The sequence below is a fragment of the Bemisia tabaci genome, chromosome 2 (genome assembly GCF_918797505.1).
Source record: "Bemisia tabaci chromosome 2, PGI_BMITA_v3".
Classification (NCBI taxonomy): domain Eukaryota; kingdom Metazoa; phylum Arthropoda; class Insecta; order Hemiptera; family Aleyrodidae; genus Bemisia; species Bemisia tabaci.
In genome coordinates, this window is record NC_092794.1 from 29,069,201 (window position 1) to 29,336,621 (window position 267,421).

The 267,421-nt window shown below is 39.7% G+C and overlaps 2 protein-coding genes and 1 long non-coding RNA gene across 8 annotated transcripts; 2 read left to right on the forward strand and 1 right to left on the reverse strand.

The window, feature by feature from the left end:
• Window positions 1–57,675: 57,675 nt before the first annotated feature.
• LOC140224043 (uncharacterized) lies at window positions 57,676–76,588 on the forward strand. The gene is made up of 2 exons (XR_011899283.1): window positions 57,676–58,965; window positions 62,056–76,588. It is a non-coding gene; the product is annotated as an uncharacterized lncRNA (long non-coding RNA).
• Window positions 76,589–80,447: 3,859 nt separating this feature from the next.
• Window positions 80,448–107,729, forward strand: LOC109040552 (zinc finger BED domain-containing protein 6). Of its 3 annotated transcripts, none has more exons than XM_072297076.1 (4): window positions 80,448–82,616; window positions 83,155–83,291; window positions 100,777–100,901; window positions 102,100–102,268. In XM_072297076.1, the coding sequence occupies exons 1-4, from the start codon at window positions 82,563–82,565 to the stop codon at window positions 102,123–102,125; spliced, it is 342 nt and encodes a 113-aa protein (XP_072153177.1). In that variant the 5' UTR covers window positions 80,448–82,562; the 3' UTR covers window positions 102,126–102,268. The 3 variants fall into 3 exon arrangements, with proteins under 3 accessions (XP_072153177.1, XP_072153178.1, XP_018912073.2); XM_072297077.1 differs by having other exon boundaries at window positions 80,453–82,440; XM_019056528.2 differs by lacking the exons at window positions 80,448–82,616; window positions 83,155–83,291 and having other exon boundaries at window positions 94,381–100,901; window positions 102,100–107,729.
• An 11,056-nt stretch (window positions 107,730–118,785) lies between these two features.
• LOC109040551 (very long chain fatty acid elongase 4) lies at window positions 118,786–239,648 on the reverse strand. 4 transcript variants are annotated; one of them, XM_072297082.1, is made up of 9 exons: window positions 239,564–239,648; window positions 220,313–220,512; window positions 144,837–144,953; window positions 138,424–138,614; window positions 134,890–134,976; window positions 133,627–133,683; window positions 131,044–131,149; window positions 125,089–125,225; window positions 118,786–123,185 (listed from the first exon to the last, which is right to left on the reverse strand). In XM_072297082.1, exons 3-9 carry the CDS (start codon window positions 144,904–144,906, stop codon window positions 123,000–123,002), a joined length of 834 nt encoding a protein of 277 aa, XP_072153183.1. In that variant the 5' UTR covers window positions 144,907–144,953; window positions 220,313–220,512; window positions 239,564–239,648; the 3' UTR covers window positions 118,786–122,999. The 4 variants fall into 4 exon arrangements, with proteins under 4 accessions (XP_072153183.1, XP_072153182.1, XP_072153180.1 ...); XM_072297081.1 differs by lacking the exon at window positions 239,564–239,648 and adding an exon at window positions 225,091–225,202; XM_072297079.1 differs by lacking the exon at window positions 239,564–239,648 and adding an exon at window positions 221,028–222,762.
• Between the last annotated feature and the right edge of the window lie 27,773 nt (window positions 239,649–267,421).

Sequence of the window (267,421 nt, forward strand, 5' to 3'; positions counted from 1 at the left end):
AAACATTGTAGCTAAAATTTTGAAAGTTATTTGCCGATGCTGAATTATCCGAGCATTGAAACCCTACTAAATGTGGTAGAAATGAAATCCTCATATCTTCAAGCGGGTTCCTTTGTAGGTTTCATTAGAATCTGTGGCCGCGTAAGCAAGAAATCTGTTGTGAAAGGTGATCATGTCGGTTTCCCGCTACTGAACGGCCCATGTTACAAAAAATATTTGTCATTTTGGGCCTTTAAGTGCTTATAACTTTTTGAAAACTCAATGGATCTTGATGAAACTTTCCCAATTTGTAGGCCCAATTTAGGTGCGTCAGTAGACACCAAGATCGATGGAATTTGTGCCGTCGTTTGGGCTGCAGTCGAGTTCGAGTCGAATCAATTTCCAGAATAAGGGAGTTACGTGTGTCTATGGTTGGCTGCCACCTTTTTCGTTTGGAGGCTATCCAGTGTTGTCGAGTTTAGACTTTGTCCGGAGGTGGCTACCGCCACCCATGATAGTGGTGATAGGATAACGGCAATAACCATCATCCGCTGCCAAGACAGCCATCTGTAGCCGGCAACAGAATAATCAGTATCTGCGATTGGAAATACGCGTGTTCACGAGGAGCAATTAAATAAGTATTTTTTTTTTCGAAAATCATCATAAGCGCCAGTGAATCTATCTTGAAATTTTTTTTTCTAAAAAATGTTTTCTTCAATTTTTTTCTCAATAGGTAATTCTTACTTTTCCATAATTTGATTTGATTTTTGAGTGAGAATGAATAGGGGAGTGAGATTCAGCGCATAGGTGCTGAGATGTGTCGCATGAGTGCGCAAAGCACTCCGCACTGGAGCTTCAGTAGGGCCCTAAATGTAAGTCACGCACACCTCTCTCTCTCTCTCTCTCTCGCACTAGCGCTATATACTGTCTCTTCTCCCCTTTAGACCTACTACTCCCAGAATAAAAATGAAAAATTAAAGAGAAAAAAATAAATAAAATAACAGAGTAGTGGAAATAATTGAATAGTAGAAATAATAGAATAACAGAGACAATAGAAGAGAAATAAAATAAAGTAAATCAGATTTATGATAAAATAAAGTCAAAGACTAAACTGAAGTAAAAAATTAGAGGGAGCGAGTAGATGAAGTAAAAAAAATGAGGTTAAGAAAAAGGGACAAAACTAAATGAGGTTAAAGAATAGAATGAATTCAAAGAGTAAAATGAAGTCAAAAAAATTATGATGAAGTATTAAAATAAATTACAGTAAAACATACAATAAAGTAAAAGAATAAGGAGTAAATAATTATAGAAAAAAAATGAAGTGCTTGAAAAAATAAAATACAGCGAAGAAAAAAATAGAGTCAGCAAGGAAATAAAACAAAAAAAAAGATGAAATAAAGTTAAAAAATATAGTAAAGTAAAAAGTAAAATAAATTCACGGACAAATCCAGGCAGATTGAAAATATCCTGGTTGCCCATTCAAATCGACGTTGAATACCGGTTTTGTGTCACCGAAGAGCATCGTTCGGTGTAGCTCAATAGTGTTAGGTAGGTCCCGGGTTCAACCCCCAAGGTAGGTACAAAATTTCTAACCTTCAATATCGATGAAACTACATTTCAGTGGTATCATTATTTTTATTTTTCATGGTTTCAAAAATTATTTCCGCAATTAACCCTTTTCCACCATCCTCTAGCTGCAAACCCCTAAACTCAATAAGAACACACATATTTTAAAAACCTTTTTAATTTACTGCCGACAGCATTTTAAAAATATTTGCAAAATATTTTTTGATTATTTGTTAAATATACAAATGTTCCCTCCTGGATATTTCCTGGATATTGTCCGATTTTGATTTTGATATTTTTAAAATATTTTTTCGATGTTTTAAAATGATTGTAAAATTAATTTAAAAATAATGAATGTTCTGAAAATATTACACACATATTGCACCTACAGTGCGCGCACTCTAGGTGACGTATATGGTACTAATGTTCTTTCGAATGTGCACATGCGTGATTATCAGGTGGTGGATCATAGACTTGTAACTTACCTTAAAATCCGCGCCGTCCTAGTCGGGATTAGAACCCACGCCTCGGGATGGAGTTGCAATCTGAATTCCAGTATCTTACCACTAGACCAGCCAGGCTTGATATAGATGGGCCCCTAAATTCAATCTCTTTACTATCGCAAGCCTCCGAGTCCGTTATATGTTTGTTTATTGACGGACACTTATAATATTTTACCAGAATTTATTATGTATTATTTTTTATTTCATCATGTAATTTATGTTTCAAATTCTTTATTAATTGTACTCAAGATATTCATATTCATGTAGGTATTTTAAATTTTCATTTTTTTTTCTTTCTCTTATTATTTTGACTCTCTCATTTTTTTTAAAACCAAATTATTGCTTTTTATAATTGCGTCTTTTTCCAGTTTTAATTATTTGGGCCTTTTTCTAGTTTGAATTTATGTTGATGCATTTATGTTATTTATTTATCATTATTAATTTTTTTTTGTCTCTTCCTTTTTTTCCCCTTTCTTTTTTCTATTTTTATAAGTTCAATTTAATTTTATGTCTGATCCGGCAGATTAATTGGGCATCCCAATTTGCCGGGTAGATTAATATTGTTCTTTATTTTATGTTTTACTTTTTGAATAAAATATCTCATCTTATCTTATCTTATCAGAAAAGAAAGTATGTACCAAAAACAGCTCCTAGAGCGCGCGCACTCGGTTGTATTTTGCTATTGCGAAAATCGCAAAATGAGATTGCTAACTTAACAATAATTTCGCAAATTCAGTAGTTTTAACCAATTTGCTGATTCGGCAAAATTAAATTGTACAAATAGCTTTTTTAATTGTTATAATCGCAAAAATGTCGCTGCATTCGCAATATATCTCGTGAAAACAGCAATTCATGAGGTCATGAAAATCGCAAGATTGAGATTGCTAAAATAGCGATTGATTTTAGTAAGTTTTGCAAAATAATTATTAAATAGAGCAAAACCATATGCTAATTTGGCAAACATTTTGCAAATCTAGCCCAAGTTTTTAGCCATAATAGCATAAACTAGTAATGTTAATTTCGCAAAATTATAGGTTGCTATTTTCGCACGATAAAGTTACTATTTTTGCAAATTGTTTTGTCGTTCTCGCCACGAGGGTGGGCGTTTTAGCAAAAAAAGTGAATTGTAGAAATCGCAAACCATTTTTTGCCATTTTAGCAAATATTTTTTTTTTTTCCGTGTATGTACCCGCGCGACCTTTTCTTATATTCAGTTATAAATGTACATAGCTGTTGGTGCGCATGAAACAAAGCGGGCCTGCTGAAGAATTTCTAAAATATATTTAAAATAAATTATTTTAAATACTTTATTAATACTTTTAAAATTATATTTTCTAGTATTTTTACAACTAAAAATGTAAATATTTAGTTATTGCTTTAAAATTATTTTTCAAAAAAATTTTCATTTAAATATTGCAAAAATATTTTAAAAAAATTAATTTTAATATTTTAAAAATTTGATTTAAAATATATTGTAAAAATATTTTTAAAGAATTTTCGTGGAATTATTTTCTTAGAAATATTTTGTTCTAACTGGGCTAAATTTTCTATGGCCGGCGATTGGGAATTCCTAAAGCCAGCCTTAGGAATTCTTAATCGCCGGCTTTAGAAAATTCCTATCACCAAAAGGCCATGTTTCAATTTACCAAAGGATTTTTCCTGTGGCCGGGCTATAGGTAATTTGTATGGCTCATTTTTATCAAGGAAGGGCTCAATTCTCATTCAAGATGGCGGAGGAAGACCTCAGACTTTTCGAAAAGTTTAGATTATAATACCATTATGAATGCAGTTCTGAAACATTGAGCAAAAGAAATATGAATGACATTCCAAACACTAAACTCGCATGAAGATAGTGTAATTTTCCCAAATTTAACCACCGCAAAAAAGATGAGGGCGCATTTTATCATCCGATCGCCTCTAGGTTTTTATGTTTTGTTCGCCGTTCGTGCCAAGAATTCGTCTGCATTGCTTAAAGTTATGTGTGCTTTGACTACTCGATTATGAATGCAACCTAAATACTTTTAGGTATGTTAATTAAGTTAAGGGTGTAGGCACAAAAAGAAAAATTTGCGTGCGACAAAAAATTAAATAGAAAAGAGCAGATTATTTTTACGCCACTATTAAGATTCAAATGTATGAGATCTTTTGGAGACAGTATAGTTGAACCTACATACCTATTAATGGGAAATTTTCAAAACCGCTCTCCCACAAGTAACTGTCCCAACAAGTACGAAAATGAAAAGGCCGTAACTACTCAGTTTTGTGACGTCAAGCTAGTAGATATTTACCGAAAACAACAAGCATCTCCGGGTCATCGGTGCATCGATGAGTGCAGTTGCTGCGTGGACCAATCATAGTGGCCCTCGATCGGCCGAAGTTGCGCGAAGCGGCCCTCGATCCGCCGAAGTTGCGCGAGCGGCCCTTTTGAATCTGAGTGGAGTAACGATTTTCTGGTAATACGCTTTCATTTCCTCGATCAGACAATGTCACGTATGGGTTAGTTAGTTTTCATAAATGAAATTTCATCCTCTTTCGAAAAGGTTCTTATGAATTTTTGCATCAAATCAACCCCCGAGGAGATATCGGTACGAAAGAAACACGCGACAGGCGTTCTCCCATAATAACACATGTTAAACCGCGGCCGAGTTTCATCTACTAATGTGACGTCACAGAAACGTAGTTACGGCCTCTCCATTCTCGTAGGCACGGTAAAGGTTGAGCCCAGTTTGGAGTTACGGTTGCACAGCCAAGTCAAATTTAGATAAGATAGAAATCATGTAAATGAAAATTTGAAAAAGTATATAGGTAAGGCTAGATGGTTCAAGAGAGACGCAAATATTCGCGCTGATCTCAGCATTGACTTTGTAAAAGAGCTTTTGACAAAAATGTACAAAGCATGAGGTGCCGCCGCATAGGCACCCCTACCCTGAAGCGCTTGCGCTCTTGGACGGGGACCGATGCATTCGTAGACTTTAAACGTCGAAAGTTGAGCTTTGAGAGAGCCCATGAGCTTTGAGTTCAGGAGTTCTTCTTCTAATTAGGTACAACAAGCGTGCCTCCTCTTACTTCTTGGATATGATTATGATCAGGAGGATCCTTACTTTCCAGCCTGCTAGGGTCCTCTTCAATAAGTAATACCTGAGACAAAAAGACACCATCGATACTGAGTTGATCTGTTTTATTTTTACCTCCTTAATTACTATTGAGAAGTATAATTTAAGTTGGATTTTTTTCTTCTTTTTTTTTAATTTTTATGATTAGTCGATCAAAAAACAAAATCGTGAACCGACCGACACCGATTCGATCGGCAAAATCTCATCGATGCACGAGTTTGTAACAAGGTGGAGAAATGGTGCTGGATCCACACCATTTTGCGGGGTAAACAAAGCCAAGAAGTTCCAAAAATTATAATTAGAGTCAAAACCAAATTTTTTGAACTCTAATGCGTACCAGTGCGAAACTGAGGGGGGGGGGATGTATGCAGCTTAGGCAGTTTGCATTGGAAAATGCCAACCGTTTTCCAATTCAAACTGCCTGAGCTGAACACTTTCCCCCCTCAGTTTCGTACTGGTACGCAGTAGAGTTCAAAAAATTTAATTTTAACTCTAATTACAATTTTTGGAACTTTTTGGCTTTGTTTTCCCCGCAAAATGGTGTGGACCCAGCACCATTTCTCAACCTTGTTACATACAGTTCGGGCCACTACTTAGTGTTTTTTTTTCGCGAGTTTGTCGATCAACTTACGGGTTTATTCATCGATTCACGTATTTTTCGATCGGTTCATGTCGATCAAATCCACACCCTCTCGAAACGCAACCGTATAATCATTTCTTCCCTTGCCCCTCCCGTGCGTCGCGTCTCGACACCACGCAACGTGTCAGAAACGCGCACCGAGATGATGTCAGCGGCCCTTGCTCGTTTCAAATAAGCCGATCCAACCGAAATTGCCGCTAATTAGAGGTCTGAGCCCGCCGAGAGAGACTGCTGTCATGCCGGGTGCAGCTCAAAGTAACGGCGGTTTCAAGATCAATTCTGCTAATTTTCCTCGACTTGAGCCACATACAGGGTAACTCATTGTGAAGTTGTTTAATCAAAAATTTTACCATCCAACGTAACCTAAAATTTTACAAGTGCGCTCATATTTTTTACCGAAATTGTGTTTGTTTGCTTCTATTTGATTATGGATTACAATTTTTGGTCCACTTTTACCAATTTTGAAGATCAACAATTCAGGTATCGATGCGTGTAGCATTTATGGGTTTTCGATTTTGCTGTAATGATAATAATGATCATACCGTATTCCTAGGAAGTCCTTCTGCCGATTTTGGTGCATTAGCATTGAAGTACAGGGTTTTTACCCGGTTTTTAACCGCTCCGCAACGAAAAATGAGGGGGCAGCGGAGGTGTTTTGGATGTTTTTGTATATTATGGGGGCGGCAGTCCCTGTATTTCAATGCTCCGACTGATCGCAACGTTTCGAGGGTCCTCGTCAAGTTGGACAGTAGTTTCGGGCATCATTTCTGGCGAATTTCCCGGTTCTTACCAGCTCCGCAAGGAAAAATGAGGGGGGCAGCGGGGGTGTTTTGGATGTTTCCGTACTTGAAGGGACTTGGAGTATTCGAGGACTCTTTGAAAAGAGAAACAGTATGTCCAAGAGCCGCCGAAGCTACTCTAAAAAATGAAGGTACGGACCCCCTAAATAACATTTGGGCCCCCCTAACTTTTGATAGGGGGGTCCGATCGACTTCCGGTTTGAGCCAAAAAATTTCTTTTTTCATGCTCTTTCTAACGATACATCACATGATGGGGGTTGCCATTTAAAATTTTTGAGTTGCCCCCCTCCCTACCTCCTCCTGATCCGATATCATCGCCACTTTCGGTACTGCCGCCAGTTTCAATAAGAGACGATTTCGATTGTGCTCCGGCAAGAATTCGTTTGAACACCCCTAGAGATAGCAAGCGAAATGGGTAAGTATAACATCGACGTGATGGGCTTACAGGAAATCAGATGGCAAGGTGAAGGCAAGTTCGACAAGCCCGAAGTCAGCATGATATATAGCAGAACAATCGAAAATGGTCAATTTGGAACAGGTTTTATGCTATCGAGAAAAGCAAGGAAATGCCTGCTTGGGTGTGAGAATCAACGAAAGAATCTGCAAAATCAGAATGAAGGGGAAATTTAGAAACATGACAGTGATATCAGTGCATGCTCCAACGAAAGAGAAGGATGAAGTAGAAAAGGAAAGCTTCTACGACACACTAGAAGAAGTGTGCACCAGAGTAAGTCACCATGACTTCTTATTGGTAATGGGCGACTTCAACGCCAAAATTGGCAAAATGGAGGATCAGAAGCAAGTAGCAGGACATTCTAGGTGGCGGTAGCCACCCCGGCCCAATCCTAAAAAACTCCCTCTAAAAAATGACGACCCAAAAAAAAAAAAAAAAAAAAAAAAAAGACGGGTGGCTGCTGCCTAACTAGTTTTACACGAAACAACGCGACCGGGCTTTTCTGCACGGTTTGCGGTCCATTAAGCTCTCCTACTAATTAAGTCGGAGAGTAAACCCCAAAAACCCTATAATATTTGGGTAGAGTATGCTCAGCTCTACTCGTAATGCCCACCCTTTTTAAGTTTAGTTAAATATTAAAAAAGTTATTAAGCTTTAACGACAAATTTTGGACCCCAAAACATGACGATGATGGATTGACCAATCGCTGAGCAGATGAGCAGATTCGGGGCAGATTCGAGGCCCGCGAAACGCCCGGCCGCGGAATGGCGGGCGTGATTTTGGCCAACAAATTACAGCTAAACCGTAGAAAAAAACCATATAAAAGTATACATATTTCAAATCTGTGGTATATAATGCCGGACCGTTTTTTTCAAAAATTGAAATTAACGACGTATAAGGGAGAACGATTGATAATTGAGTCGTTTTTGACGTTTTTGAAAGTCGAGCAGTAAGTAGACCTACAGCAATAATTGTAGCATAAAGCCATTTAAACTAGGTAAAATTTAAATCTGTAGACTTCAAGGATTGTACTTCCGCAAAGTTTTCAGACTTATATGGACGCCAAAATGAGAATTAATCAAAGAAGGAGCGGGTCCTTCAATTCTTCAAGCACATTTGAATTTGAAAATAACTTGTAGAACCGCGCGATGGATGGTGAGCGCCGACTCCAGAGGTTAAATTTCAGGTTATGCTACTGTTATTATGGCTTTAAATATTTAATTAATACGAAGAAGATAGATTAATTGAAATAATAAGATGAAGATAGATTAATTGATGCGTGTTTCCATTTTATCGTAGCCGAAGATAACTGGATCCATTTCTATATAATCCTTTTATGATTCCCGCACCCTTGATAAATTTAGTTGCCACAGTAAGTACTCGGATCAACCTGCCATTTCTTCCCAGCGGCCCTGATCTAGTGATCTTTTCAAGTAATTGTTCATGAATGATTGATGATATCCCACTATAGTGAGTCCGAGATACTATTTCTCGTTAATAAGATTCAGCAACTTTTCACCAGAAAATCATCCTTTCCCTCAATACGATGATGTGTGTCTGGGATCTCAATCGGTGGGAATGAATCTGCGTTTCCACTTTCTACTAAAATTTTGCTAGCAGCCAGGCAGCCTACCTCCTCCGGAGTTGATGTGTGTTTTCTCAGTGCATCATGTTATATCGGTGCATAAAGCCTCAATGTTTTCATAGACTTGTAATGCTCTATATTGGAAACGCGGTTTACGCATTCACCCATCAGTCGTGCGTATGTGTCTTCTTAAAGAAGCTACGCAGCACTCTGTTAATGAAATCAACTCAATGTCACAACATCCAAGATACTTGACTTCAAACATTACTGTTAATTTGATTATCAGCAAGTCTCCTTGATTCTGTGTCAGAAGTTGATTGAATCGTCTAATTTGCCTGTATTTGGATAAAATTCTTCAAATCAAGGTCTTTCATATTGACCTCTGCAGAAGGTATGTATCTATATGCTACTATTTCATTGGTTTGATAAAATTGAAATGCTATAACTAATGCAGGATATCCTTGATGATAACCTCTCTATACATCGGCTAAAATTTGCAGTACCTGGAGACGTAAACTTGCCGTCACTGCTTACCACATATAGGAGATAATACAGAGCAGCTGTTCGATATAATACATCAGTGCCGCCTGACCTCTAGATTATCTGAGTCCTCGCCTGACAAATTTACCCACTATGAGAGTGCGACAGAAAATTAGCTGGTTCATTTAGCACGGAAAATGGATACAGGAATTAATTCTCTGGCACACCCTGAAAGTGAGTTAAAACTCATTAGATGTGGACTTTGGGTAGCCAGAACTGGCAGAATAATGAAAGCTATCGATTGAGACTGAGGCGACTAAAAATATTAGTTATATAATATTTTGGGCTGCAACAGTATATCAACAGAGCATCTGTTTTGACAGAAAGTGGGCATTGAATGCCCGAGTTGAGAAATCTCTCATAAATACCTGCTTACTTTACCTGCCACTGTATTGATGTGAGAGTTACCTTAATCGGATGGTTGCAGAATCTCCCTGGCAATTCCCAGCATAGATATGATGGTGCTCCACATAATTAACTTACCGGCAGAAACATTCGCTCGATAGAATCATATGAGAGGGATCACATAGCATAGGATATAAAATTAAGCCTTGAATTTAGGTGATGTTTATACTTTAACCTCTGGTTCTCGGTCTACGGTACGAAAGGGACGGACTAATACAGAAGAACCATACATGACAAGTGGCTCCTAAGTTGTCATTTATTTGAGTCCTTAGCTGAAAAGTTCATGCCTGAAGGTGTGACAGAAAATGGACTGTTTTTTCCATCCTTGAAAGTAAAACAAAGAATCAAAATTGTACTCTCCGTTTTACCCTTATAGTGCGTTGAAACTCAATTGCAGCCGACTCTGCATGACCAGAATTGGCAGATACAGACTCATAAAAATGAAATGTTATTGAAAGGAAAACCAAAAATTAAAGTGGTATTCTCTGTTGTACCCTGATAACGCACTGAAACTCAATCGCTGTTGACTCTGTATGACCAGCATTGGCAGATAAAGGCTCCTGAAAATGAAATGTTATCAAACTGTTTCATTACCGTTCAGAAGATTCATGCTATTGAGATCGAAATTTCAGTTGTGGTAACTGTAATTTTTGCTTGCGGAAGCATCAACTCTTACTGTTTATCTTTTCCAATGACGAGTTAACTGGTCACATTTCTCAAGATACAGAATGCCATAGCTTTAGAGACATCTCTCATAAAACTAAAAATATTGATAAATACTTACTTTGCTTACTGTCTTTATGAGACGGTATCACGCGTTTGCAATGTTATTTCTGATGATGAAATTGGAGCTCGGAGAAATTGCGATTCGAATGGTCAAAGGACCTGGCAGGCATAACTAGGTATAAGCAGCGTAAATGATACAGGTCCTGCACTGAGCTGCAGAATTTAGCTTGCATTCTATCATTAGTTCCAAGAATCCAAAAAAAAAATGTTGGATAATGTAAGACATAAAAGGTATCCCTTAACACAGGTGATGCCTCTAATGTAAATCCTGGTTTTGTGCCTACTGTACACAGGAGATGGAACATTACATAGAAGTCCTATATTAAGAGCAGCTCTGAAGTTGTTGATTATCAGGGTTCTTGCCTGACCCATTCACCCACTTTGAAGGTGTGACAGTAAATAGACTGGTTAATTTTATAATTGAAAATAAACCCATTATTAGTTAAACTGGCACTCTCCCTTTCACCCTGTTGCACGTTTAAAGTCAATGTGTCTTTGTGGACTCTAGTTGACCAGAATGGCCAAATGGAGAATCATAATGATGAAAGCTATAAAAGGATTTCATTGCAGCAGGCCGATTATTGAAAGTTTGAAGCAGTCTGATAAGAGATCGAAATGCGATATATTGCACGGTTAAGATAGGGCTGTCTTGCCTTGTCGTACTGACATAGTTTCAATAATCAGCATGCAGTTGAGAAAATTTATGTCATCACAACTAAAGTTTATTGTATACCATCTCCTTATGAACGGAAAGATTTAACGCAAGTACCAAGATGATTTCGTATGATGTCTGGATAGGAATGCACATAGTAAACAAGTAAGTAGCAACTTTTCGTTTCAGGCACATTGTGCCCAAGCATTGTGCCCTCAGTAATCAGAGAATCATAAAAGAAAACTCACTCACAACGAAAAAGGTACCTAGAGAGAGAAGGAATCATGGAAAATCAAGAATGGTCACATTTGGAAGTATTATTCCTCGGGGCAGCATAAAATTGAAAATGTTTCGTGCGTACAATGAGAAAACCATTCAAGAAGTTATATTGTTATTAATTTCAGAAATAATATGACATAGAAAAAGAGACAGGAGCCAGGAGAAATTGAAATTGCAATGCTATTTTGCTCAAACCCGATTCAAAATTTCCAAACGAAACTATAACATAATTATCATAACCTCTCTAAGCACTATCTATGGCTTAGACTGCGCATTAGGAAATTTCGGCGAGACTGGAGTCCCTTCAGGCGGGACGATAGGCAACTCAGCAACACCCAGCAAGTCCGAGACCGAGACAATGGAAATGCCTGTCATGCCAGTGCCGTTGCCTGATACGGGTACTTTTCGTTCGTATATCCGGATGTATCCACTAAGCGGAAGGCGCGTCTTTACCCTGATTTACCCCGCTAGCTGTCTTACCTACCGCGCGACTTAGATTGCGTTATAAGTCAATGCGCTTTACTGTAGTTTCTATCGTTCGTAGCCAATGAGAATTAGGCATTACGTCAAGTGACCCAACTTTGTCACGATTTCAATACTGACCTGCGGTTTTTTTTCTGTGACGTACAGGGTGTGCCAAAAATATGGATCCTTCCTTACTGATGTCTCGAGAACGATTACAGATTATTGACATGCGGTTTGAACGAAATTCCTTAAAAAAAGGTGGGCCGCTTTCGAGGGGGGGGGGGGGGGGGGGGTCGTTTCCTCTCTGCCTCGCGCCCGCGGGAACAACTTTTAAATTTAAAATGGGAACTCTCTTTGCCTGATACTTCGTAGAAGTCATACCAAAAATACGTGATATCCTTCCAAAAAAACAAAAATATGATTTTTGTACAAAATTTCGGCCCAATCCAAAAAATGTCACTAATTACCAAAAACAAAAAAAAAAACCAGGCACCCAAAAAATATGATGGCAGTACCGTTTGGATTCATCATATAAAAGGAAATGATATCAAAACGGCCCAATTTTCTCTTTCATGCCCATGCAATATACCAAACACCCCAACTTTTTTCACAAAAAAAAAAATAAATAAATAAATAAATACCTATAAGGCATGATGACCTGAACACGTTTATTGGATCCATCGCTTTAAAGGAGTATGATATCAAATCGGCCCAACTTCTCTGAAATATGCCCATCTCGGATCAATAATTTTTTTGAGACCTTCCGACTCATCGCTGAGGAGACACTGATCATTACTTGACCCTTAGTATATGTCCTTGTTTAGATGTCAAAGAGTTCCTTATGAGAACTGTAATGAATTGTTTTTCTTTGAAGAGATAAAATCAAAAAATCGTCATAAAATTGAAAAAAAAATTCGAAGAAAAAAAAAGGAATGGGCCGGCCGGCACGTACAAAAAAAAGGGGGAAATGTAGATACATTGGTATGCCCCAACATTTTGGCATGGGTGACCGACCCGGTCTTGCCAACATCCATGAAGTTGCTAAGAAAGAAGCATTGTAAGTAGGAGGCACATAATATTCGCAATAATACGCCAAGGTTCAGTAGTTTGTAAGGCCTTCTATCAGAAACAAACAAAGAATATGGCATTGCTTGAAAGTTGTTAAGTTGTTCACCCATGTGTGAATATCTTTCAGTCTATCTTTCAATGACGATTTCAAGAAGGACTGATCCTCCTTTTGACGATGATACTTGTTAATGTATATGTGAAAGAGAGACGATAATCACCCTATATTATCTACCACTTGTATGTACGGCCGGCCGGCCCATTCCTTTTTTTTTCTTCGAATTTTTTTTTCAATTTTATGACGATTTTTTGATTTTATCTCTTCAAAGAAAAACAATTCATTACAGTTCTCATAAGGAACTCTTTGACATCTAAACAAGGACATATACTAAGGGTCAAGTAATGATCAGTGTCTCCTCAGCGATGAGTCGGAAGGTCTCAAAAAAATTATTGATCCGAGATGGGCATATTTCAGAGAAGTTGGGCCGATTTGATATCATACTCCTTTAAAGCGATGGATCCAATAAACGTGTTCAGGTCATCATGCCTTATAGGTATTTATTTATTTATTTATTTTTTTTTTTGTGAAAAAAGTTGGGGTGTTTGGTATATTGCATGGGCATGAAAGAGAAAATTGGGCCGTTTTGATATCATTTCCTTTTATATGATGAATCCAAACGGTACTGCCATCATATTTTTTGGGTGCCTGGTTTTTTTTTTGTTTTTGGTAATTAGTGACATTTTTTGGATTGGGCCGAAATTTTGTACAAAAATCATATTTTTGTTTTTTTATACATTACACGAAAGGAATAACGACAACGGGAATGTGACAGCACAGTTTGCAGCACGGAATAAACTGTAAATCAGATCGCTTCGTGATCGATTGATTCGATACTATGAACTCATTTAGTCGTGACGTCATAGCCAGCATTGATTCTTTCGACTACGGTCTCGGGTTCCAAACAATTGGCTGTCCTTGTTGCACTAATGGCGTTTCCCCGTAAGAAACTACTTTCAAATTTCAAAACGAATTTTCGACCTTTTAAACGCCGGGAACCACTAAGGTCACTCCTGAAATCGACTCTAAAGCGTCAAAATAGGGGGGTCCGACTTTTTAAACGCCTCAAATGGACAAATTTCCCCTGAGTTATCGCAATTGAAAACAGGTCTAAAATCATCAGTCTCTCTCTCTCTACGGCCGTTTAGCTGTTTACAGACAAGATTGAGGTTAGAATCATCTTGCATATTCACATTTTTCTCGTTGAAACTCATGATATTCCCTCTTGACAAGTAAAATTTATCAAGAAAAGTTAGTTTCCAGTATCACCAAACTATTTCTATGCGCTCATGGATCGACAGAGTCTTAATTAGTGATGATGGCTTCGTGGTGAAGCGTTACCATATTACCTACAGCATTTTTTCAATCAACGCTCAGTCTAGCCTTAATGTGGAGATTGATGTCAATTTTTTCCTCTCTACTGCACGAACTTACGCTCATGAATGGAGACAGAGAAAGAAAAGTGATGACTTGAGTTTTTCTTACTCTGAATCTCATGGTTTTGTATCTCTGTCTCCAAAATCATCGGGGGTCGTCTTGCTCCCCAGCTATGCAGATTTCTTCAGATCGCTCGGTCAGTCTGCCTCCTATGTGAAGTCTAATCATGTTTTAGTTATGACCAGTAAGATCCTCTTTGCTTCAGCATACTTAAAAGTGTATTTTGCAGTTGGAAAATACAGTGTTTTTCTCGCAGCGTCCGAACTACACTTTTCTCATTTGACGGCTAACAGGAGCTCATGATGTGAGTGACTGCACAGCATGATAGATCAGATCATCCAGGACATCATCATGCTTTCCCAGAACTCTTGTTGTTTATAAGATTAATGGGCTCCATCAATTAATGTGTAACATTGTTGTGGAAAAGCGCGTCGATAGTCCGTCGGAGCATCGGAAGAGGATTCTCATTCACTTCAAGCCTGTTCCTTTATCAAGTTATTCATTCCCAGAATGTACAGCAAACGCCATCTCCTATGGTAAGTACTACATAAACCAGCTAATAAGTTTTGAAAGTCAACTTCCCCCATAACTTGATAAATTTTTCCACTTATGACTGAAAGGTTTTGAATCAAATTCCGTCTCCTTTAGAGAAGGAACTAAATGGGGAAAAGGTTTTGGTATAAAATACCGAAGATAATGAGAGAAGAGACATGCATGAAATTTAAAGCTTTGAGCACCAGAAATGACAACGTGTGACCCAGTATTCCAGACCCAATGTTGTAATAGTGTTGTTGCATTTAGAACTAACGCTTTGTTTGAGCCTTTAAATTTTCTCTAGGAATTTAAACCATAAAACTAATAGGAGGAAACTTAAATTAAGTATTGCATTGGTACAATCTGGCACGCATTCTGCCTAAGATATAATCATCTTGCCACATGTTCCGTATTGATTTAAATATACTTACTGTAGGAGAAGACGTTTGCTGTATATTCTGCGAATGAATAGGTACCTAACTTCGTAAAGGAACTGTCCGGAGGAGGACAAAGGATCTTTGTCCTGTCATGTCCAAAACTGTCATGATTTTTCTTCTCAATGCGAAGAAAATTCTGCAAAAACTTCAAGAAATAATATCAATTTGTTCTCCTTTAAAAAAATGACGTAGAGGCGGAGATTTTCAGACACCGCAAACGAGTTATGTGATTGCCGACTTTCACCGTCGATGTGCTAGTATCAGCAAGGCACCGATCATCGGTGATGGATGTTAGAAGCTGCAGAGGGCCAAACTGTGATTCTGACCATTTCCTAGTGAAAGTCAAGGTTCGAGAAAGAATTGCCAATGCAATGAAAACAAGTGTGCCAGAAACAAGGAGATGGGCAACTGAAAACCTCAACAAGAACAAGGAGGCACGTGAGCTTTACCAGGCAGTGCTGGCAAGAAAACTAAAGAAAGAAGAAGAGGGAGGCAATCCAACCCCAGGAGTGGAAGATAGTCCAACACCAGAAGTGGAAGATACCCCAGCCCCAGAAGATGTATGGGCTAAAATGGAGACTGCAATAAAGGAAGCAGTTGAAGAGACAATCGGTGAGAAAAGGAGGTGCAGGAACGCAGAATGGTTTGACGAGGAACGTGCGAAGGCTGTTAGAGAAAAAAACGAGGCGAGAGAAAAAATGCTGCAAAGGATAACGAGAGGTAGTGTGGACGAATACCAACAACTAAGATAGAAAGCAAACAAACTTCATAGGAAGAAAAAGAGACAGGCGGTAAGACAACAAATGGAAGAGATAGAGTATCTGAGCAATCAGAATGAGAGTAGAAAATTTTATGCTGCAATGAGCAAAATGAGAAAAGGGTTTCAGCCTAGAGCTAACGGGTGCAAAAAGAAAGCAGGGCGTTTAGTTGAAGAAGAAAAGAACATCCTCGAGAGGTGGGCAAAACATTTCAAAGACCAGCTTTCCAAGAAAAGTAGTGGAGAAAGACTGGAAACAGAAGAAGAGAAAAACGAAGAAAGACAAGATGACCTCAATGAAATACCAACTAGAGAGGAGGTCGCGGATAGAATAAGGAAACTCAAGAACAACAAGGCACCAGGAGAAGATGGAATAACAGCCGAGTTACTGAAGAATGGGGGGAGAGGCACTGATAAACGAAGTACACAAGTTAATCTAATTAATATGGACATCAGAGAAAATGCCAGCGAAATGGAGTATTGGAACCACCTGCCCCATTTTCAAAAAGGGAGATAAATTCGAATTTAAAAATTATAGAGTAATCACTCTACTGAGCGTGGCGGATGAAATATTATCCTCCCTGATCAATGAGAGACTCCAGAAAATTGTCGAGAAGGTGATTGGCGAATACCAGTGTGGATTTAGAACAGGGAGAGGCACATCAGACCAACTCTTTGTAATCAGACAAGTCATGGAAAAGTTTTATGAATACGGAATAGATCTCCGTCTGCTGTTTCTCGATTTTTAAGAAGCGTTTGACAGCGTTAACAGGAAGGTTCTGGGAAAAGCCCTGAAGGAACTACAAGTATCAGATAAACTCATTCGACTGGTAATAATGACTATGAGTGATACAAAGGCGAAGGTGAAGCTTGGGAACAACAAGAGTGAAGTACCTATTCGATTTTAAAAAAGGTGTAAAACAGGGAGATGGACTATCAGGCACCCTTTTCCTAGTAGCATTGCATCTAGCTGTAAAACATATCGATCAAAGGGGGACAATATTCAACAAGGCCAGTCAGATATGCGCATATGCAGACGATATAGCGCTAATAGCACACGAAAGAGAGATTAATTGAAATATACAAAGAATTAGAGAAAAGAGCCAAAAACTTGGGTCTGATAGTGAATGTCAGCAAGACCAAGTATATGGTATTATCAAAATCAGAAGTGAGAAGAAAACCATGCAGTCGGTTCATACACCAGAAGGAATTTGAAGGCGTCAAAAAATTCAAGTAGGTATCTCGGCAATATGTTGGATAGCGAAGCAAAAACAACGACAGGAATTAAAGACAGGATACAGGCTGGAAACTGAGCCTATTACGCAAACCTGAAGATGCTAAAGAGCAAATTGTTGTCCAGGAGAACAAAGATGCAAATTTACAAAACGTTAATAAGACCAGTATTAACGTATGGTGGTGAAACCTGGACCATGACAGAAGGGGACCAGCACATGCTGAGGCGATTTGAACGAAAAATTATTCGAAGAATTTATGGAGCGGTGAAAATCAATGAAGAATGGCAAATTAGAAGCAATGAAGAAATAGAACTGATCCTAGAAAATGAAGATATCGTAAGGTTTATCAAATCGCAAAGGATAAGCTGGCTTGGTCATGTACAAATAATGGAAGAAGAAAGGATGCCGAAGAAGGTGCTGAAAGCTAAAATATTGTCAGCAAGAAAGAGAGCAAGATCTGGGCTTCGGTGGCTAGACGAAGTTGAGCAAGACCTAGAAGAAAATGCAAATAAAAGGATGGAGTGAAAAATTCAAAGATAGGTAGAGGGATGTGGAGGGGTATCTTTATGGAGGCCAAAGCCCACCCAGGGCTGTAGCGCCGTTAGTAAGTAAGTAAGTCATTTCTTCAAGTACTGGTCTCGATACGTAGATGACGTCCTGAGCAAAATAAAGAAAAAGACTCATACCTAGGCAGTATTGGAGTATTTCAATAATTTAGAAGATAGTATTAAGTTCACCATAGAAGAGGGAAAAAACGGGAAGCTACCTTATTTCGATTTTTGGCTAAAAAGTAAAGGGAACCACATTGGATTTTACATATACAGAAAGCCATCCTCAAGCTAAAATTATATTCATGCCAATAGTTTCAATCCAGCCATCCACAAGGCAGCGGCCTATAGGAGCATGACCACGAGGATGATAAGGGTCCTCCCTCAAAGAAGAAAAAAGGAAAAGAGAAAAGGATATGATAATTGAGATTAGAAAGAAGAATGGATTTAAACAACAAGAGATAGAAAAAAGTATTAAAAAAGTCGAAGAGAAAGAGAGAATGAAAGCTATTTCAACATTGAGCCAAGAGAGAGAGAGAGAGACTATATAGGTAAAGTGAAAAAAATTCACTTACTACCCAATAGCTAATCACAAATTTAAAAAAAAAAATTAAAATAAACCTTAGCTTCAACAATAGAGTTAATTTATCGAACAAACTAAGTAAAATAGAGAAAAGAAGAATGAAGAAGATCTAGAAAAATCAGGCATCTACAAAATCAAGTGTGAAACAAGTGAAAAGAGCTACATTGGAAGGACATAAAGGTCTCTAAAAGTCCGTTTCAGAGAGCACATAAACAACATAAAATATAAGCAAGTAAAAAAATCAGCGGTGGCACAGCATTAGGTACGGCTCAGAAAAACATGAAATAGCGAGCAAACCCATTTTAGTGAAAGAGATCAACAACCCAAGAGAACTAGATGTGTGGGAAAACATATAAATTCACAGTACAAAAACCTTCATTACAGACTAGGCGGGCACAAATAACATCCTATTTAAATTCATGGAAACATATCAATCGAGCACCAGCGCATGGATAAGGAAAAGAAAGCAAAACAACGCAACGTTAGTTCGCTGCCGGCTGATGATGGGGCCATCTCGACCCCGAGGTGCGTCCCAATTTAATTAATTGAGCGCAAGTGGGTACGCGATTTTTATCACTTTCTTACATAAAAGTTCATTCTTAATTATCAAGTAGAATACTTTCCTAAACGGTACCGCAAATACTGCCAAAAAAGGCTATGCCCCAGTAAAAATGGCGAAGGTTAGGTACTATGGGATCAGTTGACTTTGCTTTTTTTATTAGGGTGTTTCTTTGTTGGGATTAGCTTGATTCTTTTCAGTTTCTTATAACCAGAAGTGAAATAATAAAATAACTTATATGTCTTATTATTATTCAAAATTTTTCTCTCATTTTTTCTACGTACATTAATACCATCACTGACAAATTCATCAGGAATCTGAAGCTATTTGAGAATACAAAAACTGCTCCTTTCTGTCTGTAATTGTTTTGGCTAACGTATGAGTGAAAAAAGTCGTATCAAAACAGTTTGAAGGCACTTTGACACAACACGAAGTCACCTTAGTCTCCGGCGCCGCGCCACACTGCGCCGAGTATTTTAGAATCAAAGTGAGTTTTAGTACATTTGTTACAGTTGCTCAGTCGGTCGGTATTGGTTGATGGATACATTAATTCACAGGTGCCTTAAGATTACCTTAGAAATGCAATAAAGCATATTTCTTAATTAATAATTTTTATTGATTTAGTTTTTAATTTACTAAGAGTGACAGGTTGAATAGCTGTTTGTGACACATTTTCCCCATCTTTATAAGTTCTCAGGCATCCTAAAATCTCATTTCTGGTAACGCTTAGTTCCAGCGTTCTATACTAGGCCAATTTTCATGATTTTTGAGGCTATGTCGACAGGCAATTATCTTTAGATAATCCCGCTCTATTCAGATTTTGAAAAGATGACCCAAGTTTTGATGTGTTACGTTGTAAAGTTAAGAATTTCCCCGATTCCCCTCGAATCCTGTTGAATCCGATGTGACTGCGATGTCATCAGTGCGATGGTGCAACACCCATCGGAGATCCGTCGCCGAGAAAAGACGGAGCATTCGATCCAACGGAAAAGAGCGGGAAATAAGTGTAAACCAGATGTTAACATAACACAAATGAAGTTAGGTGATAATACCGAATGGTTGCTCAAGGCTAATAATATTTCAATTTTTTAAACTATTCGTTGTCTTTTCTGTCGTCTGTTCCTAAGCACAATGGATGGTGGTGTTGAATGTCAATGAGGAGAAGGAGAACACTGAGTTTGCTGCTGTGGCTGCTAATTGCCTCTCCTGCATTTCAAATAACGCATTTACTGCTGCATTAACAGTAACTGAAGAGAGATAGAGTTTCATCATTTGTCTCTTTATTTTAATTATAATTCGGAACAAGAAAGAAAATTACTTACTTGCATCTTTATCCATGCTTCATTCAATCTATTTACTTTCTCTTGCGGTTGAAATAACGGGATAACGATAAACGATAACGGGAAAATTCAAGAATATTTGAAATTCCGATGAAGGATGAGTTATGAGCATAATCAAAAGCATCGGATTCGAGCAAACCCCCAGTGTTCTGCGGGGTTCAGTCTGGATCCCAACGATGACCTCGGTGAGCACCAACCATCTGTTTGGTGAGCCCCGAAAACGCGGATCGGGCTCATGAGAAAATACGAATTCGCCGGATCGGATTCACGCGCTCAACCCGATCCGCCGCAAAAATTCGCTTTGGTCATTGCGCAACCTCCTGCGGTTAGCGGCAGCAATTGTGAAGCATATTGCAAAGTAGCTTACTTTCATAATGTGAAAAAACCTGGGTCTAATATCAAAAATCTGATTAAAGCGGGCTCATCTAGGGACTATCACCTGTTGATTGCCGGTAGATGAGCCCGCTTTAATCAGATTTTGGATAGGACCCAGGTTTTTTTTCCAATCACGTTTTAAAAATGTGCAAATATGCAGAATGCTCCTTTGACTTTTGAATTGTTCGGATATACTTTTAAATCCTGGAAATTATTGATTTCAGAGTCAAAATGCAGTTTTTTGCGTTGAAACGTGGGAACCAGGCAATGCCAAAGTATTAGCAACCCACTGACATACCACAAAAACTGTAAAATTTCCTGCAAATTGACCAAAGCACTTATGTGGATAATCTTTTTGAAGTCGATCAAATTTTCAATTGAGTCGTGGCTATTTTTGGAAGACCGTACTGAACTCTGATGTACAGGCGGGTTATCCAAAAGTCACCTCCCAACTGTGTAACTTTTTTCCTAATTGAGATAGAAGTTTGAAACTTTGGCAATATTCCTCGATCTAAAGTAGCAACTTTTTAGTCCTCCCAAAATGTTGCCCCCCCCCCTAAGGGGGCGGGGGCTACCTTTTTTTTCAAATGGCAATACCCCTTTTGTGATACCTCATTCGAAAGATAATAAAAAAAGAAAATTTTTGACGCAAACTGCTGGTCAAAATATTGATTTTTGACAAAATGGCGGCCGGTCAAAGTTCAAAATGGCGGAAATTTGGCATCTCCGTTTTTTATCGGCGGATTGGTCTGCAACTCCGAATTAGTAGGTTTTTTGGGACGAGAAAAACGACTCTGGTTTAGTTTTCCAAAAAAGTCAGTCCTTTTCAACATGGCGGCGGTTAAAATGGCGGCTTAGAGCGGGAAGTGGATATTTTGGCTGCTTTAGATTTGTATGAAACTTGGTATTCGGGGGTATTTCGGCACGAGAAGTGCGAATCTTTCATTGGATTTTTGAAATTTCGAAAAACAGTAAAATGGCGGCGAAAAAATGACGGGAAATTCACATCACGGCTGTTTACCGATGGATTTGCACGAAAGTTGATAATCTGGTGCTTTTTGGCTCGACAAAAATGAGTCTTTCATTGGATTTTTGAAATACGGTGGAAAAATCGGTGTTTTGGCCGGTGATATGGATTTTCCGTCATTTTTTCGCCTCCAATTTAAAGTTTTTCGTAACTTCAAATATCCCATGAAAGATTCGCACTGGGGCCGCCCCCCAAAATTTTGGGAGGACTAAAAAGTTGCTACTTTAGATCGAGGAACATTGCCAAAGTTTCAAACTACTCTCTCAATTAGGAAAAAATTTACACAGTTGGGAGGTGACTTTTGGATAACCCGCCTGTACATCAGAGTTCAGTACGGTCTTCCAAAAATAGCCCCGACTCAATTGAAAATTTGATCGACTTCAAAAAGATTATCCACATAAGTGGTTTGGTCAAATTGCAGGAAATTTTACCGTTTTTGTGGTATGTCAGTGGGTTGCTAATCCTCTGGCATTGTCTGGTTCCCACGTTTCAACGCAAAAAACTGCATTTTGACTCTGAAATCAATAATTTCCAGGATTTAAAAGTATATCCGAACAATTCAAAAGTCAAAGGAGCATTCTGCATATTTGCACATTTTTAAAACGTGATTGGAAAAAAAACCTGAGTCCTATCCAAAATCTGATTAAAGCGGGCTCATCTACCGGCAATCAACAGGCGATAGTCCCTAGATGAGCCCGCTTTAATCAGATTTTTTATATAAGACCCATGTTTTTTATTTTATTATCTCTCGAATGAGGTATCACTGAAGGAGGGCTGCCATTTGAAAAAAAAGTCAGTCCCCGCCTTCCCCCCCCCCCTTAGGAGGTTCCGACCCCCAAAATTTTGGGGGCACCAAAAAGTTGCTACTTTAGACCGAGGAACATTGCTAAAGTTTCAAACTTCTATCTCAATTAGGGAAAAAGTTACATGGGCGGTAGGTGACTTTTGGATAACATATTGCTAAAACTGAGTACTAATCTAAAACAATCTCTGAATCGAATGCAAAGATATTCTTATAATTGCCAATAGGCCCAGAAGGCCGTAACATGCAATTTTCCTCTAGTAATAATATGTCGCTTGTCAGAATTTTTGAATGTTCAAAATTTATCCCGAATATGATTATAAATAGGTATAAATATAATTAAATATAAATATAATCCCAAAATAATTTTTTGAATTCCCGTTACGGGATAAAAATGTTTTAAAAAGTTTTCCTTATAGAAGGTTCATTTAGAGACTACATAGAAACTTTTTAGGTGTAGAACGACTTGAATTTCGCAAAACTTAAAAATGTATGGTACACCCTGCCCTCCACGAACCTCTTAGCGACAGGGGGAAACTTTCACTTTCGAGGATTCAATACTTACTTATGGACAATTTTAAGGCAGCACTAGTCATCACCCTTTTTTCGGCTGTGGACCAGCCAAAAAGGTGAGTGGTGAGCTTTGGGTTCCGTACTGGGCATTTTCCCGGATTTGCTGTGTTCAAAAGAAATGATTTTCATTTAGAACTGTCTTCAAGGCTCTACATCTTATGATTGAAATTAAATACTAGCAGAAGTGAACAGCCATTACAACCCCTAAGGAAACTATCTATAAATTAAGTAAAAAAAAATTAATCGAGGGGAAACATCCGTAGTAAAAGTGAGTCAGCCTGACGTCAGGCGGATTCCCTTTTACTAGGCACTCACGGTAAAGCTCACAATTAGTAAAGGTATGGTACATAGTACGTTTGGTGATCATATCAGTACTAATAATCTGAGCAGAACTTTGACAATAGAAGACATTCTTCCATTATTTTTCTTTTAGTATCAAGAATCGATTAAAAAAATCCCAATTTTTGTATTCAGTTTTCATAAAACTTTATTTTTTGCTGCTTGGAATTGCCATTGGCCTAAAAGTGCGGCGCCAGGCGTAACTTCTCGACTCAGGTGAATTTAATTTCAGTGGACCAACAGAAGTAAGCGATAAAGGTAAACTCGGAGAAGGAGCGTGGTTCGAAAAAGTGGTACGCTGGATAGAGCAAAGCCTCTCGCTTTTTCATTTCCTGCGAAATCGGCTCTTGTCGTAGGTTTTCTGGTTAGCTTTAAGGTTCCAGGGTCGGGAAGCCGCGCCACCAGCAAGGGTGGCTTTCAAAACATTCCACCATCCGGGCCCGCTTGAGGGTTGACACAAGGAAATGGAATCACTTATCTTTAACCTCGCGCTCATTTCTCATCTCTCCCGGGCGTGACTTGCTTGTCAGCCTCGTCACACGTGGGATCCGCTGACACATGTTCGACACTTCCATTGCACGAGTGAACATTCCTCGATGCTGATTGTAGACGCGTGTATATAACACTCCCGTATTGCCGCTGAGAACAGTAAGTGCAACCATGAAGTCTTGAGAAAATATATACCTGGCCCTGCATGGTAGCATATGAGCGTAAAAGAGTCCAATTGGCCCATGAACCCCAAGACAAAGAGTTTTCTGTGTGAGAATCATAATATAGGCAATTTTGTTGGATTTTCAGTGAATACTAATAGGTTTGCATGGAGAAAATTATCGCCACCTACACTGAAAAAAAAGATTGCTATTTCACCGATTCAGAGTGTAGCAAAATTAGCTGCTCTTCCTAAAGCATTTTTATCTGTGCACGGTGTCGAATCAACTGAACGATTCGCAAGAATCGCTACACCGATTTGCTTCATCAGCTCACGTGCCTACGTTTACTTTGGCTTGGAAGTGTAACTGCATTTTTTGGTAAAAGTGCCTTATGAACAGTAAAATTAGCTCAATCAGGAGGCCGAAATAGCAAATTCAGTCCAAAAAATTTGCTTATCATTAAAATCGTTCATTTTAAGCTCCAGAGAGTTATTGCTACTTGTTATTAAAGCAAAATTAACTGATCTGAGGGCAGAAATGCCCCTGTAAAAATATAAAAATAGCATGGTTCATTTCGTGAAATTGCGTTTCTTAACATATTTTATTTTATTTTATTTTTTTATTTACTTAAATATATTATATTAAATTTATTTTAATATATTTTATTTAATTTATTTTAATATATATTATATTCAATTTATTAAATACATTTTTTAAATTTATTTTAATACGTTTTATTTTATTTATTTTATTATAAGTTATTTTATTTATTACAGTATATTTTATTTTATTTATTTAATTTAATATGTTTAGAAGTTTCTAAGAATACCATTGCTTCCAATCATGGAATCGGCGCTGCTGGGGACATTTATGAATGCCAAATTACCCTCGCTTTTCATGTGTGTCATTGGAGCTCCACGGCAGCGGCAATCGGGCGATCACCGAGGTTAAGCAACGTTGGGCGTAGGTAGTATTTAGATGGGGGACCGCTTGGGAAAATCCGCGGCGCGGTGAGTTTCGCAGAGGCTAGGGGATCACGTTAGGTGTGCAAAGGAGGGATCGTAGCCCCTAAAGTGTATGACGTCTATAATGCACTTTAATTATCGTTTATAATCTTTAATATTTTTATTCTGTGGCTCTGCATTGCGGTTAAGATGAGAAAATCAGCTATGTTAGTATTGCAAAAGCAGCAAGATACTTGAGCACCTGCAACTGCAAATTAACGGGAAAACGACTGAAAAGGAGGTAGATCCAGCTTTTTGGATAGGCGAAATCAGCTACGCACGCGTGCGTAACTTAGCTGAAATTGGTGTAGCGATTTTACCTGCACAGTTTGCACGTTCGTTTTTTTGCTACACCATGCAGTTGAAATACTCGCGTGCACGGCTATTTAAGCAATTTTTTTTCAGTGTACGGATATGAGGTCAAGTAATTAAGAAATAGAACTGAAAATATGTTGAAGGTGACCCATATTGATCTTCGGCCGAAAACTGCTGGATTCTCGAAAAGAGAGCTCATCTAGAATGCAAAGGTACATGGGATTGTGGGAGTGGGAAATGTCATCGATTGCGATATCAGGACCAAGCAGTTGATCTATTATGGACATGTGCGAAGGATGGCAGTCGGTACGATTTTCGATAGGGTTCTCTGTGGGAGGAGACGGCCGGCGCCACACTGTGGTATTGGACCGGAAAAGCTGGCCAAAACTATTTATCACCAGATATCGCCGAGTTTTAAAAATATTTTACCATCAGTACTTCTTCTTGAGTGATGATATGCACAATTAAACCACCTAACTCATCTTATGACAATTTGCTGAGAGTTTAAAGAGGGTACTCCAAAAAGCCATTAAAATGACGCAAAGTATCTGACTAAAGCGGTGCATTTAGACGAGTTTCTCCTTCACCTATGGTCTACTTTTCGAAATAAGGACTTTCTATTACCTGATTAATGGTTTTTTTTTTTAAAACAACGAAAGTCACTTCAAAATTTTTGACGAAACAGCCGATCTCTCACATTGAGGAGTAATTGTACATTTCTCAAAAAAATTAATATGAATCATTCTAGATATTAGATTTTTGACAGTTTTGAATCAAAATTAGTGCCAGTATGAGAATGCAAAGACCACCATATGATGTTTAGAGGATAAATTATAGGATGAAAATGAGTTTTATCATAATAAGAACCATGGTAAGGACAGAAAGCACCTGTGAAAATGATTCATTTTGATGAGTTCCTTCCTAACCCATGGTCCACATCTCAAAGTGAGGGCACTTCACTGCGAAATGCGTAACAAAACCAAACATCTCACTTTTACGAGGCTTCAAAAATGTGCCTCTCAGAGTAATTTCATGGTGCCAGAGGACCACTTTTAAAGCCCCACCCCGCGGCCGCACGGACTCAAATTTGTCTGTCAAAGTTAAATATGGCATCAATATGCCTATACTCAAGGATAATGCACGAAGAGATTGTTAGATAACGGATTAAACACTTTTGCAAGACTTTAAAGTGACCCTCCCATCCGCTTTCAATTTTTTTTTTGTTTTATCCCTCTTCCAAGGGCGTAGGGGCCAGAGAAACAGGTTGCACAACCAAGCATCACCCAATTTGGTACTAAATGGGTCAGAGCTGTTGGAAAAATATAAGATCAGTCGTTAATATTGACATAATTATTCCCATTCATGTTTGTGAAAATCGCTCAAAAGTCCATCTTTAAAGTCAAAAATTTCAATTTCCTCAGTTTTCCTCAGTTTGTCACCTCTGAATCCTGAAAATACTCACTTCGGACTATATCATTCCGCCTTAAACCGCTTGAGAACAGTTGAGAGAAAAAGAAATCGGCCTCTGAATTTCGAAAAAAACGTTTACTTTTACATCCTTTTTCAACCTCCTGTGAAAATCACTAAAAAAGGAAATTTCTAAAATACTGTGGTTTTTTGTGTAGAATATACCCCTAAGAATGTGTTGCGTATCGCCGAACTTCCCTCCTATGGTCGCACAGTTGAAGTAAACTAATGTACGAGTAGCGCGCCGAAAAATATCGAAATAATCGCTGAGAAATAGGTAACTTCGTGGTCTCTTCGCGTGAAATTGAGCCACTCAAAAAATGGCACATACATGTCTACCAGGGTAAAAAAAATTGTAGATTTCGAATATCACTTTGGTTTTCGAATAAAAAAAAACTTAAAATTGAGGTTTTGGCCAGGTTTTTCGGTCAAAAACCACAGTGTGCGGCGTGGGCGTCCCGCGTGAAAGGTCAGGGTGATTTTAAGGATGTCTTTAAAAGGTTTTAAAAACCTTAAAGATGTCTTGAAGACATCTCTTGGACATTTATGTTATCTCCAGAGGTGTTTTTAGCGTATCTTTCATTTTGACACTATGCTTAGGCAAATGGTCAATGAGTAAAAATCTACCAAGTTTTACAAAGTCGTTAACAGAGGTCACTGAACTTTCATCTCCAAAACGCTTGATTATGTTTACACTGAAAAAAAAGGCGTATTATTTTTAAGTAAACGCGTTGTCGCGGATTTTTTACTATTTCGAAGGCGGGTCCGCCTTCGAAGAAAACACCGGGTTTCTCAATGTAGGCATTCAGAATTGTCTTTGAACAAGAAAGTCCTGTTTTGTTGAATTAAATCAACGGCGTTTTAAAATAAGCGATCGTGTACTTGAATGAAGAAACCTGTTTCTTGAAATTGGTAAACGGGAACCACTCCCTCAGAGCACCGTCGCTCCCTTTTTTCAACTATCCAGCTTGCTTGAAAGAGGAAAACACGTTGCGTCGAAAGAATAATTCGTTTTCTTAAAATTAGTGAACGGGGCAAACGCCCTCTGAGATCGTCCGTTGCCCCTTTCCAAGTCATTAGCTTGCTTTCACTCGTTGTTGTGCTCTGAAGCGAGACGGCCGCGCTTCAGCTCACGCCAGATCAGTATTTTTCAACAAATTTTCGGAAAGAAAATCACTAGCATGTGATTCTGCTGGAATCGAGAAAAGTGCTCGCGTCGCGGTATTCTGGCGGCCGGGTCCCGAGTGATTTTAGTGCCAGTGTCATCATAAACAATAAACAGTCGTATGGCAGACCGGCCTGTAGTGTGTAAACACGGTGTCAAGTGTAGTTACGTCAACAACGTTGTTCTCGGGTGCGAAAAATGTCTAAGGCGGGGATTGCTCATCGGCCTACCTCGGATTAAACTAGACTCGTTGCCAAATAGCCGAATGGAAAATCAAAATCCGTTCGGGAAAAGTTCTCTTCTCCCGAGGGCTCCTCAACCCCCCCCCCCTTACTCTGCAAGGGCGGATGATAACCTCTCTCTCTTACTGCTACGGAGTCAAGCTTGACAGCGGTGACGTCGGTAGAAGATAAAGAAACAATTATTAATGAAATTTTAAACACCAGCATTGATCCTCTTCTTCGGAACCCTACCATTCATAAATCAGTCAAAAGTTTTTTGACCAAGGCGCAAAACATGGTCAAAACGCTGTCTAGTGACAAAAATGAACTGGCAAATAGAATCAATTCCCTGGAAGCAGAAAATACGAAAAAAATACAGAAATTACAGGAACAAATTAATGCAATTAGCTCTGCAAATGCAAGCTCTCGATCTAGAGATGCTCATCTACAATCTGCGAAAGAGTTAGTTAAAAATAACTCTCGTAAGCCCTCAGGGCAATCTAAATTAACACAGTTCGCCACTGGGAAACCAGTCACAGCAGTTGCATCAAAACCAGGTACATCTACAACACCTGTTTCTAACCAATTTGCCTCTCTGGAAGATGACGTGGAATCGAATCACGATGCTGATGACTCTGAATCTTCTGATACATGGGCTGACTACAACTCGGATCCCGAATTTAACTCCAAACGGAAAGCTATCCAATCTCAAAGAGGGAAGCGTAAGAGAGTGAGTACTTCAGATTCAAGTGGCCATACCTATAATCAACAAACCAAACCGGGTGAAAGCGCTCCAGTTAAAGTAAATATACCTAATCCTAGTGTGTCAAATGCATCTAGTGTTAAGAAAATTTTAACCCCCCCCCCCCCCTTCCATTAAAGTTATAGGTGTAGACAATTATGTCAATCTTGTAGAAATAATTACAAAAAATCAGTTAAAAAGGAAGATGTCAGAACTAAAACTATTAATAATGAAGTCTGGCAACTAAATCCGAAAGACGACGCTACGGCAAAAATAATTTTAGAATCCCTCAGAGAAACACATGAGGCTAATAATAAAGTGCAGTACTACACTCACTGCAATAAAAATCCGCGTGATATTAAAGTTATTGTAAGAGGGCTTCACCCTTCAATCGAAGATATTCTTGAAGACTTAAAAAATAAAGGTTTTAAACCTAAAAAAGCGACTTGCCCCATGAAACGGGTCCCACTGTCGGACGCGGAACTTAAAGCTTTGAAAAAATCAGTATCACCTGCGGATCCAGCTCCACAGACGGCTACCCCTGATCCTAGGTCAGTGCCTGAGCAAAACTCAGTCTCGGCTATGGAAACAAATTCCACCGTCAATGAGACAACCTCAGACGAAACCAACCCCTCAGAAACAATTGTTGATAAAGATAATGAGCCTCTTTTTATTGCTGACTCCGCTTATGTAAGTAAAACTAAACTGATAAAAATACCGGTCCATCAGGTCGACTTCGACTATACTGATAATATAGAAAAAATCTATAAGATTGTTGGTATCTGTTCTATGGTTGTAAAAGTAGAACCCATTAAAATTAGTACTACTAAGAAAATACAGTGTCGAAAATGTCAGAATTTCGGACATTCCCAAGCATATTGTGGTAAGCAAGCACGTTGTGTAAAGTGCGCAGCTAAAGATTTATCCGCAGAATGCTCTTGGGCGAAGCGCATTATCAACCCTAAGTGTGCAAATTGTGGGGTAACAGGTCACCCGGCTAGCTATAGAGGCTGCCCCTTCGCGAAAGCGATGCAAAAATACAGATAAAAATCTATTAAAATGAGAAAGGGAAACATCCATGGGTCTAATTTTCCTAACTTCCCAGATAAACCAACTAAAAAGAAAAAAGGGGGAACAAATCCTCCTAGTGCTATTAAACAAGGAGTTAGGTTCGCCGACGCAGTATCCGGCCCGAAACCCTCTAATCAACAGGAAGAGCTCATAAGTCAACTCTTAATGACCATTGAATCATTAAGGAAGCAACTAGAGGAGATGAGTAAGAGACAGGAACAATACGAACAGGCTCATTTGAGGCGAGTGTTGAGTTCTCGATAAAATGACTAACAAAAGTGAAAGCATTCTTAATCTTATCGTATGGAATGCGAATCGATTAAAACCTGCTAAACTCTTAGGATTTAGTGAAAAAATGGCAAAATTACGAGCAGATATAGCATTGTTCTCTGAAACCCATTTTGCTAAAAAATCGAGAGGATACTTGAAAGGATATAGATTTTATAATTCACGACATCCTTCTAATAACGCTAGGGGGGGAGCGGGAGCCTCTATTGCTATCCGGGAAAACATGAAACTTTCTGTTCTTGAAATGGTAGAAGAAGAACGTTTCTAAGCGGTGATTATTCAAATTGAGTCATCGCTGGGGCCATTTAATGTCAGCGCTATACAGGGTTATCCAAAAGTCACCTACCACCCCTGTAACTTTTTTCCTAATTGAGATAGAAGTTTGAAACTTTGAGAATGTTCCTCGGTTTGAGGTGGCAACTTTTTGGTCCCCCCAACATTTTGGGGGGCGGCCCCCCTAAGGAGGGCGGGGGCTAACTTTTCGCGGTCAAAGTTCAAAATGGCGGAAATGTGGCATCTCCGTTTTTTATCTGCGGATTGGTCTGAAACTCAGAATTCTAGGGTTTTTCGGGACAAGAAAAACGATTCTGGCATTAGTTTTCCAGAAATGTCAGTCCTTTTCAAAATGGCGGCGGTTAAAATGGCGGCGGGAAGTGGATATTTTGGCTGCTTATGAACGGATTTGTATGAGACTTGGTATTCGGGGGTATTTCGGCACGAGAAGAACGAATCTTTCATTGGATTTTTGAAATTTTGGAAAACTTTAAAATGGCGGCGAAAAAATGACGTAAAATTCATATCACGGCTGTTTACCGATGGATTTGCACAACAGTCAATACTCTGATGGTTTTTGGCTCGAAAAAAATTAATCTTTCATTAGATTTTTGAAACACTGAATTTTGTCAAAATGGTGGCGGAAAAATAACGAAAAATCCGCATCCACCATGGCCATTCGTATTTTTGCCGCCATTTCAAAATTTTCAAAAACTTCAAAAATCCAATGAAAGATTCGTTCTTCTCGTGCCGAAATACCCCCGGATACCGAGTCTCATTCAAATCCATTGATAAGCAGCCTAAATATCCACTTCCCGCTCCAAGCCGCCATTTTAATCGCCGCCATTTTGAAAAGGACTGACATTTCTGGAAAACTAATGCCAGAATCGTTTTTCTCGTCCCGAAAACCCTAGGATTCTGAGTTTCAGACCAATCCGCCGATGAAAAACGGAGATGCCAAATCTCCGCCATTTTGAACTTTGACCGGCCGCCATTTTGTCATAAATCAACATTTTGAACTGCGGTTTGCGCCAAAAATTTTCTTTTTTATTATATTTCGAATGAGGTATCACAAAGGGGGGGTTGCCATTTGAAAAAAAGTTAGTCCCCGCCCCCCTTAGGGGGGGTCGCCCCCCAAAATTTTGGGGGGACCAAAAAGTTGCTACCTTAAACCGAGGAACATTCCCAAAGTTTCAAACTTCTATCTCAATTAGGAAAAAAGTTACAGGGGTGGTAGGTGACTTTTGGATAACCCTGTATACGCTCTACCGCGTCATCGATGCTTAGTTGACGATTATTTTGGTTTACCTGAAAAATTGGGTCCTTGCTTCCTTATCGGGGGGGGGGGGGGGGACTTCAAACGTAAAAACGTCAGATGGAGTTCGAGATTAACTAACCCGAAAGGTGTAAATCTTGAAACTGAAGTCAATCTTATCGGAGGCCCTTTTAAAAATTCAGGTCAGTTTAGTTTCCTCTGACGTAAGTGTTAAAGCACTTACCCAAGAAGTCAGCACTGAGGTAAGAGGCACTGACGTCGGGAGGAAGATTTACCTAAGTGCAGAGATATCTCTGAGGTAAGCGGGACTGAGGTCAGGACTTGGTTCAGAGGGTAAGTCTCTGACATCAATCTTAATCGAACCGCACTCACTCCCAAAAAGTAGAGATGACTCCTTCTTCCCCCACCCTATTTCATTTTCGTGGGGGAATATTTCTCGGGATATGGAGACAAACAAACCCATATATGGACCATATATGGGATGTTTGTCCTCGGGTTTGGAGTCTGACCAGCGCATTTTCACCGCTTGATTGTAGAAAAGAGAAAGGAACCATAGTACTTACCCATGCACCACATCACGGTGGATGACGCCGTACTCCGAATATGCGATGGACGATATCTGTTTTGATATTATGTGCACCTACGAATTTGGCGTATTGACGAATGTTATTAATTTTTGCTGATTGATAAGCTTGAGTAATCAAAATACGATTCGATGACATTTATCGCATATATGTATACCTAATTTAAATGAATGAGTACACACGTACCAAGGTATACAGGGTGTTAGAAAAGTCCCCTCCCCCCCATCTAACTTTTGACCTAATTGAGATAGAGATTTGAAACTTGGAGGATGTTCCTAGGTCAAAGGGAGCTACTTTTTGGCCCTCCTAAAATTTTTGGGGGGCCCCCTTTGGGGGGTAACGAACCCCAACTTATTCTTTTTCAAATAGGAAAACCCCCTTTGTGATACCTCGTTCGGAAGAGCATAAAAAAAGAAATTTTTTCGCGCAAACCCGAAGTCATTATCTTAAGCCGTTTCAAAATGGCGGCCGGTTAAAGTTCAAATGGCCGAAAATTGGCATCTCGGCTATTTGAGCATGGATTTGTTTGGAACTCGGTATTTGTAGGTATTTTCGCACGAAAAAAACGAATTTGACGTTAGATTTTTTTTTAAAAAAACCCTAATTTTTCAAAATGGCGGCCGGTCAAGGTCCAAAATGGCCCAAAATTGATAAACTTGATTTTTTTGCCGATGGATTCGCCTGAGACTTGAAGTCTGGGGGTATTTTTGGCACGAGAAAAACGAATTTAACGTTACAACTCAAGTTTGTCACTTTTCGGCCATTTTGGACCGTAACCGGCTGCCATTTTGAAAAATTAGGGTTTTTTTCAAAAATCTAACGTCATATTCGTTTTTCTCGTGCAAAAATACCACCAGATACCGAGTTTCAAACAAATCCATGTTCAAATAGCTGAGATGCCAATTTTCGGCTATTTGAACTTTAACCGGCCGCCATTTTGAAACTGCTTAAGATAATGACTTCGGGTTTGCGCGAAAAAATTTATTTTTTTATGCTCTTCCGAACGAGGTGTCACAAAGGGGGTCTTCCTATTTGAAATAAAAAAAAGTTGGGGTTCGTTACCCCCCAAAGGGAGACCTCCGAAAATTTCAGGAGGGCCAAAAAGTAGCTCCCTTTGACCTAGGGACATCCTCCAAGTTTCAAATCTCTATCTCAATTAGGTCAAAAGTTAGATGGGGGGTTGATGGGGGATGGAGGGGACTTTTCTCACACCCCGTAGAATTGTTGCCTGCACAGAAATCGAAGACGTTAAAATATGTACCACTACAATGGAAAAAGGCTGAAGTAATGGTCCTACTAAAATCGGGTAAACCTCCTTCAGCACCCAGCTCCTATAGACCTATTTCTTCGTTGCCCCTTATAAGTAAACTGTTCGAAAAGCTCTATATTAAAAGACTTTTTCCTATTGTTAAGAAGAAAAAACTTCTCCCTAACGAGTAATTCGGATTCCGACCACAACACAGTACAATAGAGCAACTCCATCGCATATCTGCTTTTATTGAGAAATCTTTGGAAGAGAAGAAAGGAGGAGTAACGTTTTGGGCCTTTTCCGGCCCCACCTGGATTTTGCTAAATGTTTCATATTTTCAAAGTACTAGTCTTAGGTAGACTCTGTGCCAAATATTAGACCGAACGGAGCCCATGCAAGGGCGCAGCAGCGCCTCAAACCCAAAATCCTGGAATCTAAAAACAATTATTTTCGTCGACTTTTTCGACTGTTATCACTCTTCCAGCACATGATTATCATGTATTTTTTTGCGTACTTTTCGTTCTGGCCTTTTTAAAGGCCTCCGATAAATTTTAAGGGGCCTTATGGCCCATTGTTGCCATTTTTGGCCCATTTTTAGGGGTTTTTTCCATTTAACACATTCAAAACTCAATTTAAGCCAAAAACAGTGTACATTTTTGAAAAGGAAGTAAAAAAATGAATAAAAAATGTTCAGTAAAATTTTTTCCTACGTTGCCAAATTTCCGAGAAAATTGGTCCCAAAGTGTCAAAAACGGCAAAAAATCGATAAATCGCCGCGCCTAAGGTTCAAGAAAGGGGAGTACAACTTTCATATTGTACCAGGTAACAGCTCCTATCCATCCATACAACATATTAAAATATCATAGTTGTACCTGGATTCCCGCGATGTGAAAATTCACCGAGATGTCGATTTTAGCGGCCTTTTTATACTTGAAGGCAGCTCTTTTGAATGTTTCTCGACCTTAGTCACCCTCTATGGGTGTGTACTATACAGGGTGATCCAAAAGTCCCTTCCACCCCCTCTAAATTTTTACCTAATTAAGGTAAAGATTTGAAACTTGGGGGATATTCCTAGGTCAAAGGGAGCTACTTTTTGGCCCCCCTAAAATTTTCAGGGGGCCCCCCTTTGGGGGGGCAACGGCCTCCAACTTTCAATTTTCAAATAGGAAGACCCCCTTTGTGATAGCTCGTTCGAAAGAGCATAAAAAAAGAAAACTTTTCGCGCAAACCCGAGGTCAATATCTCAAACCGTTTCAAAATGGCGGCCGGTTAAAGTTCAAAATGGCCAAAAATTCACACCGGTTATTTATCGATGGATTTGCGCGAAAATCGGTATGTTGGGGTATTTTGACACGAGAAAAACGAATTTGACGTTAGCTTTTCAAAAAAACCAAAATTTCCAAAATGGCCGCCAGTTAAAGTTCAAAATGACCAAAAATTGATTTTTTTAGAAATCTAAGTTCAGATTTGTTTATCTTATGCCAAAATACTCTCAAATTCCAAGTTTTAGGCAAATCCATCAGGAAAAAACCGAGGTGACAATTTTCGGCCAATTTAAACCTTAACCGGCGGCCACTTTGGAAATTTTGGTTTTTTTGAAAAGCTAACGTCAAATTCGTTTTTCTCCTGTCAAAATACCCCAACATACCGATTTTCGCGCAAATCCATCGATAAATAACCGGTGTGAATTTTCGGCCATTTTGAACTTTAACCGGCCGCCATTTTGAAACGGTTTGAGATATTGACCTCGGGTTTGCGCGAAAAGTTTTCTTTTTTTATGCTCTTTCGAACGAGCTATCACAAAGGGGGTCTTCCCATTTGAAAATTAAAAGTTGGGGGCCGTTGCCCCCCCAAGGGGGGCCCCCTGAAAATTTTAGGGGGGCCAAAAAGTAGCTCCCTTTGACCTAGGAATATCCCCCAAGTTTCAAATCTTTACCTTAATTAGGTAAAAATTTAGAGGGGGTGGAAGGGACTTTTGGATCACCCTGTATGTATTTTTCTACGTACTTTTCATATCTGGCCATAAAAATGGCTTCCTGTGAATTTTAGAAGGCCTAACGGTCCATTGTTGCCAATTTTCACCAATTTTTAGGGGTTTTTTCAAGTTTACGTGTGTGAAACTTAATTTAATCTAGAAACCGTGTACAATTTCGGAAAGAACGTAAAAACAAGCAGTAAGCTCCAACGCATTCGCGTCGGAAAGCGGCTCTGGCGACGGCTCTGCTCCATTTAAAAATCAAAACAATATCGAATTGCGATATATTACACGGATAAGATAGGGCTATGTCCTGTCGTAAGCGGCGACATAGAGTCGATGTCATTTCAATAATCGCCCCGATGGCCACGATAGTTGTTAAACGTTTACGGTTTCCTTGGTAACCTTTGTTTGCTATCAGCTGATATCGAGTAATAAGCCTAGGAAGCTCCAACCACTGCATTCTTCCAAAAAACCGCGAAAACTTTAAAATTCAAAATTTCAAATTTTGAACGTAAAGTACATTTTTTCCATCACGAGATTAAAGCACAGACAAGTTTTGAATTATTGACTGTATCACCATGATTCCAAAAATACACTACACAACATTGCATTGGCTAACAATAAAACAATATGCAATAAAATAAAGTCATGACAAGGTACATAGTCGAAAATGGCGCCGATTCCCATCAACCAACGCGCGGTCTCTCCAATGTAACATGGTCCATTGATACTCCCCAGCTGGGACCGTCCGGAATAGCAGCTCTAGTGCAAGCACCAGAGCCGCTAAAATACATAAAAATGTGTTGTGTACCTTTTCCCTTCGTTGCCAAATTTTCGAGAAAAATCGTCCTGAAGCGCCGCAAAAATGCCAAAAATTGGATTAATCATCACGTCGGAGGTTCCAGGAAGTGAATTATGACATTCATGGGACACTTTCTCCACGCATTTTCTGTTGTTCGGTATATTTGGCCCGTTGCAAGCATCTTGAGAACCAAGGATTATCTCGAGGTTACAGGAATAAAGAGGTGACCTGGAGTGAAGGATAAACTAAAAGCACCTTGAGGGCCCGTTTTGTCACGTTCATCTGCGCCATTACATGTTCCTTGAGATGCATTGCAATTTTCCATTTTCGATACGTTATTTGTAGTGAAAGAAAACTTGAAATTCACTTCCTGGAATCTCGGACGTGATAATTAATCCAATTTTTGGCATTTTTGGCGCTTCAGGACGATTTTTCTCGAAAATTTGGCAACGAAGGGAAAAGGTACACAACACGTTTTTATGTATTTTTTTACGTTCTTTCCGAAATTGTACACGGTTTCTAGATTAAATTAAGTTTCACACACGTAAACTTGAAAAAACCCCTAAAAATTGGTGAAAATTGGCAACAATGGACCGTTAGGCCTTCTAAAATTCACAGGAAGCCATTTTTATGGCCAGATATGAAAAGTACGTAGAAAAATACATATAGTACACACCCATAGAGGGTGACTAAGGTCGAGAAACATTCAAAAGAGCTGCCTTCAAGTATAAAAAGGCCGCTAAAATCGACATCTCGGTGAATTTTCACATCGCGGGAATCCAGGTACAACTATGATATTTTAATATGTTGTATAGATGGATAGGAGCTGTTACCTGGTACAATATGAAAGTTGTACTCCCCTTTCTTGAACCTTAGGCGCGGCGATTTATCGATTTTTTGCCGTTTTTGACACTTTGGGACCAATTTTCTCGGAAATTTGGCAACGTAGGAAAAAATTTTACTGAACATTTTTTATTCATTTTTTTACTTCCTTTTCAAAAATGTACACTGTTTTTGGCTTAAATTGAGTTTTGAATGTGTTAAATGGAAAAAACCCCTAAAAATGGGCCAAAAATGGCAACAATGGGCCATAAGGCCCCTTAAAATTTATCGGAGGCCTTTAAAAAGGCCAGAACGAAAAGTACGCAAAAAAATACATGATAATCATGTGCTGGAAGAGTGATAACAGTCGAAAAAGTCGACGAAAATAATTGTTTTTAGATTCCAGGATTTTGGGTTTGAGGCGCTGCTGCGCCCTTGCATGGGCTCCGTTCGGTCTAATATTTGGCACAGAGTCTACCTAAGACTAGTACTTTGAAAATATGAAACATTTAGCAAAATCCAGGTGGGGCCGGAAAAGGCCCAAAACGTTACTCCTCCTTGTAAAGTCGTTTTCTTGGATGTTGCCCAGGCATTCGACCGAGTGTGGCACCAAAAACTGGCATTCAAACTATCCAAAATGCTACCTGGCAATCATGTCAAACTGTCAATGTCTTACTTAGATAGTCGTTTGTTCAGAGTCCGATTTGAAGACTCTTACTCTGTATTTAAATCAATTAGAGCAGGGGTACCTCAGGGATCTGTACTCTCCCCTCTCCTTTACAGTCTTTTCACAGCAGACATCACAAAAACAAAAACTTGTGAATTGGGTATCTTTGCTGACGATACTGCCGTAGCATCGTCAGCCCCCACATACAACGAGACTGTTACAAACTTAAAGTCGGGCCTGGATAACATCCAAGAATGGCCGAATAATGATCGAACCGTGCTTAATGCTTCAAAGTCGGTGAACGTGGTGTTTACCCTCTGCCCTTACGTTCACACACCGTTGATTCTCGAAAACACTGCCATCCCTCACGCGTCTGAGGCCCGTTATCTTTGCCTTATCATGGATAGCAGACTTAATTGGAAAAAACATATCCTGACTAAAAAAGAGCAAATCGAATTAAAACATCGTCAAATGCTATGGCTCCTTGGGGAGCGTTCAAAATGATCCTTAAATAAAGAAGTATTACTCTATAAATCCATGATAAGGCCCATCTGGACCTACGGCAGTCAGATGTGGGCCTGTGCTACATCTTCCAATTTAAAGATCATTGAGCGCACACAAAACAAAATTTTAAGACAAATGGCGGGGGCCAGGTGGTACGAGCGTAACGCAGATATTCGTAGCGAGCTCGGGATAGAAGAGATGGATTCATACATATGTATATATCCAGGTTGTATAACAACTATGAAGACCGTTTGGGAGTACACCCTTACTCCGAAGCGATAACGCTCCTGGACTGGATGGATGCTCCACGCCGTCTTAAAAGAAGAAAACCCCACGAGTTGGCAACGGCTCGCTTTCGCCAGTGTTAGGCTCGTGCCACTGGCCCCCGATTTAGTCTTTGTCGACTGACGGGGTCACGCACTCTTAAATCAAAAACTCTCATGTTTTACATGAGAATTCACATAGCTATTCATTGTTAGTTTTTCCCACTTTTTCTCCCTTTTTCTTTTAATATTCAAGTTAATTATTTTTAATTTTTACTTTTCATTTCTTACGATCTTTTCGTAACTTTCGTAAAATTCTTTCTTTCAATAGTTAGCTCTCACCTTGATGTCCCTATTTTCTTAACTCTAGTCTCAGTTATCTAATCTTTATCTCTTTTGTCATTTTATCCCCTCTCAATAATGTAATTTTGTTATTAACTCTAAAAAGTGGCTTGTATTGTACTTTATTAGGTATAAGTTAAAGAAAAATGTTATAAAGACCTATCTGGTCTGAAAATTTCAAGTGTAATTGCTATGTACATTTACATGAATAAAAAAAAATAAAAAAAAAAAAAAAAAAAATAAAATAAAAAAAAAAAAAAAAAAAAAAAAAAAAAAAAAAAAAAAAAAAAAACAGAAATCGAAGGAAAACTTCCCATGAACAGTCTCCCCGAGCCACTTTTTACAGGCCACAGACAACCAGAAATTGAGTTCTAGGGGTACCTAATTTATGGCATTTTCCCTTTTGCAATATGTTATATGGCAAACCCATTATCCGCAAACGCCAAAACCAAACCCACAGTTGCTGGGTTTTGACATTGTTAACCTTATCATTTTCAAATTATATTATTTCAGGATACCTCCAGTCATAAAAAAGCCATTCCAATGCATTACCATTGGAATTTTGTGGAGAAATCTAAGTGTGTAGGTAAGACAGGAAGGCTGGCTTACAATCTTTCCTATACATTTCCGATACAGACACATCACAGCATATTTTGAGCAAACTGCAGTACTTAATTTTAGGTACTCAACTTTCAAAAATAAGGGGCATCCTAGCGTCGCACCTATTTCGACGCAGGAATGACTCCTCGTGGGCAACAATTTTCCAAAAGTTCGGCACCCTTTAATCTGCCACAATTAGCCGTTTTAATTGAATCGGTTTCTGTTATACGGGCGTAAGTCCAAAAATTTCAAAATCGTTTTTTTTGCATTTTCAGCCTCCTTTAGGGTACATACACACTTTCTGAAAAGATGGCGGAGGTCCAATGTATAGAAGCCTGTGGACTAGGGGGGCGAGTTCTCAAACTCGCGCATTTCTAAAGTTTCTGTAACTGTTTTCATAATAAATGAAGAACATTTGTATTGAATTTGCATCTTGACCTAGCTGTTAGGTGATATAACTTCTTATTGTGCATTGATCACAAAAATACATGATTGAAATTTGAAAACTTGGTTTCAACACTTTTTTAAATGAAAATATCCCATGTCACCTTCATTAATTTTGGAAAAATAGGAGTAATTTTAGAAAATTTAGGCCTTTAAATAAATTTAAAAACATATAACCCCCTATGCTATATAAAAGAAAAAAACCATGTGCTACATTTTTCAAACTTACTTTAATATTAGTTTTTTGGCTTGAAACTGTCTCAGTCATCCTTCGTTTTCTGGTATAAGGGCGTAAGTCCAAAACTTAAAATTAGCCTAAAAGGGTACTAAAATTTTTCTGAGCCAAAAAAACATTTCAGAACTTTTAAACGGGTGTTTATACAACCTTTGAACCCTTTTTTGAAATTTAGTGGTGTCCTGCATAACGAGAAAATCAGTTTTTTGCCTCTCCTGAAAAATTTGGATTTGCGGACTTACGCCCGTTTAACAGAAACCGATTCAATTGTTCTCTCCGTCATTCACCTCCCAGGCAATGGCGATCTGTTTTTCTTAGCGTCCCCTTTTCCGCACTCGGTTCGGGACGTGACGTCGGCGCGGACGAAGTTAAATTAAGTGTAATTCATCACACATGCCTGCCGCCTGTCTCCTGTCGAACGGGAAAGCATAATGACGTGTCTCCACGGGAGTATTCCCGCGCTCATATTAATCATTGGGCATCCAAAACACGCGGTCTGCTTGTAGCTCCTAAATAGCTGACCAATCATTGGTACCAGGGACCGCAGGACTCCGCTGCTGCATTCCAGAGAGTATAGAATTACCTTCTATACTCTCTGCTGCATTCTGCGAAAAACCATGTAGTGTTTGCGTTGAAGGTCAGTGGTTCTATTCGGCCTGAGAGCCCATGAAAGCGATCTGACTTGTTTGGCAGAAACTATGTACACCCACGTAAAATACCCATTGGAGGTACGCGGTTCTTTGAAACTGGGTTCACCTGAGGGGGGGAATCCTTTTATCCCTCAAAAAAGTCACCTCCGTGTTTTACCCTAGAATTTGTATTGATTTCTCTGTTCTAGCAAACCTAGCAGCGAGTGACTAATAAAAAATGACCGGTTACGAGGTAAATTTGAAAATGCGCGGTATATTTGAAAATGCGCATTATGGATCAGAACAGGGGCGAACTGGCCCGGGTGCGAGGTTGGGGATCCTCCACCTAAAATTAAGTAGAGAGTTCTCCGAGGCTCCTGTGAGGGCTTAAAAAAATCTCTTAGAAGGAAAGAAAATTCCGAAAACTTCAAAATTAGCGGTTCCTAGTAAAGGGGAATCAGCCTGACGTCAGGCTATGTTCCATAAACTACCCTGAGTCAGACTAATTCAGGCAGATGTCCGACGAGTGTCAGTCTGAATCAGTCAGACTCAGAATCAGTCAGATTCGGGGTAGTTACTGAAACTGATGTCAGCCTGAATCAGTCTGACTCAGGGTAGTTTATGAAACTGTGGCGACTCAAGCTCACCGAGCTTTCTTGCCACTTTCCTCGGCCAATCAGCACCTCGCACTGCCGCGCTCACCGCTCTGGCCTCAAGTTCTCGAGTACCCTCAGTGGTGACCTCCGACTCAGTACACGCACCTTCCTTCTGATACCATCCACGGGCGCTGTCATTATCATTTAAAATTTCTCGCAGTATCATTTCGTTGCCACTAAAAGTTACCGCTTCCTCCAACTGGAAACTCCTCAGCATGGCTACCGGAGGAGAGAATTTAGATGATATTGATCCTGCTCTCAAGGCAGCGAACGACAAAAATTTGGCCTTCCTCGACCAGATGAAAATTATGCGCGTGGAGATGAATTTTTACCAAGCAGAGCTCACCAAAAGACCACCCGCCACCGCTACCGCCAACACTGGTGAAAAGAAAACATCAAGCTACCTCCTTTCAACCTGGAAAAACCTCAACTTTGGTTTTCGCAGGTGGATTCCATTTTCACAGTATGGAACATCACAAGTAAAGTGATGCGGTACTTTCTCGTATCATCTCAATTGGAAACCCGTGTCGCCAACGAAGTGGAGGATATTCTCGTATCACCTCCCACTGACACGCCATACACGAAATTAAAATCCGAGCTCATATTGCGCTTGTCCAAGATCGAGACACATCGAGTACGGCAATTGCTCAGCGAAGCGGATCTTGGCGACAGCACACCTTCGCAATTTTTGCGTAGATTTTGTAGTGCCTTAACCGGCACTACAAAAGTAGACGAGCCGCTCATGAAGACTCTTTGGCTACAACGTCTGCCCGCCAAGCGCAATTAAGCCATTTTGCAGACCCACTCGCAAGATACGCCCATCGACGAACTGGCCAAAATCGCCGACCGAATTCTGGAGATCGTCCCGGCTCCTGCAGTTTGCGCCGCTACCGCACCACCTGAGCCTGAAGCTTCCAAACTGGAGAAAATGCTTCTAGCCCTTACAGAGCGACTCGACCAGCTTGAAGTGACCCAGAAAAAATTACATCGCGACCGGTCTCGCTCACGGTCACGCTCTCGTTCCCGCTCGGAAAACGACCGTCGTGATGGCGTCTGCTTTTACCATCACAAGTTCGGCGATGAAGCACGTGCATGCCGTCAACCTTGCAGTTACAAACCTAAGTCCACGCCGACAAACTCCACCGGCAACCAGTAGTGGCGGCCGCTGGTTGCTCCACAGAATCCAACCGCCTCTTCGTCACTGACGCCCGCGCAGCAAGAAACGATTTCTGGTCGACACCGGCTCAGACGTCTCCCGCTACCCCCGGCGGTTCGTCCAGCAAAATTTGCAAGACACTGGATATGAACTTACTGCAGCAAACTAATACACAGTACGAACTTATGGTCACATTCCACTCAATCTTCACCTCGGTCTACGCCATGATTTTGATTGGAAATTTGTCATCGCCGCCGTGGCGACTCCGATCATTGGTTCCGATTTTCTTGCCCAGTTCCAATTGCTTCCTGACTGTCACAACAAGACTCTGGTGGACAACATCACTGGCCTTAAAACACTCTGCCAACCAGCAAAAGTTTTTCAAGAAAGCGTCAAGGCTTTCACCGCCTCCGAAGACTGCGCAATCCTAGCCGAGTTCCCTGAGCCCACCCGTCCATCCGGCTTTTCCAGACAACCCAAGCATTCCACTTGCCATCACATTCGGACGACCCCTGGCCCTCCAGAATCCTGTCGCCCACGAAGACTCCTGGCTGATCGACTCCGCATCGCCAAAGCGGAATTTGAAGCGATGGTCAAGGACGGTATACTGCAAGACGCTCCGAGAGCCCTTGGGCCTCTCTCTTGCACATGGTACCCAAGAAACCCGATGGCTGGCGTCCATCCGGAGATCACCGCGTGCTGAACGCACGCACAATCCCCGACAAATACCCAGTCCGGCACATCCACGACTTCAGTCAAAACCTGGGAGGATGCAAAGTGTCCTCCAAAATCAATCTAGTGAAGGCCTACACCCAGATATCAGTCAACCCTGACGACATCCCGAAGACAGCCATCACAACACCGTTTGGTCTATTCGAGTTCCCGTACATGAGCTTCGTCTCACGGAACGCAGGCCAAACATTCCAAAGATTTATCGATGAAGTACTGCAAGGTTTCGACTTTTGCTTTGCGTACCTCGACGATATCCTGATCTACAGCCGCAAACAAGCTGAACATGACGTACATAGGATCCTATTCCAACGCCTCTCTGCGTATGGCATACTCATCAACGCCAAAAAGAGTGTATTCAGCGTGCCCTCTCTCTCTTTCCTCGGCTACGAAGTTTCCGCTGAAGGCATCCGCCTGCTTCCAGACAGAATCACTGCCCTGATGGAATTTCCGGCTCCGAAAGACGCCAAGGGACTCCGAAGGTCTCTAGGCATGGTCAACTTCTACCGACGTTTCCTGCCCAAAGCCGCCGCTTACCAAGCCTCCCTGCACGCCTCGCCTCTTCTTCTGGCCTCAAAGGAAACAAGCCGATCAACTGGACACTGTCCTTGTTAGCAGATTTTGAAGCCTGCAAGAAGAGCCTCGGAGACGCCACTCTCCTAGCTCACCCCGTATCAGACGCTCCGCTCAGTATAGGTCTCTTCACCGACGCCTCAAAACAGAGCGTAGGTGGTTGCCTGCAGCAAAAAGTTGGTGATGTTTGGCAACCCCTCGGTTTCTTCTCCAAGAAACTCATGCCAAAACAGCAAGAATGGCCCACGCCTCACAGAGAGCTACTTGGGGTCTATGAAGCTATCCAGCATTTCCGCCCTGCACTTGAAGCACAGCATTTCACCGTGTTCACAGATCACAAACCGCTAACCCATGCTTTCACGCAGAAGAAGGAGAAGCTTCCACCTGTTCAGATGAACCAACTCTCGTTCATCTCGCAATTTACCACGGATATCCAATACCGTGGACCGGGGTGAATAGAAACGATATTGAAAAATTTTCGTTTTCGGCCCACTGTGCGGCGCGTATCTTGAATAAACGAAGACGCAGATACAGAAGTTACGAGGGGGGGGGGGGGGTACGGACTTTTGGGACACCCTGTATGTTGTTGATGACTTTGCAGGAAATTTTGAATTTTAATCTCGGTTTCTGCACTGAGTACTTCAAAAATAAAAATCTCATGCTGAAAATTGATGATTTCGGGGTGAATAGGAATGCCGCTCCTATTCACACCCTGCATCATATTAATGTCATAGAAGCTGTTTTTGATGCCTCAATTCGAAATTTCAAGTAAATTTTAAATGAATTCACTGTTCTTGGTCTTGACATGCATGTTTCTCCTTCTCAGATCAACAAATGCCGAGCAAATACGTCCCTGCGCCCAGGCCCGGACTTGGGCGTGTGCAGGGCGTGTGGCGCACACGGGCGCCAGCCTTTGGGGGGCGCCACGAAAGAAGAAGAGAGGGAAAAAAGGGGGGAAAAGGAAAAGGAAAAAAAGGAAGAAAGGAAAATGGGGAAAAAGGAAAAGGCAACAAGGTTGGGCAGTGAAAGCAAGGAGGAAGGGGGAAATGGAAGGAAAAAGGAGGCAAGAAAAGTGAAAAGAGAGTCTGCGAGAAAGGGGGGGGGGGGCATAAAAACCATAGACAAAACATAAAGAAAATTGTCGTCGAAAGGTAAATTTTCAGGACAAAAACTCCACCTGGTCCATAGACGGTCAGGCGCCCCTTGATCCTAAATTTGCGGCTGTACAGAAATACAAGAGTAGGCATGTAGTAAGGGGGCGCCATAAACTATGCACTGTTTTAAGCAGGCGCTAAGCGCCCCCTCCCCCCTTATACCACGTTTTCCAAGAATTAGTGGACGCCGACCGCCTCCTCATACGCGTCTCAGTCCATGTCGCTAGATTGCAGCTCCGCCAACAGCCTATCGAATTTGACGCTGCGCACGGTGTTCGATATGTTTCACGCAATAAAAAGTGAACGGGCACTGCTGCCGGCGTAATTTACATTTATAGGAAAATGCAACTTTCAGGACCATGGGCGTACGATGGAGGGTGGCCGCCCCCTTATAGAATTAAAAATAGTATTAGAAGCCCCCCCCCCCCCCCCCAGAAATTCTATATGGTGGGAAAAACTTTCGTCGAGGATGATCATCTCTTTTAATAGAATCTTAAATGAAAACACAGAGTTCATTCACTTGGTATCATTTGAAAGGGGTGGGTGCAAAATCGACAAAATTTCCCCCCTCATGGATGTTGACCAAATTTCAGTATGTCATTCCTCACTATGGGATACGCCTTTTCCCGAAATTTCACGGCCTGAAACGAATTTCTCTCCGCGTAGCAGCGTTGCCAAGTTGAAAACCGTCGAGTTCCATATCTTTTGAACGAAAAGAGATATTGAGATGCAGTTTGCGCTAAAAATTCTCCAAAAATTGCGTTCTTTCGATATATGTACTCAATTTGATCGTTTAGGTAATTTAAGATTGCAATGATGCCATTTTTCACACTTTCTTAAGGGTCAATTTTTTTTCAACCCTAGTACATCATCAAATGCCGGATTCTCGATTCGAAAAAAAAAACTGTTCATTGTATTATTCGTACTTTTCCATTTCTTTTGATATATTATAGCTCCCAGGGAAACGATTAATAACGGAGATATGAGCAATCTAAGTTTACGCTCCGCGCGCGCCGACCGGAATCCGGGCGCCGGCCGCTCGCCGCTCTGAGTCGTCTGCACACTCCCTCTCTTAAGCTTCACGAGGTCATTCCTATGTATTTTTTTGCGTCCTTTCCATGTCTGGCCTTTGAAAAGGGCTCCGATGAATTTTTAGGGGCCTCGCGGTCCATTGTTGCCATTTTTTGCTCGTATTTAGGGTTTTTTCCCTATTTTACTCACAATTCTACTAAAAAACTTAATTTAAACGGAAAACTGTGTGCGTTGAGGGAAGGAACGTAAAGAAGGAATAAAAATTCATGTAAAAATTTTTCCTTCGTTGTCAAATTTGCGAGAAAAATCGTACTAAAGAGCCAAATATTTGAAAAATTGGATAAATCCCCACGCCATGGTTTATGAAAGTGGGGCATAGCTTTCATATTGACGTACTTACGTAACAGATCTTACCTATCTATACAACATATTAAAAAAGCATAGTTGTATTTGGATTCCCACGATCTGAAAATTGTCCGGGATGTCACCTTTTGCGGTCTTTTCTTATGTGTAAGGTAGATCTTTTGAATGTTTTTCGACCTTTAGTCATCCTCCGTAGGGGTGTATCGTAACCATATGTCGTAGAACGTAGAAGGTTTTAGGAAATGAATAATGACTTTCATGCAGAATTGAAGAGCTTTTCCGGAAAAAGGGCACATACCGAAAAAACTTGTTGTGAGAAAAACGCATTTGAAGTTTTCATTCTTACTTTCTGGCCACTGATGATGACATACATCGGAACTGGGGCACTCATATCAACGTTCATACACTCCAGAATGAATAACGGCCATTGGTAAAACTTACACTTCTTCCGGTGTTGTGGGAAGAATTTTTTAAAATTATTCGTTATGTGCCCTTTTCCTGGAAATGGACCAGTGGTCATAGGTTTTGGCTTTTGAAGCTGAATTTTCGAGACTTCAACGAGTTTCTAAACAAGAGTAAATAATTCCGATTGACTAATAAATAATAATTTCGATTGAGAACGCGCAGGTGGATCATCTTCGATCATTCATAATGAAAAAGACTGCGAAACACGCGAAAAAATCGAAAAATTCAATCTCACACGAGACCATAAAAAATAAATCATTAATAATTAAAAAAAATTCACGTGTGACTGGTGCAACGCGTAGAGAATCCCTACAATCCCTGCAACCCGATGCTATTGCATTGATTAGCACTTGCCCGGTAAAGCAATTAGAAAACTAACTGATATCTTCAATGCATCCCTTGAGTTACAGTGGGTTCCGACAATCTGGAAGAAAGCAGAGGTTGTACTCTTCCATAAAAAGGGTAAACCTCCACAGTTGGCTTCCTCCTATAGACCTATTTCCCTCTTATCAATCATCGGCAAACTATTTGAACGACTATTCCTCAAACGTCTCATGCCGGTGATTGCTGAGAGGAAAATACTTCCGTCACACCAGTTCGGCTTCAGGAGAGGGCACTCCACAATTGAACAGGTGCATAGAATAACGGAGTTGATAGAGAGCTGTTTTGAGCAAAAACTAGTCTGCTCTGTTGCACTCCTGGACATAGCACAGGCCTTCGACAAGGTATGGCTAGAAGGCCTGGCGCTGAAAATGCTAAAACTGCTCCCTGTCAACTATCATACACTTCTAGTATCTTACCTCAATGGCAGGTCCTTCAGAGTCCGCCACGAGGACACCTACTCCAACTTTATGCCCATACTAGCTGGGGTGCCGCAAGGTAGCGTCCTCGGCCCGATACTGTTTTTGATCTATGTACATGATCTTCCTGTAGCGAGGGGTACACGTGTCTCAACTTTTGCTGACGACACGGGTATCGCGGCCGCAGGAGAGACACTCGAGATGGCGAACGCTAGTCTTCAACAAGGACTGGACGCCACTTCCAAATTCTGCAACCGCTGGAAAATCAAGCTTAATGGCACCAAGTCCCAGCAGACTGCGTTCACCCTAATGAGATGTAACGAGTCTACAGTTAATCTAGCCGGGGAGGAAATCCCTGTGGTGAACCCTGCAAATTATCTTGGTATGAGACTTGATGCGCGTTTAATGTACGGGCCTCATATCAAGATAAAAAGAAAGCAGGTACAAGATAAATTTAAATCCATGTGGTGGCTCTTTAGACCTGCCAGTGGAGTGTCCATTAAAAATAAACTACTACTTCATAACATGATCCTGAAACCGATCTGGACCTATGGATGCCAACTGTGGGGGACCGCAGCTAGGACCAACATCCAGAAGATCCAGGCGGTCCAAAGTCTCATACTCAGGGGGTTCACAGGGGTCAGGTGGGATGACTACGTCAGAAACGACACCATCCATCAGATCCTCGGTGTTCCTCCTGTAGTTGAAACAATAAAAGATTTCACAGCCAGATACGCCCAAAGGCTGGCCAAGCACCCCAACTCCCGGGCTCTCAGATTACTCCAAAACTGCAAAAAGGGCCTCAGACGCCTAAAAAGGCGAAAACCTTTTGACGGCATCGAAGACCTTGATTAAAAGACAGAATGGCCTCTGTTTTCTTCTAGACCGCTAAATTTGTTTATACATATATTGTTTATTTACTCATGTTAACCTATTTGTATTAAGACCCGAAAAAGACACCCATTAGTTTAACCTTTTTTACACTTACTTCTACATTCTTATACATATTTTTCCAACCAAAGTCTAGATATCCTAAATATTGTACACTATTCCGTAGTTTTCTGAAATTTAATTGTAATATGTAGAACACTACGGCAACACCCGGCTGAAAATAAAGCCAAGTCATTAATTCAATGACCATGAAACTAGATTTTGATCTAATGGGAATTTGAACTTCATTCCTTGAATGACTCATGCAATAAAATTAAGTAATCGGGCAATGTAAATAAACAAAGACTAAAATTTTAAGGATAGGCTATAACTATATTAACTACATTAACTATATTATATAATAACTATATTAATGTTTGTAAATAGATACTATTTACAAGCCTACAATTAGCTAGAGTTTAATATTAGACTCATAAGTTCATATGCCAATCTTACCCTTATTTTGATCATCATCATGTAAAAACAATTAATACGTTGTAGTTTTGTTTATAAATAAAAGTTAAAAAAAAAAAAAAAAAAAAAAAAAAAAAACAAGCAGTGAACTCCAACACAATGTGTTGATAAGGCGCGTCATTAACTCGCACATATCAACCCCTTTAGTTTTCATTTACAGAGATTTCAAAATAGGCAAACAGCATAAAAAGAGAATTCACGATCCAACACTGCGAGGTCAAAGACGCACCTTGACGAGACCGTGTATTGTGAAAGTAGAAAGCTATTCGATCGAATTTAAGTTTTTTGATCTGCCTCAAGCAAAATCTTATCAGATTCTTGAAGAAAAGTGCTACGGAATAATTTAAGCGAAGAAAGGAAAAATTCTGTCGAACTCCTACAAGATAAAGCCGATTTAAAGGTATTTTGGGGCTAAAATACCCAAATCACCGGTAGGTAGTAAAAATCCCGTTATATTATTGAAAAGAAATTGACTCGATATAAATGCAATTGCATTAAATACGTCTTGATTTTGTTATTTTAAACGTATTTCCATGCAAAGAAGTTCAACCATGTCGTTGCTTTATTCATTCATGAATTGAAAGTAAGCAATCTACATCCCGAAAATCTACTGATTTGCCGTAAAAAATTGCAGAAACTTGATATACCAGGTCGATGCACCCACTCGTTGAATTTACCAACCAATTTTGTGAGTGCAAATGTGTAAGAATCAATATGCTATAGTCATTTTGGGTGCATTTATTTTTCATGAAACAATAATAATTTCAATCCCGAAAAACCATCAATTTTCCGTATAAAATCGAAAAAATCAAAATATGTCAACTCCCCGACGTGAAAATTAGATTCTACGTATGTAAAATGTAAATACTTATGGATCGATATGCTGAACAGAACTATGTGTGGACAGTCAGAAGCCCGCGGCAACATTAATTCAACAGAAAAACTTAAAAATTAGATAGGATTTTAGCCGCTTTGCCCGCCTCTCCTCGCTACTTACAACAAACCGTTCTTATACTCATCTCAAAATTTTTCTCAGAGCTTTGGGTTATTATCAGCTTCCATTTAAACTCCGGTTCGATGGCCGAATCGGCTGCCAAAAAAGCAAGCCACTGTTGAGGGGTTCTATGAGAAATTCGTGATATTATCGGCTCTCAGGTAATCACCCCATGGCTAAAATTGGTGGTATAAATGTTTAAGTGCTTAAAATAATCGTATTCAAGAAACTAAGGAATTAAACTATGGAGTCAATTTCTTTTTAATAATATAACGAATTTACTACCGGTGATTTAGCTATTATAGCCTCAGAATACTTTTAAAGCGCCTTTGCGTTCCAGAATCTCGACGGAATTTTTTTTTTTTTTTTTTTTGCTTAAACGATTCAAGAAACATTGTAGTTAAAAATATAAAGATTTTTCGATTTGGACGTATGAAAAATGTTTAACTCGTTCAGGCACACCGTGTATTGTATGGAGTACTGCTGTTATTCGACCGTTGTCTTCAGGTCAAAATTCTTACAAAGAAGCCCCTTGCAAGAGGCAAATTTTTTGTAATTTCTCCCAGTTTTTTCAGCGTTAGGTATATAAATGAATTGTTTGTCAAATTTTGAGGTCAATTATATTTAATTGTAATTTATACTTTCTTTTTTTCCCCTTCATTTTATTTTTCGTATCGAGGAGTCGAGGTTTTGTTGATTTCTTCGGATTTCGATTACTGTAACTTCTCTTCTATTCGGCCGATTTTTATGAATGAGGTCTCTTTTTATTCGTGTTTTAACGGAGAGTAAGGAAAAAATTGCTAAATACATGCGAAACAATTTTTTTTGAAAATTGGATGAATCCTAGCGTGACGGTGAAATGGTTAATGAAGCGTGAGTAATTGGGGTACGGGTATCGGCCGCGTTGGGACCCAAGGCCCATTGTTCTTCGTGACGCCGACGCAGTGATCAGGAGCGTGGGGACGAGAGGGCTTAGTGGACTCCTGTATGAGCCACGTTTAGCAAATGGTCTACTGAGTCTCGAGGCTCATCACAGATTGCACTTACCACTATCCTGGTGGCCCCGGCTATCAGAGCAAGGAGTACCAACTTTTGAAAAGGATAACAGTGTTGTGGAGATATGTCAAAGCAACGTTGTGAACAAAACGGAGTGAGTGAAATTCTCATTCAAGGAGTGCCGAACTGGTCAGCCATCCTCGAATCAGTTCGCTTGCTTCCGCTTATATATGCATATTTTAAATCAGCGCGCCCCATTCTAAGGTTTTTTTAAAAAAAACCAAGAAACGTAGACTCTTGGTATTCATTACACATAAACTAGCGAGCCCCAGAATGAGAAACAAATTTTAATCATTATTATTGACGGATTAGTAAACTTTTTACACGCTTTGGAAAATCTCAGAAGTTCGCGGTAGTCACTTTTCGGTAAGGAACTAGGGGACTCGGTTATTGTATCGAGGGGGGGGGTCGAAACGATCGCAAAGGCGGTATACTACGTATACGCGCCAAAATTGATTAGCAGAATCAGTGCGGTGCATCTGTAGTGAGGGATCCTTATCAGTACCCATCACCTCCCTGCCTGCCCGCGCACTATCTCCTAAACGTCGCGGCGAAAGTACCCAGAAGCAAATAGATGAAATACGTCTGTGACCCCTGACTTATTCTTAGCCTCAAAAAACGTGGTCTCGTAGCTCCAAAAATTGATCAATTAAGCTGAAACTCGGGGCATTGGTACATTAGGATGCAAGGAATCCATTTCTGTCACCTCCGATAGAGGGCACATACGCGTATGTGCCCTTTTTCCGGAATGCTCCTCAATTGTGGGCTTCTCTTCTCATGCAGCCTCTCTGCCTCTCATCTTGGGGAAGTGGCCCGTAGCATTAAGTCATACTTAAAATTATAATTCTAAAATTAAGTCGAAGTCATAATTCACTTTCCTAGAGACATCTTCGTCATAATTAATCCAATTTTGGCACTTTAGGACGATTTTTCTTGAAAATTTGGCAACGTAAGAATAAGTCCTTAAGAACGTTAATGATGTACTTTTTTACGTTCTTTTCAAAAATGAAAATTACAGCAAAAATACATACGATACACCCCTACGGAGGATGACTAAAGGTCGAAAAACATTCAAAAGATCTACCTTACACATAAGAAAAGACCGCAAAAGGTGACATCCCGGACAATTTTCAGATCGTGGAAATCCAAATACAACTATGCTTTTTTAATATGTTGTATAGATAGGTAAGATCTGTTACGTAAGTACGTCAATATGAAAGCTATGCCCCACTTTCATAAACCATGGCGTGGGGATTTATCCAATTTTTCAAATATTTGGCTCTTTAGTACGATTTTTCTCGCAAATTTGACAACGAAGGAAAAATTTTTACATGAATTTTTATTCCTTCTTTACGTTCCTTCCCTCAACGCACACAGTTTTCCGTTTAAATTAAGTTTTTTAGTAGAATTGTGAGTAAAATAGGGAAAAAACCCTAAATACGAGCAAAAAATGGCAACAATGGACCGCGAGGCCCCTAAAAATTCATCGGAGCCCTTTTCAAAGGCCAGACATGGAAAGGACGCAAAAAAATACATAGGAATGACCTCGTGAAGCTTAAGAGAGGGAGTGTGCAGACGACTCAGAGCGGCGAGCGGCCGGCGCCCGGATTCCGGTCGGCGCGCGCGGAGCGTAAACTTAGATTGCTCATATCTCCGTTATTAATCGTTTCCCTGGGAGCTATAATATATCAAAAGAAATGGAAAAGTACGAATAATACAATGAACAGTTTTTTTTTTCGAATCGAGAATCCGGCATTTGATGATGTACTAGGGTTGAAAAAAAATTGACCCTTAAGAAAGTGTGAAAAATGGCATCATTGCAATCTTAAATTACCTAAACGATCAAATTGAGTACATATATCGAAAGAACGCAATTTTTGGAGAATTTTTAGCGCAAACTGCATCTCAATATCTCTTTTCGTTCAAAAGATATGGAACTCGACGGTTTTCAACTTGGCAACGCTGCTACGCGGAGAGAAATTCGTTTCAGGCCGTGAAATTTCGGGAAAAGGCGTATCCCATAGTGAGGAATGACATACTGAAATTTGGTCAACATCCATGAGGGGGGAAATTTTGTCGATTTTGCACCCACCCCTTTCCATCATGGAAGCCTCAAAATGCGTCAAAGTAGAGATGAAATTTCATAAATGTTCCAATTGTGTTGGATGCAACAATTCGAAAGTATTTAAGGCTGAAAGTAAAAAAGAAGCGTCATTTTTCCGCAGAAATTGATAGAAAATCTGCGGCACGGAAGCCTTAAAGTGCGTCAAAAGAGATTTTAAATGTCAAAAATTTTCCGAGGGGAGGCCCCCCGAACCCTCCTCTGGAGAGTATTCCATACCCCCCAGCGGCAGGAAGGCCGGGCTTTCCTAACAAAAAACCCCTAACAAAATAACCTACGTAGGCTAATGTTCAGGACCAAGACCAATCCACACAGGTCAGTCATTGCGCATCTTTTTGAAAGCCACTTCTCCGCCCGGCCCTAACTCGGCGGCACTCAATGCTAGAGTACCTATATTGAGAGAGTATGGCCACTGGGCCCCATGGAGAGGCTTAGGACCCAAAAATGGCGGTGTGTTGTTTTGGTTTTTGTGGAAGGGAGGGGGTCATTGCCAACTTTTGACGGTTTCCACCAACCGCACTTGCTGCCAACCTTACTACATCTAAGATAATTTTTCTTAAAAATTGCACACGATTAACCTTAAAATTATGTAAAGAAGTCGCAATAGTGCATTTGGGTAAATTTCTCGTTACGATAAGCAAAGAACACTGCATTTTGAGTCATTTTGCATTACATTAATTTATGGCGTCCGCCATTTTTGGGTCCTAAGGGCTCCATTCAGCCTAAGATGACTGAGCCAATCAGAGGTGGTAACACCAGTAGCCATACTCTCTCAATATAGGTACTCTACTCAATGCTACGTCACAATGGGCGCTCCATAGAGCACATAGAGTCGTAATGAAAGCGGGTGAGCTGGCGCCACTTTTAAGCATTATCCAGGTCCCGAATTCCGAGACTCCTGTGTGACGCCGGGTCACTTTTTCGATACATAATCGATTGTTTGCGATACACGGGTACCCGGCCATCTGATGTAAACAAAGAAGATAGGAATCACCACGTATTCCACACCGCCATTTTGGATCGAACATGTATCGAAAAAGTGACCCGAACTCGGCGCACACCGGGCTCGGAACTCGTCGAGCAGAACATGACGCCAGCTCTCCCATTTACATTACGACTCTATCTACTCTATGGGGTGCTCCCATTAGAAATACATAGCAAGCACTCAATACTACGTCACTGCGCAGTAGACAGCCAAAACTAGTCCACGGGAATGACTGACCTGTGTAGATTGGTCTTGTTCAGGACAAAAGTCAAAGTAATATGAGAGGTGACAAGTGTAGGGAATAGAGGCGTGATGCTCGCATAACATGCTAAAAGTCTGAGTGTTGAGACTTTGAGAGACCAATATTGCTCGGCAATATCCTTTACGACATTGCACCCTACTCCGTCGCAGGATAGATTTCCCGCTAAAAATATGTTACACGTTTATTAGACCAGAAAAAGTATATTGTCGATTGCAAAGTCGTAATGGTCAACCAAAACATTTTAACCTGAGAATTATGTATTATGTTTGCAACATATTTTGCTGAAAGCGTGAACTTTCTATGGAAGAAGTATACCTACGCATTTTGGAAATTTTCTGGGGGATACACCCCCAAAGTTCCTCGCGGGAGGGAAACCCCCACTCCCTGCAATCTCGAAGGGAATGTGGGATTGATACTTCCATGGGGGGGCGTCTGGTCCTCACTCACACACGGGCGCCAAATGTCTAGGTCCGGCACTGCCTGCCCCTTTTGTAACTCTGTTATTGTGCCGTAGGCACTTAGTTACCTACTTAGCCAGTACGTGGGTAACCATTTAACCAAGCCCCTTTTATTCTTTAATTCTTCTAGTTTTTAAGTTTTTAAGTTTTGACAAAACTTAGGTACACTTCTTCTTTTATTCCAATAGTTTATATGTATTTTTCATTTCTCATTTTAAACTAGGTAGTCGTAGCCTTAAATTTGACGATTAAATAGGCTCCTTTATGTCAAAGGCTAGTTCATTTTTTATTAGCATGTAGGTATTTTTTTAACAGATTCCTTTGATACCTTGCACCTAGTTCAAAGATACTCAAAAACTGTGTCAATTAACTTTAAGTCTTGTTCCTATACCTATTTATTTTTCTAATTTATTCTAGGTGGCGGTAGCCACCCCGGCCCAATCCTAAAAAAACTCCCCCTAAAAAATGACGAGACCAAATGAAAAAAAAAAAAAAAAAACCGACGGGTGGCTGCTGCCTAACTAGTTATACACGAAACACCTCGATCGGGCTTTTCTGCACGGTTTGCGGTCCATTAAGCTCTCCTACTAATTAAGTCGTAGAGTAAACCCCAAAAACCCTATAATATTTGGGTAGAGTATGCTCAGCTCTACTCATAATGCCCACCTTCTTTAAAATTAGTTAAATATTAAAAAAGTTATTACGCTTAAACGACAAAGAGGTGTGTGAAAAAACGGCCAAAAATGCCTCAAGGCATTCTCGAATTTTGATCACTTGGGGTGATACAGTAGCTTCCGAGACGCCCAAAACCGGTCGCCGTTTTGCTTAGAAGTGCCGGGTTGCGACGTTGCCATTTTTTAAAGTGGAAACCTTTAAAAAATCATATCTCCGCCGCATCTCAACCGATTTCAATGAACTTTTTTTTAAAATGTTTCTCTTAAATAGAGCTTTCTGGTGATGTATAGTTTTTAGGGGTTTACTCGGCTTTAAGTGGCACTTACGCGGTTTTAGCAGTTTTTGATAGACACAAAAATTTAGTTTTTATTATACCACGATCGTGGAATCGACGGAATCTAAACAAAAACCAGTCTAAACGAAAGTTCAGATTCTCACCTTTCTAACGAGCACAAGATCATCCCGGGGAAACGTTTAGTTTCCGAGATATGGCCGCTCAAAGTTGGTCACATGCGCTTTTGCGCAATGTGAATGCGTCTTATCACTGAGTCATTCGCGAACTAGGGGTCCCTAATGTTCAATTTACGTTGAAATAATTACACAGAACAGTAAGGTGTACAACACGAGCCGTATTTTCACCTTCGGCTGCCGATGTGCGACGTTGCCATTTTTTGAAGTGAAAACTCTTAAAAATGCATAACTCCGCTGCATTTCAACCGATTTCAATGAACTTGCTTTTAAAATTTTCCTCTTAAAGAGAGCTATCTAATAGGATTTAGGTTTCTGGATTTTATTTACCTTGGGGAGGCGCTTAGGTCGTTTATATGGTTCTTTGCAGAGATTTTTCATACAAAAAATAGTGTTGCTATTTTTTTCTTTCTTTTTTTTCTTTTTTTTTCGGAAGGGGGTCTGTATTTCCCCCGATCCTTTTTAACATTCAAACCAGATCGGAAGATCACCATCGCTTAAAGTATAATGCAAAAATCTTGGTAAATTAGCAACACCACCTTCTCTTGTAAAATGAGAGCGTCGCTTTCAATATTTGTACACGTAAGAATAGTGATTAAAAGAATCCCTTTTTTAAAAGTTCTTTCTTTTAAATTTTGCCATTTCAAACCCTCCCACAACCCGCGAGAAAAAAAAAGAAAAAAAGAAAGAAAAAAAATAGCAACACTATTTTTTGTATGAAAAATCTCTTCAAAGAACCATATAAACGACCTAAGTGCCTCCCCAAGGTAAATAAAATCCAGAAACCTAAATACCATTAGATAGCTCTTTAAGAGGAAAATTTCAAAAAAAAGTTCATTGAAATCAGTTGAAATGCAGCGGAGTTATGCATTTTTAAGAGTTTTCACTTCAAAAAATGGCAACGTCGCACATCGGCAGCTGAAGGTGAAAAAATGGCTCGTGTTGGACACCTTACTGCTCTGTGTAATTATTTCAACGTGAATTGAACGTAAGGGACCCCTAACTCGCGAATGATTCAGTGATAAGACGCATTCACAATACGCAAAAGCGCGTGTGACCAACTTAGAGCGGTCATATCTCGGAAACTAAACGTTTCCCCGGGATGATCTTGTGCTCGTTAGAAAGGTGAGAATCTGAACTTTCGTTTAGACTGGTTTTTGTTTAGATTCCGTTGATTCCACGATCGTGGTAAAATAATAACTAAATTTTTGTGTCTATCAAAAACTGCTAAAACCGCGAAAGTGCCACTTAAAGCCAAGTAAACCCCTAAAAACTAATATCACTAGAAAGCTCTATTTAAGAGGAACAATTTAAAAAAAAGTTCATTGAAATCGGTTGAGATGCGGCGGAGTTATGAATTTTTAAAGGTTTCCACTTTAAAAAATGGCAACGTCGCAACCCGGCGCTTCTAAGCAAAACGGCGACCGGTTTTGGGCGTCTCGGAAGCTACTGTATCACCCCAAGTGATCAAAATTCGAGAATGCCTTGAGGCATTTTTGGCCGTTTTTTCACACACCTCTTTGAAATAAATGAGACGTAAGGGAGAAATAACGGTAAATGGTTCATTTTCTAGTATTTCCAAGAGGCGACCTGGGGGCACGGCTGTGGAAGTAATGGTAGTATAAAACCCATTAAACTAGGTAAAATTTAAATCTGCAGACGCCGGAGATGGAACTTTTGGTACTTTCGCAGACTTGCATAGACGTCGAAAGGAGAAATAATCGAAAGAAGGAGTTTCCTTCAATTCTTCAAACACATTTGAATTTGAAAACAACTTGTAAAACCGCGGGATGGATGGTGAGCGCCGACTCCAGAAGCTAAATTTCAGGTTATGCTACTGTTATCATGGCTTTAAATATCGAAATAATAGGAAATAGGTAGATTAATTGATGCGTGTTTCCATTTTATCGTAGCCGAAGATGACTGGATCCATTTCTATATAATCCTTTTATGATTCCCGCACCCTTAATAAAAATTGTTGCAGTAAGTACCTACTCAGATCGCAACCTGTTATTTCTTCCCAGCGGCCCTGATCTAGTGATCTTTACAAGTAATTGTTAATGAATAATTGATGATATCCCACTATAGTGAGTCCTAGATACTATTTCTCGTTAATCAGATTCAACAACTATCCACCAGAAAATCATCCTTTCCCTCAATACGATGATGTCTGTCGGGGTCTCAATTTGTGGGGATGAAGTTGTGTTTCCACTTTCTCCTGAAATTTTGCTAGGTAGCAGCCGAACTCCTCTGGAGTTGATGTGTCTTTTCTCAGTGTATCATGCTACCGGTGCATAAAGCCTCGATGTTTTCATAGACCTGTAATGCTCTATATTGGAAACGCGCTTTACACATTCACCCGTCAGTCGTGCGTATTCGTCTACTCAAAGAAGCTATGCTGCACTCCGTTAATGAAATCAACTCAATGTCACATTATCCAAGATACTTGACTTCAAACATTACTGTTAATTTGATTATTAGCAGGTCTCTTGGATTCTGTGTCAGAAGTTGATTGAATCGACTAATTTGCCTGTGTTGGGATAAAATTCTTCAAATAAAGACCTTTCATATTGACCTCTGCAGAAGGTATGTTTTTTTTTTCTTTATTGAAAGAATAGAGGACTACATGGTATTAACTCTATTTCTTATAACTAGGAACTAAGAACTACTTTTACAATAATGGGTAGGCTGGTACGACACCGGCCCTATCTAGATTACAGAATGTACAGGTGCTGTACATTACGATTGAGATAATTGGTGCAAAATATATACATATGTATACATGCTAAATAAAGTATAGATATTTGTGATAAATATTTGGATCTTAATTATTATGCCCTCCGTCCCCGCTATAAAACAATAAGATATTAATTAATAATTAATAGAGAAATAGGTGCATAATGCAATGATAATGCACGAGTGACAGTCGGGAGTCAGACACAATCAGTACAAGTGATAGGAGACGTTAAGATTAGAGATGCTCGATGTTAGAGCGGTGCGTTGAGATGCGATGTGTGCCAAATGGTGTTATTATTTGGAAAATTACAAGAGTCTTTTACCAAAAATTTCTATGAATGTGACTAGATGAAGATATAAACAAGGGGGTATAACGACTGTCTTTTGGGGGTAAATATGTAGAAGGTACACAAAATGGAGGTTAAAATTATTCTTAATGGCTTTTCATCAAAATAACAAATACTTAAAAAGAAATTTGGCATCAATTCATTTTTGACAAATTACCTCAGATGTTCGGGCGGAATGCGGACGATGATGCGGAAAGCGGCTGTAATGAAGTCGTTTCGCGTTGCGCCCCGCGACCCGGCGCCCCGGGTAGTAGGAAACTCCTCACGCGCTTTACGTGTGGTGAGCTCCCAGCACCCCGCGACGCCGCCCCGCGAGCGCCCAGCAGAAAACACATGTTGAAAGAAGACAAATTAAGAGAATTGCACCGTAAGTAAATAGTGGTTTGTCTTTTGAGAAAAGGTGAATCATCTCCCTGGAAAATCCGGGAGGCGAAGTTATTACACATTAACATCGATAATTTGATCTAGTTGGTCCGCGACGCAATCAAACGGCTTTCGCCGTTTGAGGCGTCTTAGACCAGCTTTGTATTTGTAGACAAGATCTGCTGCTTCGCTATTAGGGTGATTGGAGAGCCTTTGGGCGTACCGCAAGGACAATTTTTGAATAGTTTCAACCACCGAGGGGATACCGAGAATCCGGTGAATTACGTCATTCTTGACGTAGTCGTCCCAATGGATCCCGGTAAGCCCTCGGAGGATGTTGCTTTGTACGGACTGAATCCTTTGAATGTTTGTCCTGGCGGCGCACCCCCACAACTGGCATCCATAGGTCCAGACCGGCTTCAGTATCATATTGTAAAGTAAGATTTTATTGCGAAGAGACAATCCACTGCCCGGCTTAAAAAGCCACCACATAGATTTGTATTTGCTTAGGATCTGCTTTCTTTTAGCCTGGATGTGAGGACCGAACGTTAAGTTCGAATCAAGCCTCACACCCAGGTAGTTGGCAGATTTTACTGAGGGGATAATTTCCCCGTCAAGTTTAACTTTAATGCTGGGAAATTTAATTTTTCCGAATGTGCAGTGCTGGGACTTGGTACTATTTACCATTGTTTTCCAGCGCCTGCAATATTTTGAAGTTCTATCCAGTCCCCTTTGAAGAGTCTGGCCCACCGTTCTAGCGTTTGATCCGAAAGTTGAGATACCAGTGTCATCGGCAAATGTCGAGACACGTGTACCTTTCACTTTGGGCAAGTCGTACATGTAAAGTAAAAATAACACAGGTCCCAAACATGAACCTTGGGGTACTGAAGCCTCAATTGGCATGAATTTAGAGTACGTATCTTCATGTCTGACCCGAAAAGATCTACCATAAAGATACGAAGTTAGTAGGATGTAATAATTAATTGGCAATAATTTGAGCAATTTAAACGCTAGCCCGGCCAGCCAGACCTTATCGAAAGCTTGAGCTATGTCGAGAAGGGCGACTGAACAGATCATTTTATGCTCGAAACAATTTTCAACAAGATTAGTAATTCTGTGGATTTGCTCCACAGTGGAGTGCCTCTTCCTGAAGCCGAACTGGTGCTTAGGCAATATCTTCCTCTCATCAATAATGGGCATAAGGCGATTGAGAAGAAGCCTTTCAAAAATTTTTCCCAATATTGACAAGAGGGTGATAGGCCTGTGTGATGAAGCCAGGTGCGCGGGCTTACCCTTTTTGTGGATAAGTATGACCTCCCCCATCTTCCAGGTTGAGGGAAAAAATTGAAATTTAAAAATTGCATTGTATATATCCGCTATCTTCCTGATAGCTTTTTTCGGGAGATTCTTAAGCATGTCACCAGTGACTTCATCCAATCCTGGCGACTTCTTGACTTTTACCTTATATTTAATCGTATCTGCGACTTCCGTTGTTGAGACTTTACCGATTTCTTCAGGGGGGGAAGGGATAATTTTAGCTTTTTCGGCTTCTATGTCAATATCAGAGATGATATGTTCATGCGGTTTAAATACTTCCGATAAGTGGCGGCAAAACTCGTCAGTTTTCTCCTGATGAGTCTTGGTCCATTGGCCGTCAGGTTTTTTCAAAGGTTGTGAAAAACCTACTGATTTTTTAAGGTACTTTGTGGCTTTCCACAGAGAATAATCAGTGGTGGGTGTTGGAGTAAGTTCTTTCAAGTAATTAAAATTCTGTTCTTCCCTGAACTCGGAGATTTTCGTTGTGGTTATCCTGTTAATTTTCTCAAAATGCTGCCTGTCTTTATAAAACGTGCTTTTTTGGAATTTTGCTCTCGCTCTTCGTCTCTCTGTAATTAAGTTCCTGAGTTCAGGAGGTAAATTTAATTGAGTATTTGTGTACTTATTAATCGGTGAAGCCCTAGTCGCCGCAGATATGATCGCCTCCGCTACGTTCATGGATTCTTCCTCTAACTCAGAGATGGAAACAATAGGGTTAATGTTAATTTCCTCATTTAGGATGGATCTAAAGAGGTCCCAATCTGTTTTTGCGTTAGTGATTTTGTTACGTCTTTTCAGAATTACTGACTGATAAATAGCCAGTTTGATGGGTATGTGGTCAGAGTTCATCTCAATTTCTGATCCAACAGCAAGATAGTTCCTTGAAACATTACGGGAAATAAAAAAGTCGAAGGTATGTATCTGTACTACTTTACTTACTTTACTTCATTGGTTTAATAAAATTGAGATGCTACCAAATGCAGGCTATCCTTGATGATAACCTCTCTACCCATTGGCTAAAATTTGCAGTACCTGGAGACGCAAACTTGCCGTCACTGCTTACCACATATAGGAGATAATACAGAGCGGCTGTTCAATATAATACGTTAGTGCCCCCTGACCTCTAGATTATCTGAGTCCTCGTCTGACAAATTTACCCATTATGAGAGTGCGACAGAAAATTAGCTGTTTAAGTTGGCAAGGAAAATGGATACAAGAATAATTTCTCTGGCACACCCTGAAAGTGAGGTAAATCTCATTAGATGTAGACTTTGGATAGCCAGAACTGGCAGAATAATGAAAGCTTTCGATTGAGACTGTGGCGACTAAAAATATTAGTTGTGATTAATATTTTGGGCTGCAACAACATCAACATCAACAGAGCATCTTCTTTGCCGGAAAGTGGGCAGTGAATGCCCGAGTTGAGAAATCTCTCATAAAACAGAAAATATTGATACCTACTTACTTACTTCGCCTGCCACTGTATTGATGTGAGAGTTACCTTAATCGGATGGTTGCAGGATCTCCCTGGCAATTCCCAGCATAGGTATGATGGTGCTCCACACAATTAACTTACCGGCAGAATCATTCGCTCGATAGAATCGTATGAGAGGGATCACATAGCATAGGATATAAAATTAAGCCCAGAGTATAGGTGATGTTTTTATTTTAACCTCTGGTTCTCGGTCTACCCTGCGAAAGGGACGGACCAATACAGAAGAATCATACATGCCAAGTGGCTCCTAAGTTGTCGTTTATTTGAGTCCTCAGCTGAAAAGTTCATACCTGAGGGTGTGACAGATAATGAACTGTTTTTTTCCATCCTTGAAAGTAAAACAAAGAATCAAAATTGTATTCTCCGTTTTACCCTGATAGCGCGTTGAAACTCAATCGCTACCGACTCTGCATGACCAGAATTGGCAGATACAGGCTCATAAAAATGAAATGTTATTGAAAGGAAAACCAAGAATTAAATTGGTATTCTCTGTTGCACCCTGATAACGCATTGAAACTCAACCGCTGTTGACTCTGTATGACCAGCATTGGCAGATAAAGGCTCCTGAAAATGAAATGTTATTAAACTGTTCCATTACAGTTCAGAAAATTCATGCTATTGCGATTGAAATTTCAGTTGTGGTAACCGTAATTTTTGCTTGCGGAAGCATCAACTTATACTGTTTATCTTTTCCAATGACGAGTGAATTGGTCACACTTCTCAAGATACAGAATGCCATAGCTTTAGAGACATCTCTCATAAAACTAAAAATATTGATAAATACTTACTTTGCTTAATGTCTTCATGAGACGGTATCAAGCGTTTGCAATGTTATTACTGATGATGAAATTGGAGCTCAGAGAAATTGCGATTTGAATGGTCAAAGGACCAGGCAGGCATAACTGGGTATAGGCAGTGTAAATGATAGAGGTCCTGCACTGAGCTGCAGAATTTAGCTTGCATTCTATCATTAGTTCCAAGAATCAAAAGAAAAGGGTCGGATAATGTAAGACATAAAAAGTATCCCTTAACACAGGTGATGTCTATCTACTGTAAATCCTGGTTTTGTGCCTACCGTACACAGGAGATGGAACATTACATAGAAGTCCTATATTAAAAGCAGCTCTGAAATTGCAGTCGGCCCATTCCTTTTTTTTCTTCGAATTTTTTTTTCAATTTTATGACGATTTTTTGTTTTTATCTCTTTAAAGAAAAAAAATTCATTACAGTTCTCATAAGGAACTCTTTGACATCTGAACAAGGACATATACTAAGGGTCAAGTAATGATCAGTGTCTCCTCAGCGATGAGTCGGAAGGTCTCGAAAAAATTATTGATCAGAGGATGGGCATATTCAGAGAAGTTGGGCCGATTTGATATCATATTCCTTTAAAGCGATGAATCAAATAAACGTATTCGGGTCATCATACCTTACAGGTATTTAAATTTTTTTTTTCTTTTTTCTTGTGAAAAACGTTGGGGTGTTTGGTATGTTGCATGGGCACGAAAGAGAAAATTGGGCCGTTTTGATATCAATTTCTTTTAAATGATTAATCCAAACGGTACTGCCATCATATTTTTTGGGTGCCTGTTTTTTTTTTTTTTTTTTTTTTTTTTTTTTGGATTGGGCCGAAATTTTGTATAAAAATCATATTTTTGTTTTTTTGGATTACATTTGTTCATGAATATGTAAGGCATTTGTTTTTTCATTAAAAATGGTTGTTTCGGTCATTTTTTCCATAATTTTGTTCTCCCTATTTTTTTTAAAACTCCGCCACCATTCCTATTCTCCCCGCTGTTAAAAAAATGGGTACAATCATGGAAAACCATCATGCGTTCCTATTCACCCCACCCCGGGGTGAATAGGAATAGACCATAAAAATAAAAAAAAAGGGGGGGGATTTTTTTGGAAAAGCTACAATCTTCTGGAAATCGACAGTACTAATAGAGACTACAAATTATATGTAAAAAAAAAAAAATAATATTCGTTACTGCCTTTGAGGGTTCCGAATTGTTAAAGTGCAAATCTGTTCCTATTCACCCCGGTCCACGGTACATCCCTGGATCAGCCAACGTTGTCGCTGATGCTTTCTCACGAGTTGAAGTCGTCTCTCTTCCACACACAGTGGACTTCCACACCCTCGCTAAGGACCAAAAAGACGACACCGAACTCGCAGAACTCCTGAAGCCTTCCAAGGACCAGCAGTCACTCAAGTTGGAACTGGTTCCCATCCCTGGCTCAGATGTACAACTGTACTGAGATACAAGCACACCCAAGCCACGACCTTACGTACCCTCTGGACTCCGGCGCCAAATCTTTGATTCGATTCACGGACTCAGTCATCCTGGTATCAAGGCTACAGCACAACTTGTGTCTTCCCGTTTTGTCTGGCCTAACGCGCGGAAAGATTGCCGCACCTGGGCCCGATCCTGCGCAGCCTGCCAACGTGCCAAAATCTCACGCCATGTTCAAGCCCCTTTTGGAACTTTTCCTCCTGTTTCAAATCGCTTCCAACATGTGCACATAGACCTAATCGGCCCTCTGCCTTACTCAAAAGGTTATCGTTACTGCCTCATTGCAGTAGACCGCTTCATCGCACCCGCTGGCCAGAAGTTTGGCCCCTCCAAGGCATCACCGCTGACGAAGTTGCTGATGGACTCCTCAACTGCTGGATCTCCCGATTTGGCTCACCTGTCCGCATCACAACCGACCAAGGTCGCCAATTTGAGTCACAACTCTACCGCTCACTTGGCAAAACCTTGGGTACAGAAAGGCCGAGAACAACAGCGTATCATCCAATCGCCAACTGCATGATCAAACGCTTACACCGGTACCTGAAAGCAGCACTTAAGTGTCACCCTGACACAACTTGGGTTGAAGCTCTACCCATAGGTAGTGCTCCTTGGAATCCGTTCCAGCTTCAAAGAGGACATCAAAGCCTCACCAGCCGAGTTACTCTACGGAGAACCTCTCCGACTACCCGGCGAACTCCTAGCTCCTAGCACCGCTAGTGACCAAGAAGAACCTTCTGAATTTGTCAACCGACTTCTCAAACAAATGGCCACCCTTCGACCCACTCCTGCGTCACGCCATTGTCAGCCCAACACCTTCATCTTTAAAGACCTCGCAACTTGCGAACACATCTTCCTGAGAGATGATACGGTACGGCGCTATCTCTCCAACCTCCTTTCTCAGGACCACACCCTGTCATCCGTCGTGACGATAAAACGTTAACTCTGATGATTCCTTAATCATCAGCAAAGGAAGGCAAGGAATCACGTGTCACCATAGACAGGGTCAAACTTGCCTACTTCATGGCCAATGAACTCCCTGCCATTAAGACCCAGGCCCCGCAAGAACTTCCATGCCCGGCGGCACCGCAAGTTCAAACCGCCCCGCACAGCAAAGCAGAAGTTCAGACACTGCAACCAGTAGTTGAGACGCCAAAACCAGTGAACGAAGAATCCTACAAGACACGCTCTAGACGACGCGTCCAATTCCGCTTTCCACCCTCCACACTTGTGGGGAAGTGATCTTACTAACAAGCCAATGTTTCTCTCACTTTGTTTCTGCTTCAGCCCATTCTCTGGTCCCGGCTCTTTGACCAGAGACGTGACTTCGTCACTTCCCAGGGGGCTGCTGTGGCGACTCAAGCTTACCGAGCTTTCCTGCCACTTTCCTCGGCCAATCAGCCCTTCGCACTGCCGCGCTCACCGCTCTGGCCTCCCATTGGCTCCCGCTCCTAGCGCACGGCGCTATATAGCGACCGACTTCTGCTCCAGCTCTTCTCTCTGTAAAATTGCCCTTCCTAGGGCCACCAAGTTCTCGAGTACCCTCAAAACATAGCCTGACGTTAGGCTGACTCACTTTTACTAAGGTAGGTATTGCCACCTCGTGGGTAACCTTGAGGTCCCAGTCTCGGACTGCAAGAGACCTCGAAATCCAGAGAGGCACCCATCGCAGGTCTCCGACTTCTGAATGAAAAGGGCCCTAATGAAAAGCAAAGGCTCCCACACTCGGCTGGAGTCCAGTGATGATGGTGAAACTGTTCTCGGCAAACTTGATTGCTGGTAAACATACACCGAAAAAAAAGATGCTTTAGTAACATCCCGGATCGGATGTTACAGTTGATAAAAAAATGTGCGACAACTCTTGGATGTTGCCATTAACATTCTGGCAGTTGACGGAGCATGATAGAATGTAAAATTAACATCCAAGGATGTTAGGTACTTTAACAGCAAGAGTGGTAGTGACAACATCCAAGAGTTGTCGCACATTTTTTTAACATCCAGGATGTCACCACAGCACCTCTTTTTTTTCGGTATGTTAATAAATGTTCACTTTGGCAGTGGATTTGGAAATAAATTATATGGACTACGCAAATTGTGCGTCAGCTGCATTGGAGATAAAGGATTAGGGAGGTACTCACTTTAACGAAAGTGTTCTTGACCTTATTGTTCCTCTTTGCTTCTTGACCAAAGAGTCCTTGGTCGAGCATAAGATTTATTCATGAAACAGGTTCTTTTTGCTTCTCCCAATAAACATCCACCCTCTTGATATAAACATATTTTTCTCTGGTTTTAAGAATTTCTCTTCTTGATCAAGGAAGAATCCTCTCGGTGGCAAATGCAAGTATATTTCTGCTGTATAAACAAGTCACTTTTATTCAAATTCGAAGTATCTATATTATACAGCTACAAACAAAATCTTGGAAGCACTATTTCTGACGAACTGCCCGACTGACAAGGATGATCTTTACATTTATGTCATCTGCAGTAGATATAGATGTGCAAAAAATTATGAAACCCCGAACTTTTAATGTTGTAGAGCTTTTAAAGCTCATGTCACTTACCTAAGTCCAATGTTAATAGCGTGAGAGATATGTCGTTTCCGCTATAAACGTCAAGGTGTGGGATTCTACCTGAGTGACTCGAATATACAATAAAACGATGGAAAAGCTCGTGAAGGGCTCCTCATTCGAAGAGTTGAGAAACGATGCATCGCTCAGGGTTCAAGGTTGAAGATCCAAGGTATAAGGTTTAACTCAATTTTTCTTGCATTCCTCCGGCTTCGATTTGTGGCATTGGTCAATTTACTTGATTGCTGAATTTCTATTAATATTTACAGGAGATAAACAGCAGATACAAAGTGAGAAGGCAGGCGCTGCGTCGCGTCGGACCAAATATTATTAACTCTTAACGGGCGAAATCCGATTTTTTTTTTAAATTAAGTATTTAAAAATAACATAATAAATGGAAATTTCTCCAGTAGGTGGACTGTGAAATTATGTACATCCAGCTATTCCTCATCATTTACAAATCTGAGTGTTACGTCCAACATTTTGAAATCGATGCAGCTCGAACACAGAATGGTGTATTAAAATGGAAGAACATTTTTGCCTATACATATGCGTATAGAGCCCGCGAGGCGCCCTCCCGGGGGTTATTGGGCCGCGTAGCAGTCAGAAGGCAGGGCTCCCTAGTATTCTAGATATTTCTGATGTTCTGGACGTGATCATCGTTTCGTTGATTCAAAGCCAGAACGGCCACGAGGGGGAGGGGGGACTGGGTCCCTGGTTCCGGGGCCCGTGCCACTGGTGAAGAACCTCTACGAAGTCACATGTATAGCCCTAGTCTCGTAAGGAAAAGTGAAAAATTTACCCTACAAATTTCGCAAAAGGTGAGTAAATTTTCAAAAACACGCTGGAGCACTGTAAAATTTTCTTATTTTTTTAAAGATTGCCATCTGTTTTCAAGATTTTTAGTAACTGCGTTTCATTTTATTCCGTCGTCGGATGCTAAGAGTCTCCAGTCTGCGCATCCTCGACTTCAATGGCTCAACTTCCTTGCCATAGACGTAAGGAAGAGGAGTCCAGGGGAGCTTGGAACCTCTAGAATTAAAAATAGTATCATCTGCCCCCCCCCCCCCCAGAAAAAAATTTCCAGATGTTTTGAATGCAACAATCCGAAAGTATTTTGTACTAAAAGTAAAAAAAGGCGTAAATATTCTGCAGAAACTGATGGGAAATCTCCTTCATGGGAGCTTCAAAATGCGTCCAAGTAGATTTAAAATTTTAAAAATTTCCCGGGGGAGGCTCCCGAACTCCCTCTGTGCTGGGGGCCCGGGCCTTAAAACTGGTAGTAAGGCCCGAGAGGGGATGTGGCGGGCCTGCATGTTCAAAGCATAACATTTTCTTTAATTTTTTCGCATTTTTGCTACTACCCCCGAAGATTTAGCTTAATGGGTTTCCTGCCCTTGCGTTTCCTTTTATTTTTCTGTTCGGCGCGCACGTTCTAGAGTCGACGCTATCCGTTCTCATTGCATTCGGGCCGGTCTCATTGTGAAATCGAATGCATTTTTTCAAACTGCGGTTCGCAAGAGTGGAGGATTACGGCTCCAATCACCTGTGTGCTTCCTGCGGATTCGGCCCCCGCTCGGGGAGCTGAATTTCACTCACCGATTACTTTTTCCCCATGGACGGTGTCAAAGGGGCTTACAGTCCTTCCAAACGGCTAATCGGCTCAATGGGTCCGCCCCGGAGTTGCCACATCTCCGCGGCACAGAACGGGGCAACCCCAATTTAATATACGAGGTATTTCTGAACTCCATTGAAATACCTTTCATGCTAGTGAATGACGCACTATGAAAGTCCGGACGTTTTGAAGTATTCACCAATAAAACAACATTTTTCTGGAAAACTTGTGTACCTAATTTTTCCAAAAAATTTCTCGGGAGATTTCATTTCTAAAATATAAGTATTTTAATGTTATAGAAAAGTTTGAAGAAAAATACTTACATAAACTCTCTTATATGTCCATTTTTCCGCGAAAATTTAGCAACATTTTAACTCTCATACGTTGTTTTTAAAACCTAAGCACCGTCCGAATGTCGGAATTCCCACATAATCTTACTGCCACTGAGGGAAGTATCTATCCAAGCCATGTCTGACATGGAGGTCTCCAAATCCTTGGTATCATTGGACAAACAAAGGGCGAAGATTTTGCTATTTTATGATTTATCGTGTGGGTGCCTTTATTTACGTTTGCTGTGCACCTGTCAACCTCCTGTAACGTAGGTACCTGGGTGAATTCAAATAAGGGTCAAATTCCAGGTTCTATTTTCTCCCAAAAATTGTTTGTGAATTTTTGGGCAAACCAAACTTTATTTTGACTATCATTAGGTGTCAACTTAGGAAATATAGCTCGTCGAGCTTAATAGTTGGGCTTAAACCCGAATTTCCACCGTCAAGTGTATCTTTTCCCAAAATTTGCTCTAATTTTGCCTGATTTCCCAAATTTTCATGTAAGAGGTGACATATAATACTATTAATTGAAAATTGAACACAATTGTCATAATAGCATCGTCGAGCACTAAATTAAAGCAAAATTGAAAACATGTATCCTTTCATATCTTGCAGAACCAAAAAATTGAGAAAAAATTCATCCGTCATTAAAGATATCTGGAGCTTATTCTGCTTGTTTTTTAGACAGTTCCGTCTGTTTATCAAAATGCGCACTGTCTTCCTTTAACACGAGAAGAAGCTTTTATTTCTTGGAAAATTACAATACAAAATGGACCAAAAACACCGAATTTTAAAACTTCGAGTGGGCGTGTACCCGCTTAAGTAAAGATAAAGCCAGGAAAAGTTTGAGGACTTCCATTAACATAACAATTACACCGGTCAACTTTTTTTTTTTTTTTTTTTTTTTTATTTTCCGAAGATTTGCCAGTGGTTTTGAAGTAGATTTTTGGCACTGATTCTGAAGAACACCTCCATTTATCTGCATCAATGCGATTTATCCTGGGAAATTTCGGGATTTTTCCGGAGAAATCGGAATTTTCCTTAAAAATCTAGCTTTTCCAGAAGAGTCAATTTTCCGGGAGAATCTGTGCACGGTATGGAAAAAACCCAGGAATTTTTCGATTTCGTAGCCTAAGATACATAAGAAAGCCAATTGCACCCCTATTAAAATTCCATTTCTTTTCCTAATACCAAGGTTTTCCGGTCTAGTTTCATTAAAATTAATTAATTAGTCACCGAGATAGTGTTTTAAGCCACGGCCACCATCTTAGATTTTCGAATTTTGAAAATTCGCCCTAAAATTCGAATTCCCCATTCAAAAATACCTCCGAGTACCAAGTTTCGCGTAAATCGATTGATTAGGCGTGGAGATAGCATTTTAGGCCATGTCCGCCATTTTGGATTTTCGAATTTTCAAAATTCGACTAAAATTCGACTAAAATTCGAGTTCTCCATTGGAAAATATCCTGGATATCAAGTTTCACTTAAATCGGTCGAAAAGAGGGCCTACAGGGCTTAAACAAACAAGTCTCAATTGTTTAGGCGCTGCGATAGTATTTTAGGTCATGTCCACCATCTTGGATTTTCGAATTTTCGAAATTCGACTAAAAATTCGAGTTCCCCATTGAAAAATACCGCTGTGTATCAACTTTCACTTAAATCAGTAGAAAAGAGCGCCTACATGGCTTAAACAAGCAAGTCTCAGTTGTACTTAACAGTTTTCCACTCTGTCCCATTAAACTGGGACACTGGGACAGGATGGAAACATATGGGACAGGATGGAACGGGACAGGATGGAAAAAGCTGTTTTTTAAGCTTGTCTCCAACAGTACAGACAATTTTGGTGTTTTTTTTCACGAAATATTTAGTAGTACATCCTAGAGTATCGGAATAAGAAAAAATTTTCCCTAACGCACACTTCGAAGGTATTTTACGAGCTGATATTAGTGTGTGTGTGTGTGTACGCTTGACACCCTGTTACTTATCGCGTATAGCATTTTATTTGGCATCATTATAATGGCGTTAATCTTGCACAAAAATTTGCGAATTTCAATATTTTTGCATCTGCAACGTGTGAACTATTCAATCGAAACAAAAAAAGTCGTTTACGGAAAAACCTCAACGTTACGGCTTAGAGCGTAATACATCGTTGCCATGTCTCTCCTGACTGTAGCTGACTGTTGCTCGGGACAATGATTCTAGCGCGTGAAAAAGTTATTGATGGAGCAAAAATGAAATTGACATATTTTTTTTCTCAATTTCAAAAGCATTACCTATTATCTCCGTTTCCGTAAATAATCACTCTAGTTATGCTGCAACATCGATTTAAAGTCAAGAACCAGGCACGGGGGACACGCAAATTTGGGACAAATGTAGGCAATTTGCACATTCAAAGTTCTCCTAAATTTTTATTTCAGTCCAAATAAAGTGGAAAATAGCATGTAATAGTCAACAATAGTGTGGAAAATGAGAAAAAAATTTGATCTGCCCATGTTTCTCAGATTATGACGATTAATACAGCTGGGGACACCAAATTAGACGCTTATTTGAACTCACCCACCTACATGTGGGGACAATACTGCCATGTCTATGACTCTCTCTGATCGATTTACCTTAGTTTTAGGCCTTACTTGGGGATCTTAATAAGGCTGATGTAAGCAAATCCAACGCTGAATGATTTGGAGATTGCTGTTGATAACGATTTAAATATTTTAGAAGGAATAACGGAGTAATTCTCTATGGGTCATTCCACGTCAGCGCAACCAAGCTCGGAACCCGACCTCCTCCGATTTGGCTGAAAATTGGTATACGGGGTCTTTACATCATTCTAAGAAACTATTATGAAGGGTTTTCCCATCCGACGCCCCGTTCGCGAGATATCGACCCCCAAAGACGGGGTGAATTTTAGCGATATATTCAAAAACGCCCAAATCAATTGTTTAGTGCCTTAGGATCATGTTAAAAGCTGTAACGGTACACGTTGTTACTTATTAATTCAGAATACACTCCGGCAGTCCAACACTCAAACCATGGATGTTCTCTCAATGCGAGTAAAGCATTTTTAACTTTTCAACAAACATCTCAATATCATTCAGAACGTTCCCACGTTTTATAAACTTATGTTACTTTAAATTCCTGTGTGTTTTCAATGTAACACTATTGGTACAGAAAAATTAATCGATAAGGCTGGTAACCGAAGAAGGATCCTACGTCTACTTTCCTTGCCTCCATCTAAAACATACCGGTCTCCTCATCTCATCAGTATTGTCAAAGGTAAATTTTTTTTTACTAGAGAAAATATTACCTCGCAGCAAGCTTGCAGACAGCTCGCACCATATTTTGGACCTCGCGGTTAGGTGATGACCTTGCCAAGAGCTCGCAGTGAGGAAGTCGGTTAGGCATGGACCTTGCCGCGAGGTGATGACAGCTCACCGCGAGGACCTCGCCTCGGGGTTAGGTAAGGAGACCTTGCCGATAGGTGAGAGGACCTCGCAGTTAGGTTGGCTCCTATCCACTGGGTGAAAGTCCTCACAGTAGGTATTTTAGCCAGCAGATAGCCTGACCACAGAGTTAAACCCAGGTTCAGAGCCTCATTAAAAATTAAGGATCAATTGCAGCATCTAATATATACTGATAAAAATGTTAAAAGAGTTTTTGAATTTGAAAGAAAAATTGTATTTAATTCAAAAGCACATTCCTTGGCTCAAAACAATTTGGGTGAGTGAACTGACATTGTTCTGTAAACCAAAAAAGTGCCTTAAAATTAAAAACAATTTTTTATTCATTTTTTTTTTTAGAAAAAAAACTACCAATCAAAACTTTTTTAACCTTTTTTTTCCGTGAATCCTCTCACAAATGTTCTTATCTATTTCAGCATGCCAAAAAATAAGAATAATCTTTACCTTCTTTGCACATGGTCTACAAAATATTCCACACTATGAAGCATTCTTCACTCCTTGCAAGAATAAACAAATTCCAAGAATTCAAGGATCAGGTAGTGATTTTTAGAAAAATTGCATCGTCACTGGCCTAAAAAATTAAAAAAATTGGCCTCCGGCCAATTTATGCGCGGCGCAAGCGCCGGCATGTGGGGAGGCTTCGCCCCCATCATGGTGCGAGAATCGCACAATACTTTCTCGCTTTTGCCGGCGCTCCGCGCCTGTATAGACACTTTTACTGGAATATTTAGAAAAATACTGCCAATTTTACAAAATCATAAAGTTTGATTAGAATTTTGATCGCAGGATAATAGTTATGAAATTTGTATTCAAACCACTGAACTTTATTGTAAATGTCTTCGCGATATGTGATGAATTCATATATTCGGACTCGACTTGTTGATTTTATGAGGCATCTTCAATTAAATATGTAATTGGTTAACAAAGTCTCCTGTCAAAGACGGCGATCCGTAAAAATCTTAGCTTTTCTACGATTCATTAGGATCCATTAGATTCATTGACATCATACTTCAGATACGATTTTATATTATAATCTCTCCTTAAGCACGGTCAAAAGCCATCAAATATCTACTTTAATGGGTAGAATGACTATTCGATGTTTAAATAGTCTTAAAACTAAACGGTTTTCGCTTAGCATCTCCCAAATATTAAATTTGGCGGGCGAATCTACCTGCTGGAAGGTTCACCACACGCCCGCCAAGAGCGCCATCTCCTTACCGCGTATCCCCGTAATTCAAAGCGAAAACAATAGAGAGCACCATCTCCTTGCTGCTGTCGACAAACGTCAACAAACCTCAGGTTATAACAATTATAACCTCCTTTATTAACAAGCATTAAATCAGTCATATTTGTGCCGAATTATTATATTATATTTGTGCTTAGTACCTCGTAAAAAGGAACCGCAAAAGATGGAATCTGCCGGGATTCTAAATTCATTAACAACAAACATATTAGTTTTTAATAAAGATCTAAGTGTCAGTTCTTGGCGTTAGCTTGATGATTCATAGTACCTATGTAATGTGAGTACCTAATTAGTTGTCTAATTTTGCTTGGTGTATACCTACGGAGTAATTTTGGAAATAGTATATGATGCATTATATAATGCATTTGAATTCCTGGGTTTCACCTGACTCAAAGCGTTTGCTGCTATTATCTAGAAGCGTTCCGACTCATTCATCAGAGAATTGAGCGTTTCCTATCGGCCCCTCTGCAATTATGAGATTAGTCCAAGAATCCTTTAGGAACTTAAATTAATGACTCAGATGGTGCTTTTGAGCCAACTTTCAAAGAATTAAAGGCATTTTTTTCAAAATCTACAGTCCATGAGCTCTCCGTGGTGGTGCTCTTATGCCAACTTTCGAAGAAATGAAAGGCATTTTTTTTTCAAATTTACAGTCTTTGAAAATGAGTTGTTTGTGTGATGTCACGGAGCAAAGTGCCCTACTTTTGGGCCTCGTAATCCCTTGAATTTTGAGTTTAGTCCAAAGATCTTTTAGGAACTTAAATTAATGACCCAGGTGATGTGCTTGATGCCCACTTTTAAAGAATTAAAGGCATTTTTCAAAATTTACAGTCCCTCAAAATGAGCTTTCCGTGTGATTTTGCTGAAAATGGACCTTTAACCCAATTTGACCCTAGCCCCCCCCCCCCCCCCCAAAATTTTAGCATACCCCAAAATCGTTTGACGTGCATAAGGAGACCATTAATATGGTGTTCTGTGAGAATTTTGAATGAAATCGAACAGATAGATTCTGAGATATCGCTGTAGACAGATTTGGGGGACGTCGGACGGACGGACACACATTTTTTCAAGTATGGTTATTTTGACTCCTGGGACCTTAAAACGTCTAGAAATGATGAAATTTCAACTTTTTTTTTTTTTTTTCTTGGAGGATGACAATACTTCCTCTCTGCCCTAGGGGAGCGAGAAAGTAAAAATAATCATTTTTGCTAGAGTCACACACAAGATGAATTGTAAAAATTTCTGAATTTTGATAGTTGGGTGAGTTCAAATAAGCGTCTAATTTGGTGTCCCGAGCTGTTTTAATCGTCATAATCTGAGAAACATGGGCAGATCAAATTTTTTTCTCATTTTCCACACTATTGTTGACTATTACATGCTATTTCCCACTTTATTTGGACTGAAATAAAAATTTGGGAGAACTTTGAATGTGCAAATTGCCTACATTTGTCCCAAATTTGCGTGTCCCCCGTGCCTGGTTCTTGACTTTAAATCGATGTTGCAGCATAACTAGAGTGATTATTTAAGAAAACTTTATCGGAGATGATAGGTAATGCTTTTGAATTTGAGAAAAAAAATATGTCAATTTATTTTTTGCTCCATCAATAACTTTTTCACGCGCTAGAATCATTGTCCCGAGCAACAGTCAGCAACTGTCAGGATAGACATGGCAACGATGTAATAAGCTCTAAATGATTGCCGTAACGTTGAGGTTTTTCCAAAAACAACTTTTTTGGTTTTGATTGAATAGTTCACACGTCGTAGATGGCAAAAATTCTGAAATTTGCAAATTTTTGTGCAAGATTAACGCCATTAATGATGCCAAACAGAATGCTATACACGATAACTAACAGGGCGTCAAGCATACACACACACACTAATATCAGCTCGTAAAATACTTTCGAAGTGTGCGTTAGGGAAAATTTTCTCTTATTCCGATCCTCTAGGACGTGCTACTAAATATTTCGTGAAAAAAAACACCAAAATTGTCTTTACTGTCAGAGATAAGCTTAAAAAACAGCTTATTCCATCCTGTCCCGTTCCATCTTGTCCCGTTCCATCCTGTCCCATATGTTTCCATCCTGTCCCATGTCCCAGTTTAGTGGGACGGAGTGGAAAACTGTTACAACTGAGACTTGCTTGTTTAAGCCCTGTAGGCACTCTTTTCTACCGATTTAAGTGAAACTTGGTATCCGGGGGTATTTTTCAATGGGGAACTCGAATTTTCAGTCGAATTTTGAAAATTCGAAAATCCAAGATGGCGGACATGACCTAAAATGCTATCGCAGCGCCTAATCAACTGAGACTTGTTTGTTTAAGCCCTGTAGGCGCTCCTTTCTACCGATTTAAGTGAAACTTGGTACACGGAGGTATTTTTCAATGGGGAACTCGAATTTTCAGTCGAATTTTTGAAATTCCAAAATCCAAGATGGTGGACATGGCCTAAAATGCTATCTCAGCGCCTAATCAATCGATTTACGCAAAATTTGGTACCCGGGGGTATTTTTGAATGGGAAACTCGAATTTTTAGTCGAATTTTCAAAATTCGAAAATCCAAGATGGCGGATGTGGCCTAAAATGCTATCTCAGCCCCTAATCAGTCGATTAAAGTGAAACTTGGTATCCGGGGGTAATTTTCAATGGGGAACTTAAATTTTTAGTCAAATTTTTAAAATTCGAAAATCCAAGATGGCGGACATGGCCTAAAATGCTATCTCAGAGCCTAATCAATCGATTTACGTGAAACTTGGTACTCGCGGGTATTTCTGAATGGGGGATTCGAATTTTAGTCAAATTTCCGAGATTTGAAAATCTAAGATGGTGGCCGTGGCTTAAAACACTATCTCGGTGACTAATTAATTGATTTTAATAAAACTGGACCGGAAAACCATGGTATAAGGAAAAGAAAGGAAATTTTAATAGGGGTGCAATAGGGTTTCTTATGTATCTTAGGCTACGAAATCGAAAAATTCCTGTGTTTTTTCCATCGTGCTCAGATTCTCCCGGAAAATTGACTCTTCTGGAAAAGCTAGATTTTTAAGGAAAATTCCGATTTCTCCGGAAAAATTCCGAACTTTCCCAGGATAAATCGCATCGATACAGGTAAATGGAGGTGTTCTTCAGAATCAGCGCCAAAAATCTACTCTGAAACCATTGGCAAATCTTCGGAAAATCAAAAAAAAAAAAAAAAAAAAAAAAAAAAAAGTTGACCGGTGTAATTGTTATATTAATGTAAGTCCTCAAACTTTTCCTGGCTTTATCACCACTTCAGCGGGTACACGCCCACTCGAAGTTTTAAAATTCGGTGTTTTTGATCTATTTTTTTGTATTGCAATATTCCAAGAAATAAAAGCTTCTTCTTGTGTGAAACGAAAACAGTGCGCATTTTGATAAACAGACGGAACTGTCTAAAAGACGAGCAGAATAAGCTCCAGATATCTTTCATGACGGATGAATTTTTTCTTAATTTTTTTGGTTCTGCAAGATATGAAAGGGTTACATGTTTTCAATTATGCTTTAAATTAGTGCTCGACGATGCTTTTATGACAATTGTGTTCAATTTTTAATTAAAAGTATTATATGTCACCTCTGAGATGAAAATTTAGGAAATCGGGCAAAATTACGGCAAATTTTGGGAAGTGATACACTTGACGGTGGAAATTCGGGTTTAAGCCCAACTATTAAGCTCGACGAGCTATATTTCCTAAGTCTACACCTAATGATAGTCAAAATAAAGTTTGGTTTGCCCAAAAATTCAGAAAAAAATTTTGGGAGGAAATAGAACCTGGAATTTGACCCTTATTTGAATTCACCCAGTTATAACTGAATATTTCAAGTTAAACTGACCTATTCTTTTCATAAATTTTAAGCGAGAGCTTTTCCTTCAGCATATCAATCACACATAATGTAGAATCATACTGTTTCATCCTGTCACACAAAATGCGCTGTTCCTTCTTCTTCAAGTAGGAAAATACTCATTGGAGGGAGGAATTTTCTTCAAATTTACAATGTCTAATTACTCTAGAACTGTACTCTTCGCATCAACTTTAAAGTGAAGGTAAGTGGGCATTTTAAAAGCCCAAATTTAGCATGTCAGCCCTTGCAGTTAGGTCAGTAAATAAACACATTTTCCTTACTGCTTCTTGATTATGTTTTTATGATGCAGAACTTTTCAAAGTACTATCCATGAAAATTCAGAGGACAACCAGTTAGTGACCACATACTTTTTTATTTTTTTGCATTTTTTCATTTATATTCTAATTTAAATTAAGTGGATCAAATTAAAACATAAATTAAGTACAACTGGAAACCAAAAGGTATGTAAAAATAATTAAAAATGTTGATCACCTCACTTACTCTGTTCCTTTCTTTTCATGTTGACTCCTATTTTTTCCATGCAACTTTGGCAGGGTACAGCAGGAAGGGGTCGCATATTTGGCCTGATCATCGCTCGAGCTTTGGATGGTCCTAACAAATCCTTTAACTTCTGCAGTCTTGAATCAACATATCAAAGTAAACAAGTGATCCTTTAGATAAATGAAAAGTTTCCTATTTTTTCCATATTTTAAGACACATGTCAATTGCATATTCATTCAAGTGGGTGTGAGGAAAAACAGCTGAAAATCTTCGTCCCCCAGACTGAAAAGACGTAGCCACTTACTTTCTACGAGCAGGTCTATGCTGAGAGAAATTTCACAGTGCCTCAGCATACAAATTGCTGCCTTGGTGTATAGTTAAATCTAGTTTTGCCATGAAATTTATCCTCACAAGTAGAGACTATTTGCAGTCGGTAATTATTCAGAAACTATACAGAGACAACCATCAGTTCGACATGGCTATCATTGCCCTGATAACTCAGAGACCGTAGATGCATGCTCAATTAAAATTCATAAGTGCACACAATCCCTCTATGAGAAAGGAGATGGTAGATAAGAAACAGCAGGGTGAGCTGTCCTTAATTCTCCTGGAGCAAAATCCTCCCTACTTATTTTGAAATTGTCATGCCTTCAGGAGAAAAATTCTATTACTTACAGTGCACACTTGTTGTTGGTCCAAAGATGATTCCTTCTCCATCTCTTCACACATTCCAAAAGGACACAGATTAAATTCTAATTCCAAAGTAGATTTCCACAGGTTTTCATCGAATAATCACTGATAAACTAAGTTCGAGGAAAATAAATAATGCTGCTGCATAACTATTTACTTACAGGTACATGCTTCGCCTTATCACACATTCGAAAGAACACAGATTCTATTCCAATTTCAAGGATTATGAATCCTTCAATTTTATCCTTTTGATCCCTAAGGAATCCCAATAACTTCGACGAAAGAACCTCGATGTAAACATGTTAGGGATGTCGATACCTATCCGATACTTGCAAAGTATCGATACTTTCGATCGATACTTAACGATACTCGGCATCGATACTCCACGATATCGATACCATGCAGTATCGATGCCAAGACCCCAGTATCGACGGTATCGATACTTAATCCGATTTGGCCATGAAAAAGGCCTCTTTTTCTTTTTTAAAAAACTCCTTTCCCTTTATTTCACCTTCATGATGCACTGTGACAAACGACGGAGTAATCAAGTTTCTCAAGATGATTATACTTCAATGAAAATGTTAAAAGCTCAGTTCGATAACTGTAGTTAAGGGCTCAAAATAGTTGACCAAGGACGCGAACAGGGCTTTTTCGAGAGAGGCGTAAATCTGGCGGAATTTAACGGCCGACAGACATACGCACACTCAGAATCACGGCATAATTCAGAAATAGTATCGATGGTATCGATACCTCATAAGTATCGATACTTCAGCTCGATGCTTGATACCGGTATCGATACTTCCCTGAGTATCGACATCCCTAAAACATGTAAACAAACTGGCACACGATCTAGGTTAGGAGCAAGTTCACATTTTGTTGGTAAGTTGCCACATTTTGCTTAAGAAATTTGATTAAATTATTGATATATGCACGTCTGCACCCATGCGGTTAACCTGTTCAACATAGGCAACGCTGCGCTGATTGAGAGTCAGCTGATCCACGCTGATCCTTCTCCGCTCAACGTTTTGCGTCATTGTCAAGTTAGCATAATAATTGCGCAAGCTTTGTCGATACGGGGGGGGGGGGGGGGTTGAGGTTCGGACCGCTGGTCTCTCTTTAGCCGCTCATCCCTTCACATGAAATGTTATTAGAACCTTTGCCAGATTTTTCTTTGTGTGTGTGTGTGAGGGTGTGTGTGTGTGAGGGTGTGTGTGTGTGTTTGTGGGGTGGGGGGGGGGGCAATGGGGACATACTCGATTAGGCAGAGTGTAAAGATGTGGCTTGGTAGTCTCACGAGAGGGTGACATGGAAAATAAAATCTTGAAATTTCATGCACGTGAAATATTTCATGAAAATCCAGAAATTTTTGAAAGATATTGAAAAATGCCGGTTCCTTTCCTTGTTTAGTAAAATGTAGAAATTGTAAATTTCTTTTTATTTTTGTTTATTTGAGTGCGGGATGCATACTCCAGCCCCTGAAAAATATGAATTATATCACAGCCTCGTGAAATTTCATAAAATATTTCACTGAAATTTCCAATATTTCATTTCTTTCTTACGTTTCATGCCACTCTGGGCCGGGCCACTATAGGTACTTCATAGAAAGAGGAAAAAACAACAAAAATCGTCAGAGGGCACAATTCTAAAAAATACAAAAAAAAAAAAAAAAAAAAATTTATGAATAATGGATGAAAAACTGATAAATTCTAATTGATATCGGTAAGGCGGTCAGTCGGTCACCCTAATTCCATAGTGACCGGTCGGTCAGTGGGTCAGTGAAGTTGCCGCAGAGAAAATAGTTTCTTTACTTTTCTTTTCTTTTTTTTGTAGCGCTTTGTTATGAGCACCGGAAAGTTAGGTGAGTGATATTCTGAAAACCCGGGAAAAATTATTCACACCTTTAATGCTTCCATGAGGAGTTATGTGATGGAGGGATGTCCAAATACAGCAGTTACGTAGGAAGAGGTACATTAGCGCCAGACAGAAGTCGGCCATACATTGTCGGCCTCCTATAGTGTAGTGGTTGTAGCGCTTGCTCTATGATCAGGAGGTCCCGGGTTCGATTCCCGTCCAGGCGACCCGAGTTTGATGGTCTCAAACAATGGTTGCCTGGGACAGGTTCAGTAGGGACGGAGGGGGAATGGGACTTAACGCGTGGGATTAGCCCTTGTGGGCTATTTGAAGTAGTAAAAAAAAAAAAAAGACCTGGAGCCTAGGAGATTCGTTTTGCCCCGTACCGGGCTGGGGCTGTCCCGGAAAAACCCTCATGACGAGCCAACGCATTCCTTCGGGTATTATGTGATGCATCGATTTTCGGATTGATGCCATAAAGACTCCAGAATTTCTCGCGTTTCTTTCATATTGAAATTGGGGAGTGATTCCAATAAATTTAAAATCAAATAAAAAAAAAAAAAAAAAAAAAAAAAAACCCTGCACTTTGTTTTTGAATTGCATTGAAATTCTGGCACAAAATTCAAATAAACTTGCGCATCAATTTATACTTGAATAAATGGACTGCATTTTGCAATTTGGAACTATCAATTCTGGCCCGGTTTAAAAACAACGTATGTGCCATTAGTTTCCCAATGCACTTAAGTGTTTTTTCAGATGAGCCAAAATTTATAGTTCCAAATTGTAATATGCAGTCCAAATTAGAACAATACGGGAACCACTATTACTGGTTCATCTAATAGAAAGAACAACTGAGCTATTGGTTTCCCTAGGCAGATAGGTCTTTTTAATGATGATGAGCCGATGCCGTTACCCAGTATAGCTGCAAATTGCGATATAGATTTAAATCCATATTAAGCGAGTGAAATCGGCATCAATGCATTTAATCAGCTAAGAGAGGCGCCAAGTCTCCTGCCGCGGCGTTGCCTCGCCAAAAAATTCCTTAAGAATAAGACAGCAGACTGCGTAATAGCAGGCAATCAGTTATTTTTTCGATATATTTTACTCACCACCTGGCAACAATAAAATCTCAGTTCCACTAGTGTACCATAACATAATCTATGACGCAGTGTGGTCTGCAGTTTGTTTACAGTCAACAATGAAGTTTCATACCCTCCCCACCCGTTTTAATATGCCAGTGATCATATTGTGAGGCGTCCTATGCAAAGTCAACTGATTATATATGGATTGTTGTTAAAATACCATAAATCATAAAAAAATCATCATGTTAAAATATCATAATCCTTGAAATTGGAATAGAATCTGTGTTCTTTCGAATGTGTGATAAGGCGAAGCATGTACCTGTAAGTAAATAGTTATGCAGCAGCATTATTTATTTTCCTCGAACTTAGTTTATCAGTGATTATTCGATGAAAACCTGTGGAAATCTACTTTGGAATTAGAATTTAATCTGTGTCCTTTTGGAATGTGTGAAGAGATGGAGAAGGAATCATCTTTGGACCAACAACAAGTGTGCACTGTAAGTAATAGAATTTTTCTCCTGAAGGCATGACAATTTCAAAATAAGTAGGGAGGATTTTGCTCCAGGAGAATTAAGGACAGCTCACCCTGCTGTTTCTTATCTACCATCTCCTTTCTCATAGAGGGATTGTGTGCACTTATGAATTTTAATTGAGCATGCATCTACGGTCTCTGAGTTATCAGGGCAATGATAGCCATGTCGAACTGATGGTTGTCTCTGTATAGTTTCTGAATAATTACCGACTGCAAATAGTCTCTACTTGTGAGGATAAATTTCATGGCAAAACTAGATTTAACTATACACCAAGGCAGCAATTTGTATGCTGAGGCACTGTGAAATTTCTCTCAGCATAGACCTGCTCGTAGAAAGTAAGTGGCTACGTCTTTTCAGTCTGGGGGACGAAGATTTTCAGCTGTTTTTCCTCACACCCACTTGAATGAATATGCAATTGACATGTGTCTTAAAATATGGAAAAAATAGGAAACTTTTCATTTATCTAAAGGATCACTTGTTTACTTTGATATGTTGATTCAAGACTGCAGAAGTTAAAGGATTTGTTAGGACCATCCGAAGCTCGAGCGATGATCAGGCCAAATATGCGACCCCTTCCTGCTGTACCCTGCCAAAGTTGCATGGAAAAAATAGGAGTCAACATGAAAAGAAAGGAACAGAGTAAGTGAGGTGATCAACATTTTTAATTATTTTTACATACCTTTTGGTTTCCAGTTGTACTTAATTTATGTTTTAATTTGATCCACTTAATTTAAATTAGAATATAAATGAAAAAATGCAAAAAAATAAAAAAGTATGTGGTCACTAACTGGTTGTCCTCTGAATTTTCATGGATAGTACTTTGAAAAGTTCTGCATCATAAAAACATAATCAAGAAGCAGTAAGGAAAATGTGTTTATTTACTGACCTAACTGCAAGGGCTGACATGCTAAATTTGGGCTTTTAAAATGCCCACTTACCTTCACTTTAAAGTTGATGCGAAGAGTACAGTTCTAGAGTAATTAGACATTGTAAATTTGAAGAAAATTCCTCCCTCCAATGAGTATTTTCCTACTTGAAGAAGAAGGAACAGCGCATTTTGTGTGACAGGATGAAACAGTATGATTCTACATTATGTGTGATTGATATGCTGAAGGAAAAGCTCTCGCTTAAAATTTATGAAAAGAATAGGTCAGTTTAACCTGAAATATTCAGTTATAACTATCAAAATTCAGAAATTTTTACAATTCATCTTGTGTGTGACTCTAGCAAAAATGATTATTTTTACTTTCTCGCTCCCCTAGGGCAGAGAGGAAGTATTGTCATCCTCCAAGAAAAAAAAAAAAAAAAAGTTGAAATTTCATCATTTCTAGACGTTTTAAGGTCCCAGGAGTCAAAATAACCATACTTGAAAAAATGTGTGTCCGTCCGTCCGACGTCCCCCAAATCTGTCTACAGCGATATCTCAGAATCTATCTGTTCGATTTCATTCAAAATTCTCACAGAACACCATATTAATGGTCTCCTTATGCACGTCAAACGATTTTGGGGTATGCTAAAATTTTGGGGGGGGGGGGGGGCTAGGGTCAAATTGGGTTAAAGGTCCATTTTCAGCAAAATCACACGGAAAGCTCATTTTGAGGGACTGTAAATTTTGAAAAATGCCTTTAATTCTTTAAAAGTGGGCATCAAGCACATCACCTGGGTCATTAATTTAAGTTCCTAAAAGATCTTTGGACTAAACTCAAAATTCAAGGGATTACGAGGCCCAAAAGTAGGGCACTTTGCTCCGTGACATCACACAAACAACTCATTTTCAAAGACTGTAAATTTGAAAAAAAAATGCCTTTCATTTCTTCGAAAGTTGGCATAAGAGCACCACCACGGAGAGCTCATGGACTGTAGATTTTGAAAAAAATGCCTTTAATTCTTTGAAAGTTGGCTCAAAAGCACCATCTGAGTCATTAATTTAAGTTCCTAAAGGATTCTTGGACTAATCTCATAATTGCAGAGGGGCCGATAGGAAACGCTCAATTCTCTGATGAATGAGTCGGAACGCTTCTAGATAATAGCAGCAAACGCTTTGAGTCAGGTGAAACCCAGGAATTCAAATGCATTATATAATGCATCATATACTATTTCCAAAATTACTCCGTAGGTATACACCAAGCAAAATTAGACAACTAATTAGGTACTCACATTACATAGGTACTATGAATCATCAAGCTAACGCCAAGAACTGACACTTAGATCTTTATTAAAAACTAATATGTTTGTTGTTAATGAATTTAGAATCCCGGCAGATTCCATCTTTTGCGGTTCCTTTTTACGAGGTACTAAGCACAAATATAATATAATAATTCGGCACAAATATGACTGATTTAATGCTTGTTAATAAAGGAGGTTATAATTGTTATAACCTGAGGTTTGTTGACGTTTGTCGACAGCAGCAAGGAGATGGTGCTCTCTATTGTTTTCGCTTTGAATTACGGGGATACGCGGTAAGGAGATGGCGCTCTTGGCGGGCGTGTGGTGAACCTTCCAGCAGGTAGATTCGCCCGCCAAATTTAATATTTGGGAGATGCTAAGCGAAAACCGTTTAGTTTTAAGACTATTTAAACATCGAATAGTCATTCTACCCATTAAAGTAGATATTTGATGGCTTTTGACCGTGCTTAAGGAGAGATTATAATATAAAATCGTATCTGAAGTATGATGTCAATGAATCTAATGGATCCTAATGAATCGTAGAAAAGCTAAGATTTTTACGGATCGCCGTCTTTGACAGGAGACTTTGTTAACCAATTACATATTTAATTGAAGATGCCTCATAAAATCAACAAGTCGAGTCCGAATATATGAATTCATCACATATCGCGAAGACATTTACAATAAAGTTCAGTGGTTTGAATACAAATTTCATAACTATTATCCTGCGATCAAAATTCTAATCAAACTTTATGATTTTGTAAAATTGGCAGTATTTTTCTAAATATTCCAGTAAAAGTGTCTATACAGGCGCGGAGCGCCGGCAAAAGCGAGAAAGTATTGTGCGATTCTCGCACCATGATGGGGGCGAAGCCTCCCCACATGCCGGCGCTTGCGCCGCGCATAAATTGGCCGGAGGCCAATTTTTTTAATTTTTTAGGCCAGTGACGATGCAATTTTTCTAAAAATCACTACCTGATCCTTGAATTCTTGGAATTTGTTTATTCTTGCAAGGAGTGAAGAATGCTTCATAGTGTGGAATATTTTGTAGACCATGTGCAAAGAAGGTAAAGATTATTCTTATTTTTTGGCATGCTGAAATAGATAAGAACATTTGTGAGAGGATTCACGGAAAAAAAAAGGTTAAAAAAGTTTTGATTGGTAGTTTTTTTTTCTAAAAAAAAAAATGAATAAAAAATTGTTTTTAATTTTAAGGCACTTTTTTGGTTTACAGAACAATGTCAGTTCACTCACCCAAATTGTTTTGAGCCAAGGAATGTGCTTTTGAATTAAATACAATTTTTCTTTCAAATTCAAAAACTCTTTTAACATTTTTATCAGTATATATTAGATGCTGCAATTGATCCTTAATTTTTAATGAGGCTCTGAACCTGGGTTTAACTCTGTGGTCAGGCTATCTGCTGGCTAAAATACCTACTGTGAGGACTTTCACCCAGTGGATAGGAGCCAACCTAACTGCGAGGTCCTCTCACCTATCGGCAAGGTCTCCTTACCTAACCCCGAGGCGAGGTCCTCGCGGTGAGCTGTCATCACCTCGCGGCAAGGTCCATGCCTAACCGACTTCCTCACTGCGAGCTCTTGGCAAGGTCATCACCTAACCGCGAGGTCCAAAATATGGTGCGAGCTGTCTGCAAGCTTGCTGCGAGGTAATATTTTCTCTAGTAAAAAAAAATTTACCTTTGACAATACTGATGAGATGAGGAGACCGGTATGTTTTAGATGGAGGCAAGGAAAGTAGACGTAGGATCCTTCTTCGGTTACCAGCCTTATCGATTAATTTTTCTGTACCAATAGTGTTACATTGAAAACACACAGGAATTTAAAGTAACATAAGTTTATAAAACGTGGGAACGTTCTGAATGATATTGAAATGTTTGTTGAAAAGTTAAAAATGCTTTACTCGCATTGAGAGAACATCCATGGTTTGAGTGTTGGACTGCCGGAGTGTATTCTGAATTAATAAGTAACAACGTGTACCGTTACAGCTTTTAACATGATCCTAAGGCACTAAACAATTGATTTGGGCGTTTTTGAATATATCGCTAAAATTCACCCCGTCTTTGGGGGTCGATATCTCGCGAACGGGGCGTCGGATGGGAAAACCCTTCATAATAGTTTCTTAGAATGATGTAAAGACCCCGTATACCAATTTTCAGCCAAATCGGAGGAGGTCGGGTTCCGAGCTTGGTTGCGCTGACGTGGAATGACCCATAGAGAATTACTCCGTTATTCCTTCTAAAATATTTATTTCGTTATCAACAGCAATCTCCAAATCATTCAGCGTTGGATTTGCTTACATCAGCCTTATTAAGATCCCCAAGTAAGGCCTAAAACTAAGGTAAATCGATCAGAGAGAGTCATAGACATGGCAGTATTGTCCCCACATGTAGGTGGGTGAGTTCAAATAAGCGTCTAATTTGGTGTCCCCAGCTGTTTTAATCGTAATAATCTGAGGAACATGGGCATAATAAATTTTCTTCTCATTTTCCACACTATTGTTGACTATTACATGCTATTTTCCACTTTATTTGGACTGAAATAAAAATTTAGGAGAACTTTGAATGTGCAAATGTGTGTACCGTTACAGCTTTTAACATGATCCTAAGGCACTAAACAATTGATGTTAAAAAAGAAACTTACCTTCAAACAGTGACAAAAAAGTAAAAACTCATGAAAATGGCTAAATATTGAGGTAATGTCCATGTCTGTTATCACTAAGCAGATGTAGGTAAACAATCGCCTATTGACTACAGTCTTCACTAAAATTAGGGTTTATCCCGTCGGTTCCTACTTATCTAATGAAGGTTTAAACCATTTAAACTACGAGAAATCCATTTCTGAATTCCATTTTGTTTAAAAAATCATAGATTGACTCGGTATTTGCATTTGAAAAGCGGCTGCCAATTCCTTATGGGAAAATACATATATATATATATGAGTCGCTTTTATAGCGCTCTTTGGCGCTGTGCGACGCCTAATCGCTACAAAGCTCGGTCTTCCCACAGGTCATCAGGGAGTTGACAATCTCTTATCTCATTTAACACCCCCTGTCGCCAACCTCTTACTGGGCGTCCCCTACGTCTCCTCCCAGGAGGAACCCAATCAAGCATCTTTTTTGGCAGCCTCTCTTCCGTCATCCTATTGACATGACCATACCAAACAAGTTGTTTGGTCATGACGTCGAACACGATGTCATTTTCGACTTCCATTATCTGACGCACTCTATCATTACGGACCCGATCTCTCCTAGAAATTCCTGCTGACCTTCTCCAGATATCCATCTCCGTTGCTCTTAGCATATCCTGTGTCCGTTTCTTCAGCTGCCAAACTTCACATCCGTATGTTAATATACTTTTGACTACAGCGTTGTATATCCTCCTCTTGTTATCTTTGGAAATCCGCTGATCCCAGAGGATTCCATTTAACATCGCTATAGCCTTCCTTGCTAAGGTGTTCCTTTCTCTGATAGCTTGATCCGTCCTTCCATCCTGGGTCAACCGCACTCCCAAGTACTTATAGTGCTCGCAGCCTTTGATCTGCTGCCCATCCTCCAACTCAATGCTTTGCTGATCACCTCCAAAAGTCATCTCCTCAGATGTGGATATGCTGACTTCCAGATCCCACTTCCGATACTCTTCCACTAACTTGCACATCATGTATTCCGCGTCATCTTGATCTTGAGCAACCACCACCTGGTCATCAGCAAAAGCACAGAGTGAACAGAGTTTCGAGATCACCCAAGGGGACACCCATACCAGAGCATTTCTTTTTCCATTCTTTTAGCACGCACTCGAGATAAATTTTAAATAATGTTGGCGACAAACAACATCCCTGTTTTAAACCCTTAGTCACATAAAATCCCGCTGACAACCCCCCATGGCACTTAACTTTGGTAAAACTCCCATTATAAAATCGCTTAACAGCGTCAATCAACCCCCCGTTAAAATTCGATTTTTCCAAGGCCTCCCAAAGTTTCACCAACGGCACGCTGTCATACGCCTTCTGGAGATCCACAAAAATTAAATGCAGTTCCTGAGCTACGGCCATTTTCTTCTCAATGACCTGGACAATAACAAAGAGGTGATCTATCGTAGACCTGCCAGCTCTAAAACCAGCCTGCTCCTCTGCTTCGTGATCCTGCCATTCGTCCTCGATCTTCGCTTTCAGTATCTTCCCGTACACTTTGCTTATTGTCCCGGTCACTGAGAGCCCCCGGTAGTTGTTACAGTCGTCCTTCCTTCCCTTCTTTTTGTAGATGGCCTTGATCCAAGACTCCTTCCACTCCCTTGGTACCTCGTCACCCCTGATGCATTGTTGCATCAGTTTTCTGAGGCACTCAAAGAGCTTAGCAGTCCCGTACTTGACCAACTCGACAGGAATCCCACCAGGACCCGGGGCTTTGCCATTAATTAGCTCTTTAACCGCTTTAATTATGTCACAAGTGTGGATCTCCAAGTTGTTCATTCTTCCGTTGTCCGTGCTGTTGTCTCGAAACTCTGGGCGCCTTTCCGTCAAAAGATCTTTAAAATGATCCTCCAGTTTTTTAAGTGATATCGGAGAAACGATGTCGCGCTTCATGTCTCTACGTAAACCTTTAATTAACTTCCAGCTCTCAGCACTTTTTCTCCCCCCTAGGTAGGTGTTAATTCTAGAGCAGTTGCTTTCCCAAGCTTCATTCTTCTTCCGTGTTATGAGGCTCCTAACTTTAGACTGAGCTTTCCTGTAAGCAACTTTATCTTCAGTCTTTTTAGACGACAGAAAAATAAGATGTTTTTGCCTCTTAAGATTTATCTCGTCTTCAATTTCTTCATCCCACCAGTAAGGATGCTGGTATTTATTACTGGTTTTGTGAACACCTAGGGCTTCTTTCGCTGCAGAGTGGATACAATCTTTGATGAACTGATATTGCTCTTCCGTGGTACCCGAGAGTCCATCCCCCAACTTCTCATCTAAGCGTTTCCGATACAGAGCCTTGACACTAGGGTGCTCCAAACTTTCGATGTTATACCATACTTCATGATTTTGCGTTCCCTGACTCTGCTGTTGCTCAGGCATTGGCTCTTTATCTTTAATCCCTTTAACGGGAAACGCTATATCTGCTCGGAGGAAATGATGATCACTGCCGCAAGAGAGTCCCCTGCACACTCTAACTTGCTGCAATTTCAATTTAGTAGTGTGCTTTACAATTACATAATCGATGATGGATTTCAATCCTCGCGTTGCACAGTGGGACGAAATGGTGTCAAAACGGGACATTCGCACATTAGACGATAATTTTTCGCCGATCTTCTCAAATCTTGACATTTTCGATCTTTTTGGGGAAAAGAAATCCAATATTATGCTCAGTATTTGGTTCATAGTGACAATCCTGCCCAAAAAATGGTGTTGCCAAGTCTCTGTTTTAATCTATTTTATAAACAGATTACCATGATTATGGTAGAGATTAACGCGCGTGTCGTTTGCTTTTTTTCATTGAAAAAGAAAATGAATTCACTCATTCTGAAATTTAGAAATCCTTTTATTAAGAATAAACACCACCCCCACTATCTTCTTACCTAGATATCGCAAAAACCGCAGCGATATTTGACTATAGGGGAATGAGTTTACCAATGGGCAGATATTAAAGTTAATCCGAGTATCATAAACGAATAAGTTGCTCCCAAATATTATCATTCTTTGACACAGATGCTGTTTTTCCGGTTTTTTTTTCAAGGACTTTTCTTCTTCTGTTTTGGAGTGCCATTTTCTCAAATCCTGATTATAAGAAATATGCAACAGACACTCAAAAGTTCTAATTTTGAGATGCCAAGGCAAAATTTCATACTTTAGAAACTCCGAGTTTCTTAGGGGTCTTTTCTGTACTTCTGAGATATCGTTCATGAGAATGAGGATTTATTGCCACTTACTACATTGCAAATTTTCCCATCAAACATGATGGAATACAAATCATGGGACATACTGTCAAACTGTCTACTTTGGTTGAAATTAAATTTTTAATTTCAGCCTCGATTCTAAGCACCGTTTCCATCACGACATCATCCGATTCTTTGCAAATTCAAAATAAAAAATCGGTCTACAAAAAAAGACAATAGCAATCAGTATCCTAGATATCAGATGAGCATTGCAGCAAGCTGATAAGCAACGCAGCTGCAGCGCGGCGGCCAGCAACGCAGCCCGTTGCACTCAACCTCAACCGTCAATTGGCCTGTGAAAGCGCTCGATTTTAAGCGAACCGCGCTCATGTTTTCCCTTGTAACTTCCAAAGTCGGAAGAAGTCGGATGAAAACTAATATGATTCTGAAAGCTAAGGATAAGTAGAATCTCGATTTGCAAACCGTTTCTTGGACAAGTCTGGACATTTTTTTAAAACTCTAATTGAAGTTTAAATTTTAGTTTTAAGACTAGTCGATTTTGAATTCACTCTCTGACCCCAGGAAGTAAAAAGTAATCATCACCAAAGACGTAAACGAATAGTCTATGTTTGTATTCAATTGTTATAACAAAAAATTGCATTTAAAATCATCTCGGAAGCTAAAGGAGCAACTTTTGTATACGTGCGCATTTACCTCTTTTTTTCATCTTTCCGAAACACGCGTTTCTCTACGCCTGTCATTTGAATATTCCTCAATTAAATCGTTAAAATCTTCGTTATTCTGGAAGTTTAGACCCTCCAGGTAACTTCTACACCTTTGGTTCTTGCTTTTAATGATTTTCATTTTTACCGTGAATGTCCCGTTTCTGTAATGGCTCGTCCCAATGTGCGTTGGCTGGACCCAGGTATACTTATGGATGTCTTTGTGTTGAAAAAAGCCATTCAAAATTTTCATCTCAGTTTGAGAACAAATTGAGATGAGCCGATCACCGTTATCATTAACAGCATTCTCCCCAAACGGTCCAACAACTTTACAGTTTACTCGTCGTCCCGTTCTGCTGTTCAAATCACCCATAAGAATGGCTTCCCTGCCAGCACCAACGTTCAGTATTTCATCATTCAGATCTTCGAAGAATTGGTCCTTACATGCGACAGTGGCATCATCATTTACACCGTATACTCCGAGCAGCGTGATCTTATGTCCGTACAGGTTGAGGTTCATTTTGATAATGCGCTGGTTGACGGCCTCCCAAGTGCCCACGAACTTACGTAGGCTTCTCCGCAAAAGTATTGCTACTCCTTGCTGAGCACGCTGATCTTTGGCTACGCCGCTGTAGAATAGATCATAGTCACCGTAATTCTCTGACCCGTGCCCTTTTTTCTTGGTCTCAGTAAGAACAGCGACATCCACTCCAAGTTTCTGAATCTCCGATATCACTTCCGGTAACTTATTTGAAATGCCTTGGACATTCCACGTCCCAAATACCAATGTCCGTTTTCTCAATTTTTGTCGACGTGTCCGTTTAGTTCTAGTGGTACCGAGGCTTGTTACGTTAGGTCTTTGACAGTAAAACCTTTTACAAGTACCGGGGAGTCAGCCCGATGACTCAACCCCCAACCTGGAGGACCAGGGTTTGATTTCGGAGTTGCCTCTCCTAGACAGGTTGCTTTCACTTCAGCTCAGAGCCCTGTCTGCCCTTCTAGCAGGTGGTTCATACGCCCAGAGGCCGGTGACCATCTCCACTGCCCCCTTTGAGGCAGGGGTTACCAGCTGGGGTCCGCAGGATTGCTAAACCTGAAAATACATTGTAAGTGATAAAAAAACCAGGTCGGTCGAACCATTTCACGTCACAAGTATGGCGGATCTTTTACCAAGTAAAAGTGACCGTTTCGAATGGGTAGGTTCCAAAAACAGCTTTTATTGAGTTTGAGAGGACATTTCAAGTTTTTTTAGTAAGTAGCGCCATCGTTCTTTCCGTGAAATTTGTCATAGGAATCAGGTATCAATTTGCAAATCCCCGCACCTTGCAACAGGCCCATTGCTGGTATAAATGTTCGAGTGCTTAACATTTTCGGATTCAAGAAACTAAGGCATTATACTATGGAGTCAATTTCGTTTTAATAATATAACGGGATTTACTACCGGTGATTTAGCTATTATGGCCCCAGAATACTTTTAAAGCGCCTTCATGTTCCAGTATCTCGACGGATTTTTTTTAATTTTTATTTATTTTTAGTCTTTTTTTTGGGGGGGGGGGGGGCTTTAACGACTCAAGAGACACTGTAATTGAAAACATAAAGAATTTTCGATTTGAACTTATAAAAAATGTTTAACTCGTTCAGGCACACCGTGTATTATTTGGAGTACTGCTGCTATTCGACCATTGTCTTCTGGTCAAAACTCTTACAAGGAAGCCCCTTGCAAGAGGCGAATTTTTTGTAATTTCTCCCAATTTTTTCTCCGTCATATAATTGAATTGCTTGTCAAATTCTGAGGTAAATTATATTTCATTGTAATTTATAGCTTTCTTTCTTCCCTTCATTTTATATTTTTTTTGGAGAAGTTTTGTTGATTTCTTCGGATTTTGAATACTGTAACTTCTCTTCTATTCGGCCGATTTTTATGAATGAGACCTCTGTTTATTCGTGTTGTAACGGAGAGTAAGGAAAAAATTGCTAAATACTCGCGAAACATTTTTTTTTTTGAAAATTGGACGAATCCTAGCGTGACGGTGAAATGGTTAATGAAGCTTAAGTAATAGGGTCCCGGCGGCCGCCGCGCAGGGAAACTGTCTACTGTTCCTCGAGACGCCGGCGCAGTGGTCTGGCGCGTGGGGAAAAGAGGGGTTACTGGATCCCTGTATGAGCCACGTTTAGCAAATGGTCTAATGAGTCTCGAGGCTCATCACAGATTGCACTTACGGATGCCCTGGCTGGCCTTTGCTATCAGAGCAGTGGTACCAAATTTTGAAAAGCATAACCGGGGTGTAGAGATCTGTCAAAGCAACGTTTTTAACAAAACGAAGCAGTGAAATTCTCATTCGAAGAGTGCTGAACTGCTCAGCCATCCTCGAATCAGTTCGTTTGCTACTGCTGATATACAGGGTGTCCCAAAAGTCCCTTCCACCCCCTCTAAAATTTTACCTGATTAATATTTTGAAACGAAACTTTGGGGATGTTCATCGATCAATGTTAGCTATTTTTGGGGCCCTCCGAAATTTTCGGGCTCCCTCGTGGGGAGAGGCTGCGGACCCCAACTTTTTTTTCAAATAGCAACCCCTATCTTGTGATACCATTCTCGAAAGAGCTTAAAAAACTAAGAATTTTGGCGCAAACCGCAGATCAATATCTTAATTTTTGACCGAGTTATAATAGGTCAAAGATCAAATTTGATCTTTTTTCAACAAATCATAACTCCGGTTCAAATTATCATAATGAAGAAAATAAAACGGAAAAATTTATCAAATTCTAAGCACCTTTAAGTAAAATTAACAGAAATTACTTCAAACCAATTTTAAGGGGGGTTTCGGACCCCAAATACGTCAATTCAAATGTCATTCAATTTTCCCGCGAAATAAGCCAATTTCCCCCAGATTTGCCTCCACATTAGTTCAGTAAGGTCAAAATCAGTTCAACAATACGTTGGCAAGTCCTCAAATTTTGGGAAAAGTTAAAAAAAAATTAAACGGTCAAATTCAATCACCTTAAATTTCGTTTTTTTTTTAACTTTTCCTAAAATTTGAGGACTTGCCAACGTATTGTTGAACTGATTTTGACCTTACTGAACTAATGTGGAGGCAAATCTGGGGGAAATTGGCTTATTTCGCGGGAAAATTGAATAACCTTTGAATTGACGTATTTGGGGGTCCGAAACCCCCCTTAAAATTGGTTTGAAGTAATTTCTGTGATTTTTACTTAAAGGTGCTTACAATTTGATAAATTTTTCCGTTTTATTTTCTTCATTACGATAATTTGAACCGGAGTTATGATTTGTTGAAAAAAGATCAAATTTGACCTTTGACCTATTATAACTCGGTCGAAAATTAAGATATTGATCTGCGGTTTGCGCCAAAATTCTTAGTTTTTTAAGCTCTTTCGAGAGTGGTATCACAAGATAGGGGTTGCTATTTGAAAAAAAAGTTGGGGTCCGCAGCCCCTCCCCACGGGGGAGCCCGAAAATTTCGGGGGGCCCCAAAAATAGCTAACATTGATCGATGAACATTCCCAAAGTTTCGTTTCAAAATATTAATCAGGTAAAATTTTAGAGGGGGTGCAAGGGACTTTTGGGACACCCTGTATGCATATTTTAAATTAGCGCGGAGCATTCTTCGTTTTTTTTTTTTTTTAAAAAAAACCAAGTATTGTAGACTCTTGGTATTCATTGCACTTAAACTAGAAAGCCCCAGAATGACAAACAAATTTAAATCATAATCATTGACGGATTAGTAAACTTTTTACACGCTTTGGAAAATCTCAGAAGTTCGCGACAGTCACTTTCCGGTAAGGAACTAAGGGTATCGAGCGGAGGGTCAAAACGATCGCAAAGGCGGTATACTACGTATACGCGCCAAAAGTCTAAAGGAAAATTTACTAACAGAAAAAATATCAACATGGATCACAAAAATTAATAAGGCCACAAAGGCAAGAATAAGGAAATCGTCTTTGAACATATCTATGGATTAACACATACAATAATAAGACGCCAACCGAACGTTTCCGACTTCCTCCGAATATATACTGAAAGTTCGGTGCGAATAACTGAATGATCGGTTTCCGTGACCTCAAAAGTTCGGTAAAACCTTACCAAACTCGGTTGATCGTGTGTTCCAAACGCCGTAATGCCGTTCGGTTCACAAAACCCAACAGGTACCTACTTAGGTTTGTGCCACCGAACAACCGTATACCGAAGGGTTCCGTAAAAATCACCGAACTTTTTTTTTTCAGTGCAACGATATCAGTATGTTCCCATGATGGGACCAACAGATACCATCTTTACATCAACTCTGTATCTTGATGGTAAGAAAGTCCAAATTGGTATCATCATGTTACCATATTTGTGCAATGTTGTCAACAACTTTTTTTTTAAAATCATGTTTATATCATATTGGGACTTGCCGTATTGCTAGCATGTTGGTATCATGTGGGTATCATGTTGGTCTTTTACCCCAAGTTGATATCACGCTGATACCATGTTGACATCATCTTGATACCAACATGGACGTTTTAGACCCTGTTGGTAACAACCGGGTCTCAACATGTTACCAACATGATTCGATTCGCTTTTTTAATTTGCCATTTTACTTTACATTTGATTTTATTAACATTATTTTCTGCTATCTTTTATACGAACTGTATATGCTGAAGAGGGGGTCAAGCTTTGGAGAGGAACCATAATGTAAACCCTTACGTATAAATTTTATGTTCTTACCAATGAGTGTGTAATGATATGTTTACCTCCTAACCATATTTCTAGTGTAAAGTCTAAGGAATAATTTTGCTGTAGGTCATTTGGCAAGATTTCAATGAACATATAAATCCGCTGTTCTTTCCTAGCAAGGCAGATTTTCGCGGCCTCATGTCTGTTGGTTCTAGCGGCGCGGCGCCTCTTCATCTTGGTCCGAAGCAGATTTGAGGAGTTAATCTCGTAGGTCCTTCAAAGACTCTATTTCTGCATCCTCAGAGGCAGCTTCTTTTCAGAATATCCGCGCTTTCATGAGATTTTGCCGAGAGAAGCTAGAAACGGTATTCCGAGTATTCGTCAGATGAATAAAACTAGTTCCGATTTGTTTTCCTTACATATCATGAATTGAATCTTTTGAGCTCATCTCAGGGGAAAACGAATAGAAAGGAGTAAACATTAATCTAAAAAATTACAAACGTCTGTAAAGCGAATCCACCTAAGTGCCCTGGTAAAAATAAGCCATAAAGGCGATAGAGAAATCTTATGGCCGTCTGTTGGATTTTCTATAGCTTTTATAGCTGGCGATAGGATTTTCTTATCGCCCTTATGGCCGGCGATAAAAAGCTCTATCGCCACGAATGGCCGACGATAGAAGGCTCAATCGCCGGCTATAGCCACGAATGGCCGGCGATGGAACGTTCAACCGCCGGCTATAGCCACGAATGGCCAGCGATAGAACGTTCAATCGCCGGCTATAGCCACGTATGGCTGGCGAGAGAAAGTTCTACAGCCGGCGATACGCGATAGAAAGTTCTACAGCCAGCGATAGCCACGAATGGCCGCGATAGAACGTTCTGCAGCCGGCGTTAGCCGTGAATAGTCAGCGATAGGACATTCAATAGCTGGCCACTTGTGGATAACGGCAATAACCATCCGCTGCCAAAACAGCCATCTGTAGCCGGTACCAGAATGTTCAGTATCCGGCGATTGGAAATACGCGTGTGCACGAGGGGCAATTAAAAAAGTAATTTTTTTCGAAAATCATCATAAGCGCCAGTGAATCTATCCTGGTTTCTTTTCTAAAAATATTTTTCTTCAATTTTTTCTCAATAATTCTTACTTTTCCAAAATTTGATTTGATTTTGATTTTTTTTATTTGAATCGGCCATATACACTGTTAAAAATCGTTGATTCCGTCCAACGGAAAATCCGGATTGAGAATGAACAGGGGAGTGAGATTCAGCGCATAGGTGCTGAGATGTGTCGCATGAGTGCGCAAAGCACTCCGCACCGGAGCTTCAGTTGGGCCCTAAGTCACGCGCACCTAGGCTATCTCTCTCTCGCACTAGCGCTATATGCTGTCTCTTCTTCCCTTTAGGCCTACCAATCCAATGATGAAAATGAAAAATTTAAAGTTTAAATAAGTAAAATAATAGAATAGAATAGTGGAAATAATAGAGTAGCAGAAATAATAGAATTACAGAGACAACAGAAGAGAAATCAAATAAAGTAAATTAAATATATGATAAAATGAAGTCAAAGACTAAATTGAAGTAAAAAATTAGAGGGAGCAAGGAGATGAAGTAAAAAAATGAGGTGAAGAAAAAATAAAGTATAAGGGAAGAAACTAAATGAGGTTAAAGAATAGAATGAATTTAAAAAGTAAACATGATGAAGTATTAAAATAAATTACAGTAAAAAATAAAACAAAATAAGGGAATAAGAAGTAAATAATTTAAGAAAAAAATGAAGTACTTGAAAAAATAAAATAGAGTGAAGAAAAAAATAGAGTCAGCAAGGAAATAAATCAAGTAAAACGATGAAATAAATTAAAAAAATATAGTAAAGTAAAAAGTAAAATAAATACACGGACAAATCCAGGCAGATTGAAAATATCCTAGTTTCCCGTTCAAATCGACGTTAAATATCGGTTTTGCGTCACATGAAGGCAGCATCTGGTATAGCTTAATGGTTAGGGTCTTCGGTTTGTGTTAGGCAGGTCCCGGGTTCAATCCCTAAGGTAGGTAAAAATGTCTAATCTTCAAAATCGGGTAAATTACGTCCCTGTAGTTTCATTATTATTATTTTTCATGGTTTCAAAATTTATTTCCACAATTAACCCTTTTCCACCATCCCCTAGCTGCGAACCCCTACATTTTCTATAGCCGGCGATTGAGAATTCCTACAGCCAGCCATAGGAATTCTCAATCGCCGGTTATAGAAAATTCCTATCGCCAAAAGGCCATGTTTCAATTTACCATAGGATTTTTCCTATGGCCGGGCTATAGGTAATTTGTATGGCTTATTTTTACTAGGGTGAGAAAAACTTCATTTAAAAATGCCGAACTTTGGTCCATAAATGTGACACACCGAAGTTAATGTGCCAGCTGATTTGATTTTGGACTTTTTTAACATGTTCATTATGTTCAGAGTGGAATTATGATGGAGAGGTATACCTACTAATTGATTTAATTCATACCCAGCTGTATGGTCCATTATCGCAAGGGATGCTATTATGATGCGTAATCGTCCTGGAGATGAACCACGAAACAGGGGCATACAGGTACACAGCGCTATAGGGAAACCCGCACATTCGAAGAAAGATGAACACTGAAACACGCACGAAAGAAGCTCATGGCTGCTCTATTGTGCGATACGATTCGCATACCATTAGTGGCTATTCCAGAGGAAACTGCTATTTTCCCCACAGTTGGCAACCGTGGAAGGACTCGAGATCAGAGGGATGATCGATTGATATCTTCGGCGTAGCTCGCGCTAAGTATATTAAGCATCGCGTATGTAAACTAAACATTCCGCTGAGTAGCTCGCAGAGTGGTGCGTGTGTCAACCGCCCCAGCAGCATAAACCATGTAAATCCATAGAAAACGCAATGAAGGTGCGCGGTTCTTGTTCAGCGCGAAAGTGTTACGGTCCTTCGCACCGGGGACAACCACGTAACTCTAAAGGAAATTCTATTTATGGATACGTGGCTCTTGCACGACGTAAGAGTATCCTTGCCTTGTTACGGTAACAGCGATAATTAGAGAGTGGGATCCCTGGGCATATCCAGCTTGGAGAAAACGTCGGATTCATCCCTCCCCCTCCTCTCACGCCACGTGGTGAAGGGGAAAATCCTTATTGGCTAATGGATGTTTTCACGTGTGCTTGCATCAGGTGTGGACCTATTCTCTCGTTGGTTACGTGTGAGCGATGAAGATTGATCATCGCTTTCTCATTATGCTCTATAATTTCCTTCGATTACCAAAGTTGGATAGCCCTAAATTAGTCTCCGAACACCAATCCAGATTGGCGTTGATATTTGATCGGCTTAGTGCTGGTCAACTCTAACATTTCGTAGAGAAATTAGTTTCTTTTTGGGCAAATAGACTTTGATAGGCAAAGGACCCTGCACACCTCTTATGGGAAAGTGCGACGGATCCTTAATGGGCCTGTTGCAAACTTTTGCTGGAGCAAAAATAAAAGTTGTTACTCATAGAATGTGTCTCAAAAATCACGATGGGCGCATCATGAAAGTCTGAAATGCACTCCTTACTTCACAATTTGCTTAAGAAATTTGCGTCTTTTCGAGCTTCTTGCCTCAAAAACGATACCACGGCACAGGTGAACATTTTGTTACAGGAGTCATTTCATCCAACCCCTGCTCTCAAGGATACTACGCAATAGTCAACATAGCCGACGCCAATCTGTCAAAAATTATGTGACGGGACGATGATTTTAACCACCTATAATACCACCTAATATAATCGGCGTGTTTACATTCACATTTTTCTCGCTTTAATAGATATTCACCTTGATTGACCTCGTGCTCTCCTCAACCTTCGCGCGGAAGTGTCGGCCATAGGCTTGTGACCGCGATCGCAGTAGCAGGTAAAAATCACTGTGATTCTTGAGTAGCAGTGATCGATCACTGTGACTGGCGAGGAACACCTGTTATTCTGCTCTTTTTTTGGGCAGTTTTCATCAAAAGTTAGTCGCTGATAGTTAAACAGTGAGTAACCAAAACTTTAGTGTTAAACGGCGAAAAAAATTTATGAATGAGCTTGCTTATGGTTATCATAGTTACAGTTGGATACACTGCGATTGCGATAACGAAGCAAAAAGAGCAGTAGCAGTTTAACAGGAGCATGATAACAGTAGTGGCAGAGCAGGAGCAGAGTAGCATCATAGGGTGGATAGCCAATCACGTGAAATCTCCGAATATTACAATGCATTGTGGGTAGTGACCAGAGACCTTGGACCAACTCGACCGCCATCGCCATTTTATGTTTTGGTTTTGTTCTGTCTTTCCTATCTATTTGTTTATAATCTGTCCTTTCTCCTTTGCAAACTGGTCTGACGTGTCATCAACAAAACCGTGTCGTGCATGTGAAATTTTCATTATTTCTCCTTTTTTAACCCTTTTAACCGATTGAAAATAATTGTGCTAATCTAGTTGAAAGTTCTAACATAGGTCAAGCCTTCCTTCAGTTCTACCGGTTTAATCGCCCACATCAATTACTCTTAATGTTTTGAATCCTTATCACCAAATTTTAGTGTCAAGCACTCCTAAAAAAGTCTAAATTTTGATTATCAATCTCGTTTTTCACTCCAGGTGATTCATTCCGATTTTGTTTTCCTCCTTTTTTTGCACTAAACTTTTGTAGCAGTACCATGTCTGACTGGGAAGTAGTCGGTGGCAAGCACAAGAAAGAGAAGCCGTCCAACAAGAAAAACGCTAAGAAGGAGACTCAAAAGTTTCTGGACAAGGCTCCAAAGATTGAGGATATACGTAAGTCTCACAACTGTCTGTTAGTCCTGAAATTCTTTATTTTTTATCTAAAATTCCACACATTCCCACTAGCGCTCCAAAAACATTTTTCCCTATTGTAATTTTCGATCTCACCTCATATTCATCTGTCTCTCTCTCTGGGCTTGTTGAGAATGTGAATTATACGCAAGTTTCCAATTGCAAGCCTTGGAATTTCTGCACATCCTTCAACTTCAACTGTCTTTTGCCCTAAAACTTCCATCGGAACTCCTGTATTGAGCACCATCCGTGTTATATACATTCGTCAGCTAATGTTCTTATTTTTACCCATCTCCCACCAAATATTCACAAATCTCAAAGACTTCTCCCTGAAAGACAATTTCTGTACCTGCCCAACTGATTCATATGTGAAGCTAACATTATTCTTCATGTAATGGTGATAAACCACAATCTTAGTGCCACCATACATATGTCAGTTTAAATGATCGGCGCAGTTAGCCCTCAAATCCCCAGTTTCCATAGGAACATTCACAAGTTGCAGTAAATAAGCTACATATCTATATTTTAAGCAGATCCAAGGCCGCATAGCTTTTTGGTGTAAGTTCATTAAGTACTCAAGCAAAGGTGACTTCAGCATTCTATTGTTGGCTTACCTACATGGTTGATGTTCAACAATGTGTTGGCAGTTTTGTTTTGCAAACAAGCTGAAAATGGTCAAAGTTTGGGAAACTTGTTTGGCTCATGACGTCATCTGAAGCTCATCATCCACCTTGTAGGTAGGTCAACAGCCGAAATTAGGGTGATGACTGTTGCTCCCTTATAACTGTCCATAAGGAACTGTTAAATCCCCGAGAGTAAAAGCTTCTACCTGACGCCAAGAGGCCAGTGGAGGGTCTTACGTGAGGGTCTTTACGTCTCTGATGCTGATGAAAGTGCATATTTATGTAAGTAGTGGTAACTTGGCTGACACAAGTGCGTCTCTACAGAATGTTTAATTCTATCGTCAACAGTCCTATATTTTTCTTCATGGCAAATTACTTTGATCCTCATTGATGAATAAATGTGCTCTCAAACTGCTAACCAATTCCATGCTGACTGAACTATGTTTCACAGATGCTATTTTTGCCCTATACTTTGTAGGAAATCAAAGAAGCAATTTAATGAAGAGATGAAAATATGTATTCCTTTTTTTAATTATTTTATTTTTATTCTTTCACAGATGGCGAAACCTACCTAAGCAAATGATACAGTTAAATATCAACCTCGGATTCCTCCATCTGATTGTGCATGATGAAGAGACACAAGCCAAAAGAAAGTAATATCTGGCACCATTTTAAAGAAACTCAAGAGGATGGCAAAGCGACATGCAACATTTGTAAGAAAGTGCTATCTTATAAGACCACCATAACCAATCTAAAGAAACATAGGAAAGTTTTGTATCCTACAGTTCCCCTGCGAGAAGAAGAGCCTGTTCCCAAGGAAAAAAATGCTGGAAGTAGTAGTGGAAGTGGAGGAGGTTGTGAGGCAAGTGCAGGTATTATTAACATAGACGAGGAAGAAGATGCAGATGAACCACTGGAGCAAGAATCTCGACCTTCTACTTCTGGCATACCATCAAGATGCCCTGAAAAGCCCTCCGGTTCTACCAGTACAGCTTCCAATGCTGAAGCGTCTGTCAGCACACCCGCTGCTCCCAAATCCCCCCATACTGTTCAACCTTCCATCAAAAAATTTATACCGGGAAAATTTGGGCTCCTAGACAAGAAAGTTTTAGACAGGAAAATAATGAATGTTTTAATTAAAGACTATCGACCGTCCTCGACATTTCACTGCAGCGGCATGAAGGAACTTATAAATTATATGGCCCCAGATTATGTAATTCCAATTGCTAAACACTTCCCTGTCACGCTCTTAGACGCCATTTATAATGAGTGCATAGATAATATCATAAAAAAATTAGAAAATATTGATAGTTTATCAATCGCGACTGATCATTGGACCTCAAAATATGGAAAGAAGACTAATTTTATTGGTGTTACAGCCCATTACATTGATTCAGACTTTGTTTTTCAGCACAATGCACTTGAGGTCATTCAATTCAGAGGCCGACATGACAGTGAAAACATTGCTAGAGCACTGAAAGATATTTTGATTAACAATTGGCATATTTTTCACAAAATTTTGATTTTTACCACAGACAATGCTGCAAACATTGTCAGGGCAATAAAAATATGTCTAGGAAAAAAACACCTCGAATGTTTTGGGCACAAAATAAATATTTCTGTGGTCAACTCTTTTCCTCTGAAAGATCTTGAAAGTTTGCCAGCGCGAGAAGAAGGACAGGAAGAAAATGAAGACGATGGAATAGAAGAAGCAACAGATAATGATGACGATTTTATTTTTGAAGAAGACGAGCTCGAGAATGCACCTGAAAGTGGTCCTAACATTGTTCTCGTTGCATTTCAAAAAATGAAAACAATTGTCAATTACAGCAAAAGGAGTCCTCAGTTTGTCGAGAAACTGTTTGATAATCAAAAAATTTTGGGCATCAGAAATCCTCTTGTACTGATACAGAGTGTAAAAACCAGATGGAACTCCATTTACTACATGACAAAAAGGTTCCTTCATTTAAAGCAACCCATTCAGATTACGTTGGCGACTACAACTGCTGTAAAACTTGAAGCATTGACAGATGATGAGTGGCTTGTGCTGGAAGAGGTGTGCGAATTATTGGAGCCCCTCGAAGAAGTGACAACAGAACTGAGTTCCCAGAACTACGTGTCAGCCAGCAAAATTATCCCTGTGACGAACGGTCTTGTCTCTGTACTCCAAGATAAAATTGCAAAAAATCGAGCGAGTCATGTAAGAATGTTTGCGGAAAAATTGCTTCAGCAGTTGAAAGTTCAGTTCGTCAGCTAATGTTCTTATTTTTACCCATCTCCCACCAAATATTCACAAATCTCAAAGACTTCTCCCTGAAAGACAATTTCTGTACCTGCCAGCAGCGCTGTGCAGCGCTACCTGGCCGAACCGATCCTTAACAGAGAAGATCGGCAGCACTTCAGTTTCGCACAACTTCAGTTTCGCACAGTTTTTATAAATGCACGATGTAGCAACATTGCAAGCCCTCAAATGACACTAAAAATGACACAATTAAAGAAATAGAAAAAGAAATGAGAAAAAGATAAAAGTTGACTCACCAGTTAGGTGTGATGCGGATTTTCGACTTTATAGGTCCAGGTAGATAGGATCGTCTGGAGATCGCCAATCTGGATCGTCTGGATCGTCTGGAGAAATATCTAGATCGTTCTCGAAGGCGGCTGGACCGTTTTCTTTAGAGTTTTTTGGCTGTTTAAAAGGGAATAGTTTCTTTTCATCGCCAACAACTTGTAGAAATTGTAAAGTATTGAAATACTTATAAGTATAGTAAGCGTGAGTAGCGATTATGATGTTTTCCTCCAATTTTATTTGCTGTGGCCTTCGTTGAAAAGTCTCTTTTTGGAGGACCGAATTTATTTTTAACTTTATCATACTTTGATTCTGCTTGATACTGCCTACTACAGCGTGTATATTCGGATGCGAATGGTAGAATTCCATCTGCAGTTTACTATTATAGCTCTCTACGGCGTTAGCAGTTTTTGGTACACATTCTGTTAAAGGGCACGCCCATAGAGTGGGTGGATAGCTCGTCGAATCAATGTAATTTTTTTTTACATAGTTGGCAAATTTTTTGCATTCTTCATGAGGGGGGGTGATACTGCAGTTTACCGAATGCGGACGGAACATCTTCCGGTTTTAGATACTTAGGATAAAGAAAAAAATAACGTGAGCCATTGTTTGATGTGTTGTACGTCTGGATTATCTGATGTTTTTGAGTAATATGCGTACCTTAACTTTGGCATCCGGTGAATCTTTTTCTCTTAAAATTCACGTTAAAAACCTGCTACATACGACACGCTAACCCCGCGCGAATGACCGGCGAGAGGACACTGACTTCACCTGAAAATTAGGTGCTCAATCAGATCAACTGAGTGATGATACGGAGATAGCGTATAAGAGTTACGGGCGCGGCGATCGTCAGTGCTCTACTCTTGCATCAGTGATAAGCGGGCGAGATGTGTGAGATGAGGGAGTTGTAATCTAAATAATTGTCCTAAACACTCAGATTCTTCACGCATAGCTGTCAAATCGTGCATTTATAAAAACTGTGCGAAACTGAAGTTGTGCGAAACTGTAGTGCAGCCAGAAGATCCTAAAAGCGACCCTTGTCGTTGGTGGGGGCGGCACAAGCGTCTGAATCCGCATCTGAGTGAGTTATTTAGAACAAAAACCTGCGTAACAGCCACATCGGTGCCATGTGAATGCCTCTTTTCCAAAGAGGGTATGATTTTGACGCAACGCCGAGCAAGAATGAGTAATGACAAAGCCAGTAAACTTGAATTTTTGAAGAATAACATGTAGGTCAAGACTGAGCTAGGTACCGACTTATGTACCTACCATTCTCTAGTTGATTGTCGCAGTATTACCGTATCATTCCCTCCTTTTATCATGGACTGCCTTTAACTTAAGGCATGTATTTTTCATTGATCTCCTATCACTGCCCTTTTTTGATGTATTGTACTACTTTTGTTCTTATTTTGCCAGCAACATTCCTAATTTTCTTAAGATTGAGCTACCTGGTACAAATTTGTGTTTTTCCTAAAAGTCTTTAAGAATAGTTGTTCTAATTAATGCAAAATAAGAAAAGTCTCTATTTTCTACTTTCATCTGCCTTTACTTAAAGTTGTATTTAAGGTTTTGAGACTTTTCGTCCCTTTTTTTTGAGGCCATAAGGTACTCTTGTTGTCATTGTGATAGTACCGTCTTTATTTTAAGCTTAAATGACCTGTTAATTTTTGTTACCGAGAAACTTTGAATCTAGTTATTGTTCTTTGTTCTTTATAATAATGAGAGCCTTCTTTTAAATTTTTCTCTCAAAAAGGCTGATTTTATGCACTGACGGATTGTGTGCCTTGTGTTCAAGTAGGAGGTAGGTATGAAGGATTACCTAGCCCTGTTGAGAATTCTCCTAGATTTTTTGGAGGATGTGCACTACTCTTGTTCTCATTATTTCTAAGATTGAGCCGCCTGGTCCAAATTTTTGTTTTTCCGAAAAGACTTTAAGAATAGTTGCTGTTTTAATTAATGCAAAATAATGAAAGTATCTATTTTCTACTTTGATCTGCCTTTACTTAAAGTTGTAAGGTGAGGTTGGGTAACTGGGCAGGAGTTCGGAGAAAAATGTCAAAATTTCAACTTCATGATTTTTTTCCCATCATTATATTGACAAAGGAGGCTACTTTTAAATTTTTTTTAGTAAGTACAACATCTTGTCTAAATGTAGGAAGAGTCAAAAGTTGAATTTCATCTTTCAATTTTTTCCCACAAATTTTCAAAAATTTCCCGTTTTTTTCACCCAGTTACCCAACGTCGTGGGGTAACTGGACTACCCCCCCTTAATTTTTGAGGGGGGCATTATTTTTAATTCTCATTGGCCAGAAAGTGATGTCCTGCTCATGAAGGTTTAAGAAAATGTCATTTGAATGTATATAAACATGTTTAAGTGGTTAAGAATGATGTCGTAACAGTTAGCGGCAAAAAAACCCTCAAATCTGAGAATTGAATAACGGTAAAAAAAAATTGTTTCCTTGTAGATAAATGCTTAGAACTTTCTGGATTACTACTTATAAAGTAGTATTGTATACGAGGACACTGTTTGGCCACTTTTAGTGAGATTAAGCATGATACATTTTTAAAAAATGAAAAAAAATTAAGCCGCAAGGCTGATCTGGGATAGAGTCAGGCGCCAAAAAGTTCCCTTAATTTTTAAGGGGGCATTATTTGTAATTCTCATTGGCCAGAAAAGAATGTCCTTCTCATGAGGGTTTCAGAGAATTTCATTTGAATTTATATAACCATGTTTAAGTCGTTAAAAGTGATGTCATAACGGTTAGCGGCAAAAATGTAATTAAGTAATGCTTAAGTTATGCTATAATTGACTTAAGTTAGAAGTTTAGTGTGCTGGGAACCCTGATTATTGGTCTTTGGCACTTAAAAGTCCACAATAGTCAATTAGTTTTGACATTTTCAGAAGTAAACAAACACCGAAGCACAGTAACCTTGCAATGGGTAACTGGGCAGGTGCCACCACTGCCACCTGCCCAGTTACCTTGGGGTGGGTGCCCAGTTACCCCACAAAGGGAAAATTTTCAAGGTAACTGGGCATCAACCCTTTGCAGCCAGTATTTTCATCCAATTACGTTGTAATTACTCACGCATTACACAAATACATCATACATGAAGAAGAATTGTCAAAGTTGAATAAAATACTTGCTGGGAGTGAGATATGAGGCTCTTTTCGGGACCACCTCCGGCGTTGTTTTGAAAAAAAAGCTGTCCAATTTTCGGCACTTCACCATTCACCATAAAATTTCTTTTTGAAGTTATGTTTACATGTTCTAGATGGTTTACGTCATAATGAAGGTATGCCAACAGTGAAAACAATTTTTGCACTAATCTGGTAGAAATACAGAGGGTACTGCCCAGTTACCCCACCGCCCAGTTACCCAACCTCACCTTATTTAAGGTTTTGAGACTTTTTGTTCCCTTTTTTTTGAGGCCATTTGGTACTCTTGTTGTCATTATGATAGAAACATCTCTTTATAATAAGCTGAAATTACCTGTTATTTTGACAATGTTACCTAAGAATTAACGTAAATGTTTCAAAATGAGATTTAATACCTGTTTTTTGGTTTGTTCTAATTAAGTATTCGAAAATAAATTGAATTCATAATGTTTCATAATAAATAATTTTTATCTCCTTCATTTTCTTGCTGCTATCATTCAACAAATCACAGGTAAAAGTAGCAGTGAACCCACGGAGTGATCTGTCACTGGTTGACCTAAAAAGGAGAATTTAACTTCAAAGAACATGGCATAATGATAAAAAGTGAGAGCTATAAAAATATTCACCTAGATTATCACTTCGAGAAGTTTTTTAAAGTTAAATTCTCTTTTTCATGTCAACCAGTGATAAATAACTCCGTGGCCTCACTGCTACTTTTACCTGTGATTCACAGATAGTTCCGGAAATGAACTGTGTAAGTATATTTTTAATAACCTCAGGAAGTATAGTGAGAATCTTAGGGTGTTTCATTATTTAATTCACTACTAAAAAATGTAATAATATAATAAAGCATTAGAGGAAGTTAGGCAATGTGAAATGCGGTTAGGCTGATTCTGGCTAAATCCGCCCGAATGGCATCTGTAGTTCATTGATGCGCTAGTATCTGAAAAATATATTTTGCATGAGTAATTGGCAAGGACAAGAGGCCGAAAGCACCGCTGCTGCCATGCCGCTGCAAAGCCCCGCTGAATGGGAGGACGCTTCGACGCGACGCGGCGCGGCGCGGCGGCGGGTGCGATAGGTCTTGATCCTCGCTGTATTGTACCCTAATTAACAGGAATCAACGCCATTTATTGCTACATTTTTTCCTCTTACTCTGACGTTTTAATCCTTCGAAATTATGAATTTACACCGGGAGAGGGATGCGCCACGGCCGAGGGCGGGGAATTTTGTTTGGACGTTAGATAACCGGACAGTTATTGCAGTGCCCGCCTGTTTTCTTTTATGACGACTTTTATGACGGTGTTGCCAACGAATCGCGCTCCGCATTACTTTTAGAGGCATGCGATTTGTTGGGAAGGCAGAGAAGCTGGTAATACACGTTAATCAGATCCAAAGAGTACTCTAGAATCCATAGAGTACTCTAGAATCGGTGAAACTCATCAAAACAAATTATTTTTATAAAAATATATATACCTCCGCCTTCTTTTGTAAAAAAACAAGCTGGTAAATCCAACACGTGGTGTTGGAAGAGCGTGCTATAAGATTACTAGGGGGCTACGCACCCTGGCCGCTACGCGGCCCAACCCCCTGAAGGCGCTCTGCGCCATTAAGGGGCCGCCTCGCGGCCCATTTTTGTAGCCGCAGCCTTAATGAAATTCATATTTTCATGATAATATTTGTTCAACAATAATCTCGGCAAAACTTTCATGACGGAAGTAGTAAGAACCCAATGGACTAATTCAAATGCAATGTCGCGAAGTTTCATCTAATAAAGCATTATATTGCGCGATGACGGTCGCAATATTTTTTAATGATGACATTCGTTTTTATATTTTGTATTTTATTTGGTGATTATTTATTTACAATTTCCTTGTCAACCCTGGTAAAAATGGCAAGTGTTAGGTCAGTGAATTTTCCACTGAGGTCAGTGCAATTTGCTCTGAGGTCAGTTCAGTTTTCTCTGACGTAAGTGGTAAAGCACTTACACAAGAAGTCAGCACTGAGGTAAGAGGCACTGACGTCGGGAGAAAGACTTACCTAAGTGCAGATATCTCTGAGGGAAGCGGGACTGAGGTCAGGACATGGTTCAAAGAGTAGAGTCTCTGACATAAGTCTTAATCGAACCGCACTCACTCCCAAAAAGTAGAGATGGCTCCTCCTTCCCCCACCCTATTTCATTTTCGTGGGGGAATATTTCCTCGGGATACGGGGACCACAAACTTTATCTTACAGAGAGGCATATTTTTTAGGAGGGGGGATTTTCTAAGAGGGAAGGAAAACTTATTTACGTAGCCACACTCATGAATAATTTGCTTTACCTTCTTCGTTTATGATGGCACTAAAATAATTAAAACACACAAAAAATGAGATCGGTAAAAATATTATAACCGCTAGATGTATTATGTTTTAGATGTATTTATTTAAGCATATTATTGTTTTTTTAACTTAAGAGTTTTTTTTATGTTAAAAAAAATGTTTTAAATTTGGTTTTAATTTTTTTCAGTTTTAACTCTTTTTCAAATCTTTCAGTCTTAATTTTTTTTAAATTTTCCTGATTTATTTTTAATTCTTTTCCCGTGTTTTTACTCCTTTACTTTCAATTTTTGTAACTGCTAATTTATATTTTTGTATAATTTCAACTTTAATTATTTTATTATATCCTAAGCTATAGGTAATTTTGAATTTCAATGCGTTCCATTTTCTTTTGTTTTTATAAAAACATAACTTATAAAACTTCATTTACATGTTGATTGATGAAAAAAGAATAATAAAAAAATTAAATATCGGATTCAAATTCAAAGACAAAATCATCATTTGCTGGCAAAATTACTCCAATGGTTCAGTCGCTAATTCGATCACCGAAGTTAAGCTACGTCGGGCGTAGTTAGTACTTAGATTGGAGACCGCATTGGAACGAGCGTTGTCCACTGAAGATTGTGATAATTACTTGTGATTGAAAACTCACAGCAGCCCTCCCTTGTCGTCAAATAGTGAATTAACGTACCCGGCGGATCGGTAATTAGCTAAATTTTTGCCTCTACAGTACTTCTGGGAGTTTCCACTCCACTTACGGCGGAGACACTTAGGTCAGTGCCACTTACATCAGAGGCACTTGCCTTTGGAACAGACCGAACACTGACGTAGCAGATCAGCGCCCGGCAGCACTGATATCAGTGTTTAGGTCTGTTCCAAAGGCAATTGCTACTAATCTGAGCACTTGCCTTTTTTACCAGGGAAAACATTCACCCATGAGTTATCAGGTGAACCTTTGAAGCATTGCAATTTTATTCCGTTATGGCTCTCCTCCCAGCAATTGTGAAAGAGAGTGGGTACATGCTCACCAAGATAGGGACTTTCTTCCACACCTTCTATGTATTAAATTAATTTATTTCATACGTACATTTTGATAAATACAGAAGAAGAAAAATAAGAAGCCAAAAGGATGCGATTACCAATGATTGATTTATGATTCATTGCAGTAAAACAACGATTCGAGATAGACAGGTACTTTACAAAAGATTCCAAGCTAGGAATCGAACCCCGCCTCGGCGTGTATAGGCGCAATTGACGCCTTTGACGATTCGGCCACTGCCCGTCGCGCAGTGGTTTTTTAGCGGCAAAAACTCAATTTTCCCAAGAACATTTTTTATCATAAAATATGTTATTTTCCTATTGCTAAGGGTTCACACTAACATAAGTCAATAATATTTTTTATTGTCATTCTTTTTTAAGATTGCTGCCGGCTGCTAAATTCAGAATTTTTATCCTGTAGAAGATATTCCTTAAAATAAGCATTTTTTACGCTGAATTCAGCTGATTCTATTTAATCATAAATCAATTTTTTTTAGAGAAACAGCTTTGATACCTGTTATTTCTAATTCATATAGTTGTGATTTCTCGGGGTGGTTAAAAAAGAAAAGAAAAAATTCTTGAATGACAGGGATAAAACCGGGTGTTCCTCGAATTTAAAAATCACTACAGAACTATCGGCGTAGGAAGATTCTTAAAAAAAAAAGCTCTCAAGGGATGGTAAAAGAATACAGGCATTTTCAGAGTCAAAGGTACATACCTAGTAACTTCCCTGAAAATATTTCAACCATATTCAACCATGTTTAGAAGTTACAGGGGTTGAAACATAGCAAGGGCGCGAAGAAAACACAGTTTTTGAGACATGATCGCGCGCTGCACTGCTGTGTCCAATTTCATTAGGTAGTTTCTTTTAAAAAATTATTAAGCATGCTTATAAATACAAGCATTTTTTGATGATCAGAGATGTTTGCTATAACTCTCGAGAAAAAGTTCTACCCTATTTTACTATTTTTCAAGAGTGGCGGTAGCCACCCCCGGTCGAGGAAAATGACGTCCTACTAAAGTCCCGATAACAAACGGGTGGCCGACACTCTTAGTCACAGGCAACTCCCTTAACTTGAAAATTGATTCGATTCCCATTTGACTGCAGCCCAAACGACGGCTCGGATTCCTACGATCTTGGTGTCTACGGACGCATCTCAATTAGGACTACAAAGTGGAAGAGTTTCAATAAGATCCATTGAGTTTTCAAAAAGTTATAAGCACTTAATGACCCAAAACAAGGAAAATTTTACTTTTTACTTTGCCGGGAAATTTGAATTTCAAGAATCCAGGGCCCTGAGAAAGTCACTCAAACTCCGCGATAACGGTAAACCTTAGACCCATAAAAGTGGGTACCTAAAGAATCGCCATGTTACCGTGTGTGCCGCTTTTGACTTTATTTTAACATTCCAAATGTTTTAGAAGAGAAATTACGTAAAAACGACTAAACTGACTGCCGACCTCCCCGTCAAGACCACCTTTCACAGCAGATTTCTCGCTTACACGTTGGCCGATTCCAGTGAAACCTACAAAGGATCAAGGTTGAGGATATGAGGATTTCATTTCTACCACATTTAATAGGGCTTCATCGCACGGATAATTCAGCATCGGCTAATATCTTTCACAATTTTAGCTGTAATCTTTTGAATTTAGAAAAAAACCGGTAGTGGTTCAATCAATGCTATTGGTTGATTCCGTTCAGGTCCGTCCGAGTTACGGGAACGAAACGTCGTCGATTATACCAACCTCCAGCTGCTGTATTTATTTGTGAATATTGAACAGATTTAATTTAAAAGTTCAATTCATTTTAGATCTTAACTAATATTACACACTTATATTATTACGCCCACTTTTATCCCGATACACTACTTCATTGGTTTCTTAAAAATCTCAAGTGATTTCTGGTCGGTCGTTACCAACCTCTTTGACTAGTTGTGAATAGATTTACCTAATTTGGATAAGAGTTCAATTCTTTGTAGATGCTAACTACTATTACTCATATTATTACGTCTCACGTGTTCTACTGGAGCCCGATACACTATTACCTTCGTTTCTCTTAAAATGTTCAAGTGATATCTTTATTTTATTGAACGATATGTGACAAATTTTTAAGTGAGGTTATGTCGTCATGTTTATGCCAGTACCTGACCTAAGCGATAGATGTAATTCAGGTAAATACGTCAAAGAAATTACACCGAAATTGTGCCAAACTCTCCAAAGGAAGCAGCATTTACATCACAGAATGTATTCTCACTACGAAAGTCTAAAAATTACTGGAATATGAGCCTCGGTCTTCACATGCGACTGTCACTGAACTTCGACCAAAATTTATTCGCTCTATATCTTGCCATCAACCTATGTGCTCTGGAGTGATTATGCTTCTCTGAAGTGTATGTTATTTACATTAAGAACATGTTTCCTTCATGATTTATCTTGGAATATTCCTATCTCTTCTACCGTTCTTGTTACGCATGGCTTGCGAACCTGAGTACGTGAGGCACAATTCCATACCTTTTCGGAACAGTTCAATCATAGGTCAACTTAATGTCACATAATCAAAGGTCTTTGACTGTGAGCATTCGCTCAAATTGGTTTCTTCTGAGTCTCTTTGATTTTGCGTCAGGAGTTGTTAGAAACTTCATTTTGCCCAACAATGTATAACAAGGTCTTTAATGAAAGGTATGTAGCCGTTTTATTCTCATAATTTCATAAGTTGATGATAAACATACAATGAAGGCTTCATTTTCTTGCATAAATTGCTGTGTGAAATGGGTGCGTTCATTCCTCCTCTATTTAAAAGAGTAACAGAATGTATCGCCCATCTGTTTAGAGGACTTCAGTATTAAGATACGTAGGTACGTGTTCCTGCCTAGTTCCATTGGAATAAGTGCGATCGTGTTAATCAAGGCTAAATACAATTAGACCCCATGGTATCAATGTAATCATAAATGCCTCTCCACTCTTACCAACTAGGTGCGGCATATCCTCCGATCAAGAGATGGAGATTGCCGTCTCAGTAGGTACGAGGGTGAGCCTACGAACCCAGGTATGGTGACCGTAAGTACCGCTTTGGCCTCTCACATTCAGATGAGCCTTTTTTTCTAATGAACTCATGCCAATACTTAGATCTCCAGACTTATTTACTGCATTAAGAACACATAAGATAATAAATTAAATAGGTCAAGTCAGTTGTCAATCTTTATACCAAGTGCAGGTACCAACATAATTTTTTGTCATTGGGTGGACAAAGGACACTAGCTGCAATGCAGCGATTCATAGATTCAATTGTTCCCAACCGATCCGTGATTTGGCGTCACTCCTTTGGATAAAAAGATCACGATATTTCCATTATTATTAATTAAAAACATCATTTAATTTGACAACAGTTCTGTGTGCGTTTCCCACTGTCTGAAGTTCAGTAAAAATAAGGACTCAATTGTGGTGGCCACATTCTTCATGATGCAGTTACTTCTCAACCAATGAACACCTGCAGATTCGTTTCAGAATCAGCATTGGTGCGCTCTCTCGCGGCTAACGCCGAAACCCCAGTTTTCACTTTCACTTTTCTCCACCAGCAGCGCTGTGTGAACCCGACGGCACTTATCATCATTGTGGCTTATGGAGAAATCAAGAACTACTTGTGTTTTTTCGACATTTTTAATTCAATCATCATTAATTTTTGCAAATTTTGCTGCAAACGGGTAGTTAAAGCCATAGTGAATCCATTAATGTATCATACTCTTGAATAATATTCCAAAAAGGAAGTAAATTGAGACTTAAACCAAGTGTGAACCGACAAGCATTTCTTATCACGGCGGCTTACGGGAAAAGCAACGACTGCTTGTGTTTTTTCGACATTTTTTAAGTCAATCGATATTAATTTGTGTAAATTTTGCTATAAATAGATGGTCAAAGCCATAATAAATCCATTCATGTAGGTATGTTACTCCTGGATTTTATTCATGTAGGGATTTAATTTCTGACTTATACAAAGTGTGAACCAAACCGGCATTCTAACATGGTGGCTTATGGAGAAATCAACAACACTGCTTGTGTTTTTTCGACGCTTCGGTTTTGCTAGTTCTTCGTACAGCCAGACCTTTAGGTACTTATTCACCCAAAAACGACCTGATATAAACTACAAAAACCCTCAAAAACATTTTTCGGGCAAAAAATCCGGTCGAGGAAATTGACGTGTCACTTCCTCTTAATCAAGTATAAGATAGGCAAAAACCTTTGATGAATTCCCAAGGTCCACTAAGACTAATAATCATCAAAAAGTTCAAAAAAAAAAAATAAATCCCTTGCCAAAAATAAATAAAAAACCGATTTTGAGATAAATCCCTCGAATGAACTTGAAATCACAAAATCGGTCGAGGATGTCAACTGAAACTTTTCCCCCTTTAATTATGAGCTCCGCAACAAGCGTGACTCGCTTGTACCTTTTCATACACGAGCCGCACGAATTCATCTCTTCTTCTCTCCTCTCCTTCCGTCCATGGACAGAGGTCCAAAATTTTTCGGATTTACTGACGCGACCGGCTGCGGCTCGGTGCGTAAACATGGGTGGATTATACTAAGATTACACATAAGTCAGAGAGAAACACGTACAACCTATCGACTTAAGTGGGGCTCATTCCGTGAAGGGACTCAACTCCTCCACTATAACAATTCCACTAATAATTTTGCGATTCAGAAATCCCCTCACTTGTCCGGACCTAACGTGTCTGTCGAAATGTCATCCAATGGTACGGATGTATTTTATACTTAACTGATAGAGTATAAGAACAATTATTACTTACAACCTACCTACCGTCCAAAGCAAATGGTAAGCTCCCTTAAAAAAAAGTCCATGTTTCAGATGAATCATGTTTCGGAAAAGTCTAACATGTGGTTATGGAAAAATGGGTCGACTGGTGGAATTGCAACCGACTTGAAGCCGACATCAGGGATGATAAGAAGCACCGATTCACTGAGAGCATCGAGCCGCAGCCGGTCGCGTCAGTAAATCCGAAAAATTTTGGACCTCTGTCCATGGACGGAAGGAGAGGAGAGAAGAAGAGATGAATTCGTGCGGCTCGTGTATGAAAAGGTACAAGCGAGTCACGCTTGTTGCGGAGCTCATAATTAAAGGGGGAAAAGTTTCAGTTGACATCCTCGACCGATTTTGTGATTTCAAGTTCATTCGAGGGATTTATCTCAAAATCGGTTTTTTATTTATTTTTGGCAAGGGATTTATTTTTTTTTTTTGAACTTTTTGATGATTATTAGTCTTAGTGGACCTTGGGAATTCATCAAAGGTTTTTGCCTATCTTATACTTGATTAAGAGGAAGTGACACGTCAATTTCCTCGACCGGATTTTTTGCCCGAAAAATGTTTTTGAGGGTTTTTGTAGTTTATAAATTACAGAAGTTGAATCATTACCACGAATCATTCAATGAATTTCGAAATCTATACAGAATTATCGGTGTAAGATGACCTTTGAAAATCATATAAAATAGTTACAAGTATTTTCGGGGAATCGACGGTACCCTTCTTAAGTCTTTTACAAAATTACAGAGATTAAAATATTAAAATGAAACGGAAATAAACACAGTTTCTTATGGTTCTTGCGCATCCCCGTCGCACCGCGCTCGCGCTGGTATGTCTTACACTAATCTACGCTGACGTTCTCCCTTCGATCAAAGCCGCGCGCGCGGTTTAAAATAACCGATTTTCCCGACCTTCGCTCCTTTTCGCTCTTATAACTCGCGACCAAAACGTTTCCCCAGCATACGGCAATGAGATACGAGGAGCTATAGAGAATTAGGAACAACATATCGGTGTTTCATCAAAATTAAAAAATGTTTTTTTTTAATCGGCCCGAACGTGAAAAAAAGAGGGCCTTCTTTTAGCGCTCCGGCGCTTCTGAGACGATAACTCAAGCTGAAGTTGACAAAACCCTATAATGTTCTACATTTTCTGAAAGCTCTCGTCACGTTGAAAACACTCGATTAAACTGCGATTTTCAAAACTCCTTGGTTTTCGAGTAACAAATTCGCGAAAATTTTGCTGATTTTTAACTTTGACCCCCCCCATCGCGTCTCCCAAAAATTCTTTGGGGGCTTGAAACTTTGGGAAAAGATCGGGCATTGTTTGGTGAATGAATATAGGGCAAGTCTCAAAGGTATCCACCCTGAGCCCAAAATGACCCATTTTGCACGTACTCTTTTCCCAGAGACGCATCATTTCGACGCTACAGAGCTTTGAAAAAGTTTCAGATTTTTGAAGCTCCTTGCAGGGTAGACAATTTTCATTATAGGGACTATAAAATAGAAAATTGCCTACGGAGCAAGGGTCTTCGAAAGTCCCGAAGCTGTCACGACGGCTCTTCCTCGCTCCTTGCTAGTGAATGATACCACTCAGCAACTTACCGTAATCATAAAGTGCAAGATAAAGTACCTATATCTGTCATATTACAGTTCTTATTACGTATTCTCCTTCCATAGTCTTCCTGGAAGTAGGCACTTCTTCCCTAATAAAAAGAGTAGCAGCACAGATCAGTAGCCCTTCACCTCTTGAATGAATCAAACATTGATCCAGAAGTGCTTCGGAGCAGTGACATCAGTGTTCCGATCTATTCCAGAGGCAATTGCTACTGATCCGAGCACTTGTCATTTTTACCAGGGATACTAATTCAGATATACTAATTTTCATACTTCAGTGCTCTTTAGTAAGTTAATAGTTTTCAGACCAAAATTCGGTCTCGAATCTAACAGACCTCGTATACCCATATTTTTCAAGATGTATCAATTAATCATGTTTGAATACATACTTTTACGTTAACAATATTACCATTGAGTAGAAGTTACAAGTTTTAGAACGAGCGATTGGAGGACATCGATTAATTTACTTTACTTACTACGTAATGAAATTAACCACTTGAGATATACAGGGCGTCCAGAAGTTAACGTACTTAACTTTTAGGATCGATTTTTTTGGCCAAAAATATGACTATTTTTTCCTATACACATATGCCCGAAAATGCTTCATAAGAGAGCTATGCGCTTCCAAAGTTGCAATTTTTTTTCTTTCAAATTGATGTAGCTCCTCGTTATTTTGTCGTAAGTAGCTGAGACTTGGTGTAGGGCGATATTTTTTAGCGTACGGGTTATTTTTTGTGTTTTCAAGCACGTACGTCTTCAGGAAATTACGTAAAGAGCATTCCCAAATTTTAAAATTGAGATAACTTTTTAGTAGATTTTATTTGTAAAAAACGGATTAGACTACGTGAAAGAGCGCGAAAACTCAGGGCCTGATAGAACTGCACAAAATTTTCCAGAAACGCGTCATCTCGACGCAACAGAGTTTCGAAAAAGTTTCAGATTTTCGAAGCCTCTTGCTGAGTAGGCAATTTTTAATGCAGGGACTGTAAGAAAATTGCCTACGGAGCAAGGGGCTTCAAAACTTTGAAGGATGAATCCGTCCTTAGGGATTTTCGAAGCCCCTTGCTCCGTAGGCCATTTTCTTACAGTCCCTGCAGTAAAATTGCCTACTCAGCAAGGAACTTCAAAAATCTGAAACTTTTTCAAAACTCTGTTCCGTCGAAATGACGCGTTTCTGGAAAATTTTGTGCAGTACTTACAGGCCTCGATTTTTCGCGCTCTTTCACGTGGTGTAATCCGTTTTTCCAAATAAAATCTACTAAAAAAGTTATCGCAATTTTAAAATTTGGGAATGCTCTTTACGTCATTTCCTGAAGACATACGTCCTTGAAAACACAAAAAATGAACCGTGCGCTAAAAAATATCGCCCTCACCAAGTTTCAGCTACTTACGACAAAATAATGAGGAGTTACATCAATTTTAAAGAAAAAATGGCAACTTTGGAAGCTTATAGCTCACTAATGAAGCGTTTTCGGGCATATGTGTATAGGAAAAAATAGCCATATTTTGAGCCGAAAAATCGATCCTGAAAGTTACGTACGTTAACTTCCGGACACCTTGTAGAATACGAGCCAATATAGGTACGCGCAGTTGAACGTGAAATTCCTGTTGTTGAGAAATAGGTATACATTCTGGCAAAAAATCATAAAGATACAATTTTAATTTATCTATACTCTGTCTTCCTCTGTTAAAAGCTGTATTATACGATTTAAATTGGTCATAATTTTCATCAGCCCTGACTTTAAATAATAAGTACATATATTTTTGAAAAATACAGAGAAAATGCAATGTAGGTAAAGGGGGAATGAGAAGTGGAAAGCAATTAATTGAAGGCGAGAGCATGCTAGAAGTGGTAAGAAACGTAGAACCGCTACAAAAGAAAAAAAAATATGGACAAAAAAGTGATATTTGATATCAAATAAAAAGATTCAGTGCAACAACTTCCAAGGGCCACATCCTCCTTCTAACCACAGTTTTCGAAATATTGAATTCTCGTTCGACATTTTTAATCAGCAAATAAACTTTAAGCTCAACCATTCCAAACTACATATCGACGGTGAAACTACCAGACCACGTATCTCGTTTGCGGTGTTTAAAAATCTCCACCCACATTTTATTTTTTTGGTGGAGATCAAATCAATATCATTCTTTACAATTTTCATAGATTTTTCTCCGCACAAAGAGGAAAAATCACGGAAGTTTTCACGAATTGACGTTGAGTAGTTTTCTATTTAAAAAATAAAGTATGGCAGGAAGTTTGCGACGTCGCAAACCGAGATATGTGGTTTGGTAGTTTCACCGTCGATATATGTTATCATTGAAAAATCGAACAATAAAAACTTGTAAACAACAAGGTCTTTAAATATTAAACTCTGAAGTATCATCGATTTATTTGAACGGAACAACTGGTTCGCAGAAAGAGATGAAATTTTCATCGTAAGAAGTTTTTACATTAGATCTTTGAACATGAGTTGCTAGAAAAATAGCCTGAAAAAGGAGGATATATACCTTGAAAAGCCTAGAAGTACTAGTTTTTTAAAGGGGTGTTAGCGTGGCTTGTAGTTTGGAGGAAAAAAAAATTCACCGAAACTACCAACCTCTGACTAGAGTACTGCGATAAGATTATCGCGTAATACTACCAATAAAAATTGAAGACTCATACATAATTTATAGAGGGACGGCTAAATAATCACTCTCCGAGACGCGGTCAACAGATATAAAATAAATAATGGATCTCTAATGTATAGGGAGTCCCAGAACGCCCGTTCCAGGTTTTTATTTTCGTTATTTTAGGTCGGACGAAGTCTAGGACCGCGGAAACCAATAGGGAATCGACCCCCGAATAATCCGAATTTCATCATCTCAAAGGCCTCCCCCGTGTCCCCAAAGGCTTGAAAGAGGGGCCCTGACTTCAAAAAGCGGGGCTTTTGTCAAAATTTTGAAATCAGGAATCAGAATTTACGGGAAATTTTAACCAAAATCGAACACAAAAAGTAAAAAAATCGGCGCATTCTTTACGAAAATACCCAGGTATCCCTACAGTTAAGGGACAAAGACCCCCTCGATAAATGCGAGGTTGCTAAATTGACCGGAGGGGGGGGGTGACTCCGGGAAAACGGTGTTTCCACCGGTAACCTACCTTAAGGAGTGCGGATTTGACGGGTCTAAATTCTCCAAGGGATTAGCTAATGGAATGGGAGGGGGGGGGGGGGGGTACACTCAAAAATTCAACGTGTCCGGGACCCTCCTCTACCCGATCAGCGAAGCATCGGGGCGTTCTAGGACCATCCAATTTGAATTTCTTTGGGGTCGACTAAGTAGGAGGACATTTTTTCCGTGGACGTCTCAGTCAATTTAGCGACTTATTATCATGGGGGGGGGGGGGAGCTCCGGAGCTCCCTTCCTTTACCGTCGTAGGGGTCCGTATTTTCTTCAGGAATGGGTTGGTTTTGGACTTCTTTTGTTTGATTTCGATTCAAATTGTCCGTAATTTCTGAATCCTGTTATCTAAGTTTTGACGGGATCTCCCTTTTAGCCCCTAGAGGACCCTGGGGGATCTTCGAGGTGATGAAATTTGGATTCCACGGAGGTCAGTTTCCTATTCGACCCCTAAGTCCTAGACTTCCAGAGACCTAAAATAACCGAGAAAAAAGTCTGGCATGGCAGGTCTGGGCCGCTCTGTAAAATCCAGAACACACTTTGGATAGGGTATATAGTCACTTCAAAATCGATCCAATTTTACAAGAAATTATCAAAACTGGCACATATATGCACATATCAATATATATATATATATATATATATATATATATATATATATATATATATATATATATATATATATATGTATGTGTGTGTGTGTGTGTGTGTGTGTGTGTGGGTGTGTGAGGGTGTGTGTGTGTGTGTGTGTGGTGTGTGTGTGTGTGTGAACTGAATGCTTGATGTTTAATATTGACCGAAATGTTGAGTTAATCATGTTCAATTTCCAGTTTACTCAACCGAATATTCGGTTCGTAAAACTAAACATTCGTTCACATAATCGAACCTCTTTCTTCCGCTCCGTTCAATATGGAAATTTGATCACAGAGACGGTGAGCGTTCGGTTACGCCGACCGAAAGTTCGGTTTGACTAACTGAATACTTTGATCAATTTTGAACATTGTACAATTGTACATTCCGTTCGCATGACTGAACTTCTTTTTAAGCGTGCCAATAGGGCTCGCTTTTTTTTTCTTCTAATTAATCTTGTCAAGATTCATCAGTCCTCATTTACAGGTATCATTCTCTGAGCTCGTCCCTACTTTAACGTTTCTTATAATATCGAGGAGGATCAAAAGCACTTAAATCAATTGTGATGTTCTCCACACGTTTAACTGTGCATGGGCAAAAAAAAAAAAAATAAATTAAATAGTATAAAGGGCGTCCCAAAAGTCACTTCCATCCCCTCTAAAATTTTACCTAATTAATATTTTGAAACGAACCCTTGGGGATGTTCATAAATCAATGGTAGCTATTTCAAGGCCCCTCAAATTTTCGCCCCCCCCTCCCCCACGAGGAGGGGCTATGGACACCATCATTTTTTTTTCAAATGGCAAGCCCCCCCCCCCCTTCGTGACACATTAATCAAACGAAAATAAAAAAAAGAAATTTTTTAGCGCAAACCGCAAGTCAAAATCTCGATGTTTGACAAAATGGCAGCCGGTCATAGTTCAAAATAATGGATATTTGACATCTCCATGTTTGTTGATGGATTGTAATGAGGCTTGGCAACTGGGTTTAATTCGCACGAGAAAAACGATTCTGGCAATAGTTTTCCGGTAAATTCTGTCCTTTCATAATGGCAGCGGTCAAAATGGCGACCTAGAGCGGTAACAGAATATTCAGGCTGTACATAAGTAGATTTGCATGAAACATGGTACTCGGGGGTACTTCGGCACGAGAAAAACGAATCTTACATTAGCATTTTGAAATTCTGAATAGCTTCAAAATGGACAGAATTTTCCGGAAAACTATTAGCAGAATCGTTTTTCTTGTGCCAAAAGACCCTCGGTTGCCGAATCTCATCACAATCCATCAACAAACATGGAGATGACAAACTTCCATTATTTTGAACTATGACCGACCGCCATTTTATCAAACATCAAGACTTTGACTTGTGGTTTGCGCCAGAAAGATTTTTTCATTTCTTTTGATTGATGTGTCACGAAGAAGGGGGGGGGGGGGTTGGCATTTGAAAAAAAAGTCGCGGTCTTTAGCCCCTCTCCGCGGGGAGGCTCCAAAAGCAGCTACCATTGATCTATGAACATCTCCAAAGTTTCCTTTCAAAATATGAATTAGGTAGAATTTTCGGGAGGCGGAAGGGTCTTTTGGGACACCCTGTATGTAGGTACGCAACTTTCCCTCTGAAAATTCAACCACTGCACGAATTCGTTCATGAAGGTGTAATATTTATGGGTGATTTTGGATAAATACAATTGAAGGAGTGAAATTCAGGAGGACCTGATTGCCTTGCAAAATTTTACCTCACAACTTACTACTTTATTCATTAAAAAATGTACATTTTGCAGAGAATATTTCAGGAAATTTTCGTTAAAACAGAAAAATCTTTCGATACTGAAACTTTGTGACGTTTTAATGCAATAAAGCCCATCTGGCTCTTACTCCTTCATTTACCTATGAATCAAAATCAAAATCAAATTGTGCAATTGTAAAAATGCTGCGATCGATTTGCGCACTTTTGATCCCACATGCTTCGTTTTAAAAATTATCATTTACAAAATTCTAGATAAATATGAACAAATAATAGTCATTTCACAAAAAGAGACACGAGGTTTACGAACGTTGACTCATCGATAGAGACTACTTTATCTCAGGGTTCCAAAACAGCTCTTCTCCCGTCCAGACTTTGTATATACAAGTGTATTTTCCATGATGGTTGATGGAGAATGAACGTTTCACTTATTTTTGTCCTCTGTGGTACGAACTTCCCTTTTTTTGTTGTAAGTTTTAGCGTAAAAGTTGAGGAAGAGAATGAGGAATATGAAGGCGTTTACTGAGGCGTATAAAGCATATGAGAGTAGAATTTTGCAGTTGAACCACAATAAAACACTCACAAAAGTGATAATCATTACGAATTGAGTCTGAAAAAAAAAAGGAAGAAGTGATTAATATAGTCTCTGGCAAATCATGAAAATAGAGGAGGACGACTGACCATCTGCACGAGGATATGAAGATCATCAAGCCCATGAAAGAATGGAGAAAAAGAATAATACTTTATTTGGTTCCAAACACGGCCGACGAGCATTTTATAGTCTTATAGTCCAAACATTTATACTCTCAATCAAACTCATTGCTAAATCCCAGGAAAATTGAGTTTTTCAAAAATTATTTAAAGAGTATCAATACATTCTCTAGCTCAAGAATGAAGAAACGGCCTTTGTATTGCCTAGTACCTACCTAATCATCATTTCTCTGAAGAAAATATTATATTGCTTGAATATATATTTTCCCGCAAAAAAACTCAATTTTCCAGAAAACTGGCAAGTACTGGAAAAAAAACTGAGATCATTTTCGGATTCAGCAGCCAAAAATTACTCAAAAAGGCCTGAGATGCAAAAAGCGCAAAAAATCTTTACATATCCTGTTAGAAGAACATATGAGCTACATTCTTGCACCGATAAGAACGCGTCAGCTCTGACTAGTGATAACGAAAAGTTAAAGCGAAGGCCATTTTTTGCCTGATTTAGGACAAAACTTTGGAGTCTCATGGTGGTTATACAATTAATCTTAATACTAAAAAAGATTAAAGCATCAAAGGGCGCTTACTTTGTGCTTTCTGTTCCATATATTTGATCGAGGATATATGCCGACTTTCAAAAAAACAGCGCAAGTTAATATGTGATGGCGCGTGCATCTCGAATTCTCTTATTTTTTTCATTAACCTCATAGAGCAAGTGAAATTTGCCACCATACGTCTGATCTTTAAAAAACTCATATAAAATTTGATCCGTCATTTCACAACTGCCAAGGGATGTAGATAAGAGCTGTATGCTGGGGTGCCAGTTTTTTGCACTTTCAAAACGCGGATTTTGGGCCACGATTTGGCGCTCCCGGACCATAGTGCACAGTGTGGACTTGAAATGATACGTGCCTTTGATGAAGTGCTTTTACTCCTCTCTCTAATTTTAAATGTAGTCTAAGATCTCTTGGAGACTTTAAGACATTATACAAGTGGTGCTTGGCAATTTTCAAAAAATTAAGGGCATTTGCTCAAAATTTACAGTCATTCCAAAGCAGCTCATGAGCTCGTGATAGAAACTTGGATAATGTGGCCAATTTCTTATTTTAGCCCCATAGCGTACTTCAATATCATTTGGTTTGCTTAAGAGGGCCATAAATCGATGGTGAAACTGCAAAAGTGCGCATCTCGATGTTTGACAGTTTTGAGTTAGCTGCAGAAACTTGTTTATGACGATGTTTTCTATCTACCATGAAGCTACTCGAAAGCTAGCTAGTACTGAAAATGCGGATCTCGGTATTTCTCCCGTTATTATTATACAGTTCGAAAAATTATTCAAACTGCTTATGGTGTACGAAAAAAACATCTTATATTTGCTGTCCTCAAGAATTATTTCCCCTCTTATGACAATGAGGATAAAGGTACATAAACGCATTTTTTTGCTCTCTGAAAATTATTTTTTATTTAATTGATTTACCTATATTCATTATGTTTCATGATGACAGTTAATACTTCCTCTACCTGCAAGAAAAGCCAGAAAGTTTAAAATTAACACAAAAGCTGGACGAATCATTGCTCCGTGGAAAGTACTCATGACCATCGTTGACCTTAATTCTGATGATCCCCCCCCCCCCCTTCGCCACCGTCATCTTCCTTGTGAGATTTGATCGCACATTGAAGTAATAAAAAGTGGACACTGACGCCGGTTCAGAGTGTGTGACGAATCTTCATGGTGCCCGCGTCGCCGAGCAAATTCCGAAATATATCTTTCGAGAGGGACATTATAATGAAAAACCTAAACTTACAATTTGAAGTTTAGTGATGTACTTCTTCCACCAAAGGTATTTTTGAACGGACGGTCCCAAAGCTGACAAGAAGTAATACGAGTACATGACGACATGGACGAAAGCGTTCAAAACTCCGATGAACACCGCTTGTTCACCTAGAATACAAGACACCAATTAGTTTATTTTCCTTGTTAATGCATATCAATCAACGTAAAATATGTGTGATGTTCAACGGTCATGCCAAAGCAATGTTCTAAAATTGAAGCAAATCATGCGTCGACTGAAGTGAACTCTTTTTGGGAATTTGAGATCTGAGCAATTTTTAAAATTTTTGCCTCAGTGTAAACTTTGTAAAATGAAATAAAATGGAATTTCCCTTATCATCAAATAAATTGGGGTACCTAGTACTGGTAGTACCGCACAAGTTTAGGGGATACCTATCCCTTAACACTTTTTTTTCACGTGTACCTGTCGCCGCATTCAACTCGGTCTAGCTTTTGTGAGGGGGATTTCGTCAGTTAAAGTGGGTATAGATTGCATTCGAGTTAACGACTGGCATCATTACCAGATTTTTGATCGGCCAGACCATGGACTAGCTACCCCGGATTTTACGGACTAGGCAAGCACATCAGCCAGTTAGCGAACTGGACAACGGAGATGGCTAGTCTGCGGACGGAGCAAAAACGTTTCCTAATTCATGGCATGGGAAATTTTGCCAAAGGTGTAAAACTCACCCTAAAAAAAAACCCATCAGAAATGTAGAGGCTTTTTATTTAACAGAATTCTTCCGAATCGCCGTGTTTCACAAATATGTTAAGTATACCGTTTTTACCACAAGATTGTTATTTCAACGGAGATATTTGCTGCACATTACCTAGAGAAAAGAAATTTACCGCAGAATTACAATGGCATTACTTAAAAATGATGATTTTACCTACAGTTACCTAATTGACCTTTTCAATAGAATTTTGATTAATTTGTAAAATTTCATTCCCTCTATGAAGAATCACATATCATGGATTCCGTAATTAAGCTTATAACCGTCTGAGAACGTAAAGCAATTTTACAGTAGATTTTAGTTAAGTTTCAAACCGTGAAGAATGAAAACCAGGGGATTTTTTGTAGAATAGGCTCACCACGGCATTTTTTTTCGAACAACTTTTGAGACACCCGGAGGGAGGGTCGGAGGGTGCTCTGATTTCTGTCTCTACCTGCTGTTTGTTTTCAGCTGGTGAGCTGAGAGCGAGTGGGTGGCCGGTTTTTGAATGAGATTAGGGAATGGTAAAAACTCTGTACTTCAAAAGATAACAAATATTTTGAGGTTCGAGCCTGAAAGAATATCTGCTCGTTTTTTCCCTCGGCATCTTCTCGTAGGAAACAAATCCGACAATGTTTCCTTATATTAGCGACTCAGGCAACTAAACGCCTGATTCTTCAAAGGTTCCCGTGCTTCAAGGGTAAGCTGGTTGCGTCAGAGAATAACTGAAAGAACCTTTCAGCAGAATTACCTAACTGCCACTTTCCTCGTTCCCAAGTAGCATTTTCCAAAGTTAAAGTTGCAAGAAGTTGAAACAATATTGGCTAAAAGTCGCAACTAAGTTGCAACTTAGTTGCAACTCTCAGTCAACATTTGGTCGATAGTGCTAATTTTCGGCGATCTGATCGGAAGAAAAGTCGCAACTTATGGCAATTGAATTGCATGAATCTTGCAACTTATCGACGTTGCCAAAATCATCCCTGCTAAAAATGACCATGTTGGTAACAGTTGATCTGGCCCAACATGGTAGCAACAGGGTGAATGGAACCTGTTTTCATATATGATATCAACATGTTATCACCATGATGTCAACATGTTACCAATATGATATCACACACTAAAAAAAAAAAACTTCCAAAATGCCAAAATGCTTAAATTTAGGCGCGCTCAACGTTCTTAGGCATAATTTTCATCGCGGACACCAGATAAGTGCCGCTGCGAGAACCCGACAATCAATGTTCGCCAGAATTAATCCACGCTGCGCCCGAGTTCCCTAGCTAGCAGCGGTCACCCATCGAAGTACTAACTACGCCCGATATTTCTGAACTTTGGTGATTGCCCGAGTGTCGCCGCCACTCCGCCACGGACGCTCTTGTGAGGGAGGTGGCTAATTTAGCACTAATAAACGTCCGCAGATCTGGTTCAATGATTAGGAGCAATGACATTCTTGCAATTTTGTGCATCATTCAGTTTCACAATGAAGGATACGAAAATAATATAAAGTAGATCAAGTTTTTGAAAGAGAGGAGTACGAACAACACATGAAAAAAATGAAATAAAATACGGACGGATAAATAGTTATTAAAAATGAAAACATTAAAAACGAAATAAGATAAATAAATAATATAAATTAATGAAAAATGAATAATATTATTAATTATTTAATATATTATAATTTAATATATTATAATTTATTATATAATATTTATTATATTAAGTAAAGACCAGTCACGTAACGTCCTTACCAGTTTGCGAAGAAGGCCGCGATATTCAAATTTTAGCCAAATGTAAGGACCAGGAACGATATTGAAGTTGGAACATGTTTCCACTTAATTGCAACAAGTTCCAACAATGATAGCTCCTTTGGGGGGAAAGAGAAGGCAATCTGCACGTCAATCTATTAGTTGCAAGAATTCAACGATTTTGTTGCAAGTTGTTGCAACCTCTGCTACTTGGGTTGTAGGTCAGAGGCTTACGTACACTTGAAAAATTCTTTCATCTCAAACGTAACTGGACCTCGTTCGCTTAGGCAGTGTTCGATATTGGCAACGGCCAGCGACCATCGTTGGACTAGAACCAGTTCCTGACTCCTGGCAGGAGTCAGCGACACGTTCCGCAACTAGAGGACCTTGCTATTCGAGCAAGGACATCCCAGACTCACTGCCCCACTCTCAATTTAATTTCAATTGTAGCGCCGCTGGACCGGAATTCGTCCACTAGTCGCCTTTTTATGGTCTTATTTTGTTCTGCTTTAATCACTACTGAGATAGTTTCCTGCTTGTTTATAAACGCACGTGCCGTTTTTCCTCGTATCTGTCGCTTCAGAAAACTATTCCACAGCAATTTAAAAGCTTTAAATGTCACAAAGGAATAATTAATTACCTACGGCGTAATTTAAAATCATAAATTCCTCTAGGAGGAAAAATGTAAACTTTAGTGAATGGGCGAAAATTCAAAATAGGGGACATTTCAGGGTGAAAAAAGCTGAAAAGTCAAGTTAATCATTTCCCCTGGAGGTTGTGTTCTCTTAATTATGGAAGATTTCTGCGATCTAAAAATGTATATGGCCCCAATGTTCAGATTTTTTTTTTTTTCTTACGCAGTTTTCCTTATATAATCAAATTTCAGCTATTTGTGACAGTCGTCAGTTCCGAAACAAAAACGGAGCACGAGCCGCCATTTTTGGAAACGAACAAATGAGTACCAGACTCCTATAGCTTGGCTCATACCCTTTAACAAATGGCATGCATGATTTCAATGAAAAACATTTCTGAATGAAAAGAACAAGCATGGCGGTCGTGAGTTCCTAAGTGAACAGAAGTATTACTTGTAAAGTGATGTTATTACGATTCACCAAAAACTTCAACCTGGTAATGACGAATACTTCTTTTCACCTCAGGGCATCCTTAGGCAACACTGACATCGACCGGATTACGTTTGTGCTACTCACACGCTTTCTGATATGAGCATTTATCTCTAGAGTCTAGCTGTGACGGTCGTGAGTAAACTTTTTCGACTGCACTTATCAGCTTGTGAGCGAATTACACTGCGGATTGTTTATCTTCTGTTTATTTTTTTACAATGGAGAAACGTTTTTAAATATTTATTGATGTGTAAAGGCTTCAATAACGTTTTATTTTTTGAGTTGTAACACAGTGCAAGCTAGGGACCATATCGACGGTGAAACTACCAAACCACGTATCTCGTTTGCGGTGTTTAAAAATCTACGCTCACATTTTATTTTTTTGAAGTAGACCAAATCAATATCATTCCTTGAAATTTTCACAGAATTTTCTCCGCACGAAGAGGAAAAATCACAGAAATTTTCAAGACTGGACGTTAAGTAGTTTTTCATTTAAAAAATAAAGTATGACAGGAAGTCTGCGACGTCGCAAACCGAGATACGTGGTTTGGTAGTTTCACCGTCGATATAGTTTCGGGGTACGGGGTGGTCTTGAGTTTGACACCATTCAAAGAGAACGAAATTAAAAAAAAAAAAAAAAATTAATATTGAGCAATTTTTGATGTCACTTTTTTGAAAAAAGTGTTTTCTCATATAAAGACCAAAAAATAGAGTAGGACATATGAATATCGACGGTGAAAGTCGGCAATCACATAACTCGGTTTGCGACGTCGCAGACTTCCTGTCATACTATATTTTTTAAATGGAAAACTACTCAACGGCAATTCCTTAAAACTGTCATGATTTTTCTTCTTAATTCGAAGAAAATTCTGCAAAAACTTCAAGAAATAATGTTAATTTAGCTCTCCTTTAAAAAAATGACGTACAGGCGGAGATTTTCAGACACCGCAAACGAGTTATGTGATTGCCGACTTTCACCGTCGTCGGTATGCTATTAAAAGGCCAGAGACAAGAATTTCCTCAATTTCAATTTGTCGTCCACATACGTACCTCAGAAAAATGAAAATTTGTTCTACCGTTCTATTGCAAAAAAAAGTCGTTTTTAGGACCACATGCATCATTTATTGATTCTTGTTTTTTTCTTTTTAGATAAAAGCACTCACGGGCACAGTCATGGAGTTTTCCCTCTCTCGATCTCAAACCTTGCAAAATTTGAGCACGGTTTGGACTGTTTCTATTTACCAAAAATTTTCGGCTGAATTTAAGTTGTTTTGTTATCTAAACGGGTTATCGGACTTTTGGTCCATTTTTTTACGTCCATAAAATTTCTCGTCCAATTTATTTTGTCCACGGATTTTCGCACTCAATATATTTTCCAAGTAAAATTCGTTCAACTAAATACTTATTCCTACGCTCTCGTTTGTCCAGCGTTTTTAGGCCGCATTTTTGTTGTCCACTAAGGGCGAAAACCTAAGTCCAAAATTTAGGTTCAAAACCAAGTCGAAAGAGAGAAACATACATATAAAATGCATGAGAACCTTTGAGGAGCTCGGAGGACAAGCCGCGTAAGTGCAGATTTTGCTAATCCGAGAAAAACACGCTCAAAGTTTCTAAATTATATGAAGCAATATGGCAGGAAAAAAGTGCAAACTCACATTTTGATGCTTAAACATGGATTTTACCGATGAATTTTTCACTGAGTTTATTTCAAACCTTGGTTTAGAGGAAATCACTAATACCTTAATTTTTTCGAAAACTGCACTTTTGCGCCTTGTCCTCTTAGCCCCCAGCTCAACCCTCCGTCTTCGTCTTCGTCTTTGTCTTCTTCGTCTGAGTGTGTTGAATCTGAACGTGGCGTATGCAGCTTAGGGTGGTAAACATTGGCTCGGGGGTACTTCCTAACTACGGTTGTTGTAATGATTGTAATTTCTGACAATGTTTGCCGCATTGCTTGATTTGTCATGTACATGCATCAGGTGCCATCACTCTGAATCTCCATCTCTTGATGAATGGATCGTTGGTCGTATTTCAGTGGACATATGATTTTACTGAACAACAAGCGAATATGTGACGTAAAAACGATGAACGGGCGATAGCGTGTGACTAACTATGCACAAGGACGAATTTCACTGGGACGAGATTTAGAGGGCGAAAAACCATGGACAAAATATTCGAGGAAATTGGGGTAAAAACTCTGTAACCGTAATGTCGGTTCTTTTCAGAGTTGAGCAGCTTTCACTAGAAGCAGTCCTTTCAGAAAAAACATTTGAAGAGCAGGAGTGAAGTATAACCAATTTGCGCAGGACCCTTGCGAATGTATGATAGGTGTATTTTTGTTCTTCATATAGCTTACCTTTCATGTATTTCAGGTACGCCCAACTTGCGAGAACCATGTTAGCATGATGGTAGACATGGAGAAAAGTAACATGAGATTGTTTTTTTCTGAGGACGAAAAATACCTGCAAGGAATCATGAACATAAAAAATTAGCAGTCGTATGCGTAAATAAACTTGAACATAATATTGTTTCCTAATCGGTTTGCTATGAACAAATTAGACTTAATCGCCATCTACTTCAATTTTTTTCCCTCATACAGTATTGAAAAAGCAAAAATACCGGAAAAAAAAATTAAGAAAAATTCGATGAGCAGCCATTTCATATATTTTTATAGACTCTAGTTCCCTATTTTCTATTGACCTCGCACTGATTATAACGCATTTGTTTAGCAAAAAACGCGAGAACTACATTAGGTAATTAAGCAAGTCATGATAAATGGCCTTTGCTAACCATCACTTTTTACTGAGATAGACGTGATTCATAATGTGTCATGTGAGACACAGGACTCTTATGTTGTGTTTAGAGTGACCAAAATCCCCCCCAAAATAACGAGGGAAAAAATAAGAGATGCACCCCCCCCCCCCCGCAAAAAAAGAGCAGCCATAATAGAAGGTTTCATCTCCTACGGAAATTCATAGTTTCTAACTGTTTGGTTGAACTGTTGTTCATAGTTTCTACTCAACATTTTTCCCGCTACGAAAAAACCAAGGTATATAGCGTTCGAAAGCTGACGATTTCACCTTTCTAACGACATGTTGGTTTTTTTTTATTTTGGTGCATTTAGGCGGCGAGAAATTGACTGTGACTGTAGCCGCCCGTATTTCTTCGTTTTTTAACATGGTTTCAAAAAATTCCTATTCACCGGCGCGGCATTGAGTTGCTCAAAATTAAAAAAATTATTATATCAATACAGAGCTCAGAATTTGATATTTCTACCGGTGTGCATGTTTTATTTCTGTTCTCCAAAAATATCAGAGATAAATTCAAGAGGACCGGCCGTCCGAGCCATCAGAGCAGGTATATGGTACACTGAACCAACACTACCTAAACGAACTATTAAAAGTTTTGGTAAATTTTATTTTTCACGGTATAGGTACCTACTATCTATACTTCTTGGGACGGACTATAGGAAACCGTTCAAGAATTACGTAAGTTTCTTAAGAAGGTCTTTTGTTCGGCTCACGGGGCGGTCTTACGGAGGGAGAAGGGAGTCGAGTCAAGTCTTACGTAATAACTTTGGATAGAAACAAAAAGTCAGCCAGTTTTCACACTGTCTCTATCACTTTCTGGAAAATTGGGGGGGGGGGAGATCAGGGCAGTTACTTGATTCAAAAAGGGATTCAAAAGTAGTTGCACTGCCCTAGTGTAAATATTACCTTGCGGTGAGCTAACCATCACCTTGCGGAAAGGTATCGGCCTTGCCGCCCTCTCCGAGCCCTATCCGAGCCCTCACCGAGCTAGTTCATGGAACTCGACGACCGGGAATAAAACCGTATGACAACACTGTAGACCCAAATCCAGACGCAGGGCGCGAAAAAGGCGACACAGCATCGGGAAATACCCCGTGTTGGGTATGCTTTTCGTCTCCAACTTTGCCATGCATAATTATTCCCAGTCGTTAAGTTCCACGAACTGACCCGGCGAGGCCTCGGATAGGGCTCGGAGAGGGTGGCAAGGCCGATACCTTGCCGCAAGGTGATGGTGAGCTCACCGCGCGCAAGGTAATATTTTCTCTAGGGTGTTGCTTTAAAAGGGGTGGAAGTTTAAAAAAGTCGTCAAAAAAGCCTTAAGTATTACTTGAATGGCCACCAGAACTAATTAGTGAACAGTTCAAAAATGAAGTGAAAACTGGCAACCATGGCGATTTAGAAAAGAGCCTTTATGATGAAAATGATTAATTTTGGTCGTGAGTAGACAAGCAGAGGTGAATAACCATCACTGCCATCATCCGCCACCTAAAATCGCCAGTTTACGATTCAAAACATAGGCGGCCACGCGTCAACCCGCTCCGTTTTTGCCGTTTTGCTCCCTCAATTTTAAAGATAAACCTATACCATTATACCAAATCAACGCTAATGAACGATCTAAAACTTTTACTGAAGGGTACTTTTCGATCCGGGCCTTCATATGGACGTAGGTACATACAGAGAAAGCCGGTCAATTATTCTCCATTTTCAATTTCTTTCAACTTAACTCATATTTAAATTACTTACTTTGACATTCAAAACTATAGCTTATTCAAAAATTAGACTTGATTACCTACAGCTTCAAAAAAATTGACCTCTCCAAGTTTATTTCTCGCTCCGCAGTACATTTTTGAAAATATGTCCAGTGTTCAACTTCATCGGACCACTGTGCGGCATCCCCCAAGGGATTTATGGGGACTTTTGGCTAAAAACACCTTTTTATACGTAGAATTGATTGGGCCTAAATCCAGCCGTACGCTAATTTTTGTCCGGAAACGGGCCCTATATGCCTTCGTTTACTGGACTAGTATACTACGTATAGGTACGCGCCAATTTGTATTTCTATTCATTAGCCTTGTGAGATGTACACATATGTCAGAATGGGTTACGCCTGCGGAAGAAAGGTATCTTACCGTATCTAAAAGATCATAAACTTTTGACATGAAAAAATGCCATGAACCGGCGCAAATCTGAAAAAAATAAAAAAAATACTTGATTACTGAATCATGAATAATCCAACTGGATCATAAAGAGAACGGTCTACATATGATCTTTTAATCCAAATCATGAAATACTACTCTAGTATTCTCTTCTTTTCTTGAGGAGTTCTACACAGTAAGAAAAAGGCACCAAAACTCTGTGTTAATACCTACCTATGGGAAGTAAAACGTGGAGTAATATATGCTGATGGTTGATTTTTACTTTTTTTGAAATAGTTTTCCCCGTGTCATTGATCAAATCTTTGGGTCTAAATGGCCGATTCTTTGTGATGTAAATCTGCCACCTTGTTAAAAATGGACCGCGTTAAGCAAAGAGGAACCAAGCCACATCAGCTATTGCCAAATTTAACCAGGCAATTTAATTTTTTACAAACGAACGTTTGTGCGGATTGCTTTGAAATTTTTGAGGAATTCGCTTCGTAATATGCAGAAAATTCACTGAAATTTGCAAACAAATCCACAGAGCCAAATTCATGTAAAAGATACAATCGCCCAATTAAATTTGGCAATAGCTGATGTTGCTTGGTTTCTTTCTGTTTAACCCGGTCAAAATCACGCGGCAGCCACCAAGATTGAACCTGAATCGGCTCGGTATGGTAACCCAATGGGCTACTCTCTCGCAAATTACAACCTTTGAATGTTGGAAGGAAAACAAGAGCACATAAATCCGCAGGACTATCTTCATGCCCCAATATCTCAGAGTAACCTACGGTTCGGGTCGATTTAATAGAAAATTGTGTTGAGCCACGGAGTCCTTTAAGTTGATTTGAATAAAAAAAAAAAGACAAAGTAACACAGAATAACACAACGCACGGAAATTTTCAACTGTGTGCGAAGGAAGATTTGAATTTCATCCTTGTGTCAGATATCGACGGAAAAATTCCCAAACTGCATCTCGTTTGTGATGTTTGAAAATCTCCGTTCCTGTTTTATTTTGTTTAAATGAGAACAAATGAACATCACTCCTTTAAATTTTCTCGGATTTTTCTTCACACAGGGAAGAAAATCACGAGAGGTTTTAAGAATTGATGTTGACTAGTCGTCTATTTAAAAAATGAAGTATGACAGGTATAGTGTGCAACGTTGCACATCAAAATGAGTACGTGGTTTAGGAGTTTCATCATCAATATGTAAGTATGTAAAAAAAAAAAAGGCACGGAAAGAAGATATACTCACGGGTATAAAGAATGGATTGTTGTTTCTCCCAAGAGGCGTGCAAATGTGCTTTGCCGTGTAAGTCATACTCCCTGGGTATGAGAACAGCTAGAAATTCGGATTAGACGAAAAAGTATTAAAATTTTTTATTTAATTTTACAGAAATTGTGCAGGTTTAATGGTCAAAACAGGAATTTCCCAAATGCTAGGGTAGATGGTTAATTTTGTAGGGTAGATATAACACCTGGAGGACCAAGTCCAAATCACAGAAACTCTAAGGAGTTAAGCTAATTCTGGACAATCGTATCCTCGGGTTACAACACTGTACAAACTCTGTCTCCCTAAGAAGGTGTGACACGGAGTTAGAAGGTTCCTCGAGCGGAAAGAAACCATTCCAGTTAGTCATGCTCAGTATTTCATGTCTTTTACTTTCCAGCGCATTACACGCAAATATTATGAGAGTGTCTGTTTCTACCTTAACTTCACAAAGCCTGCAAACCAGTATAGTCTTCCAGACGCCTTTATTCCACAGTTGCCTCCTGAGGTGGTCCTGCCCTGTTAGTAAACCAATTATAATAGTGGGTACCTATTCTTAGTCTACCTCTATATCAAGTCTCAGCAGATTTTTTGTCAACACCCTGAGGTCCACAAAATTTTGGGTCAATCTCGAAATGGACGCAGACTTCGGGATTGCCCAGGCAGATCGCGTTGGAACAATGAATTTGAGTAGGAAAAAAGACAAACAATAATTAAAACTGCTAAATAAACAGTAGACACTTAATTTAAAGTTTCTGTGATTTGGTCCTCTTGATGAAGACGCCACGGACGAATAATTTGTTTCTAATTCCTTCATTTTATTAAAAAAAATAAAAAAAAATAAAAATAAAAAACTTTGATAAAAATAGATAATCCATTTTATCATTAGGTATTACGCTGAATCTGTCATCAAACTTTAGAAACGCAGCACCGTCTTGGAAACGTCAATACTTTCTCCTTTTGTTAGTGCAGTCCAATACATTATCATTACTCCTTTTCCTTTTTGGTAAAACGCTATTTTTAAATGTGTCCCGAGCTACAGGGATACGATGATACCGCTATTCCACTGAGATCCCCTTACTTATTTTCTCCCTCTTAACACCATTTCTCCCACGTTCTTCAGTTTATACCATTTTATCCCGGTCGTTATGCATGTATTCAATTACATCCCGATGTTCCGAGTTGCATCCCATTTCATCCGGATCCGCCACCCCCCCCCCCCCATAATAATAAATAAATAAATAAGTAAATCCTAAACAGGTGCGTTGTTAAAACACCCAATGTCGCAATTACAGATATTAGTACAAAAATACAACTAAAATTCAAAACGAACCAACTTATTTTTGAAAATTTTTATGGGGGGGGGGGGGGGGGCTGCATTAGAACCGGACTCAATCATGTAAGGAGGGTGAGAAAAACACTGAAAATATTAAATTACCATGACTATGCCAGTTTTAGGATGGTTTATCTCGATTTATTCAGAAATACCTAATTTCATGAGCCTTATTGCGATATTATCAAGATAGATCAAGTTAAATCCTCTTGTGAAAAGGTAAAAGTAATAATGTAAAATCATAAATATATAATAAAAAAAATAGATGGCAATATGAGTAGAAGGGGGAGAAGTAAGGTAACACATGAAAGAGAATGGTAACAATGATACGTAAAAATGGGAACTTAAAATGCGGAAAAATAGGATTTCAAATGTTTAAGAATGCAATTTTTCGGCGGAGAAGCACGGCACCACCTCTTAAGTAAGGGGTCCTCCATACCCTCAGAAAAACATAGTGGTGGGGGAGACAGGCATCCTGGCATCCCTTGGAAAAATAAACTAAAAAATAGCTAGAAATATGAGAGGGTGGAGGTGGAGGATTGAATACTGTAAACAAAAAAATGTAACCTAACTTTTAACCTAAAAATGTGTGCTGAGATAAATATCATAATCTTAATATATAAAAAAAAACAAAGACAATAAAGAATCAGATGATTTGGCCAGGTGGAAAATGCAAGTAGGTAAAGAAGGACGATGAAAGATGGAATTTGAAAAGTGAATAATGGCAATGGATCATAATTGTGCGAAAAAAGAAAGGTTGACTCTGTTGAAATGATGAGTTTGATAATCAAATTAAAAAAATCAGTTGATAAAAACCAAGGTTACCCAGAAAACCAAGAATTGGAAATTTAAAAAAAAAATTGTTTAGTGGAAAACAACGTAAGTAGGGCACTTAAGTTAATGGCCGTGTAAAGGTAATCGGTAAGTACGATTATATCCCTAGAATTTGATCTTTATTTGATCAAAAGGGACAATATTGCAAAATTTGAATGAACTAAAGCGATTTGATCAAAAATTATCGCGAACGAAAGGAATGTGCAGGCGGCGAGCAGGTAACTATCATATAAAATAAAAAAAAGGGATTACTAAGTGACACCATAGCTCTCACATCTTTATTTCGTTGAAAGATCTTATCCCTGTGAGTGTCCAGAGTGAGCGTGCCACTTGACGGTACCACTATTCAACCACGTGGAAACTCGAGTTGCCTACCTTGAAATTGAAGGCGAACTAATATGGCGTTAATGTAATATTTTCCCGCACGGTAAAATGGTACGTTTCTAAAGGGACACGGTTGCCGAGTATTTTACGAAGACAAAGATATTAAACTTATTTCCCCTTTCTTATTTTTAACCGCGTCAAACCATTTTATAACATTTCTTCCCAGCGTTATTAAGTTTATACTAATTTATCAGGGTTATGATGTCTACAGAGTTACCAATGTACAGAGTTTTATCAAATTTACTCAGTGACCACCCCCTCCCCCTACGTGCCGCAGTGTATCATTTATACTAGATCTTCCACATTTAATAAGATTATTTCTATACCGATAAAGTACTTTTCATCCCATATAATACACATCCCATTTTGAAAACTTTGATTTTTTTAAAAAAAAAATCTAACGTCATATTCGTTTTTTTCGTATTAAAATATCCCCCGATACCGACTTTCAGGCAAATTCATGGACCAAAAACCTAGGTTCCAATATTCGGCCATTTTGAACTTAAACCGGTCGCCATTTTTATCGGTTTGAGTTATTGACTTCGGGTTTGCTCGAAAAGTTTTCTTTTTTTATGTTCTTTTGAACGAGTTATCAAAAAAGGGGTCTTCCCTATTGAAAAAAATGTCGGGGTCTAGTACCCCCCCCCCCCAAGGAAAACCCCCCAAAATTTTAGGGGGTCAAAAAGTAACTCTCTTTGACCTAGGAACGTCCTCCAAGTTTCAAATTGCTACCTCAATTAGGTCAAAAGTTAGAGAGGGGAGGGCGCTTTTCAAACACCCTGTATTTAAACATGAATAAACACTAAAAAATTTGATCCGAGCTGTATGTAAGAACGTGATAAAATAGTACTGGATCCACACTTTTTACCACCTTTCAACGGAAGCCGAAGGTCGTGATTTTTTGGACTTGGGGCCTTTTCCTCGTGTCTCGATTCAAAAGGATTTAATCGTGTTTAATGGGTACTTACCAGCCACACGAGCCAACCATTCTGAAAGACTTGAAATAAGTTGTATGCTAACATAATGCCTTTCATCTCGAGGGGCTTTCTTTTCTCCATGAATTTGGGACCAACTTTGAGAACAAAAATCAAATATACGCTGATGATCGCCGCGATTGGCCATACACTACCCATCAAGAACCAACCGTCCACCACGTCATCTGAAACATTTATGACGTCTTTGAAACTCGCAACTACTTTGTCGTGGTTTAAAATAAGAATATACTTTTCCAAATAAGAATTTACTTTTTTTTGGGGGGGGGGGGCACATGACAAACCTTATTGAGGATTTATAGATTTAAAAAGAGGCAACAGCGCCCTAATCTGAAAGGAAAAGAAGTATCTAAATTAAATTCATAATTACGGTAGGAACTGCTGGAAATTAAAGGTATTTGAAGAAAGGTTCCTCGCAAAAGTCTGCAAGAAACCTACTGCTACTCGGAGAAGGGCATTGGCCACTGGAGGACAGACAAGTCGTCAAGTACTAGCGTCGGTCCAGACAGTAGTGACAGTATCGCAAGGTTCAATTCATGGTGATACAGTGTGTCGACTAAAGCAGATGATTTGATGCCTAAATTGTGAACTTGATCTCAAAACTGGTCCAGCGAAATAATTAAAGACCATTCCGGACCAACAACCTGTCCCTTCCACCCGCGGAATTTTTTACGCTCCATTCACAAGTTCAGTTGATTACCGCCTGTTTTTTTTTTTTTTTTTTTCTCTCTCTCAATGATAAATTATTACACACAATATACGTTTAGCAGTTTGTTTAGCAAATAATACTTGATTTTTCTTCTTTTTTTTTTTCTTGTGTGACCACTGTTCTATCCGAAATTTAACGATGTTTATTCTGCCCAATTTGTCCCTCTTACTCGCTGTATGATAGATAGTTGGCTTATCCTACGTCAAGAATCCACACGCATCCCTTGTTTCTATTTATTGTTCATCAACTTTAGACTGTAAGCACATCCATGCTCCGGGTTTTTCAAATTTTCAGAGTTGAAGGCCTAGTAGTATCCGTTTCTACAGATTCACCGGTCAGTTCCGTGAGAATGTATAGCCACTCCCAGGATTTGAACCCGAAACTTTTAACTTCAAGTCAGGCGTTGACCCGTGATAATAATTATTAGGGGGCTACGTACCCTGGCCGCTATGCGGCCCAACCCCCTGAACGCGCTCCGCGCCATCAAGCAGCCGCTTCGCGGCCCTTTTTTGTCGCCGCAGCGTTAATAAAATTCATATTTTCTTGATAAAATTGGTTTTACAAATCTCGGCAAAACTATCATGGCGGAATTAGCAAGAGCCTAATACACTATCGATGCTGTCTAATTTTTTCTTTATTTTCTTTTTTTCTATCTGTCCATTTATATTTTTCCTTAATTTTCTTTCGTTTCCGATTATAATCTTTTCGTCCGTCTATTTTAGCTTCTTATCAATGTTGGTTTTAGTTTTCCCCTAAATATACAATATCTATATAAATAAAATCGTTGGGGGTTTCACTGTAACGCTTATTTCTGGAGTTCTACCGGACCGATTTCGACGATGCTTGACTCTGGTTAAAGCCCTTGACGTCCCGATGTCCGCAAAATTTTCAGACTTCCAAATTTTTCAGCCTCTTTCGCTTAAGACGCTTTTAAAGCCAAATCCACCCCCCTCCGACCTTAAGTTTCCGAGAGTTGCGGTATGTTTCCGTTGTAACGCCTAATTTGAGAGATCTACCGGGGCGATTTTTACGATTTTTGGGTCGACCGCAAGCTCCTAGCTTCTAGATGCTCGCAAAATTGTCAGACTTCCAAATTTTTCAGACTCTTCTTCCTGAGACGCTCTTAAAGCCAAATCCACCCCCCTCCGGCCTTAAGTTCCCGGGAATTGGTTATGTTCCTGTTGTAACGCCTATTTTGAGAGATCTACCGGGGCGATTTTTACGATTTTTGGGTCGATTGAAAGCTTCTAGCTCCTAGATGCTCGCAAAACTATGAGAATTTCCAATTTTTCAGCCATATCTGTGTAAACCGCTGAGAGATGCAAATAGACCCCTCTCCATATTACTACTACACAGCCTTCGCCCAACGCCGAAGGTCAAACTCGGACTCAGTCTCAGCACTGCTCTGTCTGAATAAAAGGAAGCCGCCCCAGATACGTGGTTCCATAAAACTGTCGAAGCGGTGCGATGACATGGGTTTTCCCGTCCTTTTGTCTAACAACCCTCGAGCCCGAGACTGCTCGCTACGGGATCGCAGCCCTATTGTCTCATATGCCAAACAAAATCTGACCCTCAAAATTTAAAGACAGTAAAAATGCAATTTTTTCTATCATTCGGAAATTGTTTTTACAGTGTATATTTTTCGATTCGCGGTAAAATTTTGAGCAGAATGGTGGTCAAACTAATGAAAATACATGATTCTACGGTACACTAAGATCGATACCACAACTGCTGCATTTATAACTTGCTGAACGATATTTCCGTTACTTATCAACATATCACGACGAAATTTAGTTCATTGTAATATACTTTTTTAGCAGAGCGTAAATTTACTGAGAAAGTTGAAATCGAACCCGATGAGAGTAATTTCATCAATTTTTTTGGAGCTCCACTAGGCCGAGCAGGAAGGGAAAAAAGGATGACGAATTGAGATCTATTGCTGCCGCCTGGTCTCCTGACTGTCCAGGCCCAGCTGTTCTTGAACGCTTTGACGAGATTTTGTCGGCAGACGAGTCAAAACATGATTTTCCGACCAGGGAGCGACATCCAAACCTCGCGCTAATCCTCTCATTGTATTTTTATTGGAGTTATGTCCGAATACTTTGAAGAAAACCGAAAATGGTCTCTTTTTTAAAGCGTAGTGCTTGCAATTCTGCCCTGCTAAGGAAGAACGACATATGAACATTCGGGAGTTGCCAAATTTTCTTCGATAAAATGTTTATTTTTGAGGAAAATTATGAATATTTTCCCCATGAAATTTTCAGACGTTTTAGATCAAATTAAAAACAAAATTATCCAAAATTTTCAAAAATTTTCCTGAAGTTTAGTGGTTTTCCAGGGGAAATTTGGCAACGTCTGAAGACTCATACGGCGTTCTTCCTTACCAATGCAGAATTATGTTTGTCCCTCCCGTTACCCCTACATCAGCTACCTTTATCGAAGAGCAAAGGAAAACCGTGGGAAAAAACAGGAAACAAAATGTTTTCAGGACTGAATTGCTTCCTTTGAATTGCTTCCTCTGAGTTGCTCCGAAAATCAGTCTATTCGTGTACGCTGCCAACTTAGCTGCATCCTGCATCTCGAGAGCAACACTGATTAGATTTCGAAATCTCGCGACTTTTTGAGAGGTTGCCCATCGCTCATCTGCTTTCGTCGGATACGTTCTTTTACGGTTATGTTAGTTGATCAATGGGTACTTAACAATATCTGCTCAATTTTTCTTTCTTTTTTCACGGAACAGTTCCGATTTGTGAGTGTCCGATATTGAGTGATACTATTTTGCCTCTGTATTCGCGAGATACGTTCTTTTGCGGCCGCGCCAGTCGATGAATGGATATTTAGCAATTTCTACTCATACTTTCTTTCCTTTCTTTTTTTACGGAATATCCTCGGTTTTTTAGTGTCCAACCCAGTGCGAGGCTATTGTACACCTGTTTTCGCCAGAAACGTTCTACACAATTTCTACTCATATTTTCTGGGTGCAAATGTGCGAGATTGTTGCGTCCTGTGCATGAAGTTTGTCTCTTTTTAGTGCGTATACTAATTAATGAGTCTAATAATTTACACATTCAAACAATTCACTCGAATTTTTTACGCAGAATGTTCCTTGAGTGAGTAGCTAACGACTAGGAGGAGTAACTCCAAATTTACATGTATTTTGCCGGTCAGTGCCGAGTAACCGAAAATCCTTCTTTTATAAGGTAATACGTTTTGTACCCCGTTCGTTCATACTTTTGCGCGAAATTCATTTGAAAATACATCCATTTATATGATGGCCAAATGCATGAGATGCTTTTTTTCATGTAACATTCGAAATTGTCTCTTTTCTTAAGTCCTAAATTTCTCTACTACTGGCGCCACCCGACGTATGATTGTTTAAGTCTGTAGCTTTGGCGTGGTGTTGGCTGGAGTCCTGGAGGACGCCAGTGAGCTACTCCTCCTGGCCAATACCAAGTGCGCAGGGCTTACATTGTCATATTCCGGAGGGACTTCGCCTTATTTAACTCACAGTTAATGCCCCCCCCCCCCCCCCCGAAGAAAAATCCCTTACAGGAAAACTATCCATAATGCTTCTTGGCAATTTCGCGTAATTTCGTTTTTCTTTTGAAAATTTACAAGGAAGATCATTACGGAACTGAAAACAGGTAAACTAATTTAGGAAGGAATGCCTCTCGTATTCATGTATTCAGAAGAGTTCTTATTGGATTACATTACTTTATCATCTTTTTGCATTTACGGCACGGAATACGGCTCGCTTGCGAGCCGTAAGTCACTCGCGAAGCGAGTGACCGGGGGTCCAGGGGGCGGAGCCCCCGGCTAGACGCGAGGCGAGCGAAGCGAGCCACAGCGGCTAGTGAGATATATTTTCCTTTTAAGAACAAAATAATGTTTGTTTTTGCTGAAAAAGAAGAAAACATTTGAAGTCAAAAGGATGCGTTTCGCAGTGACTGATATTTATGAATCATTGCAGTAAAACAACGTAAGATGATTTACGGGTCGTAATGAATAAATACCATTGTCGGGATTCGGACCTAGATTACGGGATGGCATACCTAGAGGCATACCTAGGATGGCATACCTTCATACATAAAGAAAAAAGGAGGTGTTTGCATTTCTAGCATCTTGAAATATTTTTGATGACGTAGATCGGTACGGCGACTTTTATCATCGTTTTTCTTGGAACTGGTGTAGTTTATGGAAAAAATGCATTTCACATAAAGTGTTTTTATATCATGAGTTGATTTAAGCAAACATATCGGACGTTATGGTCTGTTTTTCATACTTCGAATTCCGGATTTTACTGACCAGGTTGTACCAACCTACGTGACAGGGTACACAATCCTCAAGATGCAAACACCTCCTTTTTTTCTCTATGCTGTTCATAGAATAGAGGAAATGCGAAGGCTCCACGGCCACTGCGCAACCTTTTGCACATAGCGGCAGCAGCTGCGGAGCATTCTGTAAATTCGCTCACTTTTATAACGTGATTGTAAAAAAACTTGAGTCCTTATTTCCAAAATCTGATTAGAGCGGGCTCATCTAGGGCCTATCTCCTGTCGATACCCGCAAAAATCATCGAAATCGGCCCAGTAGAACGCTCAAACGAACCATGACAAAAATATAAATGTAGATTTTTTTAAATGGGAAAATGCGCAACTTTATCGAGTAATATAAAAAATGGGTCATATTTGGAAAATCTTAGTAGAGCGGGCTTATCTAGAGACAATTGCCCGTCGATAACCGCAAAAATTATAAAAATTGGCCTGGTAGAACGCTGGAAATAAGCGTTACCAGTTCCGCGCTCTCGTAGGCCCGCGTCGACAAAAGAACGACCAAAAAAACTTTATTCATTTATGACTCTCATTGTATCCAATCTCTCTGGCCGGGAGCGATTGGACCAATAAGAATCGAATGAAAAAATCGGCATTTATTTCAAACTTCACGCCAAGACTGAACCGAAACGGAGTGGAGCGTTTCGTCGCTTTTGGATAGTCTGTAGCAAAGGAGCATACCTTCGCTTCACTTACCTAACTAACAGACCAACATTCAACATTTCCTGCTTACTTAAATTTTCCGCTAAGTTTGAAATTCCCGCCTTTTTTCATTGGCGGGAATTTCAAATTTTGCCCCCTTTCTGAGCTTTCTGGTCTCCTCTAATATTAAAAAACCTGGGTCCTATTTTCAAATTCTGATTACAGCAGGCTCATCTAGGGACTTTCAGCTGTTGATAACCGCAAAAATCATGGAAATCGACCCAGTAGAACGCCCAAACGAACTATGACAAAAAACATAAATTTACATTGTTTAAATGGGAGAATGCGCAACTTTACCACGTAGTATACAAAAACCTCGTACTCGGGTCGTATTTTCAAAATTTGAATAAAGCGGGGTCATCTAGAGGCGCATTTGTCGATAGCCGCAAAAATCATGAAAATCGGTCTGGTAGAACGCTGGAACTATAATAAGTGTTACCAGATACGCAAAAGGAGGCCTCGGAGCTTAAAGTATAGAAGCTAAAAATGGTAGTCCCTGCATAAATTGAGTGTTGCGTATCCCGGTTCACCCTAAATCGGTAGAGCGGGAATCACCATTTTTAAAAGGTTTTTTTCCCTACGTTTTTTCTTGTTTACATATAAACCATAAATCTACTGTCTCGGAATTCAAAATGTTCATGGCTTACCTCTGACGATTTCACTTTTGATGAGATCAATTTTTTCCTGAATCCAGCTGCCTCTTTGCACCTGCGTCATAGTGCAGGCCTTGAAGTCTGACGATTTTTAACGTCAAATAGGCTTCCCTGAAACAAATGCATCAAACATAAACTTTGGTGGAAATATGCATCTAAACGATTCCGGTGAACAGAAAAAATCGCGGTGTCCAGAGAAAACAAGGGAAAACAGACAACTCATGCATGTCCATTCTCACTTTTCAAACGCGTGTGCTTCAATTTTTGTCATAATTTTGGCATGCTAGTATTTCTTAAAACGCATAAAGTAAGAATTAAAACTAAAGTAAAATGCAATAAAAAAAAAGAAAAAAATCTCTTATTTCCAGTGTTCTCTTGTAATTGGCATGGTAGTTTACAATGGAACACCTGAGGAAGCACGAATTGGAGCATTATGATTTATGTATCTGCCTCTTTGCCCCTCCTCCCCCCCCCCCAAAAAAAAAGTCTCAGAAAATGATTAGATACCCTTCAGAGCGCCAAAAGTGTAAAAGAAAAAAAGAGTTTATGTATGCGGGAATTTAAAAAAATGAATAAATTATAATAAGTTAAAGCACTTCTGTCACAGAAATTCCGGACATTAACTCCCAACCAACGTTGAAACTTTTTTATGTTGCACTTTACCGGGCATATTTGGTGTAAATTATCCAAACAGTTTACTATAACCAAAATGTCTCGAGTTATTGCAGGGGTTATTATTATTATCTTAACCCCTGCAATAACTCGAGACATTTTCGAGCCGCCGGACATGTGTCCGGCGGCTCCTAAGAATGTTTGTAATTTTCTTATTTTGGCATCTAAACTAATGAGCTTCGCCAAATGGTCCACAAAAAGCCTCTTTAGTAGGCTCTATTGTGGTTATGGAAAAAAAAGGAAAAAAAGGGTCACTGGGAATATTTACAATTTATTCATTGCTACCCCTTTAGTTCGCAATCGGAGCCACCCAAGGCCCGGACCAGTTTCAATTGAAATGTTTGCGTTTCCAAATGACTTAGGCTGGTAAAAATACATGGCTGGATTTAAACATAGGCCACCAAGAAAAACGAAGATAGGGCGCTGCCACGAACTTTGTGCCACCAAAGGGGCAACGTTGTGATTAAATCTAGAAGAATCAGGCTAGCCCCCTAGTTATGAATAATAATGTGGACCGCAAAATAGTTGATAAAAGAGTCCAAAAATCTGCATGGTTGAGTAAGTAATTTACGAACGGCGTGACCTAACCCCCCCCCCCCTCCCCTCTTGCGCGACAGGACGTTGGGGTGACAAAATCTTGAAGGCTTAGGGGCGGAAATAACGTGAATTCTACCATGTAAAAACGGTTGGTAAAAGCTAAACGGTGAGCCGGCTAACGGTGGGCTAAATAAGTGAGTTACTGTAAAAAAACCAATGTTTAGGATGGGGAAAGTGATTTACAGTTTTCGAACGTCCATTATATAGTGTCACCCAAAAGTCACGCATCACCTCCAATACATTTTTTGTAAAGTGAGCCATTGAGTTGAAACTCTACACCTTGCAGGAGTACTTTGCTAGAGGTTGCTTTTTTGCGTTGGGTGGGAACCCCAAAGAAATAAAGACAAGCGGTAAACACGATGTGTTGATAAGGAAATTCATTGGCTCATATGTGGGCCGAGTTTCACAAAAAGGAACCAATCCACATAATGTTGAAACTGAAGAAAAGAGGTTCGAAATTTTTCATAAAGCTCAACGCAGAGTACGAACTTTCACCCCTCTTAACACACACTAATATTTTACTTCTCGACTTCGAGTTTTTGGCAGGGGAGTATGTACGACTAGTAGTGGAACTCTAAAATATTCTTAACTCAATGTTTTCGAAAATGTGGGTTGGTTCCTTTCTGATGAACTCGGTCCACAGATCAACCTGATTAGTTTTCATTGCGGAGATTTTAATATAAGTAAGCAGCACATGAAAAAAATGCACAATCAACGCTACTGGGTCAACCACGCACCTCGACGAGACTGAACCTATATTGTGAACGTAGAAAGCCATTCAAAAGAGTTTAAATTTTTTGATCTGCCGCGAGCAAAACCTTAAATCAGATTCTTGAAGAACAGTGTTTACTGGGTAATGTAAGCCAAAAAAAGAAAAAATTCTGTCGAGCTCCTGGAATATGAAGTCGCATTAAAAGTATGTTAGGGCTAAAATAGCCGAGTCACCGGAAGTACAATGATGCCTCTTTTTATTCATGTTTTAACTAAGAGTAAGAAGACACTGGCTAAATATACGCAAAACAATTTTTGTGGAAATTGAAAATTTGTGCCCGTAAAAGCGAGTTGGTAAAAGCGACCCGTAAAAGCGAGTTGGTAATGTTATTGTAACTATTAAACCCTAGGGTTTAATAGTTACAATAGTATTTTTGTCAGAAATGCTGGGTTTTTTCGAAATGTTTTTTATGGGTGAGGTGTCGTTTCACAAATCAATATTCTCTTCTTTACGAAAACATTGAGAGACACTTCAATGAGTACCTATTTTTGTCGGTTCTGTTTCTACAAAAGAATTTATCTAAAGAAACAGCTAAAACGTCGCAACTGAAATTGGAAGTTTTTGAATCGCACATTGAACAGAATAAATAAATAAATAAAGAAATAGATAAATAAATAATCAAATCAATTCAGTATATCTTCTGCGGGGTTTGATCACTGAGACACTGCCGGTCCCAATCGCAGCGGACAATTCAAACTAAGTAGGTACTCTACAGGTACCTAGAAATAAGATTGCAATTTAAAAAAAAAAAAAAAAAAATTGGACATCAAAAGGAAAATTTTAATTATAATAAATTACGAAGTAAGATCGCTTGGAGAGGGATAGAAATTACCTTGCTTCGGTATAAACAAATTACAGGAAGCGCGGAAACTATGACGACCCGTATGGTCAGGCGACAATGCGTGGCGCAATTGGTCAAAACAACAAGCCGGCGTCTCTATCGTAACTGATGACGGAGGACCACTGGAGCCCGATTCGCTGATTTCTCCTAAGGTCGAGAAGTTACTGAAGGTGCGAGACGCCGTTGAACGTCGGACGTGGAAAATTTGTGGGTAAATTTTTGCTCTTTTGTTTTTTCTTCTTTTTTCCCGCTATTCTGCTGGCTGGCTCCAAGTTCAAGTTCGAATGACTTGCAATGGCCTTGCTGAGTGGCATTGCGAGAAATTTTTGGTTCAGCCACTACGTCACATGAATCTGATTATGCGGACTTCCCCAGACTTTAACGATCAGACTTCAGGAGCGTGGTCTATGGGTTTCAAAAGTACTCTCAGTCGGTACTAGCATACGGCCTTTCTTCACACCTTTTTTGGAAAATCATGCTTTCTCGTAAAAAGAGGTGTGTGCAAAAACGGCCAGAAACGCCCAAACGCATTTCCGAATTTTGAACGCTTGATGCGATAAAGTAGCTTCCGAGACGCCTTAAACTGGTCGCGGTTCTGCTTAGAGATGCCATGTTGCGTCGCTGCCATTTTTTATAGTGGAAACCTTTGAAAATTCACACTTTCTCTGCCTCTCAACCGATGTCAATGAGTTTTTTTTTTTTTAAATGTTCCTCCTAAATAGAGCTTTCTAACGGTGTGTAGATATTTGGTTTATTTGGCAATGAGCTGCACTCACGTGGTTTCAGCAGGTTTTGGTGAACACATTAGGTAAAGGTTTTCATTTTACTACAGCTGTTGAATCAACGGAATCTGAAGAAAAACCAGTCGAAAAAAAAATTCAGCCTTTCACCTTTATAACGAGCACAGGATCGTCCCGGGGAAACGTCTAGTTACCGAGATGCGACAGCAACAGGACTGCACATGCAGCATTCAATTAATCGTGCAGAAGAGGTCTGTTATGATCCAACTATCACAAGGAATAGTCAGACATCTGAATTAGACAGACTTTCAAGCGCAGGCTTCCGGGTCGCACCGTTGCCATTATTTAAATAGTGAAAATATTCAATAATTCATCATAACTCCGCTGCGTTTTACCCGAATTCCCGATGAACTTCATTCTAAAATTTTACTCTTAAACAGAGCTTTCCAGTGGTGTATAGGTCAATGGGTCTACTCAGCACAGGGCGGCACCTACGCGGTTTTGACGGTTCACATGAACCTTATTGAAATCGGTTGAGATGCAGAATTGCAGAGTAGTCATGAATTTTTAAAGGTTCTTACTTTCAAAAATGGCGACCTCCCAACACGGCGTCTCTAACAGGACCGCAACCAGTTTGTATAGGTTGTACCTATAGGTCAATGGGTCTACTCAGCACAGGGCGGCACCTACGCGGTTTTGACGGTTCACATGAACCTTATTGAAATCGGTTGAGATGCAGAATTGCAGAGTAGTCATGAATTTTTAAAGGTTCTTACTTTCAAAAATGGCGACCTCCCAACACGGCGTCTCTAGCAGGACCGCAACCAGTTTTAGGAGTCTCGGGAGCTACTTTTTCACGTCAAGCATTTCAAAATTGGATAATGCGTTCGGGCGTTTATGACCGTTTTTTCACACAACCTCTTTGAGATGTTTGTCATGAACAAAAACTCATACCTCTCCATAAGTTTTGGCACGAAATTCATCTGTCGCTTCAAAAATATCAAAGTATTCAATTCCATGAGAATTTCAGGGGGTCTGGCTACATGGCTGGGGGGGGGGGGGGGGGGGGTACATTAGTTTGGTGCAAGAAAAACTCAGTTTTCCTATGCTTGAAAAAGTCTAAAATCCCCCTTCACTTTAAAATTTTGTTATTTTAGAGGCCAAGGATAAATTCAGTTCTAAAATGTGTAAGGAGTAGCCGCTTTTCATGAGTTACAGTCTATAACCGCCGCCGGTTCACACAAAAAAAAAAAAAAAAAAAAAAAAAAAAAAAAAAAAAAAAAAAAAAAAAAAAAAAAAACACGATTTCCCCAAAAATGTGGAGGACTGTAGTTTCAATCAGGGAAAGTTTTGAATAGAAAAGAAAAACAAGTAATAGATGTTAAAATGTTTACTTTGACCCGACAGGACACGTCCAAGTTCCAGCATTCTGGCTGTTTGACTGTCCCAAGTAGCAAGGATACCTAAAGATGGACATAAAATCGTAGGAATGTTGCTATATTATATTTGCCATGCGTATTGCCTACTCCCTCATTTGAAGGCGCGGAAATTATTGCTATATTGTTGCTATGATGCAGCAATAAATTCCGATTATTGGTTGTGTCACCTGTTGCCTATCTGCTAATTGCAAGGCGCAAACATTATCGCAATAATCTTGCTATTAAGTATGATGAAAAACTCCCGCGTGTTCCTTTCCGTAACTTGTTTTCAAATCTCTAGCATGAATGCAGGAATGTATCGCAACAATCTGATGAAACAACCGTTTTTCCTCAATTTAGTCTTCTCGAAATAGCTCAAACTCGATAAATCTGAAACTTTAAAAATTTCAATGCTTTTTTAAAAGGTTTGAATTTCCAGTCAATCAAAATAAATATCGTCTATGCTTTTAACCAAGTTCTGGGAAATTTAATTTTACTTCTTTCATGCCTTTCTTTCCTCCTTTTATTCCGTTTCTGTTTTTGTTACTTTTAATTCTTTGAATTTTTTATTTCATGCAAATGCGCCGGTAAGGGTTTCGTTTCATGTCGGAGCTATATAATGTGTGAAAAGTGAGGCACCCGACAGGTAGCCTGGCTAGCTCAAACGGTAGAGGCGGCGCACGGCAGTAATCCGAAGGATGCGCGTTCTAATCCCGCCTCGGACAGAAGAATTTAAAGGGTGCTGGATGATTGAATCATGAATTTCCTGTCAATTCCGGCAAGATCGGATTTTCGAATGGATTCTGCAACGTTGTAAAAATTAGGGTAGACTGATAAATTCCTCAATTTTCCTAAAACCATTTGGCACCGCCACAAATAGCAGTGATATTGCTATTAAGTATAGATTTTATTTATCGATCTGACCTGACGAAATCGGGAAAAATCGTCCAAATGTTGACTGAGAATTGCTACTTTATAGCTATATTATTGCAATATTTTTTACAACTTTATACCTATAAATTGATACATTATATCAATTTTTACGTTGAAAAATGTTACTTGGGGTACTAGACGCTCTGTCTATGACCGTTTGAGAGACAAGGTACTCTCATCCACGAATAGGCAACATTTTCCGAGAAGCGATTTTAATAGGGATGGGTCGAAAATTGAAATTTCGAATTTTTCACGTTCATCTTTTCTATTATTTAGAAGAATTGTAAGTTTAAAGCGGCCTTTACTGCCAGAAGAGGGCGTAAAGTTCCTTGCGCTCGCAAGAGTCCAAAAGTTTAAATGTTTTAACTGCTGTTTTCAGTTTGTAAACAAGTGTTCATTAATTTTTTAATCTGTGTTTTTTTTCACTTGTTTATTTTGTTTAAAATGATATAAAATAATGCGAATAGGAAGTATCAATCTATTTGACTCGAGACATTTACTTTTTCCTCATCTTACCTATGCTCCCATCATCTGTCTTCCTCACAGTCTGCTATCAGTAAATTTGCATTAACGTTTATTTCATACCTCTTAGAGATGAATTCAAGAGTGTATAATGGGTAAGTAATTTGATGGTCTTTATAGTTCTCGTCAAATTAATGAGCTAGAAAGGTCGATTTTCAGAGGAATGTAATAGGTATGAACAAAATGTGCCGTAATTTTGTGCCCTAATAACAAGGTTACCTACATCATTTTAGGGATTTTAGTGCGGGAATTCATACTTTTTTTCTACTTGTGCTATTTGAATCATCATAATCATCCACAGATAAAACCACGAAATTCAAATTCTTGGTTTGTGACGATACAGATTTCTCATTACATTTTATTCGTTTAAAGAAAAACTAATCGCCACTATTCCACAAGAGTTCGGATTTCTTTATTCTAGGTGGCGGTAGCCACCCCGGTCCAATCCTAAAAAACTCCCCTAAAAATTTGATGACCCCAAAAAAAAAAAAAAAAAAAAAAAAAAAAAAAAAAAAAAAAAAACTGACGGGTGGCTGCTGCCTAACTAGTTATACACGAAGAAACTCGATCGGGCTTTTCTGCACGGTTTGCGGTCCATTTAGCTCTCCTGCTAATTAAGTCGTAAAGTAAAGCCCGAAAACCCTATAATATTTGGGTAGAGTATGCTCAGCTCTACTCGTAATGCCCTCGTTTATTAATTTTAGTTAAATATTAAAAAAGTTATTTAGCTTTAACGACAAATTTTGGACCCCAAAACATGACATTAAATTTTAACGACATGGACCCCAAAAGATGACAATGATGGAATTGTTGAGCAGATGCGGGGCCCGCGAAACGTTCGGTCGCGGGAGAGACCATCGTGTTTAGTTCACTCACATTACAGCTATACCGTAGACAAAAACCCCATACAAGTATAGATATTTTGAATCAGCGTCACATATACTAAAAATGATTTTTTGGAAATTTGATATCGTTGAGGTATAATCGAGAACAATTAATAATTAAGTCGTTTATTGCTGTTCTGAAAGTCGGATCTGTTGCCATGGCTGTGGAGGTAAGGGTAGCATAAAACCCATCAAGCTGGGGATAATTAGAATCTTTAAACTCCAAGGATCAAACCTTTGAAAAGTTTGCGGACTTATATGGGCGCCGAAAGGAGAATTTAATCGAAAAAAGTCGTGTCCGTCAATTCTTCACAAATCGTTTGCATTTGAAAACAACTCGTAGAACCGCGCGGTGGATGGCGAGTGCCGACCCCAGAAGCCAAATTTTAGGTTATGTCACTGTTATTATGGCTTTAAATGTTTAAATAATAAGAATAGATAGATTAATCGATGCGTTTTTCTATTTAATCATAGCTGAAACTAACTGGAACCATTTCGATATAATCCTTTTATGATTCCCGCACCCTTAATATAAGTTGTTACAGTAAGTACCTACCAGTACCTACTCAGATCGCAACCTGTTATTTCTTCCCAGCGGCCCGGATCTAGTGATCTTTACAAGTAATTGTTAATGAATAATTGATGATATCCCACTATAGTGAGTCCTAGATACTATTTCTCGTTAATCAGATTCAACAAATATCCACCAGAAAATCATCCTTTCCCTCAATACGATGATGTCTGTCGGGGTCTCAATTTGTGGGGATGAAGATGTGTTTCCACTTTCTCCTAAAATTTTGCTAGGTAGCAGAACTCCTCTGGAGTTGATGTGTCTTTTCTCAGTGTATCATGCTACCGGTGCATAAAGCCTCGATGTTTTCATAGACCTGTAATGCTCTATATTGGAAACGCGGTTTACACATTCACCCGTCAGTCGTGCGTATGTGTCTACACAAAGAAGCTATGCTGCACTCCGTTAATGAAATCAACTCAATGTCACAACATCCAAGATACTTGACTTCAAACATTACTGTTAATTTGAAACCCAAAAACTTGGGTAAGAGACTCCGGGCAAGTCACCATCCTCTTGCCAAAAACCTCCCAAAGCTCTTCTTTGTTCTCCTCTTCTTTTTTTTTTTTTTTTTTTTTTTTTTTTTTTTTTTTTTTTTATTAGTGTTAAGCGAACTTTCACAATGAAATTATACACTTTGTTTCTAAATTCAAAATAAATGTGTGAGTACAAACGACCGTGTGGTCTGTAACTTATCTAAATAGTTAGAAATAATTGGTTACTAAAATTAATGGGTCAAACCAAGGGGCTGGCCAGTTCCCACGGTTTCACCCGTTTGAGGCGTCTAAACTCATTTGAGTTGTCAAGTAATAGTAAAGCCTCGGTGTTAGGATGGTGATGGAGCCGTCTCTCATAGTTGGTTGCAACTTTAGTTATAAATTGCGAGACGGTCTCCATCCCCAGGTCTCTATGGATATCAGAGTTACGTTCATACCATCGTGCTCCGACTATCTGTCTCAGAGCACGATTTTGGACTCTTTGTAAAATTTCTATATTGGACCGTGCTGCACACCCCCAGATTTGAGCTCCATATGCTCATGTGGGTCGTACAATTTGTTTATATAATAGAAGCTTATTACTAATACTTAACTTAGATTTTTTACCTATTAACCAATACAATTTTTTAAGTTTGAACAAGCATTCTTCTCTTTTTATTTTTATGTGTTCCTTCCACTTTAACTTAGTATCTAGGTGTATACCTAAATACTTGGCCACTTCCGAAGGTTTTAATAGGACTTTATTGAATATAATGTTAATGTCCTTGATACTACGGTTAGAGAATATCTTATAAATAGTTTTTGCACAATTAAGTTTGATGTCTTTTTCACTCGTCCAGTTATAGAAATTTTGAAGGTTATCTTCAAGTTCAAGTGTAGCTAATTCCTGACTTTTATTGCTAGACAAATACGTAGTATCATCAGCATACTTTCCTAAGAGGGATTTTCTGGTTGGAGCGGGAATATCTGAGGTAAACAGTAAATATAGCAATGGGCCTAGAACTGAGCCTTGCGGGACTCCTGCCGGAATTGGTTTTTCGTCCGACAGTGCCTCACCTACTCTAACTCGGAAAGTTCTGTCAGAGAGATACGATTGGATTAATCTAACATGACAAGCAGGGAGAAGATTTGCTAACATTTTAATAAGGAGTTTATGAGAGACTTTATCAAATGCTTGTGCAACGTCTAAGAATGCAGAGACGCAATATTCTCCTTTTTCAAGGGCTTTTTCAATAAAATTGGTTACTCTATGTATTTGTCCAATGGTAGAGTGTTTAGCTCTAAAACCGAATTGAATATCTGGCAGTATGTTTTTAATATTGATTACTTTTAATAGTCTAGGAAGATAAAGTCTTTCCCATAGTTTTGCTATGGATGAGACCAAAGATATTGGACGATAAGAAGAGGGATTTCTTTCGGGTTTGCCTTTTTTATGAAAAACTATTATTATTGCTTCTTTAAATTTGCTAGGGACATATTGTAGATTGATTATTGCATTAAAAATTTGGACTAATTTATGAATTGCTTTATCAGGTAATTTTTTAAGGATGAGGCCAGTAAGTTGGTCTTTTCCTGGGGCTTTTTTTGTTTTGCATTTGCTTATTAATTTGGTAACTTCCCCAAAAGAGAAATGGGGTATTTCGTGCTCTGTTTCTATCAGATCTGTTTCATTTAGATGCAGGAGAATATCGCGTTTCGTAGCATTGGGTAGTGAATTGGGTTTAAATACTTTTTCGAGGTGGGTTGCGTGTAAATTTGCTTTATGGAGGTCAGTTTTGGCCCATTTCCTTGTATTATCATTAAATAAAGGGGCATTATGTAGTGGTGGACGTTTTATGTAACTGATCGCTCTCCAAAGGGAGTAGTCGGTTGCAGGTGAGGCATCTAATGTTTTAATAAATTTTTCAAGTTGATTATTTCTAATAGTCCAAAGCTCATCTGTTAGTTCTCTTGAGATGGAGTTAAAAAAGGAATTATCTTCGGGGTCTCTGGAGCGCAGCCATCTTTTCCTAGCTTTTCTTTTTTCCTTTATGATTTTGAGGATGTAGGGGGGGGGGGTTTTATATCCGGCTTTAATGTGTTGAATAGGGGGAGGGGTGGCATTTTTCGCCGCATCCTGTATGATTTTAACAAGATTTTCTGTTGAATACGGGGAGGGGTGGCATTTTTCGCCGCATCCTGTGAACCTATATTCCATCTATATTGGAAACGCGGTTTACACATTCACCCGTCAGTCGTGCGTATGTGTCTACACAAAGAAGCTATGCTGCACTCCGTTAATGAAATCAACTCAATGTCACAACATCCAAGATACTTGACTTCAAACATTACTGTTAATTTGAAACCCAAAACCTTGGGTAAGAGACTCCGGGCAAGTCACCATCCTCTTGCCAAAAACCTCCAAAACCTCTTCTTTGTTCCCCTCTTCTGTGGAAAAAGAAAATATCACACTACGACAGTTTCCATTTCTGTCATAGAGTACCCCAAGTGGACCAAAGAACGGAACTCTTAGTCGTTTACACATTTACCTATTTAACAAAATCTCCAGGAGGTCACAGACAGGCTGGCAGCCCCATATCGGACCAAAACGCACACCGTACCATTTTTTCTTTGTAGGTATGTGCCTCCAAAGTACATGAAATGACTCCTCGAGGGGCGGGCAAGTTTGATTGGAATTCACGTTGACTTCTGAAAATGAGCTATAATTTTTACCTTGAGGAAGAAGAAAATCGAGTTATCATTTTCTTCCATACACGGTAGGTATGCCTATGAGAGGCACCAGGAACGCCTTCCAAAATTATTGATGCAACCCGCACAACTTCGAGATTTTCCCCACTCAATAATCCCCTTCAAAAATGAATGATGCAACAAGCGCGTCCTGTATGACCGCGAAAGCTCCTCAGATGAGTAGTCTTCTGGTCTGGTCAGAAAAATATTCAAACTTTATTTTTCGTCTTCTCTTCTCATTTCCCGCATTGACGGAGGCGAAATTTTTTGGAAAGCATGACGCGCCCGGCCCAATGCTCTCACTGAGGATCAACCTGTAGATAGACTGCTAAAAATATTTAGGAAACGGATGTTCGGGCTCACTGAGAATGAGGCCAATTTCCGAACTGATAGTACGGGATCAGAATGGAAAAAGTCAATAATGACTATGAGGAGGCTTTAATTGCACACTTCCAAATAAACAGTACAGTCTTTGTTGCACAAGTATTCCTTAACGATCATTCATAATGGAAGGCCACATTCTATTCGCACTTTTTTTTACGCATTGGGCCGGGCGCGTCTTGCTTTCCAAAAAATTTCGCCTCCGTCAATGCGGGAAATGAGAAGAGAAGACGAAAAATAAAGTTTGAATATTTTTCTGACCAGACCAGAAGACTACTCATCTGAGGAGCTTTCGCGGTCATACAGGACGCGCTTGTTGCATCATTCATTTTTGAAGGGGATTATTGAGTGGGGAAAATCTCGGAGTTGTGCGGGTTGCATCAATAATTTTGGAAGGCGTTCCTGGTGCCTCTCATAGGCATACCTACCGTGTATGGAAGAAAATGATAACTCGATTTTCTTCTTCCTCAAGGTAAAAATTATAGCTCATTTTCAGAAGTCAACGTGAATTCCAATCAAACTTGCCCGCCCCTCGAGGAGTCATTTCATGTACTTTGGAGGCACATACCTACAAAGAAAAAATGGTACGGTGTGCGTTTCGGTCCGATGAGGAGCTGCCAGCCTGTCTGTGACCTCCTGGAGATTTTGTTAAATAGGTAAATGTGTAAACGACTAAGAGTTCCGTTCTTTGGTCCGCTTGGGGTACTCTATGACAGAAATGGAAACTGTCGTAGTGTGATATTTTCTTTTTCCACAGAAGAGGGGAACAAAGAAGAGCTTTGGGAGGTTTTTGGCAAGAGGATGGTGACTTGCCCGGAGTCTCTTACCCAAGTTTTTGGGTTTCAAATTAACAGTAATGTTTGAAGTCAAGTATCTTGGATGTTGTGACATTGAGTTGATTTCATTAACGGAGTGCAGCATAGCTTCTTTGAGTAGACACATACGCACGACTGACGGGTGAATGTGTAAACCGCGTTTCCAATATAGAGCATTACAGGTCTATGAAAACATCGAGGCTTTATGCACCGGTAGCATGATACACTGAGAAAAGACACATCAACTCCAGAGGAGTTCTGCTGCCTAGCAAAATTTTAGGAGAAAGTGGAAACACATCTTCATCCCCACAAATTGAGACCCCGACAGACATCATCGTATTGAGGGAAAGGATGATTTTCTGGTGGATATTTGTTGAATCTGATTAACGAGAAATAGTATCTAGGACTCACTATAGTGGGATATCATCAATTATTCATTAACAATTACTTGTAAAGATGTCGTAGTGTGATATTTTCTTTTTCCACAGAAGAGGGGAACAAAGAAGAGCTTTTGGAGGTTTTTAGCAAGAGGATGGTGACTTGCCCGGAGTCTCTTTACCCAAGTTTTTGGGTTTTTTGGAGTTTATATCATCTCATTTTTGCAAGAAAACTGTTATTTTACCAAATGAAGTCCCCCACTTGTGAATGAATTGGATTACATTTTGCAATAAGGAACCATTACCTCTGGCTCTCCCATAAAAGCACATATCTGCATAGGGAAACCAAGAGCATGTATTCTGTTTCTAAAATGGACCAGAAATAGTGGTTCCTAATTGCAAAATGTAATCCATTTAATGCTTATAGCTATGAAGTGGATATCTCCTTGCTGTGTAGCAAAGTTTCTCGGATCCGTCTAATTTTTTAAAACCCTTGAGTGTCATTTTGAATTAATCAGTTCAAAGCCATTTCGACGATTAATCATTAATTGTTAGATCGAAGAAGAAATTTTCTACGGAAAGCTATGGCTGAATTGACTTTACAACTGAACTTGTGAGAGCATCAACTGAGGCAAATTTTGCAGAAAGTTATACATGGTAAGTGATAATTATTTCAACCCTTTCTTAGTTTTAAAAAGAGATAAGTTTTAAAAATCAAAATCTACTCAACTGTAGATATCCCTGAAAAGAAATACGATTGTAGAATCCCAAGAAAAGAAAAAGAAGAAAGAAAAGAAATACGAAGAAATCCAATGATAAATCGCAACTACGGGAGGTACTTATTCAAATTAATTGCTCTAAAAATTGTTCCTTCAATGAGTAAATTGGCAACATTCTCAACACTACAATGCAATAGAAATAATTTTACCATGGAATTGAAATTTAAAGAAATGTGTGCTGCTTGAGTAATAGAAGTTTGGAAATCAGGGCATTCAACAGCTTCCCAGACCTCATTAGTGTAACAATCTAAAAATTGTGAGTATCAAAAGTGTCAAGCTCTCAGAATTTTTGTTCTCTGATTATCAAGAAGTCCTGCTAGAAATGTTCAGTGTCATTTTTATTTTTGTTTGTGAAAGGAAATTATTTTAAGATTTTCTTGGTTTCCTTGGTGTCCTCTGAGACTCTTAGAATTTTTGTACTTTATTTTTCATCAAATAATGAACATTTTCATTGTAATTTTTGTCTATATTTAGGAGAGTACGTTATTCGATGATTATCTTCAGTGTATAGGTATTAGATCTTTCCCCCAGCGACAAGGTTTACTGTAATTTTATGAGATCTATATAGTTCTCATAGGTACTGACCTGCATCATGGTCAGTATCATCTTTGAGGAGTAAATGAAAACAAATTATTTTCTCTTGGTTCCTCAATTCAGGGCTCTGATGAATAAACCCTGTTCGACAACAATGTTAGTAGGTAAAATTCAGTGGCGTGCGGTCCGGATAAGCAAGGCAAGCACTGCTTGCCTAAAGATTTCAAAAGAAAGAAGAAAATTACACCTATTAAATGTTTTACATTTGAGCAAATATAATTTATAAAATGCGTTCAGTAAGTATGTAAATTGCATTAAAACAGAAAGAGAGGGAGACAGAAATACGTATAGAGCCACCAAAGTAGGAAAGCGGCAGAGCGGATGGAGGTGGCGCAGCGCGCTGCGCGGCCTGAACACGGGCCAACTCATGCGCTGGAGAATCGCTTGCGATCAGCTGAGCGGAGAGCCACTGCTCGGCGGCGGAATAAAGGCAGGCGGGGAGCGCGGTACGTTCCGAGTCCGAGCCCTTCGCTGCGCGATCGCAGCTCGCTTCTCTTGGCCACCTCTTGGCCCGTCACCGCAGCGCGCTGCTTTCTGCCTCCGATGCGCTATCTTGTTCCCTCTTTCCGTCGCGGTTGTAATTGTCCCTCCGGAGCAAACGCCTTTATATTCCATAAAATTTCGCTCACTTGGATCTAATTGGTGATGAATTAGACAATTCTCAATCATGTTTTAAATGCAGAAAGCCTTTTTTGGGGGGAAATTTAAGTACCTCAAAAAATTTTAAATGCTGTAGAATAAAGACTATAATACCTCAAATAAGTGGCAAAATTAGGAGTTATGAGTAAGGAGCCGTCCTCCAATGCTCAATAACATTCGAAACAAGTTGAGTAAACGAAATCATAAATAAGAGAGAAAGAAATAAAAATACAGTTTTTCAAGACGTTACGTTCCATCAGATTTCATCCGAAAAATAGAGCAAATAGAGTAAAATTTTAAGAATTTTCTAGGGAGGCTAGGGGAAGGGGGAAGGGAAAGAGGCTACGTTAACCCCCCCCCCCCACCGATGGCGAACGCTAGAGCTTGCCCTGTCACGGAACCCACCGCACGCCACTGGTAAAATTGCTCCCTCCCAAATCCTTTAAACGGTATCAATTTAGTGGTAAAGTTATCAACGACCCTCATTGAATCTCATCTGGTTCACTGAATTTCTGAGGGATGGACAGGGTGACAGGTTCTGTAAAAGTTAGGACTTTAAGCCCTCCTCACTGTGAAAATATGTCAGGTAGTTTTGCTGCGAAGCATTGAAATTCCTTCTCCCGGTAAAAAAATTGGACTTTTCAGTTTAAAGAGACTAAACACTTAAAATTAAGTCAAGTAAAAACTTGAAATTTTTGTGAAAATAATTTTTATCTGAGACACTTAATGTCAAAAGAGGACATTCCAAAATCAGGGAAAAGTTAGTGACCACTACGCTTAAAATCCCAGAAAAGAATTTTCTGCGCATCGAAGTCATTAATTACACAGTTTTCAGAAATTATGTTGAATTATTTATCAGCAGAGAAATGAAAAGACTCTGAAAGTCTTTGAGGATGAACTTTGTGGAATGCGGTAAGTAGTTTCCCAGTTTGGCCATGGTATTGATATATTCGTTTCGTCATTAGTCATTATCAATAAAAATATCCCTATCTACCGTAAATGTTGGAAAACCAGTGTGCATGTAATCTGGTAATCCTTAATTAATCAACTGTAGATTTTTTACCTGCTAAACTGCCTGATGAGTTGAAAAAAATGTTCACTTTGAGACAGATTCTTATGTCCTGGTTCATGCTTTCGTAAGTTGAGTTGCAATGTCAATTCCGTCGTAGCTTTCAGCAGAAAATTTCTTCCTTGATATAACGTTTGATGATTCATCGTTGAGATAGCTTTGAACTGATTGATGATGTATGGAACTAAAAGTGCCATTAATCGATGAATCAGAGATCAAAGTAAGATGTGAAGCTATAAGAGCAGGGATCGTAACGGACAAAAGTGAACGTCTGTTCTACGTGTCTAAACTGAGACTTATCTGAGAAATTTAGCGGCACCACACAGAGGTTTTCACCTCGTAATAAAGCTTAAAATTATTTATCACTGGAGGAGTTTCTTTGGTAAATTAGCATGCTTAAAGGTACATCCTGACGTGAGAGAAAAACAATGGTATTGGTACCTGAGCGTAAGTATGTATGTCCTTGAGTGTTCAAGTAGAAAGACTCTTAACAAACATTAAACAAGGAAACAAAACTGTACGAAGGTACTGTAATACCTAATTTACTTTAAAACTGCTAAAAGAAGAACCAAAAGACAAACCTCACTTATCTTAAATGTATAAACACTTGGTATCGCTCAGAAAAACCTTGAGCGAAATGAACTCATATCCGTAGAATTTGAGGAGTAAAAAGGCTGTAATGCCAGAAAAATGTGAGCTTCACACTCTTGAACGGGATTCAAGATCACATAATTTTAGTGAAGCGACTTTAAATCGCTTGATTTGAACCAAAAATGAAGAGAGAACAATGAGAGAATAGAATGGTGAGGTTTTGAGTTCTAAGATTGGATATTCAGAATTCACTTCACAATGAGGCGATAGACTTCTGCTCCAGGTTGTAAAACACGATGATAATGATTGTCACAAACATCGTTGAAGTCGTAAATGGATTGAAATCATTGAAACCAAATGATTTCATATTGTCTCATCGTTCTTGATGTCCATGAAATAGGAACTAACCTAACATTGTTATGTGTTCTGTGCTAACCTATTACCTAACATTCGTGATTTTTTTTCTTCTTCCGCTACTAACACTGTCACTCCACCGTGTGTATGTGTTAGTGAAGTCGGGTTTCATGATTTTCGAGTTACTGTCCAAGATACAGCCTAAACGGTAAAAGCAAACCCCAACTTATGTATAATTTTTGGAATCCTCATATCTTCACGATGATTCCTGGTAACAACCATAACTTCATTCCAGAATAGTGTAAGCGAGAAATTCAACGATAAGCGTCGGCGGGTCGGGTCGCCCGTTGCACCCGAAAAGCAGTTTAGACGCAATATTTCTCTTAGGATGCCTTGGATATTAATGAAACTAAAATGCACACTACACGGGAACAAGACAATTCTTTTGATATAACATTATATAGGGCTCTGATGTCTCGTATTCTCTATAGCTTGTATAGAACGTGAAAATGGTGAAAGTGGATACTTTTCGCTATTTTAGGCACATATCGACGGTGCAAGTCGGCAATCACATAACTCGTTTGCGGTGTCTGAAAATCTCAGCAACTATGTTATTTTTTTAAAGGAGAACAAATGGACGTGATTCCTTGAAGTTTTTGCAGAATTTTCCTCGCACATAGAAGAAAAATCACGGCAGTCTTAAAGAATTACCGTTGAGTAGTTTTCCGTGTAACAAATAAAGTAGGAGAGGAAGTCTGCGACGTCGCAAACCTAGAGTACCTGTATAGCGAGAGTATAGACAGATGTGAAACTCCGAAAATCCATCAGGCCTTCACCGATGCCTCCGCGAATAAAGTTAAGCCCTGCATAGACGATCAAATTCCGATCAAAGTAGACATGCTGATGACTGGTGGTCACCATCTACCATCAAATTTTGATGGGCTGCACTTTTTTGTTCAAAGTAAGATCAGAACCGAGTGCCACCATTCATCATTTCCGGCCACAGGGAACATTTCTGCCAAGTTTTCATTTTAAAATGACCATATTAATGAGTTTAAGACTGATGACTCCCGACTTTTTGATGCTACTTTGATCGGAATTGGTTCGGGAATTTGATCGTCTATCGAGGCCTTGAGGGCCCAGAAATGCAGCCAACCTATGAATTTCAATTATCCAGAGCGATTTATTAATACAACTGTTACGAACCATCGTTTATAAAGCACGTATTTGACTTAGTTTTTGCATAAATTTACTCACTTTTGTGGAAGAACGCTCATTTATGTACTTTCTTAGCCATCTTCGTTAGAATTGGAATCTACAGACTGGCAGTGAAATTTTGTGCGTTAGAAGTTGGTTAGTTGGTTAGAGGTTGGTTGTCGGCCTCCTATGGTGTAGTGGTTGTAGCGCTTGCTCTATGATCGGGAGGTCCCGGATTCGATTCCCGGCCAGGCGACTCGAGTTTGATGGTCTCAAACAATGGTTGCCTGGGACTGATTCAGTAGGGACGGAAGGGGGATGGGACTTAAAGCGTGGGATTAGCCCTTGAGGGCTATTTGAATAGAAAAAAAAAAAAAAAAAAAAAAAAAAAAAAAGAAGGGTGGCTGCACTTTTGGGCCCTAAGCCCTGCATGAAGCGATCTGTCCATACTCTCGCTATACAGGTACTCTACGCAAACCGAGTTATGTGATCGCCGACTTTCACCGTCGATATGCGTAATTATCTCGTTTAATAAATCATCAACCTCCTTGAAACTCAACAGTTCGTTAGACGGGACCGAGACGCATCTTTAGACACCAAAATTTCTGAAATCCGTCGCTCCGTTGCTTTGAAAAGCTTTTGAACTTGCAACTAAAAACCCAAAAAAGCCAAGTTCGTGTAACTATGGTGTCGTTGCCTCTAGAGTCCCTTTATACCCAGAGTTAAGACAACTCACTTTTGGTTGGGCCAGGGTTGGGCTGAAAGTGGCCTAAAAAAAAAATCCAATTCTGATTGGTTCTCTCTCATGGAGGCCGAAACGAGTGCACCAAGATGGCGGTACCTCGTATGTGAACAAGAATAATGAAAATATTACCTAATTGTGGTTTATCAAGAGTAAATTGTTATTTCCATCAGTCCAAAATGAAAATAGATTAAGAAATTATTCACAAACCAATCTCATTTTCTTTTCAATTGATCAATTTGTTGATGTTGTTGTTTTTGTGTGACAGACATCGCAGGAATCCTGATCCTTATCCCTCAATATCGTTCGTTTGGGTGCACTCGTTTTGGCCTCCATGACCAACCAAGGTCGGCTGCCAGTTAGCTGATAATCGAGTTGTCTTAACTCTGGGTATAAAGGGACTCTAGTTGCCTCGACCGGGCTGTGCTGTGTTGCCAATTGTTGGAGGATAGGTTACTTGCCCGGTGGTGGCTACCGCAACTCATGATTATTAGCAAGTCTCTTGGATTTTGTGTCAGAAGTTGATTGAATCGAATAATTTGCCTGTGTTGGGATAAAATTCTTCAAATAAAGACCTTTCATATTGACCTCTGCAGAAGGTATGTATCTGTACTACTTTACTTACTTTACTTCATTGGTTTAATAAAATTGAGATGCTAACTAATGCAGGCTATCCTTGATGATAACCTCTCTACCCATTGGCTAAAATCATAGAGTACATAGAGTCGTAATGTAAATGGGAGAGCTGGCGCCATGTTCTGCTCGACGAATTCCGAGCTCGGTGTGCGCCGAGTTCGGGTCGCTTTTTCGATACATTTTCGATCAAAAATGGCGGTGTGGAATACGTGGTAATTCCTATCTCCTTTGTCGTTGTTGTTGTTGTTGTCATCGGATGGCCGGGTACCCGTGTATCGCAAACAATCGATTATGTATCGAAAAAGTGACCCGGCGTCACACAGGAGTCTCGGAATTCGGGACATAGGAAATGCTTAAAAGTGACGCCAGCTCTCCCAATTATATTACGACTGTTATGTAGCAGTTGGTAGTGTGTATGGGTAGTGATATTGTCGCTACTTAGGTGTCAGGCCTGCTGGGCAAGCTTGTATCTTTATCAATACACTCCATGGTTATGTCACGCAACTCGTGCTCTTCTCTTTTCCGTCATCCTTAATTTCTTCCGATAGGTATAACAAATGGCGACGAGTTTAATTTCTTCCGATCTTCAAAATTCGGAACTCTCTCTCTCTGCAACGTGTTTTTGCGTTAACGGTCGCGTTTTTTTCTCGCGCTATCGCTCGACCCCGTGCCGTGAAGTGTGCATCGCATAATGTCGGATGGTGAAACAGATCCTCCTCAACCTCAAGGCCTCGAAGCTAAACTCGCCCAATTAACTGACTTGGTCCTGCAGCTTGCCGCTTCCCAATCTTCACCGACGGTCCAATCCGCCTCCCGGTTCTCTTTTGATGCTTTCTCCACAACGTCTCAAGAACATATAGAGGATTACTTCGACACACTGAAAAAAATGTTTCCTAAATACAAGGCGAAGCCGTCTTAAACCAAGTAAACTGGATACTTAAAAAGTATCGACAAGAAACGGAGGTTTGAACTAAGACAACGGAGTTACCTTGGATCAAGAAATAGCGTTTTCTCAATCCAACGCTCCACGTCCCCTTAAAAGAAGAAAGCGTTTACTTAAAAAAAGGAAACATTCCATGCCGTGAAAATATTTCCTAAATTTAAGAAATTATCGTTGGTTTGAAGTGAGTATCCGTCGTATTGATCTAGGTAAACTGTTTACTTAGAAATAGGAAACAGTTGCGTAACTCCCACGTGCATTTACTGGCTTCAAGTTAATGGTTTGTTTAAAATTAGTAAACGGCGTGTTGGACGGGAATGCGCGTTTATTGTATTGAAACCAACTGTTGTCTTAGAATTAGTAAACGGGGACGCCCGGCATGAATGGATGTTGCCTAACTCCCAGGCGTGTTTACTTATTTCTAGCCAATTGTTGTTTTAGATTTAGTAAATAGTCACTGCAGGTATGCACACTGCACCCATATCATATGTATTATTATTGATCAATAATAGCAAAAAATGGTTTAATTTATCGAATTTTTGATGAAAAAAATTTTCAATTGTATATCTGCAAGTATCGAAGACTCGACATGGCAAGTACCGACTTGCAAATTTTGGCCTACCTATCGGGATTTGAACCTGGGACCTACAGTTTACGAACCTAACACCCTACCTACTTAGCCATCGGGGCTTATGTCTACGTCGGCCGAATTTACACTATATAAGTCATTGACTTAGGCTCTCACCATTATTATGATAGTGAATATGCGTGAGACCTGATGGGTTAAGATTTTTTGAACCCGAAAAGATTAATTTGGAGCAAAAAAGAAATACGCGTGTTATTGTTGTCACTTTTTTTTACGTTTATTTTTGTTTCTTTCCCATCTTATATTAATTTTTAATCTCTTTAAAAAGAATTTAAAGCAATGCGCCTTCTTTAAAATTTTCTCTCTTCATTTTTTCTTGAAGAATCGCTGACTTTAAAAAAATAAGAATAAAGAATGGAACTCTTCAAACAATAACTTTTTATTTTTGATGACTGAGATTGTTACATTTTTTAAATATTACTAGTTCTATTCAATTCGATTATAATATTCAAGACTATTCTGGACCATTTATTAGACTTCTCTATTTCAATTAGAATATTAGTAGTTCTATTCAATAGTTCTAATTAATTCACATCGGGCGGAAAATGAAGAATGTGAGCACTATAAAAGAAACATTAATAGTTCTAATTCCTTACTTTAAAAAAAAGATTTGAAAAATAAGCTTTGAGATTTTCTGGATTAAGGCATCTTTTTCCGTGGACAGTCACAATTTATTCATAAAAAAGTTCAATCTTCGATTACTCTTATATTTTACTCAGTTTACATAATCACACGCGTGACGTTCTAATATTTTATTGTATAGCTGCACTTCATTTTCGTTACACTCTCTAAAGTTGATAGGAAGGTGGTAAAGAAGTGCTGGATCCACCCTATTTTGCAGGGAAACAATGTAAATAGGGTCAAATGCTTCAAGTACGGTAACAAATGTTGAGCTCTTATGAGTATCCGTACAAGACTGTGGAGGGAGGGGGGGCGGAAAGATCGGTCCCGACAGGCCCTTCGACCCAAAATTTCCCCGAACACAAATGAATCAAAGTTTTAAATATCAACAATTTTGCACTCGCAAATTCCTTTCGAAAATACAGAAAAAACTGTATTTTGTTTTCGATCCACTCCATCGTTGCGTTCATAAATCAAAGGGACCCGGAAAATCGATATTGAACAGTGTAAACACTACGTAGCAGCAGAGTTATTCGATTATCTTCATCTGTCAACTTGGTGGGTGACATGCTGAAAAGTATGATTCTCTCCACATTTTTTAATTTCTTCCTCGGCCCTTAGCATAAGCATGCATTTTATTTGACCCTTTTTAATTCTATCTAAGAGGGATCTTTCATTCATCAGGACAGGAAAAGTAAGGAATGAAATAAGTAAAAAAAATTGCGATTTTTTAGTGCGAGGAAATACATTGTCCGATGAAACTGAACTGAGGCAATGCAAAAAACTCCCGGCTTCAATCTACTTAAGTATTTAAGTCCTCCATATGAGGCCCCCTTCATTTAAAAATAAAAATTAAAACTTCAAATGCACAGTGCCGATCTATTTAAAACAACGCAAATATTTCCTCTTCCTCTCCTTCTTTACTTCTTTATTTATTTAATTTTTTGTCGACGCCGAGCATATGAGTGATTTCTCAAAGGACACATTAAATGAATTTCTCCCTAAAGAAAAATTATTTTGTAGACAAATATAATGGGCATCTTGATTTTTTAACTTCCGTCTCCTTTTATTCCGTCATAAATGGTGTTGGTTTAAGCAGATGCTAACGGCATCTGGTAGCAATTGCATGTATCATTCTCATAGGAGGCGTCACCATCCGGTTTACTAATTTTAAGGAAACTGGTTTCTTCTTCGAAGCAAAATGTTATATTGAAAGTAGGCAACCGCACATGTCCCATGCCGCATCCGTTCCCCGCGGAAGGGACTCACTCCGTTTACTACTTTTAAGGTAACTGGTTTCTTCTTCTGACGTACCGTGTTTTCTTCTACCAAGCAAGCTGTTGGGTTAAAAGAAGGCAACAGCGTCTGGCTTATTGCATCCTCCCCCGCTGAGGGCGTTCGCCCCGTTTACTAATTCTGAGGAAACCGTTTTCTTCTTTCGACACAACGTGTTTTCTTCTACCAAGCAAGCTGTTGGGTTAAAAGAAGGCAACAGCGTCTGGCTTATTGCATCCTCCCCCGCTGAGGGCGTTCGCCCCGTTTACTAATTTTGAGGAAACCGGTTTCTTCTTTAAACGCAACGTGTTTCACTGTACCAAGCAAACTGTTGAATTGTAAAAAATCAACGGGCGTATTGCTAATTGCATCTGGTCGCCTCGAAAGGAGTTAGCCCCGTTTACTAATTTTGAGGAAACCGGTTTCTTCTTTCGTCACAACGTATTTTCTTCTACCAAGCATGCTGTTGACTTAAAAAGAGGCAACGGCCGGACTCAGAAGGCGTTCTCCCCGTTTACTAATTTTAAAGAAACTGGTTTCTTCATTCAAGCAAAAGTTGGCTTATTTTAAAACAACGTTTATTATACTTAAGAAAACACGATTCGCTTGTTTCAAGCGAATCATGCTGTCTTACATTAAGAAAACCGTTAGTTTCTTCCAAGTCAAACCCGTTTTGAAATAAGTAAAAAATCCAAGTAGACGCGTTTACTTAAATTCAGGAAATCTTTTTTTTCCGTGCAGGTTCGAACTCAAATTGAACTTATGCCATGTGCCTAAAACTCAATGGGCAAACCAGGCTCGAGTGCACATGGGCCCCGAGTTAAATGCATCATTAAATGCTCTTTGTTTTCCTGTCCTTCCTAGCTCGCTTGACTTTGCATCACTCAAAAACAAGCTCATTTCTCACTATGCCAAATCGCGTAACAAATTTAGTGAAGCCATCACCTTCCGGAAGATTATTAGCACGCTGATGAGTCTATATCAGATTTTGTGTCTCTCCTCAAGACCGGTGCGCGATATTGTGAGTTTGGCGACTTCCTAGATTACTCGCTTAGTATTCAGTTCATCCACGGCCTGTTTATCGATGACATCCGCGAGGAAATTGTAACGAAGCAACCTGCCAACTTCGATGCTGCTGTCGCTGTGGCGACTAACCTCAAATCTTCTTTTCAAGCCTCTGCCATCCTCAAGCCCACTTCTGTCCAACACTCAACCACTATCAGCAAGTTTTCACATGAAACTAGACCCAAACTCAAGAAAAACTCAGGAAACTATCGGAGCCGCAGTCATCCTCACAGTAAGAACTCACACCGCAGCCCTTCTCACAGTAAGAATTCTCATCGCAGTCCTTCTCACAGTAAGAACACAAACTCTTGTTTATCTTGTGGAGGTTCTCATAACCGCAGTACAGGTAAATTTAATAATGCTGTCTATAATTACTGTAAAATCCGAGGTCACATTGTCAATGCATGTAAGAAGAAAAAGTACGCTAATGGTAAAGAAGTTCATGATAATACCAGAAACAATTCTGATAATTCTAAAGTTCATGATTTTCGTCCCGATTCTGATACTTATTATCTGCAACATCAATTTAAATCGATCTCTGGCGGCAGTCCAACAATTTTGCTCGATGTCCTCATCAATGGTAAATCACTCCGTATGGAGCTCGACAAGGTGGTCCCTGTAGCCTTATCAGTCATAGCACGCTCCAAAAATTATTTCCTCGTGCCAGAATGACTAAAATTAATGAAAGTTTCACCTCTTACACTCAAACTAAGTTCAACTGTATAGGTTACATTTGGGCTAAAGTGACTTTCAGGAATCGTACTGAGTACCTCAAATTATTCATCACTGATATCCCTGGCGATAACATTTTTGGTCGTCAATGGATTAAACCTTTTGCAGATCTCCTCTCTCTTCATGAACTCCTCCACAATCAAACTGATATTAACAATGTATGTGCACACAATTCTCTAAATAAAATGGACTCTATTAACCTTAACAAGTTTCTCGACAAACACAAAGATATTTTTGGGGATAAAGCAGGTACCCTCACTGGACCTCCTCTTGATTTTCACTTCAAGCCAGGTGCAAAACCTCAATTCTGTAGAGCTCGACCGCTTCCCTATTCTATGCAAGATCAGTACGCTGCTCAAATTGATGAAAAAATCAAATCAGGATTCTATAAGGTGGTTGATCATTCTGAACGGGCTAGTCCCACACATGTTGTTGTGAAAAACAACAAGCTGAGAATTACGGGCGATTATAAAACCACTCTCAATCCTAACCTAATAATTGACGACTATCCTATTCCCAGGCCGGAGGAACTCTTTTCAAAAATTCGTGGCTGTAAATACTTTTGCAAGCTGGATGTTAATGACGCATTCATGCATCTTCTGTGCTCTCAGGCTGTATGCGAAGCGATGACTTTGAACACTCCAACGCATGGGTTACTCCAGCCTACAAGAGCGCAGTACGGTGTCTCTAATATCCCTGCTGCCTGGCAACGTCGTCTGGAGCAAATTTTAAAAGGTATCAAAGGAGGTGTCAAATTTTTTGATGATATATTAGTATTTGGTTCCTCAATTGAAGAAATCTTTGCAATTCTTGACAAACTTTTTCAGAAGCTGAGAGAGGCGGGTATTATACTCTCTCGCGAAAAATGTCAATTCTTCCTCACATTTATTGAATTTCTTGGTCACATGTTGGATGGAGAAGGAATTCATAAGCTAGATAAACATGTTCAAGCTATAGTTCAAGCAAAGAAACCTGAGTCTGCTGAAGAACTTCGAACATTTTTAGGCAAGGTTACGTACTATCATTCTTTTATTGATAACCTCTCGACACGCACTTATCCTCTAAGGCAAATGCTTCAAACCTCTCATTTTGAATGGACCAAAGCTGGTTTGGCTGCCTATGAAGATCTCAAAAGCGAGCTCATTTCTGACAAGGTATTAACACCTTATGATCCCAGTTTACCGATAACGCTTGCAGTTGATGCAAGTCCAGTGGGACTCGGTGCTGTGTTGTCACACATCATGCCAAATGGCACTGAAAGGCCAATTGCCTTTGCAAGCAAAAGTCTTAGTGAAACACAACAACGTTATGTTCGGCTTGATAGAGAAGCCTTAGCTATCGTCTGGGGTATCAAACGTTTTTTTCAGTATATTCATGGTCCCATTATGGTTCCATTATCACACATCTTTGCTCCTGATTCATTATTGCCAAAATTTACTTTTTCTCGATGCTCAAATTATGCCAGTTATCTCGTTAACTTTACTTATAATGTCAAATTTAGACCCTCAAAACAGAATCCCAACGCTGATTACCTCTCTAGAAGTGTCAATGGTAACTATGATCCTACTGTTGATCTTCCAGACCACTTCCACTCTTTTGTATCAGCGCAAATTGATCAATTGCCCCTCAGCACAGAAGCTATCGCTTTGGAAACTCAACAAGACCCAGAGTTGTCTACACTCTTCCAAGCTCTTGAACAAGGTAAAGACCTCAAAACTCTTGGGTTCAAAGGGAATCAGCTGGAATGATCTATTGTTCAAGGATGCTTAATGCTCGGACATAAGGTTGTCATTCCTCGAAAATTTCGTCAGAAATTATTGGATGAACTGCATCTCGCCCACTTTGGAATCACCAAAATGAAAGGCATTGCCCGCTCCATCACTGGCCTAACATCGACAAAGACATCGAAAGTATTGCAAAATCTTGTATTCCATGCCTCGAGAATTCAAGAATGCCACCCAAATGCAATAATTATGTTTGGGAATATCCAAAAAAACCTTGGGAACGTGTTCATGCTGATTATGCTGGACCAATTTTTGGCAAATTTCTTCTAATTGTTGTTGACGCATTTTCAAAATGGACAAAAATCTTCATCACAAGCTCTACAACTAGTGAAAAAACTTCTGAACTGTTGTTTGATTCCTACGCAGAATTTGGAATTCCAGACATACTTGTAACGGATAATGGTCCTCAATTCACTTCCGCTGAGTTCCGATCCTTCCTCACCGATCAAGGGGTTAGATTCCACAGAAGAATCGCTCCGTACCACCCAAGTACAAACGGACAAGCAGAACGATATGTGCAATCAGTGAAACAAGCTCTCAGAGCTATGAATGCTACTCCAAAGACACTTCGGCTCTGCTTAAACAAATTTTTAATGCACTATCATCGTGCTCCTCATCAAACCACTAAAGTTCCTCCATCATCTCTTTTCTTAAACAGAATCGTAAGAACAAAACTTGACATCATCTCACCACTCTCTGAATCTCACTTAAGTCCTACAGAGGAAAATCTCGAAGAATGTTCCTCCTCAATAGACCTCAAGAATCCGTCTGTTTCCAGTCAAGCCTCTCCAAAAGGTTCTCTTCGTTCTTTCCAAGCTGGAGATACGGTTCTTTTTCGAACATATAATTCAAAAATCAAGTGGTTAAAGGGTACAATCGCAGTTAAACTAGGCAAACTTCATTATTATGTTGATCATCAAGGCACTCAACATAAACGTCACATGACCAACTTCTACCTTTTCACTCCAACTCTACCTCCTCAGTACAACCTCGTCGAATAAGATTTCTTGATGAAATTCAAGTTGTAACACAAGAATCTCCTAGGGATAGTCTCCTCCAGGGAGACTGTTATGTAGCAGTTGGTAGTGTGTATGAGTAGTGATTTTGTCGCTACTTAGGTGTCAGGCCTGCTGGGCAAGCTTTTATCTTTATCAATACACTCTATGGTTATGTCACGCAACTCGTGCTCTTCTCTTTTCCGTCATCCTTAATTTCTTCCGATATAACAACGACTCTATGTACTCTATGGCTAAAATTTGCAGTTCCTGGAGACGCAAACTTGCCGTCACTGCTTACCCCATACAGGAGATAATACAGAGCGGCTGTTCAATATAAAACATCAGTGCCTCTTGACCTCTAGATTATCTGAGTCCTCGCCTGACAAATTTACCCACTATGAGAGTGCGACAGAAAATTAGCTGTTCCATTTAGCACGGAAATTGGATGAAAGAATTAATTCTCTGGCACACCCTGCAAGTGCATTAAAACTCATTAGATGTGGACTTTTGATGACCGGAGCTGGCAGATTATTGAAAACTATCAATCGAGACTGAAACAGCCAAAAATTTTAGTCCGGGCGACTAAAAGAACCCCGCACAGAGCATGGGGTCAGCGGCTCTCGGTGAAAGTCGATGAAACTTTAATAGATTGATATAAAGTTCATAATTAAGGGAAAGCCAAAGAATTAGCTCACTTTTGCGAGTAGGAGCCAAGATATTCGCAATTGAATCCGGACTATTTTCTATCATGCCGCAGCATGGCGGAAGAATTCCGAGTCCCCTCTCCTCTCGTTGTTCGGTGTTCTCGATCAGACCTCACGTCACTCACGTGAAGATAGGTGCTTTATTATGCGCTCGGCCGGTGCGAATGCCGTATTCCGTCCCTCTCCCCGCATCTGTCAATTCTGTTTCAGCAACTACATTTCAGATTAAACCGACCGGCGGCAGCGCCGACACGGGAGAGGTGCGAGAGGCAGGGAACTCCATATCGCACAGCCCGAACGAAGCGTCCTAATCAAAGGAGTGAGTGTAAACAATGCGATATCGTAGTTACCTGGTGGGAAGAGGGGGTTTTCTGGCCGAAGTGCTCAAGGAAGGTAAGGCGACACGGAGAATTTACCTCCTCCGCACAGAAAATAGTCCGGGTTCAATCGCGAATATCTCGGCTTCTACTCCCAAAAGTGAGCTAATTTTTTGGCTTTCCCTTAGTTATGAACTTTATATTAATCTATTAAAGTTTCATCGACTTTCATCGAGAGCCGCTGATCCCATGCGCTGTGCGGGGTTCTCTTTGGGAGCGGAGTTCAATCGTCGACATCGGCAGAAGTCGAATTCGAAAAAAGGGCAGTCGTCGACTCGAAGCGAACGGGTCGAATGGTTCCGCGAACTGCCGCGAATGTCATGAACATTCGCCGGGGCGAGTTCGGACGAGTTTGTTATTGTTTCTCATTAAACTAACCCCTTTTTAGGACATTAGTAATAGTAATAGTGCATCTACCTATTTAATAGTCAAGAATGTCTAATATTTTTCACTGAATAAATTTTCGCATGTCGTCGGATAAATTATTTTTTTGGCAGTGTGTCTGTTTAGTAGTAATTTCTTGCCTAGCCACTGCTGTTCATTGTCGGAACGGTGGGAAGTTAATCGAAGCTGTTCAATCCGGAAGTGTTTTTGAGTCAGTTTAAATTAATTAATTAATTTCTTTTTCAGTCTGAGCCCTAATTGAGTGGACATTCTACGACTTTCGCGTAGGTAGGTGGAAAAATCCACTTTTTGAGGAAAAAGTAGTCTTTCAGCAGTTCATAGATTATCTCCACTCGCTACCACGCCAAAGGAGAATATCATTGCGTCTGATCATTGAAGGTTTCTTGAGAACCAAGTTGATGAAAAATGCAGATGAAACTGTAGCTTTTCTTGTTCTTGAAAAACTTTAATGGCAGATTTTCTTATTGCTATAACGGAAAAACGAGAGCGAGCAGAGACGTGTTATCAGATTGAGTTTATTCGATAGAGAAAGACAGAGTGCGCCTCCACGGCCTGACCCTGACGGAGAGACACATCTCCGCCATTACATGTTACTATGGGATATTACAGTCTTCCCCACTAAAAAGAAAAAGCACATTAGCTGGGCTTGGGATACAGAAAAAATCACTAGGCGTAGGTACAATACAAATTATTTGGGGACAAAGTCTTTCAAATGTCCTGGCACTTTTTTGATACGAGAAGGGCGGTCTAACACAGGCGACCGCATAGTTGCCCTACCTCTTCCTACACTTGGCAGCTTCCTAGGAGTCTGGCTTGTTAGGTCAATGACTGGAGGCGGAACGTTTTGATTCGCAGACTGGCTAGTTGACGGCAGAGGGACCGGGCTTGGCAGGCTACCATGGCTGGTAAGAGGCAATGGTTGCCTTACAAGGTGACTGCTTGAACCCTGAACAGTAGGCGGCTTCCGACTAGCTGAAGGTGAGCCAGGCGATGCAGGCTTTGCTACAGGTATGACAACCTGTCTTCCAGATGGCACTACATGGAGATCTGGAATGTCCCTTGGAGTTGGCATTTGCACCTGAAACGAAACCTGCTTTTTCGGCTTACTCTGTTGTTGCTCCGGGGTCTTGAAGTCAAGGAAACTTGCATCTCGCAGTTGGTCGATATGTCGCTTCAGTGTATACCCGTTGCTTAATTCTACTAGATAGTGGATTTTACCAAATTTTTTCCGGACGAGGCCGGGTTGCCATGAAGGTTTGTTGCTTCTATACACACGAGCGATTATCTTGTCACCAATTTGGAAGGAACGGAGGTGGGTGGCTTGACACGACGAATTCTTGAGCGGTTTGAATGGGTGAATGGCATCCAAGCGAAGTTTGATTCTACGCCCTAGGTAGCGTTCTGCAGGGCTAGATCCATCCAATAACGGTGTAGCTCTGAATCGCAGGACAATTTGACGCACTTTTTCTTGAATGTCACCAGGTTCTGCATCCATTTTTGATAATTTGGATTTTAATATTTGAACATAACGCTCTGCTAGGCCATTTGTGGCTGGCTTCCCAGGGGCAGTAAAACAATGGAAAATTCCTTTTGTTTTGCAATAATTGCTAAATTCTGCGTTGTCGGCGGAGAAAATTGAAGCATTATCTGAAACTAAAGTTTGAGGGTAGCCATGGAAAGAGAATATGTCTTCTAATAATTTGATAGTAGAATCTGTAGTAGGAGCTTTGCTAAGAATGCGGACTTCTGGCCACTTAGACTTGGCATCGACAAGGATGAGAAAATTGAATCCTTTCCTTGGACCTGCATAGTCCATATGTACTCTGGAGAAGTTTTGAGTTGGCTCTTCCCATTTATGAGTAGGAACTTTCTTAGGAGACTTCTGAGATAGCATGCACTGCTCACATGATTTGATTAATTTTTCAATATCAGAATCAATTGAAGGCCAGTAGACATATCTTCTAGCGAGTTGCTTTGTCTTTGTGATTCCTGAATGAGTTTCATGCAATTCTTTGAGTATTTGGCCTCTTAATGACTGAGGGATATAGACTCTGTTACCTCTGTAAACAATATCGCCTTCTAATACGTACTCCATACAGGCGGGGTCTTCGCTGCTGCTGCGAAGCTTGGAGATAATATCAACAAGCTTTGGATCCGATTCTGCAGCCTCTGCGATGTCGTAACTTGTGACATTGGCACTGGAAATTTGATTAAGCGTATTTTCATGACAAGCTGAGAGTTCGAAATCCAGAAGTGGTTGATTTCCCTGTAAATTGCGGCCTGAAACAGGGAATCGTGAAAGGTAGTCAACATTTGCATGAGCTTTACTGAGCCGATGCTTTACCTCATAGTCAAATGAGGAGAGGTAGGCTGCATAACGTAACAGCCTTGCTGCTGTCATGGGAGGTAGTTTCTTGTTCTGATGTAGGATTCTGGACAGCGGCTTGTTGTCTGTTATCAGGGCAAATTTGCGACCATAAATGTACATATAATATTTATCTAAAGCAAATACAATCGAAAGAGCTTCTCTGTCTAATTGACTATAATTTTTCTCAGCCGGGGTTAAAGATCTAGAAGCAAACATGATTGGTCTATCTGATCCATCAATGATATGAGAAATTACAGCTCCTAACCCTGTAGGGCTTGCATCACAGGCCACTGTGATCGGTAGATTCACATCATAAGAGACTAGCACATGATCACTGGCTATGATTTCTTTAAGTTTTAGAAAGGCTTTTTCACAGGCATCGGACCATTTGAATGGATGGTTTTTTGAAAGTAATTGACGGAGCGGGGCTGTTAAGGTAGATGCATTGGGAACAAAACGTGAGTAATATGTGACTAGTCCTAAGAATTGCATCACGTCACGGCGGTTCTGCGGTCTCACTGTCTGCAAAAGATCAGAGATTTTCCTTGGGTCTTTATACACATTTCTTCCTTGAATGATGTAACCGAGGTAAGCAATTTTATCTTTAAAGAAATGACATTTTGATAAATTGATATGCAAATTTTTCTCCTGCAAACGCTTCAACAATGCAATTAAATTTTTATAACACTCATCATAATTTTTCCCATGCACTATAATATCATCGAAATACCAAATAATACCTGAAAGTCCAGCGAGTAGACGACCAAGGATCTGGTGGAACTGGCTGGGGGCTGTTTTGATTCCCAAGCTGAGCCTGTTCATGAGGTAAGTGCCTCTATGCGTAGAGATGGCTTGAATTTTCTTTGCTTCATCATCCATTTCAACGTGTAGGTACGCTTTGTAAAGATCGATCTTGCAATAGACTGAAGATTCTTTGAGTTCGCTTATGAGTTCTTCGATGCGAGGAATTGGGTAGTGAAAATCTTCTAGTTGAGGGTTGACTCCTGACTTGTAGTCGACGCATAATCTCACTTTTTCCACTGTCTTGGGGACTGGAACTAGAGGTGAGCCCCAATCGCTGGTGTCTGTCCGGGTGATGATGTCGTCACGCTCAAGGTCGTCGAGCTCATTATCGACTGGTTTCTTGAGGGCATAGGGTGGATCACGGGGTTTCTGAAACTTAGGTTTAGCGTTAGATTTCAGAGGCAAGGAGCATTTTAAGTCTGGAATTTTTCCAACCTTTTGTACGCAAATATCTGGAAATTGCTGTTGGATATCTTGGATCGTTATTCGATGAACGGAAGAAAAGTCTTCCTTGGAACTGGGTTTTTGCGTGCTTAACTCATTGAGGTTAATCTGGAAACGTCTGATCCAAGATCTACCTAAAATGGCTGAAAATTTCGATGGTACTACATAAAATGGAACATATGCAGTAATATTGTTGAATGTGACTGCTGCTTTGGCATATCCAATAGGTTTAATTATGCCATGGTCATAAGACTTGAAGTTTTGACGGGCAGGAAACAGTTTAATTTTGGAATCGAGTTTCAAAAATTGATTTTCAGGGAGTAGCGTATAACCACAACCGGAGTCTACTTCGAACTGGGTTTCAAAACCGTTGATATCAACTGACGCAATATATTTCCCTGTATCATCATCTTCACTATAAAAAGGATCACTAGACAAGAGAAAACAATCTGGATTTGAACTGAAGTCAACGATGTCATTTACATCAGGATATTCATCATTGACAGCGTTAACCTTATGGGACCTATTCTGAGTTAATAACGTTGAAATGCACACTTTGCTGATATGCCCAGTTTTAGAACAGGAGAAGCATTTGAGACTGCTTGGATTAACTTTACAATCAAAAGCTCTATGATTATTGCGCCCACATCTAATGCAGAGATCAGAAATACCCAGTTTTTCATAATCTATTCTACGCTTGGCAGATTTGCCTCTCTTGGAGTGCCTGCTGTCACTACGTTGATAGCGCTGTTCGCTCTTATTTCTACTTCTATACCTTGAATTGTGACTAGAAGATGGTTTTGAGCTATGGATTTTGCAAACACTAGTGACACCAGTTGTTGATGCTGAGCCGTTCAGGATCTCTTGGTTATCAAGCTTCGATGACTCAAGCGAAAGAGCCATGTTGACTGCTCGCTCGAATGTTAACTCTGACTCACACAATAGTCTCTCTCTAATAAAGGAACTTTTGATCCCACGGATGAACTGGGCACGAAGGAACATGTCAGCAATTGATTTCCCGCAAGTACACTTGAACTCAGAATTTTCAAGAAAACTACGTAGAGCTGCAACGTACTCACCGATTGTCTCCGTGTCTTTCTGCAGTCTTGAGAGAAATCGATGTTGTTCTAGTAGTTTATTTGGGGGAGGAGATAAGTGCTGGGAGAGAGATGCGATGATATCCTTGTAGGAAAGATCTTTGAGTTCTTTGGGAGCTGATATGGCTTTCAAGAGTTGGTAAGTTTCACTTCCTAGACAATTGATAAGAGTGCTTTTCATGAGGAGAGAATCATTTGAAATACCTCTAAGGCCGGCGAAGTTTTCAAAACGTTCGACGTACTGACAGAATTTTTCTTTGCCGTCATATTGCTCAAAATTCAAGATCCTCCAAGTGCTGGATGAGGTTGAGGATGATCCATCCGGGTTAGGTTCTCCATTCGATTGACCGGCTGCTGCTCCTGGAATTGCTGGGGCCTGGATTGAGATGCTGGATAGGGAGGCTTGTACCACGTTTAGGAAGGCCGTAAATTGTTCTTCGTTCATTTCAAACGGGTGGAGTCGAAGTTGAGCAGGAAAAGCTGGAAGGAATACCGATTAATAAATCGCGATTGAGTTGACGCGGCCCGGGTAGCACGAGGTCATAGGCGAGGTACGAGGTTGAGGTTACCTCTTCTCAAACGAAGGTTGGAGCTGGAGCCGTGATTGCGGATAAGGCACATTTTCGCGAAGTACCGGACGAGAGAAAATAAAGAATTGGTAGATGAGTTCTAGTAATGCGAGAACATTTTTTTTTAGAATCCTCGTCGCCAATTTGCTATAACGGAAAAACGAGAGCGAGCAGAGACGTGTTATCAGATTGAGTTTATTCGATAGAGAAAGACAGAGTGCGCCTCCACGGCCTGACCCTGACGGAGAGACACATCTCCGCCATTACATGTTACTATGGGATATTACACTTATACAGCGAGGGAAACGTCTCTGCTCCATGGTCATAGTCGCATGGTGTCGCAAGACTGAAGCTTTCTTCGATGGTAAAGTTCCTTATCACCTTTAATACGCTTTAATATCACAGGTTCGATTGGTTCGGCGCGTTCGGGCATCGACGTATGACCGTTCGCGAATCGACCTCTGACCGTTCGCCACGAATCGACCATTGCCGATGTCGACCTTTGCTACTCGTTCCTTTTTGGCTGCTACAGCCTCAACATCCACTGACTATCTCCTTTGATGAAGCGTAAACTGCTTACATTTCTCAAGATAAGGAATGCCTGCGCTTGAAAGGCATCTCTCATAAAACAGAAAGCATTGATGCCTACTTACTTTGTCTACCAGTCTTGATGAGGCAGTGTCCTGCATCCTCCATGTTATTACTGCTGATTAAATTGTAGGTCAGAGAGGCTGGCTATTCGTTGTATAGATGATGGAACACATTATTGACTTACCTGCAGTGAGCTGCAGAATTTAGTTTGCATTTTATCATCAACTTGATAGAATTAAAAGAAAGGTGTCCACGTAGGATATAAAATTCAGCCCTATGTAAAGGAGATGTCTCTACTGTAAAACCCTGTAAACTCATGTTCACAGCATAGGTACAGTACAAAAGAGACGGACAATGCACAATAGTCATAAATCACAAGTGGCTCCTAAGTTGTTATTCATCTGACTCCTTGCCTAAAAAATTCCTTCCGAATATTGTGTGACATTTTGCCTGCGGCAACTTCCGCCCTATATTCAAATTGACAAGTTGGCAGTTCCGACTACCTCAGCCACCCTGGCGGAGGGAGTCGGAACTACAACGTTTTGGATTCGCGTTCTGCTCGCACCGGTTCTTTCGTCTCTCGGCGTCGCGTTTAGCTTTCTTTTCAAATGTGAGTATTTTTGATTAAAGCCACCCCTTTGGGGGTGGTAGTTTTTGTTCTTCATCTTCCTGTGAGTTGTGGTGGCCGGCAGGCCCACGAAGCCATCCTAGCTTCGTCTTCTCTTCCTTGTGAACTCTTGGGGTAGGTCTTATGCTCGCGATGGCCTAGCCTCCCCCCACGCGTTTCCCTTTTCCTTTTTCATGTAGAGTCTCGTATCGGCTCAACTGGCGCCCAACGTGGGGCTTTGTAGCTTTCGTCAAAGCTACTCCCAAAGTTCGAAGGATTCATCCTCGGAAAGTTTCAAGTTGTTCGTCTCTCGGCTAACCTCATGTTCACGGTCAGTCAATGAGGTACCAGTGTTCTTATGTGTATCTCATCGCAATTAGGGCTAATCCTATTGTGATGTTATTTTTCATTGTGTTTCTTCTAAAATGTGTGCGGTTTAATACTTGGTTCGGTATCGTGCGGTTTTTTTGTCATTCTCGACAGCGTGGCGTGGGTCACTTCTCGATTTAGGCCTAGCGTCCACAAAGCATCAGCCATCAAGTTGATGACGTCAGTGCATCGTGAACCGTTGTGACATCCAACCTCAAACAACAGCCTGCAGCTCCGTCGGCTGGCAACCCGCCCAACACGTCTTATCAGCATCTTCCTGTTTTGTTGTTTTGAACTTAACGATCTCGCGTCACTCAATAAAATTGAGTCTCCGTCTCTTATCATTTGAATGAACCAAGAGTCCTTGCTCTGCAAGGTGAGGTTAATTCTATGATCATCTTCAGTGTTTTTCTTCTCGCGGTCTAATCTGTCCTCTTAGTGCTGTGTCGGCCTAGTACCTTTATCACAACAAAATTAACAAATAATATAATTGCGCTAAACAAATATCTACATACAATAATCTAAACAATAACTTCACAATAAATAACTTCGCAAATTATTTTATAACTTGTCACAAATTTTGAACCTTTGTTTTTCTCATCTTGATCAACGTGTTGGGTGATCTACATCTTCATCATGGGTTAACATTTCGCCCCAGGAAAAAAGTCGACAGTTTTATCCCAGTTTTGCCCCTTTTCTGGTAAACAACAAAAATTAAGGACGGCAGTTTTTACACTTTTTCTGAAACAAAAAAAAAGTCTGGTCATCTTGTCTGGTCATCCTGTCTGGTCATCCTGTCTGGTCATCTTGTCTGGTCATCCTGTCTGGTCATCTTGTTTGGTCATCTTGTCTGGTCATCCTGTCTGGTCATCTTGTCTGGCTTTCCTGTGCTTACCCGGTTGCGCTGCCGAATGATCTGTCGCTGCTGCTCCAATGTCAACCGCCAATCGTCTTGCTTCAACTCATCTAATTCATCTGTCTTGTGTTCCAGATCTCATGGATCTTCGTTCCCGGATATCTTTAAGTATCCCCTTGTCTGGGTTTTTCCTCTATTGTTTTGATATAACTTAGGTTTGCTTTTAAGTTATCTCTTGTTAAATTTGTATCCCTTTATAAGTATCATGTCCTTTTCTGAAGAATACAACACTAGGAATCGTCACAACAGGCGTGGACAATTCAATGACGTCAATGGTGCTCCACCGCCGTTCAATTTTAATGTTACTCCTAATTTTAGAGTTCCACCGCCTAATTTTAATGCTAGATTTAGTGCGCCAAATCCTTTAAATAACCTAGCCCAAAATGGGCAAGTTGTGTTTCAGCGCCCCATATTTTCAGCACCTCAAAATTTAGGTACCGGTCGAGGTAGAGGGCAACCCACCCTACCGTATCGCCACCCTTCGCTACATTCTGAGTACAGTGGCTCAATCCACTCTCTGCTTTCGAACCGTTCTTCCACTCCGGGAATACCTCATCTAACACCCCAAGTAACAATTAACAGTATGCATCCACAGAATTCACACACGCCTTTTCAACAACATGTAACAAATTTTGATGGTAACAATCCACGCCAATCTAATTTTTTGATACCAAGACAGCAGACTGCTAACCCTACTGATGTCCTGGTCTCTAACTTGCTCGATGGCATAAACGAGATGAAGTTAGCTTTTCAGTCTGAAATTGTAGCTCTTCGAAATGAGGTTGCCAACAAACAGTTGTCCCCTGCTTCGATCGTGCCTAGCGCTGATACCGTCCCACCTGCATCGATGGTGCCCAACGCTGTTAGCGCCCCATCTCCATCAAACTTTAATCTAAATGTCACTGCGGATGAACCCACAAATATTAGAATTAAGAAAGAATCTGACTTAGGTAGGAAGTTTGATTTTCGTCCCAAATTTCGCGATTTACCCAAGTACAGTGGTAAAGATGATGATGTGGTAAATCCTAAAGAATTTATCCAAGAAATTGACAATTTTTTCATGGAAGCTGATGCTTCTGAAATTTCGAAGCTTTCAAATGTGTCGCGACAATTGTTAGGAGACGCACGCGTCTGGTTTAGCGCATATAGTAGTGACTTTAAGGATTATCAGGATTTTAAAGCTAAGTTTTTGAAACATTTTTGGGGAGAGGAAAGACAGAGCAAAGTTCGTTCTTCTCTTTGTGTTCCGAATCAATATAAACCTGAAATGGGTAGTATGACTGCCTATTTCTTAAAAAGATTGCACGTTGCCCGTCGTCTGGACGAACGGATCCCTGAAAGATCTCTTATCAGGGATATTGTCGGTCATTTTAATGATGAGGTGAAGTGGGCAGTAACTCACTGCAATGCCACATCAGTGGATACGGTAATTGAAAAGCTTCAAGCGCTGGATGCATTGAATGCCCCAAGCTGTTCTTCTAGTAATCATTAATATAAACTTCGAAGGATTCTGCCTTTTTCTATTTCACTCGAGGGGAAGTGTCCCCTCCCGGACTCTCTTCCCCACCCGGTGACTGACGCTGCGCTGTGCTGAACGGTTCAGCCTGAACCTTCCCCCTACGTCTGACCGTTCCCCACTCCTCTGTCAATCGAACCATATGCCACCGCTTACGTATTGTCGCTCGCCCACCCAGGTACCTACCGGCCAGCGGTCAGTTGATGATTAATCTCGCTCATGCTCCTACGCAGCTACGCATTGATTACCTACGCCAGCGAATTACTTTCCAAATAATTAGAATCTCTTCGATAATAGTTTTCTTTATTCATTCGACGGTATATTTGCTCTGTTCTACTGTGATTTCCTTAGTTCTCTACTGTGTTTGACTGTGTTGAAATTTATATTAATACTCACACGGAGAAAAAACTTCGTGCATGGGACCAGACGTTGAGATCATATGAATCTCTTAAAACTTGAGGTCCAGCTGCCGAAATTCGGGTCAGAAATCTGAAACACTTCGGTATGCACCGAGTACTTCAGATGTGTGACCTGAAACCTTCGGTATATACGGAACTACTTCAATTGTCTGACCCGAACTTCGGCAGATGGACCTTAACTTTTCGGATGCGTGATCCGAAAACTTCAGAGATCCATATGATCTCAGCTTCGGGTTCCATGCACAAAATTTTTTTCTCCGTGTTTCCTTTTAGGGGACGCAACTAAAATTTCAGTAAATTTTTTCAGAAAAGTAAAAAAAAAAAAAAAAAAAAAGTAGCTAACAATGGTTCCTCACCTTCTCGTGGTGTTGGCTGTTTTTACTAAGTGGGAACCGTCCATAAGATATAGTCTATTTCTTGCCCTGCCATTATTATTCTACAAGTTAATTGTGGAATGAGAATTTCATAATGTTTTCTATGAAATCTTCAAAATATAGTGATAAAAAATTTGCAACTACTACAAAATCGGCTCGCGAAGCGAGCCGAATGTCACTCGCGCAGCGAGTGACCGGGGGTCCAGGGGGCGTAGCCCCCGGCTAGGCGTGACGGGCGCGCGAAGCGCGCCCAGAACGGCTAGTACTTCTAAACCTTCTTATCAAAGACCCAATTATCAGAAACCATTTAGCACCAACCTCGTAAGTGCTAATTTTAGCGTTCCGCCTCCTTCAGATGGTCATATCCCGGGAGTTCACCAGCCTTTAAACTCTCAGTGAGCTGGGGAGTCTCTGATTTCCCTGACACCTCGGCTCAAGTAAATGCTACAAAATGTAAACCATACCCCGATTCACATAACATTGGAGCACTTCAGTCCTTTAATATCTTCGATGTTGAACTTCAAATGTTAAGCCCTATTAAAACTATAAGATTTTTATTGTTAGCCCCTCCGGACCTCCCCAGTGATTTCCAAGATTCATTTGAATGTGCGTTTGGTGATACCATATCAATATCTTTAAATTGTAAATGTTCTGCTGGTTCTTTAGCTGAACTACTGGAGCGCACTTCCTCTCTGGTAACAGAATGTTTTGATTTTGTCCTAATATATCCATCACTTCATTGGCTGTTCGCTCAATTACAGGTGCCTCTCACAACAATGAGTGTAGTGCAGAAACCCCTGTCAAAGAAACGTCTCAAATCAATTTTTTCCAGTATTCTCTCTGACTCTGTTCTGTCCTTTACTGAGAGCAAAACCTTAATCTTCTGTAGTTTTTTGCAAGACCATACTTTAAATTTAGACAACACACTAATGTTTCAGGTCAATCAATATTTCTCTTCTAGAATGGCGGATTTGAAAAATGTTCTTTGGAACTCTGTTTATAAGTGTAAAGTTGCTGATCACAACCATCTTAACAATACCTTGTGTACTTCAGAATTACAGCAGCTAGTGAACAGAGCTATTCCAAAAATTAGGGATCTCGTTCTGTCAGATGCTTTGGTTAACCATGTTTTAAACGAAACTGAGTCAAATCTACTTGAGAAAAATCACTTTTTGCTCGATGAACCGGAGGAGCCGGTAGTTGAGAAAAAAGCCAAGTCACCTTATGTTGAGTGTACAATAGGAAACCAGGTAATAAATGAATTGCTGGACACTGGTAGCGAATTAACAATTTTTAGTTTAAGTCTATTCCAAGAATTTCAAGGTAAATCAAACAATAGCTTGCCAACTTTGCCTGTTAATCTGACTGTTAAGGGTGTAACGGGGCAGCGCTCTCGTAAAGCGACTCTCCAAACTTTTGTAGATATTAAGCTGGGAGACTCAGTGTTTCCGTCCCCTATTCTTGTTATACCTGACATAAATATTCCGTTCATTATCGGTACTGATTTTTGTCAAAGATTTGATGCAACAATCGATTATAACACAAAATGTTTTACCCTGCTTGATGGCCGAATTTCTGTTCCATGGAAAAATTTTGAGTCTGGCTCGGGGGGGATTTCAGTCAACGCTTGTACGCTTGGAAGCAAAATTAAGGTCACAGTTTATTCTGACAGTCATGGGAAACAGATCTATCCTCTCCTAAAGCCTCTTTTAGGAGAAAATATTGATTTAACGGTCAAGTCACAATCCGGTGCAACATTCAACACAGTATAGTAGAGTCTGCTAAGTCAGCACTCGAAGAGTCAACGGATGGAGAATCCTTGGTAGTAATCTTAGCTGGCAGCAATGATTTTTCTTGCACCAACACTATAAATGATGTAAAATCTGGTCTCAATTTAGCACCACTTCTTAAAACAAAAAACCAGCTGCTTATTTGTGAAATTTTTCCCAGACATGACATTAAAACGGATCGTCCTCTTAGTACCTACCCCTGTTAATATTTTTCTAAGAAATCAGCTAGGACATAAGCCCAATGCTCATTTCTTAAAATCTATTGATGCCTTGCAACGGAAAACTCACTTTACTACTCATGGGCAACATCTCAATGACTCTGGAAGGCAAGTGTTTGCCAATCTTCTTGCTGATAGTATAAATAAAATCTTCGATACCTCTTGTGCACAAATTTTTGAAACAACCCAAGTTTACTGTCCCACCATAACTAGTATTGACTCTTTTTCCACACTATTGACGGAAAATGAGAATCAGACTGAGCCTGATTTTGACCATAGTATGCCGCCCCCGAGCCTAACCCAAACAAATCCAACATCCAAAGACCTAACATTAGATGATATTATGTGTAAGTTGTCCCAAGTACAGTGAACAGCAGATCAACGACTTTCATTAGTACAACTCCTCGTTGAATTTAAAGAAATTTTTTCAGATAATCCTGGTGTATGTAACTCTTTTGTCGCCAAACTGCGGACCCAAAAGGCCAGCAAACCGTTTGTTAAAAGGTCATATCCAATTCCAGTTGCGCACCGTGCGGCAGTTCGTGCTGAGATAGACCGTATGTTAAAATTAGGGATCATAGAAACATCCAGCTCCCCTTATTCTAACCCTTTAGTCCCTGTGATAAAACGTGACAAATCTGTACGCCTTTGCATAGATGCCAGAACACTCAATGCCCGCCTTATTTCTGACTCTGAGGCTCCTGAAAAAGTTGATTCCTTATTATCTCGCTTTGACTCTCCATCTTTTATTAGCGCAATAGACTTTTCGGCTAGCTTTATGCAAATTCCGCTAGACCCCGAAAGTAGGGACCTCACTAGTTTTAACTTCGAAGGCCGAAACTTCAGATTTACTAGAGTCCCATTTGGACTGAATGTCAGCATGCAACTCTTCATCAAAGCCACTGATCAAATCTTTGGACCAGAGAATAAAGGAGGAGTAACGTTTTGGGCCTTTTCCGGCCCCACCTGGATTTTGCTAAATGTTTCATATTTTCAAAGTACTAGTCTTAGGTAGACTCTGTGCCAAATATTAGACCGAACGGAGCCCATGCAAGGGCGCAGCAGCGCCTCAAACCCAAAATCCTAGAATCGAAAAACAATTATTTTCGTCGACTTTTTCGACTGTTATCACTCTTCCAGCACATGATTCTTATGTATTTTTTTGCGTACTTTTCGTTTCTGGCCTTTTTAATGGCCTCCGATATATTTTAAGGGGCCTTATGGCCCATTGTTGCCATTTTTGGCCCATTTTTAGGGATTTTTTCTATTTAACACATTTAAAACTCAATTTAATCCAAAAACTGTGTACATTTTTGAAAAGTACGTAAAAAAATGAATAAAAAATGTTCAGTAAAATTGTTTCCTATGTTGCCAAATTTCCGAGAAAATTGGTCCCAAAGTGTCAAAAACGGCAAAAAATCGATAAATCGCCGCGTCTAAGGTTCAAGAAAGTGGAGTACATTTTTCATACTGTACCAGATAACAGCTCTTATCCATCCATACAACATACTAAAATATCATAGTTGTACCTGGATTCCCACGATGTGAAAATTGACCGAGATGTCGATTTTAGCGGCCTTTTTATACTTGAAGGCAGCTCTTTTGAATGTTTTTCGACCTTAGTCACCCTCTATGGGTGTGTACTATATGTATTTTTCAACGTACTTTTCATATCTGGCCATAAAAATGGCTTCCTGTGAATTTTAAAAGGCCTAACGGTCCATTGTTGCCAATTTTCACCAATTTTTAGGGGTTTTTTCAAGTTTACGTGTTTGAAACTTAATTTAATCTAGAAACCGTGTACAATTTCGGAAAGAACGTAAAAAAATACATAAAAATGTCATTCGTACCTTTTCCCTATGTTGCCAAATTTTCGAGAAAAATCGTCCTGAAGCGCCAAAAACGCCAAAAATTGGATGAATCATCACGTCGAAGGTTCCAGGAAGTGAATTTCAAGTTTTCTTTCACTACAAATAACGCATCGAAAATGGAAAATTGCAATGCATCTCAAGGAACATGTAATGGCGCAGATGAACGTGACAAAACGGGCCCTCAAGGTGCTTTTACTTTATCCTTCACTCTAGTTCACGTCTTTATTCTTGTAACCTCGAGATAATCCTTGGTTCTCAAGATGCTTGCTACGGGCCAAATGTACCGAACAACAGAAAATGCGTGGAGAAAGTGTCCCACGATCCGCATGAATGTCATAATTCACTTCCTGGAACCTTCGACGTGATGATCATCCAATTTTTGGCGTTTTTGGCGCTTCAGGACGATTTTTCTCGAAAATTTGGCAACGTAGGGAAAAGGTACGAATCACATTTTTATGTATTTTTTTACGTTCTTTCCGAAATTGTACACGGTTTCTAGATTAAATTAAGTTTCAAACACGTAAACTTGAAAAAACCCCTAAAAATTGGTGAAAATTGGCAACAATGGACCGTTAGGCCTTTTAAAATTCACAGGAAGCCATTCTTATGGCCAGATATGAAAAGTACGTTGAAAAATACTTATAGTACACACCCATAGAGGGTGACTAAGGTCGAAAAACATTCAAAAGAGCTGCCTTCAAGTATAAAAAGGCCGCTAAAATCGACATCTCGGTCAATTTTCACATCGTGGGAATCCAGGTACAACTATGATATTTTAGTATGTTGTATGGATGGATAAGAGCTGTTATCTGGTACAGTATGAAAAATGTACTCCACTTTCTTGAACCTTAGACGCGGCGATTTATCGATTTTTTGCCGTTTTTGACACTTTGGGACCAATTTTCTCGGAAATTTGGCAACATAGGAAACAATTTTACTGAACGTTTTTTATTCATTTTTTTACGTACTTTTCAAAAATGTACACAGTTTTTGGATTAAATTGAGTTTTAAATGTGTTAAATAGAAAAAATCCCTAAAAATGGGCCAAAAATGGCAACAATGGGCCATTAGGCCCCTTAAAATATATCTGAGGCCATTAAAAAGGCCAGAAACGAAAAGTACGCAAAAAAATACATAAGAATCATGAGCTGGAAGAGTGATAACAGTCGAAAAAGTCGACGAAAATAATTGTTTTTCGATTCCAGGATTTTGGGTTTGAGGCGCTGCTGCGCCCTTGCATGGGCTCCGTTCGGTCTAATATTTGGCACAGAGTCTACCTAAGACTAGTACTTTGAAAATATGAAACATTTAGCAAAATCCAGGTGGGGCCGGAAAAGGCCCAAAACGTTACTCCTCCTTTGTCGATGATTTTCTCATCATAAGTTCATCCTGGGATGACCATCTATCCCACTTGAGAACTGTTTTCTCCTCTATCAGGAAAGCAGGTATGACTTTGAAATTCAAAAAATGTTTTTTTTATCCAGGAGGAAGTCGAATACCTTGGTTTTATTCTATCAAAGTCTGGTCTAAAAAAGAACCCCGAAAAGGTAAAGCCATAATCGAATTCCCCACCCCTAAAAACAAAAAAACGCCTCCAATCATTCATAGGTTAAATAAATTTTTATCGTAAATTTCATTTTGAACACTCGGAACTTTTGAAACCTCTTTTTGACCTACTTCATAAAGACGTCCCTTTTGTGTGGACTGCCAAGGAAGAATCGGCATTCAATAGAATTAAATCCACTTTTTCACAATCTGCCCTGCTGGCGTATCCCAATCCATCCAAGCCGTACTATCTGAACACGGACTGCTCAAGCACCGCTTTAGCTGGAGAGCTGTATCAACTCGACGATGACGGGAATCGCTGCCCAATTTACTTTTATAGTCGTGTCTTGTCTCCTGCAGAAAAGAATTATACGACAACTGAGCAGGAACTGTTAGCTATTTTAACTTGTTTCCTAAAGTTTAGACAAATTATTCTTGGTCACAAAATATTTGTTGAGACTGACCATCAAGCCCTTACTTTTTTCCGTCAGGCTACACTCACTTCAGGGAGACTCACCCGCTGGTCTCTATTCTTACAATAATACGATCTTGAAATCAGTCATGTAAAAGGAATTAATAATACTGCTGCAGATACTCTTTCGCGATTTCCCCCTGAGTTCGATCAGCTCCAATCTGAATCTAACGAAATAAATGTATACTTGTCGAAAATTTATAGTCCAGATATGTCCTCTAAGTTGCTCCAAAAAATTCCTGAATTTACTGCGAAAGACCCATATTCTGCACCAAAATACTCAAACGTCTGGAAGCAGGTGACCCTGTGACAACGAAACTGTACTTTCTAAGTGATGATAAATGTCTATTTTTTCGAAAACCACGCTCAACTAAAATCTTATTTTGTTGCCCTGCCAATCTTGAACTAGAGTTGATTCGTTTGACCCATGAATATTTGGGCCACTTAGGTACTAATAAGGTCCACCACTACTTGAAAGACTCAGTAATTTTTCCAAATATGCGGCGGAAAGTCAATTTATTTGTCACGTCTTGTCTGGATTGCCTCCAGAGTAAACCATTAAATAAGAAACTTGTTCCAAACCCAATTCCAGTTTTAGCCTTCGCTCCTCTTGAGCTGCTAGCAGTAGACCTTTACGGCCCATTGCCGAGAGCTTTTGGTCTTTATCAATATATCTTAGTTGCATATGATGTATTTTCAAAATTTGTTAAATTAATTCCTCTGAGAAAAGCCTCAGGACCAGTAGTAACTAGAAACTTCATTTCAAAATTTGTAGAAATTTTAGGCAAACCAGAACAAGTAATTTCTGATCATGGCCCTTGCTTCAAGTCTAAAATATGGGTCTCAACCCTTAAAGCCCATTTGATTAAGCCCAAGCATATTTCAGCTTACCATCCCCAGAGCAATCCAGCAGAAACAGTAATGAAGAGATTAGGAAACTTCTTTAGAGTATACTGCCACCAAAACCACAGAAATTGGGTTAATTATCTTTCTTTCTTTGAAAATTGTCTAAATAATAGTGTTAGCGAGAGCACAAATTTCACCCCTATCGAGATCTTTAGTGGCTCTCCTCCTTCGAATTTCCTTCAGAGCTTTCTTTCTTTCCCGCCCACTCCTCAACATTAGTGCCCAGGAGAAAATTACACTGGTCCAAGAAATCCTAGCCAAGAATGCCCTTAAAAGGAGCCAAAGAATCAAACCCAACTCAATTTTCCACTTTAAACAAGGAGACAAGGTCTTAGTTAGATCTCACCACCTATCAAATGCACTGTATGGAGAAACAAAAAAGTTTTTTAGACTCTATGAGGGACCTTTTGTCCTGGGAAAATCGGTTGGAAAGAATGCCTTTGAGGTAAAGGACTTGGAGTCGGGAGTCGTTAAGAGTGTTTATAATGTGATCTACTTTCGTCCTTTGGTAGAACAAAATTAATCTACCCCAGAATAAATTTACATGTACTTCCAGGGGCAAATATTGTAATTTTCCTTGCCTGCTCTCCCCAAACTTGTTAACCCACCTTGCCATTTAGGCAAAACCACACCCAAGTGTCCTCAAGGTGTGAATCAAATTTTTTTTTATTGGGGAAGGGGGTTAAATACGTAACAAACCCCTTCTCCCAAAAAATGAAAATTAGCTTTGTATCTTGTTTTCAGAAATTCTAAGTGCCTACTTAATGATTCCATTCAACTTTTTCTATGTATTTTGTATCATGTATTTTTGCATTTTTTTTCTCTTTCGAGTAGAACAGGAACAACAATAACTCGTCTATAAATAAAATTCAAAACAGTGTTAGCACTGATCCTAATATTTCCAGAAATTACCAAGTGAACTGTTATCTTGTTATTATGTGTTGTTTCTAGTCTACAGTTAGTACCTGTATCTGTAATAGAAGATCCCTGTTGTGTTTATAATTCTCTATGTCATGTGTTGTATTTATGTTCATGTGTATTATTTTATTTTTTTCCCTCTCTCTTTGTCAAAACATGTTCCCCTCATGGTTGACCTGAACTTTAAGCCTACTTACCATTATCCATCTGTAGTCTCAGCTTCATAATTTGCAATTGATATTTTTTGTCTCATCCGGTTCGAGGAGGTTCCTGGAGAGAAATATCAAACCTATACTTATCTGGCCAATACAGGTATCAACTAAATTACATATTCCCCTTAGTATAAAAACAGAATGAATGATGTTGCCACTGAAATAAATTAAATTGTGTTTTGTTTTCTATTTTTTATGTGTGACTCTTTTTTTGTATGAGAGAGGTGGGGTCTCAGGTCAACAATTTTTTCCAATAACATGTATCTACATTACTCAATCCATGCGAATTAACTTGAAACTTTCCACCCAACTTTACAGTCATGCTGTTTTCTATCCTTAAAGTAATTAATATTGTAGTTTTCAGTGCATAAGCGAGTCAGCGCCTTTTGTCTCATAAGGATGAGGAGGTCCATGGAGAGAGGTAGCAACCCACAGCGAACCCCGGCTATGGGCGACTTTAGTAGTCTCAGTCTGATATTTTAGATTTTTCTTTTATTGTTCCACCTTCCTAATCAGCCATAGTAATAATTTGCCTTAATTTCAAACAGTCTCATTGTGTTCTCCCTCATAAAGAAATTGAACAGTGGAACTGTAAAGTTGGGACTATAATTATAAATTTTTTTTTTCTTCTTTCAAATTGTAACTAAGTATTTCAATTGCACCACACTCCTAAATGTATTTTTTTTTATATCTGATTATCTTTCTCTTTGTATGTTATCATGTCTTCTATTTGAAATTAATAAAGGCCCTAGCGAAAAAATTATAGCTAGTGCTGGTCATTGCCACTCACTCACAGATGTTTTATAGTCTTGAGAGCTAAAGCTTCTGACACATTTTTTTTTCCCTTGGGGATCCGGTTCACCTTGGCAATCACTCCGTGCTTGTCAGGGTGACCGGGGGGTTGTTGTGACATTTTGCCTGCGGCAACTCCCGCCCTATATTCAAATTGACAAGTTGGCAGTTCCGACTACCTCAGCCACCCTGGCGGAGGGAGTCGGAACTACAACGTTTTGGATTCGCGTTCTGCTCGCACCGGTTCTTTCGTCTCTCGGCGTCGCGTTTAGCTTTCTTTTCAAATGTGAGTAATTTTGATTAAAGCCATCCCTTTGGGGGTGGTAGTTTTTGTTCTTCATCTTCCTGTGAGTTGTGGTGGCCGGCAGGCCCACGAAAGCCATCCTAGTTTCGTCTTCTCTTCCTTGTGAACTCTTGGGGTAGGTCTTATGCTCGCGATGGCCTAGCCTCCCCCACGCGTTTCCCTTTTCCTTTTACATGTAGATGTAGAGTCTCGTATCGGCTCAATCGATTGCTTTACTTCATCATTGAAAGAATAAACAAGAATTCTCCGTTTTACCCTGATACCGCATTTAAACTCAATCCGTACCGAGTACCGAATCTGCATGACCAGTATAGTAGCGGATGCAGGCTCATGAAAATGAAATTGTATCAAACTGTTCCATTACAGTTCAAAAGATTTATGCTATTGCGATTGAAATTTCAGTTGTGGCGACTGTAATTTTTGCTTGCGAAAGGATCAACTTTTGCTGTTAATCTTTTCTGATGAAGAGTGAACTGGTCACATTTCTCAAGATACATAATGCCATAGCTTTAGAGAAAGCTCTCATAAAACCAAAAATTATTGATAAATACTTACTTTGCCAAACGCTATCTTTATGAGACGGTATCAAGCGTTTCCAATGTTATTACTGATGATGAAATCAGAGCTCGGAGAAATTGCAATTTGAATGGTCAAAGGACCTGGCAGGCATAACTAGGTATAGCAGCGTAAATGATAGTGCTCCTGCACTGAGCTGCAGAATTTAGCTCGCATTCTATCATTAGCTCCATTAATAAAAAAATAAAGTGTCAGATATAATGTAAGACATAAAAATTAGCCCTAAGCATAGGTGATGTCCCTACTGTAAATCCTGGTTTTGTGCCTACCGTACACAGGAGATGGAACATTACATAACGACGGTGTAAGTTGGCAATCACATAACTCGATTTTTGGCGGTTTTGAGTTAGCTGCAGAAATGAAGTGTAGTAGATGCCCTTTACCTGCTTTCAAAATATTTCAGTCGAAAAAAATCTGGAAGTCACCTAAAAACGTAGAACTCAAAACACGTATCTCGGCGGTAATTCCAATAACACATAACTCGTGCCGTCGCACCGTATTTTTACACATAACGCTCGCTCTCCCAGGAAGAATCGTGAACAGTTTAGGAGGGAAAATTAAAAGTTAGTACGTCACGGAATCTTCAAACAACGAAAACATTGTTATTGTTTTAACATCTAACATCTAATCCGACGGATAACTGAGTAATCGTCCGCTTATTTTTATCTTCATTTCATTTTAATTCGTAATTCGACGGCGTAAGTCCGCAATCTCGTTCACGGTGTCTGAAAATCTCCGCCTCTACGTTATCGTTTTTAAAGGAGAACCTCGACACATTTGACATCATTCCTTGCAGTTTATACAGAATTTTCTTCGCATAGAGAAGAAAACTCAAGACAGTTTTAAAGAATTGCCGTTGAATAGTTTTCCGTTTAAAAAATGAAGAATGACGGGAAGTCTGCGACGTCGTAAGCCGAGTTATGTGATTGCCGACTTACACCGTCGAATTGTTTTCCTGTGTCATTCTGAAGATTCGCTGCCAATTAAAGTTTGTTAAAAGGAACTTTAGGCTACATTTAAAGTGAGAGGAGTCTTATTCATTCTTTATTCAGTCAACATCGGCAAAGAATAGGTTTGAATCAGTAATTCGCCAACCACATATCTCGGAATTCAGCGTTGGACCTTAGTTCCACAAACACATAACTCGGTTTTTCTGTCATTTCTCCTGACAGACGAGAATATTATTCAAAATGATAATAGAGTATAGTCCAGGCGCCTGGTAAGTCTACCTGGAATTTTGGGTACACAGCGATTTTTTTTGCCTACTTTATGTTTTTTGGGTCGCTGAATCCGAATCTGAAGTTTCCGCACGCGTATCTGGTGAGCATTTTCCGCTATTTTGAAAAAATGGCCTAAAAAGGCCTTTTTTTGCGGTTTTTTTGATATAGCGGCTACGGATGAGGAAAAGTCCCGGATTTAGCTAATGTTTTGAATAGCTGACATAATTTGGAAGAAAATGGTATATAAATATGCTAGGTTTGCTCAAAAATTGAGGAACCTCGGATTTCGGAACTTTGGAACGCTTCGGAACTTGGCTGACCGCGGCGAGCCGGATCGCGCGTTGACGGGTGCGCCGCGAAAACGTGAATGGGCGCGATGTTCACGATGCTGTATCTTCCTCAATTTTTAAGCAAACCTAACATATGTATACACCATTTTCTTCCAAATTATGTCAGCTATTCAAAACATTAGCTAAATCCGGGACTTTTCCTCATCCGTAGCCGCTATATCAAAAAAACCGCAAAAAAAGGCCTTTTTAGGCCATTTTTTCAAAATAGCGGAAAATACTCACCAGATACGCGTGCGGAAACTTCAGATTCGGATTCAGCGACCCAAAAAACATAAAGTAAGCCAAAAAAATCGCTGTGTACCCAAAATTCCAGGTAGCCTCATTTTTAGCTACCAGGCGCCTGGACTATTATATGGCATCTTATCCTTGCTGTTTCTAAGAATTATTTCCCCTCTACCTTCAAAGATGAGGAATGTAGAGAATTTTTTCCCTCTCCCTAGTAGCCAAAATATTATTTTTTATACGTATCGAAATAGCAATTTAATATGTATCCCAATAGCTATAATATAGGGTATAAAATAGCTGAAAATAGATATAAAATATCCTTTCTACTTAAATACCCTGTATAGTGTCCTTTTTTTCAACTATAAATACCGTATTTTGTAGCTTTCTCTATAGCTATAAAATAGGTATCTGAATAGCTATTTAATAGGTATATTGAAACCTATTAAAAAGGTATTTTACTTTTGAAAGAGAACCAAAATTGAGACCTTGAAAATCATAAGGTGGTAAGTGCATCGATACGTTGCCAGGATTGTGCAACTGTATACGATAAATGCAGCAAATCAAAACCATGTAGAGGCGAAACTTTTTTAGCAAAAATTCCCTGGGCTATACTGATTTTTTTTTTTTTTTTTTGCATTGAAGTTTGCAAATCTATATGATTTTGGTTTGCAAAAAATAAAGTTGCTCTATCATAGCAACGTTGCAATGCACTCATCATCTTATGGTTCTCAAGGCTGCAACTAAAAATAGTAAGAAAATTCACTAACATGTTTGAGAAAATGCACAATAATTCTTGGATTTCTTAAATTTGAAGGTTGAATGATGCAATTTATTCCACCCATTTAGTGTTTTAAATTATTTACTTTCCCATGAAGTACATGTCTTCCTTTAATTTAATAGTCCAAATAAAGTCTTAAAGTCAATACAGACTTTTTTTGAAAATATTGTCCGCAATATTCTTAAATGATGTAAAGGTGCCGGATTTTGTACGGATATTTTCGGAAGATTAGATGCTAACTGGGAACTGGACATGTAACCCTTGCAACAGGATGAGTGGCTTGAAAGAAGAAAAAAACGTATTAAATAGCTATAAAATACATATTCTCAAACGGAAATTTTAAACCAAAATAAATGCGCGGAATATCTATGAAATAGCTATAAAATATGCTATTTGTACGATACCGTATAAAATAACAAAATAAATAGCTATAAAATAGCCTATTCGGCCGATACCTGTTATGTAGCAGTTGGTAGTATGTATGAGTAGTGATATTGTCGCTACTTAGGTGTCAGGCCTGCTGGGCAACCTTGTATCTTTATCAATATACTCTGTCGTTATGTCACGCAACTCGTGCACTTCTCTTTTCCATCATCCTTAGTTTTTCCGATATAACAAATGGCGACGAGTTTAATTTCTTCCGATCTTCAAAATTCGGAGCTCTTTCTCTTTAACGTGTTTTTGCGTTTCGGTCGCGTTTTTCTCGCGCTATCGCTCGACCCCGTGAAGTGTGCATCGCATCATGTCGGATGGTGAAACAAATCCTCCTCAACCTCAAGACCTCGAAGCTAAACTCGCCCAATTAACTGACTTGGTCCTGCAGCTTGCCGCTTCCCAATCTTCACCGACGGTCCAATCCGCCTCCCGGTTCTCTTTTGATGCTTTCTCTACAACGTCTCAAGAACATACAGAGGATTACTTTGACAGGTTCGAACTCAAATTGAACTTATGCCATGTGCCTAAAACTCAATGGGTAAACCAGGCCCGGGTGCACATGGGCCCCGAGTTAAATGCATCATTAAATGCTCTTTGTTTTCCTGTCCTTCCTAGCTCGCCTGACTTTGCATCACTCAGAAACAAGCTCATTTCTCACTATGCCAAATCGCGTAACAAATTTAGTGAAGCCATCACCTTCCGGAAGATTCATCAGCACGCTGATGAGTCTATATCAGATTTTGTGTCTCTCCTCAAGACCGGTGCGCGATATTGGGAGTTTGGCGACTTCCTAGATTACTCGCTTAGTATTCAGTTCATCCACGGCCTGTTTAGCGATGACATCCGCGATGAAATTGTAACGAAGCAACCTGCCAACTTCGATGCTGTTGTCGCTGTGGCGACTAACCTCAAATCTTCCTTTCAAGCCTCTGCCATCCTCAAGCCCTTTTCTGCCCAACACTCAACCACTATCAGCAAGTTTTAACATGAAACTAGACCCAAACTCAAGAAAAATTCAGGAAACTATCGGAGCCGCAGTCATCCTCACAGTAAGAACTCACACCGCAGCCCTTCTCTCAGTAAGAATTCTCATCGCAATCCTTCTCACAGTAAGAACACAAACTCTTGTTTATCTTGTGGAGGTTCTTATAACCGCAGTACATGTAAATTTAATAATGCTGTCTGTAATTACTGTAAAATCCGAGGTCACATTGTCAATGCATGTAAGAAGAAAAAGTACTCTAATGGTAAAGAAGTTCATGATAATACCAGAAACAATTCTGATAATTCTAAAGTTCATGATTTTCGTCCCGATTCTGACACTTATTATCTGCAACATCAATTTAAATCGATCTCTGGCGGCAGTCCAAAAATCTTGCTCGATGTCCTCATCAATGGTAAATTACTCCGTATGGAGCTCGACACAGGTGGTCCCTGTAGCCTTATCAGTCATAGCACGCTCCAAAAATTATTTCCTCGTGCCAGAATGACTAAAATTAATGAAAGTTTCACCTCTTACACTCAAACTAAGTTCAACTGTATAGGTTACATTTGCGCTAAAGTGACTTTCAGGAATCGTACTGAGTACCTCAACTTATTCATCACTGATATCCCTGGCGATAATATTTTTGGTCGTCAATGGATTAAACCTTTTGCAGATCTCCTCTCTCTTCATGAACTCCTCCACAATCAAACTGATATTAACAATGTATGTGCACACAATTCTCTAAATAAAATGGACTCTATTAACCTTAACAAGTTTCTCGACAAACACAAAGATATTTTTGGGGATAAAGCAGGTACCCTAACTGAATCTGCCCTTGATTTTCACTTCAAGCCAGGTGCAAAACCTCAATTCTGTAGAGCTCGACCGCTTCCCTATTCTATGCAAGATCAGTACGCTGCTCAAATTGATGAAAAAATCAAATCAGGATTCTATAAGGTGGTTGATCATTCTGAACGGGCTAGTCCCACACATGTTGTTGTGAAAAACAACAAGCTGAGAATTACGGGCGATTATAAAACCATTCTCAATCCTAACCTAATAATTGACGACTATCCTATTCCCAGGCCGGAGGAACTCTTTGCAAAAATTCGTGACTGTAATTACTTTTGCAAGCTGGATGTTAATGACGCATTCATGCATCTTCTGTGCTCTCAGGCTGTATGCGAAGCGATGACTTTGAACACTCCAACGCATGGGTTACTCCAGCCTACAAGAGCGCAGTACGGTGTCTCTAATATCCTTGCTGCCTGGCAACGTCGTCTGGAGCAAATTTTAAAAGGTATCAAAGGAGGTGTCAATTTTTTTGATGATATATTAGTATTTGGTTCCTCAATTGAAGAAATCTTTGCAATTCTTGACAAACTTTTTCAGAAGCTGAGAGAGGCGGGTATTATACTCTCTCGCGAAAAATGTCAATTCTTCCTCACATTTATTGAATTTCTTGGTCACATGTTGGATGGAGAAGGAATTCATAAGCTAGATAAACATGTTCAAGCTATAGTTCAAGCAAAGAAACCTGAGTCTGCTGAAGAACTTCGAACATTTTTAGGCAAGGTTACGTACTATCATTCTTTTATTGATAACCTCTCGACACGCACTTATCCTCTAAGGCAAATGCTTCAAACCTCTCATTTTGAATGGACCAAAGCTGGTTTGGCTGCCTATGAAGATCTCAAAAGCGAGCTCATTTCTGACAAGGTATTAACACCTTATGATCCCAGTTTACCGATAACGCTTGCAGTTGATGCAAGTCCAGTGGGACTCGGTGCTGTGTTGTCACACATCATGCCAAATGGCACTGAAAGGCCAATTGCCTTTGCAAGCAAAAGTCTTAGTGAAACACAACAACGTTATGTTCGGCTTGATAGAGAAGCCTTAGCTATCGTCTGGGGTATCAAACGTTTTTTTCAGTATATTCATGGTCCCATTATGGTTCCATTATCACACATCTTTGCTCCTGATTCATTATTGCCAAAATTTACTTTTTCTCGATGCTCAAATTATGCCAGTTATCTCGTTAACTTTACTTATAATGTCAAATTTAGACCCTCAAAACAGAATCCCAACGCTGATTACCTCTCTAGAAGTGTCAATGGTAACTATGATCCTACTGATGATCTTCCAGACCACTTCCACTCTTTTGTATCGGCGCAAATTGATCAATTGCCCCTCAGCACAGAAGCTATCGCTTTGGAAACTCAACAAGACCCAGAGTTGTCTACACTCTTCCAAGCTCTTGAACAAGGTAAAGACCTCAAAACTCTTGGGTTCAAAGGGAATCAGCTGGAATGATCTATTGTTCAAGGATGCTTAATGCTCGGACATAGGGTTGTCATCCCTCGAAAATTTCGTCAGAAATTATTGGATGAACTGCATCTCGCCCACTTTGGAATCACCAAAATGAAAGGCATTGCCCGCTCCATCATCTACTGGCCTAACATCGACAAAGACATCGAAAGTATTGCAAAATCTTGTATTCCATGCCTCGAGAATTCAAGAATGCCACCCAAATGCAATAATCATGTTTGAGAATATCCAAAAAAATCCTGGGAACGTGTTCATGCTGATTATGCTGGACCAATTTTTGGCAAATTTCTTCTGATTGTTGTTGACGCATTTTCAAAATGGACAAAAATCTTCATCACAAGCTCCACAACTAGTGAAAAAACTTCTAAACTGTTGTTTGATTCCTTCGCAAAATTTGGAATTCCAGACATACTTGTAACGGATAATGGTCCTCAATTCACCTCCGCCGAGTTCCGATCCTTCCTCACCAATCAATGGGTTAGATTCCACAGAAGAATCGCACCATACCATCCAAGTACAAACGGACAAGCAAAACGATACGTGCAATCAGTGAAACAAGCTCTCAGAGCTATGAATGCTACTCCAAAGACACTTCGGCTCTGCTTAAATAAATTTTTAATACACTATCATCGTGCTCCTCATCAAACCACTAAAGTTCCTCCATCATCTCTTTTCTTAAACAGAATCATAAGAACAAAACTTGACATCATCTCACCACTCTCTGAATCACACTTAAGTCCTACAGAGGAAAATCTCGAAGAATGCTCCTCCTCAATAGACCTCAAGAATCCGTCTGTTTCCAGTCAAGCCTCTCCAAAAGGTTCTCTTCGTTCTTTCCAAGCTGGAGATACGGTTCTTTTTCGAACATATAATTCAAAAATCAAGTGGTGAAAGGGTACAATCGCAGTTTAACTAGGCAAACTTCATTATTATGTTGATCATCAAGGCACTCAACATAAACGTCACATCGACCAACTTCTACCTTTTCACTCCAACTCTACCTCCTCAGTACAACCTCGTCGAATAAGATTTCTTGATGAAATTCAAGTTGTAACAAAGAATCTCCTACCAAACAGCGTTCAAACTTCAGTGGTAGCTCTCCTCGCCAACAGCCTCCTCTACAAATCATCCAAACTCCAGTACCAACAAAACAATCTTCTCTACCAACAAACTCACAAACGTCTCAGAACTCTTCTCAACAACAAGGCACTCAAGCATGTAAGTCCGCACAATCTCAACATACTCCAGAATATCAAACAAGCCGAAGCTCTCCGCAAGTTCAAAGTCAACCAAGTAATGATCGGTCTCCGCCCAAGCAACAATCTCCAATCTCTCTACAACAATCTAACAAAGCTCTAGTCACTCCAACCAGTCAAGCAAGACCTCTTAATGTCAAATCTCCCGAAACATTTTTTACTCCAGATGAAACAGCAGTTGTTACTACTTTAGATGAATCACCGCCTAAAAGTACAAATCGTACCCCACTATCTAGTGTATCTCGACCCCCCTCATTAGGTAGAGGGAGGGCAATAATTAGAAAATCTATCAGACCTTCCAAACCTCCAGATCGGTATACTCCTCCTTAATCTATCAATACATACTAATCTGTCTGTATTAGTTCACTCTATTGAAATTTTATTGTTTAAAAGGTATAAATACTCTAACCCATCTCCTGCCCTTACAGCTCTTGAAAATTGTAAATCCATTCTCTCTGTATGTTTTTCTTGTACATTTTAAATCAGACCTTAAATCTTGCTTGTATGTTTTCCTTTTAAAATCCCTCAGATTTTAAAATGGGCAGGGAGACTGTTATGTAGCAGTTGGTAGTATGTATGAGTAGTGATATTGTCGCTACTTAGGTGTCAGGCCTACTGGGCAAGCTTGTATCTTTATCAATATACTCTGTCGTTATGTCACGCAACTCGTGCACTTCTCTTTTCCATCATCCTTAGTTTTTCCGATATAACAATACCTATTCGACAATCCTATTTTGGCTACTAGGGCTCCTGAAATTTCGCGTTTTTCGAGTTATGTGATTGCAGACTTACACCGTCGATAAAAGTCCTATATTGAAGGCGGCTCCCAAGTTGTTGATTATCAGGGTTCTCGCCCGATACATTCACCCACTTTGAAGGTGTGACAGAAAATAGACTGGTTAATTTTATCTTTGGAAGTAAACCCATCAGTAATTAAAATTGCACTCTCCCTTTCGCCCTGTTGCGCGTATAAAATCAAGCGGTCGGTGTGGACTCTAGTTGACCGGAATAAGCAAATGGAGAATCCTAATGATGAAAGTTATCAAAGGGTCTCATTGCAGCAGGCCGATTATTGAAAGTTTGAAGCAGTCTGATGAGAGATCGAAATGCGATATATTGCACGGCTAAGATAGGACTGTCTTGCCTTGTCGTACTGACACAGTTTCAATAATCAGCATGCAGTTGAGAAAATTTATGTCATCACAACTAAAATTGTACACCATCTCCTTATGAACGGAAAGATTTAACGTAAGTACCAAGATGATTTCATATGTTGTCTGGATAGGAATGCACATAGTAAACAAAGTAAGTAGCATCTTTTCGTTTCAGGCACACCGTTCCCTCAGTAATCAGAGAATCATAAAGGAAAACAAATAGGCAAACTCACAACTAAAAAGGTACCTAGACAGAGATGCACGATTCATGATTCATGCAAAATTAAGAATAGTCTAATTTGGAAGCATTATTCCTCAGGGCAGCATAAAATTGAAAACGTTTCGTGCGTACAATAAGAAAAGCATTCAAGAATTTATATCGTTATTAATTTCAGAGATGATATGACAAAGAAAGAGAAAGGAGCCTGGAGAAATTGCGATGATATTCTGCTCAAATCCGATCCAAAATATCCGAACAAAACAATGACATAATCTCTATGTATATATCGCTTCTGTACTTGGCTTCTGTAGTTTCTATCGTGCGTAGCCAATGAGAATTAGGCATTACGTCAAGTGACTCAACTTGGTCACGATTTTAATATTGACCTGCGGTTTTTTTCTGTGACGCACAGGGTGTGCCAAAAATATGGATCCTTCTTATTGATGTCTCGAGAACGATTACAGATTATTGACATGCGGTTTGAACGAAATTTCCTTCAAAAAAGGTGGGCCGCTCTCGAGTGGGGGGGGGGGGGGGGGGGTTGTGGCGAGGAAAAGTGGGAACTCGTACGATCCTGATCGTCAGAAAGCAAGCCTTCCGGAAAGGATCGAGCTTCAGCAGATCAAGCCACAAATTTCGGGTGCCAGATGCTCGTTGGGACACCTGAGTTCGGGCGCCAACACACTTGAAGTGCGTAATCAAAAATATAAGGAGGTGATTTTCCTGATGTGAGGACAGGATTGGCAGGAAGGAATAATGAGAGCGAATTTGAACATACTAGAGTCAATTTTATTGACGAGAAAAGAAAACTATTTCTTTAACACAATTACAAACTTAAAATTTTCAAAACAATAGATAAACTAAATGCGAGATCAGAATTAGGATGGTTGAAGACGAATGAGTTGATCGGATTGACTTTCAAATTACTTTGAAAGGAACGGTAAAAGAGACCTTAAAAATGAATGAATGAATTTTCCTTTTGATTATTTATTTGACCATAAATCTCCCAGACAACCGGTGCTACTCACCACGTGCACTCAATCTTGTATGGCGGATTTAAGGTTCAAAATAAATTCAAATAACAACCAAAATCCCAGGTGCTACTCAACACGTGCACACTTGGAAATTGATCAATAATTACGAGAGCTTTATTTTTGAAGGTACTAAAATTAAATTTAACTAAAAAATAAATTCCGAAGTAAATAAATTAAAAACTCATGTAAATATTTACTATAGGAGCTACCCGTAAATGGATGCGTCACACAAGTAAATAAATACACGAGAAATCAGTGCTTTCTATTGCAAGCGTGCTACTCATCACGTGCACAGCTCTGCAATAGAAAGTATCCGAAGAAGGAGAAGACAAACGCATTTAACTCGTCTTGATCATAGAGTACAATAGAGTCGCAAAGTACTGGATCGCCGATGAAGTCACTTTTCGAGGCTGTTTTGTCCAGTTCTCCGGGGACTAGTGTGCGGCAACTAGCGATGACGCATATGCAACGCATATGCAGAGACTCGCGCTCGGCGCTCCCCACTCCCGACTCGGCTCCGTTCGTCGGCTAGGTCCACACACATTGAATCCGCTAAGTAGGCCGGTAATAAGTCTGAAATTGAGTCCATATATGAATATTATCCAGGAGTAACATACATTAATGGATTCATTATGGCTTTGAATATCTATTTAAAGCAAAATTTGCACAAATTAATATAGATGGAATTAAAAAAGTCGAAAAAACACAAGCAGTCGTTGATTTCTCCATAAACCACCGTGTTAAAAAATGCCGATTGGTTCACACTTTGCATAAGTCAGAAATTAAATCCCTGTATGAATAAAATCCAGGAGTAACATACATGAATGGATTCATTATGGCTTTGACTATCTAATTATGGCAAAATTTGCACAAATTAATATCGATTGAATTAAAAAATTTCGAAAAAACACAAGCAGTCGTTGCTTTTCCCGTAAACCGCCGTGATATGAAATGTCTGTCGGTTCACATTTGGGTTAAGTCTTAATTTACGTTCCTTTTTGAATATTATTCAGGAGTATGATACATTACCCTGGTAAAAATGGCAAGTGCTCAGATCAGTAGCACTTGCCTTTGGAACAGACCTAAGCACTGATGTCAGTGGTGCCGGGCGCTGATCTGCTACCTCAGTGTTAGGTCTGTTCCAAAGGCAAGTGCCTCTGATGTAAGTGGCACTGACCTAAGTGTCTCAGACGTAAGGGGAGTAGAAACTCCCAGAAATACTGTACAGGCAAAAATTTCGTGAATTACCGATCTGCCAGGTATGTTAAGTCACTATTTGACGATCAGGGAGGGCTGCTGTGAGTTTTCAATCCCAAGCAAGTATCACAATCTTCAGGGGACATCGCTCGTTCCCATGCGGTCTCCAACCTAAGTACTAACTACGCCCGACGTAACTTAACTTCGGTGATCGTCCTAGCGATTGAACCACCACACTACCTGCCCGTGTACGTGTTAGGGGTTGAATTTTACCATTTCAGGGCCCCCATTGGGGTAATTTTGCCAGCAAATGATGATTTTGTCTTTGAATGTGAATCCGATACTTAATTTTTCTATTATTCTTTTTTAATCAATCAACATGTAAATGAAGTTTTGTAAGTTACGTTTCTTTGAAAAAAAATGGATCGCACTAAAATTCAAAATTAAAGCTAATGATGCAAAAAGAATAATGAAAGTTGAAATTATACAAAAAATATAAATTAGCAGATACAAAAATTGAAAGTAAAGGAGTAAAAAAGTTAGAAAAGAATTGAAAATAAAGTAGGAAAATTTTAAAAAAAATTGAGACTGAAACATTTTAAAAACAGTTAAAACTGAAAAAAATTAAAACCAAATTTAAAACTATTTTTTTTTATAAAAAAATAATAATGCTTAAATAAATATATCTAAATACATATTTTAGCGGTGATAATATTTTTATCGATGTCATTTTTTGTTGTGTTTTAATTATTTAAGTGCCATCTTAAACGAAGAGGGTAAAACAAATTATTCAAGAGTGTGGCTACTTAAACTAGTTTTCCTTCCCTCTTAGAAAATCCCACCTTCTACAAAATATGCCTCTCTGAAAGATAAAGTTTGTGGTCCCCGTGTCCCGAGGAATTATTCCCCCACGAAAATGAAATAGGGTGGGGGAAGGGGGAGCCATCTCTACTTTTTGGGAGTGAGTGGGGTTCGATTCAGATTGATGTCAGAGACTTACCCTTTGAACCAAGTCCTGACCTCAGTCCCGCTTACCTCAGAGACATCTTTGCACTTAGGTAAGTCTTTCTCCCGACGTCAGTGCCTCTTACCTCAGTGCTGACTTCTTGGGTAAGTGCTTTAACACTTACGTCAGAGAAAACTGAACTGACCTCAGAGCAAATTGCACTGACCTCAGTGGAAAATTCACTGACCTAACACTTGCCATTTTTACCAGGGTAATGGATTCACTATGGCTTTGACGACCTATTAATAGCAAAATTTGCAAAAATTAATGCTGATTGAATTAAAAATGTCGAAAAAACACAAGCAGTTCTTGATTTCTCCGCAAGCCACCATGGTAGTAAGTGCCGTTGGGTCACACTTGGTTCACACTTTTCGGAGCACAAGCGGCTCGGAATTTCGGAAAGGTCCGTTAATGGATTGACTTCATCGGCGCTCCAGTACATTGCGACTGTATTGTACTCTATGGACTTGATCGGATGACTGCGGTGATGTACCGGTCGGGACCCCATCAAATCCATTTCATCTAGCTTTCGTTAGCGTCGACCAACTTCATTCGACTCCAATAAATTAAATATACAGGTAAATAATTTTTTTCTTACATCAAACTACTTGTTTCGATTACCTTCGCGACTTTCTTTGGTAAATTTGGTGAAAACAAATAATTAATTAAGCTGAAATAATAAATAACCGACTTTTTTCTCAGAAGTCTGAGCGACTGAGCCACCGTGCACACGCTAAACAGCTGGGTAGTCGGGTACAAGAGGTTCCAAATCGCTCCGCGAGAGCGCTCGAGTGGCGCGCGGCCGACCGGTGTACTGCGGTACTTCGCCGTTCCTACAGAATGCGCTACTGTCGCAATCACTTGCTACAGCTGTAGCCATCGAAATTTTTACATATGATTAAATCTGGGCACAGTTTAAAATTAAACAAAATTTCCTAGGTGATTACTTATTCGAAACTTAAGTGACGGAAAAATTACCGTCACAGGGGTGCCCGGGGGGCAGAGACCACAATAGCTCATATCCGAGTTGCCTCGGCCTCAGGTATCAAGAGGCAACTGTACCGGGAATTCCCTCGGTATTGAAATCTGGACGGGGATCGGAACGCGTACCGCGCTGTCAACCCCTTCGGAGGCGCGAGGGGATGTGAAACGCATGCGGTTAAAATCAGGACCTCGGATCGGTCTCTTCTCCGATGAAAGTGAAATCTTGAGTTAACTATCCACGGCCGGATAGTTCGCTCAGAATCAGTGATTTCGAGTTGATTCAACGGTCGGCGACAATTCTCTCAACCTCCGCGATTTCAAAGCCTTGTCCAGGCACGGGATGGTGGCTCTGGTTTGGCCGCGTCCTCTCGTGTTTCATTTTCGTCCGTCCGACTGAAATGATGCATGAGAGCAATAACATCTACTTTTTCTATACTTCGCTATTCCCTCTCAAACCTTAACTGTTTATGCTCGCTCATTTCTTTCATATATTTTACACAATAGGCTCCTTACAATTATTATGTGTCATAAAAATTCACGATCGTGAAACGGGTTTACCGCAGGGAACGGATATTGAATATCTTGAGGCTTATTCAATTAAAAAAAAAAATTGCTTTAATATTATTAGACAACATTACATTGTTTTATTTTAAACAAATGTTTTGATTCCTAATTAGTCAATCTACAAAAAAATGCTTTCAATTGATTCGACCATAATATCAATGATCAATGATCATGACGTATTTTTTTATGTTATTTACCCGTCGCTTTTACAGTGCTCCCGGCGGGCGCTTTGCTACACCTAATCGCCATCCTTGTCTATCGGAACAGAGGTTATCTGGTAAATAGATCCTCGTAATTTCATTTTGAATGCCACCAATCCAAGATTTTGCTGGGCGTCTCCTATACGTTTCCTTCCAAGAGGAAACCATTTCAGTACCTCCTCAGGCAGTCTTTCATCCGCCATTCGTTAAATATGACCATACCAGATAACCTGATTTTTTTACACGTAAAAGAACTAAAAATTTAAATTTTCCCTAATTTAGTTAAAATAGGAGGGTGTAAAGAATAAATGCAACTTCCCCCATTCGCAACTTTATCGCGAAAGCCTGGGCAGATCTTAGATTTCGCCAGCAAAATCAAGCGTATGCAACCCGGCACTCCGCAGAGTTAAAGCAGTTGCATGTTTGGTTTGAACCCAACTTCGTACATAAGTATATTCATCGATTAAGATATGCTCCCCGCAATATTCAAATAAAGAGGGTATATTTCGGAAAGGGATCTCAGTTAGTTTATGTACCGTCATTTTATTTGTGATGAGTTTTCTTTATTAACTGAAAAGCCCTCAGGAAGTTAGGACACGGGGTATTCTCGGATATTTCCAATCCAAAGAGAGTAAAGGAAATGAATTTGAGAAAAAAAAACTGAAAATCGAGTTACTTTAATTAATTTTTTGATGTGGAGAGGGATTGGAATTATACTTATACCACTTCACTTAGATATGACGAGAGCCTAAAATGTTAGTTCCAAAAGAGAAAAAAGAAATAAAAAAAATCTGAAAATATAGTCCAATTGTTCAATCTTCTTCGCTTAACCGCATACCATTGTGCTTTCGATTTGTTTGTTGCATTACGTTTCTTCATGATTTCTCGATACTTCACATTAGACACTAATCCCCGTACGTTTGACCGCAGAGCAGGCGAAAGGCGGACCCTCTGGTATTCTACCGTACCTAATATCGAAGAGATAGTGACTGCAAACATGAAATTTTGATAGAACGGGCTCAGAAGCGTCTGACCAGAAAAGTGTACTGAAAGAGGCCTCCGTTCTTTCTCAAATATCACTAATCGTCCGAAAGACTCCCAGAAATTGTTTGGATGATTAAAAATTGACCTATTTTATTTCAAATTCATAATAATAGGGTATTATCTATTTTCATATTCGGCTAGTTTTAGGCAAGAAAGCCGTAAGTGCTATGCGGAATTAATAACCGTTTTTTTTCCACGCACGGGAGCGTTGAACATCTACTGGGTTCCTCCCTACATTATGGATGTTGATAACCGCGGAACACTGAGGTAAAAACATTAAATAGCTCAACAATTTCCTGGTATACGTGCACCCCTAAAACCGTAGTATAATCACGAAATACACTCGACCAGCTTTCAAAGTTGCATTTAAAACTGAGAAAAATTGAAAAACTGCGACATGACAAACCCTTTGGTAAACCATTTCTATTCACCGTGGTTCATTTTTTCTATACATAGACATAATAGACTTTCTGATCATCATTGCGAATTTTACGAAAATGGTGGGCTCATTAAATGAAATGTTCCGTTTAAACAGCACTAGGCCCATTTCCTTGATAACATTCAACATTTGGACTAACTGCTCTCTCCGGTAATCCAAAATAGCTCCTTGCTGGTACCTTTCCCAATCCAACAATACACTCACTTCCTCAAGCCATATCGTCTCCCAGACTTGGATCCACTTTAGGCGTTGTGGTGGCAGGACAAAAAAAAATGGCAGCTTTAGCTCTGATAATTAATTGATTTGCTCTCCTCATAAATATTCAGAATACCAAACATAATTCTCCTGGGTGAATAATTGACTTTTTGGATTTTTTTTTATATCACTTTGATTGAAATTTTATGCAGAATCCGAATACATTAAGAAAAGTTAATCCCAGTAAATGAGAAACAAAAAATTTTCCTTGAGCTTATACTTTAGTTACCCCGGTGCAAGGAGCAGTTCCGGGAACGGGAAGCGAGACAGGCTGAATGGAGCCTTGCCGCGGTGCGAACTGCGAAGGGTATCGGCGAGGAGCCTGCCGTGTTGCCATTCACATTGTTCACACATTACTTTCATCCCCTAATGACTGATGAGAGGATGTCGATTGGAAACTCCATCTTCATCCAATTCCAAATCTCTGGCTAGACCGTTGCCGTTGCTGTTTTTTGATATTGGGCTAGTGACAATTGATAAGTCCTTTAGAGGCATGACCTCCATTTACAATGTGTCACCACTGTTGTATTGACCAACTTTTGGGTTGCTAATAGCGTCGCTTCTTTGACGTTAGGGTGTACCTCGGTTTCTATATGAGCCCCAGAAAGCATGAACTTATATGTGAACCGCAGCTCACGAGGAAATTGAGTTACGCCCTTCCGCCCGAGGAGCGGTAATATCTTCCACTTACTCAAATTTTCTGATTTTCCCCTTGAATTGATGTCTTTTCCGGAGGACCTCACAGAAAAAGAATGGTTTTAACATCATTTTTGAGAGCCTCAGGGTTTTTTTTTTTGGAGGGGGAGATGTTGGTTCATTGCGATTCCGCAAATTATGTTTTCTTTACGATTTGCTGTCGTCTGTTATGTGCCTACGAAGCTGATTAGACAGACACAATTGCGTGCTCGGGCAAAATTTTTTTGATTAATCTCACGGGAAGGCGACCAAAAAATTCTCAAATTGTTGACAAAGCCTCGACCAATGAAGTAGGCTGAAAATTCTATGCGCTCAACCTGATTCGCAAAATTAAGCAATTTTTCGCTTTTGGTGCTCACTCTGAGTGATGATTCAAAATTCCCACGAAAACAGAGAATTGTGTTCCGGTGCACTTCTTTACGAACTTTTACGTGATGGCAACGAAAAATTTCTCAGATTTTTAACGAGCCTAGTGTATAATCTCTCAATTGGGCTCACAACAAAATAGGTAAGCCCAACAAGCTAGGTAGCATTCATGATTTTCCGCCATTCGGTGCCTACTTTCAGTAATGATAAACATCACCTAAAGAGAGGAAATTTTTCAGCATTTTCTCACGTACATTGACGCACATGGAAGCTACAAAATATCTTCATGATTTTTGAAAATCCCTTTTTTTCGAGAACCAAGAGCAATTTTGACTTTAGTACCTAGTGGGGGAACTTCTCTCCATAATCTTTAACAGGTTGCATTGAAAATACCCACCATCTTCACTCGAAATTCACTTTCAATCTTCAATGACCTTAACACCTCGTTCTGCAACGTCATTGGGTTTTTTCAAATGGAAAAGGAAACACTTAAAAAAGTGCCCCGATCTGTTAGTATCGGGAATCTAGAATAGTGCATTGTAGATTAGCACTGGGCCCATACTATTCTGCATGGATATATATCAAAGTCAAATGGACTACATTTTGCAATTTGGAACTATGAATTCTAGCCCGGCTTAAAAATAACGTATGTGCCAGTAGTTTCCTTAAGCACATAAGTGTTTTTCCAGAAGAGGCAGAATTTATAGTTCCAAATTGCAAAATGCAGTCCAAATATTCCACAACATTTTCATTAAAGAGAACCTTTAATATGAGTGTCAGTGTACGACTGAGAGGGTGAATATTCAGCTCTGGCTGATACATTGGAATACAAAGCAAAGGTCACGCCGAGGGATCCATATTCCATATCGATTTGAGTTTTGTTATACTTCATCAGTTGGTCAGCTTAAGAGCCATAAATTGGGCTTCTCAATAATCTGTGAATTTGCCTTCTGTTATCGCGCTAGGGTCCACAAAACCTGTACCGAAACTTACGTATCCCTGTCCTTAGGCATTAAATGATCATCACTTACAGCAAGCATCAAAGTGAAAAACTGCTTTCTTCGCGAATCAAGTTTGGCACATAGGGGTTTTGGCTTTGGCCCATTTTGCCCGCCGCCGGATGCCGGGCTTTTCAAAAATTTTAGAATTTGTTGCAGTCTTGCCTGTCAATTTAGCATACTTGTCATATACATACAAAATACTGGAGTATATTTTTGAGGAATCAGCTAGTGATTTTTTAAGCAAAAATTAACAGCCAAACGATAGCCAAAACATATCTGCATATTAATCGACAGCCAAAACAAATCTTCGATTCATATAACAGACTATATGGCAAATTCTCAAGAAACATACTTTGCGGAAACGAAAAATACAAAAATTGCTTGTAAGATACTCCTCAGACACCGCTAATAATCATTTTTCTCCATGAAACCATCTTCCCGAAAATTACTTATCAGCCGTCATCGATTCAGCGGGTAATACCATGAGATTTTACACAACATGTGAATGAGAGTCACTATACTTCCCCGTGATGTAATTTAATAAAATGAGTCACGCACCGCGCCCCCTTCACTCCCTGAGAAGTTGACAAAATTATTAAAATGAAATAAACTGTCTTTATAATAACCTAGATCCGTCGCAAATGATTATCAGTAAAATATTTCTTTAAACTTAGAAAACTGAATAATCCGTCGCTCTGTCGCAGGCCCCTTGACTTTACCAACCAAGTCGCCAAATTGAGCCCAAAGATTGAACATACTATAAAATCGAGGATGGTCCACGAGCGCGTCGTCAACTAGAGGAGAGGCAGGACTTCATACTGCTTCGCGGCCGTCATTTCATCAAGATCGACGGAAACACGGAAAGGAAAAGTTAAAAGTGAAAGAGGAATGTATGCGGGATCGGTGCCACGGGCCACGGAGGAAGGGTCGCGACAAAGATCATTTGACTCAATTGTCCACCGCGCGTACGGGTTTTCCATTTCCAGGGTGGCGTCTGACCAGATTTCGGCCGTGTCTCTCGTTCAGCAATCGAGGGCTGGTGGCTGTTCGCCTGGAATTAAAAGGCCAAACTGGCCGGTTGAATGCGGAATTAAATGCACAAACTGACACATGAGCAGCCGGCCACTGTCATTTGTTGAAGGGATGCATATCGTCACCTACCTGACATATGGGCGTAATTACACTCTACAATGAACCCTGTCTTCCATACATTTCAAAGCTTTTTCGGGCTCATTTCAATGTGGAGTTACGCCCCTATGTTAGTCAAGCGATGCATCGTCTATGCATAGCCAAATCGTGCATTTTAATGAACTGACATTTTAGCTGTCGGGGAAGATACCTAAAAATCTTTCTGCCGCAGAAAATATGCTGCCTCCTCAAGCTCTTGAGCTATGATAAAGAGTAAAATAACAAGAAAAAAATATTTGAATAATTGTGCGATCCAGTACCGGCAAAATGTTTAAATTAAGCATAAGAAGAAAATATGAACAGAAAAAACTCTCGAAAAAAGAGTTGCCTCAAATTATTGTTTAAAAAAACTGTCGAAAGAGAGGAAAATCCACAAACTTGTGTCATGTGCTGACGTGTATTCTAATTTCTAATAGGCAGCTCACGTGGAACTCGATGGTTTAAGAAAAATCAACCAAGGACTGGCTGTGCGATCAACCACAAATTTTGTATATTTTAGTCGTTTGCCAGACACAAATTAAGTTAAGATTTGTTATTGTTCTGTGTTCACCTGCTCAGAGATTACATATCGATGCCTAAAGTGCGAGACCGCATGTATCTGTTTGCGAGATTCTAGACTCTCAGTCATACATTATTTTTTTCTTGTAAACTTATAGTCAACGTAATTTTAAAAAAACTTCTTTAATTTTTTTTTCTCTGTTGTTTGGATATTCTGTATAGATATCAAGCTATGAAGCTGACTTGTTCCTCCTTGAAAAAATAAATTATAAGCGGAGATTTTGAGACACCGCAATGGAGATACGTGCTGTCACACTTTAGCCGTCGATATGATATGCCTCGATATTTCAGAGATTAGTGCATCACGTCCGGTAATGGGGGCGGAGGGCTGATCTGATGGAGGACCCGCCTGATAGATTTTTTGTGAAGCAAAAAATTCGATCAAAATACTACACCATGAGAAAATAAAGAGAAAATGTCATAATCTACGACTTAATACGCTTTTGCTAATTTATTTAATATGGTATCGCCGTCGAGAGGGAAGTGCGTCTACAGTTCCTCTTGCACATTTTTTGGGCCATGAAGTAGCCTCAGTGGTACTATTAACGCCAAAATTGTGTGTATTTGATCACTGTGCGATTAGGGATTGTTCAGAAAATACGTAACGCTGAACTCGGAGTTTCCGAACCTCCCCCTCCCCGCTTATTTAGCTTTAGTGACGTGGGCCCCAATCCTTTAAGATGTAAAAACAAAATTGTCTAACGCTCGCCTCACTGCTGTCATAGCGTAGAGAGCAGTAAGGGTCAAATTTTCGAAATCAAGGCTCCTTCAAAATTCGTCTAATCCATTTTAGATGAAATCACAGAAATAGCTAAAATAGCAAAATTCATCTTATTTTCATGGAAACAAGACATGAGAAAGCCGCAAGTGCGCAAACAATGACGTAGTTTCAGGCAAGATAGCAGTTCTGCCGTGATAGCGAAGAGAGGCGTAAGTGCAAAAATTTCGAAATCGAGCTTTCTTCAAAATTCGTCTAAATTCTTTTAGATGAAATTACTGAGACAGCTAAAACAGCAAAATTCACCCTAATTTAATGAAAACGAGACGTATGTAAAAGCCGTAAGTGCACAAAAAATGACACAGTTTTTTTTCAAGACAACCGTAGATGCGTGAGAGCCAATGAGAACAGTGCTTTCCAGTAAAGTGCCGCCCTCTTCTGCCAATTTCTAACCTGAAAATGTGTTTGTTGTGCGTCCAAAACGCAACCACGAAAGCATGCAGAAGATAGCACTTACGGCTGTCTTGCCTAACAATAACCTAGCATGAAAATGAAAAATACCCTTTTTATGTAATGGAAATTAAATCAGTCGATTTTTAATCATCCAAACGATCTCTAGGAATCTTTCGGACGATTCGTGATAATTTGAGAAAGAACGGAGGCTTCTGTAATAAAATTTTCCGGTCTCATGCCTCTGAGCCCGTTTTACCAAAACTTCATTTTGGCACTTACTGCCCTCTTTGCTATCAACGGCCCATCACGTTGACACACATTAATCACCGCATCTGTGGGTACTGAAAAGCAATATCGTGATCTATTAACTCAAAGGCTCCAATGAATCATCATTTTCGGAAGTGGCTGAAATCTCGGGGATGGTACTTAATAGATTAAAGGGAGTAGTACTATTATTGTGGGTATAATTAGGCCGGGGAAATAACCCGAAAATGACGTGAGGTAACAGTGACAAGGAGCGTATTGAGATTTGGCAAGAAGGAAACCAAAAACACGAAAGGTGATTAAGTGATGGAGGTGTAAGGTTTTATTCCTCCACGCACTTCATTGTAAAAGAAAACTTTCAATTTCTGTGTTCGCAATGAAAGTTTTGTTTCACATGTATGTGAATCTACATGTCGGGAGAAAGAAGAAACGCAAACCTACCGGTATCTTTTCTAAAACAAGAATTTTTTTTCCCTGGGCTCTGTCAAATTTTTCGCAGGAAATATCGATGAGACTTTTCTTCCCAATAAGTTAAAACCAATAATTCCGAAATGCGATCAGGGTAGAGAGGAGGGTTCTACACTTCTACCATCAAAAGTATAAACAACACTATGAAGATGATTTGACCTAGTAAAAACGAATACGTGAAGCACTTTTCACAAACTCTTAAAAATTCGTCAAGAGGTATTAATTAGAATAACACTTTTGGTATATTTCTAAAGGAAAAATGGTTCAGGACTTTTACATAATAGATCTCTAAAAAAGAAGCCTCGTGTTTGAAGCATTATTATGATTTTTTTCTTTCAATTCTTTCAATTCTGGTTAAAACCAGATTAAGTAAAAAGTTACAGTAAAGTCAAATGTTTCAATTTCTTTACTGATGTAATTTTAATTATTGATATAATGTTTCAAAATTGCACACTAAAAAGGGCTTAATAGAACTACTTTTAAACAATTTTTCTTGAAATTGTCTGTTTAAAATTTACGAGTTTCTCGATGCGAAGATCATTTGAGAAGAAGAGGAGAAGGAGGAGGAAGAAGAAGAAGAAGGAGAAAAATAGTAGGATTGTAATAATAGTTAGAATAGATAAGTGATAACGCAGTAGGAATGGAAGCGCCGCGCAGCGAGGTAGCGGTAGTCTGATTTACGCGGCAAATTCAAATATCGGATATGTTGAGCGAACTTGCCGGGGCCGGCTAGTTAACTCCAAAGACTGGATTTCGTATATCATTGCCGGGCAATGGTATTTAACTCAGGATCTAATGATCACGCCCGGATCGATCCCTCAAATGTCAAGATTTCAACCGCATTGCTGGCCCATCGTATCCGTCTACCTGAGTTCTGATCGCAGAACAAAAGAAAGGGGAATCCCATTCAGATTTGGACCGCGTTAAACAGAAAGGAACCAAGCCACATCAGCTATTGCCAAATTTAATTGGGCAATTTAATTTTTTACTTGAAAACGGTTGTGCGGATTTTTGTGCAAATTTCAATGAAAATTCTCCATGAAACGAAACAAATTCCCTAAAGGTTTCAAAGAGATTCGAACAAACGTTCTCTCGTAAAAAATTTAATTGCCCAGTTAAACTTGGCAATAGCTGATGTGGCTTGGTTCCTTTCTGTTAAACTCGGTCCATTTGAAGCCAGTGTCCGCGATGAATCGATCCGGCCTCTCGACACTTGACGTGATACGTGCCTTTATGAGCTATCGAAGCATATCATATGCAGTCTCTGCCGGGGGGTCGTTACCTCTCTACTTCCCGCCAGGGAACAACTTTTAAATTTAAAATGGGAACTCTCTTTGCCTGATACTGCGTAGAAGTCACACCAAAAATACATGATATCCTTCCAAAAAAACAAAAATATGATTTTTGTACAAAATTGCGGCCCAATCAAAAAAATGTCACTTTTTACCAAAAAAAAGAAAAAAAAAATCAGGCACCCAAAAAATATGATGGCAGTACCGTTTGGATTCATCATTTAAAAGGAAATGATATCAAAATGGCCCAATTTCCTCTTTCATGATATACTATACACCCCAACGTTTTTCACCCCCCCCAAAAAAAAAAAAAAAAAAAAAAAAAAAAAAAAATTAAACACCTATAAGGTATGATGACCTGAACACGTTTTGATCCATCGCTTTAAAGGAGTATGATATCAAATCGGCCCAACTTCTCTGAAATATGCCCATCTCTGATCAATAATTTTTTCGAGACCTTCCGACTCATCGCTGAGGAGACACTGATCATTACTTGACCCTTAGTGTATGTCCATGTTTAGATGTCAAAGAGGTCCATATGAGAACTGGAATGAATTTTTTTCTTTAAAGAGATAAAAACCAAAGAAATCGTTATAAAATTGAAAAAAAAAATCGAAGAAAAAAAAGGAATGGGCCGGCCGGCACGTACAAAAAAAAGGGGAAAAATAGATACATTGGTATGCCCCGACATTTTGGCATGGGTGACCGGCCCGGTCTTGCCAACATCCGTGAAGTTGTTTAGAAAGAAGCATTGTAAGTAGGAGGCACTTAATATTCGCAATAATACGCTAAGGTTCAGTAGTTTGTAAGGCCTTCTATCAGGAACAAACAAAGAATTTGGCATTGCTTGAAAGTTGTTAAGTTGTTCACTCATGTGTGAATATCTTTCAGTCTATCTTTCAATGATGATTTCAAGAAGGACTGATCCTCCTTTTGACGATGATACTTGTTCACATACCTTTATGCAAGAGAGACGATAATCACCCTATTATCTACCACTTGTATGTACGGCCGGCCGGCCCATTCCTTTTTTTTTCTTTGAATTTTTTTTCAATTTTATGACGATTTTTTGGTTTTTATCTCTTTAAAGAAAAAAATTCATTACAGTTCTCATATGGACCTCTTTGACATCTAAACAAGGACATACACTATGGGTCAAGTAATGATCAGTGTCTCCTCAGCGATGAGTCGGAAGGTCTCGAAAAAATTACCTATTGATCAGAGATGGGCATATTTCAGAGAAGTTGGGCCGATTTGATATCATACTCCTTTAAAGCGATGGATCAAAACGTGTTCAGGTCATCATACCTTATAGGTGTTTAATTTTTTTTTTTTTTTTTTTTTTTTTTTTTTTTTTTTTTTTTGGGGGGGGGGGTGAAAAACGTTGGGGTGTATAGTATATCATGAAAGAGGAAATTGGGCCGTTTTGATATCATTTCCTTTTAAATGATGAATCCAAACGGTACTGCCATCATACTTTTTGGGTACCTGATTTTTTTTTTTTTTTTTTTTTTTTTTTTTTTTTTTTTTTTTTTTTATCCATTACAAAAATTAATTGCAAATTCAATGCGATAATTTTCGGCAATAATTACAAAAAAAACATGAAGAAACAGACATATGACAAGTGAGAAATGCGTTTTCGTAATTTCATTTTTATTCAAGCTCTTTAGTTTGAGAATCATATGGTGGTCTACTTACACACGTTTCCCCTCCAGCATTCGTAACATTTAAGCTCCACATCCCCGTTTGAAAGAACGCCTTTTTCTAGCGCATCAAAATTGGCAGAAAATAATTTTTTTAGGGAAAGGTTGAAGAAGTGCGATTTTTTTTTACGGAAGACAACACAGTGAAGAATTATTCAGAATTCTGGTAATTCGTAGGGGAAAACGGGGTAACAAGAGAGTGGGACAATAAGATAGATTGGATTTTGCCGCTCTCTGGTGAGTGATAACGGAACTACCGCTGTGGAGAACGAATATTGGTCCATTGCCGCGTTTCGTATTTAATTCCGGGCCGAACCGGAGGAGTGGCTGGGACGGGACCAGTGTTTAAACATACCCTCTTTTTGAACTGGGTTTCGAAGTTGGTGTATCTCGGCGCTTTAATCAACATAAACTTAAGTAAATATTTTCAGAAAAAATCAAATTATACATCATTTCGTAGCTTAGGATATGAGGCTTCTTCCTGATACTTGGTTTTTTAGATTAGTTTTTTTTTTTACTGATTTATGATGTTCTACTCTTATTGGCCCCAAGCGGTGACCTGTGGCTAATTAGAGAGTGAAGTCTTGCCAAGGAGGGGTACAATAGTATAACAAACACTAAAACTGTTGGTGATTTGTTTTTTCAGCTTAAATGACTCGAAACAGAAAAACAACAAACAATACAATACAACAAACAACACACAACAATAGAAAACAATACAATACAACAAACGAATACAATTCCAATAAACACAATTTTATTACAATTTTCAAAACTTGCATTTTGAATTCATTTCTTAAACTTGCCGATTTTCAAGTGTCAAAAGTTCATAACTCAAGAACCATTCGTCCGATCTGACTCAAAGCAGGGCTATTAAGAGTGATTTAATGCTTGATCTTTTATACTTTTCCTTGCTTCCAATTAAAATTTCATACGAGATATAGACCTGCTCTACTATTAGTCCAGGGGGTACAATAAGAGAAAAACAAATTGGAAAATATTTACATTTTTTTTTTTCCACTAAACTGAAGCACGAAAATTATTGAAACTTTGAGGAAGTGATACCCATTGATAGGTGCATATGCCCTATTTTTTTTCAAATTTGTAACTCAATTACAACTCCTCAAATAAGGGTGTCGCTCTCTTATTACCCCACCATTTCTCTTATTACCCCGTCTTCCCCTATGGGAATTAGTTCGCGAAAAAAGATATAATTAAAAATTTGGTATTAAAAGAAATGGAAAGAAGCAAGTTGCCCTTTTGACTTCCGCGCCAGATACGGCATCATAGGTACACTGAAAAAAAAAGTCTCGGTGTATTTACTAAGAAAAGGGTAAAATTACCAAGAATTCAGGGTTCTATCTGATCCCAGTTTTTTCTTAGTAAAATTACCATTTATTGAATTGGTAATTTTACCGAGAAATCTCGCTAAAATTATTGAACTTTCTCAGAAATTTTACTGGACCTTGGTAAAAACGCCAATATTTTTTATCGACTGTGGTAGAATTACCGAGATAAAATGGCAAAGTTATCGGGAATTGATTACGAATAAAAGTGGTAATCTTACCTGAAAAAAACAGTAAAAATGCCGGTTTTTAGGTAAGCTTACTAGTCTGTCTTGGTAAAATTACCAATAATTGGTAAAAAAAAGTGAGATGGTAAAGGTACCAACGGACCTTGGTGAAAACGCCGAGAATTTTTTTCAGTGTAGTCGGCCATCTTTAAGGAACCCCGTAACTTGTTACTTGTCGTTACTTGTTACATGCTTGTTACTTGCATGTTTAGATTTTGCACCTACCTTCCTCACGAGCAATTCACATGTTATGTTATAATAGTGCGGCTCTAGTATGTGGTGTGATACTGTGTGTTTTTCTCTATCTTTTTTTCATTCTCTCTCGCTTTCATCCTCTTATACCGGAAAACAGAGCATATTACAGTATTTTGAAATATAGTTTCAGAGAATATGCTTAGCATTAGAGAAACTTTAAAGGTAAAATGTGTTCGTTGGTCTTCTGATAGAATAATTCACGTGCTTTAAGATCGCAACGGTTCATACAGTTAGGCTGATTCTGGGTCTTCGTGCATTTGATTTATTTTCGATCCCTCGATTTGTCTCGGCTTGTTGGTGTGGTCGAATTGGCGTGTATTAGATATCGCATCTTTACTTATTGAAAAAAAATCACGACAGATTTTGACTAGCTCAAAACAAGACTATAGTCCCCGCGCATGCATGAGCTTCATTCTCAACCCCAAAAAAATGCAAAATTTAGAGGTTTAAAATCAGAATTTTTCCTGAAAATAAATCGTATTCAATAAATTTATTGACTTTTTTATCGAATGCAGCATTTTCCCCCAAAAAGGATCTTGCTTTCAGCTCTCTGAATTTTGTTATATTCTTGTTGTGTTGATGCGGATTTTGCGCGTCAATTCGACCACGCCGCAAGAAGTTGAAACGAATCGCCTCAAAACTATATACGTTTGAAGATGGTGCAATATGACAATATTCACTTAGGTACCTGAATTTGTAGCAATATCGATCCTCAATATTTCAGAGCTTTTTTATTGATGCTCCTTTTTGAATACACAAGTCCTTGAATTATTTGATAACTACGCCAGCCAAATGTATATACCTTTAAAACAACCGTCCACCCTGTTTGGACACTCTCCGCCAACAGCAGTGTAGCGGCAATCAACGACATCGCTGCTCAACAACAATCTGAAAAAATTTGGATAAGTTGTTGGAAACACCAGAAACCGGTGCTGAGGATTTGGCTAAAGACTAAAGGTAATAGGGAAAGAAGAAAGAACACTGTGAGGGACGTTTTTATACACCTATATCTTACGAGGTTGCAGACAGAACTGAACTAGAAAAAGAGATTCAAGAAGGAAACTGGAAAAGCAAAACTTTAAAAAAGCTGACGCTCAACGATGCTGCGCCAACACGCTCCCTCAAAAATCAATCACTTGTTAATTTTTGACACCTAAGCGCCAAGCGAAGCGTCAGCTGTTTTAAAGTTTTGCTTTTCCAGTTCCCTTTTTGGGTCTCTTTTTCTAGTTCAATTCTGTCTGCAGCCTCGTAAGATAAAGGTGTATAAAAACGTCCCTCACAGTGTTCTTTTTTCTTTCCCTATTACCTACCTTTAGGTTATGGGCCTAGCACGCTTCCACTGCGCCAACAAAGACTTTGGGTAAGAATCAAATGTAGAAGCGTAAAATGGAAGCCGATCCTACCTAAATCCTCGAAGTTATCTGCTTTCGCCAGTTATGAGAAACAAGCAAAACACGATGCGTGAAAATGACGTTCCGATTAAAAGCAGCGCTGAATCCGCACTGTCACTAGCGCAAACACTGGTCTAAATGCATACATCTATCGAACAAACTGCCGGCGGTCAGGCCAGGAGACATCCGTTTATTCTTGAAAGAGCCGGATCGCTGTCGGCCCATAAGTTCCGAGAGGCATGATTGAAAGGCAAACCAAGGTCTTGAGTCTACGTTCCTCGAGCCCTTTTAAAATGCACTTTATGTGTTGAATGCTTCTGCGCTGAAGAAAAACATCGTATCACCATTCGTGCGATGCCAATTTTACTCCGAAAAAAGATGTTAGCAAAATGTGAATCCTCAAACAGCGTCTTTTCATACTACCGCGACCGTACCAAAGAAGAGCGTCGTGTTAGCCTAGAGTTGCTATGAATCTTAACTAAAAGAGCTCAAGCCTCCTAAATTTTCATTTCTGACAACGCTAAGTTCTAGCGTTCTACTGGGCCGATTTTCATGATTTTTGCGGCTATCAACAGGCAATTGTCCGGTAGATGAGCCCGTCTTATTCAGATTTTGAAAATATGGCCCAGGTTTTTGTATACGACGTGGTAAAGTTGCGAATTTTCGCATTTAAATATTGTAAAATTTTATTGCGTGTCATATTTCGTTTGAGCGTTCTACTATGCCTATTTCTAGGATTCTTAAGGCAATCGATAGGTGATAGTTCTTAGAGGAGATCGCCTTAATCAGCTTTTGGCAATAAGACCCAAGTTTTTTATATAGGAGTGGACCAGGGAGCTGAGGAAGGGGGGAGGGTTAAAATTCCCGCCATTGAAAAATGACGGTAATTTCAAAGTTGGTGGAAAATTAGACTAAGCGAGAGATGTTAAATCTTGGTTTGCTAGTGGGGTAAGGTAAGTGAATCGAAGTTATGCTCCTTTGCTACTGACTATCCGCAAAAGCGACGAAACGCTCCGTTCCGTTCCTACTACAAAAGGCAATTTTTCAATTAGTTTCTTCCGATTTTTTGGGGGAAGGCACTCGTAATTTCACCTAGGTATCGTATCTAAAAATTTTAAGGAAGAATATCGGTAACTTTCCTCAATAATACCTAAATTGTTTATCGAAGGAAATTTGGTAAGAATTGGATGCATGCACACATGACGTTTTTTCTTATCGTGGTAGCAAAACGCTGCAATATTATTTAGCATAAGAGGCGTAAGAAGAAAAACGCAACGAGAATATACGGACAAAATCCTGTATTCTGTTTCATAATAGATTATTTTCCACAGATGGTCACTCATTGATTAGCATTCCGCTGAGCGTGACCCCTGCCTCGATGTGAGCGATTAATTGAGATCGTAGTCCTCCGGGTAAAAACGACGAATATTCAATTTTTCAATGCAATGAGCCTTCGTCTTATTCACGCACGGCACAAGGCTTCGATTTTGTTGTATTGCGCGAGTAGGAGTGACTCCACTTTGAAGTGCATCATGCGGCGCGCATAAGGGTACGTGCTAACTGCGGTCCACGGCTGAATGGAGTTACTGCTATTTCCTTATTTTTTGTAGCGCTGCAGAATTGCGCTTGACATATCTGCAAGTTTCTTCGGTCCTCAACCAGGCAGGCAGAGTTGTATCGCCATGTGCAGTGATGCTGCGAGCCATGCTGCAGTAAATAGGTAATACTCGAGCTAGATATGAGTGGCGTGGGCCGGGGTTAGAGGGGGGGGGGGGAAGATAACGAATAAACTATGCCCCCCCCCCCCCCACGTGACGCGCTGGGCTGACCGTAGGTACCATTGCCAGAGAATCGTGTATTCTTTATTCCTAAAAAAACTGTACTAAAAGTAGTTCACAATGAAACTTAATGAAATAAAAAGAAGAGAGGAAAAAGTTCAAATCAGAAACAAACGGGAGACTCCAATACGTACGTAGATAGTAGAGAGTGGTCAGTGGGGTTTTAAAGTTTGTAAGCGTAAATTTAATTTTAAGCATACCTTTAAATTTGCATTAATATCATTCGTAAGCTCTCCACATTGAGAAAAATATGAAATGGTGCTGGGTGTCAAAAAAAAAAAAAAAAAAAAAAAAAAAAAAAAAAAAAAAAAAAGAACAAAAAAGACAGGAAAAATACATGAAATAAACGTTTCACCAAAAATTGATTAGACATTAAATAAAAGATTAACAAATAAATAAAAATGGTTGATTAAGAAAAAAAAACACTAAAAAGTGGCCCGAACTGTACAGGATGTTCGAAAAGTCCCCTCCCCCCCTCTAACTTTTGACCTAATTGAGGTAGAGATTTGAAACTTGGCGGGTGTTCCTAGATCAAAGGGAGCTACTTTTTGACCCCCCCCCCCCAAATTTGGGGGGGGGGGTTACGGACCCTAACTTTTTTTTTTAATGGGAAGACCCCCTTTGTGACACCTCGTTCGAAAGAGCATAAAAAAAAAAAATTTTTCGCTCGAATCCGAAGTCATTATCTCAAACCGTTTCAAAATGGCGGCCGGTCAAAGTTCAAAATGGCCGAAAATTGGCACCTCTGCTATTAGCACATGGATTTGCTTGAAACTCGGTATCTGGGGGTATTTTGGCACGAGAAAAACGAATTTGACGTTAGATTTTTAAAAAAAACCCTCATTTTTCAAAATGGCCGCCGGTTTAGGCTCAAAGTGGCCGAAAATTTGACAAACTCATTTTTTTGCCGATGGATTCACCTGAAATTCGGTATCTGGGGGTATTTTGACCCGAGAAGAACAATTTCGACGTAATATTTTTAAACAAACCCTAATTTTTCAAAATGGCCGCCGATTAAAGTTCAAAATGGTCAACAATTGGCAACCTCAACTTTTTGCCGATGGATTCGCCTGAAACTCGGTGTTTGGGGGTATCTGGGTTTGTCTCCTACCCAGATACCCCCAAACACCGAGTTTCAGGCGAATCCATCGGCAAAAAGTTGAGGTTGCCAATTGTTGACAAACCCAGATGGGTAGGAGACAAACCCAGATACCCCCAAACACCGAGTTTCAGGCGAATCCATCGGCAAAAAGTTGAGGTTGCCAATTGTTGACCATTTTGAACTTTAATCGGCGGCCATTTTGAAAAATTAGGGTTTGTTTAAAAATATAACGTCGAATTTGTTCTTCTCGGGTCAAAATACCCCCAGATACTGAATTTCAGGTGAATCCATCGGCAAAAAAATGAGTTTGTCAAATTTTCGGCCACTTTGAGCCTAAACCGGCGGCCATTTTGAAAAATGAGGGTTTTTTTAAAAAATCTAACGTCAAATTCGTTTTTCTCGTGCCAAAATACCCCCAGATACCGAGTTTCAAGCAAATCCATGTGCTAATAGCAGAGGTGCCAATTTTCGGCCATTTTGAACTTTGACCGGCCGCCATTTTGAAACGGTTTGAGATAATGACTTCGGATTTGAGCGAAAAATTTTCTTTTTTTATGCTCTTTCGAACGAGGTGTCACAAAGGGGGTCTTCCCATTGAAAAAAAAAAAGTTAGGGTCCGTAACCCCCCCCCCCCCAAATTTGGGGGGGGGGTCAAAAAGTAGCTCCCTTTGATCTAGGAACACCCGCCAAGTTTCAAATCTCTACCTCAATTAGGTCAAAAGTTAGAGGGGGGAGGGGACTTTTCGAACACCCTGTATGTAACAAGTACTGTATGTCTTCTTGGCTTTGTTTTCCCCCCGAAATGGTGTGGACCCAGCACTATCTCTCCACCTCGTTAAAAATGGTTGATTTGTCATCAAAAAAGCAGACAAAAAATTGAACCTTTCTGAAAAAAAAATCGGAGACAACCCTGTTAAAAATTTTCCCTAAGAATTGAACCCGGGTAATTTTGGGCAAGAGAATGGCTCCCCTATTAGAAGTTTCCTCAGGGGAAGCTTTCCTACATGGAGTTTCGTGCCTAAAATTTCGTCCTGATAGTATCAGAGCCATAGAAGGAAAAGATTAAGGAATATATGTACGAAAATTAATATTTTTTTTTGCCAAGGCATTCTTTCGGCAGGCAAGGGATTCTTACCCATTATGTAATTCTCCACGCCGCGGTCATTTCCATATAATTATACGGTCTCCCATCTCAGTACTAATGACGCCCGACGTTGCTTAATTTCCATAAACGGAACTGGAGCCATAGAGCTCATTTCATTTGGCTACGAAGAAGGAAAACGACATGTATTCAAACCTCAAACGTCCGCTGGAAACAACAAAAAAGGTTTGATTGCTCAAATTTTATGTTAAAGAAACGATAATATTCTAAAATGGGATGTGATTGCGTATTTTTCGATCGCCATAAAATGTCATTAATTACTTCGGACGCGCGTTCGCAACACCGCGGTTGTGACTGACAGCGAAAAACAACGCACTAAACTCAATTTTCCGCTTCGTCCCAGCTCAATCGCGTCAAAAGAAAAAAAAGAGGGGGTGAAAAAAAATCATGAACTGGTCAGGACAAGATTCCTCGCACTAAGATTAATGTTACGTTGTCCGCAGTCCACGGTGATCCTGATTCTCGTCGCCTTTAGATTATATTGGCCGATATTGAAACATCTAACAAGTACATTTTGGTATGAGTCCTGGGCTTTATTTAGATGTCCGTATGTTACGTCCTTCTAAGTTAAGTTTTAATACACTGAGCGAATCATTTGAAGGGTATCATGCATACCTGCACAGTAAGAAAAGGTAACAAACATTTTGTAATAACACCAAAGACATAAAGACGGAGCGCTAAAAGTAAAAAATGAAGCTTCTTTTCAACCACCTCTACTTTCGGCTAGAGGATTGGCGGCAAAATCGGGACAAGTTTGAAATTCAAATGTAGGGCGGGAACTGAATAAAATTGCGTAAACAAAATATTATCGGTTGATTTTTGCCCAAATTCACTTACCCACATATATTTCTTTAGCTTTAGGTTATTTTTTGTCCATCATCGATCAATTAATTTCATTTGGGAGTAACAGTCATCTAGGAAGGTAACGGCCTGTTTGAACCGGCAGGACCACCATAAGCAGAAGAAAAACTAACTTTATCTGAGATTACTGCCGGTTACCGAGCAAAAGTAGGTGTATTATAAAAATTCAATGTCCCAACTTTCTTAATTATGTTCGTTGTAGGCATTTAAAACACGTTTAGAAGAAGAAATGTGGAAACATCAAGAGGCTAAGTTCAAATAAAATTTTCATTTGCCGCCATGAATTCCCGCGCTCATTTACACACCCACACAAGCACTCAGCGCCAAACCAGGCTTCACTTTTTCCCCGTGCTTTTAGATGCGAGCACTCCGTCTTTATGTCTTTGGATAACACAAAGGGAAGTAAAATACGCAACCTAAGGCGATTCTTCAGCCGCAGATCTGAAATACGATTCGTTCAGTCGATTCTATACCTATTCTTTTTCATTTTCTGATGTATCATTTTTAATTTTCAGTCTCCAGAGGTAGATAAAAGTTTTAGAACCGTAGCCTCTTAACGTTGCCCCTTCCGTCCGTGACTATGGTGCATCTTCAACAATATAGCAAAAGTTGCATCGGTGTTATTTGAAGGATATTTTTTTGCGAGTGTTCAAAAAGAGCCGTCAACAATTAAATGCAAGCGAAAACTAAACGAGATCAGCTGTGTAAAATATCTGTGATACTTTGAGATTTAAATCGGAAAACTGTAAAACATCTGCATAGGAGGAGTGCCATCAAACGCCTCTCCTGGCTCTGATATTGATAAAAAAACTTGGAGTACTCATAGTTTCTACGAGTCATATTGTACCTTATTCCATCAAAAGTACCTACACTATGACCTCAGCAAAGTTCTTATGCAGTTATCTCATATTATCCTGGTAATTTTGGTGTCCAAAGATGGGTATAACTATGTTTGCCAACAAATAGATATTGCTGAAATATAAACGGAAAAAAGCAAGGAGTTGTTGGATGATATGAACATTTTCAATAAATTAATCGTGGTAGTACGCCAATAAATTTAGTTACGAACCCACATTTTGCGATACACCCCTGGTAAGAATGGCAAGTTCTCAAATTAGAAGCACTTGCCTTTGGAACAGACCTGGACATTGATGTCAGTGTTATGAAACACTGAAGTCAGTGTTCTGGGGCTCTGATGTCAGTTCTTCCACGGGCACTGACATGCTGGATCAGTGTTAGGTCTGTTCCAAAGGCAAGTGCCACTGATGAAAATAGGACTGACCTAAGTGCCGCTAACGTAAGTGGAGTGGGTACTTCGTCTAGGTAGACTGTGGGAAGGAAAGATTGGATGAGAGCTGTGATGATAGGCACGTTAACTTCACTATTTGACTACCAGGAAGAGTTGCAGTGAGGCACCAGTCATGAGTTACTCACATAAGTCCATATTGGCTGCGACCTTTTCTAAGCGGTCTCCCGTTTAAGTACTAACTACGCTCGACGTAGCTTAACATCGGTGATGGTGCAAGCGACGCGGAGCCACTGCTCCTCCTGCGCATGTGTGAGTAATGGGTGTATTTACGCCAATTAAGGGCCCCGCTTGATTAATTTAGCCAGCAAGTATGATGATTTTGTCTTTCAATTTGAATCATACACCTAATTTTTTTATTATTTTTTAATTTTTATTCAGTTGTGAAGTTTTATAAGTCATGTTTATATATATATATATATATATATATATATATATATATACAAAATTAAAAATGAAGCTATACAAAAATTTAAAATCCACATGTAAAAAAAAATTAATGTAAAGAGGTTAAAAAGTTGAAGAAAATTGAAAATATATTTTAAAAAATTAAAACTAAAATTTTTGAACACAAACATGATTTAAGTTGAAAAAAATTGAAGCCCAAAATTTAAAACTAAAAAAATTAGAAATGAAAAAAACTCTTAAGATGAAAAACTCATAATAAATAAATATTACTCATATTTTAAATGAACTCATTGGTTCATCATTGATGAGGAAGATAAAACAAAAAAAATATGTACCTAAGGGTGTGAATATCCAAGAGATTTTCCGTCCCCTCCAAGAAAATTCTCCGCTCGCCTTCCTAGAAAATATGCCTTCCTGTAAGATGAAGTTTTTGCTCCCCACATTCCGAGAAAATGCACCCCCCCCCCTCCTACGAAAATGAATGGGAGGGGAGGAGAAGGAGTTATCTCTACTTTTATAGGGAATAGGTAGCTTTATCAGGACTGATGTCAGAGACTAACCCTCTGTACCAAGTTCAGACCTCAGTCCCTCTTTCCTCAGAGATGGATGATGGATATCCATCTCTGAGGTAAGTGGTGCTACACTTAGGTAAGTCTTCCTCCTGACGTCAGTGGCTCTTACCTCAGCAAAACCGATCACTTACGTACGTGGTCCTTCTCATGACCTCAATGCGGCTTACCTCCGTGCTGACCTCTTACCTAAGTGTTGGGTAAGTCCTCGACACTTACCTCAGAGCAAATTTCACTAATGTCAGAGCAACTTTCACTGACGTGAGAGCAATCTGCCCAGTGGCAGATTGCTCTTTCTGCCTGGTAAAAATGGCAAGTGTCAGGTCAGTCCTGACACTTGCCATTTTTATCAGAGATCCCAACTTGAGTTGCGGCACTGCCGTAATTAATTGATTGGAAATGTCTATTTCATCCACCAAGTTGGGATAGTACCACTATTTTAGGACCTAACCCCCTAACATTTTTTTCTCCATTTATGTATACTGCACTTTGTCAGTGAACGCAAGGCTGCCTTCTGCCATAATACACAAATACTTTGCAGTACTAAATGAAATCACGACTAAAAATTAGCAATGGTGGGCTATTTTTACAGGTATCTAACAAACTACTCTATACTCTACCGACTTTCTTATACGGAAAATATTTCACTTCTAACTCTAACGCAACATTTGTAGGAATATAGCAACACGAGTTACGGCCACAAAAAACCGTTACATTGGAAGTAAGGATCTGTAGCATGTATCGAATGTGTATGTTTTGGAAGGGCCGTCCATAAATTACATCGTCCAATCAAGGAGGAGGGGAGTCTGGAGGTGAGTGGCAAGTAGGTGACAAAAGGGTAGGAGGGGTCCCGCAAAAATGACATCACGGTATCCGGACAAAGTGTATCTTGCCATCGGTTTATCACACGTTAGCTCTGATGTAAAATGGCTCGAATAATGTTAAGCACAGTGGCAAACACTAAAACTCACTCTTTTACTCACTAAACACTTTTCAAGTTTTGACTGTTTTCATACTGGATTCCTTATTTGGAAAACAGCGAAACTTTAAACATTCATGTTGAAAAAAGGTGGCTTTTAGACTGTTCCTATTTCCATTTGCTTAGCGTTATTCTTGAATCATTATTGACTTACAAATAAATGTGTGATACCTACACCTGTAGCAAAAGGTTTGCAACAACTCCACATCTAGGCAAAAAGGGTGGAGGTAGGTTTCGTGGGGTTCGTGCACTCAAAAAAAAAACTACGGCCGTGGGACCCGGTTGCTCTGAACACTGGTGATCCCGGTGTTAACGTGCCGTTAGCCAGCTAGTACCGGACCCGATGGCCGATGGCCCGTGGACCCCGCGCGGCCTTCGTGGCCGTAAGACCGGATAGGAGCCGAGCGTAAGTTACGGGTTTCAGGATCGGAACCAACCGCTTCCACGGCCGTTGGCAGTGAGGTGAGATTCAGTTTTCGGGAAATGGCGTCACCATCAGATTAAAATTGAGACGGCTCCGTGTAAATTCGCAGAAAATTATAATATTTTACGTCAATGTTATTCAGTGCGTGAATTTAAAGTTGCCGCCAGCCTTGACAATATTCGGGAGCGATCGAGCCACCACTCAGCGTTGTTTATTGAGGTTAGAATCCAGTCACTAAATTGCTTGGTCATTGATGGTCATTGCTCATTCGTGTGTTCGTTTTTCGTTTAATTTTGGAGGTTTCCGATATATTTTCTTGATTCTGTGTGGTGCACGATTGATTCTAAAGTTCTGTGTGATAACGCTTGTCAAATACTTTCGGAAATGCGACGAGAGTTAAGTGAAAATTGTCAGTTTTGGTAGTACCTACGCACTGAGCTCATATCCTCTCCCCCTGTAAGTTCGTTTGCAATTCACTTATTTTCCCCATACTATACTAAGGGAAAGAACTTAAATTAAAGAAAAGCAATCAATTACCTGCCACATATCTTCCCACAGAGTAAATTAGCGCCACACTAAAATACTGATAATGTAGGCACGAGAATGTCCATTTATTGCTGACTGTAACATTCTATCATCACTTTTGCTTTGTTCTGCCTGTGTAAGAGGATACAGTTTTTATTCAATTTCGATCTAATCTCTAACTCATAGATGTTTTCAACTGTGAGTAGTATTGCAGTCTCTGACATCTTCCCTCTCTGTTACAAAAACAGCTGTTTGATAGCGGAAACTGTACAGATCCCATCCTGCGCAGATTATCTGATAGTGAGAGCAAGCTCGAACGTTGTTGCTGTGAATAATCTCTCTGATTCCATATCCTAATTCTAGGGAGCTCAGTGTTACTGTAATAGTGGTAAAATTTTGTGTTAATCGCGCTTCAGTTTGCTGAAGGGAAGATCTATAATTTTAACAAGTGTGACAATTTTCGGTGGTATATTTCTTCGCTAATATTTTGTGGAAATTGTATCCGGTAGTTATTGCGGAGAGTTATATCTTGAAGTTTTGTCAACTTTTACTACTGAATTTACACTTTGAAATATTCTCAACCTCATTTTCAAGATTCTGAAGCTCTTCTAGTCTTAAGGAGTAAAAATCTGTAAGTACCCAGACCTACGCCTGTGGTTTTCCTTTGTTAATCATTTAGGTGATTTCCTACTTTGCATTCGTATTTTTTATTGAGGGATGAACCAGGTTTTGTTTTTGACAAATGCTGAATTCTCATTGAGTGAAAGTAATTACATTTATTGAGAACGGGCTGCCAAGTGATAAAAATGATTTTTCAATTTACATTTTTCGCTGCAATGAGTTTTAGCAATTTATCATACCTTGGGCAGTCTGTTCTACATTTAAAATAGGTAGCAAGAATTTTTGATCTATCTACATTTGTTCCTTCCAGTGCTTCCCCAGTGCTTTATTTATTTCTAGGAAGGCTTGCAACATTAAAGTTAGGTTTTTGAAAATTTCTCTTGATATCTCTACACGATGAATAAGCTAACATTCATATGCTGATTTTCTTTCTCAATACGCATCATCTCTTCTCTAATTTTCATCTCTTTTCTCAAATTGACTTGCTGAACTATCAGCCAAGGAGTTCAAATCCCTCTTGATATCTGAAACATGATCAACAAGCTAACGTTCATATGCTCTTTTTCTTTCTCAGTCAGTGAATTATTCATCACTTTCCTGAAACTAAATTGTTATGAACTATCAACAAAGAAACATGTACCTATTTTAAAAAGAAAGGAAGAAAAAGAAATCTTGTTCAGAAATTGACACAAGATAATTCATTCAAGGTTTAAAATTTTGCTGGAAAGTTTTACTTTTCTATGTACTTTAAAGGTGAATTTTCAGCTGTAGTTCCGAAAAAATCCACCACGTCGCGGACAGCGGCGGCGCGCAGAGCTCCGGCCGTCCAGCCCGTAAGTAGCGCCGAGAGCGCAAGCTGCCTATGCCGCTCGAGGCCGCGACTTACGGTTTTCATATCCGTAGGACTCCGCGTCGTCCCCGCTCGTAGCACTCCGGTCGTCAGGGGCGTAGGCGAACGGTAGTGCCATATAGCCCATCCAGTCCGTGCTCCAGGTCCGTTGCTTCTGGCCTCCACGGCCGGAGCTTTTTTTGAGTGTGGCCGCACTTGGTGTGGCACTGCTGGAAAAATCCGTTTAACATTTTTATATCATATTGATCACGGCTACCGATGCTCCGGATACTACTATTCTGCCGTGATAGCGAAGAGAGCCTTAAGTGCAAAAATGAAGTTTTGAGAAAACTGGCTTAGAAGCTTCTGACAAGAACATTTTATTGAAAGAAGCCTCCGTTAATTCTTTATTGTCAAATTGCCACTAATCGTCCGGAAGACTCCTAGAAATCGCGTGCATGGATGATTAAAAATCGACTGATTTTATTTCCATTACATAAAAAGGGTATTCTTCATTTTCATGCTAGGTTATTGTTAGGCAAGACAGCCTTAAGTCGACGGTGTAGCATTCTATCATTAGCTCCATTAATAAAAAAAAAAAAAAAGTGTCAGATATAATGTAAGACATAAAAATTAGCCCTAAGCATAGGTGATGTCCCTACTGTAAATCCTGGTTTTGTGCCTACCGTACACAGGAGATGGAACATTACATAACGACGGTGTAAGTTGGCAATCACATAACTCGATTTTTGGCGGTTTTGAGTTAGCTGCAGAAATGAAGTGTAGTAGATGCCCTTTACCTGCTATTAAAATATTTCAGTCGAAAAAAATCTGGAAGTCACCTAAAAACGTAGAACTCAAAACACATATCTCGGCGGTAATTCCAATAACACATAACTCGTGCCGTCACGCCGTATTTTACCACATAACGCTCGCTCTCCCGGGAAGAATCGTGAACAGTTTAGGAGGGAAAATTAAAAGTTAGTACGTCACAGAATCTTCAAACAACGAAAACATTGTTATTGTTTTAACATCTAACATCTAATCCGACGGATAACTGAGTAATCGTCCGCTTATTTTTATCTTCATTTCATTTTAATTCGTAATTCGACGGCGTAAGTCCGCAATAACATAATTATCTCGTTCACGGTGTCTGAAAATCTCCGCCTCTAGGTACGTTATCGTTTTTAAAGGAGAACCTCGACACATTTGACATCATTCCTTGCAGTTTATACAGTTAAGACAGTTTTAAAGAATTGCCGTTGAATAGTTTTCCGTTTAAAAAATGAAGAATGACGGGAAGTCTGCGACGTCGTAAACCGAGTTATGTGATTGCCGACTTACACCGTCGAATTGTTTTCCTGTGTCATTCTGAAGATTCGCTGCCAATTAAAGTTTGTTAAAAGGAACTTTAGGCTACTTTTAAAGTGAGAGGAGTCTTATTCATTCTTTATTCAGTCAACATCGGCAAAGAATAGGTTTGAATCAGTAATTCGCCAACCACATACCTATCTCGGAATTCAGCGTTGGGCGGTTGGACCTTAGTTCCACAAACACATAACTCGGTTATTCTGTCATTTCTCCTGACAGACGAGAATATTATTCAAAATGATAATAGAGTCTTATATCGATGGTGAAACTACCATACCACGTATCTCGATTTTTGTCGGTTTTGAGTTAGCTGCATAAATGAGTTGTAGGAGATGTCCTTTATCTGCCACCAAAATATTTTTGTTGAATAAAATCAGGAAGTTATCCAAAACCGTAGTTCAAATATCACATATCTCAGCGCTAATTCGCAATTCACATATCTCGCACAAGGTAGATTTACACAGGTATGGACAGAACTAAACAACTGTTCTCTGATTGGCTCTCCAGAGGCCCCTTAACTTCCGCCATTTTGTATGTTTTGATTATTTTGATTTATTATGTTCGGTTTATCGTTTGTCAAAATTTTGTGGGATTTTTTGCACAATTTTGATAATGCGATATTAATGTTAACGTTTAAACGCACAAACGTTGGAATGTTAATTTGATTATAATTTAATTAAAAAACGGGCCCCTTAACCTACGTCACGTAGTCATGTGACACGTACTGAGGCTCATGGGAAATTTTCAACTTGTCCATACCTGTGTAAATCTACCCTGTATCTCGCGCCGGCGGGAAGTTATTGCGTACACACGGCGCGCTCTACAGTACGAAGTACCGAGGCGGATAAAGAATGGTGGTCGTGTTTCGTACCCTCTTGACATCACACGGCATCGGGTACGTTTCGGGTACATCCTGAATGCATGGCAAAGCATGTCGGCGCAGAGTGGATCGAGTCAATAAGATAGGTCGGATATTAAATTTTCGACTAAAACTGCAAATTTTGATGTTTATTTTCTCACATTTTAAATCTCAAGGGGTGATTTTAGAGGAAAATTTTACGAGGAAACCAATGAAACCACTTATAGATCCTAAAATTTTGGTATAAACGGAGTTATAAGCGTTTAAAGTCCAAATTTTGTCTGACCTCTCCTAGTATCTCGATCCACTGTGCCGCAGTGAAACTACCGGACCCCGTATCTCGGTTTGCAACGTCGCAGACGCCCTGCCATACTATATTTTTTAAATGAAAACCTCTCAACATCAATTCTTGAAACCTTCCGTGATTTTTCTTCTTTGAGTGACGAAGAATCTGTGAATACTTCAAGGAATGATATTGGCTGGTTTTCATTTAGGTACAAAAATAAAATGGGAGCATTGATTTTTAAACACCGAAAACGAGATACGTGGTCTGGTAGTTTCACCGTCGATACGCTTATTTTATTAGAAGGCGACTCATCCACCGGGAAAGGAAATTCACCTTCTTTATTAGAAGTGTTAAGGTATTCAAGAAAGTATGAAGTAGTAGTAGTAGTAGTATCCCACTTCTTGCGGTACGGGTCGTAAGTATCAGTCTTTCAATTTTATGCTATATGCAACGATTCTGAGTCTGTCATGCCGTTTAATAGTATTGTAATTAATGAATATACGATGATTGGTCCAGTTGTAGGATCAACAGAAGCTTTCAGTGCATGAATAGAAGTACACTGTTCAATATGACTATTCGCTAAGCCTTAAATCGATCAAAATCTTCAAACAAGAGGCTCAATACCTTAATTCAAAATCCACTTATCTCGATGTAATACTGTCAATTCCTACTTCGCAAAACACATAACTCGGTTTTTCCTCCGTATTTCATCACGGTTGCGACTATGTTCAAAAATGCTCAATGCGTAGTGAAAAGCATCTTATCATCTCTATCTCCAAGAATTATTACCTTTTAATTATCAAAAATAAGGAACGCAGACAGTTTTTTTGCTCTCCTGAAAAATCGAGTTTTCCGAGATACGTGGTATGGTAGTTTCACCATCGATATGGCATCTTATCCTTGCTGTTTCTAAGAATTATTTCCCCTCTGCCTTCAAAGATGAGGAATGTAGAGAGTTTTTTCCCTCTCCTGAAATTTCGCGTTTTCCGAGTTATGTGATTGCAGACTCACACCATCGAAGTGCTATCTTCTCCATGCTTTTGTGGTTATGCGTTTTGGACGCACAACAAACATATTTCAGGTTAGAAATTGGCAGAAGAGGGCGACACTTTACTGGAAAGCACTGTTTTCATTGGCTCTCGTGCACCTGCGGCTGTCTTGAAAAAAACTATGTCATTTTTTGTGCACTTACGGCTTTCTCATAGGTACGTCTTGTTTTCATTAAATTAGGATGAATTTTGCTGTTTTACCTCAGTAATTTCATCTAAAACAGTTTAGACGAATTTTGAAGAAAACTCGATTTCGAAAATTTTGCACTTACGGCTCTCTTCATTATTACGGCAGTATTCACAACTTCCTTTCTACACAGATAAAAAAAAAAAAAAAAAAAAAAAAAAAAAAAAAAAAAAAAAAAAAAAAAAAAAAAAAAGAACACAAGGCCGTGTTTATACGCACCTTTTGTCCTAAGAATTCGGAAGTAGGAGATACGAGATATCGACGTTGAAGAATGAAATACTGTGCTGTGTTAATTAACACGCGTGCGAGTTCGGCGACTGCGCGGCTGGAATTGCGGGGCAAGAGGGGAAACTACAGCGCCTGCGTCTGATGCGCTGCATGCCGGCGGCCGGCTCAACCAACATACAAGTCGGTTTTTTGAACCCTGCTCAGGCTATCAATTATCCGCCACCCCCAGTCGGCTCAGATCATGAAACACAAGCCTGAATTTCTAAATCAATCACCGAGTGAAAGAAATAAGGTCGGTCTGGTTACAAAAAAATTCGCAGTTGGTTTTTATTTAGGTCAGTTTCGGTTCCTTTAACAAGTCGATTGTGTTGACAGTGTTAAAATTACAGAGAAAGGGTTGATGAATCCAAGGTTTTGTATGCGTTGAACGTGGAGAAATTTATCCATAGAAACACAGTAAACTTGGAGGATCCACATTTTTTACTGTGCACAGGGTTATGCAAAAGTCACTGACCACCCCTGTAACTTTTTTCCAACTTGAGACAGAAGTTTGAATTTTGGCGATGGTCCCCCCCTACGGGGGGCGGGGGCTAACTTTTTTTTCAAATGGCAACCCCCTTTTGTGATACCTCATTCGAAAGATAATAAAAAAAAAAATTTTTTGGCGCAAGCCGCAGGTCATGATGTTGATTTTTGACAAAATGGCGGCCGGTCAAAGTTCAAAATGGCCGAAATCTGACGTCTTCGTTGTTTATAGACGGATTGGCGTTAAACTTGGAATCCTGGGGTTTACCGAGACGAGAAAAACGATTCTGGCATTGGTTTTCCAGAAAAGTCGGTCCTTTTTAGGGATATTTGGGCTGCTTATCGTTGGATTTGCATGAAATTTGGTATCCAGCGGTATTTCGGCACGAGAAGAACGAATCTTTCATTGGATATCTGAAATTCCGACGAATTTCAAAATGGCAGGAACTCGGTTTTACGGCTGCTTACCGATGGATTTGCATGAAATTCGATATCCTATTCGACACCTTTTAAGTTTCCGACAGTATGTCGATCATTCCACCTGACAAAGGCACGACAAAGCAGCGATAAGACATATCCGACCAATCACGCTTCGCCTTTTAACCTATGTCATCTATGTCGTCCCGACAAACAATAAATTTCAACAATCAGGTGGTTTTTTGCTCGAAAAAAAGGAATCTTTCATTAGATTCTTGAAATACTAAATAATCGATATCGAATTTCATGCAAATCCATCTGTAAACAGCCGTAAAACTGAGTTCCCGCCATTTTGAAATTTGTCAGAATTTCAGATATCCAATGAAACATTCGTTCTCCTCGTGCCGAAATACCCCCGGATACCATGTTTCATGCAAATCCAACGATAAGCAGAATATATATCCTTCAAAAAGAACCGACCTATCTGAAAAACCAATGCCAGAATCGTTTTTCTCGTCTCGTAAAACCCTATTATTCCAAGTTTTACGCCAATCCGTCAATAAACAACGAAGATGTCAGATTTCCTCCATTTTGAACTTTGATCGGCCGCCATTTTGTCAAAAATCAACATCTTGACCCACGGTTTGCGCCAAAAATTTTCTTTTTTTATTATCTTTCAAATGAGGTATAACAAAAGGGGGTTGCCATTTGAAAAAAAAAAGTTAGCCCCCGCCCACCAAAAACTTGGGGGGGGGGGGATAACCCTACCTATCCTGTTTTATTCTTATCTTTACGGTTACACACTGATTATTCTCTTTTTCTCAAACTTCCTCCATTTAACTCAATTAATATCAATGTCGTTCCCCATCCCGTTTTATCCATGTCTATCATATTTTATATCGAACTTTATATCGAAGATCGATAGACAGTACCCTGTTTTATCACTATCTATCCTGTTTAATTCCTATCTACCCCGTTTCACACTGATTATTCCCCTTTTCTTAAAATTCCTACCTTTTATCCCGGTGAATATCAATAAATTCCGTCTTATCCCTGTCTATCCTGCTTTATATCGAACGATATATCGAAGATCTATATACAATACAATATTTTATCCCTACGAATGAAACCCCAAAATATGATGGTAGGGGTGCAAGGCATGCCATAGGAAAAAAAATATAAATAAAATTAGTGGGGGGGGGGGGCTACGGGAGTTAGAAAAATGAGCTGGGAGGGGTTGGGTAGAATAAATGCTGGCAAAAAAATTAGAACTAACCTGGCAATGAAAGAAAAAAAAAAAAAAAAAAAAAGGAAGTGTACAATCCGTTGGCCGAGAAATGGAAATAAAACATCAGCTGATAGCAAACAAAGGTTACCAAGGAAACCAAGGAATGGAACTTTCATAAAAAAAAAAAAACAGTTTAGTGGAAAACAGCGTAAGTAGGGCACTTACGTTAATTACCGTTTATATGTAAACGGTAAATGCGATTTAACCGAAAATCTATACAGTTCTTCATCAGATCAAAATGGACAAAATTACGAAATTTGAGACAGCTAACGTAAATCTAACGATAGTTATCGTGAACGAAAGAATTGCTGACATAGATCCGGTAACTATTATAGGTGGGATGGGATGGGATGGAATGGGATGGGATGGGATGGGAAATGGGAAACTATTATAGGTGGGATGGGATGGGATGGGATGGGATGGGATAGGAAGTGGGATCTGAGCTTGATAAAGCTGATAAGCTGAGACTTATCGTTGAACTAAAACTAAGAATAGCAAGAGGAGAGAATAAACTAACTGTAGAAAGCGAAATTAGAGACAAATGGCGAGAAATTTGGGAAAAAGAAACTGGAAACAAATGAATAAAAACAGTACTAAATGATTTAGATGCCTGGCTGGATAGAACTCACGGCTACCCTGATTTCTATCTGACTCAGTATGTCCGGACATGGTGCATACGGAAGCTATTTGGATAAAAGACATCTCACGGATTCTCCTCTGTGCTCCTGCGGAGAGTTAGATACTCCTGAACACACATTTTTTGCTTGTAAATTAAACGAAAAAGATAGGGAGAAATTAGAAAAGGAAATCAATCATCAAATATGTGCAAATAACTTATTACAAATTATGTTAGAGAATAGGAAATACTGGAATTCAGGATACAATTACATAAGAATAAAATGTACAATGATAAGATAAACAATATTGTATCAAAGCCACCCCCTCACCCACACCCCGACGTAATGCTAACAGGCGGTTCCGGGGTCTCGATATTATAGATATAGACTAAGACTAGACAATTAGGATAAAATATAAAATTAAGATTCTTCAAGTGTATGAATGTATCTTTGAACTATAATAAAGAACTTCTAAAAAAAAAAAAAAAAAAAAAGCTTGATAAAATTGAAAAGTGTGTTATTGAAACTATTACATGGAGGAGTGTGTAACGAATGTTTTATACGATGACATTCAACCGCCAACTTTTTGGGCGTAACTATTCTTACTTACTCAGTGGATCTTATTAAATGAACAAAAAATTGAAGACGCCGTTTGACTCTCGTAAAACTTGTGATGCTTATAACCACGATACTGTTGCTTAAGAATGCATTATCTACATTTCTATCGTCCTTAGGATCCGCTCTAGATTTATGGACCAACCTTGGTGTAATCAGTTCAAACTAAAAGTACATGGTTCTAAAATTATTGATATTTAATATCAAAAGTTCTCCACCGTATATTTTTACCGCGTGCGCGGATAACGAGGTATCTTGATGATGTAAGTAGTATAGTGACTTGATATTGGTCAAATCCACGGCTGAAATAACTTTCAAAGTTGAGATTCTTAATTAAGTTCTACACGAGTGATTGGATAAAGGACAAAGATTCAATACCTTTCATAATGAGGTCATTCCCTTGCATAAAAAACTTCACTAAAGTAGTTGACGGCTACATAAAAGGGGGAAAATGAAAGATAAGAAAAAGAATAAAAACTCACAAAGGTTCTACAGGTATATCCATGGAGAATACAAGAGGGATGCCAGGGATTACAGCGTAGAAAGTGCGAAATGATCGTGTGCATGCGTTTTTATGCATGTCTGTGAGTCGGCTCTTGGTGCGCTCTGCAATTCCGTTTCATGTCGGCAGTTATTAGCATGTTTGGATTAACAGAATAATGCGCTCTTCACCTTGCCTCAGTTAAAAACCGCGTAATTCCAGAGAATTTCCGTTGGAGCTACGTGGATCTCGCCAAGCACGATCGTTCCGGCGCGCAAAGATGTGAAACAGAATAATTTATACCTCTCTTCGCACAGATAGCCATGCCGCATGTCGCGGCAAACCCCCTCAGTTTCCGTCTCCTGTCCTAAGGAAGATAGCAGATGAATGAGTTTCCAGACATTGCCAAATTTCCTTGTATCACGTACTATTTTTCAGGGAAATTTGTGGGTGTTTCTCCCTCGATTTATTTACTAGCATTTTCTCCATTATTTAATGCAGAGGACCTAATAATTTCAAAAAAAAATATTCATAACATTCTTAAGAAATACATGATTTATAAAGAAGAATGTTACATACGTAACAAATTTTCCAGGAAATTTTTGGTGAAGCATTATTTGAGTTTCAAACGTTCCTTTCTACTTCATTTCATCCACCCACTTATTGTTTATTTATCAAAGAGTTCAGCAATTTTTTTTGCTGGAATATGACTCGTGCTCATTGTAAGACTCCTATTCAAGCACCGGGAATCACTCTGGTCGAAATTATTTAATTCCGGTGAAACAAAGTGCGGCTCTCTTCAAGAAAGTTTTTCAATGGAGTTTCATGAATGTTAGCTAGGAACCACTGCTTTTTATTCACAGAAAATTGCAAATGAATTATCCCATCCCATCCCACCTATAATAGTTACCGGATCTATGTCAGCAATTCTTTCGTTCACGATAACTATCGTTAGATTTACGTTAGCTGTCTCAAATTTCGTAATTTTGTCCATTTTGATCTGATGAAGAACTGTATAGATTTTCGGTTAAATCGCATTTACCGTTTACTTATAAACGGTAATTAACGTAAGTGCCCTACTTACGCTGTTTTCCACTAAACTGTTTTTTTTTTATGAAAGTTCCATTCCTTGGTTTCCTTGGTAACCTTTGTTTGCTATCAGCTGATGTTTTATTTCCATTTCTCGGCCAACGGATTGTATACTTCCTTTTTTTTTTTTTTTTTCTTTCATTGCCAGGTTAGTTCTAATTTTTTTGCCAGCATTTATTCTACCCAACCCCTCCCAGCTCATTTTTCTAACTCCCGTAGCCCCCCCCCCCCCACTAATTTTATTTATATTTTTTTTCCTATGGCATGCCTTGCACCCCTACCATCATATTTTGGTGTTTCATTCGTAGGGATAAAATATTGTATTGTATATAGATCTTCGATATATCGTTCGATATAAAGCAGGATAGACAGGGATAAGACGGAATTTATTGATATTCACCGGGATAAAAGGTAGGAATTTTAAGAAAAGGGGAATAATCAGTGTGAAACGGGGTAGATAGGAATTAAACAGGATAGATAGTGATAAAACAGGGTACTGTCTATCGATCTTCGATATAAAGTTCGATATAAAATATGATAGACATGGATAAAACGGGATGGGGAACGACATTGATATTAATTGAGTTAAATGGAGGAAGTTTGAGAAAAGGAGAATAATCAGTGTGTAACCGTAGAGATAAGGATAAAACAGGATAGGTAGGGTTATCCCACCCTTCGATACATCGATCTTTGATAAAGTGTCCGATATGAAACAGGATGGGAAAGTGGCATAATGAATTTGAAACGGGATAGATAGAATAAATCAGGATAGATATGGGTAATATTGGATACTAGCCGCTGTGGCTCGCTTCGCTCGCCTCGCGTCTAGCCGGGGGCTCCGCCCCCTGGACCCCCGGTCACTCGCTTCGCGAGTGACTTACGGCTCGCAAGCGAGCCGTATTCCGTGCCGTAAATGCAAAAAGATGATAAAGTAATGTAATCCAATAAGAACTCTTCTGAATACATGAATACGAGAGGCATTCCTTCCTAAATTAGTTTACCTGTTTTCAGTTCCGTAATGATCTTCCTTGTAAATTTTCAAAAGAAAAACGAAATTACGCGAAATTGCCAAGAAGCATTATGGATAGTTTTCCTGTAAGGGATTTTTCTTCGGGGGGGGGGGGGGGGCATTAACTGTGAGTTAAATAAGGCGAAGTCCCTCCGGAATATGACAATGTAAGCCCTGCGCACTTGGTATTGGCCAGGAGGAGTAGCTCACTGGCGTCCTCCAGGACTCCAGCCAACACCACGCCAAAGCTACAGACTTAAACAATCATACGTCGGGTGGCGCCAGTAGTAGAGAAATTTAGGACTTAAGAAAAGAGACAATTTCGAATGTTACATGAAAAAAAGCATCTCATGCATTTGGCCATCATATAAATGGATGTATTTTCAAATGAATTTCGCGCAAAAGTATGAACGAACGGGTACAAAACGTATTACCTTATAAAAGAAGGATTTTCGGTTACTCGGCACTGACCGGCAAAATACATGTAAATTTGGAGTTACTCCTCCTAGTCGTTAGCTACTCACTCAAGGAACATTCTGCGTAAAAAATTCGAGTGAATTGTTTGAATGTGTAAATTATTAGACTCATTAATTAGTATACGCACTAAAAAGAGACAAACTTCATGCACAGGACGCAACAATCTCGCACATTTGCACCCAGAAAATATGAGTAGAAATTGTGTAGAACGTTTCTGGCGAAAACAGGTGTACAATAGCCTCGCACTGGGTTGGACACTAAAAAACCGAGGATATTCCGTAAAAAAAGAAAGGAAAGAAAGTATGAGTAGAAATTGCTAAATATCCATTCATCGACTGGCGCGGCCGCAAAAGAACGTATCTCGCGAATACAGAGGCAAAATAGTATCACTCAATATCGGACACTCACAAATCGGAACTGTTCCGTGAAAAAAGAAAGAAAAATTGAGCAGATATTGTTAAGTACCCATTGATCAACTAACATAACCGTAAAAGAACGTATCCGACGAAAGCAGATGAGCGATGGGCAACCTCTCAAAAAGTCGCGAGATTTCGAAATCTAATCAGTGTTGCTCTCGAGATGCAGGATGCAGCTAAGTTGGCAGCGTACACGAATAGACTGATTTTCGGAGCAACTCAGAGGAAGCAATTCAAAGGAAGCAATTCAGTCCTGAAAACATTTTGTTTCCTGTTTTTTCCCACGGTTTTCCTTTGCTCTTCGATAAAGGTAGCTGATGTAGGGGTAACGGGAGGGCAAACATAATTCTGCATTGGTAAGGAAGAACACCGTATGAGTCTTCAGACGTTGCCAAATTTCCCCTGGAAAACCACTAAATTTCAGGAAAATTTTTGAAAATTTTGGATACTTTTGTTTTTAATTTGATCTAAAACGTCTGAATATTTCATGGGGAAAATATTCATAATTTTCCTCAAAAATAAACATTTTATCAAAGAAAATTTGGCAACTCCCGAATGTTCATATGTCGTTCTTCCTTAGCACGGCAGAATTGCAAACACTACGCTTTAACCATTTTCGGTTTTCTTCAAAGTATTCGGACATAACTCCAATAAAAATACAATGAGAGGATTAGCGCGAGGTTTGGATGTCGCTCCCTGGTCGGAAAATCATGTTTTGACTCGTCTGCCGACAAAATCTCGTCAAAGCGTTCAAGAACAGCTGGGCCTGGACAGTCAGGAGACCAGGCGGCAGCAATAGATCTCAATTCGTCATCCTTTTTTCCCTTCCTGCTCGGCCTAGTGGAGCTCCAAAAAAATTGATGAAATTTCTCTCATCGGGTTCGATTTCAACTTTCTCAGTAAATTTACGCTCTGCTAAAAAAGTATATTACAATGAACTAAATTTCGTCGTGATATGTTGATAAGTAACGGAAATATCGTTCAGCAAGTTATAAATGCAGCAGTTGTGGTATCGATCTTAGTGTACCGTAGAATCATGTATTTTCATTAGTTTGACCACCATTCTGCTCAAAATTTCACCGCGAATCGAAAAATATACACTGTAAAAACAATTTCCGAATGATAGAAAAAATTGCATTTTTATTGTCTTTAAATTTTGAGGGTCAGATTTTGTTTGGCATATGAGACAATAGGGCTGCGATCCCGTAGCGAGCAGTCTCGGGCTCGAGGGTTGTTAGACAAAAGGACGGGAAAACCCATGTCATCGCACCGCTTCGACAGTTTTATGGAACCACGTATCTGGGGCGGCTTCCTTTTATTCAGACAGAGCAGTGCTGAGACTGAGTCCGAGTTTGACCTTCGGCGTTGGGTGAAGGCTGTGTAGTAGTAATATGGAGAGGGGTCTATTTGCATCTCTCAGCGGTTTACACAGATATGGCTGAAAAATTGGAAATTCTCATAGTTTTGCGAGCATCTAGGAGCTAGAAGCTTTCAATCGACCCAAAAATCGTAAAAATCGCCCCGGTAGATCTCTCAAAATAGGCGTTACAACAGGAACATAACCAATTCCCGGGAACTTAAGGCCGGAGGGGGGTGGATTTGGCTTTAAGAGCGTCTCAGGAAGAAGAGTCTGAAAAATTTGGAAGTCTGACAATTTTGCGAGCATCTAGAAGCTAGGAGCTTGCGGTCGACCCAAAAATCGTAAAAATCGCCCCGGTAGATCTCTCAAATTAGGCGTTACAACGGAAACATACCGCAACTCTCGGAAACTTAAGGTCGGAGGGGGGTGGATTTGGCTTTAAAAGCGTCTTAAGCGAAAGAGGCTGAAAAATTTGGAAGTCTGAAAATTTTGCGGACATCGGGACGTCAAGGGCTTTAACCAGAGTCAAGCATCGTCGAAATCGGTTCGGTAGAACTCCAGAAATAAGCGTTACAGTGAAACCCCCAACGATTTTATTTATATAGATAGATAGGGATAAAACGGGATGTATTGATATTAACCGGGATAAAAGGAATGTTTATCGTGTTTGAAGATTTTGCTGTGTTTGTGGTGTTTGATGTATTTGTTGTGTTTGTAGTGTTCGTCGTGCTTAATATGTTTGCTGTGTTTGTTGTGTTTGATGTGTTTAATGCGTTTATTGTGTTTGATGCATTTGTTGTGTTTGATGTTTTTGTTGTGGTTGACGTTTTTGTTGTGTTCGATGTTTCATGTGATTTGTTTTGTTTGATGTGCTGGATGAGTTTGCTGTATTTGTTGTGCTTGATGTGTTTGATGTGTTTGTTGTGTTTGATGTACCTGTGGTGTTTAATGCGTTTGTCAAGTTTGATGTGTTTGTCGCATTTGATGAGTTTGCTATATATGTCGTGTTTGATGCGCCTGTTGTATTTAATGCGTTTGTTGTGTTTGATGTTTTCGTTTTGTTTCTACTCAACTCACCTATATTCTATCTTCAAGTATACAGGGCGTCCCAAAAGTCCCTTCCACCCCTTCTAAAATTTTACCTAATTATTATTTTGAAATAAAACTTTGGGAATGTTCAAAGATCAATGTAAGCTACTTTCAGGGCCCCCAAACTTTTTGCCCCCCCCCACTGTTTTTATGAAAGTTCCATTCCTCGGTTTCATTGGTAACCTTTGTTTGCTATCAGCTGATGTTTCATTTCCATTTCTCGGCCAACGGATTGTATACTTCCTTTTTTTTCTTTTTTTTTTTTTCTTTCATTGCCAGGTTAGTTCTAATTTTTTTGCCAGCATTTATTCTACCCCTCCCCTCCTAGCTCATTTTTCTAACTCCCGTAGCCCCCCCCCCCCCACTAATTTTATTTATATTTTTTTTTCCTATGGCATGCCTTGCACCCCTACCATCATATTTTGGGGTTTCATTCGTAGGGATAAAATATTGTATTGTATATAGATCTTTGATATATCGTTCGATATAAAGCAGGATAGACAAGGATAAGACGGAATTTATTGATATTTACCGGGATAAAAGGTAAGAATTTTAAGAAAAGGGGAATAATCAGTGTGAAACGGGGTAGATAGGAATTAAACAGGATAGATAGTGATAAAACAGGGTAATGCCTATCGATCTTCGATACATAGTTCGATATAAAATATGATAGACATGGATAAAATAAAAAGAATTAAAAAAGAAAACTTTTGGCACAAACTGCAAGTCAAACTCTTGATTTTTGACAAACTGGCCGCCGGTCAAATTTCAAAATCTAAATCCCCGTTTTCGTCGATGGATTGGGATGAAACTTGGTTCTCATAGGTTTTTTGGAACGAGAAAAACGATTCTGGCTTTATTTTTCCGGAAAATGTTTGCCCTTTTCAAAATGACGGCGGTCAATATGGCGACCTTGAGCGGCAAGAGAATAAATTAGGCTGCTTATCGGTGTATTTGCATGAAACTTGGTATCAGGGGACACTTCAGCATGAAAAAGACGAATTTGTCATCAGATTTTTTGTAATTCTGAATAATTTCAAAATGGCGAGGAAAATGGTGGAAACTTGGTATTACGGACGTTTACGGGTGGATTCGCCCGTGCCATTTTGAAAGTATTTGACATTTTAGAAATGCATTGCTGAAGAGGCATGTTTTGTCGAACCAAAAACCAACAGGACCCAGAGTTTCATTCGCATCCAACCGTAAACGTCCGTAATACCAAGTTTCTGCATTTTCCAGATGCAAAAGGATTGATAAGCATAAAACTGCATTTATCCCGTTTAATCTAAGTTCATCCTAATTCAGTAACATTCATCGTTGCCGGACAAAGAATTTGATTTTAAATTAATTGAATTTTAAATAAATTAAATGTGTCGAGTTTTATAAATTGAGATTAAAATAAAAAAAAAAAATCTAATCACACATTGGTAGGTTATAGGTTATGTTACATTTTTTTTGTCTACCGGATCAAGACCCCCTTCACGCTCTTAACCTCTGACCATAAATTGTGCTGAACACTTAACAAGTGGATTGCCGATCTCTCCAATTAAAAAAAAAAAGAAAAAGAAGTGTTTCCCAAACAGGAAAAGATTACAGTAACGCCATTTCAGTTCACCTTAAATTTCAAGGTAGGCAACACGAGTTTCTACGTGGTTGAATGGCGGTATTGTCGTCGTGAAATGACAGTTTGCCTCCAATGATTAGTGTAGGCAACACAAGCTCTCACGGGGTCGAAGAGTGGTATCATCGTCCGTGCAATAGACGTTCTCTGTCTGCTAATTTGCTTTCATGTCATGTCGGGACCACGTTTGTCAGTAAAGTAGTTGCTCCTCTTAACTGTTATTCATTAAGCTGTTTTTTTACTTCCCGTCCGAGCACATGAACACTAAAAGAGAGAGATAAGGATGATGATTATGATGCTGATGCTGATGATGACCATGAAGAAAAAGGAGAACAACGAATGGTGCAGAACAAGAAGAGTGAAAGAAAATAAGCTAGAATAAATTTAGAGAGAAGAAGAAGATAATGAAAGTGGGAGAAGCAAATGGACAGAAGAAATAAAAGGTAAAAAGAAGAAAGCAGTGAGAGGGAGATTGAAATAAAATAAGAACGTGGAAATAGTGGAATAGCTGTTTCATAGTGAAATTGCACGATTACTTGGAACGTTTTTAAAACATAGCATTTCACCAAACTGGAGAAGATAAAATAACGTCATTTCATTTCGCCCTCAATTTCAGTGTAGGCAACAGGAGCTTCCGCGTGGTCGAATAGCGGTATCGTCGTGAAATGGCACGCTCGCTCAGGCAAAATAAGCTCCCATGTGGTCGAATAGTGACATCATCCCCGAAACAATATCGGCCTGATGGTCCCCGTAACTAAATTTTTGGTGAAGCATCTAGACCCCTGACTTCAGTCACGGGCTTTCCGCTAGTTAGTTTATAAAAACTACAAAAACCCTCAAAAACATTTTCGGGCAAAAAATCCGGTCGAGGAAATTGACGTGTTACATCTTATTAACCAAAAACATTCCCTTTCACCCCTCCAAGAAGGTTGATAAAACTAAGTAAGTAACTATGAGATGACAAAAACCTCTCTTAAATTCTCAGGGTCCACCAAGGCCACATATGTCCAAAAACTTACTCCTTATGGTTTAAAAAAAAGAAACAAAAAATAATCCCTCAACAATAAGAAAATTTTAAAAAAACCGATTTTGTGGTTCACAGATATGTACATAAATCCTTCGAATGAACTTGAAATCAAAAAATCGGTCGAGAAAATTTAAATGAATTTTCTCCTTCAATTATGAGTTCCGCAACAAGCACGACTCGCTTGAAGCTTTCCATACACGAGCCGCAAGAAACTAATTTCTTCTTTCTTACCTACTGAATGTGAGGAGAGCGGGAACATTTACTTTTTCCTTCATTTATACAGGATGCAACAAGCATGACTCTTGCGTTTGCAGAAACCCTTTCATTAAGGAGATCGCGAGAGCCTTTACCGCGTTCATTTCCAAAAGGGATTACTCCAGAATTTCACATTTTAATAATTTAAACGATTCATCTGTTCTTCTCTTCTCTCCTTCTGTCCATTGACAGAAATACAAAATTTTTCCGACTCACTGACGCGACCGGCTCGATGCTCTCAGTGAAACGGTGCCTTTTTATCCCTGACGCCAGCTTCAGTTTTACCAGTGGACCCATTTTACCACATAGGTACATTTCAGACTCTTTCGATTAACTTCGCTGAATCTAAATCATGGTTGCTTTTACTGTAAGCTTACCATATGATTTGGATGGTGAGAAGGCTAAAAGTTTTCGTTTACTTTTCCTTTTTTTCATTTTCACGAAATGGGTCCCATTTGACAAGAGGAGTTATTTAAAAAAATTGAATTAAGTTTCGATATAAGAAAACTCACACCCATGCTGTGATTTAAGTGTTATTCTTTTCTTTTTTTTTTTTTTTTTTTTTTTTTTTTTTTTTTATATATACTTTAGAGGTAATCCACACTTGTTTACGCATCGAGCCGGTCGCGTCAGTGAGTCGGAAAAATTTTGTATTTCTGTCAATGGACAGAAGGAGAGAAGAGAAGAACAGATGAATCGTTTAAATTATTAAAATGTGAAATTCTGGAGTAATCCCTTTTGGAAATGAACGCGGTAAAGGCTCTCGCGATCTCCTTAATGAAAGGGTTTCTGCAAACGCAAGAGTCATGCTTGTTGCATCCTGTATAAATGAAGGAAAAAGTAAATGTTCCCGCTCTCCTCACATTCAGTAGGTAAGAAAGAAGAAATTAGTTTCTTGCGGCTCGTGTATGGAAAGCTTCAAGCGAGTCGTGCTTGTTGCGGAACTCATAATTGAAGGAGAAAATTCATTTAAATTTTCTCGACCGATTTTTTGATTTCAAGTTCATTCGAAGGATTTATGTACATATCTGTGAACCACAAAATCGGTTTTTTTAAAATTTTCTTATTGTTGAGGGATTATTTTTTGTTTCTTTTTTTTTAAACCATAAGGAGTAAGTTTTTGGACATATGTGGCCTTGGTGGACCCTGAGAATTTAAGAGAGGTTTTTGTCATCTCATAGTTACTTACTTAGTTTTATCAACCTTCTTGGAGGGGTGAAAGGGAATGTTTTTGGTTAATAAGATGTAACACGTCAATTTCCTCGACCGGATTTTTTGCCCGAAAATGTTTTTGAGGGTTTTTGTAGTTTATATCAGCTCGTTTTTGAATGGAGAAAGGTGTGGCCATAAAATATTAAGTAGGTACTATTGGCTATTTGAAAATCCTGAATGAATGGAAAGTAAACAACAACATCTGCTAAAGCACTAACACATTCAGCGGAAATTTTAATAGCACCCACCGACTTGTGATCAGTCTGGAAATAGGTAGTTGAAAGTAGTGGGGCTACCTAAGGTAGTCAAATGTATCTGTACCTATTGGAAAGGCTCACAGGAAAAGGGTGACAGGGGAGGGGGAGGGGTTAAATAGCTATAGAGTTGTCATTTACCTGCGTGAGAAAATTAATGGAAAAAGAGTATAACTTATTGTCATAGGCATTACACTGTAAGCTTATTCCAAGTTATAAAATAATTTTGCTCATTTGTTTCAACTACGCACATCATCCCTCTTAAGCGCACCTATGTTTGTATTAATGCTAGCGGCAAGTTTTTCGATACTGAATTTCATCACTCAGCAACCTATCAGATGATTATGGAAATTCATGAGAGCGTTGCCTTATAAATCATAGGTACTCCGTATGGAATGATGAATTATTCATGAAACAACCAGTGAATGAAGTAGTAGAGCACAAATTTTACCAAAATGAGGCTATTTGGTGTGGCATGACTTTAAACTAGCTAGGTATTTTCATGACTTTTGGGATTATTATTCTTTAGAGCATCCAAACATCCAAACTTTGTTCCTACAAACTCTAGGTGCACCATACTCTAAGGAGCATTGTAAAAGAAAAATTGTCGATGATTGCAATGAAATGAGAAATATTTTCATCTCCCCCGAATACTTAATTTCTCTTTGAAAATTTGGCAACAGGCATACTTATCGCATAAGATGATCTTCCTAACTTGAGGGTGCCAGCAGCCTGATTGTTGAAAATTTGTGTTTGAAAGGTAGCGACACAGATGACATTGGTTAAAAGGTGGAGCGTTATTGATCAACTATGTCTTATCGCAGCTTTATTGTGCCTTTGTCTGGTGGAATGGACAACATACTGTCAGAAACTTAAGAGATGCCTTTAGCTTGTCTAGGGTTCCACCCATCAGAGGCACGACAAAACAGCGACAAGACATAGCGCCGACCAATCACGTACTGCCTTTTGACCTATGTCATCTATGTCTACCCGAGAAACACACAATTTCGACAATCAGGCTGCAGGTTCTGACAATGAATACCTATTAAGAGAATTTCTCACTGACCTTATTAAGTATCGGCCATTGCAAAAAAATACCTGCGCATGCAATGAAATAGCTTACCTTTCTCTTGGATTAATTTCGAATAATATCGCTTCACCATAAAATTTGTCAAATCATATACTTGCCCACATAGGTAGTGCCTTAAGTTATTTTAAAAAATGCAAAAGCCACGGAGAAAGTATTTGGTCGTAATACAGGCATTTTAAGGATAAAATATTGAAAAATTTACCTCTTAGTTTCCTTGAGTTTTCAAGGTTCACTGACAGACATAAACCGAAACGGCAATCTCTTGATAAGAGCATTTAGTTAATATATGTAAGGTGATATGCGAGCTTTCCATTTCTTCTCATAAATGATACCAATTGATCTAATCACATTCAGCCTTGGACGATTAGCGGTGCAGAAACTAGGTAGGTCAATACTGAACTCCGCACACCTGATATTTTACGTGCACTGTTTCACTGGAGTAATTACATGCTGGGAGCTGAGCTTAGAAAGCACTCGCTAGGTCAAAATGGAATAATACTTCAGTAACACATCTATCTAGCAATAAGTATAAATAGCAATAAGTGGGTGCAAACATAACCTTATGACTCGATGTAAACAAACACTCAATACGTGAATGACACAGAGCGTGCACAGAGGCTCCCTCTAGCAAACTGGTCCTCATTTAAAACAGAGAACTGAGATTAAATATCCATTAAAAGGGTGGAGATTATCCCCTTACATAAGCAGCAAGAAAGAGGGGCGGCGATTTAAACAAAGCTTTCCATTCCGATTTAGGTGGGTATATCCTCTCACTTACTGGGGCTGATGCGATCAGGCAAGGCTCATAGACAAAGTAAGGATCATGAAGACATACTTCTGGCTGGATAAAAAGATAATTGTTAATATAATTGTACTCAGCCTTGATTGACACAATCGCACTTATTCCAATGGAACTGGGTAGGAACTGGCACCTACGTATATTACTACTGTAGTCCTCTTGACAGATAAGCAATTTATTCTGTTACGCTTTTGTATGGAGGAAGAATGGGCGCACCCATTTCACACGGTAATCGATGCAAGAAAATGAAGCCTTCATTGTGTTTTCATCATCAACTTATGAAATTATGAGAATAATACGAGTACATACCTTTCATTAAAGACCTTGTTACTATTGTTGGGCAAAATGATGTTTCTAACAACTCCTGACGCAAAATCAAAGAGACTCGGAAGAAACCAATTTGAGCAAATGCTCACAGTCAAAGATCTTTGATTGTGTGACATTAAGTTGATCTATGATTGAACTGTTCCGAAAAGGGATGGAATTGTGCCTCACATACTCAGGTTCGCAAGCCACGCGTAACAAGAACGGTAGAAGAGATAGGAGGATTCCAAGATAAATCATGAAGGAAACATGTTCTTAATGTAAATAACATACACTTCAGAGAAACATAATCACTCCAGAGCACATAGGTTGATGGCAAGATGTAGAGCGAATAAATTTCGGTCGAAGTTCAGTGACAGTCGCATGTGAAGGCCGAGGCTCATATTCCAGTAATTTTTAGACTTTAGTCACGAGCATGCATTCTGTGATGTAAATGCTGCTTCCTCTTTAGAGTTTGGCACAATTTCGGTGTAATTTCGTTAACGTAATTTACCTGAATTACATCTATCGCTTAGGTCAGGTACTGACATAAACATGACGACATAACCTCACTTAAAAATTTGTCACATATCGTTCAATAAAATAAAGATATCTTTTGAACATTTTAAGAGAAATTAAGGTATATCGGGCTCCAGTAGAACACGTGAGACGTAATAATAAGAGTACGTACATATAGTAGTTAGCATCTACAAAGAATTAAACTCTTATCCAAATAAGGTAAATCTATTCACAACTAGTTAAAGAGGTTGGTAACGACCGACCAGAAATCACTTGAGATTTTTAAGAAACCAATGAAGTAGTGTATCGGGATAAAAGTGGGCGTAATAATATAAGTGTGTAATATTAGTTAGGATCTAAAATGAATTGAACTTTTAAATTAAATCTGTTCATTATTCACAAATAAATACAGTAGATGGAGGTTGATATCGACGACAGGAATTTCGTTCCCGAAACTCGGACGAACCTGAACAGAATGAACCAATGGCGTTGAACCATTATTTTATGTTACTGGTTTTTTTCTAAATTCAAAAATTATAGCTAAAATTTTGAAGGATGTAAGCGGATGCTGGATTATCCGTGAGATAAAGCGCTTTTTTATGTGGCAAAATGAAATCCTCACATCTTCACGGAGTGCCCTTTATATAGGCTCCATTACGATCTGCGGCCGGGTAAGCGAGAAATCTGTTGTTAAAGATGGTCATGACGGGCAGTTTAGTCGTATTTTCCGTAATTTCTCTTTAAGATCACTAGGAATGTTACAAAACTGTAAAAACCCATGGACGCGGTAACATGACGATTCTTTAGGTACCCACTTTTATGGGTCTAAGGTTTACCGTTATCGCGGAGTTTGAGTGACTTTCTCAGGACCCTGGATTCTTGAAATTCAAATTTCCCGGCAAAGTAAAAAGTAAAATTTTCCTTGTTTTGGGTCATTAAGTGCTTATAAGTTTTTGAAAACTCAATGGATCTTAATGAAACCCTTAAACGCCATCCGGCTAACTTAGCTGCGTCCATAGACACCAAGATCGTTGGAATCCGTGCCGCCGTTTGCTCTGAATTCCATTCTAAATCGAATCAATTTTCAGATTAAGGGAGTTGCCTGTGACTAAGAGTGTCGGCCACCCGTTTGTTATCGGGAAACTACAAAAACCCTCAAAGTAGGGTAAAAATAGCGACTTGAGAACAGTAAATTATCCAACAGCGTTGCATGATTGTGCAGAAAAATATGAATTAAATTACAGCGTTGTATAGGGATTATTGTTCAATATGGCAACGCTGTAAAAAGAAAGTATTGCATGTTGCCCCTTCAATATGCGGGTTATGCAATGGTGTAATAATGCCCCTTCATTTTTCGGGTTATGCAATGGTGTATTTTCAAGATGGCGCAGCAGTGTTGCCGAAAGGGGCACGTAAATAAATGATTTATTTATTGGTGAAATTTCGCAACATTGCATTTTACAGTGTTGCCAGATGGGGCGAGAAATTAGTTGATTTTTTCGATACAATGTTGCCAGATTGTGCAAAAAATTCGGATTTTCGGACTTGTAAAATTTTTCGGTTTCGAGAGACCGTATCTTTCCATATGGGTCGGTATCGGATAGTGTAGATTAGGGTCTGATTCGGGAATTTCAAATTTTTCGGAAAATCACCCTCGTCCGATCCGCCACGGATCGATTCGATTCTTTTCCATAATCGAAGATCGGAAAACTGTACGGACCGAATTTCGATACGAGTTTTGGTTTTCGAGATTTCGGACTTGTAAAATTTTTCGGTTTCGAAAGACCGTATGGGTTTTCCCACTCTCGCTCTCCGTTCGTTTCTGTTCGTCCCTTCGAAAGGCTTCTGACCGCCATGTAGGAGCCTACCCTATGATTAGGGCCAGTTTTCACAATGTCGCGCAGTGTCGCTTGCACGTTATGCCTGGTAACGCTAACGAACGCTGGACTACGAGGGTTTTCCCACTCTCGCTCTCCGTTCGTTTCTGTTCGTCCCTTCGAAAGGCTTCTGACCGCCATGCAAGAGCCTACCCTATGATTAGGGCCAGTTTTCACAATGTCGCGCAGTGTCGCTTGCACGTTATGCCCTGGAACGCTAACGAACGCTGGACTACGAGGGTTTACCGATGCGTATCGGGAACCTTGTGTTTTGGGAATGGATATTGCAATGTTCAGTTTGATGAATTAAAAAATTTTTATTATTTTTTATTGGATATTTACAGTTACAGTTTAAAAACAGTTCGAGTTTAGAAAATGCACTAAAAACGTGAGGGTTGTCAACCACAAACATCGGATCCTTCTCCTTCTCCGAACTTTAAATCTACACTTATGTCATCGAGTTTCCGATTGTTATTTTTCCGGGCCATCCTGATGAAACGGAACTTGCAGTCGGATGAAAGGTACTTGGAGTACAGGTACGGTGCGGAGCAAATGAGCGCCAGTAAACTCAAGATGAATAGAAGAACATCCGTCAAGGTAGAGGGTGCGCATTTGATTTCCGGACAGACAGGGCACATTGTGATGTTTGCTTCGGATGAGTTTTCCACCAGTGAGGATTTCACTCCAACAACAGCAATGATGATGGTGATGAGAATTATTTTATCAATCATGATTTCTTCCTTGCGATACTGAGAAGAGAATGCATACTATTTATACGAAATCCAACTGCTAGACCCGCTCTCCTCTCTCTCTTGTGTTTAATACCACGCGAATTGCACTTAACAGTCTACCTATCTTCCAGTCCTCTTCGTCTACTTTCTTGTACCCCTGCTTTAGGAAGTAAATTATTTCGTGCTCGTCTGCGACACGTTCTAGGAGAAGGCAAAATCTTTCCGTTATCTCAACTAAGCCGTAACACCCGACGGGATCGGAAGTTTCTATTGAGCTGAGTTTGAGATGGTGGAATAACTTGTCAGGAAAAAGGAGTCGGGCAAACTTGTTCAAAAGCTCTGCTCGTATTCCTGTAAATTTGAAAGTGAGAGCCTCATATACCATATCCAAGGTGTTCATCGCTCTGATCGATTGTGATTTGAGGGTTGGAGCGTCCATACTTGACGAGTTCTTGTTTTGAAATGATCGATCACACTTCCTCGACACTATTTATACGTTCCCCCGACTCGCATTGATAATTTTCCTACTTGTATGAAAGCGTAGTTTTATATTGCGACTACAAATTATGACTACACAGTTAGGACTCAACAGTGACAGGTGAAGAGTGGGCGTCCGAGGTAGAGGCACTTAAGTGGTGGATAACAATGATGCAACTTTCTCGCCTCTTGCATCAGCTACTCGAACCACTCTGGGTGATGCAACTTTCTCGCCTCTTGCATCAGCTACTCGAACCACTCTGGGTGATGCAACTTTCTCGCCTCTTGCATCAGCTACTCGAACCACTCTAGTCAAGCGCAGTAGGTAGGGGAATCATTTTGTCTTCGCCTTCGTGGATAATAGTTTTCGCCGCCAGCGTCCCCAGTGTCCAGTGCTAACGTAACCGACCTAATCGAGTTGGACAAATTATGACGACATAGTTTGTCCGAGTGCAACCGAGTTTGGTGATTATCAAATACTACTATATTTACTCCGTGGTAAATTATAACTCTACATAAAAGTGTAATTTATGTTACGACTTATGACGACATAGTTTGTCCGAGTGAAACCGAGTTTGGTGATTATCAAATACTACTATATTTACTCCGCGGTAAATTATAACTCTACATAAAAGTGTAATTTATGTTACGATTTATGACTACACAGTTTGCCCGAGTGAAACCGAGTTTGGTGATTAACAAATACTACTATATTTACTTTGAGGTAAATCATGAGTCTACAGTTTCTTTCCGCTCGGTGAGGAAACTATTTATATTTACCTCCGCGTAGAAAACTCGTCAGTCTCACTTTTGGAAACCCTCGAGCTTATAATAGTATTCACTCTGAAATCTTTTCAGAGAACAGAATCTTACAAACGAGAAAATAGTGTTGATTTTCTGTTCTGACGAAATCAGAAAATCTCGAGCTTATAATAGTATAAAACTTTGAGCTTAAAATAGTATTCACTTGTTCGCTCTGAAATCTTTTTCCGTGAACAGAATCTAGCAAACGTAAAGAAAGTGCAAGTTTTCTTTTCTGACCGACTCGGAAGACTTTGAGCTTAAAATAGTATCTTTATCATGGCTGCTCAAGAACAGAATGTTGAAACTTTCATCCAATGTGATATTTGTGATGAATTTTATAAACAAGGTGAAAAGCATGAACATGGTGCGGAACAAATTAAGAAGGAGGAGGGTATCAACGATGAAACGAATATTAAACAGGAGCTCATCGAATGTGATATTTGTGATGAATTTTATAGACAAGGTGAAAAGCACGAACATGGTGCCGAACAAATTAAGAAGGAGGAGGGTATCAACGATGAAACGCATATTAAACAGGAGCACAACGCGCTCATCCATTGTGATCTTTGTGATGAGTTTTATGCGGAGGGAGAGAATCATGAGCAATCTCCCGAACATATTGAAAAGATGTCCACCTCATCACCTACCGATGACAACAACGATCAAGAATATTGTGACACGTGTAAAATATCATACCATAAAAGAGAAAAACATGAAGAATCTGCAAGTCACATAAGAAATTTGTTCGAGATGAAAGTACCGATTGTTCAAGTCGAGACTGCTTGTCAAAGCAGGTTGAAAACATTTTTCATCACAAACTTCCAGCCAGAGAATCTCATCATCGATGAGTACCTCCTATCGGCTAAAGACCTCATAATTAAAAAAATAAAAGAAGAACTCACCGGCGAGGCATTGAAGGTTAATATACTAGTTTACGCCGAGTACGAGAAAGCTGATGATAAGGACAAGGAAGGAATGCAGTTGAAAAAATTCAAGACTAAAAACGAAGCTATTTTCGCGTCAACGGATCTGGACGAGTATTATGAAAAGTTCAGGGCCAAGATTAATAAAGAGTCATTCGATTTTCACATGAACGGATCCGGGTGGGTGATGAAGAAGATACAAGGTATGGAGCTACGTATCAACCGCTATTACGCGTTACATCGAGGAGGAACGTACGTTAAGCTTCCGTTTCGAACGAACAATGTTGTCAATGTAAATAACGGTGAATTAAACGATTGTTTCTTGTACGCAATGTTGGGAAAGTTTCTCCCAGTCGAAGAGAAAAATAAACATCGTCCGGAAAAATATTTAAATCTGTTCGATCGTTACGATTTCTCGGACGTTCGATTACCCACGAGCATAGATGACATTATCAAATTCGAGAAAAGGAACAACGTATCGGTTTCGGTATTTGGGCTCCGTGAGAGTTTGGTGTCCAACAAGAAAAAGTATACAGTTTACCCAATTAAAGTGGCCGACCCGGAAAGAGAGGACCACACCGACCTACTATGTCTCTCAACCCCCGTACCTTTAAGTTACCATTATTGCTGGATCAGTAACTTTGATCAACTTGTACGTAATCAGTTGACAAAATATCAACATCGTATCTACATCTGCAAGAAATGCTTTACACACAAGAACTCGATGGAGGAATTGAATCAACATAAAGTTCTTTGCTCTTTAGTAAGCAAAGACGCATTCCTAGCTTCATTTCCCGACGAGCGATACCTCAAATTCGAAAATCACCACAAGGAAATAAAACATAATTATGTAATTTATGCAGACTTTGAAGCCTACTTGGAACAAATTCATGGTGACTCGGAGCATCCAGCGTCTGCGTATAGGCGGCACATCTCAAATTCTTACGCTTACCTCCTCGTCACGGAGGATCCCGAATTTAAAATGACGGAACCGAAACTGTACCGTGGCGAAGAGGCACATATCAAATTTCTGGACGATATAATCACTCTCGTAGGAAGAATCAGTGAGAGTTACAATGACAAAGAGAGTAAAATAATAATGACACATGAAGACCGGGCCACATTTGAAGCGGAAAATAGGTGTGGACATTGTGAGGTGGATTTCTCACAACCAGGTATCGTAAAGGTAAGGGATCATGACCATCAAAAGAGAGCGGGAGGGAAAACAAGGTCCAATTATCGAAAAGCCTTATGTTCAAATTGCAATCTTATTTTCCGACATGAGAAATGTGTTAGAGTCGTCCTGCACAATGGTAGCAGGTATGATTTCCACGAGGTAGTGCTGGCTCTGAACAAATATCCTCATCGCGTCGAAATAATACCACACACGGAGGAAAATTACATCAGCATGACGGTCCATCTGGGAAACAGGTTTTCGATCAAGTTCATCGACTCGTTCCGATTCCTCCCCGCATCGTTGGATAAACTGGTTCAGACGATCCCGCGCGAATCTTTCGTTCGCACGAGGAAACTCACTCGCACAGACAATGAGTTCGACATGGTTTGTCGGAAAGCTCCGTTCCCGTACGATTACGTTGACAATCCGGCCAAGCTGAACGAGACGCGTCCACCACCGCGAGAGGCTTTCTTCAACACCTGACTCAAACGGACATCTCCGAAGAGGAATACGAACGTTTCTCCAAGTTTGGCAAACTTTCAATTTCCGTAATCTCGGTGAGTATTCAGATTTCTACTTGCGACTCGATGTGTGCCTCCTCACCGATGTATTTGAGGAGTTCCGCTTTTCGGAATAAAAAATTATAGTTTGGACTGTGCCAATTACCTGACTCTACCCGGTTTCGCGTTCGACGCATTCCTAAAAATAACTAATGTGAAAATTCAACTCTTCAATGATATGGATATGGTATTCATGATTATGAGCTCGATCCGAGGTGGGATAACACAGGTGGTGAAACGGCACGCTCTTGCAAACAATCCTTTGATACCGGATCAGTTTGATCCTAAAAAACCAGTGAACTATATACAATACTTGGATGTGACGGCACTTTACGCACACACCATGAGAAAGCATCTGCCCTACGATAACTACACTTGGGTCCCGGAAGGAGAAGAGTTGCTAACTCTGGCGAAAACTATAATCAACCATCCCGACGACGCTCCTTTCGGGTACATACTCGATGTAGATATTGAATATCCAGAACACCTCCACGACCTGCACAAGGACCTTCCGTTCTTGTGCAAGAACGAAATACCACCATCGGGAGCGGGGAAATGTACGAAACTATTGACGACTCTAGCTAATAAAAACAACTATGTTATCCACTATGTAATGTTGAAAGAAGCGCTCGGTCAAGGATTAAAACTCCTGCGCGTCAACCGGGCCATCAAATTCCGTCAGGCTCCTTTCTTGGCACCCTTCATCGAGCTGAACGCCCGGTTGAGACGGGACGCTACGAATCCGTTCCACCAAACGCTCCTGAAACTGTGCAGCAACGCTTGCTACGGAAAATTTATCGAGAACCCGTTGAAGCGAAAGAATATTAAATTGGGTACAAACAGCAGACAGATATTGAAAGCCATCTCACGGGTCGATTTCGTAGATCGCACGATTTTCGCAGAAGAATTGGTAGCAATCCATTTACGGAGAACAGAGGTCGTCATAGACAGACCAATGATTGTTGGTTTTTCAATCTTAGATCTGAGTAAAGTACACATGTATCAATTCCACTATAATCACATGCTTAAGAAGTACAATCCCGACCAAGTTCAACTTCTCTATATGGATACGGACTCGTTCATTTACGAGTTTACTACACCGAACGTCTACGATGATATGATGTCAGATCTACACTTGTACGACACCTCCAACTTCCCAGAAGGTCATCAATGTCGCAGCGCGACAAACCGTAAAGTAATGGGTAGTTTTAAGGATGAAACGGGTGGAATACCCATTGCTGAGTTTGTCGCGCTGCGACCCAAGATGTATGCGTATCGTTTTAGCGACGGGAAACAGAGAAAAGGGCAAAAGGGATATCAACACCAGTGGTAAGATCGCTAAACTTTGCCAATTTTCTCACAGTATTAAAAATCCTGAATCGAGAATGACCGCCTCGATGCGCAGGATCGGGGCGCGGAAACATCAACTATACTCCTTCGAAACTACAAAAAGAACCCTCTCCGGCTTAGACGATAAACGTTGTATTTTAGAAGACGGTGTTAGCACTGTTCCTTGGGGTCATCGTGACAACAAAGATCCTTGCATGGTGGATGAAAGTTGCGGAGCCGAGACCGAGTTGAGAAAAATCCTCGCTGTTAAACAACTTCGTATAAATAGTATAGATAATTCTGGAGAACCGTCAGTTAAGAAACCTCGAATTTGAAAATAGGAACATCCTCGCTGTTAAACAACCTCGTATAAATAGTATAAATAATTCTGCTGGAGAACCGTCAGTTAAGAAACCTCGAATTTGAAAATAGTAAAAGTGCAACTAACAAATGATGGCTTGTCTCGATGTACAAGGTTTTGGAGCCAAGGAAATTTCATCGTCAAAGAGTTTGGTCTTGTGGACATGAAGTGTACTCAAACTGAACTCTATTTATTCAAACCTCCGTTCCCGAGCAGCATGTTGAGCGCTAAAGACGTTGTGACAAACAACTGGTTAACACGCAATTATCATCACTTGGAATGGGAAAGCGGGTTTCTCGAGTACGATGAATTCACTTCAAAAATGAATAGCATCGGGAACCGCTACGATGTACTTTATGTTAAAGGTGAACAAAAACGAAATTTCATCAGTAGTTTCGTGCCGGACAAATGTATCGTTGTAAATTTGGATACTAAAGATTGTCCGTCCTTGCGACTATTGGCTCGTTGGTCGACAGCATATACGTGTCCTTTAGTACATCCATTCTGCGCAATGTCGAACGCATTCCGATTGTGTATGTGGATGTCGGCATCTTATTATCGTGATTATTTCACAGATGAAATCATGCAATGGCAGGAGAAGATTATAGTGGCAGACGAACAAAGGAATCACCCCGATAATAATAAAGGAGTAGTAGATGAACAGTCAGATTGAACGAACCGAAAAGTGAAATCATCCGTGCTTAATATAGCAGACAAATTGTCGAATCAACCCGACTTAATATATATATATGTAGCACACGAAAAGTGGAATCATTCGCAGACGAATTATCGAAGCGAAATATAGCAGTCGAAAAGTATCCGTGCTTAATATAGCAAACAACTTGTTTCACTCGAAATATTTAGCGCACGAAAATTGGAATCATTTGTACCTTGAAAGAACTGACGACATGGAAGTTTTCAACAATTCAATCTTGATCGTCAACGCTAAAGAGCTGACTGTAAACGCCCGCTACAAGATGAACAAACTCATCAAAATACCAACCAAGTACGGGATCACCGTTGCCGCCGATATCATCTTCGAGAATCATCATCGTCTCCTCTTCCTACCTTCGCACATTACGAACCGTTTGACGGACGATGCAATTCAGGATATCAACGCTGGATCCTTCGATCTCATCTACGAAGGCCCGATCGGAAGAACATATAAATTCGCACTCGTTCCAAACATTGCAGCTTGATTTATATTGTATGTCATGTTTGTATTCTTTGTAAATGATGTAATGTTTGAAAAAAAAAAAATAAAATAAAATAAAAAAAAAAATGAAAAAATAAACATGTTATTTTTTTTTTTTTTTTTAAATTTTTGCTTAAGATCAATCCAATTGCCTCACGGTTCCGTGCAGTAGTTCGTACGAATACTTCACAGGAGTGATCAGAATCACTTGGGCTGTAGTGTTGGCCGGGAAATTCTCTTTTACCACAACGGTCAACGTGATATCCACCGGAGCTGTTTTTAGATCTTCACCTTGAACGCATTTGATGACAAAAATCGCGCGATCTTTGAAATTTTCAAACAACATAGCTGGCTCGCAGAGTTTCTCACCTTTCCAGTAGTCTCTCATAAAATCGGTGTAGTTCAGGTAGGCGTGATTATAATCCATACTCGGGAAATCGTAGATCGTATCAACTTGAGGAAACCGACGCTCACCGATTTGAACGCTGACCGAGCGCACATTTACATGGTCGAAACGAGAGGAATCCTTCAGGTGATTGTCCCGTCGATCCGTTTGAAATACCAAGACCACGAATTTGGGCTTGTGCCTGCTGGTTGTTCTTACGCTCCATTTGAACGTCTTGGTCGGAAAAATCCCGGGATGTCGTGCGATTCCCAATTCATGTAACCGAAACTCATCTTGTCGTTCTTCTTCATCTTGAGCAAGATTTGTTTTTCCAGTTCCAACGTGAATTTGACGACGGGAATCTCCCAATAGATTTCGATTATTTTAAATTTGATGGTGTAACCGTCCGCGGTCGCCGCGTCGGTGATATAATATGCATTCTTATCCGTACCACTGCGCACTAGGATCAACTCTTGCGAGCATCTGACTAGAACGTCTTTGAAATGTACTGCGAATCCGCTGAGTGAAGACAACGGAACGACGGCGCACTGAGTTTCATCCAACGTTGTCATATCCCATTCGGCCCATGAAGAAGAGATGTCACAAAACCCGGCAGTTGCGAGTCCCGCGGTTTCCGCTCTAGTGTATGTGAGATAATTTTTCACGGTCGATGTCACTCCGACACACTGCATGCTATCGATTTCCGTCCCGTTCACTTTGTACTGCATACGGTCGAACAAGTGCAGGGGATAATTGTTAGCCCACTTGACTTTAGGTTTCGCAGCATCTGCGGCGGCTCCAGGATTTTTCTCGAGTTTCACTTCTAAACGCATGAAGATCCTCGAATCTTGAGGCACGGTGATCAGACCGTGGGTATCGGGGGTGAACCGGATCGAATCGTTGTTTCCACGCCGTTCGTCGACCGGACCGAAACGGATGTATTCGTATTCGATGATCTCTTGTCGCCAAGCTTCCATCTTGTTCTTATTTCGGATTTTTCACCACGAATCCGAGTTGTGTGAGAGCCCTCTTGGAATATTCGCTCAAAGTTTTCCTCTGCTGCTGCTGCTGCTGTTGACAACTAGTCCGTGGATTATCAATACTATTATATGCGAGAGAATTTAGGAACGTATCGTCGTTCTGGATCCTTCGTTTACCCATAAGTTACTGGTCTCACGTGTAGTCGCACTGTCACTTCTTCACCACCGAAATTGATCGCTCTTCCTTGTTGGTCTACTATATTAACGAGCAAACGTTGGATCTTATCACCCAAGACGGGGTAGTAATGAATCGTCGACGGTTGCTCTACCATTTTGAATCCTGGTTCGATATCGGGAGCAAACGCATAAATGTGATGTCCGCGCACCCCTTCACGTATCCACCGTCAGCGATGCTGCATTCGATGCATATCATGTTTACAGCGAGATGTTGACGCGATAGTCAGCTTCGTGCCATTCGTCCGGTGCCAAGAGACGCTTTCCGAATCCGAGCACCTTACGTAAAGTGCCGGGTCTGCGGAAATCGATCCAGTACTTGGATTTGATGCTTACTTTAAGCGTAGCGTTGTTCGCTTTGAGTTTGATAGCTTCCGCTCCGCCAAGATCTCCCTGCAAGTATTCTTGTATACCCTCGATCTCGTAGGCTCCGATCGGGAACGAAATTGCCGAGTAATTCTCTTCAGGGCTCTCGGAGTAGAAAAGCAGTCTGTTCGTTATATCGATGTTCGGGATGGAATAATAAGTTACAAAACCCGTCAGACCGATCTCGCAAGGTCCGAACAACTCGAGAGGTCTAGGCAGTGCAAACTCGAGAACGTTGCTCCTCCCCGTCAACATGAACGTGTGACATCTTTTCTGAGTTTCCATATTCGGGTTTCGAGAATACTATATATTCCTGGTTTGTACGAGCCATTCTAAACATCGTTTCCCGCAGACGCTCGAGTTGAAATTTTGTTCGCTATCATAATTGTATCCTATTGTCGTCGTCGTGAGCTACCGCGTGAGCGTAAAATGTATCGCGTAATTTCAACGGGTGGTGGTAAATCACCGAAGCTGTCGTAGTACAATGCATTACCGCTCTTTGAAATCCGGTATGCTGTCCAATGTGTACCGGCTCCATCGCTTCGGTCCAGATTGATGATACCGCACTCGGGACGTTGGGTTTCTTGGTCGCCAATTCATCGATCATGAACACACCGCGGAAATGCGGGATTCGTAATTGTTCTGTCGCAGCGATCCTCAACTCAACATCCGTCATCGCTCGGCGCGGTAGCTCACGGATCAGTTTAAATTCTTTCGGTAAGGTCTCAAGTAAAGTCCGTAACCTTTACGGTACGGTCGCAAGTACAATCCTTCACCGAGGTGTACGTTTTTCTTCAAAGATCCGTCGATGACAGTCTTGATCATTTTCGCTACCGGTGTGATTGTTCGCGCGGCCAGTCCGATACTCGTCAGGAGATTCTTGACTCCGGCACCCGTCTTCGGAATAGCCAAGATTCGCTCCGCCGGTTTCTTCTTTCTTCGACTCCGGCACCCATCTTTGGGAGAGCCAAGATTCGTTCGATCGACCGCTCCACCGTTTCGTCTTCTTCTTCGACGCTCTCTTTCTTCTTCTTGGTTTTCGGTTTTTTCGCTGCCACCGTCTTGTTTAGTCCCATTCCGAGTTTGGCTTTGAGTTTCATAGCGTTCGTTACGGCGTATGCTGCCGCTCTTTCACCCAACGATGAGTCGGACGCTTTCACAACGTTCCCAAGCTCTGTCGGCAAGTATGAGATCGGCTTTGTTCCTCTCGGTGGTGTCTTTTGTCTTACTGTAAGCGATGTCGTGGGACTTGCAAGCTTCGTCGAGCGGATTTATACCCGATCTCCGCGTTTCAATCGTTCTGTTTGCGAGGCGAGTGCCCGGTCCGCAGTACCTGTAGTCGCCCGGTAAGTGTATTCCGAACGGTAGTGAATTTATCAACGAGTTTAACAGTCCACGTCCTCGATTGTTTTGCTGCAAGTTGATGTTCTTCTCGGTGACATACTCTGACGAAAATCTCCATACTATTTATACGGAGAAGTAAAAAATAACTCCGATAAAAATAGGGAACGAATACGATGCGACTCGTCAAGCAAAGAAAAGTCACTGCGAGTCAGGAACCTCGACAAACGGAAGAAGCAAAATGAAAACCGACGACAACGACGACGACACAGTGAACTGTTACCGAACAGTATCCGTTGCATTGTCGTTGGACCGTCCAACTGCGGTAAAACAAACGTGATGGTTTGCTTGCTACAACATCCGAACGGATTGAAGTTCCGCAACGTGTACTTGTACTCCAAGACACCGTTCAACAAAGTACGAAGAACTGCGTCAGATATTCGACGGAATCGACGGTCTCGGATACAACGTCTATTCGGACACGGCCGAGATTGTTCCACCAAACGATGCCGCATCAGACTCGGTCTTCATTTTCGATGATGTCGCTTGTGACAAACAAAAATGCGATGCGGAATATTTCAGTATGGGAAACACAGCTCGGTCGACAGTTTCTACTTGTGTCAAACGTATTCTCGCATACCGAAACAATTGATTCGCGATAACGCTAACCTGCTCGTAGTTTTCAAACAGGACAATACAAACTTGCGACACATCTACGACGATCACGTCAACACAGATTTCACGTTCGAAGATTTCAGACACATCTGCTCGGTGTGCTGGCAGGACAAGTACGGTTTTTAGTCATCGATAAAGATAGTAATAAGAACGAGGGAAGGTACCGGAAAGCTTCGATACTTTTATTGAACAAGATGGATAACTTATCGTTGTCGACGATCGCTCAGAAATACGGTAGTATCGATAAAATCCGTCAAGATATCAAACGGAAGTTAAATACCATTCGCACCGGAGAGGCGGACGCTCAGGTGACGTTGAAGAAAGTTTTCAAACCGTTGACAGATCCGCTCGCAGCGTTGCAGAAAACTGTGTCTCGTCGTCGTCAACTCCCGCACTTGTCGCTGCTCCTCAGGAAAAGAAAACCAAGATCGAAGCTTCAAAATCGGAAACGAAAGATGGAACAACGTTTGTTGATAGTTTTATTTGCTTCGTTCGATCACCGAAAAATATAAACAACGATGATGAATGACGATTCAAAGGAGGATGATGATGATGATGACCGATGAAATCGTTCCAAGATGCAACGGGTAAAGAACAAACAACGAGTCGCACTGAAGACGATGACGTCGATTCTCGAAACACAATCACTGCCCCCGCACGTACAGTTCTACTTGGACGATCTGGAGAAACAACCGAAACAATCCGATACCACGTATGGTGTGCGGAAAGCGATCAACGGAAACTATCTTATCGGAAACCGAACCATAAGTTTCGATTCGGACGGACGACTAATCTTGGACGGTGGCGATGAGGTGTTCGAACCGACACCCGGGTTCTTGGAGCTCATTTTCAAGAAACATCCGCGTAATTACACAGCAGATGATCGTGCTAATTCCAACGAGTAGTTACGCTCACCAATGCGCATTGGAGGAATCACCATCCACACGGTAGACCCAACTCAACCGCAGTCAAATATACCGCGATCTCATCAACCTTTGTTCGCTACATCTACTCCGAGATCAACGAGGAAGTCATCGCGTAAAAAACTGAAGAAAGGCTCCGGTATCAAAATTCACCGTGCGAAACGGAACTCGTCTATTGGACGATCCGAACGAATTGGTCCAACGTCTCGTTTACTTGTAGCTTCGAAACAAGCTGTCACACCGATCACGATCGTGAAATTCTGAGTATCGTCGAAGAGCTTCGCGAAGCAGATTACATCCACTAAATATAGGTTCCGCACAAAAATGAGTCACACCGACCGGTTTGGAAGATCGAAAGGAACTTACGTTCGCAACACGAAGCAAGGTCTCAAAGGTGACGGTTTCTTACTGGATCCCGACGGGAATTATCTCGTATCCAACAAACGGATCCGACAACTGCAAGATCCCGAAGAGGATACCGACGCCGTGAACAAACAATGGACAGACTCGAGGTGGACGGAAGCTATGAATTTAGCACAGCTTTGTTTGGAGAAAATGGAAGATACAAAAGTATCGCGCAACGACTCGAGACGAAATTATCACGACTGGAAAATAGAATCACTCAATTAGAGGTGTGAATCGAATGAAAGGAAAATAGTGTTGCGATGAGTCACACGGACGGTTTTGCCGATCGAAATTCCCCGCGGTCCAAAAGGTGACGGATTCTCACTGGATTCCGACGGAAATTATATCGTATCGAACAAACGGATTCGTCAAGTGCAAGATCCCGAAAGCGATGAGGATGCGGTGAACAAACAATGGTCCGAACGGAAGTGGAAGGAAGCCATGAAATTAGCTCAACACTGTCTGGAGCGTATCCACCAACTTCAGCAATCTTACAATCGTCTGGTTAAAATAGTAGCAACGAACAGCATTTGAATCGAGAGAGCGGACGACGTCGACGGTAATTATCATGTCGGCAGAAAAACGTGGGATCGTCG

What these genes read in the sequence shown, in the direction of transcription:
- LOC109040551 (XM_072297082.1), bottom strand. Translation starts at nt 144,906, where the DNA reads ATGACGCAGGTGCAAAGAGGCAGCTGGATTCAGGAAAAAATTGATCTC. An exon ending in CAAAAGTGAAATCGTCAGAG is followed by an intron (nt 138,615 to 144,836) that starts GTAAGCCATGAA and finishes TAAATGTTTCAG; the next exon opens with ATGACGTGGTGGACGGTTGG. An exon ending in ACATCACTAAACTTCAAATT is followed by an intron (nt 123,186 to 125,088) that starts GTAAGTTTAGGT and finishes TTTTTTTTTCAG; the next exon opens with ACTCAATTCGTAATGATTAT.
- LOC109040552 (XM_019056528.2), top strand. Translation starts at nt 102,168, where the DNA reads ATGATGAAGAGACACAAGCCAAAAGAAAGTAATATCTGGCACCATTTT.